The 236306-nt window shown below is 41.8% G+C and overlaps 8 protein-coding genes, 1 long non-coding RNA gene and 1 pseudogene across 27 annotated transcripts; 4 read left to right on the plus strand and 6 right to left on the minus strand.

Annotated features, from left to right (window-relative positions):
• Positions 1–3090: 3090 nt before the first annotated feature.
• LOC106565405 (NGFI-A-binding protein 2) lies at positions 3091–27950 on the plus strand. Of its 4 annotated transcripts, XM_014132500.3 has the most exons (8): positions 8175–8629; positions 17360–18283; positions 20415–20548; positions 22235–22286; positions 22621–22735; positions 24743–24928; positions 25161–25248; positions 26422–27950. In XM_014132500.3, exons 2-8 carry the CDS (start codon positions 17369–17371, stop codon positions 26426–26428), a joined length of 1497 nt encoding a protein of 498 aa, XP_013987975.1. In that variant the 5' UTR covers positions 8175–8629; positions 17360–17368; the 3' UTR covers positions 26429–27950. The 4 variants fall into 4 exon arrangements, with proteins under 4 accessions (XP_013987972.1, XP_013987975.1, XP_013987974.1 ...); XM_014132497.3 differs by lacking the exons at positions 8175–8629; positions 25161–25248 and adding an exon at positions 3091–3210 and having other exon boundaries at positions 26422–27949; XM_014132499.3 differs by lacking the exon at positions 25161–25248 and having other exon boundaries at positions 8177–8629; positions 26422–27949.
• A 652-nt stretch (positions 27951–28602) lies between these two features.
• On the minus strand, positions 28603–32964 carry LOC106565407 (uncharacterized). Of its 2 annotated transcripts, none has more exons than XM_014132504.3 (4): positions 32619–32964; positions 31440–31582; positions 30813–31192; positions 28603–30678 (listed from the first exon to the last, which is right to left on the minus strand). In XM_014132504.3, the coding sequence occupies exons 2-4, from the start codon at positions 31549–31551 to the stop codon at positions 30499–30501; spliced, it is 672 nt and encodes a 223-aa protein (XP_013987979.1). In that variant the 5' UTR covers positions 31552–31582; positions 32619–32964; the 3' UTR covers positions 28603–30498. The 2 variants fall into 2 exon arrangements, with proteins under 2 accessions (XP_013987979.1, XP_013987980.1); XM_014132505.3 differs by having other exon boundaries at positions 32505–32619.
• A 2357-nt stretch (positions 32965–35321) lies between these two features.
• On the plus strand, positions 35322–68926 carry LOC123725529 (uncharacterized). Its single transcript, XR_006758047.2, has 2 exons — positions 35322–35719; positions 64191–68926. It is a non-coding gene; the product is annotated as an uncharacterized LOC123725529 (long non-coding RNA).
• Positions 62434–72243, minus strand: LOC106565406 (nuclear receptor subfamily 4 group A member 1). Its single transcript, XM_014132502.3, has 7 exons — positions 72102–72243; positions 69392–70224; positions 69051–69180; positions 68590–68753; positions 68156–68358; positions 67793–67971; positions 62434–64449 (listed from the first exon to the last, which is right to left on the minus strand). The coding sequence occupies exons 2-7, from the start codon at positions 70220–70222 to the stop codon at positions 64187–64189; spliced, it is 1770 nt and encodes a 589-aa protein (XP_013987977.1). The 5' UTR covers positions 70223–70224; positions 72102–72243; the 3' UTR covers positions 62434–64186.
• Positions 72244–94546: 22303 nt separating this feature from the next.
• LOC106565409 (diacylglycerol kinase alpha) lies at positions 94547–126665 on the minus strand. Of its 3 annotated transcripts, none has more exons than XM_014132512.3 (24): positions 126458–126665; positions 121689–121818; positions 116982–117058; positions 116715–116859; positions 114852–114926; positions 114623–114672; positions 114428–114502; positions 113333–113449; positions 112587–112704; positions 111847–111935; positions 111498–111608; positions 111316–111414; positions 111037–111114; positions 110525–110598; positions 110364–110438; positions 109713–109798; positions 109524–109613; positions 109153–109313; positions 105608–105672; positions 105380–105470; positions 99995–100181; positions 99394–99514; positions 99237–99297; positions 94547–96090 (listed from the first exon to the last, which is right to left on the minus strand). In XM_014132512.3, exons 2-24 carry the CDS (start codon positions 121783–121785, stop codon positions 96010–96012), a joined length of 2223 nt encoding a protein of 740 aa, XP_013987987.1. In that variant the 5' UTR covers positions 121786–121818; positions 126458–126665; the 3' UTR covers positions 94547–96009. The 3 variants fall into 3 exon arrangements, with proteins under 3 accessions (XP_013987987.1, XP_013987985.1, XP_045547545.1); XM_014132510.3 differs by lacking the exon at positions 126458–126665 and adding an exon at positions 122419–122504 and having other exon boundaries at positions 111037–111111; XM_045691589.2 differs by lacking the exon at positions 126458–126665 and adding an exon at positions 122419–122504.
• Positions 126666–128272: 1607 nt separating this feature from the next.
• LOC106565410 (E3 ubiquitin-protein ligase NRDP1) lies at positions 128273–158328 on the minus strand. Of its 8 annotated transcripts, none has more exons than XM_082959192.1 (8): positions 158171–158328; positions 156047–156186; positions 155561–155669; positions 147173–147288; positions 142430–142701; positions 140679–140814; positions 134665–134768; positions 128273–132070 (listed from the first exon to the last, which is right to left on the minus strand). In XM_082959192.1, exons 4-8 carry the CDS (start codon positions 147260–147262, stop codon positions 131716–131718), a joined length of 957 nt encoding a protein of 318 aa, XP_082815318.1. In that variant the 5' UTR covers positions 147263–147288; positions 155561–155669; positions 156047–156186; positions 158171–158328; the 3' UTR covers positions 128273–131715. The 8 variants fall into 8 exon arrangements, with proteins under 8 accessions (XP_082815318.1, XP_082815316.1, XP_082815317.1 ...); XM_082959190.1 differs by lacking the exon at positions 158171–158328 and adding an exon at positions 157740–157941; XM_082959191.1 differs by lacking the exon at positions 158171–158328 and adding an exon at positions 157755–157940.
• Positions 157999–166371, plus strand: LOC106565411 (SOSS complex subunit B1). 2 transcript variants are annotated; one of them, XM_014132517.3, is made up of 7 exons: positions 157999–158237; positions 162067–162202; positions 164385–164523; positions 164779–164850; positions 164996–165080; positions 165257–165308; positions 165720–166371. In XM_014132517.3, the coding sequence occupies exons 2-7, from the start codon at positions 162124–162126 to the stop codon at positions 165890–165892; spliced, it is 600 nt and encodes a 199-aa protein (XP_013987992.1). In that variant the 5' UTR covers positions 157999–158237; positions 162067–162123; the 3' UTR covers positions 165893–166371. The 2 variants fall into 2 exon arrangements, with proteins under 2 accessions (XP_013987992.1, XP_013987994.1); XM_014132519.3 differs by lacking the exon at positions 164779–164850.
• Positions 166372–169644: 3273 nt separating this feature from the next.
• Positions 169645–212321, minus strand: LOC106565408 (serine/threonine-protein phosphatase 6 regulatory ankyrin repeat subunit C). Of its 2 annotated transcripts, none has more exons than XM_014132507.3 (28): positions 212105–212321; positions 209920–210003; positions 205774–205852; positions 204898–204968; positions 204459–204659; positions 204137–204224; positions 203429–203571; positions 202966–203178; positions 202610–202688; positions 201613–201727; positions 190474–190556; positions 190062–190179; positions 189884–189952; positions 189601–189741; positions 189452–189511; positions 187958–188069; positions 187325–187396; positions 186785–186986; positions 186519–186606; positions 186105–186222; positions 184916–185135; positions 184694–184781; positions 184401–184484; positions 184117–184262; positions 183761–183843; positions 181814–181896; positions 181454–181564; positions 169645–181286 (listed from the first exon to the last, which is right to left on the minus strand). In XM_014132507.3, the coding sequence occupies exons 1-28, from the start codon at positions 212129–212131 to the stop codon at positions 181256–181258; spliced, it is 3009 nt and encodes a 1002-aa protein (XP_013987982.1). In that variant the 5' UTR covers positions 212132–212321; the 3' UTR covers positions 169645–181255. The 2 variants fall into 2 exon arrangements, with proteins under 2 accessions (XP_013987982.1, XP_013987981.1); XM_014132506.3 differs by having other exon boundaries at positions 181473–181564; positions 212105–212320.
• Positions 212322–215294: 2973 nt separating this feature from the next.
• LOC106565412 (coenzyme Q-binding protein COQ10 homolog A, mitochondrial) lies at positions 215295–223162 on the plus strand. Of its 3 annotated transcripts, none has more exons than XM_014132523.3 (5): positions 215295–215430; positions 217278–217424; positions 217980–218172; positions 218307–218408; positions 221020–223162. In XM_014132523.3, the coding sequence occupies exons 2-5, from the start codon at positions 217303–217305 to the stop codon at positions 221185–221187; spliced, it is 585 nt and encodes a 194-aa protein (XP_013987998.1). In that variant the 5' UTR covers positions 215295–215430; positions 217278–217302; the 3' UTR covers positions 221188–223162. The 3 variants fall into 3 exon arrangements, with proteins under 3 accessions (XP_013987998.1, XP_013987997.1, XP_013987996.1); XM_014132522.3 differs by having other exon boundaries at positions 215415–216279; positions 217311–217424; XM_014132521.3 differs by lacking the exon at positions 215295–215430 and adding an exon at positions 215437–216279.
• A 457-nt stretch (positions 223163–223619) lies between these two features.
• LOC106565413 (citrate synthase, mitochondrial-like) lies at positions 223620–232645 on the minus strand (annotated as a pseudogene). The gene is made up of 12 exons (XR_014379832.1): positions 232610–232645; positions 232405–232509; positions 230662–230709; positions 229903–230010; positions 229704–229769; positions 228900–229031; positions 227826–228014; positions 227459–227659; positions 227162–227282; positions 226823–226914; positions 226390–226599; positions 223620–226052 (listed from the first exon to the last, which is right to left on the minus strand). The product of XR_014379832.1 is annotated as a citrate synthase, mitochondrial-like (transcript).
• Between the last annotated feature and the right edge of the window lie 3661 nt (positions 232646–236306).

Genomic DNA, 236306 nt, shown 5'->3' on the forward strand with positions numbered 1-236306 from the left:
TGCCATGAGAAGCCCCACAGATATTGGGTTTGTTCGACTGACTGATCTACAAATCACTTTTTTTTTGTACCTTTATTTAACTAGGCAAGTCAGTTAAGAAATTATTGTTTACAATGACAGCCTACACCGGGCCAAACCCTGTATGTTGTGTCCCAGTAAAAGGGCACCATTCTACTCAGGAGCAACTCCACAGAGTTTACACCCCCAGCATCGTCACTGCTAATTTCATATTGGACATACACATTGCACCTTACACAAATGTCTGTACATTGTATTACAGTAAAATAAACATAGCTGATCGCTATAATATGCATTGACTCCTAATGAGCATATATTTTAGGAAGTGCAAAACTATAAGGATGAGAGAAATGAGAGTGAGGTCACGCACCCAAGAAGGCTCAACCAATCACTTGACAGATTTGAGTAATATTCATGAGTTGCGTCGGGAGGATAGGTTGAGACTTCTTGATGTGTGACGCCACACAGAAGCTCGCCTGCATGAGCAGTAAACATGATTTGGGAAACCTAGCTTCAGTTTAATTAATTGGGAATAAATGAAAGCTTCACCAGCTAGCTATCGATCAATTTAAGTTTCACTGTCCGATCATTCATTAAACGAGTACACTAATTGTTATTTGTACCTTTCCACAAACTGTCTGTTGCTTGATATGAGTAAATTAACCTACATATATCAAATAATAGGTAATCCACGATTTGTTGGCTAGTTTGGCTACTGCCTAGCTAGCTACATTTCAGCAATGTTTCTATCCTAAATACGGTGGTCAGTTGATAAACTAACTATGAGTTGAACATATTTGTCTGAAAGAGAACTAGTCACCAGTTAGTGTTGCCCATGGTGTCATCATGTCTAACCAGCAGTGGTGGAAAAAGTACTCTTATTGTCATACTTGAGTAAAAGTAAAGACACCATAATAGAAAATGATTAAAGTAAAAGTGAAAGTCACGCAGTAAAATACTACTTGAGTAAAGTCTAAAAGTATGTGGTTTTAAATATACTTAAGTATCAAAAGTAAATGTAATTGCTAATATATACTTAAGTATTACAGGTAAAAGTACAATTATAAATCATTTCAAATTCCTTATATAAAGCAAACCAGACATAACAATTGTCATTTTTAATTTAAGGATAGCCAGGGGCACACTCCAACACTCAGACAAACACAGTATCTGTGTTTAGTGAGTCCACCGGTCAGAGTCTGTAGGGATGTACTCTTGATAAGTGTGTGAATTGGACCATTTTCATGTCCTGCTAAGCAGTCAAATGTAACGAGTACTTTTGGGTGTCAGGGAAAATGTATGGAGTAAAAAGTACATTATTTTCTTGTAATGAAGTAAAAGTAAAAGTTGTCAAAAATATAAATAGTAAAGTACAGATACCACAAAAAACTACTTTAGTTGAACTTTAAAGTATTTTTACTTAAGTACTTTACACCACTGCTAACCAGTTAGTTATTGTAGCCCGTGTGCCCATGAGCTCCGGAGTCTAGCTAATGTCGTCGTTTGGTGTTCACGATTAGCTAACTATTAACTAACTAGTTGGCTACTGCATGGCCAGTGTGTGCCCATTGCAATCCCTCCTCTGCGACAATGTTATTGGGGTGCGGGAATATCAGATATATTTTTTAATTTTAAGATAACTGTCATTGAAGTTGATGATTACTACTGGTTTTAAATCCGAGGCGAGAGAAATTGTCCACCATGTTTTGTGTTTTGGTAAGGGCTCGGAGTGATTTCACGCACCCAAGAAAGGTCAACTGGTCATCCGACAGATATTTGGGGCGTGTTCCTCTGCCCACGCATTGCTGACCCATGCCCATTCTTACAACGTCTGGATATGTAACGCCTGCTCCCACTCCCCCTCCCTGGTGCTCGAGGGCGCCAGGCTACCCGTCATCATACGCACCTGTTACCATCATTACGCGCAGCTGCGCTCACTGGACTCACCTGGACTCCCTCCCTTTGTTGATTGCCTCTGCATATATGTCTGCTCCTCTGGGTTGTTCCCTGTTGTAGCATTGTTTGTCGTGTTGTGTTTATGTCCAGACGCTGTTCTTGTTCCGTTGTATGTCTGTCTATATTAAATGGTTCAGTCCCTGTACCTGCTTCTCATCTCCTGTGTTTGGCGTTAAAGGATAGGTATTTTACGTATCAGCAAATGCCACGTTCAAAACAACTGGGAACTCAAATCATGACGTCAGTGATCTTCAGGTCAGAAAGTCGGAGTTCTAGAAAGAGGCCCGAGTTCCCGAGTTAGATGACCGCTCAAATTAATTTTTCCCAGTCTGAGCTAGTTTTTTTCAGAGTTCCCAGTTGTTTTGAACGCACTGAAGTTGGAAGTCTGAGATTCCGAGATCCCAGTTGTTTTGAACGCGGAATAACTGCAATATATCAATCGATGACACAGTCGATGACATGGCATGCAACCATTGGTTGATGCATGTGTCATGACTGTCCTGTGAGGATCCAAATAGGTCAGATAAGCTTTGAAATAAATAACTTCAACCAGACCCCCTCTCACCCGCAGAGGTGGGGAGAAGGGAACTGGTGTGGGTTGACAGCTCACGCCCTGTTGTAAATCAAGGAAAGAACATTCAGGTCTCTTCCTCTCCAAATTCACCAAAGGAATATGCCTTTATTTCACAGATTTTCCTGCCGAAACTCTAACACATTCTAAAGCGAATACTGGAACAATCTTTCTAACAGAGAACGTGGGGAATGGTCAGAGGCGACCTAAAAGAACACTGATGTCGGTTTGGTTGTTATTTTGTAATGGCATTAAAATTGTTATAAAGAAAATACTGTAACACACTACATTTACGAAATGTCCATCCTCTACGTTGTGCGTGCTATATGAACAATGATGAAAGTGTTTTTGTTAAGAGAGAGATGTGAGTGGTAAATAGTCACCACCCCCTTAAGTGAGATCATAGAGCTTGTCTGTCACGCCCTGCATCACGCACTCCTGCCATCTATTACGCACACCTACCTTCCCTCGTCACACACATCAGCGATATTGGACTCACCTGGACTCAGTCATCACCTGTTTATTTCCTCCCCTATATTTGTCAGTTCCGTTGAACAACAGAGGAACCCCGTTTGGACAATCAGAGCCTTACAAGCGTCCCGCGAAAAGGTCCAACCCCCTTTCCAAGAAGGCCCTGTCCACAGAGAGAAAACAAGGATTTTCACGTAAATACATTCATGATTTCTTACTCTAAGCAGGCAGCGGTTCGTGTGCAAAGTATAAGTGAGAGTAGTTTCTAAATGTACCAACGTTAAGTCTATCTGTCCCTCTCTCTCTCGCCCACTCCATGTCTTTTGTAACAAGCAGCCATGTTGTTGTCAGTCCGCTAGGGACCTGTTTCTAATGTATTAAGTGTGTATGTTTATCCTGTGTTACCATTTAGTTAGCTAGTAAATAAATAAGTAAACCATTTGTGTAGTACTGAATCATAAGTAAGGCCCAGGTTTTTGCAGATGCAAGGTTACGACTGTAAAGAATGATGATATGATACAAGGTTATGATAAGTTGACTGTTTATGGATGTGATAGGTAAAGACCTTTTAGAGTATAATTCCGGAGATAGTAACTCTTTAAAGAACCGCTCTCATGGTGCCCCAAATCCTAATGAGTTAATTGTTACATGATTAATTTAATCATTAGCTGATTAGATAAATAACAGTCATCAGATTAATGAAAGTAAAGTAACAACACATGCAAGGGGGAATATGACCAATGACTTTGCCTATGGCTTTAATAGGAAAGGACATTTTGCCAACGGTACACAAACCACAACTGTAACGCCCTGGCCATAGAGAGGGGTTTTTTGTTATTTATTTTGGTTTGGCCAGGGTGTTACATTGGGTGGGCATTCTATGTTCCTTTCTCTATGTTTTTGTATTTCTTTGTTTTGGGCCATGTGTAGCTCCCAATTAGGCACAGCTGAAGCTCGTTGTTGCTGATTGGGAGTCACACATAAGGAGCATGTTTTTCCTTTGGGTTTTGTGGGTAATTGTTTCTGTTTAGTGTTTGCACCTGACAGGACTGTTTGGCTGTCGGTTTCTTGTTTTTGTCTAACGTGTTCTTTCTTTAATAAATTCCTGAAGATGAACACATCCTCCGCTGCACCTTGATCTCATTTGAACGACGGCCGTTACAACAACCTTGTTTCCCCTAGATTAACCCAATCTTTGCCAGAACAAGTTTACGCTCGCTCAAAGAAAAATTCTAATGCAACTTTAAATGGCAACTGAGTACAAAGAAAAGAGGATGAATGTAGCGTTAATAATAATGTTTCTCTTTATATAAATAAAAAGATATGGGTCTGCAATTGTATTATCTTCAAGTAATTATCTTCAAATTAGTCTATAAAGGACTAATAATGAAATAATAATTCAAAGACTAGAATTATAATAGGCAAACTATTTTCTGACTTATTCCCTATTTAAACAAAACAAGTCATTGTTTATTCAATAATGCAAACATGGATATCATGCAGTCACTTTTTCCTACTGTCAAACACCATCCATTTTCTCATGTCTGCCTTCTCCACCCACCCACACACTCCCTGGTGCATTGCATTCTCTAGCCTATTTCTGCCCATTCCGGATGCTGTATTAAAGTGTGTTCCTCAAGGAGTGTCCGTGTGTGTGTGTGTGTGTGTGTGTGTGTGAGAGAGAGAGTGTGTACTTGTGTGTGTGCGAATAGTCTGTGTGGGCGGCTGTGAGATCAACCAGGGCTTTCAGAAGGGGGAGGTCTGGGGGAGAGAGAGGTAGGAAAGGGGGGCTTGCAACCGGCAGGGGGCACAGCTCACTCTCCAGGGGATTTGTGTCAGTCAGTGACAGGCAGGAGATGGATGGATATAAAGGAGGCAGGATGGACTGAACACACTGTGGGTGTCCTCTGCCTCAGAAGACCTAAAAATATCACCTTTATTCACACAATTACATGTACGACGAATTTGAAGATAGTCAATCTGATATTTTAAGAGGGCAATCATTATTTCGTATTCAAAACTAAATCTGAATTCTCTGGTCCAACTAATAGGCCTACTCTTATTTGAATGTTAGGAAAGTGTACTATAGGTCTAATAGAAAAAGTGTAGCCTATAGCTTAGTTTTCATTTCAATCTGTAGACTTTCATTTCACACACACGTATTTTGATATCTAGAAAAAGTATTGCTTATTTGCACGGCTGGCCAGCTTATTAGGCAGGATTAGGCGGCCACCTATGGCTGTAGATTGACGAGGCGGCATTTTCTGAGCTAAACTGGCCAAGCCGCACCTCCAACAACAACACATACATCACTTAATTCTGCCCAAAAACACTGACAATTTCTCTCAACCAGTGGCATATGGGTTTTTTAGGTGAGAGCTGATGTCGCCCTTTGGGAAGCAGTGCCCACTTTGTCCAACGTGCCTCTCCAGGATGCTGTTGGAGAGAAGCAACTCTGCGGCGCTCCACCAACGTTTTGTCAAAAACATTTGTGAACATAAATCATGTAGCTGATATAGGATATGGTAGACAGTATGTGGCCTTTTCTGTAGCCTACAGCCTGGAGATAAAATGTATGACACTGTAATGAGACGAACAACATGCAGGTTTCTCAGATCAAATAGCCTAACCTAAATGGCACTCAACCAAATTAAAAATGAGTTGTCATGTTAACAAACAACATATCCTAAAAACAGGCCAGGTCAAATTAAAATGGACAATATGGAATTACAATCACAACTGTTGTCCAGGAGTTTCACCCCATTGTCATGACCAGTGGTTTCAAGTTTGTATCTGCACATTTTTGACAAGCTGATCATAATGAAAAAGAAAATACTTCTGCATTTCCTGCTGTGTAAACACATTGCAAATAGGCTCATGATAACTCATGATAAAGTTGGGTAGCTGATATTCAGAGCTTAAATAGCCAAATTGATTAGTCACAGGAATCAGGACTAATAAACCAATGCAATTACCTGGTTTACAAATGGTGGGCCTGCAACATGGATAAAATTCTATTGCAGGCCAACATGGTAGGCTACACCCCAGTAAGCATAAGGTGACGTCTTTTTTTGGTCCTGTCTGGATATGTTTTTTTTTTGTGTTTTACAAATGGTAGGCTTACCACATAAATGGGCATTCATAAAATTCAATACCAGACAACACTGTAAGCTACAACTCAGTAAGCACGGACTGACGCCTTTTGGACGTATTTATTTGGTACAGGGCCGACGCCTTTTAGACGTCTATGTTTGGTTCAGATTTTGTCCGGTCTAGACCAGCCTTGATTTGGCCCAAATATAGATGTCTATAAATTACTTATTTTCAACTTTCTTTCAGAACCAAAAATTAGCCTAATTTCAACATCCAGAAAAGACATATTTTGAACGTTTGTAAAATATGTATTTTCAACATCATGAAAATAAGTATTTTTAACTTTCATTTTTTGGTCTCGCCTATAGCGGCAGAACGGCAAGGACCGGCCCTGCTTATTTAGTTGAGAGGGCTCAGATAGAACATGTCAGCATGCTTCAACGCCTACATGGTGACCCGAAGGAGGGACATGATAGAGACAATGTTGCTTTGTGCAAAATCACAGCTATACTCAACATAAACCATTTAATCAATTTGTCCCCAAGTTAAACCAATCAAAACAATCATGGCCAGTCATGTTGGAGCCTGACTGTGGTCAACCGGTTTTCCAAGGCCGCCCACTTCATTCCTCTCCCCAAACTACCCTCGGCCAAGGAGACGGCCCAGCTCATGGTGCAGAACGTCTTCCGGATCCATGGACTGCCTGTGGACATGGTCTTTGACCGGGGTCCTCAGTTCTCGTCCCAGTTTTGGAAGGCGTTCTGCACCCTCATTGGGTCGTCGGCCAGCCTGTCCTCTGGGTTCCACCCCAAGTCCAATGGCCAGTCGGAGCGAGCCAACCAGGACCTTGAGACAACTCTGCGTTGCCTGGTCTCCGCCAACCCCACCACCTGGAGCCAGCAGCTTGTGTGGGTGGAATATGCACACAACACCCTTCCCTGCTCTGCCACGGCAGTCCCTCTGCTGTTCGTCTTCTGTTGCCCCGTACCCTTCATATACACCCCACCTTTCATGTGTCCTGAGTTAAACCCATGTCTCACAGCCCTTTATCTCCTGTTTCCATTTATACAGGTGTTCTCTGTTTGTCTGTTGCCAGTTCGTCTTGTTTGTCTAGTCAACCAGCATTTTTTGTATTTATCTCCTGCTTTTCCCCAGTCTCTCTTTTCTGGTCCTCCTGGTTTTGACCCTTGCCTGTCCTGACCCTGAGCCCGCCCGCCTGACCACTCTGCCTGCCCTGACCCTGCCTGCAGTCCTGTACCTTTGCCCCTGTTGCTGTAATAAACATTGTTACTTCGACAAGGTCTGCATCTGGGTTTTACCTTATCCTGATAATAGCTCTGTCTTTGAATTTTAAGAGTGGTTACATTTCTCCATCCCCATTCCTTTGCTTTTCATTGAAACAGGCCAGGGAAGAGATTATGCTTTATTATTGTTTCAACTGCTGATTTTCCCTTTAAATTAGCCTATTTATAATGAAAAAACTGCAATGTTGTAGACCTAGTGTAAATCAAATTCACAGTGATGCCTGTTGCATCATCGGGGAATCCCCTGTCTCATGCGTCACACAAAGAATTTACCCAAACGATCGGAAACAGTCCTTCACCATTTGCCTACCACTTGATGATTATGCCGCACTGTTAGGCTATTACTGTATGTATATGTTGTTTACGACTGTGCTGTAGATCAATAATATTTATTTGTGAAACAGTACCAAAATAACTTTTCTAGTACAATAAAAGGAGATGAATTAAATTGAAGGTTAGGCTAGCAGCATAGCCTATAGAAGCATACAGCTCACCTCACACATTTCTGTGACTGACCAGGCAGAATGGTAGGCTATGTGGTCCTCAGTTTTTATTAAAAGGCTCATTTTAGACAGGTGCATCTTATTGAAAAGTGGGCAAATAAAATCCGAAAATGAAAGGGTTACTAAGCAAACCTCAGTCTTTCAGACCTCCGCCTCCCACATCTCCAATTTGAAAGCCGCCTCTCTACCGGGAGAGAGGAAAGCTCTTTTTCGGTCAGATGGCGTCCGCCCCCAGGTTTCTCGCACCCACACATCCAGCAAAAAGGCAGCCAGCAACCAATACGGTTCGCGGGGGGAAGATAACTGCCAACGAATTCAGACGAGTTATGGGATTTAGCTGGTGTCAACAGCAGTCAGAAGTGAGAAAGATAACGATTGTACAGGGAAATAAAGCGATTATATAAATACATTTAAGGCATTTACAGTAGGCTGTGTACAATAGCTTTTAAAAAAGTATGTATTTATCAAATCTCTTACATTGATGGAAACTTAGTTAACGGGACTGGATGGGACTTTAAAAAAAAGAGTCGTCGAGGGATGAGACTTTCGATAAGGTAAAAAGTGAGATAACAATTAGGATTGCTAATGTAAATTAATTTTTTAGATAATCTAGTCTATTACGAGGTTCAACAGATTGCGCGAAAACTGGATTCGGGTCACTCAACGCGCGCAGGTCTCCTCTGCCATTTCAGCCATCGGACGATTTGAAAGAGGTGAGAGATTATGCTGGAGTTATTTACATTTTTATGATGAAATATTACATTTCACATGCGTGTTTAGTTCCGTAGAAATATGGATCGTCTGGTATTGCCTTGCACTATGGATGTTCGCCTAATACTATTGTCATTGTTTTTTAAATTATTATTTTCGTAACCGTCGCTTTGTGCTCGCAAATTCTGTCCTCATAAGAATAGACAAACTATTTTTAACAAACTATTTTTAATTCTCAGATCTTGAAAAAACAAAATAATTGTGCATGTCTAAACTGTACATTTTGTACATGCGTAATTGGAGAACACATCCTGCATATTTGAGGTAACGAGGATTGGGCACCCACACGTGAAGTGTTGTCAAAGATGATCATCAATAATAATAAACTATCGGGAAAAGTAGGCTAGTATAAGAATCTCATGTGTAATTTGGGTTAAAAGAAAAAAATGGTAGTAGACTTAGTGTTTTCTTATACAAGACATTTGATTGATATTGACTTCATGTGTTCTTATATGAGACATTCTGCAACATAACAGATAGTCAAAAGATGTGACAAAATTCTCAATACATTTATTGCGAACAGGTATGCGTCTTGACGCATGTGCTGTGTATGCCTCAGAAATTGATGCATAAATATGGATCAAGATGTTTGAGCATTAGGCAAAAACTGGTGACAGACAGACATACATACATACAGTGCCTTCAGAAAGTATTCCCATCCCTTGACTTTTTCCATATTTTCTTGTTGCTAGCAAGATGTTGAAGAATTTAATTCACCCTCACCATGCTGTAACTAACGTTATATATATATATATATATTTAATCTGAGTGAGTCTGGCTTGCTGACGTTAGCTAGCTAGATAAACGATTAGCGTCATCACTAGCACAACAGGCTAGCTAGCTTAATTCCTTATTTGCCATCAGACTGGCTATTAGCTAGCTAGCTAACCAAGCAAACCAGACGACAGGTTTGATATAATGTAGCTAGCCATCTTTCAATACGACCTGGCCAGCAAAAATTCCTGCTAGCTAGCTTGTTTCAACTCTGATTTGCTAGCATTTGAGGGCTGACTGTTCTCATAAAACTTTGTGTAGTGCCAGCTAGGACCCAGCTATGGTGCTAATTCGTGTCATGTCTGACTACTGCAGTACTGCTTGTCTAAGTGCTAGCTAACAGCAACAAGTCCAGACGAGCTAGCTACATTGTGTCAGTATCCAGCAGTGATCAGTTTGGTGGTTGCATAGTAACGGCTCCACCAGGCCGAATTCTAATCGAGCTGGCACTAGTTGTGAAACTGGGCTGCACTGGCCCAGGTTTCCTTAGACACAGCTCGAATTTGGTACTTCCATTCGAAACAGCTCGAATTGTTTTCCTCACGGGGCTTAAGTGGGGCGTTGCTTTTTCTTGGCCAGGTCGCAGTTGTAAATGAGAACTTGTTCTCAACTAGCCTACCTGGTTAAATAAAGGTGAAATAAAATAAAACATAAAAATTAAGTATTCAACACCTGTGTTATGGCAAGCCTAAGAAAATATTTACTTAACAAGTCACATAATAAATTGCATGGTGCAATAATAGGGTACACCCCTAGTGGCCTCATGGGTGGAATGTTATTAATATTTTTCATAATTTCATAATTAATACACTTTTCCTTTACACAGGAAATGTCAAACGTCTTCTGTGATGTATATAAAGTGTCATATTGGGATGCAAAAAATGTAATACATTTCAACTCTATATCTGACAGATTTAGTTTTTTTTTAAAGCCCATAAACATTTGTGTGAGGGTAATACTTTTGTTTCAATGTAGATTTATTTAAGACTACCAAGAACACAGAGATTTTGCAGTAAAAGGTTAACATGATTTTTTTGAATGACTACCTCATCCTTGTACCCCACACATACAATTATCTGCAAGGTCCCTCAATCGCGCAGTGAATTTTAAACACAGGATTTCCAATGCCTTGCAATGAAGGGCACTTATTTGTAGATTTAAAAAAAACAAGCAGACATTGAATATCCCTTTGAGCCTGGGGAGGTTATTAATTACACTTTGGATGGTCTATCAATACACCCAGTCACTACAAAGGTATAGGCATCCTTCCTAACTCAGAGAAAGGAAACCCTTCAGGGATTTCACGATGAGGCCAATGGTGACTTTAAAACAGTTACAGAGTTTAATGGCTGTGATACGAGAAAACTGAGGATGGAAAAACAACATTGTAGTTACTCCACAATACTAACCTACATGACAGAGTGAAAAGTAGGAAGCCTGTACAGAATAAAAATATTCCAAAACATGCATCCTGTTTGCAATAAAGCACTAAAGTAAAACTGCAAAGAATGTGGCAAAGGAATTCCCTTTGTGTCCTGTATACAAAGCGTTATGTTTGGGGAAATCCAACACATCACTGAGTACCACTCTTCATATTTTCAAGCATGTTGGTGGCTGCATGTTTTGGGTATGCTTGTCATCGACACGGACTAGGGAGTTTTTTAGGATAAAAATAAATGGAATAGTGCCAAGCACAGGAAAAATCCTAAAGGAAGACCTGGTTCAGTCTGCTTTCCAACAGACACTGAGTGTCACGTCCGCAGGATGAGAAGGTTCTTCGTCCTGCACCAGAGCCGCCACCAACACTAGACACCGCCCCTAACCCTCCCTCTTGGTTTCAGGTTTTGCGGCCGGAGTCCGCACCTTTGGGGGGGAGGTACTGTCACGTCCTGACCATTGAGTGCACTTATTTTCTATGGTAGAGTAGGTCATGACGTGACTGGGGGGTTTATCTGGTTTATTTTTTCTATGTTGTGTTCAAGTTTCTTTTTGCTATGTTGGGTTTTTTGTATGATTCCCAATTAGAGGCAGCTGGTCATCATTGTCTCTAATTGGGGATCATATTTAAGTAGTTGTTTTTCCCACCTGTGTTTGTGGGAGATTATTTTGAGTTAGTGCATGTTGTACCTCTGTCGTCACGGTTTGTTGTTTGTTTATAGTTTATTGTTTGTTTGGCTAAGTTTCACTATATAATAAAGATGTGGAACGATACGCACGCTGCGCCTTGGTCCGTTCCTACACACACTCGTGAGACAAATTCCCCTTTCAGCAGGACAATAACCTAAAACACAAGGCCAAATATACACTGGAGTTGCTTACCAAGACGGCATTGAATGATATTGAGAGGCCTAGTTACAGTTTTGACTAAAATCGTATTGAAAATCTTTGGTAAGATTTGAAAATGGTTGTCTAGCAATGATCAACAACCAGCTTCCAAGAGCTTGAAGAACTTAAAAAGTATTAATGTGCAAATATTGTACTACCAGGTGTGCAAAGCTCTTAAAGACTCACAGCTGTAATTGCTGCCAAAGTTGATTCTAACATGTATTGACTCAGGGGTGTGAATACTTACAGTTAAAGTCGGAAGTTTACATACACCTTAGCCAAATACATTTTAACTCAGTTTTTCACAATTCCTGACATTTAATCCTAGTAAAAATTCCCTGTTTTAGGTCAGTTAGGATCACCACTTCATTTTAAGAATGTGAAATGTCAGAATAATAGTAGAGAGAATTATTTATTTCAGCATTTATTTCTTTCATCACATTCCCAGTGGGTCAGAAGTTTACATACACTCAATTAGTATTTGGTAGCATTGCCTTTAAATTGTTTAACTTGGGTCAAACATTTCAGGTAGTGTTCCACAAGCTACCCACAATAAATTGGGTGAAATTTGGCACGTTCCTCCTGACAGAGCTGGTGTAACTGAGTCAGGTTTGTCGGCCTCCTTGCTCACACAAGCTTTTTCAGTTCTGCCCACAAATTTTCTATGGGATTGAGGTCAGGGCTTTGTGATGGCCACTCCAATACCTTGACTTGGTTGTCCTTAAGCCATTTTGCCACAACTTTGGAAGTATGCTTGGGGTCATTGTCCATTTGGAAGACCCATTTGTGACCAAGCTTTAACTTCCTGACTGATGTCTTGAGATGTTGCTACAATATATCCACATAACTTTCCTCCTCATGATGCCATCTATTTTGTGAAGTGCACCAGTCCCTCCTGCAGCAAAGCACCCCCACAACATGATGCTGCCACCCCGCGCTTCACAGTTGGGATGGTGTTCTTCGGCTTGCAAGCCTCATCGTTTTTCCTCCAAACATAACAATGGTCATTATGACTAAACAGTTCTATTATTGTTTCATCAGACCAGAGGACATTTCTCCAAAAAGTACGATCTTTGTCCCCATGTGCAGTTGCAAACCGTAGTCTGGCTTTTTTATGATGGTTTTGGAGCAGTGGCTTCTTCCTTGCTGAGCGGCCTTTCAGGTTATGTCAATATAGGATGCATTTTACTGTGGATATAGATACTTTTGTACCGGTTTCCTCCAGCATCTTCACAAGGTCCATTACTGTTGTTCTGGGATTGATTTGCACTTTTTGCACCAAAGTACATATATATATCTACACATTTTTTTTTCTGAGGTCTTTGCTGATTTCTTTTGATTTTCCCATGATGTCAAGCAAAGAGGCACTAAGTTTGAAGGTAGGCCTTGAAATACATCCACAGGTACACCTCCAATTGACTCAAATGATGTCAATTAGCCTATCAGAAGCTTCTAAAGCCATGACCACATTTTCTGGAATTTTCCAAGCTGTTTAAAGGCACAGTCAACTTAGTGTATGTAAACTTCTGAACCACTGGAATTGTGATACAGTGAACTATAAGTGAAATAATCTGTCTGTAAACAGCTGTTGGAAAAATTACTTGTGTCATGCACAAAGTAGATGTCCTAAACGACTTGCCAAAACTATAGTTTGTTATCAAGAAATTTTTGGAGTGGTTGAAAAACCAGTTTTAATGACTCCAACCTAAGTTTATGTGAACTTCCAACTTCAACTGTATGTTTATATTTCTGTACTTAATTTTCAATACATTTGTAAAAATTTGAAAAAATGTTTTCACTTTGTTGTTCTGGGGTATTGTGTGTAAATGGGGGAGAAAATATATTCAATACATTTTTTATTCAAGCTGTAACAGCAAAATGTGGAATAAGTCAAGGGATAAGAATAATTTTTGAAGGCACTGTATAAACTCACAGACAGACATGTGACAGACATGTCTCTCTCTCTCTCTTTTCTCGTATCCCCCTCTCCTTCTCGCTCTCTCTCTTCTTTCTTTCTCTTCCTCCCTCCTTCTCTCTCCCTCTCTTTGCCTCCCTCTTTCTCTGTCTCTACTTCCTCTTTATCTCCCCATCCTTCACTTCTTTCTCCCTCCCCCTTCTTTCACCCTTCCACCCCTCCCCCTCTCTTCCCCTCCCCTCTCTCTCCTTCCCTTCCTGTTTCTTGTATCTTGCTCTGTCTTTCCCCAGACAGACAGACAGACAGACACACACAGGCCGGCAGGCAGGCAGTTTCAAGTTTCAAGTCAATCCATTTTTTTTTACTGACATTCTCTTCAGAATTCATTCTAAGACTTCTACAACTGCAAGGCCATTGTGTCCAATGGAGGTAAAAAATGATTTTGGGTCGATTGACTTTAACTTTCATATGCCGGGTCATGGCGGTCCCCCGGTCAGGTGTAGGCTTGTGTTCATCGGGAGCGTCTGCTGAATGATCCCATATGTGAATTGTGTTTCTAGGATCAACCTCCGATGTCACTCAAAAACACATTAACCCTACCTTTCTGCCATGTAGTGGGGGTAGGGGCAAATGAATGCATTGTTAATTGGATTATGGTTAGGGTGATGTCTAGGGCCTAAACCTAACTCTAACTTCATGTCCACATCCCGGCTCAACCCTTAACCTAACCAAAACCCTTTTCCAAGGGTGTTATCTAGAACCTAAAAGGGGTTCTTTGGCGGTCCCTATAGGAGGACCCTTTGAAGAACCAATTTTGTTTCCAAGTAGAATCCTTTTGAGTTCCATGTAGTACCTTTTACACAGAGGCTTCTTCGTGGAACCCAAAATAGTTCTACCTGGAAACAAAAAGTGAAAAAGTGCTCGCCTATGGGGATAGCCGAAGAACCCTTTTGGAACCCTTTTTTTTCTAAGAGTATAACCCTAGCTTCATGTCCACTCCTGGCTCAACCCTACACTAACCCTCAATTCATGTCCACATATTGGCTCAAATGTAACCCTAGCCATAACCCTAACTTCTTGTCCACATCCAAGCTCAACTCTAACTCCAACCTCAACCCTAACCATAGCTCCAACCCCATGGCTTAGGGTTAGGGTTGAGCCAAGGTGTGGACATGAAGCTAGGTTTAGGGTTGAGGTTAGAGTCTGTCTGCCTGAATATCCTTTTGCATTGAATGCAATGTATTGACTTGTGTCAATTCTCTTGACGCATATCTATGCTTCAATATCATGTCTGTGGTGGGAGAGAGGAGAGAGAGAGCGAGAGGTGGAGATGGGGGAGAGAAAGACATGAGAGTGGGGAAGGGGAGAGAGGGAGATGGTGAAGGAGGGAGGGGATTGAGAGCGAGGAGGGAGCGATGGATGAGAGGGGGGTAGGGAGGGAAAGAAGCAGGGAGAGAGAATGGAGGGGGGAGGAAGGATTATTCCATACAGCAAAAAAATGTATAAAGCATTCTGTCCACACAACACAATACATCATAGCTGTTTTCTCCTTCCATTGATGAGACATTTATTAAACTTAAGTGGAGTCTTGAGTAGAGGTCGACCGATTATGATTTTTCAACGCCAATACCGATTATTGGAGGCCCAAAAAAAGCCGCCACCGATTAATCGGCCGATTTATTTATTTGTAATAATGAAAATTACAACAATACTGAATGAACACTTATTTTAACTTAATATAATACATCAATCAATTTAGCCTCAAATAAATAATGAAACATGTTCAATTTGGTTTAAATAATGCAAAAACAAAGTGTTGGAGAAGAAAGTAAAAGTGCAATATGTGCCATGTAAGAAAGCTAACGTTTAAGTTCCTTGCTCAGAACATGAGAACATATGAAAGCTGGTGGTTCCTTTTAACATGAGTCTTCAATATTCCCAGGTAAGAAGTTTTAGTTTGTAGTTATTATAGGAATTATAGGACTATTTCTCTCTATACGATTTGTATTTCATTTACCTTTGACTATTTTATGTTCTTATAGGCACTTTAGTATTGCCAGTGTAACAGTATAACTTCCGTCCCTCTCCTTGCTCCTACCTGGCCTTGAACCAGGAACACATCGACAACAGCCACCCTCGAAGCAGCGTTACCCATGTAGAGCAAGGGGGAACAACTACTCCAAGTCTCAGAGCGAGTGACGTTTGAAATGCTATTAGCGCGCACCCGGCTAACTAGCTAGCCATTTCACATTGGTTACACCAGCCTAATCTTGGGAGTTGACAGGCTTGAAGTCATAAACAGCGCAATGTATTGCGAAGGGCTGCTGGCAAACGCACGAAAGTGCTGTTTGAATGAACGCTTACGAGCCTGCTGCTGCCTACCATTGCTCAGTCAGACTGCTCTATCAAATCATAGACTTAATTATAACATAATAACACACAGAAATACGAGCCTTAGGTCATTAATATGGTAGAATCCGGAAACTATCATCTCGAAAACAAAACGTTTTTCCTGTCAGTGAAATACGGAACCGTTCCGTATTATATCTAACGGGTGGCATCCTTAAGTCTAAATATTCCTGTTACATTGCACAACCTTCAATGTTATGTCATAATTACGTAAAATTCTGGCAAATTAGTTCGCAACAAGCCAGGCGGCCCACAATGTTGCATATACCCTGACTCTGCGTGCAATGAACGCAAAATGACACAATTTCACCTGGTTAATATTGCCTGCTAACCTGGATTTCTTTTAGCTACATATGCAGGTTTAAAAATATATATTTCTGTGTATTGATTTTAAGAAAGGCATTGATGTTTATGGTTAGGTACAGTCGTGCAATGATTGTGCTTTTTTCGCAAATGCGCTTTTGTTAAATTATCCCCCGTTTGGCGAAGTCGGCTGTCTTTGTTAGGAAGAAATAGTCTTCACAGTTCGCAACGAGCCAGGCGGCCCAAACTGCTGCATATACCCTGACTCTGTTTGCAAGAGAAGTGACACATTTTCCCTAGTTAAAAGAAATTCATGTTAGCAGGCAATATTAACTAAATATGCAGGTTTAAAAATATATACTTGTGTATTGATTTTAAGAAAGGCATTGATGTTTATGGTTGGAGCAACTTGTACCTAAGCGATTATATGCAACGCAGGACAGGCTAGATGAACTAGCAATATCATCAACCATGTGTAGTTAACTAGTGATTATGATTGATTGATTGTTTTTTATAAGATAAGTTTAATGCTAGCTAGCAACTTACCTTGGCTTCTTACTGCATTCGCGTAACAGGCAGGCTCCTCGTGGAGTGCAATGTAAAGCAGGTGGTTAGAGCGTTGGACTAGTTAACCGTAAGGTTGCAAGATTGAATTCCGAGGTGACAAGGTAAAAATCTGTCGTTCTTCCCCTGAACAAGGCAGTTAACCCACCGTTCCTAGGCCGTCATTGAAAATAAGAATGTGTTCTTAACTGACTTGCCTAGTTAAATAAAGGTCTAAAAAATAAAAAAATACAAATTGGTCAAATCGGCGTCCAAAAATACCAATTTCCGATTGTTTTGAAACCTTGAAATCGGCCCTAATTAATCGGCCATTCCGATGAATCGGTCGACCTCTAGTCTTGAGTAACTCTCCTCCGGTCTGTTCCTCCTTTCCTGTCTACAGTCCTACGCCATGTCTCTGCCGCGTATGCTGGGCGAGCTGCAGCTGTACCGGGTGCTGCAGAGGGCCAACCTGTTGGCCTACTACGACACCTTCATCCAGCAGGGCGGCGACGACTTGCAGCAGCTCTGTGAGGCTGCAGAGGATGAGTTCCTGGAGATCATGGCGCTGGTCGGCATGGCGACCAAGCCACTGCACGTGCGCCGTCTACAGAAGGCCCTCCGCGACTGGGCAGCCAACCCGGCCCTCTTCAACCAGCCCCTGGCCAACGTGCCCCTGGGCGGCATCCCGCTGTTCAAGGTGGACGGGACGGGTGCCAGCGGAACCGCCGCTGGAGGACCCAGGAAGTCCCTGAGTAATGGGCAGCCGGGGTCGCCATTCGACAGGGAGGACAGGGCGTGCCTCACCCCTATGCACAGCGGGAGCCCCAGAAGCCCCTGCTCCCAGGCCTCCCCACAGCCCCCGGACACCCACTACAGGGGCATGCTGTCCCCAATGGACCCCCACTGGCTCAGCCCAGAGCCGGATGGGAACAGTGCCTCGGTCTCAGCCTCAGGGGTGGACGAGGAGCAGCCCAGCCCACCTCTACTCCCCCCTCGTACCCCAGGTCCCTCCACGCCCCCAGCCTCCTCCTCCTCCCTCTCCTCGGTGGTCCTCTCAGCCTGGCCTGGGGGCCAGCTGGACGGGGAGACGACACGGGCAGTGGGGGAGAGCGTGGACAGGCTCCTGAGGACCCTGCCCAGGTCGGACCCCAGAGAGGTGAAGACACTCCTTAGGATGAACAAGAAGATGGCCAAGACGGTGGGCCACATCTTCAAGATGGCACCCCAGGACATGGCCATGGAGGAGGAGATCCGCAAGTACAGCCTCATCTACGGCCGCTTCGACTCCAAGAGGAGGGAGGGCAAGCAGCTCACACACCACGAGGTGAGGGCATCAGTGTTTCCACTAATATAGTTATCTGTGTACTAGTATATGTGTGAGGCTTGAGCATTCCCACTTGGCACAGACGTCAGTTCAACGTCTAGTTTTGAATTGTCAAGTAACCTGAATTCAATGTGAAATCAATCAAAAATGTCACCATGTCATTGGATTTAGGTTAAAAGTTGGGTGAAAAAAACATGAAATTCCATTGATTACTTTTTTTCAAATCCAGTCAGTTTTCCACGTTGCTTCAACGTCGTCACATTAAATGTTTTGGTTCAAATGACCTGGAAACAACGTTGATGTCACGTCCTGACCAGCAGAGGGAGTAGCTGTTTAGTATTTGGTCAGGACGTGGCAGAAGTTGTGTGTTGTATGTAGTTTCTAGTTGTTCTGTTTCTGTGTTAGTCTTGTGACTCCCGATCAGGAACAGCTGGATATCGTTGTTCCTGATTGGGAGTCATATATTAGGTGTGTGTTTTTCTCTTGGGGTTGTGGGTTGTTTTATTTTACACTGCTAGATTTATGTATAGCCTGTAAAACTGTCACCGGTTCATTCGTGTTTCTTGTTTTGTCCGTGTACATCATAATTTATTAAAAATGATGTTGAGCACGCAATCCGCTGTGTATTGGTCCACTTTTTCTGACAATGATTTTGAGATATCTTCAGACGAAGGAGAAAACTGTGACAGAACAACCCACCTTAAAAGGACCAAGCAGCGGAGGAAATCTGGTGAGGACCGGGGAACACGGCTGGTAAGGGAGGCCGAGAGGCAGCCCCAATAATTTTTTTGGGGGGGCACAAGGGTAGTTTGGCTGGGCGTGGATGGAGCCCCAGGCCAGCTCCCCGTACCCTTTTTGGGCAGAGACATACTGGACAGGTCCCGTGCTTTGGGGTGATGGGTGCTGTGGCGAGGCCGGGTATTTTCAGGCCGGTACGCGCAGTACCAGCGCCCCGCATGTGCCAGGGGAAAGTGGGCATCCAGCCAGTAGGGGTGATGCCAGTCCTGCGTTCGAGACCGCCAGTGCGCCTCTACGGTCCAGTGTTTCCCGCTACATGCACTAGCCTTGAGGTGCGTGTCTCCAGGCTGGCACGTCCAGTACCAGCCCCACGCATCAGGCTTCTAGTGCGTCAGCCCAGCCTCGCCAGTCTGGAGCCGCCAGAGCCGCCCGCCAGTCTGGAGCCGCCAGAGCCGCCCGCCAGTCTGGAGCCGCCAGAGCCGCCCGCCAGTCTGGAGCCGCCAGGGTCATCAGCCAGGCCGGAGCCGCCAGGGTCATCAGCCTGGCGAGCGCAGCAAGAGTCGCCCGCCAGCCGGGCACAGCAGGAATCGGCCGCCAGCAGTCAGGGTCGCCCACCAGTCCTCCGACGCGGCCAGGGGCGCCACCTAAGTGGGCGACGCCGAGGGTGGAGCGGGGCCCACGTCCCGCACCTGAGCCGCCTCCAATATAGGTGGGTTGGGGAGGGGGGGTGTAGCACAGGTGCCGTCATTGACGGCAGCCACCCTCCCTTCCCTCCCCTTTTTGTTTAGTTTTTTATTTTTTTTTTGTATTGGGGGATTTTTTTGTGTTTTCTTTTAAGGTGCATTCCGGGGTCTGCACCTTTGGGGGGGGGGGGGGGGGGGGGGGGTACTGTCACGTCCTGACCAGCAGAGGGAGTAGTTGTTTAGTATTTGGTCAGGACGTGGCAGAAGTTGTGTGTTGTATGTAGTTTCTAGTTGTTCTGTTTCTGTGTTAGTCTTGTGACTCCCGATCAGGAACAGCTGGATATCGTTGTTCCTGATTGGGAGTCATATATTAGGTGTGTGTTTTTCTCTTGGGGTTGTAGGTTATTTTATTTTACACTGCTAGATTTATGTATAGCCTGTAAAACTGTCACCGGTTCATTCGTGTTTCTTGTTTTGTCCGTGTACATCATAATTTATTAAAAATGATGTTGAGCACGCAATCCGCTGCGTATTGGTCCACTTTTTCTGACAATGATTTTGAGATATCTTCAGACGAAGGAGAAAACTGTGACAGTTGATTCAACCAGTTTTTGCCCAGTGGGTTGTATTTTTTTTTTTATCATAGTGTTCATATCATTCTAATGTTCTCTTTCCCCTCTCACCTTATTTGATGTCCTCCTCATGTTCAGCTGATCATCAATGAAGCTGCCGCCCAGTTCTGTATGCGTGACAACGCTCTGCTTCTGCGACGGGTAGAGCTCTTCTCATTGGCTAGACAGGTGGCAAGAGAATGCGCCTACACCTCCACACTCAAGCATGCCAGGTAAGGGCAAGAGGTTCCACAGTTTAGGAGCTTCCCCACCCCCGTCTGATGACCTTCCCACCCTCTCACCTTCTGTCTCTTCCTCTACAACTAGGCTGTGTCCCCTATGGGCCCTGGTCAAAAGTAGTGCACTACATACAGATATAGGATCTTAATTTGACCACTCTTTTGTTGCTGAGAATTTTCCTGCATAGCAGAAAAAGCTAACTCAAATGTAAATGTATTTGAGTTTTAAAAAGGCATCTAAAGTTATAAATTTCCACTTAGAAAATTCTGACTTGATTTGCCCCAATGAAAAATTAATCAACCCCTACAAATATGTCCATTCATTATAATCCACATAATAATTCACATTTGCTGTTGCTGCAGGATTATGTTCGTGCTGAAGAAAACTGGCTCAAATTAAGATCCTACGTCTGTAGGGAATAGGGTGCCATTTGGGACGCACTCAAGGAAACCCAAATATAGAGAGACTTATGATATGAGAAATGAAAATATATGATGTCCTGTTCTCAACCAGATATGAGCGTAGAGAAACTACTATATGGTTGCAGGCAGCATAGGGGCGAAGAGAGATGGACGTATAGAACAGCGGGAAAGCTGGGAACTGCCACAGCACACATAGCTAAGGCTGGCGAATGTCATGCTACTAGTCAGACAGCACTGCAGCCGGTGCATCCGCTCCAAAACAAAGTCATACTTTGTGATCAGCTAAATAAAAGCACTTTCAAAAACTCAAGCGCCTCATATAATCAATAAGATTTTTTTATATGTCTTTCAAAATCAATGAATAATGTATGTGTTTACTGTTAGTCACATCGCCTCAAGTTTTGGTTACACAGCATCAGTTTTTATATACTGAACAAAAATATGAACGCAACATGCAACAATTTCAAAGATTTTACTGAGTTACAGTTCATAGAAGGAAATCAGTCAATTTAAATAAATTTATTAGGCCATCATTTATGGATTTCACATGACTGGGCAGGGGAGCCAGGCCCAGCCAATCAGAATTAGTTTTTCCCCACAAAAGGGCTTTATTACAGAAATAAATATTCCTCAATTTCATCAGCTGTACGGGTGGCTAGTCCCAGACGATCCTGCAGGTAAAGAAGCCGGATATGGAGGGCCTAGGCTGGCGTGGTTACATGTAGTCTGCGGTTGTGAGGCCGGTTGGATGTACTGCAAAAGCTGTGGTGGACATTCATGCAGTCAGCATGCCAAATGCACGCTCCCTCAAAACTTGGACATCTGTGGCATTGTGTTGTGTAACAAAACTGCACATTTTAGAGTAGCCTTTTATTGTCCCCAGCACAAGTTGCACCTGTGTAATGATCATGCTGTTTAATCATCAGCTTCTTGATATGCCACACCTGTCAGGTGGATGGATTATCTTGACAAAGGAGAAATGTTCACTAACAGGGATGAAAACAAATTTGTCCACAAAATTGGAGAGAAATAAGCTTTTTGTTCATATGGAACATTTCTGGGATTTTTTTATTTTAGCCCATGAAACATGGGACCAACACTTTGCATGTTGTGTTTATATTTTTATTCAGTATATTTTAATTGGATATAATGAGCTACTACTTGCTAATGAACTAACAGACAGCAGGACCAACTGAATCCTGGAGTTTGCACAAGAGGATTGCCCTTTTACTTTATGATTTATTTATCTTATTACAGAACAAGTGCAGATGACTGCAGTTTACCATCCCAAAAGAGAGTGAAACATGAGGTGAGTGGGCTAAAGTCTCTGAACCCCTAACAAGAAAGATTAAAACTATATCAAACTCTATCAAACTCTATCTCACTCTGTTTAAATTAGTTAGTGTGTGTACAAAAGCTGTTTTGTCAACGTAATATTAGTACCATATTGATCCAGCATTGGTAGACAATGAATAAGCTGTAATTAGAATAAATCAATGAAATGGCAAAAATTCATACACTGTAATTTATACCATGGCTACTTTTCAAGCTGCCCTATACTATATATCAATTTATGCCATTAGTACTTTTCAGTAGTAATTGCATTGTAACACACACACTATGACGTTTGGTGTGTGTTTCAGGTGATAGTGTCGGAGTGTGTGTCCTCCCTCCATGGTGTGGAGGGTTCAGAGGGTGTGTCCCAGAGGGCTGACGAGGACAGCTTATCAGGAGAGAGTCTGGACAGCTTAACACAAGGTACAGTTGAAGTCAGAAGTTGACATACACTTAGGTTGGAGTCATTCAAACTTGTTTTTCAACCACTCCACAAATGTATTGTTAACAAACTATAGTTTTGGCAAGTCGGTTAGGACATCTACTTTGTGCATGACACAAGTAATTTTTCCAACAATTGTTTACAGACAGATTATTTCACTTATAATTCACTGTATCACAATTCCAGTGGGTCACAGGTTTACATACAGTAAGTTGACTGTGCCTTTAAACAGCTTGGAAAATTCCAGAAAATGATGTCATGGCTTTAGACGCTTCTGATAGGCTAATTGACATAATTTGAGTCAATTGGAGGTGTACCTGTGGATGTATATCAAGGCCTACCTTCAAACTCAGTGCCTCTTTGCTTGACAACATGGGAAAATCAAAAGAAATCAGCAAAGACCTCAGAACAACAATTTGTAGACCTCCACAAGTCTGGTTCATCCTTGGGAGCAATTTCCAAACGCCTGAAGGTACCACGTTCATCTGTACAAACAATTGTATGCAAGTATAAACACCATGGGACCACGCAGCCGTCATACCGCTCAGGAAGGAGACATGTTCTGTCTCCTAGAGATGAACGTACTTTGGTGCGAAAAGTGCAAATCAAAATATCTATATCCACAGTAAAATGAGTCCTATATTGACATAACCTGAAAGGCCGCTCAGCAAGGAAGAAGCCACTGCTCCAAAACCGGCATAAAAAAGCCAGACTACGGTTTGCAACTGCACATGGGGACAAAGATCATACTTTTTGAAGAAATGTCCTCTGGTCTGATGAAACAATAATAGAACTGTTTGGCCATAATGACCATTGTTATGTTTGGAGGAAAAACGGGGAGGCTTGCAAGCCGAAGAACACCATCCCAACTGTGAAGCGCAGGGTGGCAGCATCATGTTGTGGGGGTGCTTTGTTGCAGGAGGGACTGGTGCACTTCACAAAATAGATGGCATCATGAGGAGGAAAGTTATGTGGATATATTGTAGCAACATCTCAAGACATCAGTCAGGAAGTTAAAGCTTGGTTGCAAATGGGTCTTCCAAATGGACAATGACCCCAAGCATACTTCCAAAGTTGTGGCAAAATGGCTTAAGGATAACCAAGTCAAGGTATTGGAGCGGCCATCACAAAGCCCTAACCTCAATCCCATAGAAAATTTGTGGTGCAGAACTGAAAAAGCTTGTGCGAGCAAGGAGGCTGACAAACCTGACTCAGTTACACCAGCTCTGTCAGGAGGAACGTGCCAAAATTCACCCAATTTATTGTGGGTAGCTTGTGGAAGGCTACCTGAAATGTTTGACCTAAGTTAAACAATTTAAAGGCAATGCTACCAAATACTAATTGAGTGTATGTAAACTTCTGACCCACTGGGAATGTGATGAAAGAAATAAAAGCTGAAATAAATCATTCTCTCTACTATTATTCTGACATTTCACATTCTTAAAATGAAGTGGTGATCCTAACTGACCTAAAACAGGGAATTTTGACTAGGATTAAATGTCAGGAATTGTGAAAAACTGAGTTTAAATGTATTTGGCTAAGGTGTATGTAAACTTCCAACTTCAACTGTCCATACAGTGTCCAGATCCAAATATATTTTCTTTAACACTAGTATGTATATCAGCTCAAGTCAGTAAGTCTTGCATGTAAATACAGTAATTGTTCCACACATTTAGCGCTGATCTTGTACAGTAAGTGTCACTTAATCATATTTCATTCCCAGACATTCTTTATGTGTTTCTCTAAATGTCACAGAGCCCCACTGACTACAAAGCACTATTGGTAATAGTTCATGTTTTCTGTAGTGTCCAGCTATGTCCCAAATGGTACCCTATTCTCTATATAGAGCCCTATGGGCCCTGGTCAAAAATAGTACATTACATAGGGAATTGGATGCCATTCTTGACGCAGCCACAGTCTTGTCAAGAAGCAGCTATATATGATTGGTTCAAAATGGCATTCACACCTAACCCTGTCTGTCCTAATAGACGTAGCCTCACAGTGCAACCAATCTCCATCCCCCCGCCCCTCCACCGACACCTCCATCCCTGCCAACTGGAGTCGCCATCTCATGCAACAAACGCTCATGGATGAGGGGCTGCGATTGGCTAAGATGGTGTCACATGACCGAGCTGGCAAGATCAGCCTTAGGTCAGAGGGGACACATACCACAGGTGACTTTCTGAATAATGGCTTACAAACATTATCATGCAAGAGTTATCATGCTAACACTCTTAAAGTGATAGTCTGACTTTTTCAGGCCTAAAAATTGGTTGAGACGAGTCCGTCCCACAACATTTGTTGTGTAGATTCGGCTACATGTCTCTATGTGAAATGAATAGGAAAGATAGGCAATGTCTAATTTCATCATTTTTAAACGGTGCCTATCTTTCCTATTCGTTTGAGACATACAGCGGAATCGAGCTAAATCAACGCAACAAATGTCCTGGGACATTGACTGGACATTGTCTCCTGATATTAAACCACTTTCGAGGTATGAAAACATTTGACAAACTTACATTATCACTTTAACATACTGCCCCTGTATAGCCAGTATTGCTGTCTAGGGTGATGCCTCCCACTATCCAGAGCTGTTTCTCTAGCTGGGACTGGAGAAGAGGGAAAGGAGAGAAATGAGTTTGGGATAGAGAGGGGAGGCTGAGGAGGGAACATCCAGCTACAGTTTAGATTAGAAAGTCATACGGAAAGTTGACATGGATGTTAGCACAGTCAAATTGCCATGAGGTCTTCTAGCACATGTTAATAATAGCGACACTTAAAATGATTGTACTTAACCCTTTCCCCGTCACATCTTGTCACTCGTCATTAAAATGTAAAAGTGAAGCCATTGAGATGTTAATAAAGCTACTGTGCTGTAGTACTGGGCTGTCACAGTAGACAGGGTGGAGAAGATGCAGGGAGACAGAGAGAGAGAGTGGGAGAGAAAGAGTGGGAGATAGAAAGAATAATGGTGGGGGGCCAGAGGAAGTGCTGTGGGGGCAGTAGAAACGGAACCCCCTCCCCCCTCACTCCTCACCAGCTGACGTCACATTGTGTTAGGCTTGTGGGCTGAAGGGCGGGATGGATCGAGAGAGGGGGCTAAGAAGTGGGCGGTAATTGGAGGGGCGTTGCATTGACTCACCAGGCGACAGAGAACAAAAATAAAAACCTGTGGGCAGGGAAATGGCACAGGCTTTTTTTTCTACCTCTTCCTCGACTTCTTAAGTAGAGGGGAAAAACAACCAAAATGACATGTTTCATCTCTCTATGACGTCGGTCTCCCTCTCACTTCCCCTCCGTCGTCCGTTGTTCTTCTCACTCACCCTGGTTTCCTTCTCCATTTCTCTCACACTAACTCAAGGCAACATGACTTGTCTTCTCTGACTGTACTGACTCCATCTACAATATTATCCTATTAACTTATAAATGGGTTCACATTTTGGCAGACAGAACCCTTGACATTTAAATTCAAGTTCTTGACATATTACATTTCAAATATTAAAGAATGCTACCATAGTTGCATGGTGTTGTATTTCCCCTTTGTATTATTTTTGATTAAGTGAAGTACTCTATACCAATCAAATGTTCAGGGGAAGTAATAATTTATTGTCATCATATTGTCTCAGTCTTCCATATAGGCTAACAGCCCTTATCGTTCCTCTTCCAGACTTTGAGGTCAAGGTGGAGAGGAGGGGCTCGATAGCAGTGTGCAGCAGCAGCAGCCCTGGCAGCACCAAAGATGACTCGGACCACGGAGGAAAGTAGTGAAACCAACCACTCATCATCCCGAGAACCCATAACAACCCTGCCTCTCAGCTCCACTCAGATCCTGGAGGGCACAACTCAGCAGGCTTTCCATCTGTACTTAAACCATTGACACTTGGGAGTACTGGGGAGGTGGAATGAATCATTCCAATCTAAATCAATTTTGCATCCCAAATGACACCCAATTCCCTACATAGTGCACTACTTTTGATCAGAACTCTGGTCAAAAGCAGTGCATTACATAGGGAATAGGGTGTTATTTGGGACGGAGCCCATGATGGGCTGAATCGGGTGGTTCAGGGAGAGGTAAAGCATCATAAACCTTCTAATACTATGGCCCTCCAGTACTGAAATTGAGGGATAGGCACTCTACAACTTTACCTCTGTATATACTGTGCCCAAACACTCCAAACAGCCCTGCGAGGGCATTAGCCACATGCATCCACAGGGCTACGGTAACACTTACACAAATGTAGGAGGTATGTCACACACTGATGTGACAATGTCTCAGTTTGCCCACTTTGAACATAATCCCAATCCCCATAATCTCCTCCTCCCCCACCCTGCCCCCAGGACAATGGATGCAAAATGTTGATATCATGACTAACTTTTGGTGCTATTTTCGTTCTGTTGATACAAGGTTGTCACTGAGATTTGGATAAGTATCTGTTATGACACTGCCGTTAAAGATTGGTTTTACAAAGTGTCACTAATTTGAGTGTTGACCGTTAGATGATAAAGGCAATGTGTACAGAGAAGATAATCAGGTTCAGATGCCTTTTTCTTCCAATACTGCAGCAACTGTCACTGACACCCACTGAAACTCTGTTAATTTAGAGGGGTGGGTTTGGATGTTAATATGTTAACACTATTGAGCCCTTAGATTATATTTGTTGGTGAACTGAACATTCTTTGATTTAACTTAATAAGGCTTAAACAAGCAAAAATAATTTGCATAACTCTTGAGGCAATTACTAAGTTAACAAAGACAAGAATGCTCATCTCCCAATGTTATTTTTTGAATACAGTATGTATGTCGTATCAAACACTAAATTCTTTGATTATGGAGTTTTGGAGAATTCACTTTTTTTGTAAGAATACATAGTCAGATGTTACTGGGAATGAATGTTTAAAAGAAAGGTGTTTGGATGGTTAGGAAATCAGGGAGAATCCAGGACATTACATTTTCTGCATCCGAAAAGGTCCCCTATTTCCTATGTAATGCACTACTTCTGACCAGGGCCTACCTCTAGTCAAAGGTGGTGCACTATATAAGAAAAAAAGGTGCAATTTGGAATGGACACATTATTTCCATGAAGTACCTAAACTGTAACCTCCTGCCTCACAAGCATTAAACAACCTCCTCCGTTTGTTATGCTGAACAGCAGATTATTTATTTTGTTAAATCTCAATAAATGTTATTTTATTGTTTTAAAATTCTTGTTGTGGCCCCATCTGTTGCACTCCTTGTGAGGAAATCCATCCACCCCATCTGTTGCACTCCTTGTGAGGAGCATAAGTGTCAAATGTACGAAAAGGCTGAAGAATCCTGCGTCATTTGAATGCTGCCAGTAATTCCAGAACTAATAGAAAAGCACTAGGTCCAAACAGTCATATTCCCACTCTCCCCGCACTATCACCACCACCATCAACATCACCGCCTCCGCTCCATCAAGTTGTTTGTTCCTTCCAGTTCTAAGCTAACATGAGTGTATTTGTGATGTCACCTGCCTCAACTCCCTGTGAGTCCCCCTCCTCCCCCCACCCTACCATGATGAGAGAGCAGACTAAATATAGCGAGACATAGCTACCAACCTGGTGGCTCGTTGAGGAGTTCTGTTGTGTACTTTTGCATCGCTGCTCTGACTGTGAAAGACCCAGGTTGTATTCCGAATAGCACGATGGGTAGTGCACTATATAGGGAATATAATGCCATTTGACACATCCCAAACACAAATGACTGATCACTGTGGCAACATAATAAGCTTCATGTTCCAAAAAAGAAATACATCATCTTTTCAAACTAGAATTTACATAACAATGACAAAAACTACATAAATACACAAAGAGACTATATCAAAAGTATTATTTGATTAATTGGCCTAATTTATTAATCATTTCAGCTCTACATTCAACAGAGAGAATCATGACAGAAATTTTACCTACATAGTGTCTGTGTTGGATGAAAAAACCTCTTACCTCCAAAACAGAAAACAGCCATACTTTACCATTAGCAAACATACAATTAAGAAACTTCAGAAGCTATTTTGAATACATTTCCTTTGCCCTAGAGTCGATGCATGTAAAAATGTCAACGCACAACGGAAAAAATGAATGGTTACGAAGTTACGAGGTTTTCATTCGAAAGCAACGATAGGATAAATATACAAGTATATTTCTATGTTTATACGTATATTATGTGTAACATTATAATGGATTGTGTAGCTGTTTATCAATGACTATATGTCCTTTTATTATTACTAGTAATAAAACAGTGCCAGTAATAACGAGATAACTGAGACAAATCCCATGATGTAGCCTACCGTATGTTGTTACTGCCCTCTAGTGCTATAAGAAAACAGTGGTACTTCATAAGCGGTGTATGTACATTTCTCAGTTTCATAGAAAACAGACTGTTTAATCAGTACATATACGTGGTAAGAAGCATTTTCATTGAAATCAATAACACATTTCTTGGGGAAAACAAGCAAATCTCATAAATGGTCTAGGTGATGTGTGTGGAGGTGGCAGGTAGGTCACAATGCAGAAACAACTTTAAGGGGAAACCACTACTCTAGGTGATGCAGAAACAATATTATGGGGAAACCACTACTCTAGGTGATGCAGAAACAATATTATGGGGAAACCACTGCTCTAGGTGATGCAGAAACAATATTATGGGGAAACCACTGCTCTAGGTGATGCAGAAACAATATTATGGGGAAACCACTACTCTAGGTGATGCAGAAACAATATTATGGGGAAACCACTGCTCTAGGTGATGCAGAAACAATATTATGGGGAAACCACTGCTCTAGGTGATGCAGAAACAATATTATGGGGAAACCACTACTCTAGGTGATGCAGAAACAATATTATGGGGAAACCACTGCTCTAGGTGATGCAGAAACAATATTATGGGGAAACCACTACTCTAGGTGATGCAGAAACAATATTATGGGGAAACCACTGCTCTAGGTGATGCAGAAACAATATTATGGGGAAACCACTACTCTAGGTGATGCAGAAACAATATTATGGGGAAACCACTGCTCTAGGTGATGCAGAAACAATATTATGGGGAAACCACTACTCTAGGTGATGCAGAAACAATATTATGGGGAAACCACTACTCTAGGTGATGCAGAAACAATATTATGGGGAAACCACTGCTCTAGGTGATGCAGAAACAATATTATGGGGAAACCACTACTCTAGGTGATGCAGAAACAATATTATGGGGAAACCACTGCTCTAGGTGATGCAGAGGCAACATTATGGGGAAACCACTACTCTAGGTGATGCAGAAACTATGTTATGGGGAAACCACTGCTCTAGGTGATGCAGAGGCAACATTATGGGGAAACCACTACTCTAGGTGATGCAGAAACAATGCTATGGGGAAACCACTACTCTAGGTGATGCAGAAACAATGTTATGGGGAATAGGGTTCTAGATTATGTGTGTGTGGAGATGTTATGGGGGAACCCAGTGTTCTAGGTGATGTGTGTGGAGTCGGTGCAGGGAACTAGTGTTCTAGGTGATGTGTGTGTGATGGAGGTGGTGCAGGGAAGCAGTGTTCTACGTCAGTGGTTCCCAACTATTTTCGGTTACTGTAACACAAACAGTTTTTTGCTCTGCCTGGAGTACCCCTGAATTACCCCCTCATGTGCATTTTACCAGTAAGCCTATGGTCTCATCGGTCTTCTCAAGTACCCCATGTGGATAAGCCAAGTACCCCTGGTTGAGAAATAATGTTCTAGGTGATGTGTGTGTGGAGGTGGCACATGAAGTCCCCCCTGGTGGTGGTGTGGCCGGGGAATACAGCATTACAGAAGTCACACACATGAGACTGCAGCGCCACCTCTGACATCAGCATCATCTCCCCGGTCTGGCTCAGAAACTCACTGTCCAGGAAGGAGCCACATGCCGAGGGCATCTGAGCAGGGGGGAGGAGAGAGAGGTTTTAGGGGAGGCACAGGGATGGGGGAGGGAGAGGACAAACAGATGTTATGTTTAATGACATGACTCGTCAAAAAAGATAAAACAAAAAATTCAAGGGAAGAAACCTACCCTGAACATTTGTCGGGTCATATCATCACCCCAAAATCGACCTGCTTCCTTCAAGTCCCCAGAGACACTGGAGGGTGCCATCTCTCTATTACCCCAAGGTAGGTCCAAATGTCCTAGGGGGGTGGCTTTAAGGACCTCCTTCCTTTCTGTCCCTGGATGAGCAAAGTCCAGCCGTAGTCTGCCCAAATCCCCCGCCAGTAGATTAGTGAGTGACCCCATGGCCCCAGATGGCCTTATAATGCCATAGTGTGCAGCAGGGTTGTGTGTTGGGACCATTGGGGTTTCTGGCCATGCAGGGAGAGCACCAGAGCTCTTCTTGGTGAACTGGATTGGGATTGATGCCATTACGCTGGAGTCTCCATCAGGAACAGGGGCTCCTCCTAAGGAAGGAATAAGCATGTATAAGTCTGTCAAACATCTTGAATGTCTTGTAAGTCGCTCAGGATAAGATCAGTTTGCTAAATGACAAAAATGTAAATGTAGCCTACTAGATTAATTGATATTGTATATATGCAATGAATTCACTGATTTTGACACTCATCGTAACACAAAGATAAGAACCTGCAGAAAAGGCATGGCATGAGAAGTATATCATTTTTGGTACTACAACAAGGAAATGGGAGTGACCTTGCTGTGTCCTCAGTTTCTCTGTGAGTTTCTTGAGTAAAGCAGCCTGCTTCAGACACAGCAAGCGCAGTTGGAGGAATTCCCTGTACAGCTCTGTGTACGCCTCCTCCATCTCATAAGCACAGGGATCTTTACAAAGCCATCTGAAAGAGACCCGTACATTACAATGTACATGACAAATGATAATGTTCCAGTCCGAAAAATTGATTTTGAGGAGGGACTTCTGCTCCTGTGATTGTAAAATGCTAAAGCTTTGTAAAGCTATAGCATGTTATGCTTTTGTCAGCAATGTGTCATGTATAGTTCCCTTCCCTCAAATTGAGTCTAAAGAAGGAAGTAATAAGGAAAAAGGGAACCAAGTCGAGGGGAGAGAATGGAGTCCTATCCTACAAAACACATCTGTGGGGTCTCTTTACGTGCAAAGTCAAATACATATAGACATCAGTGAACACTTTTAATAATACCTGGCTCTAAATGTACTAATTACAACTGATATTTGGTATTTCAAACACATTTTTCCCCCCAGACATAATCAATAACATTTGTCTTTTTCAAGAGGCATATTCTACTCGATTTGTGACAAAAATTGTAAACTGTACATGCACTCTTACTCTCTACAAGGAACTCAAACAGAAAGCACTAATAACACATTCATAACAAACCAAGAAAACACAGACAATGTCATTACATGTGCATGTCTTGTACAGGCTTTCTATAAGGTCATGTTTAAAGTTCCATACATGTTTGATATAGCCAACCTACAAATGACCACTTAAATTACATGTTGAAGTGTATAGGACTTCTGTGATTATCTTTTAGAGTTGTATTTGGAAACCTACATATGCTATGTTCTGTCATTACATTTAACATAGCCGACTGTAGTTCTTGAAAACAAAGCACGTGTTCTCCTAGCTTCAGACGTTGTTTTCACTGATTTAATCTACTGTACACGAAGTGGAGATAAAGTCCAATCTGGGCTAATTTTGGTCCAGGCATTTTAAAGATGGGAACACCATAGTGAACACACTTAAACTGACAAAGGTGAAGATGAATATAATGTACGACCTTGTATGGTCTTCCCCAATGGCACGACAGGATATCACTTTGAACACGATTTCATATCTTACATATATTGAGAAGAGGCGGAGAGTAATTGCCTTACTGCTGATTTTAGCCTACCTGTTAAACACAATAATCCCCGAAACAGGAACAGTTGTTTTTACCGAATGCCATTATATCATCTGTTGAATTTTCAAGAACAACAGGAAAGTCGAGTTATTTCCGGAAAAACTGCTGAGCTTCGGAGCAGCACTTGACACATTGTTGATCTCATAGTTGGTGAATCAAGGATTTAAAGTGGACATATATTGATCAGCACAGATGCAGACAAAAGGTTATACATCTCATAGTGTCATATACACATGAAGTATCACGCTACGTATTTTTTTGTTTGTTGGTCCATGATTAGAATCTTTATATAGGTAAAACAAAGAACAAGCCCAGTGGTTAGAGCGGTGTGCTAGTAAACGAAAGGTTGCTAGATCAAATCCCGGAGCCGACAAGGTAAAAATCTGTCCTTCTGCCACAAGGCAGGTCCTCGGCCGTCATTGTGAATTACAAGTAAATAGTTAAATAAAAAAATATATTTCGTTTCCAGTGGTATGGTTATGTAAACAATTTGTGTTTTGACCTGACCCTTGATCATTTTACAATGCACCATACTTACAAAGTTAAGTAGTTAACTAAAGAAGTGACACCTTCAGTACCACACACACACACACACACAAACACACAAACAACATATACCATACTATCTCCACTCCACATACAGTCCCACAACAGGACATTTTGGAAAAGTGTGTGTGTGTTTCAAGTTTTATTGTCACATGTAAGGTGAAATGCCTTTCTTGCAAACTCAAAACCCAACAATGCAATAATCAGTAACAATGTATTACTAGAAAAAAACATGAGAAATAAGAATAAGACATATGAAATACACAATAAAATAACTAAGTAAGTAAGCATACTATATACAGGAAATATTTAAAAAGTCAGTTCCAATACCATATTTACATGTGCAAGGATACTGGAGTGATGGAGGTAGATATGTATGGGGGTAAGGGGAGACTAGGCAACAGGATACAAGATAAACAGAGTAGCAGCTACTTGTATGCAAGTGGGTGTGCAGGTGTGTAGAGTCAGTATAAATCGATGTGCATATTATGCCTAAGCGAGCAAATGATGGAGTGAGCGTTTGTGTGTGTGTTGGAGTGACAGTGTGCGCGAGTGTGTAGGGCCCTGAGAGTTTGCATAGAGACAGTGCAAAGATTGAAATAAAAGGTCAATAAAGATACAAGGTTAACTCAGATAGTCTGTGTAGTTATTTTGTTAGCTATTTATCAGTCGTATTGCTTAGGGATAGAAGCTGTTCAAGAGCCTGTTGGTGTCAGACTTGACGCACAGGTACCTCTTGCTGTGCGGCAGCAGAGGAAATAGTCTTTTGTGAGAGAGCTTGAGTGTGTGTGTGTGTGTGTACGTACGTGTGATTGAAACCATATGTGTGACATCTCATGCACAGTGGAATGGATTAAGACATACAGCACAGTAACAGTCAAAGCCATCCATGCACTGACTCATTGATTCTCCACATGTTAACAATTGATCAGTTCGTATAATTCTATGCCTCTCTGTCCAGAGAAAATTAGATGAATGGTTTCTGTTCCATTAGAATTAGTAGTCTGAGAGCAAATGAATAAATTTAACAAATAGTTTGGTTGCAGCTGCATGCTTTCTTCCTCTGGTCAGGGGCTGGGGTAGTTCACAGAGAGCAGGACCATGTTGTGCAGCAGTAAAGATGTCTCTGATACTAGAAAGCACAGAGAAGAGGACATAGCATAAGACCAAAATAATGCATACTATCTGAGATTTATGAGCATGACTGACAAGTCACACAATTGGAAATGAATGAATTATCATCCATGTCAAATTCAATAATTTATATTTTTACAGCTTTCCAGGCCGTAGCCAGCTATGGAAGTGTAGGCTGTCAGTTAAACATCTAAATATCAATGATGTAGGATTAGTTATCACTATTACATAAACACATTACTGACGGGCCTCCCAAGTGGTACAGTGGTCTAAGGCACTGCATCGCAGTGCTAGAGGTGTCACTACAGATCTGGGTTCGATCCCGGGCTCTGTCGCAGCCGGCCGCGACCGGGAGACCCATGAGGCGGCGCACAGCGTCGTCCAGGTTAGGGGACGGTTTAGCCGGCTGGGATGTCTATGTCCCATCGCGCTCTAGCGACTACTTGTGGCTGCCAGGCGCATACATGCTGACTATGGAATAAATGTAAACAAACACCTCATAACATGGTTAAAACGATAATTTTGATATCATGGATGGTCAGTTCTTGCATCTATTAATCTGAGTGTGGTTACATTTCTCCAGGCCCATCCCTCAGCTTTTTACCAAAACAGAGGCGAGGGCGACCGTTTTGTTATTGTTTCATCTGTGGATTTGCCCTTTTAACAGCTGAAATATATCACAGTGTCACCAACAAAAAGGTAAACAATAGGCCTATAGCAAATGCAGCATATGGCATTCATTTTCCACATGTAAATAGCACTTTTCAGTAGTGGCCAGCAATGTAAACTTTAACATTGATTTATGCTGCAATAGATGTCGTTCAATTGGAAACATACATTTTTTTTCTTCTAAAGTCGCTTAAGGGGAAAGTAACTAAATGTAATCAGATTACGTTACTGAGTTTGGGTAATCCAAAAGTTACGTTACTAATTACAATTTTGGACAGATAACTAGTAACGGATTACATTTAGAAAGTAACCTACCCAACCCTGTGCATAGATAATAAACAGCGAGTAGAAGCAGTGTAAAAAAAACATAGGGTGGCGGATGTCAATGTAAATAGTCCGGCTGGCCATTTGATTTATTGTTCAGCAGTCTTATGGCTTGGTGGTAGAAGCTGATAAGGAGCCTTTTGGACCTAGACTTGGCACTCCGGTACCGCTTGCCGTACGGTAGCAAAGAGAGTCTCTTACTTCGGTGACTGGAGTCTGACAACTTGTTGGGCCTTCCTCTGACACCGCCTAGTATATAGGTCCTGGCGCATGCGCACTTGGGTCAAAAACAATACATTCTTTCCAGACAATATATGTTTTCGGTTGCTTGGAAATGTTTATGTAAAACTTTTTTGGAAGTACATACCGGGCTGGACGGCAGTAAATGACGATAGTTGCTCAGCGAAACTCGATATTTGGTGAGTAACGAACGTATTTTCACATAAAGCTTGCAGTGCTGTCTAATGGCAAAATATATGGTAGCATCTGGGCTATTAGCATAGGCAGCCGGTAGTGCAGCTCTAGCGCCCATGCACTAAGTTATCCGCTGCCTAGGCTACATATTTATCATATCCTCTACCCAGATACTGGTTCAGAGGATGACTAGCCCTAGAATGACTGAATGACCGACAAAGCATTTCGATCAGGCTACTCTCCATCTTGCAATAATATTCAGTTAATGTTCGAGTAATTCAGTACCTTAGTCTTGGGTAGGCTAACATTGGGGTGTATATTGACACTGTTGAAATGGATAACTACATCGTATTGTCGTTGATACACAGCATTTAACCTCTCTCTTGCACAGCGCCATGGTGGTATTTGCAGGATGAGTCCATGAAACTGTTGTTGCCATGCGTGCAAGATAGCAGGGATCCAACGTCACTTCCATTGGCTGGAACGATTACCATAATGTGTGCAATAGTTTATATAGTTGTGTATACTACACTCAGAAATCTTTAGAATATTATTGACTTGTGAACTCTAAAATTAAATCGTTTTGTAGCTACAACATGTAATCTCAGCATGTAGGTCACATTTATCTAAAACTTAGCTGAATTCACTTGATACAATTGAGATGGCATGGATGGATCCATTGTAGGGACACCAAATAGCCAGCAGATGTCAATCTTGCACATCAGGCTGAGCAGCTGAGTAGGGCAGTCTGCCAAATGAGTAGGCCTACAAGTTGCCCGCTGGCGAAGCCCCGAACAAGACTAGTTAAAGGTAGTGAAGACCTGAGTTCGGAGTGAGTGATTGTAAAGTGAAATACAAGTTCAGAGTGAGGTATTTACATATCACAGTTAAAACAGGATATGCATACGATACCAGACACTGCTTTATTAAAATGACATGGGATGAAACAGTCATTTGCGCCATTAGATGAGGGTGAGGTGAGATACTAGCTAGAAGTGAGACTCTTGCCTATAGCTGGTGCTACAATACAATGCTGGCTTTATCATGCGGTTGATCTAAATTGGACACTGGTGGAAGGCCTGGTTCAGAGAGTGTCACCTCGACTGAGCCACAGTGCATCCAGGGGTCAGCCTGTCCCTCAAGTTTATCTGCCATGCGATATCTTTCTCTTGGATCTATATTGGTCTCTGTCTGAGCATTGCAGGGGAAGATTTGTAGTGGCTAGTTAAGAGAAAATTCTAGTGGGTATCTCTCGCAGCAACCATAATCTATCTTTTAATATTATAGAGTAAGTGAGAGCGAGGCAATGTGTATTTTGAGGATATTACCTAGTTTTGTACCATAAATCACTTCACCATGATGGTTCTCATCAGTGTATGGCTTTTGACTGTAATTGATTATGTTCTCCATGATCAAGTGTTATGCAACTGAAGTACTTATTATTTTAATGCAAAACTGCAAATGGATGAATGCAAATGCTGTGAATAAAGTTGCACGTAAGTTTTGGAATTTTTAAAATATTTGTATTTATTTAACCTTTATTTAACTAGACAAGTCAGTTAAGAACAAATTCTTATTACAATGACGGCCTACCCCGGCCAAACCCTAACGACTCTGGTCCAATTGTGCGCCGCCATATGGGACTCCCAATCACGGCCGGATGGGATGCAGCCTGTAAATGGATATGTTAACAAAGATATTTGCAAATTAATGAAATGGAAAAGTATTTATTACTGAATGCTGATTTCTACACACCACACTGTTTGCATAGAAAGCATTACTCAAATGAGCTTCATCACTGATGACTTCTCAACTCAATTCTATATGAATCAAGGTTGCAACCTCCAAGAGTGGCCTAACCTTGGCAGTTCTAGCATCAAACCTAGGCAGTTCTAGCATCAAACCTAGGCAGTTCTAGCATCAAACCTAGGCAGTTCTAGCATCAAACCTTGGCAGTTATAGCATCAAACCTTGGCAGTTCTAGCATCAAACCTTGGCAGTTCTAGCATCAAACCTAGGCAGTTCTAGCATCAAACCTTGGCAGTTCTAGCATCAAATTCTTGGCAGTTCTAGAATCAAGTATCAATTATGCCAGTCAAATGGAAGATGGTCATTGTACAAAGATAAAAGCTGAATGACATTATTCATATAGGCTTTAAAAACTTCAGTTCTCCACAGGCCTTTCTAGTACTGTTGCCATCCAAATGTGTTAGTGAGTACCAAGCACAGAGTGCGCTAATCCACGGAGGGTCCTCGCAGCCAACACACACGCCGTCACTTCACTTCTAAGTGGCATTATTGATTTAATGTGATGAAGCTCTATTTTTAAAGCCAGACCAAGGCTAATATTGGAAACATTCTTATGATACCCACCCACCCCTGTGCCCCGGCCTTACCCCCTTTCCACTCCTCCGTCCTCCCCAGCATCTACGAAGATAAAATGCGAGCCCCCCTGAGGAACGCGCTGTCAATGACTCCTTGGTCACGCAAGGGATGTGTGAGGGGATACCCCCCTCCAAATTGTAAGAATTATTTCAAGATCTGTTTCTTTCCCATTTGTTTATGTCCAAGGCACAGCTGCCACCTGCTTAACTGTCAAGGTTAGTTTAGTTGAGAAGATATTCAGCAACTATGGTATGCATTTGTAACAGTTTTGCCTTCGTCCCGCTCCTTGCCCCAACCTGGGCTCGAATCAGGGACCCTCTGAACACATCAACAACATTCACCCACGAAGCATGGTTACATATTGCTCCACAAAAGCTGTGTCCCTTGCAGGGCAAGGGAAACAATTACTTCAACGTCTCAGAGTGACTCCTCTAGTTTGTGTAGGAATGCTAGGTCAGGTGTAGTAATGTAAATAAAAGTAGGTGTTACCTTATGTGTGATCCCTCAGCCAAAACCTGAATCAGTTAGAAGATAAACTTCAGTTGCTTTATTGCAGGGTTTGCGTCTGGCTTTTGAGGGGAAGTGAAAAAACCTGTATTAGACTAATGCCGTGTCATTTCTAACTTACACTTTGTTGACAGCGACTGAGCATGTGGTCCACAGCAGTCGCTGATGGGTCAGACCCATTCATCACAGTCTAATGTGACGATTTTCCTTTTACTGAGGCAGCATCTCAAATGGCACTCTATTCCTAATTTAGTAAACTACTTTTTGACCAGGGTCCATACGGAATAAGGAGTCATTTGGGACGTGTGCTGAAGCTCTGTCCTTCCTCACTGACCTGCATATTTATTAACTACAGTGAGCTACAAAAGTATTGGGACAGTGACACATGTTTTGTTTGTTTTGGCTCTGTACTCCAGCAATTTGGATTTTAAATTATACAATGACTATGAGGTTAAAGTGCAGACTGTCAGCGTTATATGGATATTTTCATCCATATCAGGTTAACCGTTTTTAGAAATTTTAGGGGACAAATTCACAGTGTATTGAAGTATTCAAACGTTTAGTGTTTGGTCCCATATTCCTAGCACGCAATGATTACATCAAGCTTGTGACTCTACAAACTTGTTGTTTGTTTTGGTTGTGTTTCAGATTATTTTGTGCCCAAAATGTATGGTAAACATTCCGCTGGGCTTGCATAAAGTAATTCTTGGACAAATACCGTGTTTTCTGTCTGTGCATGTGTGACTCAGTAAATCTATGCAGACACATAATACATGTGTGACTCAGTAAATCTATGCAGACGCATCATACATGTGTGACTCAGTAAATCGATGCAGACGCATCATACATGTGTGCATTCTCTCCTACTAGACTGTAAGAAGTTCCCCCTTTCAGAGTTTCAACTGTCAATACAGATTACTGTCTTGAAGTTATAATTGAAAACCCACATGCTCGCTACATTTACAAGACACTGGGTAAGCTTTGAAGTAGCTACGGTAATTGAGTGTGGACATGCAGGAAGGACTGTCATTTTGAAAGATGTGAGATTAAAATTAAGGGTGTGACAAAACACATACAGTGCATTCAGAAAGTATTCAGACCCCTTCCCTTTTCCACATTTTGTTACATTACAGCCTTATTCTAAAATTGATTAAATTATTGTTTTCGTCATCAATCTATACCTAATAATGAAAACAAAAACAGGTTTTTAGGAATTTTTGCAAATGTATTAAAAATTAAAAACAGAAATACCTTATTTATGTAAGTATTCAGACCCTTTGCAATTAGACTTGAAATTGAGCTCAGGTGCATCCTGTTTCCATTGATCATACTTGAGATGTTTCTACAACTTGATTGGATTACACCTGTGGTATATTCAATTGATTGGACATGATTTGGAAAGGCACAGACCGGTCTATATAAGGTCCCACAGTTGACAGTGCATGTCAGAGCAAAAACCAAGCCATGAGGTCGAAAGAATTGTCCGTAGAGTTCCAAGACAGGATTGTGTTGAGGTACAGATCTGGGGAAGGGTACCAGCACATTTCTGCAGCATTGAAGGTCCCCAAGAACACAGTGGCCTCCATCATTCTTAAAGGGATGAAGTTTGGAACCACCAAGACACTTCCTAGAACTGGCTACATGGCCAAACGGAGCAGTTGGCGGAGAAGGTCCTCTGTCAGGTAGGTGACCAAGACCCGATGGTCACTCTGACAGAGCTCCAGAGTTCCTCTGTGGAGATGGGAGAACCTTCCAGAAGGACAACCATCTCTGCAGCACTCTACCAATCAGTCCTTTATAGTAGAGTGGCCAGACGGAAGCCACTCCTCAGTAAAAGGCACATGACAGCCCGCTTGGAGTTTGCCTGAAGGACTCTGACCATGAGAAACAAGATTCTCTGGTCTGACGAAACCAAGATTGAACTCTTTGGCCTGAATGCCAAGTGTCACATCTGGAGGAAACCTGGCACCATCCGTACTGTAAAGCATGGTGGTGGCATCACTTGAACTTGATCAAACATCTTTGGAGAGACCTGAAAATAGCTGTGCAGTGATGCTCCCCATCCAACCTGACAGAGCTTGAGAAGAATGGGAGAAACTCCCCAAATACAGCTGTGTCAAGCTTGCAGCGTCAAACCGAAGAAGACTCGAGGCTATAATCGCTGCCAAAGGTGCTTCAACAAAGTACTTGAGTAAAGGGTCTGAATACCTATGTAAATGTGATATTTCAGTTGTTTTATTTTGTATAAATTTGCACAATTTTTTTTTGTATAAATTTGTTTTTGCTTCGTCATTATGGGATATTGTGTGCAGATTGAACGATTTCATCCATTTTAGAATAAGGCTGTAATGTAACAAAATGTGGAAAAAGGAAATGTGTCTGAATACTTTCCGAATGCACAAAAAAGTGTAGGAAGCCAGGAGCCACCACTGCAAAACAAGTGATAAAATGGCTCCGGAAAAGAAGGCTGATGTTTTACGTGTCCCCAACCATTTGTGTTTTTTTGTTTGTTTATTTGTGGTTTTTGTAATTTATTTTGTACATAATGTTGCCGCTACTGTCTCTTATGACCGAAAATTACTTCTGGACATCAGAACTGCGATTGCTCACCACGGACTGACAGAATCTTTATTTCCTTTAACGAGTCTGACGAGCCCTACGCAAACTATATGAGAATCCATAGGCGATCGAATTAACCCCCACTTCCTTCCAATCTGCTAGCAAACGTGCAATCTTTGGAGAATAAAATTGATGACCTACGCGGAAGATTAAACTACCAACTGGACTTTCAAAACTGTAATATCTTATGCTTTACAGAGTCATGGCTGAACGACAACACTATCAACATACAGCTTGCTGGTTATACGCTGTACTGGCAGGATAGAACAGCGGCGTCTGGTAAGACAAGGGGCGGTGGACTATGTATTTTTGTAAATAACAGCTGGTGCACGATATCTAAGGGAGTCTCGATCTATTGTTCGCCTGAGGTAGAGTATCTCATGATGAGCTGTAGACCACACTATCTACCTAGAGAGTTTTCATCTGTATTTTTCGTAGCTGTTTATATACCACCACAGACTGAGGCTGGCACTAAGACAGCATTGAATGAGCTGTATTCCGCCATAAGCAAACAAGAAAACGCTCACCCAGAGGCGGGGCTCCTAGTATCCGGGGTCTTTAATGCAGGAAACTTAAAGCCGTTTTACCAAATTTCTATCAGCATGTTAAATGTGCAACCAGAGGGAAAAAACTCTGGACCACCTTTACTCCACACACAGAGACGCATACAAAGCTCTCCATCGCCCTCCATTTGGAAATCTGACCATAATTCTATCCTCCTGATTCCTGCTTACAAGCAAAAATGAAAGCAGGAAGCACCAGTGACCAGATCAATACAAAAGTGGTCAGATGAAGCAGATGCTAAACTACAGGACTGTTTTGCTAGTACAGACTGGAATATGTTCCGGTATTCCTCCGATGGCATTGAGGAGTACACCACATCAGACATTGGCTTCATAAATAAGTGCCTCGATGACGTCGTCCCCACAGTGACTGTACGTACATACCCCAACCAGAAGCTATGGATTACAGGCAACATCCGCACTAAGCTAAAGGGTAGAGCTGCCGCTGCTCTGACGCTTGTCGAATGTGGCAGGGCTTGCAAACCATTACAGACTACAAAGGGAAGCACAGCCGAGAGCTGCCCAGTGACACGAGCCTACCAGACGAACTAAACTACATCTATGCTCGCTTCGAGGCAAATAACACTGAAACATGCATGAGAGCACCAGCTGTTCCGGAGGACTGTGTGATCACGCTCTCCGCGGCCGGTGTGAGTAAGACCCAGACTATTTGCATTGCCCCCCCCCCCCCCCCCCCCCCTTCTTCTACGCTGCTGCTACTCTCTGTTATTATCTATGCATAGTCACTCTAATAACTCTCCCTACATGTACATATTACGTCAACTAACCATTGCCCCTGCACATTGGCTCTGTACCGGTACCCCCCTGTATATAGTTCTCGCTATTCTTATTTTACTCCTGCTCTTTAATTACTTGTTACTTTTATTTCTTATTCTTATCCGGTTTTTTTTAACTGCGTTGTTGGTTAGGGGCTCATAAGTAAGCATTTCACTGTAAGGTGTTGTATTCAGCACATGTGACTAATACAATTTTATTTTATTTGAATGGTAAAGACGTGGTTTTATGTGTTGTCAACAAACTCGTTGCTGTCTTCTTCCCCTCACAAAGTAGGTTTTATCTCATTTTTCATGTGGGTCTTTTCCAGTGCCGTTTCTAGCATTTTGGGGGTCTTTCACAAAGCCAGTCCTACGGATGAACTCAGCCTGTCATTATTGAAACATGTTCCAAAACACTGAGTGGGCGAAGGAGTCAGAGACAAAAGTGAATGGGAGTGATCCATTTAAATAATTGTATTCATGTCTTCCCTCCACGACCGTCATTCGCTGCAATGGTTCCTCTGTCGAACAACATGTCTTATTCTCCACTCGCACAGTGGGAAACAATTCCCACAAAAAAAAAACGGTCAAAAACGTCCATTCAGTGGAGATGAAATCTTCTGGTGATGCAGGACTTCCCATGCCCACACATTCAAATATGTCTCCATTACAGGGTGAGGAGGGGTATGAACAAAAAAGTGACAAAAAAAGACAGAAGGAAAATAGGATTCTTTTGTTGGGGTTTTTTGTCAGTTTTTGTCAGGGGTGGGATTGTGTACAGGAGTTGGCGTTGGCTTGATGATTCATGCTATGGGCTTCTCGGTATACTGTATAATTGAGTCCCTTAATAAGCCTGTGGGCTTTCCTACTACACTGTAATTACCTTCAACTTTATCAAGCACAGCTAGAAGGAGATAGTTCATCACTTTGTTAGGTGCTTCTACATATTATACTATTCTAATGCTCTTTACCACCGTACTACTCTCCACATACTGCAGCTACAGTATACTGTATACTACTCTTTATGGCAATAAAATATATTACCCAGGGCCTATTCCCCCAACAACTCCCCACCACCCCTGGTAGAGGCCATCGTAAGTACAAACACCTGTCATATCATATGATTAAATCATACTGTACTGACAGCGATGAATATAGAAAGGCTAATAAATTTAACAGACAAGTGAACAGTCAATAGGTACTTGGACACTGAACACTTGACATGGCGTTATATTGATATGTTGGCACCACTGTCCACCGTGTCACAGACAGGGATCTTCTGTAGCAGGATCCGATGTGACCCTTGCTAATGGTTTATTTCCCCAAAATGAACGCTGGCTGCAGAGTTGAGCTTGAGCCATTGTCTGCAGTCTGCCAGGCTATATTTTGCAGTTGCAGCAATGCTCTCCAATCAGAACCCAGGCTAGGGTGTTGTTGTGGTGCACATCGTTTCAAAAATAGCTCTGTACTTCCTGTCCCAAGACAGCGAGTGGTACAGTGGAGGTGGCATCCCCCCAATGGAGTGCTATGTATTTTGTCCTCTACAGCGGGCAGTGACCATACCTAAAATGGCGCCACGCCGACTCCCTGTCCTTGTCCTCCAGCAGTATTACATAACACTTAGGTTATATTCCATATGGCACCCTATTCCCTATGTAGTGCACTACTTTTGGCCAGAGCCATATGGGTAGTAGTGAACTACATTGGGAATAGGGTGCCATTTGGAACGCACAGTTTGTAATGTGTCTGACTCGGTGAAGGACATCCTCGGCCACTTCTTTGTTATGCTGCTCCCCTTTCTTCACATTGTGCTAGAGCTAGCATGTTAATGTCTTTTTAAGACCGGGAGCCCATGCATGTGTTCTCAGGTTGCCAGAAGCTCATATGGATGATGTGTGATGCTTGCTTAGTTAATGTTTTGTTACATGTGATGTAAGTGTCCACATATGAGCACTTTCTCACCCTCATGCCTTGGCATAATTATGGCAACAATTGTGCATATATGTATACAAGGAATCTAAAATGACCCAACCCCCCCCCCTAGTAGTTCCACATTAAGGCAAAACTAAATTGTGAATTCAGTTTTGATGGTAGTGTGCTAACTATTTAGAACAGTGTTACAATGCTTAGCTATTATTGGAATACAGGGTCATAGTTATAGCCTATAACTAAGGTCTAAGGTTTCCTAGACAGGTTATATGGTTGGTGTAAACTGCTTTCCCCAATTATAACTCCAGTCATTACTAACTTATCTAACCTACCAGTCAGCCTCCAGCATGGTGCCCAAATGGTTTGCGGTTGTGTGTTGAGGTTTGGAGGGGAATGAAAGCATTGCCTGATGGTTTCCCACCTGGACCAGTGTGTTCAATGGCACGTGCTCCTTCTGACCTTGCCCCCCCCCCACCCCATTCCTTCTCCGTTTACATTGGGATTTTGTGGGGAGAGAGCGTGGGGTGGGGTGGTATTGCTGTGAACAACTTCCAGGCGGACGTCCAGGGGCTGTCATCTGCCGGTGAAACCCAAGCCTTCCTGTCACTCTTGTTTTATAATTGTACCATTCTCATGTTCTGTCAGCGAGCAGAGAGTTTTCCAATACAGTGTGTGTCTTGTAGGTGAGTGTACATGTTTGTGTGTGTGTGTGTACAGGCTCTCTGCGGTTGAGGGATGAGATGGGTGGGGTGTAATATCATCTTACTGTCAGGCTGGGACACCATCAGTGGGACACTATCAGTACCCACATTTTTTGGCTGCACAATATCTCCTTCCTCCCCCAACCCATGAAAGCATTGCATTTTCCTCTTCTAAGGACATAAACATGGTCAAATGGTGATTAAAAGACCTAAAACCATTGTCTCTTGCTTCTAACCCTACTGTCTCTCTCACACTCATTATGCACCTGTTGTATTGTGTTCCTTGGTGTGACAAACGTTGCTAGTGGCATGCAGATAAAAGCAAGGAAATATAATGTTCATCTCGACAATGTCCTATTCGGCCCTGTATGGTTGACATAGACCCTATAGAGAAGCAAGGTCAGTAGACCTTCAAGTAGAGTTCAAGGTCAGGGGAAGGGTGTGACGAGTTAAGGTCAGTGTACAGCAGGGAGGGTTGTTAGTCTGTTTTAGGAAGGGGGTGATTCAGTAATGTCTTCTACACTTGATATGTTGATTATCAGAGTTATATTGTATTACCATGGCATAAAACTGAGAGGTTCCTTTTTTGAGATCATAGCAGCATCTTCTATTACAGGGAGGAAATTAGGCAACACACACACACACACACACACACACACACACACACACATATATATATATATATATATATATATATATATATATTTTTTTTTTTTTTTTGAAATGTTAATACATTTGAAGACGTATAAAAACCTGTTTACGCTTTGTCATTATGAGGAATTTTATGTAGAACAAAATAATTGAAACCATTTTTTAATAAGGCTGTAACGTAACAAAATGTGGAAAAAGTCAAGGGGTCTGAATACTTTCCGAATGCACTGTATATACGCTATATTACCAAAAGTATGTGGACACCTGCTTGTCGATCATCTCATTCCAAAATCATGGGCATTAATATGGAGTTGGTCACCCCTATGCTGCTAACAGCCTCCACTCTTCTGGGAAGGCTTTCCCCTAGATGTTGGAACATTGCTGCAGGGATTTGCTTCCATTCAGCCACAACAACATTTGTGAGAACGGGCGCTGATGTTGGGCGATTAGGCCTGGCTTGCAGTTGGCATTCCAATTCATCCCAAAAGTGTTCAATAGGGTCAGGGCTCTGTGCAGGCCAGTCAAGTTCTTCCACACCGATCTCGACAAACCATTTCTGTATGGACCTCACTTTGTGCACGGGGCATTTTTATGCTGAATCAGGAAAGGGCCTTCCCCAAAGTTGGAAGCACAGAATCGTCTAGAATGTCATTGTATGCTGTAGTGTTAAGATTTCCCTTCACTGGAACTAAGGGGCCTAGCCTGAACCAAGAAAAAACAGACCATTATTCCTTCTCCTCCAAACTTTACAATTGGCACTGTGCATTCGGGCAGGTAGCGTTCTCCTGGCGTCCACCAAATTCAGATTTGTCCGTCGGATGGTGAAACGTGATTCATCACTCCAGAGAACGCGTTTCCACTGCTCCAGAGTCCAATGGCGGCAAGTTTTACACCACTCCAGCCAACGCATGGCATTGCGCATGGTGATCTTAGGCTTGTATACGGCTGCTAGGCCATGTAAACCTATTTCATGAAGCTCCCAACAAACAGTTCTTGTGCTGACATTGCTTCCAGAGGCAGTTTGGAACACGATAGTGAGTGTTGCAACCGAGGACAGACGATTTTTACGCGCTTCAGCACTTGCCGGTCTTAGACGTTGTTGCTCCTAGACGTTTCCACTTCACAGTAACAGCACCTACAGTTGAACGGGGCAGCTCTAGCAGGGCTGAAATTTGACGAACTGAGTTGTTGGAAAGGTGGCATCCTATGACGTTGCCAAGTTGAAAGTCACTGAGCTCTTCAGTAAGGCCATTCTACTGCCAATGTTTGTCTTTAGAGATTGCATGGCTATGTGCTCTATTTTATACACCTATCAGCAACCTTTGTGGCTGAAATAGCTGAATCCGCAAATTTGTAGGGGTGTCCATACATATATATATATATATATATATATATATATATATATATATATATATATACATACATACATACATACATACATACATACATACATACATACATACATACATACATACATACATACATACATACATACATACATACATACATACATACACACACAGTGGGGGGAAAAAAGTATTTGATCCCCTGCTGATTTTGTATGTTTGCCCACTGACAAAGAAATTATCAGTCTATAATTTTAATGTTAGGTTTATTTGAACAGTGAGAGACAGAATAACAACAAAGATATCGAGAATGCATGTCAAAAATGTTATAAATTGATTTGCATTTTAATGACGGAAATAAGTATTTGACCCCCTCTCAATCAGAAAGAATTCTGGCTCCCAGGTGTCTTTTATACAGGTAACAAGCTGAGATTAGGAGCACACTCTTAAAGGGAGTGCTCCTAACCGCAGCTTGTTACCTGTGTAAAAGACACCTGTCCACAGAAGCAATCAATCAATCAGATTCCAAACTCTCCACCATGGCCAAGACCAAAGAGCTCTCCAAGGATGTCAGGGACAAGATTGTAGACCTACACAAGGCTGGAATGGGCTATAAGACCATCGCCAAGCAGCTTGGTGAGAAGGTGACAACAGTTGGTGCGATTATTCGCAAATGGAAGAAACACAAAAGAACTGTCAATATACCTCGGCCTGGGGCTCCATGCAAGATCTCACCTCATGGAGTTGCAATGATCATGAGAACGGTGAGGAATCAGCCCATAACTACACGGGAGGATCTTGTCAATGATCTCAAGGCAGCTGGGACCATAGTCACCAAGAAAACAATTGGTAACACACTACGCTGTGAAGGACTGAAATTCTGCAGCGCCCGCAAGGTCCCCCTGCTCAAGAATACATATACATGTCCGTCTGAAGTTTGCCAATGAACATCTGAATGATTCAGAGGACAACTGGTGAAAGTGTTGTGGTCAGAGGAAACCAAAATGGAGCTCTTTGGCATCAACTCAACTCGCTGTGTTTGGAGGAGGAGGAATGCTGCCTATGACCCCAAGAACACCATCTCCACCGTCAAACATGGAGGTGGAAACATTATGCTTTGGGGGTGTTTTTCTGCTAAGGGGACAGGACAACTTCACCGCATCATTTGACGGGGCCATGTACTGTCAAATCTTGGGTGAGAACCTCCTTCCCTCAGCCAGGGCATTGAAAATGGGTCGTGGATGGGTATTCCAGCATAACAATGACCCAAAACACACGGCCAAGGCAACAAAGGAGTGGCTCAAGAAGAAGCACATTAAGGTCCTCGAGTGGCCTAGCCAGTCTCCAGACCTTAATCCCATAGAAAATCTGTGGAGGGAGCTGAAGATTCGAGTTGCCAAACGTCAGCCTCGAAACCTTAATGACTTGGAAAAGATCTGCAAAGAGGAGTGGGACAAAATCCCTCCTGAGATGTGTGCAAACCTGGTGGCCAACTACAAGAAACGTCTGACCTCTGTGATTGCCAACAAGGGTTTTGCCACCAAATACTAAGTCATGTTTTGCAGAGGGGTCAAATATTTATTTCCCTCATTAAAATGCAAATCATTTTATAACATTTTTTTGTTGTTATTCTGTCTCTCACTGTTCATATAAACCTACCATTAAAATGATAGACTGATCATTTCTTTGTAAGTGGGCAAACGTACAAAATCAGCAGGGGATCAAATACTTTTTTCCCCCACTGTATGTATGTGTGTATGTATGTGTGTGTGTGTGTGTGTGTGTGTGTGTGCCATATATAAGCCATATCTCTTTCTTTGCAACTCTGCTCAGAAGGCCAGCATCCCGGAGTCGCCTCTTCCTGACGTTGACATCAGTCAGGAAGTTAAAGCTTGGTCGCAAATGGGTCTTCCAAATGGACAATGACCCCAAGCATACTTCCAAAGTTGTGGCAAAATGGCTTAAGGACAACAAAGTCAAGGTATTGGAGTGGCCATCACAAAGCCCTGACCTCAATCCCATAGAAAATTTGTGGGCAGAACTGAAAAAGCGTGTGCGAGCAAGGAGGCCTACATACCTGACTCAATTACACCAGCTCTGTCAGGAGGAATTGGCCAAAATTCACCCAACTTATTGTGGGAAGCTTGTGGAAGGCATTTGACCCAAGTTAAACAAGTTAATGGCAATACTACCAAATACTAATTGAGTATGTAAACTTCTGTCCCACTGGGAATGTGATGAAAGAAATAAAAGCTGAAATAAATCACTCTACTATTATTCTGACATTTCACATTCTTAAAATAAAGTGGTAATCCTAAATGACCTAAAACAGGGAATATTTTCTAGGATTAAATGTCAGGAATTGTGAAAAACTGAGTTAAATGTATTTGGCTAAGGTGTATGTAAACTTCCCGACTTCAACTGTACACAATCGATGTCTCAATTGTCTCAAGGTTTAAAATCTTCCTTTAACCTGTCTCCTCCCCTTCATCTCCACACTGGTTGAAGTGGATTGAACAAGTGACATCAATAAGGGATTATAGTTTTCACCTGCTCTTTCACATGGAAAGAGCAGGTGTTCATGTTTTGTACGCGCAGTGTACACATGCTAATTCTAAGGTGTCCAGGGACTCATACTATGGTAAAACAAACATAGCCAACAAGCACAGACATCACAAGCTAGGATTGGGGATAACTATGCCCTATGATGTCACTTTAGACGTGAAGATAGACATACAGTACGAGACATATATGTGTGAGTCGGTGGCCTACAACAGACGCAAGCGCAATGTGTGAGAGAGAGAGAGTTACTGAGACAGAATCCACAGAGCGCAATCTGGAGAGGATATTTCAGCATTCCAGGGAGAGGAAAGCCAATAGGCCTGTTTGTGAGGATGCTGCACCTGCCATTTGTTGATGGATTTATCTGTAAATAACTCTGTGAAGCTGTTTGGTGCTCAGCGGGTGGCTCCTGTACCTCACCCTCTCTTTCTCTCTCTTGGCCCCTCTCTCTTTATTTCATTATCTCTTTCATTCTCTCTGTCTCTCATGCACACACATACAGAAACACCACCATCATTTCTACTCATTTACCAGAAACAGTCAAAATTAGCTCTTACAAGGGGGATGAGTGTGTGTGTGTTTTTCTCTCGTTCCCAGTGCCTTCATCCACTCTCCTCTGTCCACCCAGTCCCCAAGGCCAGGTGTGGACACCTGATGCACTTCCCCTGGCTTACCTGACAACATTTCTCATCTTGGGTTAGCGAAGAGTCCTGTGTCTGTCCTCCGCCCGTATCTCTGTTCTGGGCTGACAGGGTGTCGGTCTGCATGGGTGTGCATGTGTGTGTGGTTTTGTGTGTGGGTGTGTGGAAACCCTCGGGTGAGTGTATTTTTAGCCAGGCCATAGAAACCTCTGGAATCCGATCTCTCCTTTCTGACTGAGAGAGTCTACTGATAAATTAGTTGGCATATCATCTCTCAAGCAATCCCCACGCATTCAAATAAACCTACCATTAAAATTATAGACGGATCATTTCTTTGTCAGTGGGCAAATGTACAAAATCAGCAGGGGATCAAATACTTTTCCCCCTCACTGTAGCTACTAGAACTAACGTGTTAGTAAACCCTCTACAATCATGCGGTACAGTGTACAGTCAGCAAGCAGTTTAGCAGTTACACCAGTGGGCCCCAGTGGCAAAGCCAAAAGCTTGGAAGAGTTCCAGTGTTGGATAGCCATAGCCAGCTAGCGAACATAGCATCCCTCTCTGTTTGAGCCGGGTGTTTGAATAGGCTAAACCAGCTAGCTGCATTCGCTAGCTAAGTAGAAGTGGAAAAAAATCAACAAAATGTAGTTAGGTAGCTCTCTATTGCTTCTGCTTCAATTTTTAAGAAATTAATATTGTCTTTCTCTTTGAGTCAACTACTCACCACATTTTATGCACTAGCCAGCTGTAGCTTATGCTTTCAATACTAGATTCATTATCTGATCCTTTGGTTGGGTGGAGAACATGTCAGTTCATGCTGCAAGAGCTCTGATAGGGTGGAGGATGTCCTCCGGAAGTTGTCATAGTTACTGTGTAAGTCTATGGAAGTGGGTGAGAACCATGAGCCTCCTAGGTTTTGTATTGTAGTCAGTGTACCCAGAGGAAGACGGAAATTAGCTGTCCTCCGGCTACGCCATGGTGCTACCCAACATAGTGCTGTTGAGGCTACTGTAGACCTTGATTACAAAACAGTGTGTTTTAATCAATTATTTGGGGGCGTGAATATATTTAGTATAGTTTTATCTAAAAATTCACTGAGGAGCATGGTCCTCCTCTGAGGAGCCTCCACTGGCAGTAGACTAATGCGGCATTCACATGCTCTTCGGAGCTTCCTATTTCCTCATGTCGCAAATACAACTTTGTTTCATTCATGTGCTTTTTCGTTAGAACAATTCTTCAACCTTAATAAGCTAGCTAACGTTGCTTATAATAAAGTTATCCCACTGGGCACAAACCGGTTGAATCAACGTTGTTTCAACTAAATTTGTCAACGTATTGTGACACGTAATCTACATGGAAAATACATTGGATCAACGTAAACTGTTGTTTTGAGGGTGAAATTTCAACCACAGGATTATGTTACCATTGTAACCAATTTTCAACATAGACAAACCTTGTTTAAAATATGTTGAATTTGTACCTTTTGAAAAAACATCAGACCTTCAACAATATATTCCACTATCACATTTTTTTTTTACTATAGGCTGGGCAGTACCTCCTACTGGAGAGTTGACATTCAGCTATTTAATTGGTCTCCCATACAGGGTTTTAACCAAGCCCTGCTTAGCTTTTATATTTGTCACTTACTACTACCAATGTGCTATGGTGAGCATCACTACTGATAGACCTCTTAATACCGTAATTTCCGGACTATTAAGCGCACCTGAATATAAGCCACACCCACTGAATTTAAAAATATATATATTTTGAACATAAATAAGCCGCACATGTCTATAAGCCGCAGGGGCCTACCGGTACATTGAAACAAATGAACTTTACACAGGCTTTAACGAAACACGGCTTGTAACAAAAATAAATAGACTTTAACGAAACACGGCTTGTAACAAAAATAAATAGGCTTTAACGAAACACGACTTGTAACAAAAAATAAAAAATTAGCAGTAAGCTTTAGTTGTCTTTTTGCACTGAGTCAATTCCTCACGCTGCTGTTTCCAACGTCTTATCATCGACTCATTAAGACCAAGCTCCCGTGCAGCAGCTCTATTTCCTTTTCCAACAGCCAGATCAATCGCCTTCAACTTGAAAGCTGCATCATATGCATTTCTCCGTGTCTTTGCCATGATGAGGGTGACAAGTTTGAGAGCGCTCGATTTAATCTAAACAGTAAACGAAAAAGTTGTTAGACCTTAACTCGTTCGGCAATTTCATTGGTCTAATGAAAGCTTCATGCCGCCATAAAACTGAGCACGTCACAGAAAGCGGGAAAAATACATATTAGCCGCGTCATTGTTTAAGCCGCGAGGTTCAAAGCTGGGAAAAAAGTTGCGGCTTATAGTCCGGAATTTACTGTAACTAAATATATTCACTGCTGCTATCGAAGTCATTCCAAAGAGGAGGTTTAACAGAGCAAATGAAATGTAACCATACTCTCTATAAGTCATATAAGATCGATGATACTATTTAGGCCTAAATAGCATTTGAAAAGTCATCAACAGCTATTGTTTCAATTCAACCCAGGGTTCAACTAAAAATAAACAATACATAAGCCTAGGGTTTCAAGCTTTTGTTTATTTAAAATATAATCTTCAAGTTAATCATTAATACTTTGGATTCACGTCTCCATATATCAATTATTAATTTGTAGACAAACTGGATATTGAATTGTGTTTGGTTGTCAACGCAACCAAATAACAACATTTGAAGGAGATGTATCTTCTGCTTGGATAGTTCCATCTGTGCCACTGACTAAGTCTGGCTTTAATTCCTGTTTGTCTACAAATTAATAATTGATATGGTGAATCCAACATATAAAATATTAATTTGTAGACAAACTGGAATTTGTTGACAACCAAGCAATATTCAATATCACACTTGCAATACAGTAAATAGCCTATCGACAAGTTAACAAAAATGTTAGATTCACGTCTCCAACTAAATAAAAAAATAAAGTTAAAGAATAGGATTAAACCAGTGGCTCAGATGAAACTACCTGCATTATCAATTATCAATCAGTGTAGGCCGTCATTGTAACACGGGTCGTATAAAGGGGACCAAGGCGCAGCGTGTAGAGTGCTCATACTTTTCTTTAATGAAACACTTAACCAAAAAACAACAAAACGACAGCCAACAGTTCCAAAGTTGACAAAATGGAAAACGACTACCCACACCAACACATGAAAAACAGGCTGCCTAAGTATGGCTTCCAATGAGAGACAACGATATACAGCTGCCTCTGATTGGAAACCATACCTGGCCAAAACATAGAAAACGAAAACATAGAATGCCCACCCACCTATCACACACTGACCTAACTAAACAAGAAAAACACAGCTCTCCTAGGTCAGAGCGTGACAGTCATTGTGAAACCCTGTTGGAGAGCCTCCTCAATGTACTCCTCCAGAGCCTTGGTTTCAGCCACCGACAGGGGGTAGATGCAGAGCCGCAGAGTCTGCTAGCAGGTCGATAGCACAGTGCCAGGGGCGATGAGGAGGGAGACAGGTGGCGCAGGTCTTATAGAGAACCTCCCGGAGATCCTGGTAAACCTCCGGGTTGTCGGCCTGGAGGGCAACCACAGGACTCTCAACTGACGTTGAACCACAGGGTAAGGGAAAGCAGATCTTCCGACATCCGGGTCCCCAGGCAGTAACCTCCATCCTCGACCAGGAGTTGGTGGGGTTGGAGCAACGGGAGCCCGAGGATAACTTTGTGTACAGGTGTCTTGATGAGGAAGGGAAGGCTTTCTTGGTGCAGGGGTCCCACAGTGTTGGTGAGTGGTGCTGTGTGTGATTATCCCAGATCTCAGTGGTCGATTATCCAGTGCTTGAACCGGAGAGAGGAGAGCGGGTATTAGCTTATGTTAAGGGAGGAAGCAATAAAATTCCCAGCGGCACTGGAATCCACTTGAGCTGTAGAAAACACATGAGGGACAGCCAGCTAGTGAAATCGGTACTAAAAAGGGTTTGGCGGAAAGTGATGATGGAATACTCACACCTACCCCAGGAGACGGATGACCACGGGACCGTCCCTCAGCTCAAGTTGATCCCGGGTTGGGACGTAGCGGACAACGTTGAAGCTGGTGCCCCTCCTGACCACAGTAGGGACAGAGCACCGTCAGTAGGGACAGACGTCGCTCAGCCGCGCGGAGGTGTGTAGCCCCTTCCTTCATGGGTTCAGGCTCTGAATCAGAACGATCAGGAAAGGAGGGAGAGAGGAGATGGGGTACCGACGTTCCTGCAGAAGGTTATCCAGGCGGGTGGCCATCGCGATGAGTGCGTCCAAGGAGAGGGTGTCCTCTCGGCATGCAAACTCCGGACCTTTTTGCGCAATCCTCTACTGAATAAGGTGCGGAGTGCCTGCTCATTCCATCCACTGGATGCTGCCACTGTAATGAAGGCGAGGGCATACTCCGCAGCGGTCTGGCCTTCCTACCGTAGTTGGACTAGGCGCTCACCCCCTTCACTGCCCTCTGATGGATGATCTTAGACTCCTCTGAACAGAGCCATGAACTTCTCAAAGGAACCCAGGTCCTCCTCTCCTCTCTCCCAGATGGCCGTAGCCCACTCCAACGCCCACCCGGTCAGCAAGGAAATAACAGTAGCAACCTTGGACCTCTCGTGGCGGGGGCTCCCATCTGATGAGTGAAATAAAGGAAGCACTGGAGGAGGAAGCCACGGCATTTGGATGGAGTCCCATCATATTTGTCCGGGAGTGACAAACATGCGTCGCTGACCGGGGCTAACTGCTGAATAGTCTGAAGTGTTGGCTCACTGAGTTGACTCGTGGTAGTGAATCCTCCACTTGTTGGAGGTGATGCCTTTTGAGGAAGTTCTAGACGTTGAAGAACGCGGAACGAAGACTACAGGGAGTCAGGAAGCAGGTGCAGTCTGTGAATTTAATCTGAACAAACAGAGCGAATACAAGAGCAAGAGTAGCGTCTGAACATGAACACAGAAACAATACTGCCTGATGGGTGATACAACGGAGTGCTAGATAAAGGGGAAGTAATCAGGCTGAAGATGTAACATGAGTTTCCTAAGACAACAGCTGAAGATGTAACATGCCTTTCCCAAAACACCATGCAGAGAGAACGTCCGCATATCGATACGGATAGGATGGAAAGAAAAGCAGCACCGGTCTCGGATCAGCTTTATCCATTCATATCTTACCTTAACAGTATATTTATTCCACAATACTGACGACGGATCAGCTCCTATAGATATATTATCACCTATATGGCTGCAAAATTGAGACGGTTTATTCTAATGCTTAGTGCATTATTATAAGGTCGTCCTATCAGAGATTTGGCGCATTGTGCACATGTTGTTACACATCATGAGATATACTATATATACAAAAGTATGTGGACACCCGTTCAAATTAGTGTATTCGACTATTTCAGACACACCTGTTGCTGACAGGTGTATAAAATCGAGCACACAGCGATACAATCTCCATAGACAAACATTGGCAGTAGAATGGCCTTACTGAAGAGCTCCATGACTTTCAACGCAGCACCGTCATAGGATGCCACCTTTCCAACAAGTCAGTTCATCAAATTTCTGCCCTGCTAGAGCTGCCCCGGTCAACTGTAAGTGCTGTTATTGTGAAGTGGAAACCTCTAGGAGCAACAACGGCTCAGCCGTGGAGTGGTAGGCCACACAAGCTCACAGAATGGGACCGCCGTGTGCTGAAGCGCGTAGTGCGTAGAAATCGTCTATCCTCGGTTGCAACACTCACTACCGAGTTCCAAACTGCCTCTGGAGCAAAGTCAGCACAATAACTGTTAGTTGGGAGCTTCATGAAATGGGTTTCCATGAAATGGGTTTACATGGCCGAGAAGCCGCAGATAAGCCTAAGATCACCATGCGCAATGCCAAGTAGCTGGAGTGGTGTAAAGAACTTGAAGAACTTGACTGGCCTGCACAGAGCCCTGACCTCAACCCATCGAACACCTTTGTGATGAATTGGAACGTTGACTGCGAGCCAGGCCTAATCGCCCACATCAGTGCCCAACCTCACTAATGCTCTTGTGGCTGAACTGAAGCAAGTCCCTACAGCAATATTCCAACATCTAGAGGAAAGCCTTCCCAGAAGAGTGGAGGCTGTTGTAGCAGCAAAGGGAGGACCAACTCCATATTAATGCCCATGATTTTGGAATGAGATGTTCGACGAGCATGTGTGCTCATACTTTTGGTCATGTAGTATATATTGAGGCAAAAATTACAGTAGCCTACAATTAGCATAATGGAACTCAATGGAATGAACATGAAATAGATTTTAATGTGATTTAAATTTATGGGCCCACAGTATTCATCTTTTAAAATACAGTCATCTCGGGTTTTCATTTAAGCATCATTTAAAACTTTACTTGTTTGAAGGCTAACAATTGCAAAGACATTGGCAACTTCGTTCTGAAGTTATTTGCGGTCAAAAAGAGACAGATTAACATCTTGTTTGCATGTTTAGCGGAGATCTTCGGAGGCAGTCAGTAAATAACGAGTGTTTTCAAGTTCAACTTAAGTAACAATAGTTTTGGGAAACAACTGAGATTTAAATATGCTCCTACAAAGGTTCTTACGATGAACTTATCTTTAAGATGCTTTTGGTAAACCGGGCCCTGATCAAGGAACCAAGCAAGTTGGTGCTAAAATACAGCTTCATTGCCTACACAACACTGGCCCCACGGCTGCGTGAGGAATTATACGGCGCGTTCCAAATGTCATGGCACACAGGAATACGTAGAATGGTAGAGTGTACTACAAGGAGCCATGCCTTATGTTACGAAAAACAACATTGCAACACTGCTAAACTCCAAATCAATAATGTGTATAAACCCAGGATGACTGAAAGGGGTCACTGTATTGAAGCCACCATGCAGCCATTTTGGTACTCCTTCATTATAAAAAAGATTTTGGAAGCTATAAAAATGCATTTATTAATGTCTAGATTCATTTTTGACAAGTATATTCCATTACAGACAGCTCAATGCATACTTTTAAATTATATATGAACTGAACATTAAAAAATATATATATAGAAACCTGTTCCTTCAAGTATTTTTTTGTAGAGAGTACAAATTTTACTGTCCCCACTACAACAAATTAATACTCAAATATAAATGTTGTCCTTTTTAATGAAATACTGTAGAATTCCATTCATTCCTATGGAGGACTCCTGAGGAGTGCCAATATGCGGCTGTTGGCTTCAAAGCCTCTAATTGGCCAATATATAGTATCAGCAATCCAGGGTTTTTATATACAGTACATCAGTGTTATAACTACCCCTTTAAGTGGTGGTATAAGGCTAAACGCGTCTCCAAGTCCTGAGTCTTGCATGAGGTCAGAGGTCAGAGGTCCGTGGGTCAGCAGCAGCTCCAGATGGTACATTTCCACTTTGGGAAGAATATGGTGGGGGGCCGCACATTGTGATGACGAACATGGACCGAAATGTAACCCCAAATATTTGGAGTGTGGTCCATAACTTGCATGGGGGGGGTAGTGTTTTGTTACCTAAAAATGACACTTGCCCCCTGGTAGTCATGGCTAGGCCAGAACGTACGTCTCTGACCGAAACATCCACAATAAATGTGCAGAAGTAGTTTCTGCGGCTGTTGCAGTGTCGCTATGTCGTTTACCTTAAGGCAAAGTGCCCTGCTAAACCAGCAAAGTGTCTGGTTTTCCAGATGTTCACTCTTAACCCCAGCTAAACTAAACAACACCATATTGTTTTCTACAATTAACTCAACTTTGGGGCTGTAATTTCCTGGACCACAAAGAAGAGAAGAATGATTATGTGCGTGTTAACATTTCACTTCTAACGGCCAGAAAACTGGCCACCAGTTTATGTCATTAGGGTGAACATATTTTACCCATTAGTAGTATGATATGTGAGTAAAATGTTAGCAGTATGATACAATATGGGTTGTCTGAATGGAATGGATTAATTATTGTCAGGTCAAACCTTAGGGGTTGATTTTAAATCACCATCGTTCCAGGATGACCTTATTTTACAGCTTTAACCCATCTTCAACTCATTTTGAAATTGGTTTACAGAACAGATAGCATAGTAAATTAGATTTGATCTATAGTTTAGGTTTGCCTATTAAAAACAATGGACAAATCCAGTACATTGATCCCCATTCAAATGATGAGTAACATAAGTTTGGACTCCTTTACCTTTGTGTGGTTCCACTGGCTCGAACATGTTGTTCCACTGGCTCTGTTGGTTGTAGTTTGGTTCTTACATCACCAGAGGGGTCTGGATTTGATTTCCACATACAGTGCATTCGGAAAGTATTCAGACCCCGTGACTTTTTCCACATTTTGTTATGTTACAGCCTTATTCTAAAATGGATTCAATTGTTTTGTTTCCTCATCAATCTACACACAATACCCTATAATGAACATTTTGTGGGGTATTTTGTGTAGATTGATGAGGGAAAAAATTATTGAATCGATTTTAGAATAAGGCTTTAACGTAAGAAAATGTGGAAAAAGTCAAGGGGTCGGAGTACTTTCCGAATGCACTGTATACTGAATGAATTGTAAGTCACTCTGAATAACATTTACAGTATCTGTCCACAAAGGTCAACATTCCCTTTACCGCTAGATACCACCATATGCACTCCTGTAAATCTCACACAGGATAGGAGCGTCTGCCAAAATGACCAGATGCCAAGTATATACTACATAAGTGTATACGACTGTATATTGACATACGCTGTATTCCTAATGAAAGTAGAGATGGTGTACAGAATACTCCCTAGGTTATATGTCCACTGGTCTCTGAAGATGTCTAGCCTCTGTCAGCCCTGAATGGGGACTACACCCATATGTCCATCCACTGACTGTATCCATCAGATTGTGGGCAGCATGACTGGACTTTTTAATTGTAATACATGTCTCTGTGTGAGCTTTTATATGGCCTCCCCTTCTTTTCTCCTCATGCCCCCATTTTCCACTCTGGCTGCCAACATTAAAATCCAGATGACTGGAGTGTGGTCTGAGATCGGATGTCCAGGGGAGTATTGGCTGAACACGGTTTCCAATTTCCCTGGACTGTGATTGGCAAAGGATAGACTGCCGATCCTGGGTGCTGTGCCAATGTTAACACATTTTGCGCACCTCTCCCCTTGACAGCCCAATTTCAAAAAGCACCACAGTGGTAATAGCAAGTCTTGATAACAGCAACATATTGCTTGCTTTGATTTGTATTTATTATGGATCTCCATTAGATGCTACAAAGCAGCTACTCTTCCTGGGGTCCAGCAAAATTAAGGCAGTTCATACAATTTTAAAAACATAACAATATATTCACAGATTTCACAACACTACTCCACCACTACCACATATCTACAGTACAACATCCATGTGTATGTGTGTGTGTGTGTGTGTGTGTGTGTGTGTGTGTGTGTGTGTGTGTGTGTGTGTGTGTGTCTGTGCCTATGTTTGTGTTGCTTCACAGTCCCCTCTGTTCCATACGGTGTATTTTTATCTGTTTTTTAAATCAAATTTTACTGCTTGCATCAGTTACTTGATGTGGAATAGAGTTCCATGTAGTCATAGCTCTATGTAGTACTGTGCGCCTCCCATAGTCTGGACTTGGGGACTGTGAAGAGACATCTTGTGGCATGGCTTGTGAGGTATGCATGGGTGTCCGAGCTGTGCGTCAGCAGTTCAAGCAGACAGCTCGGTGCTCACATGATCACATCTTGCCCTACTGTATGTCTGATTTTGATTTATCTGCTTTGTAGCCTCTTTTATCCAGCCAGGGGGTTGATACACAGTGGTAGTGGATGGAGTGAGTCATCTCCATTGTCCATATATTGAAATATATGTACAAAAATATATGGACATATAACAAAATTGGCTGTTTTCATACATATATTTCGACATATATGTTTATATATTTAAAAATATGCTGTGGGAATACATTTTGACAGCATGCTGTGGGAATACATTTTGACAGCATGCTGTGATAGCTAGTAAAATATATTCCAAAATATATTTCATAAATATATGTTGCCATGTATTTTAATGAATGGAAAATGTATGTTTTTACCTTACATACTATGCTACATTAAAATCCAATGCATAAAACTACACATTTCAGCACTAAATCACAATAGCATGCTCTGGTATAATTTAAAAAGTTAAGAATGAATGATTCGTGACTGACAACTAAAAGAGTGCTTTCAATAATCTTTATTTCTTGCTCAAATAACCATTGGTGAATTGTGGCATGGGAGTCACTGGAAAGTCACATCTGAAACACAAATATAATGTACAAATTATCTCTGTGCACTTAACATCTGTATGTGAAAATAATGTATTGTATTACAACTGATTCCTTCACCTCTTGTCCATTTTCAGACACACAAGTTGACAGTGACCCTTTGGATAAAGCAGAGACCGAGTCAGTGAAAATATTCCACAGAAGATGAAGAATAAATTAGGGGTTAATGTTCATGAACATCAAAGCAAAATGATACAAAAGACTACTTAAATTGTCTGGGGTCTGTCCATTGGCAGCTGAGGATCCAGACCAGAAGGATCCACTGCAGGAGAGAAAAATAGCTAGCCAGTTCTGAGACACCCAACCCTCACTAAAACTAGCTAAATTAGCTAGCTAGCAAGCAACGCATTGCTTGGTTAGCCTAGATCATTAAACAATAGCTTTGGCAATTAAATTATATCTAATACAAACATGATATTAACTCTACTCAACTTTCATTTTCAAAACAATTCTTACCTTGGTCAGTCACACTGCACTTCTGTGGCAAGCTAAAGAAGGAGCTAGCTAGCTCGACAAAATAAATCACTTCTTCCTCTGTCACCCACCAGGTTAAAAGCATTTGAATTCAATGTTAAGAATGTATAATCAAATAAAATGGCGTTATCCAAGAGATATTTTTGGGGATGACAGCTGCTCGTCTCCTTATGAAGAAAATTCTAAATTGCAATGGCTGCTCTGTCAGTTGAAGGCAGGGCTCGGGAACATTTCAAATGTTGACTGACAGCCCGGAAAAATATATACAAATATATATTTACAGATATGTTATAGATTCAAGTGTCTTTTCGAAATAAACACCTCATTTATTTGTACTGTTTCATAAGTGGCAGGTAGGCCATACCTCAATATCTGTAGAATGCATTTTTAACTACAACTCAATGATCCATCTTTTGCATGTAAAACACCATTTTCAGAACCTAATATTAAGGTACCAGAGGTCAATAGAGACTCAACATTATCATCAGGGAAGGTTGTGAGGTGTGTGTGTATTTTACACATATATTTAACAAATATATGTACATATCTTTTTTTTCATATATATTTGATATAGAGATTTTCCCAATCTATTTAAATATATTATTTTCCCATATGGGATACTACAGAATAGCTCTGCCATGCTATGTACAGTAATACATTGTGTGGTTTAAACAGCCCAATAACAAAGAAACTCAAAGGGGAACAACCAAAATTCATATTGTAAGGTGTTAGTATCAGCTACTTTGAGTATATCATATAATATGCCAAGACAACACTATGGAAAAGATAGAGACACCCACACAGTTATGACGTCATGTGCCCCTGTGTGGCACAGAGCATGAAAGTTCCCTTTCTATCAATCTTATCTAGAAACTAAGCAAGTGGTTTTACTGAAAGGAAGGAACCGCTCCCGGTTATGATGTCATGAAAATCAAACCAATGGTGTACAACTTCGGCTGCAGAACAGCCTCTAGACTAGAGGAAAGAGTTTTATCCACAGGAGGCTGCTGAGGAGAGGACGGCTCATAATAATGGTTGAAATGTGTTTGATGTGTTCGTTACCATTCCATTTATTGCTGAGCTCGTCCTCACAAATGAAGGTACCACCGGGCTGCCTGTGGTTTTAACATTATCTTAAGCAGGGAAACCACGTATAACTCATAATCTGGTGTTCATTTTTACTACGCACATCATCATAAAAGTATGTCTGTGAAATAATATCATGACATTTTAGAAAAATGGCAACAAATGTTGTATTTTGAAATTGTATTTTAATATTAAATGTAATATTAAACTTTTTCTTCCTCTGAATATATATATGTTTATGTACCACATTACGAAAACTCACAAATATAAAGTATTTATGTTATAAGTATACACACGTGTCACAAACAAACATAGAAAAAGAAGCAGGAAACATTTGTATAAATCTGTATACTGTCTTAGAACGCTGAAGTGCTCTTAGCTGCTCGTGGTTTTGTCACATTTCACCATGTAATGACTTAAGAAATCACTTGAAGTTCATTTTAAGAACAAAATAAAAACAACATATAATAAAACTGCACACAGTCCTCCTGAAGGAGCGTGTGTAAGGCAACACTTGCAGTAGCAGAGATTTATATATACACACAGTTAAGGATAGAAAGCTATAGGGTCACATGTTTGAGTGGATCCATGTTACAGCTATACTGTGAAACTATACTATGCTATAATCGTTCACATTCATAAAAATAAATGTATTTATGTTTTTTATCCCTGGACTATTCTTAGGCTATTCCAAATCATGGGATTTCTAACCTGTTTTCAAGTATCTCTTGGTATGCACATTTTCATTTCAGCCAATCGTACTTCACCAAGTCTGTTTGAATGTTTTAGATTTACAGACTTTATAGCAGTGGGATGGTTGGAATGAAAACCTAAATACACAGGAGTTCTTCACTATTTATGATAGTATTTTATGATTAATGATTTGAAACTTTTTTTAAAGGCACTTTTCAAACATTGTAATTCTGCTGGCATGTTTTTATTTTTAAGGACTCATGGCTATAATATTAGAGTTAAGGAAAATAATTGTTTTGTTTCAGTAATATGATTCTCCTGCCATTAAAACCCACATGAAATGTTTCAGTGTGGTGTGAGTAAAAATGATGGCACCTTTTTAGATACATTAAGGCTTTAGGGTTGATGAGCTGTAAATGTCACAACAATAGCCAGCTATCACCGCAGGCAGACAGATGGAAAGCTTCCCTTTGGTCCAATACCTTGTAAAGGTGTGGTATCAGGACTACAAATGGCTATTATAACAGTTTCAGTGAAAATATTCACTTTTGAAATGTAGGACCTAACAGTTGTCGTTAAGAAAGGCTTGTGAACTGGAGGCCGCAGTGTTTGACTCTGTTTGTCTCTCGATGCATCAACTTTGAACAGCTACTAAATTAAATGTATTGGGATGTGAAGACTCCATAGGATTTTTGAGAACTTGGGTTTAAGTGGGTGTTCAGGTGTGAACATATGCAGTTTATTTCCCTCAGAGCTGTACATACACACCAACTGTCTCCCAATATTTTGCAACCTACAAAGAAACAAACGTAAACATTTTGCATAGCGATAAAGCCACTCCACAAACTCACACTTACAAAAGAGACCAAAAACTTGAAACGTCCACTCGTGTCTTCTTCTCTCTTGTTGGATGATGTCCATGAGAATTCCACAGATTGGAAAATAGACATCCAATTCTGCCACCCACAGGTCTTTGTTTTTAAAACTAAACGTGAGAAAAATACAGGCAGAATCAGACACGTGTCATTAAGTCAGTGCACTAGAAAGGGGCAAGGCCACGCCACTTCAGTGGAGGGGGGGGTGCCTCCTATCCATATTCAACACTCAGAAGTCCCAAATGTAATGGACTCGGACTACGGCCCCCTATTCACCTCCTCAGTTTATCGTATTTTTGTCCCCTCACATCATCACTTAATCACTCCTCTTCATCTTTGTATCTGTCCTTTCAGAAAGGTAAGGTATCCATGAAGATTTTGTCTACAATGGGCGGTGGGGGAACCAGGTCCTCCAGCTTCAGGTAGAAGATGCGCTGCAGGCCCTGGGTGCAGAGGGTGCGCAGCTCAGGGAGCTTCCCCAGTAGTCGGGACAGGAAGTTGGGCTGGGGCCTCCCCGCATCGGAGCCACTGCTGGACACATGGTCCCTCAGACAGGTGATGAGGCAGTTCTGGAACTCCTCCACCCGTTTGGGCTCTTTAAGGCCATGGCGATCTGAGGAGAAACCACAAGGAGAAACATCTTGATGAGAAATGTGAATGGGCATTTTACTGTACCATTTACAACTGCTGTGTCCTGTGCACGTGAGCAATAAACTCTGATTCATTTGATTTTGATTTGGCTATAGCCTATATCACATGCATATGTTATGCTTGTTTCAGTGTTAGAACTACAGTGCCTTCAGAAAATATTAACACCCCTTGACTTAGTCCACATTTTGTTGTGTTACAGCCTGTATTCAAAATGTATTAAATCGATTTTATTTCTCACCCATCTACACACAATACCCCATAATGACAAAGAGAAAACATCTTCATTGAAAAATAAATACAGAAATATCTCATTTACATATATATTCACACCCCTGAGTCAATACTTTGTAGAAGCACCTTTGGCAGCGATTACAGCTGTGAGTCTTTCTGGGTAAGTCTCTAAGAGCCTTCCACACCTGGAGTGCGCAACATTTGCTCATGTTCTTTTCAAAATTCTTCAAGGTTGGTTGCTGATCATTGCTAGACAACCATTTTTAAGTCTTGCCATAGATTTTCAAGTAGATTTAAGACAAAACTATAACTCGGCCGCTCAGGAACATTCACTGTCTTTTTGGTAAGCAACTCCAGTGTGGATTTGGCCTTGTGTTTTAGGTTATTGTCCTGCTGAAAGGTGAATTAATCTCCCAGTGTCTGGTGGAAAGCAGACTGAACCAGAATTTTTGTCTGTGCTTAGCTCTATTCCATTTATTTTTTATCCTGAAATACTCCAGAGTCCTTAACGATTATAAGCATACACATAACATGACAGCCACCCCTATGCTTGAAAATATGGAGAGTGGTACTCAGCAATGTGTTGTTTTGGAATTGCCCCAAATATAACACTTTGTATTCAGGACAAAAAGTGAATTGCTTTGCTACATTTTTTTTGCAGTATTACTTTAGTGCCTTGTTGCAATCAGGATGCATGTTTTGTAATATTATTTTATTTATGTACAGGCTTCCTTCTTTTCACTGTCAGTTAGGTTAGTATTGTGGAGTTACTACAATGTTGTTGATCCATTCTCAGTTTTCTCCTATCACAGCCATTAAACTGTAACGGTTTTAAAGTCACAATTGGCCTCATGGTGAAATACCTGAGTGGTGGGCCTCCCAAGTGTCGCAGCGGTCTAAGGCACTGCATCGCAGTGCTAGAGGCATCACTACAGACCCGGGTTCGATCCTGGGCTGTATCACAACCGGCCATGATCGGGAATCCCATAGGGCGGCACACAATTGGCCAAGCGTCGTCCAGGTTAGGGGAGGGTTTGGCTGGGGGGCTTTAATTGGCTCATTGCGCTCTAGCGACATCTTGTGGAGGGCCGGGCGCCTGCAGGCTGAACTCCGGTTGTCAGTTGAACGGTGTTTCCTCCAACACATTGTTGCGATTGGCTTCCGGGTTAAGCGGGCGGCTCTTAAGAACAACGTTTTGGCGGGTAATGTTTCGGAGGACGCATGACTCGATCTTCGCCTCCCGAGACTGTTGGGGAGTTGCAGAGAAATACGGGGTAAAATACCCAAAAAAAAACCTGAGCAGTTTCGTTCCTCTTCGGCAATTGAGTTAGGAAGGACGCCTGTATGTTTGTAGTGACTGGGTGTATTGACACACCATCCAAAGTGTAATTAATAACTTCACCCTGCTCAACCAATGTCTGTATTATAATGTTTTGGACTCATTTACCCATTTTACCCAATAGGTGCCCTTCTTTGGAGGCATTGGAAAACCTCCCTTTGCGGTTGAATCTGTGTTTGAAATTCACTGCTCGACTGAGGGACCTTACAGATAATTGTATGTGTGGAGTAGAGAGATGAGGTAGTAAAAAATCATGTTAAACACTATTATTACACACAGAGTGAATCCATGCAGCTTATTATGTGACTTGTTACGCAAATGTTTACTCCTGAACTTATTTAGGTTTGCCATAACAAAGGGGTTGAATACTTATTGACTTAAAACTTCTTACGGATCAAATCCTGTTAACAGGATAGATTTGACAACATCCAGTGAAATTGCAGAGCGCCAAATTCAAACTACAGTTATATAAATATTCAACATTCACGAAAATACAAGTGTAATACATCAAAATAAAGCTTAACTTCTTGTTAATCCAGCCACTGTGTCAGATTTCAAAAAGGCTTCACGGCGAAAGCACACCATGCGATTATCTGAGGACAGCGCCCCGCATACAAAAACATGAAAACCATTTTTCAACCAGGCAGGTGCGACACGAAAGTAAGAAATAGCGATATTATAAATGCCTTACCTTTGAAGATCTTCATCTTTTTGCAATCCCAAATGTCTCAGTGACACAATGAATGGTCGTTTTGTTCGATAAATTCCTTCTTTATATCCCCAAAATGTCCATTTATTTGGCGCGTTTGATTCAGAAATACACCGGTTCCAACTCGCCCAACATGACTACAAAGTATCTAATAAGTTACCTGTAAACTTGGTCCAAACATTTCAAACAACTTTTCTAATCCAACCTCAGGTACCCTAAAATGTAAATAATCGGTCAAATTTAAGACGGAATAAACTGTTTCCAATACCGAAGAAAAACAACGAGGAGTGCGTTCCTGTTCACGCGCACCAAAAGACTAGAGTCCACCTGAGTGACACATAGAAAGAATAGGACTACTTCTTCATTTTTCAAAAGAAAAACATCGAACAAATTCTAAAGACTGTTGACATCTAGTGGAAGCCATAGGAACTGCAATCTGGGCCCTAATAAATCAGGTTTCCCATAGAAAACATTGGAAAACACAATGACCTCAAAAACATTTTTCCCCGGATGGATTGTGCTCGGGGTTTCGCCTGCCAAATCAGTTCCTTTATAGTCACAGACATTATGTTAACAGTTTTAGAAACTTTGGAGTGTTTTCTATACAATACTACCATGCATATGCATATCCTAGCTTCTGGGCCTGAGTAACAGGCAGTTTACTTTGGGCACGCTTTTCATCCGAACGTGAAAATACTGGCCCCTAGCCCAAAGAGGTTTTAAGACATTTCAGCCTTTAATTTTTCATTAATTTGTAAAAACTTCTAAAAACATAACCCATAAGGTCAAAGTGGAATTATGTGTGTGTAGGCCAGTGACACACAATCTAAATGTAATCTATTTTATGTCAAGGGGTGTGAATACTTTCTGAAGGCACTGTACACTTAGAGTTATTCCTTTCAGCTCCTAGTGGAGCAAATAAGTGGCTCACTAAAACTGTATAGTGAAATTGTGTGTGTGTGTGTGTGTGTGTGTGTGTGTGTGTGTGTGTGTGTGTGTGTGTGTGTGTGAGAGAATGTGTCTCACCTGTGATGATGACGAGTGCTGCAAGGCAGGCGAATGAGGACACGTCCAGGTTCATGCGGTGGAGGCTCTGGGAGAAGTCCAGGATGGAGTCGATCCAGTCGCCAAAGCCTCGCACACACTGCATACGGTGAAGTACCACGCCGTTGCAGAAGATCAGCTTGTCTTTCTCAGGACTCGACCTAGACACAGAACAGTCTTAACATATATTCTAGAAACAATGGGCACACATTTGTGTTTTCTACGGAGTAAATGTGTGCATCCCAAATGGCACTATTCCCTATTTACTGCAATACTTTTGACCAGGGCCCATAGGGAATAAGGTGCCATTTGGGATGCAGACAATGGTTACAGTGGTATTTATACCTGTATGCTAGCCGGAGGATAAAGAGTTCCACGAAAGCAGATTCCAGGAGCAGCTCCTGGTCTTCCGGGCAGAAGGCGGTGAATTCTGGGATGGTCTCGGCCCATTTCCGAATCACATCCATGGTGCCTGTCAGCAGGTCGTAGAACTGCTGGATGTCATTGGCATCCTCTTTCTCTGATAGGCTGGCCACTGTCTCCTGGTACTAAGGAGTGGATAGAGGAAAGAAAGGGATGACTCACTGCCTCTGATGTCCTTCTCTTCACAACATGTAGTGTGAAATGGGATCGAGATCACTGCCATCAAAGAAGCTTAATTACATAACTATATTATAGCGAGAAGCTTAACTTTAACAACAGCAACTGGCTAAATTCTGAGAGAGATTGAGACAACCAATAATATGATGTTCCACGAGTCACATGTCTGGAGGTCTTACCTTGGAGTAGTCCAGCTTTCCGATGGCGGGGTTGGAGTCTATGTGAGCCCTGACAAGAGAGGCGATGATGTTGACGGGTGGGGTGGTGGACACTGACTCTAGCACTGTCTTGGATTTAGAGGGCAGACGACCCCTGCGACCTTTCAGGCTGTCTGTGCGGACGACTGTAAGTGAGAAAAATAAATTACTCTCACTGACTGTACCTGTCTGAGATTCTCATGTGACTGTCACTGCAAGCCTCCGTTTCACTGAATAACGGCTATATCCATTTCAGTTGATATTTTTATACGATTGGGCACAGTATACTTGCCTAGTTAAATAAAGGTTAAATAAAATAGTTTTGCAGTTTCGCATGGCTTTCATTCTTAGCTGGGGTTTCACATGATTGTCATTGCAAACTTGGTTTTCACGTCACATATACTAGACACTGAAGGCTTTAAGGGAGTGTGACATGGCATTACCTTCCTTCACCATTCCCACCCCCAGGCACTTCTGGAAACGGCAGAATTGGCAGCGGTTCCTTCGCCGCTTGTCTACTGGACAGTCTTTGTTGGCTAGGCACACATATTTAGCATTCTTCTGTACAGTTCGCTGCAAGAACAAAAAACAAAGAACAGTGTGATTATTTTCCTGCGCATTTGTCAAAGTTCCCCTTTCTCTTTTATAATCAGTTTCTTACTAGTGAGCACTTCAACTGAAACTGGAGCCAAGTTAATGTATGAATATTAAAGATGTTATTATGTGTAAATGAATCATAAAAATCATGAAATAATAATAATATAACTACTGTGAAGCGTCCTACCTTAAAGAAGCCCTTGCAGCCCTCACAGGTGCGGACCCCGTAGTGCTGACAGGAGGCGTTGTCCCCACACACCGCACAGCGACCCTCGTTGGCCCCGGGGCTGCCGGTCTTAGGGGACAACATGGGCCTCTCCATGAGCCCGGGGCTGTCCATGGATCCCTGGTCTAGGGACAAGGGGGCATAATGGAGCTGGGAAGCATGCCTCTGGGAGGGCTGGAAGAAAGGGTCCTCCTCACTCTGCTGGGGGCCCTGGTGCTGCCCCAGGGGGGAGTGCTGCTCTGTGGTGGGGATGAAGGTGAAGAAGGAGGGTTGCTGAGCCAGGCTTGACTTATCGGCCACCCAGCACCCAGGGTCTGGGGAATAGGGGCTGAAGGGTGAGTCCCAGACTGGGCCAGGCTGGCTCTGGAAGCCCGGGGTGGGTGGGGAGGGGGCGGCTGATGCGGGGCTGCCATAGTAATCGGAGCCGCAGGAGGACAGCGTCTCGTCGAGGTAGCTGAGGGCGAAGGAGCCCGGGTAGCAGCTGTATACCTGGATGTCGTCCAGTTTAAAGGCTGAGTGCTGAGCCTGAGGGCTGGAGGCGCTGCCGGCTGAGTGGCTGGAGGGGGCGGTGGAGGCGGAGGTGGTGATCTGGCAGGAGTAGGTGTCAAACTCGCCCACATAGCCGCTGCCCACCAGGGTGTTGATGCTGGGGAGGGAGGAGGCGGTGAGCTGGTCCCGCTCAGCACCAATGTCCATGGTCAGCTTAGCACTGAGTTCGGGGTTCAGGAACTCAGAGCTGTAGTAGTTGTTGTCGTAGGGCACAGTTCCATACTGAGTTTGAACACAGGGCATTGCTAGAAAAAAAATTGAAAACAGTATTTAATAAAAATATTCCATAGACATTCACTTAGGAAAATAATTGAAATGGTGCCAGTAATGTTGAGTAATGTAGGCCAACCTGCCATATGCTCCAAGCTCACCATCACCCCAGTCAAACCAGGTGCAATAACCATAAACAAGTCAACAACACTGAAGAAACTTAACCGGTCTTAGGAATCCCTTTTTAACACCTCTCCAACAGTGCATCCCGACATCATCCCATACAGAAACACTTCCATCCCCCCTCCTCACACTGACACAGCTTTAGGCTTGTTGGTACCCCTTTGGTGATTCTGAGAAAGCCTGGTAAACCAGTTGTCCGGATGATGGGGAGATAGTCTTGCTGAAGGATATTGCGTTACTGGCTTTTAATGCTACGATTATGAACAGGGCAACCCTCCTCCCCAAGGACTGACAGTACTAAGGAGTCCAGGGGATTGGGTTTCAGGGTGGGCTAAATGCCAGCTGAAGAGGGGAAGGTGACAGGGCCGGCAGAGCAGGGGGCTTTGGGGCGGGGGGGTTGGGTGCTAGGGTGTATTTAGCAGCTGGACATGTGTGTGTGTTTCATGTCTACCTCAGAACTGAGGTGTTATCTCACGGAACTGTTGCTATAATCATCTGATCCAATTAATCTCTTAACTATTGTCTTAATTCAATGTCAGTTAAACCACAATGAAGGCTTTTGGTCAATCAGTCAAAGCTTTGACTATCTCAAGACATCCTTGCATGACTAGACACAATGTAAAATAAACAATTATCCTAAACACTTTCATTTATGTGCAATCCCTGAAATGGAAGACACTGCTTTTTCCTTGTTATATCATTGTCAGCAACATGTCTGGGTGTAGGCTATTCTGCCCCTAAGCAGTGACTGTTTTTATCTCTTAGCGTGTGCTTTGGTGAGAACTATACACCTGTTGCACACAAACTAAAGTAAGAAACATCGTTGACCTATGAAAAGGGTGCCAACATCAAAAGGTCACAAGTTAACTTCTGAACTCTGTGTGGAACATGCATGCAAAGGATATGTGTGCATCATCTGATAAACTGAGGACAAGAGGGATACAACAATGAGACATCCGATACTGCCACCGCCTCTTGAACACAGTAAAACGACTCGCCATATCGCTGTCTGTCTGCCTTTCATAATAGTAGCCTAAATTGGTAGCAATGTGATGCATAAGCCTATTTATTTAAAATAATAAAATAATACAGATGGATTAAGTTTCAAATAACTGACCATGAAGAGCAAATCATACAAAACCAGAAATATCCAACCATTCACATGCTCAACTATTTCCTTTCGATATTTCAAGCCTCGAAATGATGTAATCATAAAGGCTACACAGCGAACAATACTTGGGCTATTTCAAGGCCATCAATACACCCCTATTGGCCCCATATAAAAGGACCTATAAAATAGCCCTATAACAGGGAGTGTGCGGCTGGTCACAACACTGACCAACACATACGCAAGTCACAAGTGTGACAGCGCTCAATGTTGAATGCAGTCAAGTCTACAACGATATCCACGACATCTAGCATTTGGTCTGTTATTTACTTATTATTTGATTGACAGTTTCAGCAGCTGTAGCCTACTCGAATGGGAACGTAGCATCTATACATTGAATTGGCTGTATGCCATTAGAAAATAGAACATTTTAATTATTAAGAAAACAAAAATACAGCAATTGCAAGTAGGATAAAATGCAACAAATCATTACATTAAGCAAGCGTTTTAGTGGGGTAAAGTTTTCAAATAATAAAAAGGCATCACTGCCAATCGGATCTATAAAAAACAGTGAAGCACACTAAGCATGCATGCAAAATATAACAAATAACTTTTACTAACCTGCTGTATAAATCCTCAATTCCTTAGCCAACGTCTCATGTATTCCGAGTGATGGATAAACATAAAGTGTGTTACAACCTCTGTTTACAATTCTGAAAGGGAATGAAATTTTCAGACTTGAGGTACAGCGCAATATATACAGTCACTTGTATTTTGCCGTTACGTCAGGTAGTCCCGGCTCTGGGCGTGTCTTTTCCCATAAAAGGTAAACGGGGCGGTGACTTTTCCGGGTCAGGAGCCAATGCCATCGTTCTCACACAGACGTCCTCATCACTCTGACGCACGCTCGGGATTCCATTGACGCAAGCGCCTGCGGAGTTGTCTGATCTAAATTTAGACCTTTTTACATACGTGGTGCTATTACCGCCTGGTATAGGCTAAAAATAAACGTCTGATGATGACATTGTATTGCTAAAAAGGAATTTAAAATTGATAACTGACAAATGAGTGCCAGAAATAATAATAATTATAGGTTTGTCATCTCAAGGAAGTCCTTGTAAAGCCTAAATGCTGGGTCGTTTTGTTTAAGTCTATTTAAACTATAGGCTATTCAAATTGTACACGATGTAGCCAATAGATGTCTAGTCTAACAAATCATTTGCAAACAGGAACATACATATAAGGAGTTTATAAACACAATTGCTCAGTTAGGCCTAACCCAATGGCTATAAGGTCTAGCAGTAGGCCTATCTTCTAAGTACAATGTAAGAACAATGAGTCATTACAATACTTCTTAAACTGTATTTACATGAATAATTACACAGTAATAATGGCACTGTAATGTAAAGGGTAAACCTAATTAATGACACAAGACATTAATGACCTTACATATTGTAATTTTTAAAGCCTTTTTATGAATGATTTGGCCTATATAATTACCATAGCCTATAGCCTAACATTCTACAAAGCCTGTGTCCCAAATCTCAACCCTTTTCCCCAACATGCACTTGTGCACTCCCCTGCATAGATTTAAAAGCATAGGATTGGTGTAACAGTTCACACCAATGGGGAGTGCACAAGTGCATACTTCAGGGAAAAGGGTGCAGAGTAGGTGCAGCTTGAGAAACAGTAGTATGCGTGGGTGTGTTGGTGTGTGGAGGGTGTGTGTGCCAAGAAAAGCTGAGCCCTGCTTGAAGCGCAACAAGTGGGAAAAATCTGCACGTGGCTACGTCAAGGTATTATGCCAACAAGATCAGACAGGTCTATCCCTATAGCCCTAAAAAAAGTATGATGACAGTTAAAGGTGTTGGCATCTTCTCTAAAGGTAAATTCGCAGAATTCAGGAACTGAATACCCAGCTCAATTCCTGGAGGGCCGAGCACCTGCGGGTTTTTGCTCCTCCTTTGTACTTGATTGATCAATTAAGGGAAACCCTACTCTAGGGGAAGTTTCCACAGAAAAATATATTTACTGGAAGTTTCATTCTGGCAGCAGAGTACCACTTGGGAGGGGTAGGTACAGATCTAGGACCTGCTTCCCCTCCCCCAATTCTAACCCTAACCATTAGTGGGGGAAAAGCAGAAGTGTTCCCAGATCTTTCTCATGTGGGTCATATTGCTAAGTATTCTATCTTAGTACACAGTAAAAAGTGGGATGATGCTGTTGTTCATCTGAAGTGCTTTTACTGATTGGAATGATTTGAAAATTACGTGTTGGTTCGTTCAACTTATTCTATTCAATTTGTCTGAAATCAAACAACGAATTTGACAGATCAATGTGATTTTTTTAATTGAATGAAAGTATCTAAATTGCTTTCAACACCTTAAGGACATGCGCACTGCATAGACGGGTTGGCTGACAACATCATGAAAATGATGCGCACACATTGACGTGGAGGAAGCCATGCTTTGTTATGATTCTGATTTAATTGCTTGTAACCCAGTTGAAGTTATTCAGATAGGTAATTCCAAAGTCAAAAAGGAACTTGGCGCAAGATAAAAAATGGGTTGTATTTACAAGAAATATTAGATTTCATTCAGATTAATATGTAGATTTACATGGGATTTATGTAATTGCTTGTAACCCAGTTGAAGTAATTTGGATAGTTAGTTCCATAGTGAAATATCAACTTGGAGCAAGATTTTTTTTAAATGTTGTACTTAAGGAAATATAAGATTTTAATTTAAATTAATATTTCGATTTCAGGTACACTACATAACCAAAAGTATGTGGACACCTTCTTGTCGAACATCTCATTCCAAAGTCATGAGCATTAATATTGTGTTGGTCCCCCCTTTGCTACTATAACAGCTTCCACTCTTCTGGGTAGGCTTTCCACTAGATAATGGAACTTGCTTCCATTCAGCCAAAAGAGCATTAGTGAGGGTCGGAACTGATGTTGTGCGATTAGGCCTGGCTCGCAGTCAGCGTTCCAATTCACCCAAAGGTGTTTGATGGGGTTGAGGTCAGGGCTCTGTGCAGGCCAGTCAAGTTCTTCCACACCGATCTCAATAAAACATTTCTGTATGGACCTCGCTTTGTGCATGGGGGCATTGTCATGCTGAAACAGGAAAGGGCCTTCCCCAACTTCCCCAATACAGTTCCAAGATGGCGAAGCAGTCAGACGTCTTTGTCTTGTCTTGTCCCATGTACATATCTTTTTATATCTTTTTATTCGCATTCTTTTGAATATTTTTCCTAAACCTCATGTGGTGTGGATCTGTTTTTTTTCCTAAAGTATTTCTACTTACATTGGAACTGGAATTCCTCAACTGAAGCTAGCTAGCTAACTAGCTACCAGCTATCAGTCAGCTAACTGCTAGCGGTCATCAGCTAACCTTCAGCTCGGAAAGCTCTCGCCGAAAGCTCTCGCCAGTTCGTACAACGCGTTTCAAACCAGAGCATAACGGACATATTTTTCTCTCCATATTTCCGGATTCCTACAGCAAACTCTGAACCTTTTCATCTGGACCATCGCAGCTAGCTAACCGCAACCTGGGTTGACTACTCCTGGCTAACGTTTCCGTCCCGGAGCAAGCACCAATTAGCCTGGAGCTAGCCCATGAGGGCCTGGTGAGGGCTCCTGGGCTACTCCTGAAGCTCACTCCTCTGCTACAATATCCGGACCCCTTCTACTGCTGGTACGGGGCACGGAACCCCGCCGATCCTTCATGACTGGAATACCGACATAATCTGCCCCTCAGGCGCGACGTCCCCTGAAGGCCCATTCTGCTAACCGCGGCCTGCTAGCTATCTAGAGCATATTGGACTGTTAGCTGATCCATCGGCCAGTTTCTTGGACCACTATACCCATTTTGCCAATTGGATTTGGACCCCTCTGCTACTTGGAACCCTACTAATTCCACGACTGGTCTATCGACGTCACCGAACGAGGAGGCAAAAACAGACTTTCCCCCATCGCGACGTCCCTCTAAGGCACTTCTGCTAACTTGCTAGCCCTGGCCTGCTAACTGCTAGCTTATTAGCCCTGGCCTGCTAACTGTCTGAATCGCCGTGTCCCCAGCCAACCCAACCACTCACTGGACCCATACGATTCACTTGGCTGTGCATGCCTCTCCCTAATATCAATATGCCTTGTCCATTACTGTCCTGGTTACTGATTACTGTCTTATTTCACTGTAGAGCCTCTAGTCCTGCTCAATATGCCTTAACCAACCATGTTGTTCCACCTCCCACATATGCGATGACATCACCTGGTTTAAACGTCTCTAGAGACTATATCTCTCTCATCATTACTCAATGCCTAGGTTTACCTCCAATGTACTCTCTTCCTACCATACCTTTGTCTGTACATTATGCCTTGAATCTATGCTATCGTGCCCAGAAACCTGCTCCTTTAACTCTCTGTTCCGAACGAGCTAGACGGCCAGTTCTTATAGCCTTTAGCCGTACCCTTATCCTACTTCTCCTCTGTTCCTCTGGTGATGTAGAGGTTAATCCAGGACCTGCAGTGCCTAGCTCCACTCCTACTCCCCAGGTGCTCTCATTTGTTGACTTCTGTAACCGTAAAAGCCTTGGTTTCATGCATGTTAACATTAGAAGCCTACTCCCTAAGTTTGCTTTATTCACTGCTTTAGCACATTCTGCCAACCCAGATGTCTTAGCCGTGTCTGAATCCTGGCTTAGGAAAACCACCAAAAACCCTGAAATTTCCATCCCTAACTATAACATTTTCCGCCAAGATAGAACTGCCAAAGGGGGCGGCGTTGCAATCTACTGCAGAGATAGCCTGCAGAGTTCTGTCTTACTATCCAGGTCTGTACCAAAACAATTCGAGCTTCTACTTCTAAAAATTCACCTTTCCAGAAACGCTTGCTATAGACCACCCTATGCCTCCAGCTGTGCCCTGGGCACCACATGTGAATTGATTGCCCCCCATCTGTCTTCTGAGCTCCTGCTGCTAGGTGACATAAACTGGGACATGCTTAACACCCTGGCCATCCTACAATCTAAGCTTGATGCCCTCAATCTCACAAAATTATCAATGAACCTACCAGGTACAACCCCAAATCCGTAAACACGGGCACCCTCATAGATATCATCCTAACTAACTTGCCCTCCAAATACACCTCTGCTGTTTCAACCAAGATCTCAGCGATCACTGCCTCATTGCCTGCATCCGTGATGGGTCTGTGGTCAAACGACCACCCCTCATCACTGTCAAACGCTCCCTAAAACACTTCAGCGAACAGGCCTTTCTAATCGACCTGGCCGGGGTATCCTGGAATGACATTGACCTCATCCCGTCAGTAGAGGATGCCTGGCTATTCTTTAAAAGTGCCTTCCTCACCATCTTAAATAAGCATGCTCCATTCAAAAAAATTGAGAACCAGGGATAGATATAGCCCTTGGTTCACCCCAGACCTGTCTGCCCTTGACCAGCACAAAAACATCCTGTGGCATTCTGCATTAGCATCTAATAGCCCCCGTGATATGCAACTTTTCAGGGAAGTTAGGAACCAATATACACAGGCAGTTAGGAACGCTAAGGCTAGCTTTTTCAAACAGAAATTTGCATCCTGTAGCACAAACTCAAAAAAGTTCTGGGACACAAAAGTCCATGGAGAATAAGAGCACCTCCTCCCAGCTGCCCACTGCACTGAGGCTAGGAAACACTGTCACTACCGATAAATCCACAATAATTGAGAATTTCAATAAGCATTTTTCTACAGCTGGCCATGCTTTCCACCTGGCCTCCCCTACCCCGGTCAACAGCCCTGCGCTCCCCACATCAACTCGCCCTAACCTCCCCCACTTCTCCTTCACCCAAATCCAGATAGCTGATGTTCTGAAAGAGCTGCAAAATCTGGACCCCTACAAATCAGCCGGGCTAGACAATCTGGACCCTCTCTTTCTAAAATGATCTGCCGAAATTGTTGCAACCCCTATTACTAGCCTGTTCAACCTCTCTTTCGTATCGTCTGAGATCCCCATAGATTGGAAAGCTGCTGCTGCAGTCATCCCCCTCTTCAAAGGGGGAGACACTCTAGACCCAAACTGCTACAGACCTATATCTATTCTACCCTGCCTTTCTAAGGTCTTTGAAAGCCAAGTTAACAAACAGATTATTGACCATTTCGAATCGCACCGTACCTTCTCCGCTATGCAATCTGGTTTCAGAGCTGGTCATGGATGCACCTCAGCCACGCTCAAGGTCCTAAACGATATCATAACCGCCATCGATAAGAGACATTACTGTGCAGCCGTTTTCATTGACCTGGCTAATGCTTTCGACTCTGTCAATCACAACATTCTTATTGGCAGACTCAACAGCCTTGGTTTCTCAAATGATTGCCTCGCTTGGATCACCAACTACTTCTCCGATAGAGCTCAGTATGTCAAATCGGAGGGCCTGTTGTCCGGACCTCTGGCAGTCTCTATGGGGGTGCCACAGTGTTCAATTCTCGAGCCGACTCTCTTCTCTGTATACATCAATGATGTCGCTCTTGCTGCTGGTGATTCTCTGATCCACCTCTACGCAGACGACACCATTCTGTATACCTCTGGCCCTTCTTTGGACACTGTGTTAACTAACCTCCAGACGAGCTTCAATGCCATACAACTCTCCTTCCGTGGCCTCCAACTGCTCTTAAATGCAAGTAAAACTAAATGCATGCTCTTCAACCATTCGCTGCCCGCACCTGCCCACCCGTCCAGCATCACTACTCTGGACGGTTCTGACTTAGAATATGTGGACAACTACAAATACCTAGTTGTCTGGTTAGACTGTAAACTCTCCTTCCAGACTCACATTAAACATCTCCAATCCAAAATTAAATCTAGAATCGGCTTCCTATTTTGCAACAAAGCATCCTTCACTCATGCTGCCAAACATACCGTCGTAAAACTGACCATCCTACCGATCCTCAACTTCGGCGATGTCATTTACAAAATAGCCTCCAACACTCTACTCAACAAATTGGATGCAGTCTATCACAGTGCCATCCATTTTGTCACCAAAGCCCCATATACTACCCACTGCGACCGGTATGCTCTCGTTGGCTGGCCCTCGCTTCATACTCGTCGCCAAACCCACTGGCTCCAGGTCATCTACAAGTCTCTGCTAAGTAAAGCCCTGCCTTATCTCAGCTCACTGGTCACCATAGCAGTACCCACCCGTAGCACGCACTCCAGCAGGTATATCTCACTGATCACCCCCAAAGCCAATTCTTCCTTTGGCCGCCTCTCCTTCCAGTTCTCTGCTGCCAATGACTGGAACGAACTGCAAAAATCTCTGAAGCTGGAGACTCTTACCTCCCTCACTAGCTTTAAGCACCAGCTGTCAGAGCAGCTCACAGATCACTGCACCTGTACATAGCTCATCTGTAAATAGCCCATCCAATCTACCTCATCCCCATACTGTATTTATTTATTGATCTTGCTCCTTTGCACCCCAGTATCTCTACTTGCACATTCATCTTCTGCACACCCTACCATTCCAGAGTTTAATTGCTATATTGTAATTACTTCGCCACCATGGCCTATTTATTGCCTTACCTCTCTTATCCTACCTCATTTGCACATGCTGTTTATAGATTTTTGTACTGTATTATTGATTGTATGTTTGTTTATTCCATGTGTAACTCTGTGTTGTTGTATGTGTTGAACTGCTTTGCTTTATCTTGGCCAGGTCGTAGTTGCAAATGAGAACTTGTTCTCAACTAGCCTACCTGGTTAAATAAAGGTGAAATAAAAATTTAAAATTAAAAACTGTTGCCACAAATTTGGAAGCACAGAATCGTCTAGAATGTCATTGTATGCTGTAGCGTTAAGATTTCCCTTCACTGGAACTAAGGGGCCTAGTCCAAACCATGAAAAACAGCCCCAGACCATTATTCCTCCTCCACCAAACTTTACAGTTGGCACTATGCATTCTGGCAGATAGCATTCTCCTGGCATCTGCAAAACTCAGATTCGTGAAGCGTCGATTCATCACTCCACTGCTCCAGAGTCCAATGCCCCGTGAGCTTTACACCACTCCAGCCGAAGCGTGACATTGCGCACGGTGATCTTAGGCTTGTGTGCGGCTGCTTGGCCATGGAAACCCATTTCATGAAGCTCCCAACTAACAGTTATTGTGCTAACGTTGCTTCCAGAGGCAGTTTGGAACACGGTAGTGAAAGCTGCAACCAAGGACAGACGATTTTACGCGCTGTGTGCTTCAGCACTCGGCTGTTCTGTGAGCTTGTGTGGCCTATCACTTTGCGGCTGAGCCGTTGTTGCTCCTAGATGTTTCCACTTCACAATAACAGCACTTACAGTTGACCGGGGCAGCTCTAGCAGGGCAGAAAATTGCCGAACTGACTTGTTGGAAAGGTGGCATCCTGTGACGGTGTCACGTTGAAAGTCACTGAGCTCTTCAGTAAGGCAATTCTACTCCCAATGTTTATCTATGGAGCGGGGTGGCAGGTAGCCTAGTGGTTAGAGCATTGGGCCAGTAACTGAAAGGTTGCTAGATTGAATCCTCAAGCTGACAAGGTAAAAATCAGTCGTTCTGCCCCAGAACAAGGCAGTTAACCCACCGTCATTGTAAATAAGAATTTCTTCTATACTGACTTGCCTAGTTAAATAAAGGTTAAATAATAATACCTTTTTTAAATAGAAAAATATTGAGATTTCATGGCAGTGTGCTCGATTTTATACACCTGTCAGCAACGGGTGTGGCTGAAATAGCTGAATCCACCAATTTGAAGGGGTGTCCACATACTTTTGTGTATATACTGTAATTGATCTACTTGCTTGTAACCCAATTGAAGTAATTTGGATATAATGTTCCAAAGTGAAAACTCAACTTGAAGCAAGATAAAATTGTTTGTATTTACAGGAAATACTTGTTTGTATTTGTTATTCATTAGATTTAACCAAAGAGAAATTAGGTTGAGTGTCGAACGAAATAGGTTGCACCAACTGGAAATACAGGTTTGGTAATAATCAAATAAAACAGTTGGCATTGAATCCTATGTTTGGTTTCAACAAATGTAGTATTTGAAACCACTAGAAATCATTGTTTTTGGTTGATCCAAAGACATTTTTTACAGTGTATGAAGACGGTAATGTTGCTAAGAATATCCGAGAACAAACGTAACTTATACAAGAGGCCCAGTTTTACTACTGTAGTCTTGCTGAAAGTGTCTGCACTCTGCTCTCTTTCCAGTCCCAGGGCAGGCAGGCCAGGGGACACTTCAGTGCAATGAAAGACATGATTCAAATCTCTAAATTCCTCCCTTGACTTTGACTCCCTCCCAATCCCAGCATACAGTATGTACAATAAAACACGCTATACTGTAGGGTCAATATTGACCCAACTGGTGCACCATAGCCAGGAAACCTGGGGAGAGAAACTGTTGTTTTCACCAACCACCTGTGTAGAGAGTGGAAGGGGTGGAAAGCCCCAGCAGTAGTCTAACCTAACTAACGTCTCAGTGTAATAGAGGCTATCAACATGATGGAAAGATATATGATATCCTATAGTGAGTACCCTTCCAGTCTCTCAGGGTACAATATAGCTTCATATTCTATACTTAGAGCTTGGTGTTAGACATCAGATCTAGACCCAATGTCCCTGTAGATTTGACTCCAGAAAAAACTCTGACATGTAAGCTGCAAATCAGTGATAACACAACACAGCCTGTGTGTGGCTGGTTAAACTGTCTATACTGCTCCCCTGTAGTTGAATAGAAATATAATTTCCCATCTCAGGACATTGACGTGAATGGGAATGCCCAATCTAGTAATTCTACTTCTATGGTTGAATATAGCAGATGGAGCTCATCTGGTCCAGGAAGGTAGAGATGTGTCCCATTAATATCTCCTTTCTCCTGAAGTGTGCAATAGGGTGACCACATGTCCCGGATTGTGCGGGAGAGACCCGCATTTTGTCCCTTTGTCCCGCAACCAAACAATCATGTCTGGCATTTTATCAGCACATTCAAATACCACTAATATTCAAAAAAGTTGATTTGTCCCGTATTTCAGTCAGACATTCCAACCTGTATATTTTGCAGCAGAGAGGAAGAGGCGAAGCTAGAGGTTTCACTCTCGACAAAATGGGCTTATTTTGGACCTAAACCTTTTGGCCTGCCTTCACGCCTTTGGGACAAGGATTGCCATAGTTAGGGAGGAGACATCAGGGGAGGCTGCTGAGGGGAGGACAGCTCATTATAATGGCTGGAACAGAGCAAATGGAATGGCATCAAACACATGGAAACCATGGAAACCATGTGTTTGATGTAATTGATACCATTCGACGAGACCGTCCTCTCCAATTAAGGTACCACCAACCTCCTGTGTCAGATACAGATCTCTGTTAGCAGTCACCGTTGCGCTTTTGACAAGATATAGGTCTATATCACAAGGTTGCGTTACTGGTGATGTTAAACAATTATCCAATCATTGTTGAGATCTGATATTCTACACAGCGCAGCGCAAGGCGAGACGTAGACCAACGTAATATCTTCAACCAATCACATTTGTCAAATCCTTTCAGTCTAAACTCCAGCTAAACTTGGAGACCATTTAACTACTTACAAAATGCATGCTTCTTTCGAAGAGTTACAAAAGTAAGTAAATAGCCGTATTAGACAAAATATATACGTGATTAGACTGAAAAGATATGTGATTTCGTCAAACGTGTGAGGCTCTCCATGCTCATTAAACATATGTCTGCTACTAGACTCAATTTGTTTTTTAAAGTCTCCCCTCTTAACTGTTTTACATTCCCTGAGACCAACAACAAATGTTTCCTTGGCCAAGTATTCTGAGATTTTCATAAAACAGACACACATTTGGTATTTCAAATTTTGCGCGAGGAAAAGGAGTATAGGAGTTTTAAAAGTTATAAAAGGAGTTTTTTTTGGGGGGGGGGATTCTGCCCAAAAAATGTATTCACTGTCCCGGAAAATCATCCATTTGTCCCGCATTTGGGTATTTTAAATGTGGTCACCCTAGTGTGCATTCGTTCAATACTTCCCATAAATCTAAATGCATTGAATTGTGGAGGCCTGGGAGAGTGGGAGTTTCCACCATGTTTTTACACCACAAATGTCTTTTGAAATCAGTGAAGGGAAGTGAATACGCGCACACTGCGAGTAAGGAGAGATCATTGGGACGTACACAGTGTCTGCTGATCATTACACATGACATGACAGGTACACACACCGGCTTTTCCCAGAGTAGATAAGAAAAACATGCACCATGTAGTAACAGGTCAGATTACACTTTCAAGTGTAAAACTGAGCAACGACCAAACCCCAACACGCCCTTTTTGCAACCCCTCGGGCTCAGACACTTCAGCTCCCACCATCCATCCACAGTGCCCAGCTGCCATCTTACATTTGTCAGCAGGCATAAGAGCCCTGAGCACAAGCACACACACCACGTACGTTGTTACGTCCTCACTACCAGCTTGGAATTAAGCTCATCCGGGAGGAAGGGACTCGTGATCCTAGATTGTTTGCATTTGGCTGTGGGGTGAAATGGAGCAGTGGCTGACAACTCTCAGGCTACAGCAGCTGCTGCCTCTATAGTCACCGCGTCTCCCTCACACCCACGCAAACACACACACACATCTCCCTTCACCGAAGCTCTGTACAGTCATATCACAGCTAAGCTTCGAAGATTCAGCAGGCCTCCCACATGACATACTTTGAAGAAACTAATTAGTGAGTACACTGTCACACAGTAACAACACTAATTTTGCCCTTGCTTCTTGCTGGACATTTTCTTATTTTTGTAAATGTTTATGAGGCTCCAAATTGTTCCCACAGACAGAACTAGAATAATTGAACCTGTAAATATGGTACCTTGGGCTGGGAGATGGGGATAGAGCCACCAGTCAGGGGAAATCCTAACACTGTCTAAATCATATGTTTATATTATATCTATATAAATATAATATACTATATCCTTCCTGCTTACTAGCAAAAACTAAAGCAGGAAGCACCAGTGTCTCGATCAATGAAAAAGTGGTCAGATGAAGCAAATGCTAAGCTACAGGACTGTTTTGCTAGCACAGACTGGAATATGTTCCGGGATTCTTCCGATGGCATTGAGGAGTACACCACATCAGTCACTGGCTTCATCAATAAGTGCATCAATGACGTCGTCCCCACAGTGACTGTACGTACATACCACAACCAGAAGCCATGGATTACAGGCAACAGCCGCACTGAGCTAAAGGGTAGAGCTGCCGCTTTCAAGGAGCGGGATTCTAACCCGGAAGCTTATAAGAAATCCCGCTATGCCCTTCGACGAACCATCAAACAGGCAAAGCGTGAATACAGGACTAAGATCGAATCGCACTACACCGGCTCCGACGCACGTCGGATGTGACAGGACTTGCAAACTATTACGGACTACAAAGGGAAGCACAGCCAAGAGCTGTCCAGTAACACGAGCCTACCAGACGAGCTAAATAACTTCTATGCTCGCTTCGAGGCAAGTAACACTATAACATGCATGAGAGTATCAGCTGTTTCGGGCGACTGTGTGATCACGCTCTCCGCAGCCTTTAAACAGGTAAACATTCACAAGGCCGCAGGGCCAGACGGATTACCAGGACGTGTACTGCGAGCATGCGCTGACCAACTGGCAAGTGTCTTCACTGACATTTTCAACCTCTACCTGTCTAAGTCTGTAATACCAACATGTTTCAAGCAGACCACCATAGTCCCTGTGCCCAAGAACACTAAGATAACCTGCCTAAATGACTACCGACCCGTAGCACTCACGTCTGTAGCGATGAAATGCTTTGAAAGGCTGGTCGTGGCACACATCAACACCATTATCCCAGAAACCCTAGACCCACTCCAATTTGCATACCGCCCCAACAGATCCACAGATGATGCAATCTCTATTGCACTCCACACTGCCCTTTCACACCTAGACAAAAGGAACACCGATGTGAGAATGCTATTCATTGACTACAGCTCAGCGTTCAACACCATAGTGCCTTCAAAGCTCATCACTAAGCTAAGGACCCTGGGACTAAACACCTCCCTCTGCAACTGGATCCTGAACTTCCTGATGGGCCGCCCCCAGGTGGTAAGGGTGGGTAACAACACATTCGCCACGCTGATCCTCAACATGGGGGCCCCTCAGGAGTGTGTGCTCAGTCCCCTCCTGTTAACTCACTGCAGGGCCAGGCACGACTACAACACCATCATTAAGTTTGCCGATGACACAACAGTGGTAGGCCTGATCACCTACAACGATGAGACAGCCTATAGGGAGCTCAGAGACATGACCGTGTGGTGCAAGAACAACAACCTCTCCCTCAACGTAATCAAGACAAAGGAGATGATTGTGGACTACAGGAAAAGGAGAACCAAGCACGCCCCCATTCTCATCGACTGGGCTGTAGTGGAGCAGGTTGAGAGCTTCAAGTTCTTTGATGTCCACATCACCAACAAACTAACATGGTCCAGCACACCAAGACAGTCATGAAGAGGGCACGACAAACCTATTCCCCCTCAGGAGACTGAAAAGATTCAAAAGGTTCTGCAGCTGCACCATCAAGAGCATCCTGACTGGTTGCATCACTGCCTGGTATGGCAACTGCTCGACCTCCGACCGCAAGGCACTACAGAGGGTGGTGTGAATGGCCCAGTACATCACTGGGGCCAAGCTTCCTGCCACCCAGGACTTCTATACCAGGCAGTGTCAGAGGAAGGCCCTAAAAATTGTCAAAGACTCCAGCCACCCTAGTCATAGATTGTTCTCTCTGCTACCACACGGCAAGTGGTACCGGAGCGCCAAGTCTAAGTCCAAGAGGCTTCTAAACAGCTTCTACCCCCAAGCCATAAGACTCTTGAACATCTAATCAAATGGCTACCCAGACTATTTGCATTGCCGCCTTCTAAGCTGCTGCTACTCTCTGTTATTATCTATGCATTGTCACTTTAATAACTCTACCAACATGTATATATTACCTCAATTACCTTAACACCGGTGGCCCCTCACATTGACTCTTTACCGGTACCCCCTGTATATAGCCCTGCTTTTGTTATTTACTGCTGCTCTTTAATTATTTGTTATTCTTATCTCTTACTTTTTTTTAAGGTATTTTCTTAAAATTGCATTGTTGGTTAAGGGCTTGAAAGTAAGCATTTCACCTGTTGTATTCGGCGCATGTGACAAATAAAATTTGATTTGATCTTCTGTATAACCCCTCTAAATTGTCACAACACAACTGATTGGCTCAAACGCATTAAGAAGGAAAGAAATTCCACAAATGTACTTTTAACAAGGCACACCTGTTAATTGAAATGCATTCCAGGTGACTACCTCATGAAGCTGGTTGAGAGAATGCCAAGCGTGTGCAAAGCTGTCATCAAGGCAAAGGGTGGCTACTTTGAAGAATCTCAAATATAAAATATATTTGTTTAACACTTTTTGGGTTACTACATGATTCCATATGTGTTATTTCATAGTTTTGATGTCTCCACTATTATTCTACAATGTGGAAAATATTAAAAATAAAGAAAAACCCTTGAATGATTACGTGTATCCAAACTTTGACTGGTACTGTATGTGTATATATATAATATATATTAAATCATTTGAAAATGTAAGTGGACAGGATTGGACAATTACAAGTCCTGGTTATTATTTGAAACAGACATGATGCAATGAGTTAATTTGCACGTGCACCATTGCTGAAGTACTTGTGTTGCGAATTCATGCAAATATTTTTCATTAAGATAGGCTATTTATAGGTGATTTATTCAACCATAACTTTGTATAAAAAATTATCCTTAGAAATAACTTTCATTAACTTGCCTAGGTTTCTTCACCGTGTTGTTGTAACTATCTTCTTAGATCGTAGTTTCGCTTTACTCCCACCAATCTCAAAGCGCTACCCTGCTCGTCGTCACTTTACTCCGGCCGGTCCGCTTGTTCAGGTTCATCTGTACTCTGTGTGTGTTTTACATGTTTACTCTTCTCTTTTCTATATTGGAGTAATTAAAAAAAAAAAAAAGTAGAACAACAAAACAGCAAAGTCTTTAAGACAAATTGGGCTTTTCTTCACCGATATACTTAGTACAAATTGATGCTCGTTTTCTAGCTAGATGAATTTCCCCTTTGTTCCATTAACTCTTTAGTATTCGATAGAATGGGAAATGCTGGTCTCGCGAAGAACAACAAGGGCCAGTCTCTCCGATGACGTAAATCAAGGGTACCCATTGACGTAGGTGGAATCCCTGCATGTGATGTAGATCAGATCTGTCGATCAGATCTGTCGATCTCCGGGACATCCAAGCGAAGAAAAAATTAAGCAAGTTTCTAAAAATAGTTTGCGGAAGAATAGCCCATTGTGTGTCTGATGTCTGTAGCCAGATAGGGCAACACCCTCGCTTTCAAGTTTTATGTCACTTTCTTTTGCCTATGCGTTCTCATCGTGTCTCATACTGTGGCTTAAACATAACCAGCTAAATAAAACATATGTAAATAAATAGATATCCTGAATGTTGAGCTTTTTAGTCATGCTTTTTAGTGTTATGTTAGAGTGTCCATTTCTTTACTAGATTTGTGTGCATTGGGTATATGTTGTGTATTTGTTAGATATTACTTGTTAGATATTACTGCACTGTCATAGATAGAAGCACAAGTATTTCGCTACACTCGCAATAACATCTGCTAAACACGTGTATGTGACCAATGCAATTTGATTCGATTTTGCTAAAAATACTTTTTTTCCTATAAATAGTTGATTTATTTTGGCAATGTAACTACATTTTTGTAGGTCTAGACTATGGAGTTCATGTTTTAATCCAATTTGAACAACTCCATTATTTGAGTTTGAATCATAACTGTAATTTTCAAGGCTACTAGCTTGAATATGTTCCTTCCTTGAAGATACCTTGAAGACTTTCCTTAATCAATGAATAATTCGTTTTTCGAATACATTTACCTTGTTTCCTCTGACCTAAACCAAAGTTACATGAAACTAAATGAACACATGTATTTATTAACAGACATACAAATACATGATTAAATAGATGAATCAATAGGTTAAAGGTAGTCAAGTGCATCTTGACCTCGGTTACCTACAGTGCCGTCTAGTAAGAACATATAACTGTCTAATAACTTGCATCAGCAGTCCAGCATCCCATAGTGAAACATGATAAGGACAATGGTGACCGAATCCTTCCAATGGCATGGAGGAATTCTAGTATGCTCTCCAGTATCTTCTCCAATATCCCTCCACATGGTTGCCAAAAGCAGGAGTGGCAAGAGGGGGGAGAGGGGTAGTTGGGGGAAAGAGGGAAGAATTTAACAATCGATCAAACAATAAGTAAAATATCTAATATCTATTGATTTAGATGTGGTACCTGAAAGGAATCAACCTATTGACATATGTTGATAGGTTCTCTTGACAGCAGTTGAGGAAAAGGCAAAGCTCAAAATGTGTTGACTAGATGTTTTGCCCCTCCCTCATTATAAAGTGTATTGGGTTTATTTTGATATGGGTGCATGATTAACAACTGGTGCTCAACATCATGGCTGTATATCACTCTAATCAATCAACAAGTGGGGGAGTCACACACGAGAACCCAACATAGTGCAGCGTGTGATTTATGAGTGTACTTGCCTAGAACTCAGTGCCTTTTGGACACTATATCAAATAACTCACCAGTAATATCTGATAGCCACACACTATTATGTGATATTTTCATTAAAGCAACCATGAATTTATTGTGATAAAAGTAAAAAAAATGTGATACCTTTTCTGCAGTGTTCCAAATGCACAGGTACCGTGCCTCGTGCTATAACTAATTTGTCTTTGAGTGTTTGATGTCTAGCTCCATGAAACGTACCCAGCAGCTGCTTGGAGCAGGCACTATCAGAGACGGCCTGTGTCTGGCCAACGGCACCAAGGGTCCATATCAGTGTGGCTGTGAATGGGCATGGGAGACGAGGGACTCAAGTTACAGGGGCATTTCCCCTGTCTCTAGACACAACTATGGGCAGAGAGAGAGCGAGAGAGAGGAGTGAGAGAAAGTCAGAGTCTGGGAGAGACGGGAAGGGAGTCAAGGGTGGGCAGAGAGAGAAAAGGGGGAAAGAGGGGGTGTGGGGAGCAGAAAGAGAGAGGGATAGGGAGGGTCAGGTTCTGGTAGCGAACTTCTCAATGTATCGTCGTCCCCCCTGGCCCGCTCCACTCCCTAGACTATATCAGGTTAGCATGGGGTGTTTAGAGCTTCACTTATTTCAGTAAGTCAGGCAGATGTTATAGAATTGATAGTGTTGTGTTTATTCTGCAGGAAATTGAGAGCTCTTTTCAGCCTTCCATCACCATCACGGTTCTACCCCGTCAGGTGAAAAGCATCTTGGTTATGACAGTTCAAATCTGGGCTCTGCAATTGGTAATGGTGCATTTGGATAAATAATTCAACTTAGTCAAAACCCATTAACTATTATTCCTTGATTAAAGCAAGTAATCTGTATTTCAATCTATTGAGAATTCACAAATGTCCTTCACACAATAACAAACTCATACAGTGTATCAACAATTGAAGCTGACCAGGTGGGTAAAATCAGCTTTGATCCAACTGAATAGTATCCATTGAACTGTTTTCCCCTTTGACTGACAGGGAATTTGTACATTTCTTGCTGTATTTTTAAACTGGATGCTTCCCTCAGCTTTAGCGTTATTACATGCACTGCAAGATGTCATTACAAGGCCAATGAGAGATGGCTGTTCCAAATATCTTTGCTTGAACTTGACAAGTTGTGCAGTATTTGTCTCGTCTTTGAAGGATGAGCACTTCAAACCATGATTTTTGAAGTGAAGCCTGTAGCAAGCCATGCACCAAGAGAGAATCTCACAAATTGTCCTAGAAATATTTCTTCCCAAGATTACGCAGCATGATAATCCCAAATTCCCAACACAAATCATGCTCCATCAGTACTATTGTAAATATTCAGTGAGAGTTTGAGAAGTCAAGGGGCCCCAAGTGAGCGGACCACCTTCATACAGATCACGTTACTCGTCACATACTTCTCTTTTTGGTGGAGTATACCACGTACTCTATGGTACACATGTAGATACACATAGGTACCATACGCCAGTTTCACGTGACCTTTAGAAGGGTGGGGTGTGTATTTCTAGATTAACGGCCCAGGCTACTTCAGGGGTATCAGACTCCAGTCCTAAGGGTTCTAGTTTCAGCATCCCTCCTTAATGACTCAATTAACACTTGTTTGCTCATTAAGACTAAACGTCCTACCTGACAGGCGGCGAATCGCATCTCTGCATGTCTGTCAGACATATCAGTGTGGATGACGGATCACCACCTCAAGCTGAACCTCGGCAAGACGGAGCTGCTCTTCCTCCCGGGGAAGGACTGCTCGTTCCATGATCTCGCCATCACGGTTGACAACTCCCTTGTGTCCTCCTCCCAGAGTGCTAAGAACCTTGGCGTGATCCTGGACAACACCCTGTCGTTCTCCACTAACATCAAGGCGGTGACCCGATCCTGTAGGTTCATGCTCTACAACATTCGCAGAGTACGACCCTGCCTCACACAGGAAGCGGCGCAGGTCCTAATCCAGGCACTTGTCATCTCCCGTCTGGATTACTGCAACTCGCTGTTGGCTGGGCTCCCTGCCTGTGCCATTAAACCCCAACAACTCATCCAGAACGCCGCAGCCCGTCTGGTGTTCAACCTTCCCAAGTTCTCTCACGTCACCCCGCTCCTCCGCTCTCTCCACTGGCTTCCAGTCGAAGCTCGCATCCGCTACAAGACCATGGTGATTGCCTACGGAGCTGTGAAGGGAACGGCACCTCCATACCTTCAGGCTCTGATCAGGCCCTACACCCAAACAAGGGCACTGCGTTCATCCACCTCTGGCCTGCTGGCCCCCCTACCTCTGAGGAAGCACAGTTCCCGCTCAGCCCAGTCAAAACTGTTCGCTGCTCTGGCACCCCAATGGTGGAACAAGCTCCCTCACGACGCCAGGACAGCGGAGTCAATCACCACCTTCCGGAGACACCTGAAACCCCACCTCTTTAAGGAATACCTAGGATAGGATAAAGTAATCCTTCTAACCCCCCCCCCCCCCCCCTTAAAAGATTTAGATGCACTATTGTAAAGTGGTTGTTCCACTGGATATCATAAGGTGAATGCACCAATTTGTAAGTCGCTCTGGATAAGAGCGTCTGCTAAATGACTTAAATGTAAATGTAAAACTAAACAATGTTGTTACTAAACAGTGTAATGCAAAGAAGCAAATCTCCAATTGGCGAGGCTATTTTAGGTGACATGGGTAATATAATTTATATTTCAGCCTATTTTGTCCTTTCACGAGCAGCGCTACTTTGGAACACATCTCCTAGCTATACTGAACAAAAATAAAAATGCAACAATTTCAAAGATTATACTGAGTTACAGTTCATATAAGGAAATCAGTCAATTGAATAAATTCATTAGGCCCTAATCTATTTCACATGACTCGGAATACATATATGCATCTGTTGGTCACAGATACAGTACCTTAAAGAAAAAAGGTAGGGGCATTGATCTGAACACTAATCTGATGTGACCACCACATTGCACAGATAAAAATCACAACCATGAACATTTTTCAAATATACAGTGCATTAGGAAAGTATTCAGATCCCTTGACTTTTTACAGCCTAATTTGAAAATGGATTCGTTTTTTTCCCTCAACAACCTACACACAATGCCACATAATAAGAAAGCAAAAATATTTGTAGATTTTTTTTCAAATGTATTAAAAATAAAAAACTATGACATTTACATAAGTATTCAGACCCTTTCCTCAATACTTTGTTCAAGGACCTTTGTCAGCAATTACAGCATTGAGTAGCCTTTGGTATGATGCTACAAACACCTGTATTTGGGGAGTTTCTCCCATTCTTCTCTACATACCCTCTCAAGCTCTGTCAGGTTGGATAATGAGCGTCTCTGGCTGGGCCACTCAAGGACATTGAGACTTGTCCCGAAGCCACTCCTGGTTTGTCTTGGCTGTGTGCTTAGGGTCGTTGTCCTGTTGGAAGGTGAACCTTCGCCCCAGTCTGAGCGCTCTGGAGCAGGTTTCCATCAAGGATCGCTCTCTATTTTGCTCCGTTCTTCAATCCCTAACCAAGGCCCATCTCCCCTGATTGCGCAGTTTGGCCGGGTGGCCAGCTCTAGGAAGTCTTGCTGGTTACAAACTTCTTCCATTTAAGAATGATGGAGGCCACTGTGTTCTTGGGGACCTTCAATGCTGCAAAAAAAATGTTGTAACCTTCCCCAGATCTGTGCCTCGACACAATCCTGTCTCGGAGCTCTACAGACAATTACTTTGACCTCATGGCTTGGTTTTTGCTCTGACATGCACTGTCATGCACTGTCAACTGTAGGACCTTTTATAGACCAGGTGTGTGCCTTTCCAAATCATGTCCAATAAATTGAATTTACCACAGGTGGACTCCAATCAAGTTGTAGAAACATCTGAAGGATGATCAATGGAAACAGGATGCACTTGAGCTCAATTTCGAAAACCTATGTAACTAAGGTATCTGTTTTTTATTTTTAATAACATTTGCAAAAATGTCAAAGCTTTGTCATTATGGGGTATTGTGTGTAGATTGATGAGGATTTTTTAAAAATGTAATACATTTTAGAAAAAGGCTGTAACGTAACAAAATGCGGAAAAAGTCAAGGAGTCTGAATACTTTCCTGAATGCAGTGTATGTATGTCTCTGAAGCAAAGGAAAAATGTTCTGGTTTGCACCATGTGCCTCCTTCGCATAGAGTTGATCAGGCTGTTGATTGTGGCCTATGGAATGTTGTTCCACTCCTCCTTAATGGCTGTGCAAAGTTGCTGGATATTGGCAGGAACTGGAACACGCTATCATACATGTCGATCAAGAGCATTCCAAACGTGCTCAATGAGTAACATGTCTGGTGAGTATGCAGGCCATGGAAGAACTTGGACATTTTTAGCTTCCAGGAATTGTGTACAGATCTTTGCGACATGTGGCCATGCATTATCATGAGGTGAGGGCGGCGGATGAATGGCATGACAACGGGCTGCAGGATCTCGTCACGGTATCTCTGTGCATTCAAATTTTCATTGATAAAATGCAATTGTGTTCATTGTCCGTAGCTTATGCCTGCCCATATTGTAACCCCACCGCCACCATGGGGACCTGTTCACATCTGCAATACACTTGCCCACACAACGCCATACACATTGTCTGTCATCTGCTCGGTACAGTTGACACCGGGATTCATCCGCGAAGAGCAAACTTCTCCAGCGTGCCAGTGCCCATCGAAGGTGAGCATTTGCCCACTGAAGTCAGTTACAACGCCAAACTGCAGTCAGCTCAAGACCCTGGTGAGGATGATGAGCGTCCAGATGAACTTCCCTGAGATGGATTCTGATAGTTTGTGCATAGTTTCTTCGGTTGTGCAAACTTACAGTTCCATCAGCTGTCTGAGTGGCTGGTCTCAGACGATCCCACAGGTGAAGAAGTCGGATGTGGAGGTCCTGGACTGGAGCGGTTACACGTTGTCTGAGGTTTGAGGGCGGTTGGACGTATTGCCAAATTCACTAAAACGATGTTGGAAGCGGCTTATGTTAGAGAAATTAACAATCAATTATCTGGCAACAGCTCTGGTGGCCATTCCTGCAGTCAGCATGCCAATAGCACGCTCATTCAAAACTCGAGACATCTGTGGCATTGTGTTGTGTGACAAAACTGCACATTTTAGAGTGGCCTTTTTATTGTTCCCAGCACAAGGTGCGCCTGTGCAATGATCATCAGCTTCTTGATATGCCACACCTGTCAGGTGGATGGATTATCTTGGCAAAGGAAAAATGCTCAGTAACAGGGATGTAAACAAACGTGTGCACCAAATTTGAGAGAAATCAGCTTTCTGTGTGTATGGAAAATGCCTGATCTTTTATTTCAGTTCATGAAACACGGGACCAACACTTTACATGCTGTGTTTATATTTTTGTTCACTGTAGTTCTAGTGTTGCAGTCATTTTAGGGAAACTCCTGAAGACCAGGGCTTCGTCCCAAATGGCACCCTCATTTGGCCTACTTTGGACCTGTCTCTGAGCTCCGTTGGGAGACTCACAGCCATTAACACCAATGGCCAACAAACACAAACCTGTTAAGTATGACACACCACCACTATGACAGCTGCCCAACTGCCATAGACACCCTTTATAAAAGTACATTCTGTCACGTACAGCGATAACCTTCTGGTAACTGACCTTGAGAAAGTCAGTGTTACGTGTGCTCCCTCTCCGGCCTCTAGGTCACCAGGCTGCTCGTTATGGCGCACATCTGTCACCATCTTTACGCGCACCTGCGCGTCATCAGACTCACCTGGACATCACCTCCCTGCCCTATATATGTCACTCCCTTTGGTTCCTTCCTCAGGTGTTATTGTTTCTGTTCCAGTGTTTAGTCTGTGTGTTGTTCGTGGTTCTTGTTTTATGCTACATTTATTTATTAAAACACTCACTTCCTGAACTTGCTTCATGACTCAGCTCACATCATTACAGAATAATGCTTCACCTAAGGGAAGCATCAGGGGGTGTTTTTTTGTCAGGTGGAATGACGTCGGGTCCAGGAGCCGCTACGGGCTTTCATGCCTCAGCCGGCTCGTCGGGCTTCCTCTCTGGCCTCTAGGTCACCAGGCTGCTCATTATAGCGCACATCTGTCACCATCGTTACGCGCACCTGCTCGTCATCAGAGTCACCTGGACTCCATCACCTCCCTGATAACCTTCCCTATATATGTCACTCCCTTTTGGTTCCTTCCCCAGGCGTTATTGTTTCTGTTCCAGTGTTTAGTCTGTGCGTTGTTCGTGTTTTTTGTTTTATGTTGCATTTATTTATTAAAACACTCACTCCCTGAACTTGCTTCCCGACTCTCAGCGCACATCGTTACAGGCAGAGATAAGAAATTGCTGTCTTTTTAAAAGATCTCTTACCATGGTAGATACATGAATACACATACTGTAGGCTATACATTTATTTCTTTAAAGAGAAAAGCCAGGTCTCTTTTTTTCTTGAGGACCGCATCTCAGTAGTTGTGGTTTGGAAGCAGTCTCACTAAGCAGAGAGATTAGGTTAGTGATAATGAGGAAGTGCTGCTTGTGACAAAGTGTTAAAGGCCCAATGTAGCTGTTTTTATATCAATATCAAATAATTTCTGGGTAACAATTAAGTACCTTACTGTGAATGTTTTCAATCAAAATGCTAAAAAAAAATATATATATATAGCTTCTTAGCAAAAGCAATTTCTCAAGCAAGAATTTTGCTAAGACTTAGGAGTGGTTTGAGTGGGAAAGGGAAAACAGAAAACTAGCTGTTATTGGCAGAGGTTTGGTATTCTTTCTTATTGGTCTTTAAAAGAATTTACCTGATGTCACCAGGCAGGCCAACACTGCATCCCATCAAAACCACCTGAAATTTCAGTCTGTCTTTCGAACAGCTACATGAAAAGGGCATTATCATAATTTTCACAATTTCGCAGTATTATTCCAACCTCATAGTGTAAATATATGTAAAACACAGAAAAATCTAATTTGACTGCACTGGGCCTTTAAGTGAGGTCGGGCAACGCAAACGATACCCTCAGCTGTCTGAGCTGTATCCTCTACAAGAAACTTGCTGAGTAGGTGAAACATACTTAGATTTGACAGTGAACGGCATTATATAGCGACACAGACTATTGGCCTATCACGTTAATCAATATGGGTACAAAAACATTTGTGTGAAAATGCTATAGAAAGCAGATAAACAAACAGGAGATCTATTACTGTGCTGAGACATAACAATAAGGCATACAAGTAATCAAACTCATGGAATACTATGGAATTATACATAACTAATACAAACAGATACAAAATGTAATAGCAATGTAATATAAAGCTTAACATTAAGGGACTTACTCAAATCAACACAAGCCTGGGATAGTTCTGAGTTTGTTATGGAAATGAGTAGAGTATCAATGTTAATCAATGGCTACTAGTGTTTCAGGAAGAAATTCAGACATGAAGAATGTTTTTACGCAAATGTTGGTTCCTTTATGGCAGTGGTCCTTCAGCAGTCAGTGGACCTCTGCTCCTGGGTGAAGTTTCCCCTAGGTACAGATCTAGGATAAGCATCCACTCACCCAATCCAAACCTGTGGCTCAGTTGGTAGAGCATGGTGTTTGCAACGCCAGGGTTGTGGGTTCGATTCCCACGGGGGGCCAGTACGGACAAGAAAAAAAAAAAAAAAAAAACAAGTATGGTATGAAATGTATGCATTCACTACTGTATGTCGCTCTGGATAAGAGTGTCTGCTAAATGACTAAAATGTAAATGTTAACCATTAGTGGGGAAAATGAAAAACTGATCCAAGATCAGTGTCAAAGGGCAACTTCACCCTACACCCTGGACCTCTTCAGTCTCAGTGCTGCAGCCCACCTTTCCTCTACTTGAGGTGGAAGAAGCCTGATGATTTGGCAGGAGCAGCCATCAGCATGTTGGCTTGGTTCTTGTGTGTGATGTGGATCTGAACACAGGGTGGAAAATTCAGGAGGTTTTATAGTCATCCTAGTCTACAACAGTGTTTCTCTTATCCCCATACCCTCTTGTGGTAGGCAAACATTTTTGTCCTATCTCTGCACGGACACACCTGATTGAAGTAATTCAATTATTATCGAAAGTCAGGACAATCCTTATCCGGCAGGTAAACTTTGAATTTTTATAGCATTATTTGAGATTCATTTTAATTTAGGGGAATTTTATAAGGGAAATACTTGTTTTGGAATTGTTTTAATATTTGCAATATTATTAATTTCCATGTCCACTCTACGACCGGAAATGCCCTTGTCCAGAGCAAAGGATCCCAATTTCAAACTCTCAAAAAATGTGTTTAAAATTGTATAAACTGGCAATAATTAATATTAACTGAAAAAAGGATCTTATGTCTTTTCTTGCAATAGCCCTCTAAAACTTTAAATAATATTGATCTCAAAACTGTGATTCCTAAAAATGTTTGGTCCCCCCAAAAATTGGTAAACTCTTGTCAGATTTGTCTAAAATCCTAAATGATTCAGGAATGAGCAGGGTCAGCTCCACAATAAGGACCATTTCTTCATGTCCTCATTACATGTAGTGCAACAAGACCGCTCATGGTCTGTAAAGTTCTCTACTTTTAATACATTTAAAACAAGCAATATTGAAATCACCATGGTCACAACCATAAACTGTCAACTCCATCTCCTTGATAGGATATACATTTTGGTTCAGATATGTTTATTTATTTTAGGGTTTATAGTCATACAGCAACGGAGGAAAAACAAAGGGATAATGTTTGCTTTATAAAATATTGTTTTATGTTCTTTCTCTAGAAAAACATGCCAAAATGCTAACGAAATTAGCTCTGGAGCATAATATAGTGGTATAAAATGAAACAAAAGTAAGTTTGGAGAGTTGTACTAAACATTTGAATAATCTGTTAGAATTAAACAAATCAAGGCCTTCAAACACTTGTTGAACTATATAAAAATTAAAAGCCTTTTATAGCATCAAACGGAGTTGACATAAATCCATTTAGTTGCATTTTATGGATATTTTTTGGAAGAATTAGGATGTTGTTCCTTTACATGGTGTGATAGGTGATACTTTGGTCTATCAAAATATATACAGTTGAAGTCAGAAGTTTACATACACCTTAGCCAAATACATTAAACTCAGTTTTTCACAATTCCAGACATTTAATCCTAGTAAAAATTCCCTGTCTTAGGTCAGTTAGGATCACCACTTTATTTTAAGAATGTGAAATGTCAGAATAATAGTAGAGAGAATGATTTATTTCAGCTTTTATTTCTTTCATCACATTCCCAGTGGGTCAGAGGTTTACATACACTCAATTAGTATTTGGTAGCATTGCCTTTAAATTGTTTAACTTGGGTCAAACACTTTGGGTAGCCTTCCACAAGCTTCCCACAATAAGTTGGGTGAATTTTGGCCCATTCCTCCTAACAGAGCTGGTGTAACTGAGTCAGGTTTGTAGGCCTCCTTGCTCGCACAAGCTTTTTCAGTTCTGCCCACACATGTTCTATTGGATTGAGGTCAGGGCTTTGTGATGGCCACTCCAATACCTTGACTTTGTTGTCCTTAAGCCATTTTGCCACAACTTTGGAAGTATGCTTGGGGTCAACGTCCATTTGGAAGACCCATTTGCAACCAAGCTTTAACTTCCTGACTGATGTCTTGAGATGTTGCTTCAATATATCCACATCATTTCCCTTCCTCGTGATGCCATCTATTTTGTGAAGTGCACCAGTCTTTCCTGCAGCAAAGCACCCCCACAATGATGCTGCCACCCCCGTGCTTCACGGTTGGGATGGTGTTCTTTGGCTTGCAAGCCTCCCCCTTTTTCCTCCAAACATAACGATGGTCATTATGGCCAAACAGTTCTATTTTTGTTTCATCAGACCAGAGGACATTTCTCCAATTAGTACAATCTTTGTCCCCATATGTAGCTGCAAACCGTAGTCTGGCTTTTTTTATGGCGGTTTTGGAGCAGTGGCTTCTTCCTTGCTGAGCAGCCTTTCAGGTTATGTCGATATAGGACTTGGTTTACTGTGGAAATAAATACTTTTGTACCCGTTTCCTCCAGCATCTTCACAAGGTCCTTTGCTGTTGTTCTGGGATTGATTTGCACTTTTCGCACCAAATATGTTCATTTCTAGGAGACAGAACGCATCTCCTTCCTGAGTGGTATGACGGCTGCGTGGTCCCATGGTGTTTATACTGGCATACTATTGTTTGTACAGATGAACGTGGTACCTTCAGGCGTTTGGAAATTGCTCCCAAGGATGAACCAGACTTGTGGAGGTCTACAATTGTTTTCTGAGGTCTTAGCTGATTTCTTTTGATTTTCCCATGATGTCAAGCAAAGAGGCACTGAGTTTGAAGGTAGGCCTTGAAATACATCCACAGGTACACCACCAATTGACTCAAATTATGTCAATTAGCCTATCAGAAGCTTCTAAAGCCATGACCTCATTTTCTGGAATTTTCCAAGCTGTTTAAAGGCCAGTCAACTTAGTGTATGTAAACTTCTGACCCACTGGAATTGTGATACAGTGAATTATAATTGAAATAATCTGTCTGTAAACAATTGTTGGAAAAATTACTTGTGTCATGCACAAAGTAGATGTCCTTATTGACTAGCCAAAACTATAGTTTGTTAACAATAAATGTGTGGAGTGGTTGAAAAACGAGTTAATGACTCCAACCTAAGTGTATGTAAACTTCAGACTTCAACTGTATATATTTCACATTTGTGTTAATATTAAGACAAATATTTGTGAATATTTGAGATTGGTCCGTCTTTCAAGAATCGCTGAATTAATGAATCACCAAGACCTTGATTAGTTGTCTGGTGTGTCAGTGGAGGGCTAGAAAAAAATGTGTCTGGTCTGGTAAGGGTTGGGAAATGCTGATCTCCAGTACATCACATTGTATTTCTGAAACAAAATAGAGTCAAGCGACTTGGCCCACTGCTAAAACTAACAAGCCAACATAAGGACATCAACAATGTTTATTTTAGAATAAATGTTCCTCCAGTTGTCACACTTTCTAATTCAATTGGTCATAGAGATCCCATGGCCAAACTCACTTAAGGGGTATATTAACAACACTTACAGTGCAGGGAGGCTGCATCCAGGGCTCACCATCAATCTGCATAGGCAAGGCTTTATGTGTCCTGAGGAAGGCAACGAGATAGAGATACGTTTTAATACCAAAAGTTAAAAAGGCATAACACCTGAAGAATTGTGTATAGAGCCTGTATTAAGTCTACCTGATAGTGATCTGTGATGTTTGAGCCAGTCTGTGTCCAGCCCTCTTCAGCCCAGAATAGATCTGACCCATCTCAATCGCACCCTCCAACCCCACCACCTCAATCCGCTTGTCACTTAGGTCTGTGGGGGGGAAAGAAAACAGGAAAATATATTGTCAATAGCTCATTAAGCAGACATTCATTCTCATACATAGTGACTTAACTACTGTAATACAAATTATATCATAATAATTTGGTGGGTGCTTATATTGGTCCTATTTTTTGCATGTACACGTGTGTATTAATACGTATGTGGAGAGTGGGGTCATGGCCAGAGTCTGCCATTATCAACGGCGACTCTGGAGCAAATAGGGTTCAGTGCCTTGCTCAAGGGCAGATCAACAGATTTTTCACCTTGTCAAGTATTCGAACTTGCGACCTTTTTGTTAATGGCCCAACACTCTAACCACTAGGCTACCTGCCGCCCTCCAAAAATAAGACCATACGGGCTGTGTAAGGGGAAAAGTGACAATATTACATACAATGCTACAGTAAACATTGATATCACTAGGCAACAAAATAAACCTCCAACAATGTATGAGATAAGCATGCCCTAAAGTACCTTGTGAGCTCATTTTCAGAACGTCGTGGTCAGTGACGACCTCAGGCGACCTCTCTTCTGACATATTGTCTCTGTCTGCCTTCTTAGCCTCACCCCACAGGTTGGAGCCGCCGTGCATGCTGGGTATGTTGATGACTGCAAGGCCCTCCAGAGAGTGACCGCTCAGGTCCAGGGGTGTCCCACAGCACTGAGAGATAGACGGACAGACAGACACGGTCACAAACGGGTAAAGAGACTAAATTAATTATTGCTAAGACTATCTACAGTGCCAGGAAAAAGCATTTGCCCCCTTTCTGATTTTCTCTATTTTTGCATATTTTGATACAGAATGTTATCAGATATTCAACCAAAACCTAATATTAAAAGGCACCTGAGTTCACAAATAACTACAAAAATGTATACTTATTTTATTTAACTAAGAAAGTTATGCAACACCCAATTTCCCTGTGTGAAAAAGTAATTGCCCCCTTACAATCATGGCTGCATTCCAAACACTTAAAAGACACACCCTATCCCCTCAGCCCTCAAATTAAGTGGACACTTCTGATGACGTATCATGATGTCTGACGAGTATACACTTGCAGGGCAAGGGGTGAGGGAGGAAGGAATGATTTTTCAATGGACCGTGCTTGCTCGGAAATTCGTCACTCGTTCATCCCGCGATGATTGTGTTTTCAGCCACCGGTAGCTTACCGGTGCTTTATATGTGCTACAGTCAACTATGATTACATGTCTACTTATATTAACTATATAATTATTAATATACGCCTAGTGTATGATAGCTAGCAAAATAATTAGCTAACTAACGTTAGCCTGCCTAGCTACTTCTGAAGAAGGAAAAACATTTATTTATACAATTTCCAAAAACTAACTAAACATTTTTATGAGACGTATTTGTGCATTAGTAGCACAATTTCTAACTTATTTACAAATATGGCCGCGGGGATTCCCCCAAGAGCATAGGGCTCAGGGTTTAGGGCCGAGGTCTGTCTACTTTGAGTTTGAAATGCAGCCAATATCTGGCTGTGCCACCTTTAGCTGCAATGACTGCAACCAAATGCTTCCTGTTGTTGTTGATCAGTTTCTCACGCCGCTGTGGAGGTATTTTGGCCCACTTTTGCATGCAGAACTGGTTTAACTCAGCGACATTTGTGGGTTTTCAAGCATGAATTGCTCGTTTCAAGTCCTGCCACAAAATCTCAATTGGCATTAGGTCTGGACTTTGACTAGACCATTCCAAAACTTCAAATTTGTTGCTTTTTAGCCATTTTCATGTTGACTTGATTGTGTGTTTTGGATCATTGTTTTGCTACATAACTCAGCTGCACTTCAGCTTCAGCTTACAGACGGATGGCCTGACATTCTCCTGTAGGATTCTCTGATACAGAGCAGAATTAATGGTTCTGTCTATTAAGGCAAGTATTCCAGGTCCCCAAACCATCACACTACCACCACCATGCTTGACTGATGGTATGAGGCTCTTACTGTGGAATGCAGTGTTTGGTTGGTGAGGTGAACGAATGATCTCTGCATGTGTGGTTCCCACCGTGAAGCATGGAGGAGGTGGTGTGGGGGTGCTTTGCTGGTGCAACTGTCAGTGATGTATTTAGAATTCAAGGCAGACTTGACCAGCATGCCTACCACAGCATTCTGAAGTGATACGTCATCCCATCTGGTTGGCGCTTTGTGGGACAAGCATTTGTTTTTCAACAGGACAATGACCCAAAACACACCTCCAGGTGTGTAAGGGCTATTTGACCAAGGAGAGTGATGGAGTGCTGCATCAGATGACCTGGCCTCCACAATCACCCAGCCTCAACCCAATTGAGATGGTTTGGGATGAGTTGGACTGAAGAGTAAAGGAAAAGCAGCCAACAAGTGTTTAGACTGTTGGAAAAGCATTCCTCATGAAGCTGGTTGAGGTCCACAAGACTTCTTAACAGCTTCTACCCCCAAGCCATAAGACTCCTGAACAGCTAATCAAATGGCTACCCAGACTATTTGCATTGCCCCCCTCTTTTATGCTGCTGCTACTCTGTTTATTATCTATGCACAGTCACTTTAACTCTACCTACTAACCAGTGCCCCCGCACATTGACTCTGTACCGGTACCCCCTGTATATAGCCTTGCTATTGTTAATTTACTGCTGCTCTTTAATTATTTGTTAAGTTTATTTTTTATTTATCTATTTTTTACTTAACACTTATTTTTCTTAAAATTGCATTGTTGGTGAAGGGCTTGTAAGTAAGCATTTCACTGTAAGGTCTACACCAGTTGTATTCGGCATGTTACAAATAAAAATGTATTTGAGATAATGCCAAGAGTGTGCAAAGCTGTCATCGAGGCAAAGGGTGGTTACTTTGAAGAATCTTGTTTAATACTTTTTTGGTTACTACATGATTCAAATGACGGGCCAAGCAAGTTTCTTCTTCTTATTGGTGTCCTTTAGTAGTGGTTTCTTTGCAGCAATGTGATCATGAAGGCCTGATTCATGCAATCTTCTCTGAAAAGTTGATGTTGAGATGTGTCTGTTACTTGAACTCTGAAGCCTTTATTTGGGCTGCAATTTCTGAAGTGCTAATTCTAATGAACTTATCCTCTGCAACAGAGGTAACTCTGGGTCTTTCTTTCCTGTGGCGGTTCTCATGAGAGCCAGTTTCATCATAGTGCTTGATGGTTTTTGCAACTGCACTTGAAGAAACTTTCAAAGTTCTTAAAATTTTCCGGATTGACTGACCTCCATGTCTTAAAGTAATGATGGACTGTCATTTCTCTTTGCTCATCTTCTGTATACCACCCCTACTTTGTCACAAACTGATTGGCTCAAACGCATTAAGAAGGAAAGAAATTCCACCAATTAACTTTTAACAAGGCACAACTGTTAATTGAAATGCATTCCAGGTGACTACCTCATGAAGCTGGTTGAGAGAATGCCAAGCGTGTGCAAAGCTGTCATCAAGGCAAAAGGTGGCTACTTTGAAGAATCTCAAATCTAAAATATATTTTGATTTATTTAACACTTTTTTGGTTACTACATGATTCCATATGTGTTATTTCATAGTTTTGATGTCTTCACTATTATTCTACAATGTAGAAAATAGTAAAAATGGGAAATACAGCCAGTGGGAAATACAGACCTAAGGGGGTAGTAATGTTCTGTAGTTAGTTGCGCCGTGATTGGCTCAGTGTTCTGTCACTCATGGGGACACTATGTCACCGCTAAATCTACAGGGAGAGCTCGAAAATTAAAGTCCCTTGGGTGCTGCCATAGATTTACATTAGACGTACCCATCCAAGAAGGCTCAAGGTCATTGGCCACAGATAAAATGACGTCAAATCACGTTATATCTACCGTAGCTTTGATTGGACTGATCATGTCAACATCATACTTTCAAAATCTTAGCTAGACAAGCAGTCATCATCATTAATCAAGTCGACAGTCTACTGGCAAATCCTTTTCAATACCTGTCATTTGAAGATAAAACACATCGGCCATAAACATTACACAACAAGTTGGAAATCGCAAATTCAGGAATCAGTGTCTAACTGCAAGCGTTGCAAAGCAATCACTAGCCTGCTATTCAGTGGAGAGGGTGTGTGGTCCAAGTCTGGGTTTAAGGGTCTCTTTTCCAAGCTTAAAAAGGATAAACTTTCACAATCAACACCATGTGCCAGAAAAGGTTGAATACATTGGCCATGTTGTCAATCCAGCATGAATTCTGACGCGTTCAAAACAACTGGAAACTCGGAAATCTCATACTTCAGTGAGTTCAAGTCAACTGGAAACTGGAAAAAAAATTGTGCCGACTGGGAAAATACGGTTTGAACGGTCATCCAACTCGGAATTCCAAGTCGGGAACCCGGGCCTCTTTCTAGAGCTCCGACCTGAAGATCACTGACGTCATGATTCAACCTTGTTTTATTTTTTTGAGTTCCCAGTTATCTTCAAAGCACCATAAATCCAGAGAATGCCAGACATTGATGACAAAGTTTGATGACAAAATTTACCCACAAGGACTGCCACGCCACCTTCCTGTTCAAGTGAGCACAGCACAACAATGTGAGTCCAAAAATGTATTGTATGCTGCTGCATAAATTATGTAATATGCCAGGGAGATATGTATACTGTAGCTAAGAAAGTAATACTAAGTGTATGTTGTGTAGTAAGATGTTAGTAGCTCATGTGCATCACCCTAATAATTTGGTTCATTTACCCCTCTTAATTTCGCCTGCTGTTCTAACTTGGTAGTCCACATGTAGCCTATAGACTGTTTTAGAGAAATGTAATCATTGAATATTGTATGAGCTTTCATTGTCTGCTTATATTCCCCATTTATTTATCCTTCGGTTCGGACTTGGTGTACATAGACAATACAGTAAGAACGGCCCATGTGCTGAATTCTGTCGCTGTACATTTCAAGTGCTGAACAAATAGTTATATTGACTACGTCCGTCCTAGCTCGCTCATTAATGTCTTAATCGAAATTACGGATTGCCTCTTATGCGCTCATTGTCAGTAGAAACCACATTTGTTTAAGCAAGTCAGCCATTTCAGTTATGTTTTTTAAAAAGGCAGTAAATGAGGCTGAATGAACTGTTTCGCTGCCAGACAAAGCTCCACTGATAGCCAGGTGTAGCGGTGGTAAGGATTCACTCCATGGTGCTGAAAAGAAAGCTCTGCTGTTGGGATGACTTTATGTAGGGCCTAACAGTTTGTGGGTAACCTTTGTCGCCAATATAGTGGAATTAATGTATTGTTTAGTTTTGTTTTGTGCCGTGGCTTTGCTGGCATGCATCATAAAAAAAAAAAAGTTGAATTTGCCCCACCAAGTTTTACATGATAAAGTCGCAAGTGGACATGGGTCCCATTATGCCTGGCGAAAACCAAACACTGCATTCCATAGTAAGAACCTCATTAATGGAAGGAACCATGAATTCTTCTCTGTATCAGAGAATTCTACAGGAGAATGTCAGGCCATCCGTTTGTGAGCCAAAGTGCAGTTGGGTCATGCAACAAGACAATGATCCAAAACACACAATCAAGTCTACATGAAAATGGCTAAAAATAAACAAATTTAAAGTTAAAGGTGGCACAACCAGTTATTGAGTGTAAGGGGGCAATTACTTTTTTACACAAGGGCATTGGGTTTTACATAAATTGTTTATGAAATATGAACTGTGTTATTTCTTGACTCAGGTTCCCTTTATCTAATATTAGGTTCTGGTTGAAGATCTGATAACATTCAGTATAAAAAAAATATGCAAAAGTAGAGAAAATCAGAAAGGGGCAAATACTTTTTCACAACACTGTACACTTAAACTATGGTAAGATCCATTTAACCACAAACTAAAATGACTAGGATTCAAGACTCTTCAGTGTTCACCTCAATGCTGAGACACTCCTTTAGCTTCTTGCAGGAGGCGGAGATGGTCTCAGAGGTGGCAAACTCAAAATACCACAGTTTGTTCTTCATCCTTACAGAGAAAACAAAAAGCACATTGTTTTGGGTCAGTGCTCAGAGATAAACAAAATCACACCCAGCCATAACAGATTTTTCACTCTATGCACTCAACACTCTTTGTTTGATCCTTGACCTTTCAGTCACTCTCACCTGCTGTTGAACTTCTGAGGGTGCTTCTCCCTCATGGAGTGAAAGCGGTGTGCAATGGAGGCATCCTGTCAATTAACCCATAGTAGCATTTACATGTGTTCAATAAATTAAATAAATCTTTATCACCACAAAAGGGCAATTTGTAACAATAAGAAAACAAGAGCACAATGACAAGAAAAATCACAATCACATACAGTGCCTTCGGAAAGGATTCAGACAGACCCTTTGACTTTTGACACATTTTGTTGTTACAGCCTTATTCTAAAATGGATTAAATAAAATACAAATTGCAGCAATCTACACACAATATCCCATAATGACAAAGCAAAACATTTGTTTTATATTTAAAACAGATACCTTATTTACATACGTACAGTTGAAGTCGGAAGTTTAAATACACCTTAGCCAAAAACATTTAAACTCAGTTTTTCACAATTCCTGACATTTAATCCTAGTAAAATTCCCTGTTTAAGGTCAGTTAGGATCACTACTTTATTTTAAGAATGTGAAATGTCAGAATAATAGTAGAGAGAATGATTAATTTCAGCTATTATTTCTTTCATCGCATTCCCAGTGGGTCAGAAGTTTACATACACTCAATTAGTATTTGGTTGCATTGCCTTTAAATCGTTTAACTTGGGTCAAACATTTCAGTTAGCCTTCCACAAGCTTCCCACAATAGGTTGGGTGAATTTTGGCCCATTCCTCCTGACAGAGCTGGTGTAACTGAGTCAGGTTTGTAGGCCTCCTTGCTCGCACAAGCTTTTTCAGTTCTGCCCACAAATGTTCTATGGGATTGAGGTCAGGGCTTTGTGATGGCCACTCCAATACCTTGACTTTGTTGTCCTTAAGCCATTTTGCCACAACTTTGGAATTATGCTTGGGGTCATTGTCCATTTGGAAGACCCATTTGCGGCCAAGGTTTAACTTCCTGGCTGATGTCTTGAGATGTTGCATCAATATATCCACATAATTTTCCTACCTCATGATGCCATCTATTTTGTGAAGTGCACCAGTCCCTCTTGCAGCAAAGCACCCCCACAATGATACTGCCACCCCCGTGCTTCACGGTTGGATTGGTGTTCTTTGGCTTGCAAGCCTCCCCCCTTTTCCTCCAAACATAACGATGGTCATTATGGCCAAACAGTTCTATTTTGTTTCATCAGACCAGGACATTTCTCCAAAAAGTACGATCTTTTTCCCCATGTGCAGTTGCAAACCGTAGTCGGGTTTTTTATGGCGGTTTTGGAGCAGTGCCTTCTTCCTTGCTGAGCGGCCTTTCAGGTTATGTTGATATAGGACTCGTTTTACTGTGGATATAGATACATTTGTACCTGTTTCTTCCAGCATCTTCACAAGGTCCTTTGCTGTTGTTCTGGGATTGATTTGCACTTTTCGCACCAAATATGTTCATTTCTAGGAGACAGAACGCATCTCCTTCCTGAGTGGTATGACGGCTGCGTGGTCCCATGGTGTTTATACTGGCGTACTATTGTTTGTACAGATGAACGTGGTACCTTCAGGCGTTTGGAAATTGCTCCCAAGGTTGAACCAGACTTGTGGAGGTCTACAATTTTTTTTCTGAGGTCTTGGCTGATTTCTTTTGATTTTCCCATGATGTCAAGCAATGAGGCACTGAGTTTGAAGGTAGGCCTTGAAATACATCCACAGGTACACCTCCAATTGACTCAAATGATGTCAATTAACCTATCAGAAACTTCAAAAGCCATGACATAATTTTCTGGAATTTTCCAAGCTGTTTAAAGGCACAGTCAACTTAGTGTATGTAAACTTCCGACCCACTGGAATTGTGATACAGTGAATTATAATTGAAATAATCTGTCTGTAAACAATTGTTGGAAAGATTACTTGTGTCATGCACAAAGTAGATGTCCTAATCGACTTGCCAAAACTGTAGTTTGTTAATAAGAAATGTGTGGAGTGGTTGAAAAACTCCAACCTAAGTGTATGTAAACTTCAGACTTCAACTGTATTCAGAACCTTTGCTATGAGACTTGAAATTGAGCTCTGGTTCATCCTGTTTCCATTGATCATCCTAGAGATGTTTCTACAACTTGATTGGAGTCCACCTGGGGTAAATTCAATGGATTGGACATGATTTGTCTATATAAGGTCCCACAGTTGACAGTATATGTTAGTGCAAAAAACAAGCAATGAGGTCTAAGGAATTGTCCGTAGAGCTCCGAGACAGGATTGTGTCGAGGCACAGATCTGGGGAAGGGTACCAAAAATTGTCTTCAGCGTTGAAGGTCCCCAAGAACACAGTGGCCTCCATCATCCTTAAATTGAAAAAGTTTGGAACCACCAAGACTCTTCCTAGAGCAGGCCGCCCGGCCAAACTGAGCAATCAGGGGAGAAGGGCCTTGGTCAGGGAGGTGACCAAGAACCCGATGGTCACTCTGACAAGAGCTCTAGAGTTCCTCTGTGGAGATGGGAGAACCTTCTCTGCAGTACTCCACCAATCAGGCCTTCATGTAGAGTGGACAGACGGAAGCCACTCCTCAGTAAAAGGCACATGACAGCCCGCTTGGAGTTTGCCAAAAGGCACCTAAAGACTCTCAGACCATGAGAAACATGATTCTCTGATCTGATGAAACCAAGATTCAACTCTTCGGCCTGAATGCCAAGTGTCACGTCTGGAGGAAACATGGCACCATCCCTACGGTGAAGCATGGTGGTGGCAGCATCATACTGTGGGGATGTTTTTCAGTGGCAGGTGCTGGGAGACTAGTCAGGATCGAGGCAAAGATGAACAGAGCAAAGTAGAGAGAGATCCTTGATGAAAACCTGCTCAAGAGCGCTCAGGACCTCAGACTGGGGCAAAAGTTCACCTTCCAACAGGACAACGACCATAAGCACACAGCTAAGACAATGCAGGAGTGGCTTCGGGACAAGTCTCTGAATGTCCTTGAGTGGCCCAGCCAGAGCCTATTTTCAGGTCTGGAGAGACCTGAAAATAGCTGTGCAGCGACGCTCCCCATCTAACCTGACAGCTTGAGAGGGTCTGCACAGAAGAATGGGAGAAACTCCCCAAATACAGGTGTGCCAAGCTTGTAGCGTCATACCCAAGAAGAATTGAGGGTGTAATCGCTGCCAAAGGTGCTTCAACAAAGTACTGAGTAAAGGGTCTGAATACTTACGTAATTAATGTGATATTTCAGTTCATTTTTAATAAGCAAAAATATCTAAAAACCTGTTTTTGCTTAGTCATTATTGGGCATTGTGTGTAGATTGAGGGGAAAAAAACAATTTAATACATTTTAGAATAAGGCTATAACCTAACAAAATGTGGAAAAAGTCAAGGGGTCTGAATACTTTCCGAAGGCACTGAAGCTACATCACTCACAGATGTCACTGTGATTGTGATTTGTCTTACCAGTGTGCTCATGTCTTCTTATTGCTGCAAACAAACTACCAAAACTGACAGGCAGGATAAGGCAGTTAAGAGAAACACAGGTGATTGACTGTTGGAGTCTGTACATTATCCAATCAGCAGGCTCTATGACCCCAAGGTCGTCACTCACCACGCCAATAGAGAAGTAGTTATTGATGATCTCGTTGGGCACAGGGTCTCCTATCTCCTGGGGGTCCTCTGAAATCACCTGCACACTCCAGCGGTCCATAGGAACCAACGAGCTCTCCTCGACCTCCTTCAGAATCTCTCTGAGATCTGTGCCCTCGTAACCTGCAGAGGTTTCCATGGACACAGAGGGTTTACACAAGAGAAACACATGACTACCGTTTATTTTGGGGTACTTTCCTTTTAACCAAAGCCATGGGATGCATTCTAAATAGCAGGGTATTCCCTATGGGCCCTGGTCAAAAGTAGTGCACTACATAGAAAATAGGGTGCAATTTAGGACACACACACCATTATGTTAAACACAGCCCTTACCTCCTCCCCAGTGGAGGCAGCGAGCAAGGTCGTTCCCTGTGCCAAGTGGCAGGACCGCCACTGGGGGACGCACCGGTAGGTCAGCTTTGTCTGAGAACACACAGAGGCAGCCATTGTTCAGCTTTAGAGAACCCCAGAGACCTTGACTACTGCTCATGAACCTCTGAGGGGACAGGAAGCAACCCACACCTATAGCATCTAGAATCCAGCCGACTGTGCCGTCTCCACCACACACCAGGATCCTGTAGTCATGAAGGTTCCGAAAGAAGTGCAGTCTGATATGGATACACATACACATTAAATCAACCAAAAGTATTTATACAGCCCCTTTTTTACATCATCAGTTGTCACAAAGTACTTTTAGTGACCTTTCCCAAGCCACATAGAGAAAAAGCATACTATAATTAAGCAATAAGGCCTGAGGGGGTGTGGTATATGGACAATATACCACGGCTAAGGGCTGTTCTTCAGCACGACGCAACGTGGAGTGCCTGGATACAGCCCTTAGCCGTGGTATATTGGCCATATACCACAAATCCCCGAGGTGGCTTATTGCTATTATAAACTGGTTACCAAAGTAATTAGAGCAGTAAAAATACATGTTTTGTCATACATGTGGTATACGGTCTGATATACCATGGCTGTCAGCCAATCAGCATTCAGGGCTCGACCCACCCAGTTTATAATACCAATGAATATAATATCCCATAAAAAAGGATTAAGAAACCATATACCCACTGTCATAAGGGAAACATAATGCTGTCATAACAATAACATAACAGTCCACAAACAGTCTACCTTCCCACCTCCCACCCCTGATCAAACTGCACGTGTAGTTACCCTGGTCCAGGGCCTCCATTGGAGAGGTTGTAGACCTGCCGTGGGTTCAGTAGATACTGAAACTTCCTCAGCACTCTGAAAAATACATAACAGTCACTCACAGGAGTACATTAGTGCAGGCTAGGAAATGTTTTATGATGCCTGTCCTGATCTGCCCTTACCTCTCCCCCTGCTTCCCTCCACTCTTTGGGTTCACAAACACCAGGAGAGGGTGGGTGTCTGGAATAGGAGCAATCTGCAGAGAGAGATAAGATTAACGTGTTAATTCCCCAAACACTGGTGTGCATGCCATGCAGCAGCCAGCACAATACAATTGCAGTCTATAAGAGTGACAGAAGCAGATCCATAGCAAATAAAAATGCATTACTGGCTTTCACACATTTGTGTTAAAGCACATGCTAATGGCTAGGGCAGGGCTGACAACCCTCTTCCTGGAGATCTACTGTCCTGAAGGTTTTCAGTCCAACCCTAATTTAATGTATCTGATTCAGCTAGTTAAGGTCTTGTTAAGCAGCTAATAAGTAGAATCAGGTGTGTTAAATTAGGGTTGGACTGAAAACCCACAGGACGGTAGACCCCCGGGAAGAGGGTTGGGCAGCCCTGGGATAGGGCCAGTAGTGTGTGTGAAGTAGATGGTACGGTGTCCCTGTCAGTGGAACTAAGAGGACCCTACCTGCAGAATGTGCCCGTCTGGGGTGATGTCCTCCAGGTTAGTGTCCTCCATGGAACTACTCCTTCCTTCTTCATCCTTCTTCAGAAACAGAGAGGGTTAGGAGCATAGCAAGGGATATACATATTTGACACATACTGTAGTATTATTGGATGACAAAAAAATCTGCCAACATTTTTTGCTTTTAGCTGAAGCATAGCCTGAATGGCTATAAACAGTGTGGCTTCATTTGCAACTCTTATGGAATGGAGTCATGGGCTTGTCGTGGGTTCAATGGCTGACCTTGGAGGATGAGTATATGGCCCACGGTGGCAGAATGTGGTCTCGTAGCAACCCGCAGTCGCACGATGATGACCCGAAGTTGACACAGTCGTCATGGCGCTAAAACGAGACATTCATTGTAAAGACTAGTGGCAGCATATGTGTACACATACAGCCAAGAACGTAAACGCACACACACTTACCATCTGTTGGCACCACACGCAATGTTTCCCTGCCAGGGTCTTGATCTTCTTGTTGCAGAAGTGACACTTACTGGAGTCACAGTCAGCACTGACCCAGCCGTGAGCTGGAATCTGGAGCAGACAGACAGAGGGACAACATCCACAAACACATATGAACACTATAGCCACCGGGGCAAGATGTGAAGGCTTTTATGTTTTCCATTTTGCTGACTGCATACACACTCTTGAAAAGGACATGACTATGATCAGGTGTGCAGATGAATCAAAATGATATGAAACTTACTGTTATTCAGGTCTAAAAATCATGATTCTGGTATGAAATGTGAAACAGAACTCTATTAAGGCTCACCCCAATCTGTTTTTTGGATTTAACAAAGGTGCAGGCACATGGACCAGGGTTCTTGTTGGCACAGTGACCATGGACAGTGTACTTGCACACTGAGGGGGAGAGAAGAACAAGGCCACTGTTAAGCATTTCTCTTTGAAAATGTTATTGTGTTTTTGCATGTAGTTCGCAGTATCAACAATGTGCAACTCTCTTCCATAGGCAAGATAATGGATTAACTACTAAATGATCTGCACTCAACCTGTCTATCATGAAAAATGAGGGTGGGCAGTGTGAGTGCATGGTGAGGGAAGCTGAACTTGTTTAATGTATAAATAATAAATTGACTATTTTAATGAAAAGTCAAAAAGATTGTTTCCCTACTAGGCTTAGGTTTGAGTAGCATATGGTACAGATCTGTGTAGCAATCAGGGAACCAATGGGGAATAAAGAACTACAGCAGTGGTCACTAACCCTGGTCCAGCAGAGCTATAGGATGTGCAGGCTTTTATTCTAACCCAGCACTAACACACCAGAATCAACTATTCATACAGAACTTGATTAGTTGAATCAAGTGTGTCAGTTGTTGGGCTGGGACAAAAGCATGTATGCCCTAAGGCCTGTACACTGTAGCTCTCAAGGACCACACTTCAGTCAGTGACAACAGAACTACACTCTCTACTCAGACACTCAGAACTTCGGTCTAAGTATATCTATGAATATGAGACAGAGGTTTCCCCCTTGTGACGGCATAGAGCTATTACAGATGCAGCAGAGGCCCTGTTTCCTGAGGCCCAGCAGCATGCTCTGACACACGTTGCAGTACACAGGCTTGTTGAAGTGCTTCATTCTCCAGATGTGCTGCCCGTCCCTCTCTGCCATCTGAGAGAGAGAGAGAGAGAGAGAGAGAGAGAGAGAGAGAGAGAGAGAGAGAGAGAGAGAGAGAGAGAGAGAGAGAGAGAGAGAGAGAGAGAGAGAGAGAGAGAGAGAGAGAGAGAGAGAGAGAGAGAGAGAGAGAGAGAGAGAGAGAAAAAGAAAAAGAGGGGCAGGGTCTTTGTTAACAACTAATGTAAACAGCAGGGTAGTCTCTCTTGCATTGTAGACTCATGGCAAGGGAGACACCGTGGCTGTGCCTCTGAAGCGATTAACAGCATGGTAAAGTAAACAGCACGCCAATCCAAACAAGTACCATTTGTATGTGTGCAGACTTATTTCTGATACAGTATTGCCAACAAAGTCTGAGGGCCGTAAATAGATAGATTTTTGGATAAGACAGGGAGGGACAAGATAAGACATAACTTTGGGGTGACATTTAAAAGTATCATCTGAACGGAATTGAATAACGCTTTATTGAGATGTACAGTACCATACAGCTCATAGCAAATAGCAGTTGAACCATACAGCTCATAGCAAATGTTCTAGACATAAGGAGTCTATTGTCATGTGCTGAATCATGTATACTGATTGAGTTAACCAGAGGAGCCGGAGTCTGGATGTTAGTGCTTCTTGCCTTGAGTCCCAGAAGCACCAACAGGGGCACGTTGTTCATCCCTCCCTGGATCCACTCCTGCAGGGTTACCGCTCCACTGCTGTCAGCATCCATCGCCGTCATCATGTCCTTCAGCACCTTAGGGACCAATCGGAGTAGTTAAGACTCCCACTGATCCTGGTTCCTGACCAATCACAATACAAGTCTCTCTGCGCTGCTGCCAGGTGTTAGCCCTATAGAACCAAATTCTATAACCAGAACATCCTCAAACCAAATTACAATTTATCTAATTTTGGACTCACTTATCTTAATTCATTGGAAGCTTAATTTCCATGTATGGACATCACCTCAGATTTCATTTTGTAGATTAAATAGAATTTCACTTGCAGAACAAACTCTAACCTGACAAATATTAAGTATGCAATCTCTTATCTGATAATCTCTGTAATCTCTGTAATCTCTTTTTTGATAATTAGAATTGATGGAATGTCAAGTGTAAGCAACATGCAGTGTTGTACCTAAATACTGTTAACATTAGTCTCTCATCGCTATTCACTACAACTCTCTAACCAGAAACTTGCACAAGGACTGTAACTGGGTTCTGGGTGGGGACGTTGGGCCCAATTCAATTAAGACCACTAACTAGATTACTGGGGTGAGACAAAACAATTTGAGAGAGTGTGTATTTAGATTAATGTGGTCTAATTCTTTCCATGAAAATAATGTTTGCCCCGTCAATCAAAAAGAAAGGCATAATAATTCCAACATCAACACTGTTGTTTACCCTTCTCTGAACCCTGAGGGGTATACTACAAAGCAGGATCAATAAGCTATAGCCAGCCATCATTATAAACAACCAGAAGTAACTGTTGATTTTCTGATTCATTATGAAAGCTAAACTAAGATATGCGTTTTTTGGTTGTTGAGTCAATTAGACCATGCCCATTTCAAGATTATCTTAAAAAAAAATGATTTTGGAATATTTAGTCAAGTTAGCTGGCCAACTCCTTGATCCCGCTTTGTAGTATACCCCTCAGGTGAACGTTTTGCTTGAATATAATACCCAGCGAGTATTCCCATAGGGATAGTTGACTAGCATTTAAGTGGATGTCTTACCGGTCTGAGTTCTGTCACGTCCCAACCCAGGTAATCTGCCGCACGCATCATCTGGGTGATGATCCGATCCACTTCCTTATTGAGAGTAAAACCACAGTTTGTTCTTTCACAACTCATACGGTTCACTACATCACCTTGATGTAAATTGAGAGTAGAATGTATTCATAATACAGAAAGTACATTTCAGTCACTTACTGAGCTGTCCAGGAGTCCGTTGCCATCTTTGTCGTAAAGTTTGAAAGTAACTGAAAGCACAACAGGTCATGAAATGAGTAAATCGATAACAAATCCTTTTTGTTTTCACTCACTCCTTATCTCTCCTCACTGGTCAATTGAAAGCAGCTAAAAGATCAACCCATCATGGAATACAAACTATCACACACAATTACATTGGTGAAAAGACAGTAGGCTACTCAGTACTCACATTCCAGTTTGTCTCGCGGCTGTCCCTCCTCCAACACAGAGAAGTAACAAGACACATCTTTGAGGTACACTCCACCTGAGAGACAAAACCAGGAGTTTATTCAGATGTTTAGCAATTGGAACTTATATACAGTGCATTCAGAACCCTTGACTTTTTTCCACATTTTGTTACGTTACAGCCTTGTTCTAAAATGGATTACACATAATACCCCATAATGACAAAGCGAAAACAGGTTTAGATTTTTTGCAAATGTATAAAAAATTAAAATAGATACCTTATTTACATAAGTATTCAGACCCTTTGCTATGAGACTCGAAATTGAGCTCCGTTGCATCCTGTTTCCATTGATCATCCTTGAGATGTTTCTACTACTTGATTGGAGTCCACCTGTGGTAAATTAAATTATTGGACATGATTTGGAAAGGCACAATACCTGTCTATATAAGGTCCCACAGGTGACAGTGCATGTCAGAGCAAAAATCAAGCCATGAGGTCGAAGGAATTGTCCATAGAGCTCCGAGACAGGATTGTTTTGAGGCACAGATCTGGGGAAGGGTACCAAAAAGTGTCCCTAAGAACACAGTGGCCTCCATCATTCTTAAATGGACGAAGTTTGGAACCACCAAGACTCTTCCTAGAGCAGGCTGCCCGGCCAAACTGAGCAATCAGGGGAGAAGGGCCTTGGTCAGGGAAGTGACCAATAACCTGATGGCCACTTTGACAGAACACCAGAGTTCCTCTGTGGAGATGGGAGGACCTCCAGAAGGACAACCATCTGTGCAGCATCTCTGCAGCCAAAAGGAAGCCACTCTTCAGTAAAAGGCAAATGACAGCCCGCTTGGAGTTTGCCAAAAGGCACCTAAAGGACTCTCAGACGATGAGAAAAGAGATTCTCTGGTCTGATGAAACCAAGATAGAACTCTTTGGCCTGAATGCCAAGCGTCACGTCTGGAGGAAACCTGGCACTGTCCCTATGGTGAAGCATGGTGGTGGCAGGATTATGCTATGGGGATGTTTTTCAGCGGCAGGGACTGGGAGACTAGTCAGGATCGAGGGAAAGATGAATTGAGCAAAGTACAGAGATATCCTTGATGAAAACCTGCTCCAGAGCGCTCAGGACCTCAGACTGGGGTTCACCTTCCAATAGGACAACCCTAATCACACAGCCAACCCTAATCACACGCAGGAGTGGCTTCAGGACAAGTGTCTGAATGTCCATGAGTGGTTCAGCCAGAACCGGGACTTGAACCCAGTCAAACATCTCTGGAGAGACCTGAAAATAGCTGTGCAGCGACACTGCCCATCCTGACAGAGCTTGAGAGGATCTGCAGAGAAGAATTGGAGAAACTCCCCAAATACAGGAGTGCCGAGCTTGTAGCGTCACACCCAAGAATACTCAAGGCTGTAATCGCTGCCAAAGATGCTTCAAAAAAGTACTGAGTAAAGGGTCTGAATACTTATGTAAATGTAATATTTCAGTTTTTTTGTTTTTTTACTTTCTAGAAACCTGTTTTTGTTTTGTCATTATGGGATATTGTGTGTAGATTGATGAGTAAAAAAACAATTCATAAATGTTTGAATAAGGCTCTAACGTAACAAAATGTGGAAAAAGTCAAGGGGTCTGAATACTTTCCGAATGTACTGTATCATATCAACTTAGACCCATAATCAAGCGGAGAGCCAAATACAGTATGCATCAAAGTATAACATATCGTAAACTCATGAATGTTCACATCAATGCGGTCACATTTTAAGAGCAATTGATGGATATTGAAGGTATAAGTAAGACATATCATATACATTATATTATACTGTATGTCATACACAGTAATAATATATAAGAGTTGGGATGGTGGGGCTCACCCCCTTTGGGTGGAGGGCTCCTCATATAAACGTCTCGCTCTGCATTCTGGAAGTAGTGGAAAAGGCGTTGGCAGAAATCAGCAGGGAAGTCATCCGCCTCCAGATAGGTCTTGAGGAACAAAGAGAAGCCAACTGCATCGATGCGCTGAGATTCCACACAGAACAGGACATCAGAGACAACAAGGGTTGTGTTGTGTAATCTCAAGTCAACATAGGGTGCTAGCAGAAGGATGGGCCATGGTTGGAAAGGCCCCTCTTGAAGCTCACCTCTCCAAATCTGTACTGGACCAACCGCCCGCCTGCATGGAACTCTTTCATCACATCTTTCACTCTCAGACTGCCATCTGCATAGAGGACAATACTGAAAGTCAACACAGGGGATACAAGCATATAAAGAGAAGCCAGCTATGGGACAGGCAGAAAAGTCTAAAAGATAAAATACATTTTGGCAACAATACCTTTGAAAATCAATTTACAACAGGGCCAAAGATGCAGTACGTAAACCACCAGCAGAATATGTAATATAAATCAAACAAATACACAGGACGTCTGACAGGCAAAATACATGCCCCTCAAAGAACTAAAAACCTCTGCCTTTTGGGTTCCATTCTAGTGCGGCTCTTTGAGCTTTTAGTCTGGGTAACTCTAAAGCACTTTGTGACAACTGCTGATGTAAAAAGGGCTTTATAAAATACATTTGATTTAAATTTGATTGACTATATGAAACTCCAGTGAGGCAAGGAAGCAGTACCCTTTCACGCCGTCTCCCTGTTCACCCTCTTGGAACATTACCCCTAGATTTTGTTGAGTAGTATGAGAACATCCACTGGTTCAAGGTGCATGCTGGATTAGAGAGGATAATTTAGGACAAAAAGTACATCCACACGGTCTGGTATAATGCTCCCCAAGTATTCATTTTTTTATACAGTACCAGTGAAAAAATTGGTCATCAAGGCAAAGGGTGGCTATTTGAAGAATCTCAAATAAAAATATATATTTGGATTTGCTTAACACTTTTTTGGTTACTACATGAGTCCATATGTGTTATTTCATAGTTTTGATGTCTTCACTATTGTTCTACAATGTAGAACATAGTAAAAAGTAAAGAGAAACCCTTGAATGAGTAGGTGTTCAAAAACTTTTGACCGGTAGTGTATATGTTATGACTTTTCAACCTCAGCTCTGAATCCACAATATGGCAATGTATCTAATAGAACTCAAAGGGTTTTCTTTAATGGAAGCTTCTCTAATGTCAATCATGTAAAGTTTGGTGTACCGCAGGGCAGCTCTCTGGGCCCTCTACTCTTTTCTATTTTTACCAATGACCTGCCACTGGCATTGAATAAAGCATGTGTGTCCATGTATGCTGATGATTCAACCATATACGCATCAGCAACCACAGTCACTGAAACCCTTAACAAAGAGTTGGTCTGTTTTGGAATGGGTGGCCAGTAATAAACTGGTCCTGAACATCTCTAAAACTAAGAGCATTGTATTTGGTACAAATCACTGCCTGTTCTAGACCTCAGCTGAATCTGGTAATGTATGGTGTGGCTGTTGAACAAGTTGAGGAAACTTACTTGGCGTTACCTTAGATTGTAAACTGTCATGGTCAAAACATATCGATTCAATGGTTGTAAAGATGGGGAGAGGTCTGTCCGTAATAAAGAGATGCTCTGCTTTTTTGACACCTCACTCCAAAAAGCAAGTCCTGCAGGCTCTAGTTTTGTCTAATCTTGATTATTTTTCAGTCGTGTGGTCCAGTGCTGCAAGGAAAAACCTAGTTAAGCTGCAGCTGGCCCAGAGCGGCATGTTTTGCTCTTCATTGTAATCAGAGGGCTGATATAAATACTATGCATGCCAGTCTCTCTTGGCTAAGAGTTGAGGAGAGACAGGCTGCATCACTTATTTTTATAAGAAACATTAATGTGTTGAAAATCCCAAATTGTTTGCATAGTCAACTTACACACAGCTCTGACACACACACTTATCCCACAAGACATGCCACCATGGGTCTATTCACAGTCCCCAAATCCAGAACAAATTCAAGAAAGCGTACAGTATTATATAGAGCCATTATTGCATGAAACTCCTATTGCTCAAATAAACAGCAAACCTGGTTTAAAAAAACAGATAAAGCAACACCTCACGGCAGAACGCCTCTCCCCTATTTGACCTAGATAGTTTATGTGTATGTATTGATATGTAGGCTACGTGTGCCTTTTAACAAAAAATGTATGTAGTTCTGTCCTTGAGCTGTTCTTGTATATTAATGTTCTGTATTATGTCATGTTTCATGTTTTGTGTGGATCCCAGGAAGAGTAGATGCTTCTTTTGCAACAGCTAATGGGGATTAGTGATGCACCGATATGACACTTTTGGCCGATACCGATATCCGATATTTTCCTTGCCAAAAAAAAAAGATACAGATAAACGATATTTACAATTTTAGCAGCCTTTTAAGCATTCTAGTACAGTTAAACAGTTAACACATGGACGCAGCGGTCTAAGGCACTGCATCTCAGTGCAAGAGGTGGCACTACAGTCCCTGGTTCGAATCCAGGCTGGATCACATCCGGACGTGATTTGGAGTCCCATAGGGTGGAGCACAATTGGCCCAGGGTCGTCCGGGACGTCATTGTAAATAAGAATTTGTTCTTAACTGACTTGCCTAGTTAAATAAAGGTTACACACACACACACACACACCACACTGACCAAAAAGTGATGTTGTTGGCATTTACGTCCCCATTACCAGTAAAACATAATCAAAACCTATTTATTTCACTTACTTGATGTGCTGTTTCGTTGTTCATTTGTTCAGTCATTTCATTCTCAACCAGGATTTCTATGGAACGCCATTTGGGTCTTTGCGTGTCAAAAAATATACATGTCAAATATCACTATTTCACGTGTCAAATAACACAACATAATCTTTTTCAGTAGCTGTATAGCTAGGTGTCATCATCTAAAATTACCCTAATTTATAAGACAGTTCTTATTTTATTAATGGTGGTCGGACCCATCTATGTGAAAATAGCCACAATAAGGATTAGCCACAATAGTGGACTATTCAGTTAGCCTTCAAAATAAAAGTATGGCACAATTCTACTATTTGTATTAATTTGCATCACTGTCAATTACATACTTTATTTTGAAGGCAAACCGCAAATTCCACTATTGTGCCTAATCCTTATTGTGGCTAGCTTCATAACACATAACCAGGTCCGGTTGAGCCTCACTAGCCAGATGAAGCTAGCTGAATCTTATAATGTTAGCTATGGGCAACAGGGTTAAGTAGTTGGCTAGCTATTTATTTTCATGAACTGAAGTTCAATTTCAATAGGCGAACAACAAGTGGCAACCTAGCTAATACTTACTCACAAGGATTCCTAAATCATTGCTAAGAATAATGAAAATGACTGCCGTTTCTACTGGTCATTGTTTTCAGGCCGGTTGTATTGGTGCCAGCTAGGTACCAAGCTAAAGCTAGCTGCCCCAGAAGCTACGGTCGAACAAATGATGCTTTATTATCAATGCGGTATTGTAAACACATCGTTCGTGGCCGGTGTTTGCTTGTTTGCAGACTTTTTTGTACAGCTTTGACGGTGCTACTGTATCTTTTTTGACACGCAAAGACCCAAACGGCGTTCCATAGTATGTATGTCATGAAGCTAATAGCAGTGACGCTATTACTGTGTAAATAGAGCACTTGGTAGTGTGTAACGGTGCTCGACCAGTCGGCGAAAGCCAACATCACCCACGACAGAGAACAATTGAATGTCAAGGGCAATGAATCCATTATCTTAGCTTTAATGGTTTTCGCCTTTGAGTTGTCTCGCTGAAATGTTCTTACTCTTCAAAATTACTGCTCGACTTGTTGACTGCTCGATCCACACAGCAGACATTGTGTGGGCTAGGTTAGGAATGCTGTGTAGCGCAAACTTTTATGTGGTGTTATTACGTCATGTACCTATGTTATATAGGTATGAACGTCAGCTTTGACATCGGTTTTTAACATCGGCGTTAAACTAGACATCGGCTGATACCGATGTTGTCATTTTTAGCTAATATCGGCCAATTCCGATTTGTTCACCGATATATTGTGCATCCCTAATGGGGATCCTAATAAAATACCAAATGTTGGAGCATAACTAACGAAATTACAGTTAACGAAAATGTACCCTTAATCCAGTATAAACTAACGTATAGAATGTTTAATTCAAAAGACAAATTTCACAAATTCTATAGCACAACAGCAGACTCGTGTAAAACTAACAATCACTCAATAATTCATGCTTTCTGGGAATGCTATAAAGTCCAAAAGTTATGGGCGGAGCTAAAAAGTTGGCTGTTAGAAGTATTACAATTTAATGGTACTTTTAATCCATCTGTCTGCATATTTCAAGACATGGCATATGGGGGTGTAGTGAGATACCCAGTGGGTTGGACGATTTTCTTCTCAACACTCATCTTGAAGAAACGTATACTAAAAACTTGGAAGTCAATCAATCCTCCATCATTAACACAATGGAAAATCTAATGATTTATTATTGAAATAGCATGAGCAACCGAGGGGAAAAAACAAAGGCCATATGGCAAACAATAGTGCAGGCAATGGGGGGGAGGGGGCATGGGCAGATGAGATATAGTTGTTGTTTGCATGTGTATGTTTGTATCTGGTGTGAAAAAAGAATATATACTGTAGCACACCGACACATTCAGGGCTTTTAAATTTATTTATTTTTTACTATTTTCTACATTGTAGAATAAATAGTGAACATCAAAACTATGAAATAATATTCCACTTCCTGGTGGTGGTTCCCAAGTATTCAATAGGATAACATTTTTACCCAACTAGGTCTTCGTCAGGTTCATTAGAGCTAGAGCCACAGACTGTTGAAGTTAATTCTAGAAGTATGGTATTAGCATTGTATCTGACCCACCTTTCCTTTTAATTAAAAATGGCACTCACATTCCATGTACTGCTGCAGCTGGATGAAGTCCACAGGGCTCAAATCCCTCCCGTCTGGGTTTGTAGCTGTGTCTTTAGCTTGGTCTGGAGCCGCCATCGTCGCAAGTTTCTCCCACACTGGCCAGAGAGACTGAGGTAGAGAGACAGGAGAGTGACTGAGAAGGAGAAAAAAATATGAATCCTACACCAAAAAAAATGAGAGAATATAAATCTGTCCACTTTGAGTCCAGAAGCAGTAAATTAGCAAGTCGGCGAAGAAGGGGAGATAGTTGAGACAGTCACTATCTATAAATAGTGAGCGTGACGTCCCACGAAACAGGTTTGACCCCATTCTTTGTGCAACATCACACATACTGAGTGTACAAAACATTATGAACACCTTCCTAATATTTTGTTGCACCCCCTCCCCCATTTTGCCCTCAGAACAGCCTCAATTTGTCGGAGCATGGCCTCTACAAGGTGTCGAAAGCGTTCGACAGGGATGCTGGGCCATGTTGACTCTAATGCTTCCCACAGTTGTGTCAAGTTGAATGGTGGACCATTCTTGAAACACACGGGAAACTGTTGAATGTGAAAATCCCAGCAGCGTTACTGTTCTTGACACAAACCTGGCACCGACCACCATACCCCCTTCAAAGGCATTTAAATATTTTGTCTTGTCCATTCACCCTATTGTGTATGGCACACATACACAATCCATGTTTAAAAGCTTAAAAAATCATTCTTTAACCTGTCTCCTCCCCTTCATCTACACCAGGCCTGGGCAAAGGCCGGCCTATGCGGCCCGCTACCTGATTCAATACGGCCCGCGGAATCATACTCAGATCACGTAAAGAATTTGCGACAGTAGTTTTGAAAAAAATATTTGTTATTCAAATTAAAAGCCCAATGAATACTCGCCTTTGTGTAATCATTTAACCCCCACCGCTTGTGGGACATTTATTTTGAAGGCACGTATTAATAACAACTGCACGAGTACAGACAGTGACTGACAGGCTGACATACACGTCACAGTTACAAATAGCAGATAGCTAGAAATTGAGCAAAAATGAGTTTTTCAAAGATTTCAAAGAAAAGGAAAGTAGACAATGAACTTGTCCCGACACTTCCAAACGAAGCATGCAGAGAAATATAAGAATATGTCTTCTGAGCAGAGGGCAAGTGCATCGAAAGAGTTGCTTTCTCAGTTGAAAAAGCAGCAAGGACTTTTCACAAAACTGCATTCAGCAAACGATGGAATCGCGAGAGCTAGCTATGTACAGTCCCACAAAATTGCTAAATTTACAGTTGAAGTCGGACGTTTACATACACTTAGGTTGGAGTCGTTTTTCAACCACTCCACAAATTTCTTGTTAACAAACTATAGTTCTGGCAAGTCGGTTAGGACATCTACTTTGTAAACTTCTGTCCCACTGGGAATGTGATGAAAGAATTAAAAGCTGAAATAAATCATTCTCTACCATTATTCTGACATTTCACATTCTTAAAATAAAGTGGTGATCCTAACTGACCTAAAACAGGGAATTTTTACTAGGATTAAATGTCAGGAATTGTGAAAACCTGAGTTTAAATGTATTTGGCAAGCCATTCGCTGAGGACAAATTCATTAAAGAATGTTAATTGACTCTGCAGCAATACTTTGCCCCGACAAGAAAGAGCTGTTTGAAAATGTTTCCCTGTCAATACGAACATTGACACGGCGTGTTGAGCACTTTAGAGAATATGGAACAACAGTTGAAAAACAAGGTAAAGGATTTCATCTATTTCTCATTGGTCCTGGATGAGACCAGTGATGCACGTGACACGGCGAAATTGTTGATATTCTTACGAGGCATAACCCCAGACCTGGAAATTACAGAGGAGCTTGCTTCAGTGCAGTCAACGAAGAGCGCAACCACAGGCAAAGATTTATTGGAGAAGGTTAATAAATGTGTGGCAAAGCTGGGACAGGAAAAAACGTTGGCCTTTTGAAAAGGATACAAGATCAAGTAGCTGAGCTGAACCCAGATCAGAAAATTATTTTATTCATTATTCATCAGGAGATGCCCTGTAAATGTGTTCTGAAAATGAGCTATGTTGTGGATACAGTCACTAAAGTGGTAAACTTCATAAGCCAAAATCTTTAAACCACAGGCAGTTTGTCTCACTGTTGGAAGAGACAGAGTCGGGTCATGCAGATCTCCCCTACCACACAAACGTGAGATGGCTGAGTTTGGGGAAGGTGCTTAAAACGGTGTGAGACCTGAAATCGGAGATTGCTGAGTTTTTGCAAATGAAAGGGAAAATATGTGGATTTCCCTCAACTGCAACATAAAGAATGGTCGGCTGGTTTTGCCTTTACTATGGACATCATGGCCCTCATGAATGATCTGAATTCCAAACTACAAGGGAAGGGCCTTTTTGCACATCAGATGTAAAATCTTGTCAAAGCCTTCAAGGGAAAATTACTCCTCCTGACCCACCAAGTAGAAGCCTACAATCACACCCACCTTCTGACACTACTAGTCTGTTCCCTGACATGCTGTTGGTTCCTCTCCTTTCACCTTCAATGTGGATAACACTTCCACTGACGTGCAACTTGAGCTTATCGATCTCCAGTCTGATGCAGTGATTGGAGAACTATTCAAAACAATGTCACTGACGAGGTTCTATGCATCTCTCGATGAACAAAACTTTCCAAAGATTAGGAGTCATGCTCAGAAGATGTTTGTACTGTTTGGGTCAACCTATGTATGTGAACAGACATTTTCAGTGATGGAATATAACAAGTCAAGGCACAGATCATCTCTTACTGACTCTCACCTCTCAGCAATCCTGCGCATAGCGACGCAAGAAACTATACCAGACTTCACTGCTCAAGTCAATGCACATCAGAGACTTCACTCCTCACTCCTTCACTCCTCAACATTACTTTAAATGTAATGTTGAGCTCTCTCTCTTGTGCATATCCATTCACAAGAGTTCTGTCCGTGGTGCTGAATGCACAGTGTACTTTTTCCTCCATGTAGTTCATTGCATGTTTAATAATGAAAATACCTACCAAAAGGAGAACATGGATGTAGTTTATTTCTGTGCATGTTAAAAAAGTTAAATAAGTAGCATATCTGGACGTGATTTACAGTAGATATATCTGTCAACACAGTCATACACATGATGTATAATCCTGTAATATGATTCTGGCCCGCAATAGCAAACATATATTCTAATGTGGCCCTCCATGGAAAATAATTGCCCAGGCCTGATCTACACTGATTGAAGTGGATTTAACAAGTGACATCAATAAGGGATCATAGCTTTCACCTGGTCAGTCTGTCATGGAAGGAGCAGATGTTATTAATGTTTTGTACACTCAGTGTCGTTCCTTACCAGTGTGTAATTTTTCTACAGTTCCTAAGCCCTAAATTCCTAATGCCTATCACATTTGTTATTTCCTCACACCCCATCTGAAGATAACGTCAAAACCATGTTCTAATCAAATACATCCCTGAGGAACACTTTCTAGTTTCATACTCAGATGAAAAGAGACTGGCAAAATGTGATGGTAAATCTCCAGCTGGCCCAGACAGTGGAATCCTGCCTGTTTGGGGTTACTCTTCCAATTAAGGGAATCATTTGAGCATGACTCTCATCACCCAAGAAAAATGTCTTTATTCTACGTCAGTACTTTGTTCCAGTGGCCTGGAAACTTTTGTGGAAAATCTAATTACTTAGAGAGAATCAACAACAGACTATAATGCATACTGCTGCTCATTTCATAACTACATTTGATCAATGAGGATGTCACTAAGTCAATTGAAGTTTACACACGTTCAATGTGTTTTTTTTACCAGTATGAAAGTAATTGACAAAAGAATACATTACCCCAAAATGACAAAAAGACCAAATATAATGTTTCAGAGGCTTGAAGGTTTTGGGTTAATTGTCAAACATTGGGATTAAGGGTATATTGTTTAACTTCCTGATTTGATTTCATTCTATTTTGACAGGGTACATCCTGTAATGTCCTGTACTGGATTAACAGAGTAATGTCAGATTAAATATTTTAGAAACCCAGGTTGAGAAAAGCTGCTGACATACACAGTAGTGGGCTGCAGTATACCAACACCATGATTCTTGACACCAGCTTTGATCTAGTATGAGGAGATGAAGTTGTGGCATCTCTGATGCATGGCTGACTCAAGGATCGAACACAATGAGTTACTCAATCAGTCACCTACACATTTTACCTACACACCTGAGTCTACAATTTTGACAAAGCAGGATCCCATGAGGAAATAGTGGGAAGGGTAGGGAAACTGGTCTAAGAGCACAAGGTATGAAAAGCACAAGCAGACATTTTCCTTAAAATTGCTTTTATATGGAACGTATATTTTAGATTCAAACTCTATTGTGTTCTGTGTAAATCATTCCATATGTAGCCTACACAGATCCAACCAATATTTATACAAACTTGAGTTGAGAAATAATGACAACGGATGCATTGGAAGTCTTACAGGTCGAACATAAAATTACAGTGTAGATTAAAGTGGCCAAAATCAGTTCCAATTTGTTAGTCAAACAAGTCCAGGGCGCGATGATAGGCTGGCATAGACGAAATATGTTGTTTGACCTTATATGGAAAATAATAAAATAAAATAAATAAAACCCTCAGGTGCCAAAGCCTACACATTGCGTCGTATCGACAAGTGGTCATTGCTCTTTCAGTAGGCTACACTCATTGTTTACAGGTGAAGACGAATCAATTGTAAGGGAATGTAATAACAGCTTACTTTGGTGAAGTGCGTCCTAATAGATGGCTCTGGTGACGAGGGACAAGTGGACCCGAAAAACCCGCTATCCACAGTAGAATTCGGTCGAATATGGATGGTTAGGACGGCTACGCGACTGCTATGGCCACAACTAAGTGAGCAGATGTTGTTAGTGTATTAGTGCATTATATAAATCCAAGGGATTAGTGGGCGGGGAAGGGCTTGCAGTTTGCGACAATTACACTAGCACCGCCTTGGTGACAATATTATAGGACAGTTCCTATTTAGATTTTGGGAAATGGAGTGTAATTTAGGGGGTAACGTAATCCATTGGGACGGGGGGGGGGGGGGGGGGGGGCTTCTCGCGTTTGACAGTGGATAATTGACAGAATAGGCTACTACAGATTAGAAATACAAGAGCCACGGAATTGTTATCGAGTGGACAGGTGAGGAAGAATACAATGTAGCGAATTTGTCAACTTTGTTACAATATGGGGACAATTTAAAAAAAATCACAGTACTCTGGTTGACACCTAAATCGAAAACACGGTTGTATTTATTACGCCGATTGTTCTTCTTCTTTAAAAGTTTTATGGCAGACTACATCTATTGGTGTATTGCCGCCACCTACGGTACGGGGTATTGAGATACTACCAAATACAAAAATAAATCAAAACAACCCCTCCTTCAGTCACATCCCTACACAGGCCCATGTGCCTTTGAGGGCGGGGCATTCGTCGAAAGGATTCATTGTAATGCCTTAGCAGAAAAGAGTTCCAAAAAACGCCCAGCCACGCTCACAATGATGCCTATTTTCTCCGATTTCCGCTCTGTGCAGTTGATAGCCAAAGTAATATCCGCTACAAACCTCATATAACCCAAATACACGCGAGAAGGGAGAGACTTTTCATTTAAAAAAACAATGGAATCTATGTACGCCGAATTTGTTGCAAAACGTTTCTTAATAAATTGAACCAAACGGAACCGGGGGTGGGAGCTACCTAGATTTGTCCAATAGAAACTGTCGTTGAATGTTTTGCAACTGTTTGGACTAATGATTACACCCCAGCTCTACTTGCGCTGTGAGTCACGTGGGTCGCGTCAGCCAGGCTACAATCACAGGGCAGATGGAACTTAACTATTCACTTTATTTTTTCAGTTAACCAGATACTGTCAAGATTTCAAATTGACATCGTGTGTTGTGTCAGATTGAAAACGGTAATTTATTCTATGATTGTATTTGTACACAGATTTTATGGGACAGATCTTGAGCATTTATTTTTTAGATCAACTGGTGATAGGGTTTTAAGCTTGATGGTAAAGATGTTTTACTTTTATTTAATAATCAGGATTTAGATCAGAACAAAATATGCATAATTAATATCTTTATGTATGGTAAATATGTTATACATAAATGCAAGTGGGCTAAAGAAAAGCCAAGATTCTTAGTTTTTAAAATGGAATTGAAAAAAAATTACTCAAGACCTGTGAAGCCTTATGTATTTTTGTTTAAATGTGTATTACAATCATGTCGCTACACCCGTAATAACATCTGCGTGTGACCAATAAAATTTGATTTGATGATTTGAGTTATACCCCTGAGTATAAAGTTTCTTTTTTTGTATACTGTGTTGTAAAGTATGACTGTATATTTAGTTATATTAGATGCTAATAACAAATAAATAAAATGCAGGTGGAATATTTAATTGAGACATGGTTTAGGCCTTTATAATTGAATGTTTTTCCATTTTTTTCATTTTATTCCCTTATTTATATATACAAAAAGTTAAGCAATAAAATAAATTAACACAATACAATATTCCAAACAGGCAGGAATTCTTATCAGCTTTTAATGAAACCACAAATCTCACAAAATCAAAATGTATATGGATAGATAGAAATCGAAGTGCCTCAGTATATGCATATTGATATGATAGCGAGCTATTTACAATAAATCTTACATTTACAATAAATGTGTAATTCTTCCCCAGTTCTGTGGTATTATTAGTCATCATCAAAGTAACAAACACAACATTCACAAGACTAGTGCATATGAATAAGCGAAAAAGGCAGACAAGTGTATTCATTACATGGATTCTGTTGCAAACGTTATGTCTGTTGCAAAACGTTTTGCAACAGAACCCGTTCACTGCAAACAGAAGATGTTTTGCAATGAAAACTAGTTTCTATTGGACAAATTCAGGTAGGTCCCGCCCCGTTTGCATCAAACGGTAAACATTTCCATTGCAAGACATAATGAATACACCCCAGTCAGTTCTTGACTACAGGGGTGTATTCCTTAAGGCATGTAGCAAAACGTTTTGCAAAGGAAAACATTGAAACTAAAACCAGCCCTTCTTATTGGACAAGTTTAGGTTAGGCTGGCCTCGTTTTGACCCGTTTGCTTGCATTTGATTCCTAGTAAATACACCCTAGATTGCAGTATTTAACATCAAAATACATATTTTCCCAGTCTCTCATTGCTCTCTACATTTCTGAATAGTAAAGTGGAGGTTTTAGCCATTAATCCTTCATTAATTATTCAGAAGTTTTATCAACACTTTGTCCATCTCCTTTTTGTTGACCGTACGCGTATTGTAGTTCATCCATCCTCTAGGAAAAGACAACAAAGCTCTCTATTCATACCAATGACTCTTAACTGAATCTGCACAGGTGACAAAGCCACATAACACTACAAAGAACCATAGCAAGGATCTGAAACGCAAGTCTTGGAGGGATGTTTGTGTGTACCTATGCTCGACAAGCTACTTCGTGATCTCTCACTAACCCCATTACTTCAAATCACTTTACAAGCCTTTGATTTGGATATCCAAAAGAAGTAAGTTCAATACCTTTAAAGGAAATGTAAAAAATTAAAAAATAACAGTTTGAGATGTATACTTGGCTCAACATACAGCCCTCCAGGACCGGAGTTTGAGTTCCATACATGTATCATATCAAGGCACCTAACTGACAGAGCAAAGAGAGCCAGCCATGCAGAGTGAGGAAGTGGATTAAGGCTAGGTTCCAGCTTTGTAGCAGCTCTCAGGAGGAGTCTAGACCTTGGTTAAGCTTCAACTTCTTCCTCTGAGTGTGTGTCCATTTTTATTCAGTCACCCCCAGAAAATGAATTTAATTCATTTCCAGAATAAGCTGAGGTAAAATGTGTGTGTGTGAACTTGTGTTCATTAGTTGGAAGTAAAACCAATCAATAGTTTTGTTCGCAAACGAACAAGTGAGTTACACAACAATCAATAAAACTGCTGAAGTGAAAGCATGCCAGTGAACTATCACTGCTTGAATGATTTAAGCCAGAATAGTCCAAACTGTTAGGAAAAATAGTATCAGTAAAATTCTTGCTCACTGTGGTGATAGATTCAGGGTCACAAATCACCTACCATCATCCAGGAACAACATTACAAATCACCCAAGCCACAGAGAAGTACTTTATGTATGACTGAACACAAAATAAAACAATAAGCTACATGACATACGGTGGCGTGTTAGTTTTACGCTATTTGACAATGACCGAGGTAAACCAAATTAAAATAATTTCACAAAAACAGAAGTCTTTTGGTTGATGTAAATTTTTACATAATTGCTGTGGATAAATGCTTTGGTAGCCTCTGAGAAGAAGTATTTGTTTTCATACAATTGGACCCACTTCACACCAACTATATAGATAGCATCATAAAAGAAAAAGTTCAACAAAGGACACTCAATAACTCAGAAAATCAAATACACAACAATAACTTTACAAAAACATAAGGTATGAAACTGAAGTCCATCAAAAAAAAAAAATATCTAAGTCCACAATCTTCACCAGGACTCTCCATCCACTACTCCTTTTCCCACCTTTTGAGTGACATTCTTGATCAGCTCTGCATCCCAAGGAGGTACAAGAAGGTCTGTTGTTGACAAAGAGGAAGGTGATGCAATGATGATATTTGTGTGATGCAGTAATGATGGGAAATGTAGTTGGTCCAAACCAAACGTCCTTGCAAACAATGGTAATCCACGTGCTCTGTGTTTATGTTCAGCAGTTCCCCCGATCTATGTGCCTCCCAGGGCTCACATACAGCGGAGCACATCCAATAGGATTCACTTAACCAATCCCAGCATGCATTCCTTCTCCTAAGCAGGAAATAACCCACATTTCCTGGCCCAAGGAGGAGAGAATGCCATGGTAATAGATACAGCGAGCTAAAGAAAACATCGGTCTCAAAGGGGTCCTGAGCTTTCTTCAGAACAATCTGAAGAAATGTGTTGACTTGAAATCCAACAGAGATAGTCTCAATAAAAAAAATGATGAAAATGTTCTTGGACTTTGCAATGAAGTATGCTTAGATTGCATATATGTTAGCTTTATTATTGATAGAGGAGTTTCTGATGAAGTCACACCATAAAGAGAGAGGACTCTTTGTATCTGTGCCATTATAGCATCTGACAGCATGGGCAGTGCCATTGAGGCAATCTCCATTTTGAAGTAGTCAATTTTGGACATGACTCCAACAGGTTCACCAGCCAATGATGTTGGAAGTCACACCCAGTTGACTACATTAAAATGGTGGAAGGCCTCAATGGCTCTGCCCATGCTAATACAGCCTTTTGGCCACTAGAGGCCTCTATAATTCTCTATGAGTCATATATAACTGGAAGCTATGGAGGGGGCAGATGAGTCATCTCATTATAGTCAGCCAATGGGATATTTTGTCAGCAGCAGTGGGGGCGGGGAGAAGGCAGATTATGCTACAATCTTGCTTGTTTCTTTCTTCCTATGACTGATCAATCCATGTTAAGTTTAATTTCTCTAAATAAAAAAACGTGTTTAAGGCAGAGAGAGCAGGGTAATCCTGATTTAGTGCGTCTCCTTCAGGATGCTTACCCTTAACTTTTATTTCCTCTACCCTATTAGTTGGAGACTCTTACACTCCCCCCCAACAATTTTTGCCTGTCCCTCCAACACCCCCACTCGATACTACCATACCCCCGATTGTCATAGTTTTCCCTCTAAAGCCTTCTATTGGTGTCATATCATCTCCTCAAAACCTGCCCTGTCATAGGATCTTCCCCTGCTCTTGCTGTGTCATAGGCTACATTCAAAATGGCTCCCTATTCCCTATACAGTGCACTACTTTTGACCAGGGCCTATGGGGAATAGGGTGCCATTCAGTAGGCAGACAAAAGTGTCATAGCATCCGCTGCTCCTTCCTCTCCTTTGTTCAATTCAGGTCAGTCAGAAGTCTCCTCCTCTCAGCTCTCCACCACCCCCAGCCAGGTCATAGTATCTCCTCCACCCCATGGGCAAAGATCATGACCAGGCCCGGCTCCAGGATCATGTCCTCCCCCATATGCTGGTTCTCACAGGCCATCACCACCACCGCCTGTTTCCCCGGGATACGCTTGGCCACGTAATTCTCATAGTAGCGCCGGTTCATCTGCCGCGTTTCCAGCGTGGCCAGGCCGCCGGGCCAGTTCCTCTCGTGGGCATTCTCGATAAGGTCGTTGACGATGGAAGGCGGGCAGCCGCTGTCGATTAGCGAGCGCTTGATGACCGCCTGGAGGACAGCGTCTGGCGTTGAGATCATGCCGCCCCAGCGGGTGACGCGAGCCGGCTGGAGGGAGTTCACCCACCTAGGAGGAGAGGTAGAGGGGAGGATGAGAAGAGAGTTGGGATATTATAATGGTTATTATAATCATCATAATTCATGAATATGCCTCAAAAGTGGAAAGTGTTGCAGGGTAGCAGAGGTCTGCGCAGGACTGATTTGTTCATCCCCCTCATGCAGCTTTTCATACTGCACCTGCCTGCTCCCGCTGGCTTTTTGTCCAACTCCCATCAACAAGAACTGGTACCGAACCCGACCGCAGTCACCCAAATGTTATTTTAGGCATGTGACACACCTCGCTGAGCAGCAATGGTCCCAGCAATGTTGCACTCTATAGGCAATATTCAAATTTGCAAAAAATAATCCAAGAAATAGGTTAAATTACCAGAGATTCTCACGTGGTCCATTACATTAGGCTATCGGTATTGGGTACTCGGCTACATCGACCACTAGGCTAGACGTAGTTTGAAAGAGAGTTGAAACAAGAAAGGACACTTGCACTTTCTCTTAAACTGTTTTTTTTGTATAACATAGCCTACCTTAATAGGAGCGGGACGATTTGCAGGCAGAGACAAATATGGGTGACCAATATTTATTTCCAGTCAATGTAGTAGGCCTAAACTATAGCTTAAATCATATTTAGGAAGTACATTTCCTTGGAAAGATAAGTGCCACGTGCTGCTCCGCCCATGCATATAGCCTGCTCTATTTAAAGACCACATGCGCACCTGATCTACCTAGGCGAGGAGAAGTAGGCTTCTGAACTTGAAGCAGAAAGAATGATGAGTGGACACTTGCACTTTCTCTTACATTTTGCATAGCCTATGACCCACCTTCTCGGAGCGGGACTATTTGCGGCAGAGACAAAAAAAAGGGTTATTAATATTTAAGCTGATAAAAAGGGAAAGGTGCCTTTTCCTTTTAAATGATAGCATTTTTTGGTGGCACCTTCACTCACGTTGGTTGAGCGCCCTCCACTTCCTTTCATTATCAATATTTATTTCCAGACACTGTAGCCTAATCATATTTATGTTAACTTCCTTGGAAAAATAACTCAGGGTTTTTCTGGATCAAAAAGGGGCTTAGGTGGGCGTGGCAGTTCAGATAACATTTTAGAGGACCCCCCATCTTGGCGGTTTAGATAGACATGGTTGCATTTTTAAGCCAATTTCCTGCAATTCTACACATTTCTTCATGGAGCTGAGAAAAAATGTTGCCGTTTTAAAGCAAATTTTCTACAATTCGATGTATTTTGCCATGGCTAATGCTGTGCTCATTTGCTCAAACAAAATCAGTCATGATATACTCATTGTTTTTGTAATTTAAAAAATACAAAAATAAATAAATAAAAACACAGACGGCCAGCCCAAGGATTTCAATGGCAAAAAAAATCCCTGTAACTGTGCCGTGCATCTCCGCCCATGCATTTAATTGAGACCACACATACAGTGCCTTCAGAAAGTATTCATGACCCTTGATTTACTCCACATTTTGTAAACAGGATGCATGTTTTGGAATATTTTTTTATTCGGTAAAGAGTTCCTTCTTTTCACTCTGTCAATTAGGTTAGTATTGTAGAGTAACTACAATGTTCTTGACCAATCCTCAGTTCTCCTATCATAGTCATTCAACTGTAACTATTTTAAAGTCACCATTGGCCTCATGGTGAAATCCCTGAGCGGTTTCCTTCCTCTCCGGCAACTGAGTTAGGAAGGACGCCAGTATCTTAGTAGTGACTGGGTGTATTGATACACCATCCAAAGCGTAATTAATAACTTCACCATGCTCAAAGGGATATTCAATGTCTGCTTTTTTAATCTACCAATAGGTGCCCATCTTTTGAGGCATTGAAAAACGTCCCTGGTCTCTGTGGCTGAATCGGTGTTTGAAATTCACTGCTCAACTGATAATTGTATGTGTTGGGTACAGAGTCATTCCAAAATATTAATGTTAAACACTATTATTGCATACAGAGTAAGTCCATGCAACTTGTGAATTAAGCACATTTTTACTCCTGAACTTATTTAGGCTTGCCATAACAAAGGGGTTGAATACTTATTGATTGACAAGACATATCAGCGTTTTCATTTTTAATTAAATTTGTAAAATGTAATAAAAACATAATTCAACTTTATGGGGTATTGTGTGTAGGCCAGTGACACAAAATCTCAATTTAAACCATTTAAAAAAAATTCAGGCTGTAACAACAAAATGTGGAAAAAGTAAAAGGGGTGTGAAACTTTCTGAAGGCACTGTATAGCCTTATAAGTGCACTTGATCTTGAATGCCCAACTAAGAGAGGTAGCCTATAGGCTACTGAACTTGAAGCAGGGAATTATGAGTGTGTGAATAGTGTGACAAAGAGGTGATTTTAATACAATAGATTCGCTAACGCATACAAAACAGAAAGATGACCGTTTCCAAATAGCCTTAATCTGCAGGACACAAAAAAAATTTCATCCCAAAGTTGTCTGTCTGACTGACTGCAGCATAAAAAATGTTGAGCGCGCCGCAATGATCTGTCGGGTCCTGCGGGAATGCAGGCCTCTACAGCATAGTAAGTTATACTGTCTGATTGTGAAGTGTGCTGTGCACTACAGTGCTTAATAATCCACTCACTCCAGGATCTCATTGTACTCAATGGTGTCCTCCAAGTTCTGCAGGTTGGGGTTGGCACTGCGGATGGCCCTCATGTACGCCTTCAGTAACTGGATGTCCCGTTTCTGGAGGCAGAGAGGAGACACCACAATGGGCTAGCAGACCATGCTGACGCAATATCAACCAGATAGACTCAGATGTACAGGCACTGACACACATAAGCACACTTACAGTACCAGTCAAAAGTTTGGACACACATACTCATTCAAGGGTTTTTCTTTATGTTTGACTATTTTCTACATTGTAGAATAATAGTGAAGACATCAAAACTATGAAATAACACATGGAATCATGTAGTAACCAAAAAAGTGTTAAACAAAATATATTTTATATTTGAGATTCTTCAAAGTAGCCACCTTTTGCACACTCTTGGCTTTCTCTCAACCAGCTTCACCTGGAATGCTTTTCCAACAGTCTTATAAAGGAGTTCCCACATATGCAGGGCACTTGTTGGCTGTTTTTCTTCACTCTGCAGTAGAGGTCGACCGATTAAACCGGAATGGCCGATTAATTAGGGCCGATTTCAAGTTTTCATAACAATCGGAAATCGGTATTTTTGGACACCGATTTGGAAGATTTTTTTTTTTTTTTTTTACACCTTTATTTAACTAGGCAAGTCAGTTAAGAACACATTCTTATTTTCAATGACGGCCTAGGAACGGTGGGTTAACTGCCTTGTTCAGGGGCAGAACGACAGATTTTTACTTTGTCAGCTCGGGGATTCGTTTTTGCAACCTTCCGGTTACTAGTCCAATGCTCTAACCACCTGCCTTACATTGCACTCCACGAGGAGCCTGCATGGCAGGCTGACTACCTGTTACGCGAGGACAGCAAGAAGCCAAGGTAAGTTGCTAGCTAGCATTAAACTTATAAAAAACAATCAATCTTAACATAATCACTAGTTAACTACATTTTGGTTGATGATATTACTAGTTTATCTAACGTGTCCTGCGTTGCATATAATCGATGCGGTGCCTGTTAATTTCTCATCGAATCACAGGCTACTTCGTCAAACGGGTGATGATTTAGCACTGTCGTTGCAAAAAACCTAACCATATACATCAATGCCCTTCTTCAAAAATCAATACACAAGTATATATTTTTAAACCTGCATATTTACTTAATATTGCCTCCTAACATGAATTTCTTATAATTAGGGAAATTGTGTCACTTCTCTTACGCAAGCAGTTTGGGCCGCCTGGCTCGTTGCGAACTGTGTGAAGTCCATTTATTCCTAACAAAGACCGTAATTAATTTGCCAGAATTGTACATAATTATGACATAACATTGAAGGTTGTACAATGTAACAGGAATATTTAGACTTAGGGATGCCACCCGTTAGATAAAATACGGAACGATTCTGTATTTCACTGAAAGAAAGAATAAACATTTTGTTTTCGAAATGATAGTTTCCGGATTCGACCATATTAATGACCAAAGGCTCATATTTCTGTGTTTATTATGTTATAATTAAGTCTATGATTTGATAGAGCAGTCTGACTGAGCGGTGGTAGGCGGCAGCAGCAGGCTCGTACGCAGTCATTCAAACAGCACTTTCGTGCATTTTGCCAGCAGCTCTTCGCAATGCTTCAAGCATTGAGCTGTTTATGACTTCAAGCCTATCAACTCCCGAGATTAGGCTGGTGTAACCGATGTGAAATGGCTAGCTAGTTAGCGGGGTGCGTGGTAATAACAATTCAATTGGTGACGTCACTCGCTCTGAGACTTGGAGTAGTTGTTCCCCTTGCTCTGCAAGGGCCGCGGCTTTTGTGGAGCGACGGGTAACGATGCTTCGAGGGTGGCTGTTGTCGATGTGTTCCTGGTTCGAGCCCAGGTAGGGGCGAGGAGAGGGACGGAAGCTATACTGTTACACTGGCAATACTAAAGTGCCTATAAGAACATCCAATAGTCAAAGGTATATGAAATACAAATGCTATAGAGAGAAATAGTCCTATAATTCCTATAATAACTACAACCTAAAACTTCTTACCTGGGAATATTGAAGACTCATGTTAAAAGGAACCACCAGCTTTCATATGTTCTCATGTTCTGAGCAAGGAACTTAAACGTTAGCTTTCTTACATGGCACATATTGCACTTTTACTTTCTTCTCCAACACTTTGTTTTTGCATTATTTAAACCAAATTGAACATGTTTCATTATTTATTTGAGGCTAAATTGATTTTATTGATGTGTTATGTTAAGTTGAAATAAGTGTTCATTCAGTGTTGTAATTGTCATTATTACAACAACAAAAAATAATAATAAAAACAAATTAGGCCGATTAATCGTTATCGGCTTTTTTTGGTCCTCCAATAATCGGTATCGGCGCTCAAAAATCAATCGGTTGACCTCTACTCTGCAGTCCAACTCATCCCAAACTATCTCAATTGGGTTGAGGTGATTGTGGAGGCCTGGTCATCTGATGCAGCACACAACCACCCTCCTTCTTGGTCAAATAGCCCTTACACAGCCTGGAGGCAGTGGCACCGTATAGTGGGGAAAGTTAGAATGATTCTAAGGGCCTGTGACTGACAGGGGCCCTAAAACATTATTAGAACATTAGGTTAATTTAATATTGAAGAAAATGTACCTATCATTAATATAATATTTTATTTACAAATTACTGACAAAACTAATGGTTTCTTTTTCTTTTCTTGTTTTTGGCAAAAAGTAAACATCCAGAGAGCCTCTATTGTCCCCCCCTCCTCTATTTACATGAAATAATTCGGTCCTGCCCCCAAACCAGGCGCGAACGGTACTTGGCTGTGAATTGCGAGTGAGGAGAGCCAGTGGAGCATCATGTCTTAGCTTCCTAAAGAAAACCTGGCTTCCAAAAACAAAAAGAAAGAAAAGACAGGAGAGAGGAGAGAAAAGGGCGACAGTAGGTCACCCAATTTTTCACAAAGGAAGGTGGGTGTATCTGTGAGTGGTGGAAATTAACCCGTTAGCTTAGTCCATAGTTACTTAATATCTTCACAAAAACTTCTGAGTGTTTACATTTCGCTCCTCTTTTAGCCGACATTTAATCAATGCAGGCAAACTTTTAGCAAGCAATTCATACTAAATCAGTTGTCCCTGCCCCTGCCTGGTGCCAGGCCCTCCAGATACAGCTTTAGGCTCAGCAGCCCTGTCTCCCCGTACCCATCCCCTGAACCAGCCCTACTCCCAACTGAAGGAGGTGAGCAGCATTGTGTTGAATGACATGCCAGTTGACATAATTACAGGTACTGCAATGCGTTGAGGACAGGAATATGATTCTCCAGTCAGGAAAAATCTCACTTGACACAGAGGCAGCCAATATCAGAGCCTTAAAGGAAGAGATGCAGGCTCTTAGAGATGGATGGGAGTCTCTCCTGTCTGAGGCAACACTGATTGCTACGCAAATGGATGTTGCACCTCAATTTAGCAAGGAACACAGCCACTAGAGCAAAAGGAAGAGATTCCATGAGGAGACAGCTCAGGACAGTGCAGCAACGGTGTTCACTGCTATGGACAACATAAGTGACTTGGACACTAGGTTCCACACCACTGCAAAACTTGTAGAATAATTTTCTTCTGTTCTGAAAGTTGGGTAGATTAGTGGAGGATAATCTGATCATGATCATGAAGTATTCCAGAGATCTTACACCTGAGTTTCAAAATGAAGTAAGACACCTGAACGCTGCATATGCTGCCACTTTCCCACCTAACTTGTCCCCTCTTGGTCTCCTGAATGCAATTTGTAAGATGCAAAGCATTTTTGGAGAAGTGTGCATTGCTTTACGTATATTTTGCACACTGCCTGTGACTGTTGCTAGTGGCGAGAGAGCTTACAGTAAGCTAAAACTAATAAAAAACTATTTGAGGTCCACTATGTCCCAGGACAGGCTTTGCAGTCTTGCCATGCTGTCCATTGAAAGTCAGTTCGATAGAAACCTGGACTTCAAAGACTTAATTAGTGACTTTGCTAGCAAGAAGGCTCAGCGCTGGGCTCTTGGTGAGTAAAGCTGAGTAAGGGCCAGTGATAACTGTTAAATGGCATGGCTATGGATATTGGATCACTACACAGATGATGCCCACAGGCTGAGAACAAGACTGAGAACAGACTATATATATCAAAGTAATGGCTGGATTGCCATACAATTTGTTGTGCACAATCAAGACCCCAATCTGAAGAATTGATATTGATTTGGTGACCACTTGACCTTTCCTCTAGCGCCACCATCAGGCCTTTTCATTTCCATTTCCACTTTTACAGCTGCTTATTTTCCAGTTGGTAGGTATACTTAGTTCAAAAACCTGCTGCTGATTTTATTATTTTGTTTGTTATATCATTCTAAAGATTATCATTTATTTTAATTGAAGAGGTTCATTTATATTTAAGTTATATTTATTTTAAGTTATATTTATTTTAAGTTATTCATTAATGTTAAGAAATTTCCATTCAAGAATTGTACCATTAAAATGACATGTGGACTGTAAAAGATGGCCTTCAGCACATTTCTTATAGAAGGTATCAGTCTTGCATCAAATAGTGAATTCCACTGTATGCAGAATGTTGCATGCATGTCTGCACAGTGTTATATTTTCACAACTCACTGTCAGTAAATATCGTACAGTAAATATTGGACTACAACAGAGTTGAAACCATGCAAAGGTAGCTATTTAAAGCTTTGAACGGGTCAATTGGGTTCTGGAGGTGTGTGGTTACAGCAATTGCGCAGGGTTGGTGTGGCCTGTGGTGGTGTGGCCCAATGTGATATCTTTTCATGGGGCACAAAACCCCTGGCGGCGCCCCTGATTAAACCCCTGGCGGCGCCCCAGCCTGGAGGTGTGTTGGGTCATTGTCCTGTTGAAAAACAAATGATAGTCCCACTAAGCACAAACCAGATGGGATGGCGTATCGATGCAGAATGATGTGGTAGCCATACTGGTTAAGTGTGCCTTGAATTCTAAATAAATCACTAACAGTGTCACCAGTGAAGCACCCCAACACCTCCATGCTTCACAGTGGGAACTACACATGCGGAGATCATCCGTCACGTACTCTGCGTCTCACAAAGACATGGCGGTTGAAAAATCTCAAATTTGGACTCATCAGACCAAAGGACAGATTTCCATCAGTCTAATGTCCATTGCTCAGGTTTCTTATCCCAAGCAAGTCTCTTTTTCTTATTGGTGTCCTTTAGTAGTGGTTTCTTTACAGCAATTCAACCATGAAGGCCTGATTCATGCAGTCTGCTCTGAACAGTCGATGTTGAGATGTGTCTGTTCCTTGAACTCTGTATAGCAATTATTTGGGCTGCAATTTCTGTGGCTGGTCACTCTAATGAACTTATCCTCTGAAGCAGAGGTAACTCTGGGTCTTCCTTTCCTGTGGCGGTCCTCATGAGAGCCAGTTTCATCATAGCGCTTGATGTTTTTTTGCATCTGCACTTAAAGAAACTTGCAAAGTTCTTGAAATTTTCCAGATTGACTGACCTTCATGTTTTAAAGTAATGGACTGTCATCTCTCTTTGCTTATTTGAGCTGTTCTTGCCATAATATGGATTTGGTCTTTTACCAAATAGGGCTATCTTCTGTATACCACCTCTACCTTGTCACAACACAACTGACTGGCTCAAAAGCATTAAGAAGAAAATAAATTCCACAAACTAACGAGGCACACGTGTTAATTGAAATGCATTCCAGGTGACTAACTCATGAAGCTGGTTGAGAGAACGCCAAGAGTGTGCAAAGCTGTCATCTAGGCAAAGGGTGGCTACTTTTGATTTGTTTAACACTTTTTTAGTTACTACACGATTCCATGTGTTATTTCATAGTTTTGATGTCTTCCTTATTATTCAACAATGTAGAAAATAGTGAAAATAAAGAACAACCCTGGAATGAGTAGGTGTATCCAAACTTTTGACTGGTACTGCACATACGCACGCACGGACATGCACACACACGTACAAATGCAGACACACGTACAAATGCAGACACACACAAACCTGCTCCGCTAGCTGGTGCTTGTGTTCAGCAGAGGCCTTCTCCAGGTCTGCGATCTTGCCCTGCTGTTGCTGCACCACGCTGCGCAGGTGTTTGATGCAGTTATGGCTAGACGCCTCATCTTTAGGCATCTCCAGACTGAGGGAGGAAGAGGGAAGACATAACTCAGCAACAGCCTTTTAGTGCAACCAACCAACCACAGCCCCAGTAAACTACAACCTTTAGCCAATACCCTATACCCACAGCCCTGTTGACCCACTAACCCAGAGCCAGTAGCACTACTCACCTATAGCCTACAGCAGAGTTTCCCAACCTGATTCTCACCCCCCTCTTTGGTTGTGTCATGACGTTGCCCTCTTTGGGTACAGCGAGCACTATTCCTCCCCTCCCTCTGCACCAGCCCTTTTCTATGCACCATCCCCTTACCTCTGTCTCACACACCCAGGCTGCTGTGGTCAGAAGAGGTCGTAAATTCCTAGAGAAGATCCTGCCTCATGGCCAGACAGTATAGAGAGAGTGAGTTTTCATAGAGAGAACAAAGGAATTTCTTCCACCTCACCGAACTTGACAACCGAACAATATTCAGGTTCTGGAAAAGGTATAAAAGATCGGTGAAGAATCCAGCTACGAACTGTCCGTTTGATACAATTCTGTGAAACTCATGGGAGACAATACGGCCACATTACCATAACCATGTTTATAGAAGAGTCTCAGGTATGAGATGGTTGTATAAAATAAATGAATAAGGATGAAGCTATTTGTGAGATGATGGGATGCTATGTAATGATGTTAATGTGAGAGAATTGTATTTCTGTTTAAAGTTTCACTAAGTCATTGGCACGGCCCCCAGGGGCACAGACAGGACCTGGCGTCATGAGACAGCCTTTTTCTATGTCCTGAATAAAACCCCCACCTAGGTTTTCTATCACCAGACCAGCTTACCTCGATAACGAGAGGGCCAAGGTTTGAGAGGAGACCAAGCTTACCTCAATTATGAGATGGCTAAAGGTTGCAGACCATCCATTTCTCTTGCTGAACTTTTAAACATACCATGTGGTTAAACTCTTAGACTCGATACCGACAGAATAAGAACAAGTCTTTGATATTAATTACTAGTCTGCAGCTAGGAATTCGGTATCATTGAATGCAAAGACGGACAACCGCCGAAACATCTATTCTATAACGACATGAATGAATGTCACTCTGAACTATCAATTGAGAGAGAGAGAGAGAGAGAGAGAGAGAGAGAGAGAGAGAGAGAGAGAGAGAGAGAGAGAGAGAGAGAGAACAAACTCTCCAAAAGAAACAAACTTTTCAACAGAGATCCCGACGACACACTGAGCGTAAATATATATATTGATTGCAATTATTCCCGAATGAGTGAGCGTTCAGGTGCAAAGGCTTAGCATTTCAATTGTTATAATTATCAACTCTGTAGTCCCGCCTCAGCTGATATTAAAATATCTGAAAGTTATAACTTTGTAATCTGAATATTTTCCTTGGTGCCCCGACTTCCTAGTTACAGTTACATGATTAATCAGTTTGATCACCTAATAATAATAATTACAGAGAGTTATTTGATAAATAAGTCTTCAGTTTTAATGATGCCAAAGACACGACAGTTGTGCTCATACTCCCTCATATAGATGACATTCAGTTTCACAGCTTTACCTATATCATTTAAATGATTAACAAAACATGCTCCAAAAATAGAGCTTTGGTGAACGCCTTTTTTGGCGCCAACCCCACTCACCCGCAGCCCTGCTCGCACTGGACAGGCCTCTTGGGGTTGTGCTGGCAGTCCCTGAGGTGCGACTGCAGCTGGTCCAGGCGCAGCACGGCAACGCAGCCAAAGCCGGCGTTGTCGCAGTTGATTTGCAGCTTGGAGAGCATGTTGCGCATGATGCGGGGCACGGGGCGCAGGTGGGCCAGCGTCACCACGCTGCGGTCCACGGGGCATATCTGCTGCTGCGAGAACCACTGGGTGATGCAGGCATTGCAGAAGGCGTGCTCACAGTGAGGGGCCTAAGGGAGGGAGAAGGAGAGACACAGAGGAAGAAATGGAGAGCAAATGCTAAAATGACCTGCTCCGGCAAAAATGCATGTTTCTATTAAAAATATTTTCCTGTCAATATAAAAGCTATAATATATGACCATTTGCTGTTAAAAACATGGCAGAAAGAGACATTTTAATTGAAAGAATTCTTAAAATGACAAGAGGCAGAGGGCATGATAAAAAAGCTAAAGCCATTAGCAGTGAAGGAGGGAGTTCAGCAAGTATGGTTACTTTTGGAGATAGCAGTTCTGCTGTGTGTGAAGATCTCATCAATGCAGGGGTGACGGTACTGATGCTAAGCTAGCGACGGGATGGCTAGCTTCTGTTGGCTGCAATAGCCGTTCCCACTACAGTCCTGGGTGAGTCAGGAAGAAAGTTCAAGGCTACAGCTACAGCCGCTACTGGGTAGCAATGGATTCCCCAGAGACCTTCTTGCCCGTTTCCCATGCAGTCCCTGGGTAAGTCCAAAATGGAACCCTATTTCCTATATAGTCCAGTACTTTTGACCAGGGCCCCGATCAAACATAGTACACTATAGGGAATAGGGTACCATTTCAGATAGTCCTAGTCCTGATTCCTTCCACTACAGCAGAGTTCTATGGTGCAGTGCTGCTGATTCATACTGGGGCCCCAGAGGGAGTATAAATTATAACCACCCAGGTCAGCCCTGGGACAGTCCACACAGCAGCACTGACTCCAGCAAGGTCAGCGAGTGCAGCACAGCACACTGACTGGGACTAACACACCCTCAGATGCACACCCAGACTCTTGTATTTAGAGAGTTGAGAACTTCTAGAACTTTGAATAATGTTCCAATTCTAGACAGTTAGCTAGCAATAAATATTCCCCAAGTAATGTAAAATGGGGCGCTAACATGGCTAAAGAAAAAAAAGAAATGGTGGCAACTCTGGTATGCTCCCATGGTGATTGAATCAGATGCCCCAAAAATGTTGTTCTGCTAACATGGCTGCCATAAAGAACGTTGTGATGTCATGTAAACACATCATCATAAAGAAACCTCAACGGCCCAAATCTCTAAATACATGGCTCTGAGCACACCTAACCTGTTTATTCCACTCCCTCTCATTCTTTCAGTCTGGAAGATGTCAATGCTCTCAGCAGGGCATGGGAATTATACAGCTTTTACTCAGGTCTCTGATGTACAGCACCTTCAGAAAGTATTCACAGCCCTTTACTTTTTCCACATTTTGTTGTGTTACAGCCGGAATTTAAAATGGATTAAATAGAGATTGTGTGTCAGTGGTCTACACACGCCTGTATCTTCGTAGTGACTGGGTGTATTGATACACTATCCAAAGTGTAATTTATAAATTCACCAGCCCATCTACCAATAGATGCCATTCTTTGCTAGGCATTGGAAATCTTCCCTGGTCTTTGTGGTTGAATCGGTGTTTAACATGCATTGCTGGACTGACGGACTTACAGATAATTGTACGTGTGGGGTACAGCGATGAGGTAGTCATTCAAAAATCATGTTAAAACACTATTATTGCACACAGAGTGAGTCCATGTAATTGATATGACTTGTGTACTCCTGAACTTATTTAGGTTTGCCATAAAAAGGGTTGAATACTTATTCACTCAAGACATCAGCTTTTCATTTTTAAATTATTATTTGTAAACATTTCTAAAAACATAATTCCACTAAAATAAATACATAAATAAATATATATATATATATATATATATTTATTTTATTATAAAAAAAAAAAAGATATTCAGGCTGTAACAACAAAATGTTAAGGCACTATATGATAGTGTACATACCATCTGTCCAGGCCCATGCAGGGGATGCCAGAGTAAGCAGCAGCGCTAGACACAGCTGAGTGCAGATGCAAGCAAACAATTCCAATCATTCCCTCCCTCTCTCTATACTGTATGTGTGTCCACTGAAATCCCTACGGCAGTTATGTCCACATTCCTTTACTGCTGCCAGCACGCTGTGCAAAGTCCTACGACAGCTTAGAATGCATAGGCTACATTGGCTGGAAGTGATGTTGTACTGCAACACTACCTTCTTGCCGAATTAACCTACCAACGCATGAACACACACGCCCACAGACTGATGCAATCACACTCACAAAAACACTCCAAAACAAAGAACACTTACTACCACAGGAAATTGACACACACACACACACACACACACACACACACACACACACACACACAGAAATGCCTAGGCTGGACAAAGTGATATGTACTATAAAAAGCACAAACCAGCAACTATTTACTCCAAGGGCAAACATGTAGCAAAACAATGCTATCCTCTGCAGGTAGGTAGAATCAATAGTGTCTATTTAAAGCCACTCACCTCATAGTTGGTTTCAGTTTGGGAGATGTGTTTGTTATACTAGTATCCTTATGCTTCATTTACATTAACAGGACTAAGCATCCCCACTCACTTCTTCTAACCCTAGTCCTTTCACCTCTGCCCCATCTTTATGAATCACTACAAACATTGGGCACTTTGACTCATCTTTAAAAAGAGCGAACAGATCTCTATGCAGAGCTCATCTCTCCAAATTGCCTTCTTCCCTCCCTCCTGTCCTCTCTCGCAGTCCTGTCCTCTCCGCTCTTCCTCTTGTCCACTCCTCTCTCCCCCTTGCTGACACAGCATCCCTCTGAAAGCAGATTGCCCTTTAAGCTCTCCTCCCTATCCTTTCTCTCTGCCCATCTCTTTCCTGGCCAAGATGGGGCTATTCTCATATGTCTAATCGCTTTCACTAGCAATGAATCGTCATCACTGGAGCTTCATCATAGAGAATCAAATTACAAGTCCAGTGACATACTGTATACAGAAATGCAAAAACAGCATAGCGGCAAGAGCACTGCAGAAAATATGATAATTAAGCTGTAAAGCCAGAGGGGGTGTGGTATATGACCAATATACTAAGGCTAAGGGCTGTTGGGCTAATTACAGCATTACCGCAAAAATGGAAGAGGCAAGTGGAAGGGGGAGAAAGTAAGGAACTTGTCTTTCGGCCCAGCATTAAAGACCAAAATTGGTTAAAAAAATTGTGATAAATAAAAAAAAATTAAAAAGTATTCCAGCTTCATTTAAGGACCAAAAAATTCATAGCTGTTCTATATCGATTGCAAAATATACTTTACAAAAATATAAAAACGCAACATGTAAAGTGTTGGTCCCATGTTTCATGAGATGAAATATAAGATCCCAGAAATGTTCCATATGCACAAAAAGCTTATTTCTCTCAAATGTTCTGCACAAATGTGTTTACATCCCTGTTAGTGAGCAATTCTCATTTGCCAAGATAATCCAGCCACCTGACAGGTGTGGCATATCAAGAAGCTGATTAAACAGCATGATCATTACACAGGTGCACCTTGTGCTGGGGACAATAAAAGAACACTAAAATGTGCAGTTGTCACACAACACAATGCAACAGATGTCTCAAGTTGAGGGAGTGTGCAATTGGGTCCACCAGAGCTGTTGCCAGAGAATTTAATGTTAATTTCTCTACCATAAACCGTCTCTGTCGTTTTAGAGAATTTGGCAGTACATCCAACAGTCCTCACAAGCGCAGACCACGTGTAACCATGCCAACCCAGGACCTCCATATCCGTCTTGTTCACCTGCAGGATTGTCTGAGACCAGCCACCCGGACAGCTGAGGAAACTGAAGAGTATTTGTGTCTGTAATAATGCCCAGCCAATCAGAACACATTTTCCCCCACAAAAGGGCCTGGCTCCAAAGTGGGTGGACCTATGCCCCTCCCATGGCTGCGCCCTTACTCAGTCATGTGAAATCCATAGATTAGGGCAGAATTAATTTATTTCAATTGACGGATTTCCTTAAATGAACTGTAACTCAGTAAAATCTTTGAAATTGTTGCATGTTGAGTTTATATTGTTGTTCAGTTTAGTTGATGTACTGATTTTTGATGTACCGATTCCATGGCACATGGTTTATGAACTGATACACAAAACGACGCTGGATTCAAAATTTGTTTTTTAAAGTAAATTATACAAAATTCCTAGCAACCAATAGAATGGTATATAAAAAACAATTTAATCTACCTCAGAATAAAGCTATAACGTAACAAAATGTGGAAAAGTCAAGTGGTCCGAATACTTCCCAAATGGACTGTAATACCACAGCTTTCAGCCAATCAGCATCCAGGGCTCGAATGACCTGGTTTATAATCCCCTTTGTAGCACTACAAAATAAATGGCCTGCACACAGCTTATAGGACTGACATTCGAGGAATTAGCAAAAACTTAGACTGAAATAGCACAGCAGGTGTGTGATCAACGAGCTGACAAGTACTAGATCCTATTTCACTGAAATGGAACTGAATTTACAACACTGACAATTCCTTATTTTTCTGTGAATTCTCAGACCACCGAAATGCAATCCAATGGCTGAAATGGTGCGGAGATGTGTACGTCACTGACCTGAACGGGCTCCTCTAGGACTCCACTGCAGATGGGGCACAGCAGGTCCTCATCCACTTCCCCCTGGAACCGGGTGACGTCGTAGCCCATGGCACATCACCGGAACCAACTACAACCTGCAACACAGGTAGGGAAATGGTTAGTCTACCGAGTACATACAATCAAACATGACAACTTATGCCTACATATCACGTATGAGCAGGATCATAGTCGACATGGAACATACTCACAGAAAAAAAAAGTAAATTACTCCATAAATGTTTAAAATAAACAACCTATATGTGGCAGCACATTGGAAGGCACTTAGAGATGGCACTACAATTAACAGCTGTGTTACTTACAGTAAAAAATAAAAATAAATAAAAAAACACACCTTTTCAACCAGTCTTGCATTAATTAGTTAGCCTAGATTTGGTGTATTATCTTTTGCTCATTGCTAAAAAGGCGCAATATTGGACACCTGATACACAGACAGGAATTCTATTGCCTTTGTGTGCCTTTTCCTTTCCTTCCTCAAAAGGGAAGTGCGCCAATCCTCAGCTATAAAACATGGTAACATGAGTCTTTGCTGCTGGTGACCTTTTTGAACGCTGTGTGCTCTACGCACTGAAGTAAGGTCTGAATAAGCGAATACACTGCCTATTCAGCACAGTGGGGAAAGTACTAGAATGAGCATTCTACACCACGTTACAAAAGCAGGCATGTACTGTAATGGCATTGATGACCTTTTTAACAGTTTAGACCAGAGTGACGACTTCAATAAAAAATTAAAAAATCAGCCCACTTAGATGAGACGTCTTGCTTGGGCTTGTCATAAATTAACAGAATCTACTGCACACCCTCTCTGAGGTGATTTCATTTTGGAGATAGCCATCTTGTTTATCAAGTGTCAAGACTGGTTATAAAAGACTCTTACCCACTACAGTGCAAGTGGGGTTTATTTTTGACCAAGACTAGTGGTAGTATGAACATTTGTGACCCGTTTCAGGAAACTAGGCGTATGTCGCGGGTCACTACTTCACAGGAGAGCCGTTTGAACGTAAACGTGAACTTTCATGTGCCTTAATAACGAACGTGTATGCCATCTGTAAATACGAATAAAATTGTTAAATTACGAGCCTAGTTGGTTAAGCCACAGGAAAAGCCAGCAACCTTCCCACTATGATTGGCTGAGATAATGAGTGGGCTGGACATGCCGAGAGATGAGTTTGGATTGGTCTGCCATATAGAACACTTTTGTCTATTTGAGCTGGTCAGTAGGTAATCCTGTCTAACCCATATTTTTTTAAATTTATGAATCACGTATTAAAACTTAACAGAAAGACTTGACTATGCAAGTATCCATTTCAATAGAACTTCACTGCAACAACTGTTTCAGAGCACTCTCGTCCGAGTGTGCAAGAGCGCAGAATAACTAATGAATTTACGAACGCTCAACACAGGCTTAATATGGCTGGTGTCCGTAATCGTTGGCAAAAAAAAAAAAAAAGCGTAATTAAAATTGTTGCCAGGAGCACAGTTCGTCACCAACGCTCGGGATAACATGAAAACAGCCTAACCAGCTCTGCTAGAGCGAGTGAAATGGTCAGAGTTTGGGTGAGAGCTAAAGCTTAAGATGATGATTATGTCATTGTACACCGTCAGTGTGAACTAGAGTGACTTGACACAACAACGGGCCAAGCAACGGAAACGACATCTTATTTAATAGCTAGCTAGCTCCATGTACAGTGGTTGCGCAACTAAAAATTTAGATTATTCTGCGGGACTTTGAGGAAATTTGTGGTTTAGTATGGTACCCTGCGTCACTGCTCCAGACCAGCGCAAGGGGGAGTTAGAGCACCGATTATGCTTACTGGAAAATACTTTTTTCGAAATGAATGGAAGAGGCAAGTGGAAGGGGGAAAAGACAGCATTCAGAGGTCAAGACAGCTCTGCTCTGAGACAAGCATGGGGACTGGTCTTGATAAATCAATGAGATTTGTATTTTCACTGAATCTTTGTTTGGGTATTGGTTAGACTACAATTAGGGTGTGGAAATGTTATGCTCTTAGTACTGTAGCCTACTCCCGACCTGTCAAGTTGTACAGCTCTATATTTTCCTAACGGAAACCCTGAGGGTTTTGTTTTTCGTTTTTCTTGGAATAGAAACACCATAATATTAAATCAAATGAATTAAGCTACATTTATTAAAATCAATCCCATATACTATGTTCTTACTAAAAAAAGGTTTCAAATTCTCTAGTACAGCCAATATCGACGACTGTCAAATGCTTCTCAAAGACGCCATCTGGTGGTCAAACTAGCACTAACTAGCATTAATGGCAAAAATAGCTGACAATTAAATAACGTGCCATCGACTTCTGAGGCAGCCCGCAAGGTGTGCTGCAGTATGACGCAACTTTTACAGGAAGAACCACTGTATAAACAAAAGACCAAGTTAAAGCTGACTGTTAGCTAGCTGACGTTAGATGGCTGGCTCACATTATGTTTATGAGCCATGTGTAGTAATGTTCTCAGAATGCCATTTCGTATTTCTAGTTATAGCCTAATGTTAGCTAGCTAACATTGAACCTATTTGGTTAACTTTAGCTAACTGTGACAAAATCGGTTTAAACATAAAAAGACTCCACTTCGCCAGATGATTACATGACCCATCAAGTTAGCCAGGTGTGTCTGACGGTGATTACGGCTATCTATTGTATAATAATGCCAAAATCTGGAATTTGTCTTTCAGCACCAGTAGAACACACCTGACTCTCCTCCACCAGTCATACATGGAGAATGGTCGAATGCCTCCCATCAACAAAAAAAAGCTGGCCCAAGCAAACACTTGTTACACCTGAAGCATGAGGACTTGCGAGTGGTGAACTTCAACAACTACTAGGAGGATAATGCAATCGTGTTACCAGGATGCCACCCAGGACACACTTTGGTGGAAAGCTGATGCCATCCCATGTGACAAAAGCAGCAGTGTGGGGTCTCTACAAGGACTCGATGACAACACTTGGTATGTAAAGCATAAACAAGTTTTGATTATTTAATTGACCTCCAACATGATTGGCACTACTTTTATTGATCTCACATTATTACTGTATTTTCCAGAGGTACGTGTAGTCGTACTTCTAGTTTCCAAGATTATGTCGTTTCTGTATGCAGTGCTGCTGCTCTGCACATTTGTAGGTAAGTGAAACTTACCTGATAATGATGCATAAAAAAAATGTTAGGTTTTACGTTACATTTGATTTTCATTAACTTATCTTAAATGTTCTTTTGTTGTTTGCTGGTGCACTACCCTTCTGACCCTATGCCAGGTCCCATTTACTTTTTAACTCCTCGCAAGTCTGGCTTGTTTGGTGTCTGCTGTGAAGGAATACCACAACAAGTCAACTACTTGAATGATGAAGGCATGTCATCCAGCAAAGGCAGCAGCGCAGTCAACTACATGCACAGTTGGGGAAAAACACGTGTTGACCTGAATTGTGATAACTGCAGTGGCCAAAACAAGAACAGATTTGTGCTCTGGTATTGTGCCTGGCGGATCATGCACAAGCTCCACCACAGTCTGGACCTTCACTTCCTATTCACAGGCCACACCAAGTTTGACCCCGACTGGTGCTTTGGCCTCATCAAGCAGCTCTTCAGAAAGACCAGAGTGAACACTGAGATTGCTGGTGTTGTGAAGGACAGCACTGTGACAGGGGTCAACATCCCACAGCTGGTTGGACTGGAGGATGGTACGGTGCTGGTGGAAAGCTATGGCTGCCAACAACACCTGACTACGTACTTCAGGCCACTGCCACAGATCAAGCAGTATCAGCGCTTCAGGTGAATATCATTTTCATTGCATGAGATTCTTCTTCTTATCTAAACTTGGGAGGTGAATTGATGTTGTGCAAGTTTGTAATGTCTTCATTTCCTGTTTTACAGCTTCGATGCTCTGGAGCCTGGTGTTTTCGCCAAGGAGCGTTCGGACTCAGTCGGGACCAGGTTTCAGCTGTTGCGCAACGCTGACATCCTTCCTCCCATAGATGGTCTGCCTGTACAAGCACCACCTGGACTGGACACAGCTCGACAAACTTATGTTTTTGAGAAGATCAGGGAGTTTTGTGACGAAGAGGCTATGGACATCACATCTATTTTTGATATTGCTACTATGCAAGTAACATTTGGCTGGGGGTTATAGCATTTCTTTCACATGACCCATCAATTTAGACAAGTGTGCCTGGGTAAGCATCATCTAATTCATAAAATATTTTATCTGGACACTTTGTTTACCTGGAATTTTTCCTTATCGTAGGCTACTTTGTCTTAATCTTTACTACACTACTCACTTTTTAGCACATGACCTCACATGTGAATCCTTAAAAGAGATGGGTGGGGCTGGCTTAAGCGGGTGTGAACAATGCTGAATGGGTGTCGACAAAGGAGAGCTCTCCAGTAGGTACAAAAACATTGAAAGAACATTCTCAAAAGTGAGTTTACAAGTTTGTCAACTTTCAAAGTATAATTACTTTCCCATTATTCCTCAGATGCAGTGTAAGATATACCATTTTGTAGCTCTGAGTCTACTTTTATCCAATGTAAAAAACAACTTAACATTTTGCTACATAAGACTGATTTGAGTCAGTCGGTTAATATTTATGGTGTGGATACTTCTTAGGCATCAGTGCACTTTGAAATAACTACCTGGATTGGTCAAATGCTACTCCATTGAGTTGGGAGGATGGATTGCATTTGCCAAAAGATACCGAACATACCGTTATGCTCGATGCACGTTTACACAGATGCACTGCGGTTGGAACTCAATCATGGTTACATTAAGACACCGTGGAGCCCGCGCGAGAAAACATACCTCAATGCAGGGATGGGATATGCCACTGTACTCCAAATGTTAACTTTATCCACACTGCTTCATCGAGAAGATTGAAATACTGCTTGTTTTCCCAGAAAACTGCCCTTTTTGTCCTCATGCTGGCTAGCAGTGGCCAACGCAGCCATTTTGCAATGGCAGCGTCAGCTAATGGTCCTTGCTGTCGGAAATCCTTGGGGACATCAAGGATTCCAGTTAGTACTAACAATTTCATAATGGCCGAGGTGGTTACTGCTAGCTAGCAGATGACGAAAAGCCAGTTTTCCATGAAAACTAACAGTATTTCAATGTTTTCGATGGAGCAGTGTGGATTAAGATACAATTTGGAGTAGTGGCATACAGTGCCTTTAGAAAGTATTCACACCCCTTGACTTTTCCCACATTTTGTTATGTTACAGCCTGAATTCAAAATGTATTAAAAGTGAGAGAAAAAAAAAAGTCACTGTCTGCACACAATACCCCATAATGTCAAAGGTGAATGTTTACTTGATTATTTTCACAAATTAATAAAAAATGAAAATGCTGAAATGTATGTAATCAACCCCTTTGATATGGCAAGCTTAAATAAGTGCAGGAGTAAAAATGTGCTTAACAAGTCACATAAGTTGCATGGACTCACTGTGTGCAATAATAGTGTTTAACAAGATTTTTTTTAAGGACTAGCCTCATCTCATCACACATAAAATTATCTGTAAGGTCCCTCAGTCAAGCAGTGAATTGCAAACACCATTCAACCGCAAAGACCAGGGAGGTTTTCCAATGCCTCGGAAAGAAGAACACCTACTTCTAATGGGTAAAAGAAAAAGAAAAGCAGATCTTGAATATCATTTTGAGCCTGGTGAAGTTATTACACTCTGGATGGTGTATCAATACAGCCAGTCACTACAAAGATACAGGCATCCTCTTCCTAACTCAGTTGCAGGAGAGGAAGGAAACCGCTAAGGGATTTCACCATGAGACCAGTGGTGACCTTAAAATAGTTAGAGTTTAATGGTTGTGATAGGAGAACACTGAGGATGGCTCAACAACATTGTAGTTGCTCCAAAATACTAACTAAATTGACAGATTGAAAAGAAGGAAGCCTGTACAGAATAAAAGAGCTCCAAACCATGTATCCTGTTTGCAACACTAAAGTAATACTGCATTATAAAAAAATGTGCAAAGCAATTAACATCTTCTCTGGAATACAAAGTGTCATGTTTGGGGCAAATCCAATACATCACATTACTAAGTCCAAACAGTGCATGCGGAAAGTATTCAGACACCTTAACTTTCCCTATTTAGTTGTTACAGCCTTATTCTAAATTGATTAAATAAATAGAAATGCTCATCAATCTACACACTACCCCATAATGACAAAGCAAGCAAAAACAGAAATACCATATTTACATAAGTATTCAGAACCTTTGCTATGAGACTTGAAATTGAGCTCAGGTGCATCCCGTTTCCATTGATCATCCTTGAGATGTTTCTACAACTTGAGTCCACCTGTGGTAAATTCAATTGATTGGCACACACCTGTCTATATAAAAAGATCCCACAGTTGACAGTGCATGTCAGAGCAAAGCTAGGAACTCGAAAGGAATTGTCCCTAGAGCTCTGAGACAGGATTGTGTGGAGGCACAGATCTGAAGAAGGGTACCAAAAAAAATCTGCAGCATTGAAGGTCCCCAAGAACACCGTGGCCTCCATCATTCTTAAAAATTGAAAAAGTTTGGAACCAGCTAGAGCTGGTTGCCTGGCCAAACTGAGCAATCGGGGGAGAAGGGCCTTGGTTGGGAGGTGACCAAGAACCCGATGGTCACTCTGACAGAGCTCCAGAGTTCCTCTGTGATGATGAGAAAACTTTCCAAAAGGACAACCATCTCTGCAGTACTCCACCAATCAGGCCTTTATGGTAGAGCGGCCAGACGGAAACCACTCAGTAAAATGATAGCCCGCTTGGAGTTTGCCAAAAGGCACCTAAAGGACTCTGACCATGAGAAACATGATTCTCTGGTCTGATGAAACCAAGATTGAACTCTTCGGCCTGAATGGCAAGCATCACGTCTGGAGAAAACCTGGCACCATCCATTTGGTGAAGCATGGTGGTGGCAGCATCATGCTGTGTGGATGTTTTTCAACGGCAGGTACTGGGAGACTAGTCAGGATCGAGGGAAAGATGAACAGTGCAAAGTAAAGAGATCCTTGATGAAAACCTGCTCCAGAGCGCTCAGGACCTCAGACTGGGGCGAAGGTTCATCTTCCAACAGGACAACGACCCTAAGCACATAGCCAAGACAACGCAGGAGTGGCTTCGGGACAAGTCTCTGAATGTCCTTGAATGGCCCAGCCAGAGTCCAGACTTGAACCCGATTGAACATCTCTGGAGAGACCTGAAAATAGCTGTGCAGCGACACTCCCCATCCAACATGATAGAGCTTGAGAGTATCTGCAGAGAAGAATGGGAGAAACTCCACCAAATACAAATGTGCCAAACTTGTAATGTCATACCCAATTAGACTTAAGGCTATAATCATTGCCTAAGGTGCTTCAACAAAGTACTGAGTAAAGGGTCTGAATATTTATGTAAATGTGATATCAGTTTTTATTTTTTATAAATCTGCAAAAATGTCAAATAACCCATTTTTGCCTTGTCATTATGGGGGTATTGTGTGGAGATTCAGGGAAAAAACCCAATTGAATACATTTTCAAATAAGGCTGTAATGTAACCACCGACACCATTCTGCATTCTGTGAATACTTATGCAAATTAGATATTTCTATATTTAATTTTGAATAAATTTGCAAACATGTTTTCACTTTGTCATTAAGGGGTAATGTGTGTGGATGGGTGAGAAAGTATATATTTAATCCATTTTGAATTCGGGCTGTAACACAATGTGGAATAAGTCAAGGGGTATGAATACTTTCTAAAGGGACTGTATCCCATCCTCGCTTTGAGGGACGTTGTCTGAACCATATCTCACGCCGGCTCCACGGTGCCTTAATGTAACCATGGTGGCGTTCCAACTCCAGTACAGCTCAGTGTAAACATGCGTTACGGTAGGGTCGGTATCTTATGGCAAGATTTGCAGAGACGTATAAAGCCAAACATGTTAAACATGAACTGAATCACTGACTTTATAGTAATCAATTATCTGAAATAGTACCAGATCTGTGTCTCTCCATGTGTGCATGTCTGTCCTCTTGCCAGTGTGATATAACCCAAAGATTTTTTGGTGTCCATTACTACACGTTACATAGATTCTTCAACTAACCTGGCATAGGCAGTGCCTCCATAAGGCTAGGGGAACCTAAGGTTTCCCTAAAGTAATTGCATAGCATAATTTGCTTACTTAAAGAAAATCAAATCATTCAAAATAGGCTACTACACTAGAACGCATGATTTGGCCACAGAGCCATTAGCCTCTTTAAAAGAAAAAATATAATCACATCTTAAATAATTCTGCAAATGCGAGGATGATTGGAATGCTTTATTATAAAAGGTGAATTTTTTATGGTGAAAAATAGCTTACCCAAACTTGAAACCCACGTGTTGCCTATGTAACCTGGCATTTTATTTTATTTAACCTTCATTTAACCAGGTAGTCCAGTTGAGAACAAGTTCTCATTTCCAACTGCGACCTGGCCAAGATAAAGCAAAGCAGTGCGACAAAAACAACACAGAGTTACACATAAACAAACGTACAGTGGTGATACTCTTGGGTCTCGATTAGGGAAAACAGTTCTTATAAATTTGGAAGTTTTATATATATAAAATCTTTCCGAGTTGTGTCTGGTGTTTGTAGAACTACCTACAACTTTACACAGACATTTATAAGATAACGGTTTTCCAGAATCGAGAACGAAGAGAGTATCACCAATACCAGGTTAGTTGAAGAATCAATGGCGTAGGCTTGAATGGGGCTTTCCTCTAACGTCCAGTAATGGACACCAAAAATATTTGGTTATATAACATTATCTGGTGTACAAACAGCAATTTGACCTTATTGTCCACTCACCGGTGTCTTTCCTTCCTTGGGCCAGAATCCTCAGCCCTCCTCTTCATTTAAAATATGGACCACAGACCGCAGGGGCAGAGTTTTGGGAAGGTGAGAGGAGCAACCTGGGGCCAGGGTAATGACGTCCTCAGAAAATGCGTCTGGGAGAAACAGTAACGTTATGCAATGTTGTTACTTTTCCTTTAATTTACTTAATAGACAGTCTACAATATGATTAGCAATCAGCGGATGCTCCTCAGATCTGGAAGGAGAGGACCATCCTCCTCAGTGAATTTCATAAAAAGTGAAACAAAAAAAAATGTATATTTTTTTTGATAAAACTATACTAAATATATTAATGTCACCAAAAAATGTATTAAATCAATGTTTTGCAATGAAGGTCTACAGTAGCCTCAACAGCACTCTAAGGTAGCACCAGCTAGTTTACATCCTCCTCTGGGAACATTGACTTCAATACAAAACATAGGAGGCTCATGGTTCTCACCCCCTTCCATAGACTTACACAGTAGTTATGCCAACTTCCAGAGGACATCCTCCACCCTATCAGAGCTCTTGCAGCATGAAGGATCAGAGAATGAATCTAGTATTGCAAGCATAAGCTACAGCTAGCTAGCACTGCATTGCAGTGGTGAGCAGTTGACACAGAGATAGAAATACAAATTTCTTCAAAAATGAAGGAGAAGCAAGAGGGAGAGAGTTAGCTATAGTTGTTAGTATTTTTCTTCTTCAATTTCACTTACTTAGCTAGTTTAGCTAACTCAAACACCCAGCTCAAACTGAGAGGGATACTATGTTAGCTAGCTGGCTATCCAACACTGGAACTCTTCCAAGTCAAGGTAAGCTTTTGGATTTATTAATTTGTTGCCACCGGGGCCTGCTGAAGTAACTGCTAAACTGTTTGCTGACTGTACTGCATGATTGTAGCGGGTTTCCTAATGCGTTAATTCTAGTAACTATGTTGACTATGAAGTTAGATAATATGGTAATGACGATGTAGGCTGTGCGTAGCGGTTATGATATGAAGGTTTGGAAAAGTTTTTTTTGCCTGGTCAGAGAGCTGATGTGTTGTGCACTTAAGTCCACAAGCGACGGGAGGAGAGCACGTAGACTCGAAAAGGAATTACAAGGAGCAAAGTGATCATGCTGTTTGTATGTGGCTACTATGAAAGTCAACTGTGTTTACCTGTGATCAGGGGTGTATCCATTCTGCAGATTCAGTTGTAAAACATTTCTTAAAACAGAAGCTAACAAATATCCCCAAATTTGTCCAATAGAAACTCTCATTTGCAACTGTTGAACTAATTACACCCTAGATCAGCTTTTATCGTCCTCCCTCATCTTAAACGGAACCGACCGCCACTGTACTGTTGCAACGTTAACGTTAGTTAGCTACGCAAACACGGAAATCATCCTTACCATTTCAAAATGGATTCCCAGCCGTCGGTATGTGGCTGGCTAGCTAACTATCAAACAGTAGTCAGTTGCAAACAGAGGAAAGATAAGTGATGGATACCGATCAGAAAATCTGACGAGACAGCTTGCTAATGTGCAACGAATCAAGCTAGCCACAGCTGACTACGTACGTGAGCTAACGTTAGCTAGTTACTACAGGTAGATAGATAACTGGCACAAGCTGGAATCACACAAGAAAACAAGCAGATAGAGAGCAACTCTAGTGATATGTCGTCGATACCTGTTGATACGTTACCTGTTGATATGACAATCAATGGTTATATTGCCTTTTAAATTACGTTTGGGTTAGCATAATATATATATATTTTTCTTGGTTCCTGTCACCACGTTTCCACGTCCAGCCTACGCCGCTAAGCAACCAAATTGTAAAATCGTTGATAGACAGTTGACTCAACCTATCTTCGGTACGAGCAGTTTCCCTTCTCAGATAAAGAACCTATCACATGATTATCGCATGCGCATCACATATAATCCATGGTCATTGGACACAATTTTGATTGAAACTAAATTTGACCAACAGAATGCCCGCCACTACTGTACTGACGCTCACAAAAAAAAAAGAACAGTAGCTAGGTTTTTATTTAATTTTTTTTAACAGTAGCAGCTACCTCTTTTACAAATAGGAAAACAATACTTATTTTTTTAACTCACTTGTTCCATGGCTTAAAATCCATTATACCGGACAAATCAGCTGTGGACGACAATACACACTGTTGAGGTAATGAAACGTGTAGCTTACGACTTGGCACCCATTTAGCTATAGCTAGCATAGTAACGTTACTGCAGTTTGCTAAACTATAGCAGGGGCGTATTCATTGAGCCAATTCTGTTGCAAAACGTTTCTTAAACGAAAGCGAACGAAACGGGGAGGGACCTACCAATGACTGTATATATGACCTACTTGAATTTGACCAATAGAAACTCTGGTTTTATTTGCAAACCGTTCCGTTTTATAACTGTTTGGACTAATGATTACACCCTAGTTGCTAGACTGGTCTTGCTAGCTACTGTATAAGTAATTAGTCGACCTGGGTTACATACTTGCATTGATCTGATCTTGCATTGCTGTTTAAATTATTACTGTATGTAATATTAAGGCCATGTATTCCTGTAAATTTGCTCAGTCTCACACCGAGGTCAAATTACACTGAACAACACAATAAAGTGTTGGTTTCATGAACTGAAATAAAAGATCCCAGAAATGTTCAATATGCACAAAAATCTTATTTCTCTTAAATGTTGTGCACAAATGTGTTTACATACCTGTTAGTGAGCATTTATCCTTTGCTAAGATAATCCATCCACCTGACAGGTGTGGCATATCAAGAAGCTGATTAAACAGCATGATCATTATGCAGGTGCACCTTGTGCTGGGAACAATCTTTTTATTTTTTATTTTTTACTAGGCAAGTCTGTTAATAACAAATTCTTATTTACAATGACGGCCTCCCCCAGATGACGCTGGGCCAATTGTGCACCTCCCTATGGGACTCCCAATCACAGCCAGTTGTGATACAGCCTGGAATTGAACCAGGGTCTGTAGTGACACCTCTAGCACTGAGATGCAGTGCCTTAGACCGCTGCACCACTCAGGAGCCCCTAAAAGGCCATTAAATTGTGCAGTTTTGTCACACAACACAATGCCACAGATGTCTCATGTTTTGAGGGAGCGCTCAGTTGGTATGCTGACAAGCATTTCGCTACACCTGCAATAGCATCTGCTAAATATGTGTGTGACCAATAAAATTTGATTTGGACATCAGGAATGTCCACCAGAGCTGTTGACAAATGTTAATGTTTGTGCCATACATTTACATTTTAGTCATTTTGCAGACGCTCTTATCCAGAGCGACTTACAGTAGTGAATTTTTTTTTTTTTTGTACTGGCCCCCCGTGGGAATCAAACCCACAACCCTGGCGTTGCACACACCATGCTGGCGTTGCAAACATCATGCTCTACCAACTGAGCCACAGGGAAGACCGTAAGTCGCCTCCAACGTCGTTTTAGAGAATTTGGGAGTACGTCCAACCGGCCTCACAACCGCAGGCCACGTAAAACCACGCCAGCCCAGGACCGCCACATCCGGCTTTTTCACCTGCGGGATCGTCTGAGACCAGCCAACCGGACAACTGATGAAACTGTTGGTATGCACAACCAAAGAATTTCTGCTCAAACAGTCAGAAACCGTCTCAGGGAAGCTCATCTGCGTGGTCGTCATCCTGACTAGGGTCTTGAGCTGACTGCAGTTTGGCGTCGTAACCGACTTCAGTGGGCAAATGCTCAACTTCGATGGCCACTGGCACGCTGGACAAGTGTGCTCTTCATGGATGAATCCCGGTGTCAACTGAACCGGGCAGATGGCAGACAGCGTGAATGGTGTCGTGTGTCGTGTGGGCAAGTGGTTTGTTGATGTCAACGTTGTGAACAGAGTGCCACATGGTGGGTTATGGTATGGGCAGGCATAAGCTATGGACAACAAACACAAGATCCTGAGGTCCTTTGTCGTGCCATTCATCTGCCGCTATCATCTCATGTTTCAACATGATAATGCACGGCCCCATGTTGCAAGGGTCTGTACACAATTCCTGGAAGCTGAAAATGTTCCAGTTCTTCCGTGGCCTGCATACTCACCAGATGTCACCCATTGAGCATTTTTGGGCATGATAAGATTGACGTGTACGACAATGTGTTCCAGTTCCAGCCAATGTCCAGCAACTTTGCACAACTATTGAAGAGGAGTGGGGCAACATTCCACAGGCCACAATCAACAGCCTGATCAATTCTATATGAATGAGATGTGTCGTACTGCGAGAGGCAAATGGTAGACACAGCAGATACAGACTGGTTTTCTGATCCATGAAATTGTTGCATGTTTCTATTTTTGTTCAGTGTAGTTTTATGTTGGCTATTCGGAGGATATTTGGCTTTCTCTAGTCAATATCTATTGAATAAAACATGCCATGACTATGATATTTATTTATTTTATTACCTTTATTTAACTAGGCAAGTCAGTTAAAAACAAATTCTTATTTTCAATGACAGCCTAGTAACAGTGCGTTAACTGCCTTGTTCAGCGGCAGAAAGACAGATTTTTACCTCATCCGCTCGGGGGATTCGATCTTGCAACCTTTTGGTTACTAGTCCAACTCTCTAACCACTAGGTTACCTGCCGTCTGAATCAAGGGAGGATGGAGAAAAATCCAGGCCTTTTTATATTTGAAATTTGTATATATATTTTGTTGGGGGGGGGGGGGGGGGGGGGTTTCAATCTTCAATAGCGCATAAACAAAGCCTGCTATGACTATGCAAATGATATATTCTGAATCAGGGGAGGATTGAGGAAAATCCACGCCTTTTTCATTTTATTTTTCAATGTAATTATTTTGGGGGGATTTCAATCTTCATAGCTTTTAAGTGAAGCATGTCGTGACAATTAAAATTATTTATTGGCATCAGGAGAGGATGGAAAAAAATCCATGCCTTTTTTATTTATCCGTAATTATTGGGACAGTGACACATTTTTTGTTGTTTTGGCTCTGTACTCCAGCTCTTTGGATTTAAAATGATACAATGACTATGTGGTTAAAGTGCAGACTGTCTGCTTTAATTTGAGGGTATTTTTAGGGGACCAAAAGTATTGGGACATATTCACTAATGTGTATTAAAGTAGTCATAAGTTTAGTATTTGGTCCCAAATTCCTAGCACACAATGATTACCCAAAATGTGTTACTTTACTAACTTGTTGGATGCATTTGCTATTTGTTTTAGTTGTGTTTCAGATTATTTTGTACCCAATTGAAATTAATGATAAATAATGCATTGTGTCGTTTTGGAGTCACTTTTATTGTAAATAACAATAAAATATGTTTCTTAACACTTCTACATTTATGTGGATTCTATCATGATTACAGAGAGTCCTGAATGAATCGTGAATAATGATATGTCAATGTTAGACACAATGTATTATATATTTTTCCTTGTGGATTTCAATCTTCAATAGCTCTTAAACAAAGCATGCCATGACAATGGAAATTCTATATTCTAAATCAGGGGAGGATGGAGAAAAATGTGCGCCTTTAAAAAAAATTCTAGATATTATTTTTTCCTTCCGTATTTCAGTCTTCAGTTGCTCTTAAACAAAGTGTGCCATGACTATGGAAATGATATATTCTGAATCAAGGGAGTAGGGAGAATAATCCACACCTTTTTTGTTATTGTTGTTTCTTCTTGTTTCTTTTTTTTCTTCTGGATTGGATTTTTGTTCATAGCCCCCAGATTCAGAATATATCATTTTCATATTCATGACACGCTTTGTTTAAGAGGTATGAAAGATTGAAATCCGAAATCATAGTTATAAAAAACATTTATACATGGTTTTTTTTTGGGGGGGGGGGGGAATTGTTCTCCATCCACCCCTGATTCAGAATAATCAATGTTCATAGTCGTGGCATGTTTGGTTCAATAGTTATTGACAAGAGAAAACCGAATATCCAATGTAAAACAAATTTTACCTCTGTCACACACACATTCTTGTAAACATTTCAGGGCTGCTTTGGTCCAGAGTTGACTTACACTTTTGGATGCATGACGAGAATCTGAAAGATGACGACCGAGACCCACGTCAAGGACATCAAGCCAGGACTCAAGAATCTCAGTGTTATCTTCATCGTACTCGAAACAGGTGCTAACTCCTTACAAACTAATGTTTTAAATAATCAATTAATGATGAACAGAAACAGAATGTATATAATTATCTTGTAATGCACTCGGGTGGAACAAAATGTATGTAAAAAATTACACACAATATAATGGCACAACACAGAGGCTTGATAGTCAGAGAAACATCCTTATATGCCACCATGTAGACTAATGATAACAATTCATGTTGGTTTATTTGAATCATGCCAGCTATCAAAAAAACGTATCTGTGTTGAACTTTCCCTTTTCTCTTTCCCACAAATGGACATTTACTCTCCTCATAATGTTTACTCTCCAACTTTCACATTATCTCTCTCAGAACGACCCTCTCCACCCTCTCAGGGCTGGGCATCTCACAGGCTGACTACGAGCGGTGGAATCTATATTATTCAATTATTGCACCCACACTGCTCGCGTGCGCCAACGAGCGTCTGCATTGCCAAGGGCTAAAATAGAAGTCAGTTCTATTTCTGACGCAGATCACGCTGCAAGTCCTGCCTCTCCCATCTCCTCATTGGTTTATAGAAGCAGGTACCCACGTGCCATCTCCTCATTGGTTATACCCACATGGGTGACTGAAGACAAACAAGGTCAGTGGTGGTAATGCACCTAATTTATGAAAGTTGTCAATCGCAATATAAAGTCAAGAGAAGAAAAGGCCTGGAAGGATGAGAGATGACTAGAAACGATTCGGTTGACCGTTTTATGTGTGGATTAATTGGTGGAGTAGAGGACCTTGTGCATTTCAGGTAAAATAACTAGGACAAATTAGCTAGCAAGTGCAAGCTAGCTAGCTAAATTACCATACATGTTTAATGCTTTTCGATCCTGTCCCCAAATTAATATAATTGGTTCAGAGTTTGTTTTGATATTTTAACCTGCGTGTCGTGATTCCGTTTGGTGTGGGGGGACAAAATACATTTATGCACAATGGTGCACGCACACAGCCCAGTTTGGGTTCCGTGTCAGGCTCTGCACACTCTTGGATTGCATTTATGTTTATTGAACCTTTTTTTAACTAGGCAAGTCAGTTAAGAACAAATTCTTATTTACAATGACAGCCTACCCCGGCCCATAGTGCAGTGCCTTTAAACCGCTGTGTCGCTTGGGAGCATCCTTACTGGCAGGCCGCTTCTACCAGGTGGCGTGGAGAGGATATGTGTCTGCACCATGTGCTCTCACTACTGGTGTCCGGTTCTAGGCCCTCTTCTCTTTTCTCCTTACACTAAGTCACTTTGCTCTGTCATATCCTCACATGTTCTCTCCTATCATTGCGGATGACACTCAACTACTTTTCTCATCCCCCCTTCTGACACCCAGCTGGCAACACGCATCTCTGCATGCCTGGCAGATATGTCAGCTTGGATGTTGGCCCACCACTTCAAGCTCAACCTCGACAGGGAAGGCCTGTCCGCTCCAAGACCTCTCCATCACAGTCGATAACTCCACTGTGTCCCCCTCCCAGAGTGCAAAGAACCTTGGCGTGACCCTGGACAACACCCTGTCATTCTCTGCAAACATCAAAGCAGTGACTCGCTCCTGCAAATTCATGCTCTACAACATCCGTAGAGTACGACCTTTCCTCACACAGGAAGTGGCGCAGGTCCTAATCTAGGCACTTGTCATCTCCCGTCTGGACTACTTCAACTCTCTGTTGACTGGGATCCCGCTTGTGCCATCAAACTCCTGCAACTTATCCAGAACGCCGCAGCCCGCCTGAAGTTCAACTTCCCCAAGTTCTCCCATGTCACCCTGCTTCTCCGTACACTCCGCTGGCTTCCAGTCGAAGCTCGCATCCACTACAAGACCATGGTACTTGCCTACCGAGCAGCAAGGGGAACTGCCCCTCCCTACCTTCAGGCTATGCTCAAACCCTACACCCCAAACCAAGCACTCCGTTTGGCTGCCTACGAGCACTAATTTTGCTGATAACTTCTTTATTGAGGACAAGTGAACTTGCTACGACTGTGATATGTGGTTGTCTCACCCAGCTATCTTAAGCTGAATGCACTAATTGTAAGTCACTCTGGATAAGAGCATCTGCTAAATGACAAAGTGTAATCATGAGATATTTGACACTATCCTTGTACAACTAGCTTGTTCTTGTCTTCGTACACCAATCAAAGGCCACTGATTACTTGTCCCTCTTACCCCCTCTCACATAGGACGAGTGACAAAGACAAAGGATGGGTATGAGGTGCGGACCTGTAAGGTGGCCGACAAGACAGGCAGCATTAGCATCTCAGTTTGGGATGAGGTGGGGAGACTGATCCAAACCGGTGACATCATCAGACTCACTAAGGGGTGAGTCATTTATTGAGTCACGGCACAGTCAAGTTAATGCCACACTTTATGGACAGAGGTCCAAACCTACAGCCGAGTATAAAATCAACACAGAAATAAAAAAGGACCACCCAGTCATAATTTCTACCTACCAGCATGAACTTACATTCGGATGAATACATACCATACGTTATTAGTCTTTTAATCTTGGATCACCTTTAGATCCTGGGGGGAAATGTATTTTGTCTTGAAATTTGTGACTTTTCTTTTCTCCAGATATGCGTCTGTGTTCAAAGGTTGCCTGACTCTGTACACGGGTAGAGGTGGAGAGCTGTGGAAGATTGGAGAGTAAATTCTATAAATGCTCTGTGCTAAATAACATTTCATGCTACATATACGAAAAGGAGGAGCAACAATGTAAATATTACTGAGAGATGCATCTAATGTCATAATTTACTGGTCTAAACTAATGCTCACTTAACGTTTTGTTCAGGTTCTGCATGGTGTATTCAGAGGTGCCAAACTTCAGTGAGCCTAACCCAGAGTACTCTAACATGGACCAGATGAAAAACAAGACTGTAAGGGGTGTTTTGAACTTAAGGATATCAGTGTGTAAGCGTCTTATTACAGAATGTTTTACGGAAGGATAGGGGAAAAAATATTATTTTAAGTAACGTTCACCTACGAATTTAGTTCAATGTTTCAAGTACCTTTTTCTTGTACTGTGTGTGTGAACAGATTATTTATTTCCCAGGTAGTCGGTGACCAAGGAAACATACTGAACAACAACAATAACAGCTCAGCTGGTAAGACCACTATCAAAGACCAACAAAAAAATAAGAGTATTGACGTCAAATGAAAGCGTTTCGGCAACGTCCTTCGTTAGTGTTATTTATTTATTTTCCTCTGCTGCTATAAGGTGATTCATGCAACATTTCCACCTGGAAGTCTACCTAAATGTCAATGACATGTCTGTATCGGTAACCTAAAGGAATACAATTCCATGAAATAACAATATAATTTTTGATCGCTGCTTTAAGCTGTAAAGTTGCTTCTTTTACCTGTGAGCGGCTGGTTCAGCCACCTTCAGTGTATACAAACAGCAGTGTATTTGTTTTTGGCAATTGGTTAATTGTGAACACTATAACACTTGACTTTTCCCTTCTATCACTATTTATGAAGATTTATAAATGAAGCATGACAATTTTTTATTCTAGGAAATGAAACTACCAATGGGAACGGTGTAAATTCTCAAGGTTCCGGGAGCTCGGCTAATCCTCAGCAGGGAGGGCGGGCTGGCAGTGATGTTGGCAGCAGAGCAGCCAATCCAGGAGCAGGAGGGATAGCTGTCAGCAATGGAAAGGAGACTAGACGTTCAGCGAAAAGATGATTGGAGCAGAAGGAAGCAAAGTCCATCCCTCTCCAGAAATGTCAAATGATGAGAGACTAATGCTGCGTTCGAAGTGGAAATTTACCACCATAGAGTTAGATAGGACTCTAACTGGACAAAACCCATTTTGGCATGAACCATTTTAAAGTAGTCAACTGGGTGGGACTTCCTATGGGTAAGGAAGCATCACATGAAGGATGATGGACAAGTTTTTCACTAGTAATTACCAGTTGGAGGGCTGTTCGTATGTGGTAAACGTTAAGAAATTGTATTTTAATTAGGTTTGTTTACAAGGAACAGAGTTCACTAAAGGTTATGTAACAAACAAGAAAAAGTATTTGTGAGAAAAATAATTGTTTTCATTTTCTTTCATTTTTTTTTTTACAATTAAGCTGCTTAATGGGAAGCCATAATGTATTTTTCAAAGTCAAGCAGTTTACACTGAGATGTCTAAAATATAAAATTACTCTTTTAACTAATGTGCTGTGTAGGCTCTGTGCAAAACGTAGCCCAAACCTGACAGATTGATGTGGAGTTGGATTTTGGTCAATCAATCAGAAATCCTTAATTGCTAGAATCCTTAGTTGCTACATCCATTTTTGGATGTATAAATTAATGATATTGATTCTTGAATATAACTTATAAATGCCTCATGAGCTTAGTTCAACTGTCATACCCCATCAGATTCAGAACCTTGCGACAGCAGCCACACTTTAAATGTTGTATGATTATAATTTTAACACCGTTCAAACTGGTCTGGAATACATACAACTTTTTGAGTTCTATTATAATTTCACACTTAAACGTTGTCCTTTTTTTGTCCTCATAATTCTAAAGTTCCCATTGTGACATAACTCCCAACATTCTATTCACTCTAAACAGTAACTGTTGACACAAATCAGCTACTTTGACCACTTTTCCAACAAAATGATCTGGTACCAATCAAATGTTACAACTGTTTAAGTAACCACAACTACATTTTCTCAAACTTTTTATAAACTGACATTTTTACTTTCCCAAAAAGTTGGAGGTTTTGACATCTTCGTCTACTTCTCTGCTGTTCAAATCTGGAATCAGAAAATGAAATATCTTCTACCAATTTAAAAATGACAGCTGTTTTACTAACCGTATCAACTACTTTTCATGTCAACTTTTACAACGGACATTTTGACCACTTACCCAACTTTCAAATTATAACAATGGGGGAGTGCAAAAGACTTATGCCACACAGCTCACTCCAACCCAATAAACTAACCTATCACTGTCTACATGTTATAGTTTACCTTTAGTACTGGTCTATAGACTAACCTACCACTGTCTACATGTTATAGTTTACCTTTAGTACTGGTCTATAGACTAACCTACCACTGTCTACATGTTATAGTTTACCTTTAGTACTGGTCTATAGGCTAACCTACCACTGTCTACATGTTATAGTTTACCTTTAGTACTGGTCTATAGGCTAACCTACCACTGTCTACATGTTATAGTTTACCTTTAGTACTGGTCTATAAACTAACCTACCACTGTCTACATGTTATAGTTTACCTTTAGTACTGGTCTATAAACTAACCTACCACTGTCTACATGTTATAGTTTACCTTTAGTACTGGTCTATAGACTAACCTACCACTGTCTACATGTTATAGTTTACCTTTAGTACTGGTCTATAAACTAACCTACCACTGTCTACATGTTATAGTTTACCTTTAGTACTGGTCTATAGACTAACCTACCACTGTCTACATGTTATAGTTTACCTTTAGTACTGGTCTATAGACTAACCTACCACTGTCTACATGTTATAGTTTACCTTTAGTACTGGTCTATAGACTAACCTACCACTGTCTACATGTTATAGTTTACCTTTAGTACTGGTCTATAGACTAACCTACCACTGTCTACATGTTATAGTTTACCTTTAGTACTGGTCTATAGACTAACCTACCACTGTCTACATGTTATAGTTTACCTTTAGTACTGGTCTATAGACTAACCTACCACTGTCTACATGTTATAGTTTACCTTTAGTACTGGTCTATAAACTAACCTACCACTGTCTACATGTTATAGTTTACCTTTAGTACTGGTCTATAGACTAACCTACCACTGTCTACATGTTATAGTTTACCTTTAGTACTGGTCTATAGACTAACCTACCACTGTCTACATGTTATAGTTTACCTTTAGTACTGGTCTATAGGCTGTATGAGTTAGACAGTGACACACAACACGTTCAACCGAAAATGTCCATTCATCCATATTCCAAGACTTCCTTTAGCTTTGCATTCATCCCTTCATTAGGTCTTTCATCCTGTCTCCTTACTTTATGTATCTATCCATTTATATATCCTTTTTTATTCAGCTATCCATCCAGTCTTAAATGAAAAAGCCATTGAAAATGAAGAAATGTATGGTTGAAGGGAGGTTACTATAGCTCAAACACACTTCTAAATGTCTTCCACTAGATGCACCATCATACTTCGCTCCCCAAATGAAAGCCTAAAACATTTCTAATTCCTTATGAGTATTACAGCTTGCATTACAGAATTGTTCTACTACCAATCAAGAGGTACAGTTTTAGTAACCGCATCACCTAATTTATCTAACTTTCCACAGTTGAATTAACTGCCATGGAACTTTTCAGAACTTTCAAATTATAACAATGGGGGAGCACATAAGATTTATGTCACAGAGCTTACTCCAGCCCAATAAACTAATCTACTGCTGTTTGTCTACATGTTATAGTTTACCTTTAGTACTGGTTTGTTGGCTGCCTTACACAGTACTAAACTGTGGTTTCCAAGTAGGAGAGTAAACGTGTAGTAATCTTATTTGTGATGAAATATGTGATCCACTGCCCCACACGCCCAAATTATTAAGGTTAATAGTCTATCAAAGTAACCAGACATTTATATATTTAACTTTGACTATATTTCACCGCTTCACTTAGAATGTTTTAAAAACTTCTTCCATGACCACAAAAATACTTTGAAAGAGCTGAAGCAAGTCACACTATTTTTTTTATGAAAAATGACAATCTATTTTTACTCCAATGTTTGTAAACAAACACTGTAAAGCCTCGTAACATGGTTAAAACTACACATTTGGTATCATGGATGGTCAGTCCTTGCATCCATAGATCCGTTTATGAATTTGAGATTGGTTACACTTCTCCAGCCCCATCCCTAAGCAGCTTTTTTGTAAAGATTTTTGTTGGTACTTTTGACCCGTTTCGTGATCTCCAAATTGGTAGTTAGTCTTGTCCCGTCGCTGCAACTCCCGTGTGAGAGAGAGTGAGTGAGAGACTGAGTGAGTGAGTGAGTGAGTGAGTGAGTGAGTGAGTGAGTGAGTGTGAGAGAGAGCCATGCGTCCTCTGAAACATGACCCTGCCAAGCTGCACTGCTTCTTGACGCACTGCTCGCTTAACCCTGAAGCCAGCCGCACCAACGTATCGGTGGAAACACCATACAGCTGGGGACCAAAGTCAACGTGCATGCCTAAACGAGTCGCTAGAGCGCAAATGGGACAAGAACATCCCAGCAGGCCAAACCCTCCCCTAATCCGGACGACGCTGGGCCACTTGTGCACCGGTCATGGGTCTCCCGGTTGCGGCCGGGAGCCCTGGATCGAACCCGGATCTGTAGTGATGCCTCCCCCTTAGCTTTTTAGGTAAACAGGAGCACGCTTTGCTATTGTTTCAATGAAGGATTCTGGCTTTAAAATGTCAAATAAAGAAAACACAAAGTAGATAGATATTAAGCAATAGCAATTTATTTAAACATAACCAATCCTAAGCCACAACACTGAATGACAAGACTCAAATGCTGTAGCATACATTGTATAAAATCGATCAGGTTTCAATGCCTTGGTTTGTTAAGTTTCTCCTGTATTGTCAGAAAGGTCAATGCAGATTACGCTGTTTCACTAAAATCATTAAATCATGTCTTTTATTCATTTTTGTAACATTTTGTAAGAAATAACCATTCAGTAGCACACAATTATATAACAAGGCAAAGTGCTTTCAAGGATTGCATTGTCACAAAATAATGAACAAGTTGGAGATTTGTTCAGGGCTGGAAGGGTATTTGTGTGTGTCTCTTTTAGGGAATAGATCTCTAACCCCTATTACTGTATCTCACATTGCTATGCTTCAGTCAAAAAGTCGAAGGTCGTTTGGTTGGGAGAGGTGATCGGAGTTGTGGTAGCATGATCACAAATTAAGGTCTAGATTTGTTTTTCCTTTTGAAGGCTTAAGGCTGGATGCAATAAGATTTCCCTTCACAAACACCACATGCGACATATATCCATAATTTGACTTCAATAACAGCTTTAGTTATTTGTTGCTTTTGTAATTAAGTTAGATGCGCACACATTCTCCCAATCTCTGGTAGTTGTACACACAGTTGCAGCTGTAAACTAGACTTTTAGACGTATGGCCCAACTTACACACTTACAGTAAAGACCCACCATACTATGAAAAACAGGATGATTACTGGTGGATAAAGGATACTTTCAGGAGGGGGTTTAAAAAGCAATCATAAAGTACCTTGTTGCAACAAGTATCTGAAGGATAGCAAACATGTACCAGAGACGAGGTTCACATGTATGCTACAACAGTTAGACCTTAAAAGAGATTTAATTCAATCATAATACAGTTTGGCTTCACATTCCAGTGGTTGTTGGGATATCATTTTTCTTTCCATGTTACAAGCGCAAGTACACACACACACACACAAAATCAAGCTCACTTTTTTTTGTCTTTTAGATCAAAAGTGATTAATATGCGTTCATATTTTTCAGACACTAGTATACAGTGAGCTACAAAAGTATTGGGACAGTGAAAATTGTTTTGGCTCTGTACTCCAGCACTTTGGATTTGATACAATGACTATGAGGTTAAAGTGCAGACTGTCAGCTTTACCTTTAGGGTGTTTTCATCCATATCGGGTGAACCGTTTCGAAATTACAGCACTTTTTGTACATAGTCCCCCCAAAATGTGTCACTGTCACACTACTTTTGTAGCTCACTGTAGGTGGTTATGAGCTAAGGAGACAAAGAGTAGCTGTGCATCAAGGAGGTAGGCAAAATAAAACATGATCATATCAATTACATTAGTAGTAAAAGTAACTTTCAAAATAGCATGGACATTTGAGGTGAGACCATTTGTTTTAATTTAAATGTATTAATTGTAACTGATATATTTTTGAGGTAATATGGATTCAAAAATCACACGCTAATAAAACTTATAAGAAATGTTTACTGAACGCTCTAGAAAATACTGAATGCAGGCATGCTCAAGCTCTTCACCAGGCAGCAGTACTTCAAAACAGAGCCTAAGGTGCCAAAGAGAAAGCATTTCATGCACTTCCACACTTTCAACCTCCTAATTTATAGTTTGGCCTAAATGAAGCACAATAACACTTTCATGATCACCTACAGTTCATGCTGAAGTCACATGGGAAGTCATCGGCTTGGCATATTTTATCCCTTCTACGGACTACAACCAGATAGGGACTATTAGTGGTTAAAATATCTGCCTAACATTCAACTTTTTGACCAATTACTAACTTTAACCCGAAACTTCCAAGACGGTGAAAAAAAATTGCAGCGAAACAAGAAGCCAATGAAATTCTAGCAGAGGCAATATGGACAGTCAAAGCACATAATAATTCAAGGTTGTAGCCCGTAGACCGGGCTTGTGTTACATTTTGCTTGGCTGGTCTATTGGAGTAAACAAATCCTAGCGTAATACAAAGCAATGTCCAATGATTTTGAATCAAACCGAGACGCCCTCCTGAATAAGACGCTAATATATCCAGAACCAAAATAAAAGGACTACCAACCACCAACGTCAAGCGTTCAATTACACCAGTGCTTTAAATGTCATTCAAAAGGTCTGTTAATGCATATTAGGCTACCCCACATAGCACATAGGATACTGTACTAGAAAGCAGTAAGCCTAACCTTACGTTATCATTTATTTTCAAATATGCTCAAATGAACAATCAAATTTAAAAGGAGTCAACCAAAAACTGTTACAGGCCATTGCACCAGAATCTTACGTACATCACTTGTGTTTCAAAGGAAATGTATTTCACGTTAATAAGAAAAAAAAGAAACAATATTCTTTACGGCATTTATAAACCAGGAAGTGGGTAAAGAAATACAATAGACAGGAATGAATACACACTTTTTCTTTGCCCTTTTTCTGATAGCGGTTCATATTACCGTCGCACACTCTTGACCTCATACTCACTAATGAAGACATGACAGCTAACTGCCCAAATCATCACACACGAACACACTTAAAAACACAGAACTCTATGCCTACTCACTGTACTATAAAAGTAATCAAAACATTGTTAAGTTTTATGGCATAGCAATCCTTGTCCACAAAATACAATCTTCTTCCACCACCTATTCTTAGGACATGTTGCAGTACAGAGAACAAGCTATATACACACACACACACACAACTAAAGGGGTTGCATACAAACTAGCCTATAAAATGCCTAAGCCACAACTTTTAATTCGTGATTATCTTAAATCTGTTCATTTTGTAGAAGGGGGGGTTATACAGACGACAACTAAAACTACATCCCGATCAAATCAACATACCGCTAAAATGGTACTACAAATGTCACAACTATAAGTCTTGCTTTATAATAATTTACCATGTTAATTTCAATACCATTTAGTTAAGTAAATCAACAACAATCTCTACACACTACTCTGTCTGAAGTGCAGTTTAGTGATGTTGTGCTTAGAACACCCAACAAAGTGCACTTGCCAATATTGCTTTTATTATGAATTCACACTAAAACTCCAGTATTATCACTACTGGGATTCAACACTATTTCAATGTGTTTTTTCAGGTCCCTTGACAAATATGGCAGGCAAGCAAGCAAGACAAAGGCAAGAATCAAACGAGAGCAAAATAAACTACAGTCAAGTTGTACATCCAGAGGGTGTTTGGATTCATGACATCAGCATGAGTGTTTCTTTGTATATTTCTCCAACCAATTAACAATTGCTCGAGGAGTTGAAGCCACAGTGGACGACATGGATGATAAGACTGGGAAGCACTAGAATCATGTTGTGTTTTGAATTAACAACAATGGCTCACTGGCTTCACCGGGTCTGTAATTGTGAGCAGTTGTGTTCCTGGGAGGTGTGACCTCCACTTTTATCAACAATAAGGCTTTCAATTGGCATGAACGGAAGACCATTTTGCTGATGTGTAAAATAAAAACTTTTTTTTCAAGGACTTGGTTTTCGCTCAATGGTTTTGTAAGGACACAGTTTAGTATGCCCGTCTGTATCACGACAAAGTGTCAGTCAGGATTGTATTTGGTGGTAATAGAGGAGCTGAGTTTCGCAGTTTACAAGGTAACATTCTTTAACTATAACAATTTTGACCAGCCATGTGACATACAGTATATGAAGAAATACACAGAAGTCTCATAAATAAGTTACTTTATGATGTGGATCTAAAACAACTTCCGGTCCAAGACATTTCTCTCCTTTGGTTGCCTATCGAGGCATTTCTTTAATGGAAATACCATGATTCAATATCCTAATTTAACCTTTATTTACCCAGGCAAGTCAGTTAAGAACAAATTCTTATTTTACAATGACGGGCTACCCCGGCCAAACCCTCCCCTAACCCGGACAAAACTGGGCCAATTGTGCGCCGCCTTGTGGGACTCCCAATCATGGCAGTTTGTGATACAGACCCAGGATCGAACCCGGGTCTGTAGTGCCTTAGACCAGTGCGCCACCCAGGATTCCTACTTGCATTGCCCCATCCAATGGGTGGCTGTCAAGAAGCAGTCGAGTCATAAAACCATCAAATCAAAGAAGAAGAAAAAAAAGTGACAAAAATAGTTGCATAATATGTATCACATTTACTCTCCAATGAGGTCCAATATATCAATAAAATGCACTGGTTTGGGTAAAAATCATTGCGAGACATAACATCTTGAGGTAAGCTGTTCAATGTCTGATAACGGCTAATCAAGTAATACATGAAGGCAGACAAAAATAGTGTGGACATTACTATCCACTAAGGAGACAACACCAGTGCATCCCTCTATAGTCTTTTTGGAGGGTCAACTCAGTAACTGTCCTTGAAGAGGAAGAGAAGACAGAAAAGAAAGCAATTGGTGGGTCTACATTGTCTCTGAAGTATTTCAAAGAAGCCAAATACTGTTAGAGAATAAAGTCAACCCATATCAGTTTGCTTTGTTTTGAACAAGTTACTAAGCCTTAACTAACTTCAGAGGCACAAGAGTGACAAACGTAATCAAACAAGTCAGGACCAGACAACATGGGCCACACAACCTGAGGGTCAAATAGCAGAAAAGTGGGACCGACAGTTTGGTTCAAGAATTTGAATAAGCATGTAAATCTTGTCAACGTAGTAGTAGTTGTACAACATAAACAAATGAATAATGAAGCCATAAACATAGCCTAGAAGCTATAAAAATCAAGAATCTTAACATGGTCAGACATGCTATCTTCTCTAAGAAACATTTTGTCTACATAGAGATAGGACGGACATGCAGCAGTTGGAATCATGGAAGAACTTAATAGTGTGCTTCACGCATGAATCTGGACATTGAAGATGACATAATTCTGTCAATTTCAAGAGGTGTTTGTTTTGGTGATCAAATGTAATTTATGACTATAAACGTCATGAGATGAATGAATCTTGTTTAATCCATTTAATATGATGTACCGCTTTTTTACATGCTTACTTTTTTTGAGAAAATTGTAGCCATTTATTTTCAACAAATTCTAATAACAAAGAAAGCTCTAATTCTGCAGTTTATATTATGCTTGGAGAAGAGGAAATGTTCACGGTGTTCTCTTGATTTGAAAGAATCCTTTCAAAATGGGAATAAAAAAACTTTTAAAAAAAGGTAACTGCCTAGCTATTGCCTTAATCCAATGCGTTTTCAAGTAATGAAGGACATCGATGTCCTAGAGGTAAGTGGGAGATATCCCAGAGGACTGTGTTACAGACAGCATCACCATGGTGATCACTGGCATAACTAAAAGAAACCAACATGCTCTTTGTTTCAAACTTCTATCCCTTCCACACCTAATTTAGAGGTTATTGAATGAGCATGACATAAGTGTTCGATACCATATGAATGCTTTCTCACTAGAAGGACCATAGTGTCTCATCAAGATAAAGGCAGCTACATTTGGCCACTATATCAATAGTGTATGTTCTTCCTATTCTCCAATTTCAACGCGACCCTACTTAGTCTCTCTTCCCACTCACATATCTGATGGCAACATTTTGTCAGTTGCCCAACATCCATAAGTACTCTTAATCTATACATAACAAACAAAAAGGAATGAAATTAAGATGTGCTGAATCTGTTTCCTTCCAAAGTTTTCAATAGTTCTTTCCAACTTCTCCTGTAACTCAGTTAACAGTACGCTGACTCAACTACTTCTGTGCAATTTTACCATCTTCTACCCTACTACCCATACTGCTTTTTCAAAATACAACTTGATCAGTCTTCCACCATGCACATTCACAATTATCTAATGCTATCCATTTCACTCCATCCACTGGCCAAAGCGCCCATGTCTCTCATTCCTACAAACTGAAGCATTTTGAGAAAGTTGTCCATCTTTGCCATTTGAGCCATTGTAAGGTATTATCGTCCTTAGTCCTTTACAACAACAAAAAAATTCTACACAGATGCATTTCCATACCATACTGATAATAACATTTCAGATGTTGCATGTGAGACATCAACCAAAAATGGTGTCTAATTGATACATTAGTAAATGCATTAGATGCTATCCAGAATTACAATTCTACCTTCATAAAAAAGGATAAATTATAAAGGATCTAATCCTCTTAAAAAAATTTAAAAAAAACTTGTTCCTCTTTGTGCTGAGCATCACACAAATACCATCTCCACTGAGAATCAAAGACAATTCCTTTTTTCGTAGACAAACAGGGATTTCTAGGGCACTTGTGAGTCTAGGTAACAGAATGGGGTGTTATTAAGGTAGACTGTTTCGATGGACAAAAACGGACACATTCCCAAAATGTAAAAATCGGCTATGCGCTACAAACAAAATATAGAGTACAAAAAAACAACTATACATCATTTCAGAGAGGTTTTGTAAGGCAAACTTGATAGCAGTCCATGGTGAGTCCATGGTTAACAGGAGGGATAGCAGTCCATGGTGAGTCCATGGTTAACAGGAGGGATAGCAGTCCATGGTGAGTCCATGGTTAACAGGAGGGATAGCAGTCCATGGTGAGTCCATGGTTAACAGGAGGGATAGCAGTCCATGGTGAGTCCATGGTTAACAGGAGGGATAGCAGTCCATGGTGAGTCCATGGTTAACAGGAGGGATAGCAGTCCATGGTGAGTCCATGGTTAACAGGAGGGATAGCAGTCCATGGTGAGTCCATGGTTAACAGGAGGGATAGCTCGGCTATTAGCGCTAGTGCCCATTGTTGACAAACAAAAACTAGAGAGGAACTTAAAGTATCATTCACCAAATGATTTCTAAGAGTCAAAACGATTATATTGGAGTGAGGCTTGTACCGCTAAATGTAAGGCATATATGCTGGATGTACCACGTTTTTAGGTTAACCCATCCGCAGAATGCAATAATACCCTTCAATGGCACAAATTAGTTAGCCCTCCCTTCATATCAAAAGATGAAACACAATCCTACCACATCTATGCATGAGGAGGCAGAGGTAAAGATAATTTTTGCTTTAGTTCATTTTTCATTCACTTTTTAACTTAAACAGTGCAGCAAAAGTCAGTTACTCGAAAACCAAAACCTCTGCCATAATTTAGACCATACATTCACTTTTTTTTTGTCAGCAATTGACTAATATGGCTTAGTTAAGATGTCTGCAAATGTACGTAATATCTCAAATTTCAGTAAATAGTCAAGTGTTTTTCAGTTTCATCCCCTGCTTTTTGGCAACTCAATGAAAGGCAGCGCAAGTATCATTTTTTTTTTGCTGCACACCCCAAGGTGCGACCATAGACTTTTCACTGCTCTCTTATGCTAACCCCAAAGAGAAACATGCCCCTCCAATTAAAACAGTGTCTCTCTCCCACAAGCACATCACACATGATTGTGAAGATCAGTCACCAGTTCATCTTGTCTCATCTCTCCACTGAAGGTATTGTTTTCCCTAAATAGAAGTTAATATCTACATCGGTAACATACTGTATGTACCAGTATACATAAATACACATATAGAGATATTAAATATACAAAAGTGCTTATTCTTGAAATAAGTGCTTTGGGTCAGGACTGAGTGAAAATTGTTGTTTTTGTTGCATCACTGAAAATCTAAAATGCTTTCCGACATTCTATGGCCCCAAAGATCACAATACTAGGTTCATCTATGTCCACAGTGTAAACAGAATAGTTAAATGGGGAGGGAGGAAATAAAAACTTTTTTTTAAAAGGGGAAGGAAAGGGGTTTGGGGGCAGATCATTAATTTAGTCCTTTAACTCTTTACTTGTGTGTCTTTACACATCCAATTGATCAGTAAGGATTCAGTTTCACATTAAAACTTATTCCAAAAAGGAGATTTGGGTTTTCAATGTCATATCTAACCAGCCTAAAGACAACAAAACCGTAGGCTACACCAAATCCACGGTCAATGAAATGTCACACCGTTACACAATAGAGGACAACAAAAAAATGATGGGATCTAGTAAGTTCCTATTCTCTCATTTAAACCAACCCAACGATTATAATTAACATAGCAATTCACCCTAGAACATTATTAAATGGCTTACTATTCAATGTGATCTCACCTCATCGAACTGGGCCTAAACCTTCTCTGACATCATATAAAAAGGCTTATGTAAAATGCCACAAAAATTTCAGGTAGCTTAATACAATCATTTTTTTCTGCATATTAGTATAAATATGAGGAACAACGACACTGGTTTTGGATTTTGCTATTCCTACATCATGTAAAGGATATTGACTTTGTCGTCTTATTCTTTCTTAAAAGGCTTTGACATTAAAAACCTTGTGGAACACCATTACTGGCATCTGAATAGGTGCAAGATAAGCGTTTACATTTTTAAGATTCTCTTTTTTTTCCTTTTTTAAAACCCAGTTCCTTCCCAGCCCTATGACAGAATGCACCAGGAGCTGACAACGAATCTCAGGCTGCAATATGATTCACAAATTGACGCATCAAATGTTTTTTTTTCCCTTCTTAATATAATGAATAGTATGTACATCTAAGGAGATGTGCAAAATGATTTCGATATTCCATTCAAAAGAGAACAATTCTAGGTTACACAAATCGATAATAGGAATGAGGCATATCCAGAGAGAAACAACAACGTAACGGAGAAAGGGGGTTAAGGTTGTCAGTGTATAACACAATGGAGGTATTTGTACCAGATATGTCAACATGGTGTTCTTGTTGCCGCGAAAGAGAAATGGGAGCACACATACTTCAAAACGGGTGTAAAGAAATCCTCAATTACTTTTAGGATTCTTTGACATTCAAATAAATAAAATCCTGAAAGACACTTCTTAAAAACAACTTCCGAAAAAAGCATTTACTTATAAATAAAAAGCCCTTGTGATGCTGATTGTCATCTCAAAAAATAAAAAGGAAAAAAAAAGTAGCTGTCCATACATAACCGTACCAACATAATATAAATATTTGTGTTTTTGTGTCAGCCATACTTTGTCAATATGGTGTACTGTTAAGAGAAAAGATATGCATCGGTACAGTAACACTACTTGTGCAATTTTGCCATCTAACTACATTTATGTAATATCGAAAATACAGATACAAAGCAGGCTAATGCATAATGTTACAGTACACCATGGATTTAAAAATACTTTTTCCTGTTAAAATATTCAAACTAGTTTATGAATGTTTGACTAGGGCCAAATGCTAATAAAGATTGATTTTGTAATAGATTTTTTTGGGGGGGAATCTCTACAATCTCAAGAAAACAATTACAACGGAGTGAACATCATTTTGAATTCTGTTCAGATGAACATAACTAACAATCTTCATAAATAGCGTAATCAACTGACACCCTTAAAACTAAACTGATTCAACTACTGTGCAAAAGGCGGCAGAGAAGCGTTCAACAGAAATGAATGGATCTATAGTGTGGCCCAAACAGAGGTCAATGAGTTGCGTTGTTAAAAGCTTTGAGGTAAGTACAAGACGTGCCTAATTAAAATGTAAAAGGAATGCATTTGTGTTTTTGGCTGTACTTTTGACAACTCCCAATGCTATGCCTATCAACGTGACAAGTGTTGACGTGACAAGTGAGGATTACAGCACATGCCGTTTGATTGTGATTACAGACTTTTTTTTTTTCAAGTATCGCTGTTTGGAAAGAATAGAGAAACAATAAAAACACATTCTACCTATTCCATTTGAAAAATAATACTTTAACTTTGGAGGTAGTGCAAATTATTTTCTTGAAAACTTGAAGTCATCCCCAATGTTGAGGTAAAAACATGAACCTTTCCACACAGCAAACTGCATGAAAAGAAAAAAATGCTAAAGAATTTGAAGTCTGTTTGAATATTGCTTCCCAAAAAAATGTACACGCCAAATGTAGACCCGCATTGACTGAAACCGTGAATAGAACCCATGGAAAAGGCAGCAATATTTTAGCAGCTATATTGAAAACACGTCTTCGCTCTTTATTTTCCTACTGGAGGCATGGCCTTCTTGTGCAAACATATTAGACTGTCGATTCACAAGTAAATACGACGACCATTTACATTATGTAAACAAGTGTTTATACGACAGCAACAAAAATAGCTTATGCTGCTCAGTATGTGTGCTAAACCCATTTCTCTTAAAATCTACATTTCATCCTTTAAAAATGTCCCACTAGCATTGTTCTCTTTTTAAATCTTAAATAATCAGGGATCAGGTGGGGGATCAGAGGGCATAAACTAGGTGAGGTTAAGGGGTTGTGGTCGTCTCTCAGTATTCCATAGGCACAACATTGTTAAATATCCAGAAACGTCTTAGAACCGCCTTTAGGTTCTAAGGTACCAAAAGTATTCTATGACAGTGACGAGCGGGAGTCGGGTTCAGGCAAGACCCACAACTACTCCCTTCAGTATGGACTCAGTGAGAGGGGGCTAATGCAGAAAAACCCAGCCAACAAAAGTCAGGCATCTACTGGACCTGGTGGATGTCACTCAGACGGCCTTAGCCAGTGGGAGGTGCTTGTTATCGGACTTCTAGCTGAATCAACACCAGCTTGTCACCGCTTGTTTTCAAATCCAAGGGCTTCTCTGCAGAGCTCTCAACTCACCCAGACCCTTAACTGTACAGTCAAACCCAGCGACGGTCTATTACTCTCTCCCACTTTCTCTCGTTCCTTCCCTCGCTCTACTACTTCCGTTTTATTCTAGTCTTCGGAGAGAGGCACAGCACTGGAAATACCCACACATGCTGCATATTGCACCAGTTTCAGTCAGAGTAGAAGTTGGCGAGGCACCGTTCTCCTTCCACTAGGTCATCGCTTTCACTGGGATTTGCGAGGTAAGTTTATTCGTTGATGAAGTGCAATATCAAAAATTCACAATAATTTAAATTGAATTTAGAATTAATTTAGACTGTAGCTTATAACACATGCTTGTGAATCTGTTGATTCAACAAAACCGTGATAACTTCATGATGATACAGAAACTCTGCCGGTACGATTCAGAGGGACTCAGTGACGTGCTCTGTCCTGGACACTGGACAGAGGGCGTCTGACCTAAGGCCAGGCCAGCAACGGCAGACAGACGATATGCCACAGAGGAGAGGCAAATAATTGCATATAGGTTTGACTGCACCCATAAGGGATTTAGTTTTTCTTTAAAACACACTCAGACAAACGCACGTGCACATATACAGACACACACATCCAAACACACACACACACACACCCAAAACACATACCCAAAACGCACACGCGCACTTACACACACGTGAATCAAAGTATATTCCTGCTCTTGTTGTGTGTTAGAAGGGAGGGGGGTCCCCCGGATCATAGTGGATTAAAGAGGGCAGATCTGGCTAGTTAAAGATATAAGGGGACAGGGTAGGGAGGTCTGAGGGGAACAGGTTGGGGGTTCGCTTCACTCGGTGAAGCAGCCGTCCAGGCCGGCGGTGCTGTGGCGGTCCTTGGCGTAGGCGTGGCGCAGGGTGCCGTTGGGCAGGGGCCCGCAGGTGGTGGCGATGCCACAGTGCTTCAGCAGGTTGAGGCCAAAGGAGGCGGCGGCGCTGGCGTCTTTGGGAGGGAAAGGCTTCATGGTGGAGAGGATCAGGGCCAGGCAGTCCGCCACGTCTTTGTTAGGGGCACAGGCCAGGGCCGGGGTGTGGCCTGACGATAGGAGACAGAAACACGCACACTGATTAAAATACATATTTCACATTTAGGAAGAACAAATTCCCTTTTATGGTTCCCAATAACAACCTGCTTCGTCAAGAGGTGAACATGCATATCAGACACGCTATCCGAAGCGACATAAGAAAATAGCCAACACTAACCGACACTGTGGTGACTCACCCTCCTCATCTATAGCCATCACAGCTGCCCCCTGGCTGAGGAGCACCTGGACCACTGTAGCCAGACCGTTCCTCGCTGCGATATGAAGGGGCCTGGGGAAGAGGGAAATGAGATAAACAGTCAATAGACCACCTGGGTAAACAAAACGCTAGGTCTTCACGGCTTTGTATAGATCCCCCAGCTTCAGCTCTCACTCACGTTAACTCCTGGAGTTAGGAGTCATACAGACTGGGAGTTTAAAAGGGCTGAGTGAGAGATGAAGGTTGGGTTTCATACAGTGTTGAACAGTGTCTTTCATGAAAGGCTGAGTCGCTGTGATGATGATGATGATGATGGCTCACATTTGCAGTGCACTGTTTGTTGCATTGATGAGGGAGGGGTCGCTGATCTCTCCCAGGATTAACAGGGCACACATCTCATGAGCCTGCGGGAGAAAACACATTAAGTAAGCAAGCAAGCCGTGTCCGAGAACAGCCTATAAAGGCAAGCACTCCTGTTTCTGTACGGCAAGACAGCTTGATGTAAAAATATACCCCGTATTGCAGAGAAACGCATAAAGGTCAGGTTTAGTACACTGGGGTTTAAACATTAGTACACACATGCCATTTCCCTGCCACTTAATAATGCTTTGGTATCAACAGTAATATACATGAGCAATCTGAAGGTTTAACCTGTTAGGGCTAGGGGGCAGCATTTGCACGTCTGGATAAAAATGTTTTACCCGATTTAATCTGGTTACTAATCCTACCCAGTAACTAGAATATGCATATACTTATTATATATGGATAGAAAACACTCTAAAGTTTCTAAAACTGTTTGAATGGTGTCTGTGAGTATAACAGAACTCATTTGGCAGGCAAAACCCTGAGACATTTTCTGACAGGAAGTGGATACCTGATGTGTTGTATTGACTTTAAACCTATCCCATTGAAAAACACAGGGGCTGAGGAATATTTTGGCACTTCCTATTGCTTCCACTAGATGTCACCAGCCTTTACAAAGTGTTTTGAGTCTTCTGGAGGGAGATCTGACCGAACAAGAGCCATGGAACGATGATGTCCCATTAGACACCTGGCGCAGAGTATGCATTCGTCCACCTTGAATATTATTCATGTTCTGGTTAAAAAAGGCCCTAATGATTTATGCTATACAACGTTTGACATGTTTGAACGAACGGAAATATATTTTTTCCCCTCGTTCATGACGAGAAGTCCGGCTGGCTTAGATCATGTGCTAACAAGACGGAGATTTTTGGACATAAATGATGAGCTTTTTTGAACAAAACTACATTCGTTATGGACCTGTGATACCTGGAAGTGACATCTGATGAAGAGAATCAAAGGTAATGGATTATTTACATAGTATTTTCGATTTTAGATCTCCCCAACATGACGTCTAGTCTGTATCGCAACGCGTATTTTTCTGGGCGCAGTGCTCAGATTATTGCAAAGTGTGATTTCCCAGTAAGGTTATTTTTAAATCTGGCAAGTTGATTGCGTTCAAGAGATGTAAATCTATAATTCTTTAAATGACAATATAATATTTTACCAATGTTTTCTAATTTTAATTATTTAATTTGTGACGCTGACTTGACTGCCGGTTATGGGAGGGAAACGATTTCCTCAACATCAATGCCATAGTAAAACGCTGTTTTTGGATATAAATATGAACTTGATAGAACTAAAAATGCATGCATTGTCTAACATAATGTCCTAGGAGTGTCATCTGATGGAGATTGTAAAAGGCTAGTGCATCATTTTAGCTGGTTTTATGGTTTTGGTGACCCTGTCTTTGACTTGACAAAACATTACACACAACTCTTGTAAATGTACTGTCCTAACATACTCTAAATTTATGCTTTCGCCGTAAAACCTTTTTGAAATCGTAAAACGTGGTTAGATTAAGGAGATGTTTATCTTTCAAATGGTGTAAAATAGTTGTATTTTTGAAAAATTTGAATTTTGACATTTATTTGGATTCAAATTTGCCGCTCTTGAAATGCACCTGCTGTTGGAGTGCACCACGGGTGGCACGCTAGCGTCCCATCTAGCCCATAGAGGTTAACGCAGTTCTCCAATGATATGTGGACCTGTCATGCTTGTTTTCTGTATAGTTGATAGATGCCAGAGTTTTTAAATAACTTAGGTTGTGAATTTGGCTACAGTGAGTCATCATTCTAAATAACAGTAGACCGTGTGTCAGCCACGAGCGTATGACAGAGTGTCTTGCCTTGCTGCAGGACTGTGTGTGTGTGTGTGTGTGTGTGTGTGTGTGTGTGTGTGTCTCACCTTGCTGCAGGCCAGGTGAAGAGCGGTGTTGTCGTTGACATCCAGCAGGGTCAGGTCTGCCTTGGCCTGGTGCAGCAGGATCTCTGTTGGGTTCACACGTCTCTCACAATTACACATCATCATCATCATTCGGCTGCAGAACAGTCGACAACAAGCTTCCTCCACTTGCCACGGTCACTAGCAAGGGTTGCTATTTGATGTGGTGTCCACAGTTACACAGTCCATTAATACATTTAATGAATACATATAAAACAAAAACATAAATGATGTATACTAAACTAATAAACCCACTAAACGTTCCGTTCTCATATTTACTGGGTGCAATTATTCACATTATCTCATTTCTGGCCACTCACCGACGGCTGCGGTCCGTCCGTTGTCGGAGGCAACCATCAGGGCGGAGCGTCCTGTGGTGTCCACGGCATTGACCTCTGCCCCCTGGACCAGGGCCAGCTGCAGCCCGACCACACTCTCCGAATAGGCAGCTGCATGCAACGGGGTCCTTCAGGCACAGCCCAGGACAGCCACAACCAGACAAACAAGACCGAAGACAGGTAAGCGAGTAGCAAGCTGCAATACACTAGACTTGACAGAGCTCCGTACACAAAGGCATATGCAGAAAGTCAAGACAGACACACACCTTCCTTTGGCGTCTCTGATGTTCACCATCTGAGGTCCGACCGTCTCCACCAGTAGTTCAGCAGCACCATCATGGCCATTTATTCTGGAAAGGAACAAGACAAACTGTGAGAAAACATCCTCCATCTCTCTGTCATAAAGAAAAAGGACAGCAGCAGCCAGGCCAACATTCTGATGGATTCAACACCCCGTCTCATCATTCCGACAGTTTTACGTTTTTCAAAACAGAAGCTCTGATAATAATAGCGGAATCCAGAACCCTAAAGAGCAGGGGGAACCAGCGACGGTACTCACAGAGCACAGTGCAATGGGGTGAAGGGGTTTCCTTCCTGGATACTAAAAGGTTTGTGTTCAAGTAAAACGTCCAAACAGTCTTCGTGCCCTGAAAGAGACGAGAGATGGAGTCAGACACAGTTTAGAAGTTCTCTCAATGCTATTTAGCCCAATCCCACACTGTGCGAGTTACTCACTGAGGTTATTTGTAGCCTCTCCGGGAAGGTCGTGCGTGTGACTCACCGTGGTAAGCGGCCCAGTGGGTGGGAGTGTATCCGCTGTAGTCCAGCATTGAGTCGAGGGGGTCGGTGCGTGTGGCGCCCTGCAGCAGGCTGCGCAGGAGCTCCATGTGGCCGCAGGAAGCGGCCAGGTGCAGGGGGGTGCGCCCCCGGAAATCCCTGCACAGAGCCGAAGCACCGTGCTCCAGCAGGGCCGACACACAGTCCTCACAGCCCATCACCGCCTGCAGGAGGAGACAGAGAAACAGTTAAAGAGACAGAACCCTTCACTGACAAGAGAGGACAGAGATAAGAGAGAGAGTTAGAGAACAGTTGAAAGGAATAACTTTCTTGGACAATCACCGCAGGTCAATAGCACACTACATGACCAAAACTGTGTGGACACCTGCTCGCCGAACATCTCATTCCAAAATCATGGGCATTAATATGGAGTTGGTCTCCAGTGAGTGTTGAACCAGAGGACCGGTGATTTTTACTCGCTTCATGCGCTTCAGCACTTGGCGGTCCCGTTCTGTGAGCTTGTGTGGCCTACCCCTTCACGGCTGAGCCGTTGTTGCTCCTAGACATTTCCACTTCACAATAACAGCACTTACAGTTGACCGGGGCAGCTCTAGCAGGGCAGACATTTGACAAACTGACTTGTTGGAAAGGTGGCATCCTATGACGGTGCCACTTTGAAAGTCAAAGAGCTCTTCAGTAAGGCTGCCGAGGGGCGCTGCATCGCAGTGCTAGAGGCATCACTACAGACCCTGGTTTGATCCCAGGCTGTATCATAACCAGCCGTGATCAGGAGTTCCATAGGGCGGTGCACAATTGGCCCAGCGTCGTCCGGGTTTGGGGAGGGTTTGGCCGGGGTAGGGCAGTCATTGTAATTAAGAATTTGTTCTTAACTGACTTGCCTAGTTAAATAAAGGTTAAATAAATAAAATTGTAAAAATACTGCCAATGTTTGTCTATGGAGATTGCATGGCTGTGTGCTCGATTTTATACACCTGTCAGCAATGCGTGAGGCTGAAATAGCCAAATCCACATACTTTTGCATATATAGTGTAGCTTATCAGCAGTTTCTCTAAGTGTCCCATCTACCCAGATACGATGAATGTGACTGAAGGGGACCACCATTGGCAATATATTTTGAGATTGGGCAGATGTTATGGTTAGACCAAGCACATACACATGGTGGGGACACTCACAGCTCTGTGTAGGGCAGTGCGGCCTCGCTTGTCGGCGGCGTCGGCCCCGGCTCCCTTCTCCAGCAGGATGTGGACACAGTCAGTGTGACTGCCCAGAGCTGCCAGCATCAGAGCCGTCCTGCACACACACACACACACACACACACACACACACACACACACACACACACACACAATCCCAGGTGTTTTACACACAAATAACCAGTAGGTAAAAAAAGGGAGCCCACTACCTGAGAAAAAAACCTGCAAAAATCATCTTTCCTATTCTAGTGGGTGCACACGTACTCAACAAACACGCACTCAACAAACACGTACTCAACAAACACGTACTCAACAAACACGTACTCAACAAACACGCACTCAACAAACACGCACTCAACAAACACGTTCTAGAAATGAATGACAGTCACTCACTGTCCCTGTACGTCGGCAATGTCGATGATGTCAGCCTTCTCCCCTCGGTTGACCAGCATGAGCAGACAGTCTGTTTGGCCGTTGGAAGCTGGAGGAGGTGGTGAAGGAGAAGGTCAAATATTGAGACAAGCACACGCAATGAAGAGCGGGTAACAGATAGGACTGAAAATAATCGACATAAAGCTCATACACACATCCAAACGCCATTGTGGATTAGAATCTAACAATCACAAAAACCACATAGAGTGGAAAACACACACACACACCTGCGACATGGAGTGGGGTCCACTTGTTGCGGCTCTCCCTGAGGTGGCAGGAGACCCCGTGGGACAGCAGGACCTCCAAGCACTGAGCGTGTCCCTTCTGGGCCGCCAAGTAGAGGGCAGTGCGCCCCCCCGCATCCCGAACGTCCAGACTCACCAGCGTCTCAGACAGCACCCCCAACGCCTCACAGTGACCGTTATACGCCTGGGTGGAGGGGGAAAAACATGAGTGTGAGAATGGCGGTGGGTCACTGTGTTCGAGGGACATCACACTCCCACTTCAGAACTACAACCACACAACAGTCAAACTGAAGTGTGTGAGAATGGGGGGGGGGTAAATGTGTCAATTCATTGGGTAAGTGTGTTAAATGAACAGTTCACTCCAACTTTGAACTTGAACTGTAGAACTAAGACGGGCCATAATTAAACTAATGTAATGTGTTAATTTGAAGTTGAAACAATCTATAGAAAGAGCATAGACAGTACAGTCAAGTAGACCTTCAGGCCAGCGGAAACGAGGCTAAGCGGGTGTACTGTACTCACGGCTAAATGCAAAGGGCTAACTGGAACACTGCTCTCCACGTCTCCCAGACAGTTGAACGACATCTCCAAGAGCTGGGGGAAAGAGGGACAAAGACAGGAGTTTGCAACATGTACATACTGCACCACATGCTGAGATCACTGCACTTCCCAAAGGAAGCGGTACACGACTCAGTCACCTGAGCTTAGCCCTATGAAGAGGAAGTGACAGTAAATTATTTACCGACACCCACTCTCAGCTCTTAAAGGTGTGGCTGAAAATACCACTTTATTATTACAAAGTCCATTACCAGCTTCAAACCAAGTGCAACTTTGAACGTGTCTCGATGCGCTAAAGTGATTTCCTTTCCTCGTCTTCATCGGCACTGATCTGAAAACAACGGACTAGTGAAAGCAACATGGTTGGATGTCTACTAGGACTTTCCCGTCACTTGCCCTGTTCTTTCATAGTGCAGATGAAGACGAGGAGGGTCAGCCACTGTTGAAATGCATCCATGATACCACTCATCTTTGCCTGTCTGTCTGCAGCATGCACACACACACACACACACACACACACACACACACACACACACACACACACACACACACACACACACACACACAGGCCTGCAGTCCCTCCTCCCACTGACTCACCAGCTCCAGGTTCTGCTTGTTTCCGTGGGCTGCTGCGTAGTGGACTGCGCTGTAACCCTTGGTGTTCCTCAGAGCCGGGTCAGCCCCGTTATCCAGCAGATACTCCAAACAACTACACATACAGAGGAGACTGTCATGTTAGGTCAACCAACAGGCTTCTGGATACACAACTACGGCAACACAGAGAGGAGAAAAATTGTCAAACAACAAGCCGTCAAATACACTGAACAAAAATATAAACGCAACATGTAAAGTGTTGGTCCCATGTTTCATGAGCTGAAATAAAAGATGCCAGAAATGTTCCAGACGCACAAACAGCATATTTCTCTCAAATCTTGTACACGAATGTATTAACATCCCTGTTAGTGAACGTTTCTCCTTTGCCAAGATAATCCATCCACCTGACAGGTTTGGCATATCAAGAAGCTGATTAAACAGCATGATCATTACACAGGTTCACCTTGTACTGGGACACTCTAAAATGTGCAGTTCAGTCACACAACACGTCACAGGTGTCTCAAGTTGAGGGAGCTTGCAACTGGCATGCTGACTGCAGGAATGTCCACCAGAGCTGTTGCCAGAGAATTTAATGTTAATTTCTCTACCATAAGCCACCTACAACTTCGTTTTGTAGAAGTTGGCAGTACGTCCAACCATCCTCACACCCGCAGACCACGTGTATTGCGTCATGTGGGCGAGCCATTTGCTGATGTCAACAGTATGGCTATGGTATGGGCAAGCATAAGTTACAGACAATGAACACAATTGCATTTTATTTATGGCAATTTGAATGCACAGAGATACCGTGACGAGATCCTGAGGTCCTTTGTCGTGCCATTCATCTGCCGCTATCATCTCATGTTTCAACATGATAATGCACGGCCCCATGTTGCAAGGGTCTGTACACAATTCCTGGAAGCTGAAAATGTTCCTGTTCTTCCATGGCCTGCACACTAACCAGATGTCACCCATTGAGCATGTTTGGGATGCTCTGGATCAACATGTACGACAGCGTGTTCCAGTTCCCGCCAACATCCAGAAACTTCGCACAGCCATTGAAGAGGAGTGGGACAACATTCCACAATCAACAGCCTGATAAACTCAATGCTAAGGAGATGTGTTGCGCTGCATGAGGCAATGGTGGTCCCAAGCCCCTACCTTATTTTTAAGGTATCTGTAACAAACAGATGCATATCTGTATTCCCAGTAATGTGAAATCCATAGATTAGGGCCTAATGAACTGATTTCAATTGACTGATTTCCTCATATGAACTGTAACTCAGTAAAATCTTTGAAATTGTTGCATGTTGCGTTTATATTTTTGTTCAGTATACATGGGCGGGTTAACTTGAACTGCAAACCATTGTAGAAAATTGTACATTTCTAAACAGTTCCCATCTTCTGAGAAACCAACATTCTTGAGCTTGGTCAGTTGGTAGGTTTGTATGTTTTAAGCTTGATAAAACTGAGACGACATCATGGTGAGGGACTTACAAAAAGTCCTCCTTTGCCCTCTCCTCACTCTGGTGTCCAACTGAGTAATGTCTGTCCACTCTGAAACAAAAACAAAAATGTCAGTCACATTTTGGAGTCTGGAATTTTTTTGCCCCTCTGTGTGTGTGTGTGTTATCTGTGTGTCTCACCGGCAGAAGGTCTGCGATGCGGCAGCGTAGTGCAGGGGGCTGCAGCCTTTCTGGTCCAGCTCATTCACCTCGGCACCAGCACTCACCAGGGCAACCGTGCACTGGTAGCTCCCATTCGCAGCAGCGTAGTGCAAAGGAGCTCTGCCAAGAGAGGGACGGAAGAGGTGATGAGTCACACTCACGAGAGAGGATAGAATAAAATAGGATAGAATAGAATTCACTCAATGACAAAAATGCTATGGGGGAAAACAAGTTTGTTGAATTCCAGAATGAGACCACTCACTTTCCCAGTTTGTCCTTTTTACTCAAGTCGGCACCACTGCTCAACAGCAAGTTAAGACATTCAACGTTTCTGCCGTCAAAGAGAGAACAGAAATACAAATGAGATGATTACACAACCATTAACAAAGCTCTCTCTTCATTAAAAAAATGTGTGTGTGTGCGCGGGTACGCGTGCTCACCCTCCAGACGCAGCGGCATGCAGGCAGGTCCTCCCCAGGCTGTCTGGGGTGTTTATGTCAAACCCGGCTGATAGCACATACTCGTTGCTTAGAGATGATACAATGCTGTACAGCTGACCTGCAGGAAGTGCGACAGCACAAAACAGGAAGTGTGGTCATACAGGGTGACCACATCAGGAGGTCTGGATGGAACAATGGCCTTTGTGTGTACTGAGAAGAACATCTATTGAAATCTCGGTTTCTGAACATGACACTTAATGAGGAAAAGCAAGAAGTTAAAGAATGTGCTGTACGTACATGCCCTCTCACATTCTCTCTGACACAGAACTACTTAGGTCAGATAGAATGTACACATCCATGAAACATGATCCGTCTCCATTACACAAACAACAATTTCAGTCTATAGACTTACCTGAGGAGAGTAACTTGCGACAACAGTCTGAAAACCCGTAGAGCACAGCCAAATGCAACGAAAACATCCCATGAATCCCTTGCCTACAGAGAGAGAGAGAGAGAGAGAGAGAGAGAATGACCCAGATGGATACGGGAAGATATAAGACGGGCAAGGAGATCAGATACTGTATCGTCTCAAATATGTAACATACAATGTTAACTAGAAGAGGAATGCGAGCTTTGCTGCTAGTTCTGTTGAGATGACCATTATGTTGCATAAGCAGTGGAAGAGCTGATCTTCTGACAACGTTCTCTCAGGAGAGATGTCCTTGTTCTGCCATAAATACTGTTTTTCTACACCTGAATTGTGTCTTTTCTGTAACCTGATTGTGTATATGTGTGTCGGTTATTCTATCCTTGAGGGGACCAAAAATCTCAAAAAGTCCCCACAAGGATAGCAAAACGATCCATTGTGGGGACATTTCCTATGTCCCCATGACGACAAAGGCTATTTTAAGCTTAGGGGTTAGGTTTACAATTAGGGTAAGGGGTTAGGAGTTGGGTTAAGTTTAGGGGTTAGGTTAGAGAAAATAGGATTTTGAATGGAAATCTATTTTAGGTCCCCACGAGGATAGAAGAACAAAACATTTGTGTGTGTGTGTGTGTGTGTGTGTGTGTGTGTGTGTGTGTGTGTGTGTGTGCGTGAGCAGCGTTTTCCATAAATAAATATAGGATAGCATGCCCCCCCCCAATTTTCTTTTTTTGCCGATCGAGTTCTATTTTGGTGGCCTCTGGTACATTCTAATGCCTTAATTCCATCCGAAACACAAAGTTAAATTATTGAATACTTTAACAACTTTACTAGGCTTGGGCAGAATCCCGTATAGGCTTGTGCAGAATAGCGTATATACCATATACTGGGTATTTGGAAGTGGCCACGGGAGGCTTTTTCAATACCGTCAAACCTATTTCTTTTAAGTTTTTCAATAAATGTGAAAATTTTAAGCTACTTTTTTTAAAGTAAATACCTGCAATCAACTTGTGCAATACGCTAGGGGATAAAGAAAATTGCATTCTTGTCACATCATTTTACATTATGAAGCTTACCATAGTTCCACAACTGGAGAAAGCGGGAGCTGGTGAGTCCAGCTGTGTATTTGGTTTAACTAGTTAGCTAAGTGGCTGAATTAATAAGGAGACGGGGCATCATATAGTGTGAGCTTTCTGACGGTTTTGAGAAGTCAAAGCGCTTTGGATGAGTTTTTTTTACTGTTGTTTTATTTCTTTACACACACACACACACACTTGGTTAGAGCCTGTAAGTAAGCATTTCACTAAGGTCTACACCTGTTGTATTTGGCGCACACGTGACAAATAAACTTTGATTTGATTTCCTTGCGTTTTTTTCTCCTCTCCTTTCTCGGCTCCTCAGCCTGCTCCTCTCCTGTTCTGAGCGGAGCAGGCAGGCCCATTGCCCTAGCGACTCCACACAGACAAAGCGTGTACACATGCATCTCTTCCTTCAGACAAGCATGCATCAAAACGTTGTTAATTTGACAATGTCTCTTTCACATTCGCTTGAAAAATGTCCAAACTCACCAAAAATGACATTTGGTAGCTACCATCTATGTGTGTGATCTGGATTGCCCATCTTCGCAATTAGTTCATTTCTGTTTGCGCTCGTTAGCATTATCATTAGCATATTTAGCTAGCAGCCTCTATGGAAATGTGCTATTGTGCTAATTTTGCTAGCATTCTGTAATAGACACCCAATGGGCTTTTTAAACATTTTAGCACCCCCTTGTGTACTAAAACGGTAATACCGTAAATCCCGGGATGAGAGAAGGACGGTATGACGATATGAAAATCTGGATGTCACCCAACTCTAGACTTTACCTCCCAGATTGGTAAAATTAGTCGTGTTACTGAGTAGAAAGACATTATTTTACAATTAAAATTACTGAAAATGTATGAATTCAGTGTGTTGTTTTTGTTATCGTCTAGACCTAGATGATCAGGACTATTTTCTAAGTAAGAGAACCATTTTTAACATTAAAACCAGTCATCTCTTCATATTTACAGTACCGCAAAATATGAATTGCCACAATGTTTGTTCTTCAAATTATGTATTTTATTGGCTCTGCTGCTGTGGACAATTAGGGCTCTATTTTCCGCTGGCGTTAAGGCGGTACTAGTGACAAACACACATTCAATGGCAATTTTGACCTATTAAAGCCAGCTTCTTTAAGACCAACCAAAAGCTGGTTTAAGGGGTAACGCGGGTGGTTATGGCATGCATTTTGACAGAGGAAATGCAGCCCATCCAGACATGATGCACACCGCCCATACGCACATGGAACAAGAGTAATGTGATTTTTATTTGATTAAAAACCAAGCATAGCCTCCCCTCTCAATGAAGGCTGTTTTTTTTGGGTCCTGCCCAATGTAATCACCAAGTAGTCAAGACTGTCGATAAAGGGTTTGGCTCGTGAGACAGCTTGGAAATAAATCTTAAATTACCAAAGTTTTATTAAAATATCAAGTTTAAGAGGAGCAAAACAGTGAGCTGACATGAACTTTTATCTATGTATTGTAGGTAGGCCTAAATTATTTTAGCCATGCAGCTTCTGTTTTGGATGTGCTTAAATTGAGGATACCCTAGGATAGGGGGCGCCACAGCGCATTTTGAAAAAAAATCGTTCCCATTTTCAACGGCCTACTAATCAAACTCAGAAGCTAGGGCATGCATATACTTATTATATATGGATAGAAAACACCCTAAAGTTTCTAAAACTGTTTGAATGGTGTCTGTGAGTATAACAGAACTCAAATGGCAGTCAAAACCCCGAGACCGATTGAAACAGGAAGTGGAATTCAGAATTGTGGACTCGACTTCTCATCTTTCCCTATAAATCACACCGTTAACCATGGTTCAGTGAGCACTTCCTATTGCTTCCACTAGATGTCGCCAGTCTTTTCACAGTGGTTTGAGCCTTATACAGTCGAAACTCAGTGAATGAGACTCATTGGAAATTGGTCACAGGGGATGGGCCATCACCATTATGACGCCGGCGGCCATGTCTACCCCCACCTTTGGAAACGGTTTGAAAGACAATTAAATCATCCCCCTCGAATCTTATTGGCTCTCTTGGTGTTACAGGCCCTGAAGATTAATGTTTTACAACGTTTGACATGTTTGAACGAACCTACAGGCGGGAGAATCATTTTATCCGAAACTTCAGCCCTGCGCACATCGGAGAATTTGGAGAGAGCCCATTAGCCTGCTACCAACAGCAGGCTAATGGAACGTGAAGTATGGACTTTTTCGACCGAAAATACATCTGTTGTGGACCTGGGATTCTTTCTGATGAAGACAACTAAAGGTAGGCGATTATTGACAATATTATACAAGATGAGATGTGACATGCGATTGTTCCAAGATGGCGCCGAGCTCATTTTCTGAGTATCGCATCTCCTTTTATCGCAAAGTGTGATTACCCAGTAAAGTTAATTTAAAATCTGGTATGACAGGTGTTCTCAAGAGATATTCATCTATAAATGTTAGATTGACAATATAAATTTAAAAAATCGTTATAGGATAGTAATTTAGGGAATTGTAGCATTGTTTCCCGGGACGCATTTGAGGGGAAATTCGTTAGTCAACGTCAGACGCCGATGTAAAATGCTGTTTTTATATATAAATATGACCTTTATTGAACAAAAGAATGCATGCATTGTGTAACATGATGTCTTAGGTGTGTCATCTGATGAAGTTTGTAAAAGGTTAGTGCTGCATTTAGCTGTTTTTTGGTTATATGTGATGCAAGTGGTTGGTCGGAAAATGGCTGTTGCTGCTTTTTACGATGGACTCATCTAACATAATCTAATGATTTGCTTTTCCTGTAAAACCTTTTTGAAATCGGACGACGTGGGTCGATTCAGGAGAGGTGTATCTATAAAAAAATATATATATTCATTTTTTTTTTTTGAAATTGATTTTTTTTTAATGCTAATTGGCGATATGATTTTTCGCTGGATTTTGATCCCGCTGACGGGATGAGACGCTGGAGAGGTTAAAGCCCCCTCCATGATGTAGGCTACATGTGTCCATGCCCATCATGAAACGAGAGATTAGGACCTCTGTGAATACTATCTGTAAGATGTTTATAAAATATTATTTGGGGGCAGTATAACGGTGAGTGGACATTCCCCCTTTCTTTTTATATAGGATGTGAAAAGTTTTGATGTGTGTAAAACCTGCCATAGTCTAAGTTGCCTTGTCTGTATTATATGGGTATATAATATATTATATGGGTATATAATACAGACAAGGCAACTTAGACTATGGCAGGTTTTACATCAAAACAGGGAGCAATTATGGTTCCTAGAACTGTATTTAGACATAGCCTATTTTAAAACAAGTTGTTGTTTTGTTTTAATTAGAATTTGATTACCAATAGCCTAGTGAATTTAAGCTTTCTTATTGACTACGTTTGGCATGTCCACAGACGGCAATTTACAGTAGGCCTAGCCCATATATCAGTGTGAGTTCTATAGCCTGTTGAACAATGTATTTATATATTGAAGCAATGCAATCAGAACAATGTGGACTGCAAACATATTTTGCAAATATGGAGCAGGCCATTTAATGAACTAGGCTATAATTGACTAACATTGATATTGGAGTAGATGACAACGCAATACATTAAAGACCGTAAATATACAACTTGAAGCAACCAGATAGTGCATTCATACCCCTTGACATTTGGGGTATGAGATTTTTACTGAGGATGGATACTAACAACAATACTAACCTAATTGACAGGATGAAAAGAAAGCCTGTGTAAAGAATAAACATATTCCATGACATGCATCCTGTTTGCGACAAGGCACTAAAGTAATACTACAAAAAGTGACAAAGCAATTCAAAATATTCTGTCTGCAGCAAATCCAATACAAACACATTACTAAGTACAACTCTCCATATTTTCAAGCATAGTGGTGTCTGCATCATGTTATGGGTATGCTTGTAATCGTTAAGGACTGGGGAGTTTTTCAGGATAAAAAAAGAAACGTAATGGAGATAACAAGCAAAATCCTAGAGGAAAACCTGGTTCAGTCTGCTTTTCACCAGACACTGGGAGATGAATTAACTTTTCAGCAGGACAATAACCTAAAACAAGGTTTCCCAAAGTCGGTCCTGCCTGAATACTTTCCGAATGCACTAGTGTTGTATTTTTCAGATAATTTTTTACAAACGTTAGAATGAAAGATCTGTTCAAAAAGAGCCGTTAGTTGGCGAACAACCCATCACTAGGCTACACTGACCAGTCACTGGCAAGACTCGACATAGGCTTAGAATCCCAGGAAAATACAAACAAGATCTTGAGTTTACTTGTTCCGTTGCGATACCATGGAAATACACCTACATTGTATGATTTATGAATAGCAAAGGGATATAGGAGATTGACTTTATTCAGTCAGTTCGACACCGTTCGGTCGTCAATCAAAGAAACAGTAAATAGCCTATGCGCCCAACTCTGTGGCTGGCTATAGGCCTATGAAACACGCAAAAGAAAATAAATGAAATGTGCCACAAAACAATAATTAAGTGGATTTCAACTCATCGTTACCACTTACATTACATGGGATGTGTAAATTCACTCACAGGAGATGAAGAAGCATCATGCTCTCCCTCCTCCGTGAAAAGAAATTTGACTGAAGTCAACCACAGCGCACAAAAATAACACGGGTACCGAGAGGCGGGAGAGACTGCAGACTGACAAACCAGGGCCCTGATTCCCAAAAGCATCTTAAGGCCTTTCAGCCTATAAGAACCCGCTAGACATCATTTCGAGGCGTCTCCTTTAGCATATGCATCAGATGCATATCAACCCGCAAGATGCCGCAAACATAAGCACAAACGATTGATAAATAGTGCATCAACTATTAGAAAGGATTAACGGCATGAAGAAATATTTGTGGAAATATATATATATATTTTTGAAATACCAATAGTTATTTGTTTAGATTGTAGAATTATACAAAACATATCCTTGACTAAGTCCTACAAAATACGTAGGCCTATAGTCTATTTTAGTTTCCCTTCCAATAAAAACCTTGCAGTGTAATCCATTTGATCAAATTTAGATTTGTAGATTCGATTAGTAATAGAGTTAAAGTCATTAAAAAAGTCCAGTTACAGCTTCTTTTGACAAAACAAAAAACATAATATAACCAGCCAGGTGCGCAGGTGAAATGATTTGCTGTAATCCTAAACAAAAGCACCAGTGCATGAAGAATTGTAAAGGATGAACTGCATAAATAAATATTTGTGGAAATACAGTGCATTCGGAAAATTCAGACCCCTTGACTTTTACCACATTGTGTTACGTTACAGCCTTATTCTAAAATTGATTAAATCGGGTTTTTTTTTTACTTCATTAATCTATACACAACACCCCATAATGACAAAGCAAAAAAAGTTTTTTTTTTAGAAATGTTTGCAAATTTAAAAAAATAAATAATGAAATATCACATTTACCTAAGTATTCAGACCCTTTACTCAGTACTTTGTTGAAGCACCTTTGGCAGCGATACAGCCTCGGGTCTTATTGGGTATGACGCTACAAGCTTGGCACACCTGTATTTGGGGAGTTTCTCCTATTCTTCTCTGCAGATCCTCTCAAGCTCTGTCAGGTTGGACGGGGAGCGTCGCTGCACAGCTATTTTCAGGTCTATCTAGAGATGTTCGATCGGGTTCAAGTCTGGGCTCTGGCTGGGTCACTCAAGGACATTCAGAGACTTGTCCCGAAGCCACTCCTGCGTTGTCTTGGATGTTTACATATGGTTGTTGTCCTGTTGGATGGTGAACCTTCGCCCCAGTCTGAGGTCTGAGCGCTCTGAAGCAGGTTTTCATCAAGGATCTCTCTGTACTTTGCTCCGTTCATCTTTCCCTCAATCCTGACTAGTCTCCCAGTCCCTGCAGCTGAAAAACAACCCCACAGCATGATGCTGCCACCATCATGCATCACCATAGGGATTGTGCCAGGTTTCCTGCAGATGTGACACTTGGCATTGAGGCCAAAGAGTTCAATCTTGGTTTCATCAGACCATAGAATCTACTGAGGAGTGGCTTCCGGCTGTCCAATCTACCATAAAGGCCTGATTGGCGGAGTGCTGCAGAGATAGTTGTCCTTCTGGAAGGTTCTCCCATCTCCATAGAGGAACTCTGGAGCTCTGTCAGAGTGACCATCGGGTTCTTGGTCACCTCCCTGACCAAGGCCCTTCTCCCACGATTGCTCAGTTTGTCAGAGCGGCCAGCTCTAGGAAGAGTCTTGGTGGTTACAAACTTCTTCCATTTAAGAATGATGGAAGCCACTGTGTTCTTGGGGACCTTCAACGCTGCAGAATGTTTTTGGCACTCTTCCCCAGATCTGTGCATCGACACAATCCTGTCTTGGAGCTCTACAGACAATTCCTTTGACCTCATGGCTTGGTTTTTGCTCTGACATGCACTGTCAACTGTGGGACCTTATATAGACAGGTGTGTGCCTTTCCAGATCATGTCCAATCAATTGAATTTACCACAGGTGGACTCCAAGTTGTAGAAACAGCTCAAAGATGATCAATGGAAACAGGATGCACCTGAGCTCAATTTCAAGTCTCATAGCGAAGGGTCTGATGAATACTTATATAAATTAGGTATGTTTTTTATTGTTAATACATTTGCAAAAATTTCGAAAAACCTGTTTTCACTTTCTCATTATGGGTTATGGTGTGTAGATTGATGAGGGAAATTTTAGAATAAGGCTGTAATGTAACAAAATGTGGAAAAGGTGAAGGGGTCTGAATACTTTACGAATACTTTACGAATTCATGACAAGATATAAAAAGTTGACAAGATATACATTTGTTGATTGTACTGGACACTATTGTGCCCTTATACGCGTGCCATTATGCATGAACCATATCTCGTTTTCTCTTCATGCTTTGGGCCCACACTCAGCACACAGCTTTGGGGCTTCGTGTGAGCAAGCCCCACAAACAAAATCGATTGCACTGCACATCGTTTTCACGGGCCTTGTTCCGTGTACACCTGCCGAAGGTGTCACATACTCTGAGGCGGTTGCGTGGCACGGCCTCTCGTGAAAAAGTCAATCCCATACCGATCAGATCAAAATGACTCCACATCAATTTCAAACTCAAAACTGATCCTCTATCCGGCTCCAACTCATCTAAATTCTGCACCGTTTGCAATGCTGTCAGTGCGTCCATTCGTTTGGTTCGGCTTGCCATTGTGAACTACACACATTGTATGTTGTACGCCGTGTGTGATTTGACTCTGAGGGGAAATTACATACAATTTCCAGCTTTTCATAATAAAATAATTAGACCGCCCACAATTCTTTAGAATAATTACACTATTGTTATAAATTCAAATCATCTTCACACTCAAAATTCAGATCAATCAAATTCAATCACCCTCTTCACTCTCCTCATCATCCAGTCCAGTGAAGTCACATACACCATTATCAGTTTCTACCTGGTTTCTGTCGCCCACTCATCCATTGACAACAGAACAGCATATTTGAATTTTCTTATGTTACTCGTTTTTGCTTAGTAGTGTCATGACGTTGGCCTCTTTGGGTACAGGAGGGACAGTTGACCCCCTCCCCTTTGTACCATTCCCCAACCTACCTTCCCCCCAACCCAGGCCCTGTGTGAAAGGGTTGTAAAAACCCTAAGAGGAGAATCTCCTACCACATGTTTCATAGAGAGACAAAGGAAATTCTTCCAACTCATAGAATTGGAGAACCGAGCGACATGTGTGTTCTGGAGAAGGTATGGAAGATTGGTGAAGAATCCAGCTACGAACTGGTCCGCTTGGTACAATTGTGTGATACTCAGAAGAGACAATATAGCCATATTACCATAAAACTGTTTATATAATAGCCTCAGCTTGAGACTTGCATCATAATGGTTGTATAGAATGTATTAATAAGGATAAAGCTTTTGTAATACATTGAGATGCTATGTACTGATGTAATGTGATAGAATTGTATTTCTGTAACCAAGTCTAACTCAGTCATAGGCACGCCCCCAGGGACACATACAGGACCAGGCGTCATTTGACAAGCCTGTTCAAGGGTCACTATAAAACCCACCCTGATTTACATTTCTCCAGACCAGGCCTCCACTCCATGGCCAATAGGTTTTACCATCCAATTCCTCTACTGAAAGTGAACTACACCACGTGGTTAACTTTTAGACTATCGAGACCGACAGAATAAGAACAAGTCTTTGATATTAATTATTAGTCTGCAGCTAAGTAAATTATATCATCGAACGCGAAGACCAACGAAACATCCATTCTATGACGACATTAATGAATGTCGCTCTATAAGATCCATTCTAACCGAGAGAGAGAGAGAGAGAGAGAGAGAGAGAGAGAGAGAGAGAGAGAGAGAGAGAGAGAGAGAACGCGGACAAAACTCCCCAACAGAACAGAACTCTCCAACAAGAATCAGAACGACACACTGAGCGTAAATATATATTGATTGCAATTGTTCCCGAATGAGTGAGCCTTCAATTGTTAATATTAATGAACTCTGTAGGTGTGCATCCTCAGCTGACTTTTATGATCCATTGTTCAACAGGCCGACCTGCCTGTTTAGCCCATTAGGGCACATTACGCTACCAATCCTTTGTGACGATAATTACTGTTTGTATGTTCTCTGTTAATTACTTAGTGTAGTAAATAAATGATTTTAAGACAATTGATGTATGGATGATTTTAGTAAAGACTGGGTTCGTGCAGATACAACAATTTACGACGTTTGGAATGAGACTGAACGCGAGGTAAAATACACCATTTAAACCAGAAGATAATCGGCCTATATTATAAAATAGGAAAGTTATATTAGGAAAATTATAGCTTTGTAATCTGAATATTCTCCTTGGTGCCCCGATCTCCTAGTTAATTACAATTAAACGATTAATCAGTTTAATCGCGTGATAATAATTACAGGGAGTTAATTGATAAACATGTCTTCAGTTTAATGTTACCCCAAAGACACGACAGTAGCAAGAGCAATGCTACCCCGCGGGTGGTCATGTGCTGAATGCATAGACAGCACGGATACATTTGGAAGCATGGATACATTTGGAAATAGAGCTGCACCTCTTGAATTATGAGAGTTACTTGACAAAGCTAAGCGTAATAGAAACTGCAGAATATGCTCATCAGATTGGCTATAGGCTAACGTTTTATTATGTGTGAAATTTGTTTAGGTGTAGTCTTGATTGGCCGGCCGTGAAGGCTGACTGGCATCGTTTGTTTCCCGCTCATCAAGTTGGATAGAGTCAAGGATGTGTTTTGCATTATTCTAAAAGGTCTACTGCAACACGTAGCATGTTTTTTCCTTTCCTTTACGATAAATTTGATAAGTAAGAGTTATAGTAAAATAAAACAGTCCCATAACAGCTTATTTTTAAAGTAAAAGTGTAAAAGAGAATGGCATCAACCCCCCAAGGCGCTCGGTCAAATGATTTGCTGCTGATTAATAGGCATAACAACCTCATCATTAGACTATTGTCTTTCTAAATGAAATCAACCTCTTCACCCTCCTTCTCATTCAGTTAGGCCTCATTTAAATTCCATTGTGGAGGTGCACAATTATCGCACATTCATTCATTTGTAATTCAGTGAGGAGAAAGACGCATTAGCGCCTGGCTGGGTACATTGTCTTGGCTGTTAAGTTAGGAATAGGTGTGGAAAGAAAACAGGTAAAAAGGCTCTCAATACTGTTATTTCAAAATTCTGACAAATGAGCAGTGTGAAATACAAACATTTAGGAAAAGTCAGGGAAGGGGCAGGACATCGCTTTTTTGGGGGAGGGGCAGATTTTTTTGGCCGTTGGAATATGGCGGTTCTAGCGTTAAGATGCTTTTGGCCCTGCGGCGTTTCCTGTCGTAGCTCGCTTTGTGACTGACAGGCGCCTGTCCTATTAATAGATCACTAGAAGATGCATACGTTCATTCTCGCAGGAGAAGGCTATATAGACTTCTCTGACTAGCAAATTGAAACTTTTAAATGAAAAGAGCAGCTAATTTATGAAGTGGAAAGTAGCCGCGCTTATGGAAAACAGTCTCTCACCTGGCTGTGTCAGCACCGTTCGTCATCAGGGTGCTGATCAGCAGCTCGTGGCCGTGCTTTGCAGCAACGTGAAGGGGAGTATTGCCATATTTATCTACACAGTCTATATCCCCACCTGCACACACACACAGAGAGAGAGAGACACAGAGAGAGAGAGAGACAGAGAGAGAGAGACAGAGAGAGAGAGAGAGAGAGACAGAGAGAGAGTTAGAGGCAGAGGACATTTGCACCATATTGTTTTTCACACAGTTATGAGATGCCATCAGGCTGTTGGTGTTGTGGTGGTTGCTATGGGCTGGAGGATGAGTGTTGGTGTGTTCGGCTGTTGGTGTTATGGTGGTTGCTATGGGCTAGAGGATGAGTGTTGGTGTGTTCGGCTGTTGGTGTTGTGGTGGTTGCTATAGGCTGGAGGATGAGTGTTGGGTGTGTTCGGCTGTTGGTGTTGTGGTGGTTGCTATGGGCTGGAGGATGAGTGTTGGTGTGTTCGGCTGTTGGTGTTATGGTGGTTGCTATGGGCTAGAGGATGAGTGTTGGTGTGTTCGGCTGTTGGTGTTGTGGTGGTTGCTATGGGCTGGAGGATGAGTGTTGGGTGTGTTCGGCTGTTGGTGTTGTGGTGGTTGCTATAGGCTGGAGGATGAGTGTTGGGTGTGTTCGGCTGTTGGTGTTGTGGTGGTTGCTATGGGCTGGAGGATGAGTGTTGGTGTGTTCGGCTGTTGGTGTTATGGTGGTTGCTATGGGCTAGAGGATGAGTGTTGGTGTGTTCGGCTGTTGGTGTTGTGGTGGTTGCTATGGGCTGGAGGATGAGTGTTGGGTGTGTTCGGCTGTTGGTGTTGTGGTGGTTGCTATGGGCTGGAGGATGAGTGTTGGGTGTGTTCGGCTGGTGCGCTTCAACTGAAGTTTGCCCCTGAAATACTGCAGGCACTTTTCACAAACACACTATCCTTGTATTTGAAGTGTAGTGTGAGATAATAGTGTTTTATGATGTGTGCGTGGTTACCGTTTTGGATAAGGATCTGGGAGCGGGTGAAGCGCCCGTGAATAGCGGCCATGTGCAAAGGGCTCTTCCCTTCTTTACTCTGTGAGAGAAAGTGAGAAACAAAAACATTTCTTGTTATGAAAATAATCGATTTACCTCAACCATACACAAAACAACTTGGGACGTTATTCAAAATATCCTTGTTTATAAATGCCACTTCTGCCATCTGTTGACTAAGACTCCCAAATGGCAGCCTATTCCTTATATAGTGCACTACTTTTGTCCAGGGCCCATTGTGCACTATATATGGAATAGGGTGCCATTTGGGGTGCAACCAATCCCTTATTCCCTCATTTCCCGGGCGTCCTCCGACTGACCTGCATGTTGACGTCAGCACCATTGTTGACTAGCAGCTCGAGGCAGAGCGCCCCATTGGTTGAGACAGCGGCCAGGTGCAGCGGCGTGCCGCCGTGGTGGTTGGGCTGGTTGACGTTGGCGCCGCGGTTCACCAGCTCGTTGGCCACCGCCTCCTGGCCCGTGTAGCACGCCATGTGGAGCGCTGTGTTCCCAAAGGCGTTAGGCTCATCAATCTGACGTGGAGACAAAGAAAAGGCAGAAATGAGATGGTGACATGGTGGTGGGAGATGGGATGGTTATAGGGCCTGAAGATTTCCCTGATAGGCCCTAACCTAAATATTATACTAGGAATGCACCTTTGTAAAAACATTTTTTTTTTTTTTTTAAACACACAAGCAAAGAATTCAACAATAGGAAGCCACACGACAGATTGAGTGACCTTATGATGGTGACCGTATGGAGCCCCACCCCCTGGCCCCTCACCTCTGACCCCAGCCGCAGCAGGTACTTGACCACCTCAATCTGGCCGCTGGCAGCTGCGGCGTGGAGCGGGGTATAACCGCGCTTGTCCCTGCACATGGCGTCCGCGCTCCGCGACACAAGAAGCTTCACGATCTGCAGATGCCCTGAGGGAAGAGGAGACAACCATACATTCATGGAACATACAGACACTACAGACCCACAGACAGGTTAACGAAAGCCTTGGCAATTTTCTGTTTGTGCGTGAGGATATGCAATTTGGCACAGGTTTGCTTATCTTTGTAGACGAGGATCCCCTGTAGGGTTGTCACGCTAGCAGTATCACGATACTCGGACGTATCGTGGCAAGGAAACAAAACATGGAGGATTTAATTTCTTGAGGAAAACCAACCAAAGCTAGAACCAAACAGCATTAAATTTGTCACCTAGTCACATTTGTTTATTTTACAAGCTATAGCACCCACAATTTTACATAAAGTCGTTTTCTATAGGACAATAGAGTTTAGTCCAATTTGTGTTTTCTTTTTTGCCATGGAAAATCTGGTATCGGGATACTGGTATCGTGACAACCCTAATCCCTTGATGGGAAGTTTGCAAGTTGATTGGCAGATCAGTGAATCTGCTCAGTGCCTTTGCTCAGGCCAAGCCTCTTGAACAAGGAGAGGAAAGTGTGTCAATTTCAGGAAGTGTCCATTCTAAGGTCCCACCCACCAAGGTATGCGGCCCAGTGGATTGGCTGCCTCTCCTTCTTATCGCTGGCACTCAGGTTGGCCCCTTTGTTGAGGAGCAAATTCACCATCTGGATACAGACAGGAGATAGTGAGTTAAAACGAGCACAGTAAGACACCTTTCTGAGTAGAGGAAGAGCAATTCAACACCTAGGCTACGTCTGAAATGGCACCTATTCCCTGTATAGTGGGTACTATGCGGGTCCTGGTCAAAAATAGTGAACTAAATAGGGGATTGAGTGCCATTTCAGTATTACTCAAAACCCTCCACCCTATGACCGTAAACCCCCGCTGTGACCCCTGACCTCCACGTGGCCGCTGTGTGCAGCATGGTGCAGAGCCGTTCTGCCGGAGCGGTCCGCCACATTCAGGCTGCTCAGCTTGGGGATGAGAGCCTCAGCGCATCGTGTGGCCCGGTTGGCCGCAGCCACGTGCAACGGCGTCTGCCAGAATTTATCCCGGGCATTGACCTCCGCATCCTGTCTCAGCAGCAGCCCCACGGCCTTCTGGGAAAGACGGTAGGAGAATAAATAAAAAGTACGAGGAGTGCGACTTCATCACCGACATTCATATAGCTACTCATTCAAGGAAGGAGAGAAGATGAATTTATCTGCCATATTGATTACCTAAGAAAATGAGCCCTGAGAAGTGCTATTTAGACTGATGAGGAATTCCAGGTAAATGACTGTAGCAGGTTTTACATATTGTATTTGACATGGCACTGTCCTGCAAAGATAGTCTTACTTCGTTCTGTGAGGCAGCTGCCCGATGCAGGGGAGTCCGCCAGCCTTGGTCCTTAGCGTTAATACTAGCACCTGAGAGAGAGAGGAGCGAGCAAGAGAGAGTGAGAGAGAGAGAGAGAGAGAGAGAGAGAGAGAGAGATAGAGAGTGAGAGAGAGATAGAGAGTGAGAGAGAGATAGAGAGTGAGAGAGATAGAGAGTGAGAGAGATAGAGAGTGAGAGAGATAGAGAGTGAGAGAGATAGAGAGTGAGAGAGAGAGAGAGTGAGAGTGAGAGAGAGATAGAGAGTGAGAGAGATAGAGAGTGAGAGAGAGAGAGAGTGAGAGAGAGAGAGAGTGAGAGAGAGAGTGTGAGAGAGAGATAGAGAGTGTGAGAGAGAGATAGAGAGTGAGAGAGAGATAGAGAGTGAGAGAGAGATAGAGAGTGAGAGAGAGATAGAGAGAGATAGAGAGTGAGAGATAGAGAGTGAGAGTGAGAGAGATAGAGAGTGAGAGAGTGAGAGATAGAGAGTGAGAGAGTGAGAGATAGAGAGTGAGAGATAGAGGACGAACTCCGTCAACTATTCTGTAGCACAGCTCAACTGATTAAAAAAGAAAATATGCAGATGGAACAAATTTTCAATACTAATTCAGCCAATCACAATGGACCTCAGATCTCAGATGGTCAGTAACATTCGCACACTTCTCTGATTTCATTATCAGTATTTACCTTTAGGATAAGGCTTCTTATCCTCATTGACAAGAGGGAAGGGTTTCACTGCTACTTGTATATTCCAACAGATATGATTAACTGTCCTTTATTCAACAATAGGATAGGGATAATTGAGTGAACAATGCGAATCCCTCTGAAAACGGCCTGTCTCATGCTGGAGAACGTTACCTGAATTAATGAGAAGGTCCATAATGTGAACATCGCCCAAACACGCAGCAGCATGTAAGGGGGTACGGCGTTCTTGGTCCTGAGGAGAGACAGCAGACAGAGAAACAACAGTTAGCAAGAGCCCAGATTTAAGCCTACTGTTGGTTCTGATATCATCCTAAGGCAGTGTATTAAAAACAAACAGTGAGTTGAACGATAAACCCCAAAGCCAAAGAATATAAGACATGCTACATCTAACATGACAGGTTTGAACTTCATACTAACTATGTAAAATAGCTTTCAATTGCAGGATATTGAAAATACATAAATAGAATTGCCATCATCCTGCAAAAAAATTCAAGTAAAAAGAATATTCAATATGAATGCACAGTGGAACTTTTGTCTCACAAAATAATCGTCTGCTGCATCTAATCATTTTGCAAGGAGGTAGACCTGATTTTTTTATTCCGCAAACTGAAAGAATTTCCCTGGCAACTCCAACTGAATTCTTCCACTGCTCTCGATGTTTGCTACATACTTCAGTCTGAGACTGCCATCGTTGAAGAAGTTCGTGTTGACGTCAAAATGAGTGCCGTTGTACATAAAGTCATCAGCGATTGGATCATCTCTAACTAACCTCTAACTTTCAAAACGCGGCATACCCACGTGTGTTTCAAAACGCGGCATACCCACGTGTTTCAAAACGCGGCATACCCACGTGTTTCAAAACGCGGCATACCCACGTGTGTTTCAAAACGCGGCATACCCACGTGTGTTTCAAAACACGGCATACCCACGTGTGTTTCAAAACACGGCATACCCACGTGTTTCAAAACGCGGCATACCCACGTGTGTTTCAAAACGCGGCATACCCACGTGTGTTTCAAAACACGGCATACCCACGTGTGTTTCAAAACGCAGCATACCCACGTGTGTTTTGACTCTGGACTAACCAATCGGTTTTTGTGACCAATCAGAATGGTTCGAATGTGATCGCATTCTAGAAATCATTGGGAGGTACTCAGATCCAGACTCGTTGCAGAGAAGAAACTAACGTTATAGCGTGTGGCAGTGCAAGGAGTCTGAGTAGCCAGGCAACGAAAGAAGGGCTTGAAATCCACCTCTGTGAGTAAAATTGCTCAGGCATCTCTAGCCTGTTAGCTGACCGTGTCCTCCATACTGGAATGTGTGCAGTCAGTGTAAACCCACAAGTGAATGACTCATGGCTCAGCCCTCACTCATTGCAGCCCTAGTAAGGAAATCACAGTCTTATTCTCCATACGCATCATTCAATCACTGACTGACTGACTGGAGGCCGCGTGAGAATTTTAGGCCTCCGGGAAGAGAGGCTGTTTAAGGACAAGGATCCCTGTGGGTTTTGGTCGTACACGGCAAATATGTCATCTGTCTTGCATTGCAAGAATTCATGTTTGGATGCAGTAAGGCAACAAAACTATGTGAAAGTGAAGTACAGGAAGCTCAACTGCATATTAATTAAACAGTTTTTTTTTTTTTGCTGTGCTTGAACAGAATCTTCTTTTGACTTTAAGTAGTGATTGAATACAGCCCCAGGTCTAGTGGCCACAACTGGGTATTTACAGTGGTATAATATTTGACCTCTGCCAAATATTGACTCCATGACAAATGCAAAGTATATTGACAAATGCAAAGTATATTAACATATAATACAAACTGATTTAAGTTTTTGTTGTGACATTTGACAAATTGCAGCTACTGAATTTACACGCTGGCACCAAGCCATATTTGAAGGAGTGCTGATTGAAAGCATGCACTCAATTTAACACCCCTTCCTCTCACTGTAGAAGTTTCTAGCCTCTCCCTGTTTTAGCTCCTGGGAAGGCTGCCTGTTTGTGTGTGCTTGTGTGTGTGTGTAAAGTGGACCTAGAGCATTGTGTCAGGGTTCTTTAAAAAGCCCACATCAGTAGAAATCCACTTTTTCAAGCTGAAAGACAATGGTATTATACAGTGACACGTTGTTGTTTTGGCTCTGTACTCCAGCACTTCGGATTTGAAATAATACAATTACTATGATGAATGAGAAAGTTACAGATGCACAAATATCATACCCCCAAGACATGCTAACCTCTCACCTTTACAATAACAGGGGATGTTAGTATAATTTTGGGGGGGGGGGTATGATATTCATGCCTCTGTAAATCATCATTATTAATGTTTCATTCAGGACTATCCTTAATCATGGAAGCATCCACATTAAATGTAGAAGTGTTTAGAAACATATTCAATTGATATTTACAATAAAAATGACTCCAAAATGACAATACATTATTTACCATTCATATCTATTAGGCACAAAAACATTTGAAACAACCAAAACAAACACCTAATGCATCCAAGAAATGTGTAGATTCACAAGCTTGATGTAGTAATTGCGTGCTATGAATTTTGGACCAAAACAACTTTCTACTAATTTCATAGACATGAGTGAATTTGTCGCAATACTTTTGGTACCCTAAAATGGGGGGACTATGTACAGAAAGTGCTGTAATTTCTAAACGGTTCACCCGATATGGATGAAAATACCCTCAAATTAAAGCTGGCAGTCTGCACTTTAACCTTTTATTGTTTCAAATCCAAAGTGCTGGAGTACAGAGCCAAAACAACCAAATTTGTCACTGCCCCAATACTTCGGGGCTCAATGTATTTTGGCCTTGAAGTGACAAATCCGAAACGCCCACTTTGTGCAAATCCATGTGAATGCAGTGTCTTTTCCTATGATATGACAAACATTATTTGCAACCTACATTTCTTTTTAGGCTGGGTTTTATTTTAATGCTAGCAACCAATGACCAGCATGGCATGTGTTTATTAAATCAGAAACAGCTGCAAAGTTCTTCCTCTTCATGACTGAGATGAGCCAAACAGCCTTGTGTCCACTTGACCGCCTGAGCGATGGAGAAAATTAAACGTATGTTTTTGCACCTCCGCTTTTCTTTTACAGAAAATTGTCAATTTTCACTTCTTTTTTTATCTAGTCTGTATAATAAAACATTTAAAATACAAATATATAATAGACATACACACACCTGACCATTTTAGAAATTGTGTGATATGATAGGATTTGTACTGCAGCCGAAACTTGCCAGCAGCCTACATACCAAAGGTTGCACCGTGTCCATTACAATGTAGAAAAACACAAACTATCTTTCAATAGTTATCCATATTACCAGAGCTTCATCTTATTCCTTCTAACTATTTCTATGGTGGATGTGCTGACGCAATTTAAGGAAGATGCCAAAACTTGAGATAATAATAGATGGCGAAGTCAAAGATAGGCCAGTGGTTTCCATCTGTAGCGATGTTTTCCCTAAAGCAATGATTATGACGAATCCAGCTCCAGAACCTGCTATAGCACAAGCTGGCTAATCTTTTGAATATGGTGTAGTCAACAACAAAAAACAGCAACAGATAAAATTAGCTAGCTAGACAAGGTTATCGTGCTAGCTAGCTACACCGACAGCTGTCATTGCCCTATTTGTTGATGTTTATTAACTCCACATGGAAATTCCCACACCCAAGTTGTGAATATGCGTAAGTAGCCTTCATTCTTTGGAGGTGGAACCTAAATGTGCATTTCCTCTTTAGGACAGGGAATTACATCGAAACAGTGGCTGCAACTTCCTCTGGGGGGGTGGGGTCCTTTAATCTGACAGCCAACTGGTCAGATTACCAGAGCGGTAGAATGAATGAGTGAGGAACCTGAACTGACCAGCTACTTACTTGGATGGAAGATGCCCAAAATCCCTTACTGCTAAGCTTTTCCTCCCATCAATCCCTTAACCATAAGCTAATCTGCTCCTTGTCCTCAAATACATGGGACATGTGCACATACAAAATACATCTTACACTCACAAGATGTCTCTTTAAGAGAACATGCATAGCTACTGTTGGAAGCTGAAACCAAGAATGTGAAGTGCAACATATTGTGGGTATAACATTACTGCTCCAAAGGATGATTGATTGACTGTGTGATATTAACTATGTCTGATTCAAAGTTGACATGAAGGTCAAAGCATGTAGAGGATTTGACAGGTAATCCCTTCCTGCTTAACTGGCTGGCCCGTTAAGCAAGATGTGGAGGAAATTGATTCGCACGGGGTCATGTTCATGTGTAGCGAGCCCTCTTACCAGTGCATTGACTTCTTCATTCTTGTGCAACAAAAACTTCACTTCTTCTGCATTTCGGCTAAATATAGCCTGGACCAGTGGAGTCTGGAAGAGAATATAAACACATGAAATATTCTGAGTTAAAATAAATACCATGTTTTTAAGAGTCAAAAACAGAAGCGTTAGAAGAGGGGGTTTGCCCAGCTATCGGGGAAAAGCACCAGGGAAAAACTCCCCTCTCTATGGGGCAAAATGCTCCCTGAAGATTGTGTTAAAATCTATTTTATACAATTTATTTTGGCATTTGAGTAATTGACTCTTAAAAACAGAAGTCAAATGGTCTTATTTTAATTAAATAAATCATATATCGGAAACAAAATTACATTGCACATCTCACTATGATTTATACAATTTTTTGTTTGTGTACTTTTATTTAGACTGGGTTGAGGTTTGATGTTTTTTTTCGCCCTTCCTGTCCAAATCATCCTAAAGTATATCAAAATGAGTTGTGTAACTCAAAAGTTACTTATAAATTATTATAAACCGGTTGGTTCGAGCCCTGAATGCTGATTGGCTGAAAGCCGTGGTATATCAGACAATATACCACGGGTCATTTAACGGGGGTACGACAACAACAAAAAATATGTTCTAATTACGTTAGTAACCCGTTTATAATAGCAATAGGGCACCTAATGTCTGTATCCAGGCACTACGCATTGAATCTAAGAACAGCCCTTAGCCGTGGTATATTGGCTATATAACACACCTCCTCTGGCCGTATTGCTTAATTTGGACATGATTTGGGAAATGCTAATATAGGTATCATTGACTTGCATTCATTGCTCTGGGAGACAAAATGCAATGTGGTTCGAGAACACAGATGTTTGCCAAGGCAGAGATGAGTGGCCGACAGAGACGCATTCATTCTGGCCTAATGACATACCGATCCTCCTGTGAATACAAAAAAATAGTCCTATATGGTCCAATTTCTTGCAAAGTTCTTTGAAATGTTCTCCTGAATCACATAAAACTATGATGTCATAGTCAGACTACATGCCAGCATGATATTGGTGTGATGCTTCCCTGATAACATCGGCTGGATGATTGTCATTAGCTAGCCATTTGAACTTGATTGGGAATTACTAACACAGACACTAGTCAGATTTGCTCACTAGCTAGCTGCATGCACCCATCACAACGTACTTGGAAAACGCCTCATCACGCAGTGTGATTCAATCGTAACAGCTGATGGAAGTGAAGTTAGCTTATTATAGTTTAACGTAGTGTCTCGTTAACTAGCTAAATACACAATGTGCAGCTAGCTAGCATTTATGTGCAACTAGCAAGAGACCTTACCAACAAATGTTAGTGACAGCCCAGTCCCTTGCTAGCTGATTGCAGCGAGCTACAGTAGCTAAGTCCATAACCTCGCTGCCAGCTAGCTACCGTTAGCTAGCTAAGCATTTAATACATTGGCTGGTTGTTGTCTGAACAAGTTGTGCATGCCATAAGTGATAAAATCCCAAATGTTTAGACAGTTAGCTGGCTACAAATCTGAATATGACTCATCGACAATGCTAGCTAACTAGCTACCGCATGGAATGGAAGCCTAGTTAGCCGATTAAACTCAACTAAATGTAATGGAGTTGAGCGGCAACTAGTGTGGACAGACTGGAGCTCCAACGTCACATAAAATGACGTTTCTATTCAAACCTACTGATTTCAGCACCCAACGAATAGCCCGAAATTAAACACGACATTGTTCTGTGTAATTGGGGGCTATTCGTTGGGTGCTGAAATCAGTAGTTTGATCAAAAAAACTAAACTGTATGTGACGTTCGCGCTTCAGTCGCCGCTCAACTCCATCATAAATAATGTAGTTTAGTAGACTAGATTGGTTAGGCAAACTGGTCTAACGTTCGCGTGTAAAATCCTATTGCCAAATGTAACTAGTTGGCATTAGCAAGCGAACAAGTCATTGGTGACAATTTTAGCAAACAGTCCCACGTTAGAATACTTCATTGGAGCATGTAGAATGTGATCAGACTGCATCGTTTAAATGGCCATAAAACTACTTTTCAGGCCAAGCACCGCAGCTAACGTGAGTTAGCTATCAAACCCGCCCTCATAAGGAAATAGTGATAAAGGAAGCAACGGTTTCAAAAATGAATGTTTTAGCTAGCTAACGTTAATTCGCATTACCCACCTGGTCTGTTATGTTTTGTACTCCCATCTCCCAGTCAGTCAAACCGAAGCTTCTTCATTAGGATCGGGTGGAGATGTAACTGCGATATGTGTTATTGTGGCAATTATTCGGGGAAGGGTTTGTTCTGTGGCGTGTTTGCTCGCCGTTGTTATTGCTCTGATAGACACAAGTGTGCGTTTCTGAACGGCTGCAGTTGGTAAATTAGAAGCTAGCTAGTGCAGCAGCGACATACTGTGGTCACTTTGAATAGTGTACCAGCATCTATCCATAAATGTAATGATTCACCAGATTATTCCTTTAGTTTAGTAATATCGTAACTATGTCAGAAAAAAATATGTCTGCACTGAATGTTATACCCTTCTATATCGGTCTACTCCAAGAAAACTACCTGGACTAGTTGTGTGTTGGGTAGATTTGTCTTTTTTTGTTGTTGAGAAAATGCATTTTTTTGGACAATCTTTTGTAGTTTCTATCAACCTTGCTATCTTTCCATCTAATTTGCGACAGATTTTCATGCAAATATTCTAAAATATGCATACAAACAATACGCACATTTTCCCACCAGAGATGTTTGCGTCAAATTGACTTGTCGATAAAAGGCTGTGGATGATGACATAGCGCATATAAAAAAAACATGTTTGCGGTTTCCATCGCATTTTCAACTCTACTGAGTGTGTCCCCTCTGCTATTGGCATGTGCTCTCTTGCCAACGGCAAATACGAAAGTGTATGTGCGTGCTGTTTGCTAGAGCTCACATATAGCCTACATGATGAGATTAGTATGGACAAAAGAGCGAGATTATTTGTATTTGTCATACGGCAGCTAAGTGTCGAAGATCATGTTACCAGAATAAAACCCTCGATATTTATTGGAAAGGCGCATCAAGAGAATCACCTTGCACTTTCAACCCTGTGAGTTCATCATAGCTAATTTATTTAATCTGTAGCCTAATAAACTGCATGCTTTCCCGACGAGTTGTAGTGGGACGGAGGACCACACAACATGTCATCGCGCGGATATGATGGTTATTATATCAACATTTGTGCGTAAAAGCGTTTCCACCAACATTTCTCGCATAATTCATTTTACCTACACAAAACGATCCCACCTTGTCTAGCGCACTTTGTTTTGTCGACATTTGTCTACCGAAAAATGGTATGTTTCCATTTTTTATCCGACATGTACTTTATTAGCATAAAAGGATTGGATGGAAGCCTGATTATAGTGATAAGTACATTCATTGCCAAAATAAACTAATAAATCACGTGATTAGCAGCTATTTACCTCATTTAAGTGGGAGTGGCCTAATCTAGTCATGATGACATTTCAGAATAATCAAATGCTGCATTCATAACCAAGTGGTAAGGTTGTGAAGTAGTTGGATGCATTCAGGTGCTTTGAACGCGTTAAGAAACGCTGATTGGCTAACGTCCAACAAGCAGCGTGAACCATAAACTGAAAGTACACAGATATTATGCTTTTAAACAAATTACAGTGTTCAAAACACATTCATTGATTGCTTTTCATAAATAATATGTTCGTTTCATTTAACTGCAGAAAATGCTGTTATCAATCAAATAGAATTGTATTTATTACATGAGCTGAATACAATTGGTGTAGACATTACAATTCAATACTTGCCTACGAACCTTTCCCAAAGATGCTGAGTTTAAAAAATAGTAATAAATAAAATAGTAACTAACACAAGAGGAATGACATAAATAAAATAAAATACACAAGAATAGAGCTATATACAGGGAGTACCACATCAATGTGCAGAGGTACAAGGTGACCAGGCAGGGTATAGTGACCAGGCATCCGGATCGATAATGATAAGAGTAAAATAAAGAACAGAGTTTTAGCAGCAAATGATTCATGTAAAATTGTGTATGCTTGTGTGTGTGTGTGTGTAGTGTTTGAATGTGTGAGGGATTTGTGTAGGATTGACAGCATAGTGTGTGTGAGTGAGTGTGTATATAAAGTCTAGTGAGTGTGCGTAAGGTCAGCGCAAGATAGAGTCAGTGCCGATAGTTTTGGTACCATCAATAGACTATTTAGCAGTCTTATGGCTTGGAGTAGAAGTTGTCTCGGAGCCTGTTGGTCCGAGAGCCGATGCTCCGGTACCGTTTGCAGTACAGTAGCAAAGTAAACAGTCTATGGCTTGGGTGGCTGGAGTCTTATGCAATTTTTTGGGCATTCCTCTGACACCGTCTGATATAAAAGTCAATGTAATTTCCTTAGTAGGTGAGAAGTCAGTTCTCAGGAATGATAGACAAGTTTCCTACTAGTAATAGAGCTTGCCAGCTTGTAGTCCTAAAAGCCGGAAATAAGCCATCCCTATGGGGAAAATAGGATTTTGGAATAAACACAGAAAATAAGGTCTGAGGTTTACACAACCTCTATGAATGTGTTTTTTTATTATTACATCAATTCTTAAAAATTCACAAAAAATGATGTTAACTGATGTAGACTATCTCATAGAACAAAACTTTTTTTTTTTACGTTGTCAGGGAGTCATACTAAGACCAATGTCTCTTTTACAGATGAGCCCTGAATTACATCAATTTGAGAAAATAGAGACAAAGCAAAATATAAATACAAAATGCAAGCAGAAAGAAAAACATGGTCATAAAAAAAAAAAACATTAATCAGTAATAAGGTCCTCAAACAGCTTCCTGTATTGCACTAGAGGCACCAGAACATGGTTTAAGAACATTTTGAAGGTTGTCCCACAAATAAGGTGCAAGAAAACTAAAAGCTGATTTACCTAACTCAGTAGAGACCAAATTCATTTCTAGATTTAGCCATCCCCAAGACCGGTGTGGTAACTTGTGTCTAAAGTTTAGTAATGATGTAAAAGTGCTTTATATATGAAAACATAGCAATGTATCAACCTAAGTGACATCAAAGACGGCCAAAAAACTTTCTAGTAGAGAATGCAGTGATGAGTCCTAAAATTGTCACCTGTAATAAAGCACATAAACATATAAAATCTCCAAAACCTGTGTTTACTACTGACCTTATTTTCGGGGATTATCCAAAAACTCTACAAAAACGCCATTAACTTTCCTCATAGGCTTTCTCCAACGAACAATTGCTGGTTCTTACAAAAAGACGCCATTGCTATTTATCTCTATTACCAATTGGAGGAGTTCAAGAAGATTTTTCCTAGTCATGTAGTCCCACATTCACACTTGGTTATGAATGCAGCATAACGTTACGTGACTATCAGCAAAGAGGAAAAGCCGAAGCGAGAGGATCAACTCCGCGCTCAAAATATGTCAGCGCGAGAATACATTGATAAGCAGACCAAGTGGGGATTTTTGGTATGGAGGTCTATGAGTCTCGAACTTGGTTAACACAAAATGTAATTGCGAATTTACTACGTGAAGCTTATTTGATCGAACATAAGTTTCGTAATGTTTAGGTTTTTACGAAGTACCGATATAAAAGTGGACGCGCATGGCATTCCGGCAATGTTATATGAGAGTTGTGTTTCTTGTTCACGCGCGTATGTTCCCACCTGCTTGCGGACATGTATTTCCATTGTTAGAGGGGTCAATCGACTATCTTGTCAATATAATAGATACTACTTGCCACCAGTTGAGCTGGACGTATAAAGTAATAAAAAAGGAGGAAGAAGATGGCAGTTATGGCAGTTCATTCGATTGAGGCTAGAAAGCGATAAATGACATTTCTGAAATGTTAGTTAGGTAGCTAACGTTAACTGGTGGCTACCTGGCTAGCTACCGTTAGCTAGCAAACATTGTCCTGTTACAAACTACTTGTTTAACTAGCTAGACATTTTACGTTTTTGAACTAACGTTACTAATTATACGTACATGTGTATAGCATTAGCTAGACATTTGACATTATTGAACTAACGTTACTAATTACACGTAAATGTGTATAGCATCAGCCAGTTAGCTTTCTAGTAGCGACCATCCTATAGCTCCCATAGCTTGGCTGTGTAGCATGAGCTAGCTAGGTTAGATTGTTGTTGCCAGTCATCACTCTCTTATAAAATAACAAATGGCTGGGTTGGCGACTGTGACCACCCTTCGATTGCCTATAGGCATACGGACATTCAGTGAGTTGCGAGATGTCTCTACATTTGGCAAAAACCGGTTGAATACAGTGTTGGGGCCAAGAATACGGCTTCAACAGCCAATCAGGTAAGCGAGTGGGGTAGGGGTGATGATGGTGCGGTTACAAAGTACACACCAAGAAACTTCAATTAATAGCCCGGGCTTTAGTTGCTTAAATCACTGAACACAACAGGCGCTTATTGGACAGGCTTATATTTCCTTAATGCGTACAGCTTTTATTAATTTGCATAGTTAAATGTTTAATTCCAGCATTCACTTCCAGCAATTTAATACATGTATTCATTTCCTGCACAGTGTTATCATATTTTTTATTTTTTAAAAGCTCTTAACAATAATTATTATCCTTTGACTGTGCATTTTGGGCAGTTCTTACTTTCGCCACTAGAAGACGACCATACGTTTTCTAGGGGTCTGTAGTCACGAAGTAGTTATTTGTTTTTGTGCTTGCCAGTTAGCTAGCAGTTCTCAGCTGTTAGCAGCCTATTTTAATTTATTTTAATTTTATTTAACTAGGCAAGTCAGTTAAGAACAAATTCTTACTTACAATGAAGGCCTAGAACAGTGGGTGCCTTGTTCAAGGGCAGAATGACAGATTTTGACCTTGCCTGCTCAGGGATTCGATCCACCAACCTTTCGGTTACTGGCCCAAAGCTCTAACCACTATGCTACCTTCCGCCCCAAAATGGCTAGAAGTTTCTTACTGGCGATAATAAGATGCTTGCCATCATTATTTCAAGTCATTACTGAACTATTCAATGTAAAAAAAAATCTAACATTAAACAATTCATGGTTACCTCGTTAACAATTCATTTAGACCTGGCATTTATTTAAAACCATTGTTTATTTGCAGAAATGTGTTATGTTGTCCGGCTATTAAAAGGGACATGAGGCTATTTGAGACAAGCGTTTAATTAACGTTTTACGGTAATTTGGGTCTCTGTTGGGTTTCAACTGGTAACATTGTATAACAAGGGTCTTATTGATGGGGTTTATTAGAATGCAATAAACCAGTGTTTTAAAGTGGTGTTTTGCAAGTCCGTGACTGATCATTCTTGGACCAACAGATATGTGACATCTTGTGGCATCCTTATGACCAGGACCCCCAGGATTCTTATCCATTTGGACAGGAGGACAACTATCATTCCCCCTAGCAGAACCTTCCTTAGTCTGGCCAACAAGAGGAAACAGTATTCAGAACGAAGAATCATTGGGTAATGTAGAGATTGCATCTGTGCTTCTGCTTCAGTGGACATGGCTAAATGCTGATTAATTTAAAGGTCCATTGCAGCCATTTTTGTGATGTCACCAGGCAGGCCAAAACTCCATCCCACCAAAACGGACTGAAATGTCAGGTTGTCTTTTCAAACAGCTCTTAGACTAAAATGGTATTATTATAATTTTCAGTTTTATTCCAACCTCAGTGTGGAAATATAAAACACAGGAAATCACGTTTTTGACTGCACTGAGCCTTTAATCAAAACATCCCCTTGTGTTCTAGTTCTATGACATGTACTGTATCCCATAACAATATTGAGAAAACACATGGCAAGGGCCGCATACTTAGCGTTTTCTATCTGTGAACTTTGATAAGAGCCTACTACTGTCCCTGAACAACAGATTCATGTAAATGACAAATATTCTAACATCAAATCAAGCACATTGCATCATTATTCAGTGTGAAGACTAGATGTCTCGTCATATCAGCAAAGTATCGTCTCATGCAAATATGCTAAGATTACTATTTCCCCCTTTTTTTTTCTCTGTAGTTACTCGATGCAGGAGATGTATGATGTGGTGGCCAACGTGGACGATTATAAGCACTTTGTTCCGTGGTGTAAGAAATCTCAGTTCATCATGCAGAGAGCCAGCCATGCTAAAGCCAAACTAGAAGTGGGTTTCCCCCCTATAGTCGAGAGATACACCTCCATGATCACCAATGTGCGCCCTCATCTAGTCAAGGTTCGTAAACTCAATCAACTCCATGATCTTACAAGTCTATTGTTTTGCAGTGCTTTAAATTTATTCTTTAACATTTATTCACCAATAATAACATGCACTGCATCTCATTTTACTGGCACTTCCCCTTTCCGTAGGCTGTATGCACAGATGGTAAACTGTTCAACCACTTGGAGACAATATGGCGTTTCAGCCCTGGAATACCTGGTTATCCCAGAACCTGTACTGTTGATTTCTCTGTAAGTGTTTCCTTGTCGCACCATGCAATACTATTGCTATGCAGCTAAGGCTGTTGCGGTGACCGTATTACCGCCACACCGGCGGTCCTGAGCCATGAAGGCAGTCAAATTCCACATGACCGTTTAGTCACGGTAATTAGGCTTCTTCAAGCTCTGATCCTTCTGCTGATCATTAGTAGCCTACCAAACTTGCTTACTGCCTGGTACTCAGCTCTCTATTGTCCCTCTAATCACTCTGACATCCATGGAAATGTATTCAAAAATCTAATCAAACACTTCATGAGTGCCCATGAGCTCATGTTGCTTAATATTTCTGTAGGCTATGCAATTGTGGGAGAAAATGGAGTGATGGCCGCTAATAAAAAGAGGAGGATTCCATCAGCGTTCTATGGCTAGGCCTACTATATTTATTTCTAAACTTCCCTAATATTAAGCACATTGCTTATATTTACAACAGGAGTGTAGCCTACCTGACTGGCATGCAAATAAACCTTGGGGAAAAGCATCCTCCATTCGCTATTTAAGTGCATAGATTACATGTATTTTTTCCTGTTGCCCCTGTTTCGATACAGGTGCATGATAATGGTCCATTCTAAATCAAAACAAAAATGTCACACATTATTTAGTATATGTAAAGACAAGATTGAATCAAGAATAGTCTGATGGGTGACAATATTAGCCTATCATTTGTGAATGATGCTCAGCATAAGAAATTATGCCTTTTTTTGCGACTTTTTCCAATCCTAGTCTCACACCTCATGTAGCCTAGCCCATAGGCCTATATGTTTTAGAAAGGGAAAGGGGGATACCTAGCCAGTTGTACAACTGAATGCATTCAACTGAATTGTCTTCCGCATTTGACCCAACTCCTCTGAATCGGAGAGGTGCGGGGGGCTGCCATAATCAACATCCACTTGTTCGGTGCCCGGGGCAGAACGACAGATTTTTACCTTGTCAGCTTGGGGATTCAATCCAGCAACCTTTCGGTTACTGGCCCAACGCTCTAAAGTGGCCAAATAACTTCTTAAAATTAAGCACATTAATCTGTTTTACAAGGGTTGTGGAGCCTAACTGGCATATAAAAGCAGCGCGTGAGTTTCAAGTTTAGGGAAGATAATTTTCACCATAAAAATGCACCTTTATAATAAAAGCATCACATGCGTTATTGTATTTGCCGTCACTTTTGGTAATGGTGTTTTCCTGCAAATGGAACATTTACGCTTATCCTACTACCATGTGTGCATTGCTGTGCTTTATCATTTGAAAAAAATAGCCTAATAGTTTACCATTTTAAGCTAAATGCTCTGATCTGTTGCGTCAACCATAAAAAATGGTTTTTGATGCTAGTGGCTGTATTAATTTGGGATCTATCGCATCCCACAACTGTCCCAGACTATGTTTGGAATATTTATTTCTCACACAGAATAGAATAGGTTGACTTTTGTACTATGGGGGATAGTAGATTGACATGCTTTTGCTGTTCATTAGGCCTACTCATCTTGTTGGCTGACGAAAAGTAAATGTGGACAGTTCTTTCAATATCTTCAATATGCACCTCGGAATTAGATAAGGATGCGCGCAGTTGCATCCCCGACATGTCTGTCTTCACTTGTAGCCTGTGAGAAAGACCCGATCACATTAGTGAAAGGCGCTTCGGATTGCACAGCACACTTGGAGAAGGGCACAACGCAGCACTCCGGGCTGGAAAAGGCATGGATTTTTGGGGGGGTGCGTTATGGCCACAAAGGGGATGCCGCCGTGAAATGCGAGGCATTATCAAGTGCTTGTCAAATTGTGAATGAGAGGATGTTGAAGTGTGTACAGCCTGCGCAAAAAAACAACGCAGAGCACATGCCTTTCAAGTGACTTTTTTTCAAATCATCATTCTCATGCAGCCTTACTATATATTAAAAATCAAAACATATAGCCCAACGTTTGTAGAACTAAAGTTACATTAATAACTCTAAATTAAGCATATAGGAGTACATATTTCTTTGTTAACCGCTCAACACATAATAGCCGCATGTGCGGCTGTTGTTTTGAGAAAATATTTATGTTCAATTGTATTCTTCATACTATAAAATAAAGTCACAGAATTATAAGCAAATCTTGTCTGCTAAATGAACTAGTGTAGCCCACAGCCAGATCAGGCCCTAACATAAGGACAACTCAGAGTAGGCTATTCTGTTCTTCTGAAATAGACTACATTTTCTTCATATCATGCTTCTTTAAACCTGTCTATAATAAATAATGGATTTATTGTTAAGGTGTAGGCTATATTACATGGATTTATTAGACTTTTAAAATGTAGATGTTTCAAATGTCTACATCAGTGGCTTGTAGGCTGTGTGGAAGCCAGGAGATGCTGAATGTGTTAATTAACATTCAATAACTGTGAGGCCGACAGTTATTTGCTTGACAATCACCGACTGACTAAATTTCGTGACCGCCACAGCCTTATATGCAGCAAACTATTTAATACTTTGAATATTATAGTAGTATGAACTTCTGATTAAACAGACGTTATAATTGCAGGTTTAATGATCTATTGGGGAAACATGATTATGAACAGAACCTCAACAATTTTCCACCTTTGCTTATTGTCTTCCAGATATCTTTTGAGTTTCGCTCTTTGCTACACTCGCAGTTAGCGACAGTCTTCTTTGATGAAGTCGTGAAGCAAATGGTTGTTGCCTTCGAGCGCCGAGCTTGCACCAAGTTCGGCCCAGAGACTAAAATACCCAGAGAACTCATGTTCCATGAGGTGAACCAAACGTGAGCCTCCATGTGCTTGTACATATCTGGGAGATTACACGTCTTCCCCACTTTCAACCCATTGCGTTTTGTGGATGACCATTAGATGACTGTTGTTGGACACGGTTGAAGTGGGGAATGGATCTCCAGCTTGTCTGCTTGAACAACACAGCCACCACTTGCATGTGAAAAGAGCATCATTTCAGACTGGACCGTCCTCCGTATGTACTGGATTCTTAGGCCATTCTCCTATTTATTGCCATTTTGCTGCAGAGCCTGATATTTACTGAAGCAAATTCCATATTTTGATAGGTGTAATGAATTGTCAGGCTTTCAAGGTTATTTTTACCAATCCAGTAAATACTTCAGCTAGTTAACTGGGGACTCATAAGAGAACTGAACATAATATATTTTGGGTGATCAGAATTACCATGTCACACCCATTTGATTTTCATAAGATGTTTTAACAGGTTTGAATCCTGTCCACACATTAAATCTATGTAAAAGTATAAACACAACAATTTTACTGTGTGTGTGTATATAAGGAAATCAGTTAATTGAAATAAATTCATTATGCCCTAATCTATAGATTTCACGACTGGGATTACAGATATGCATCTGTTGGTCAGATACCTTAAAAAATTTGACCTCACAATGGGGCTCAGGATCTCGTCACACTATCTCTGTGCATTCAAATTGCCATCAATAAACTGCAATTGTGTTCCTTGTCCGTAGCTTATGCCTGCCCATATCATAACCCCACCGCCATCATGGGGCACTCTGTTCACAACACTGACATCAGGAAACTGCTCGCCCACACGATGCCATATACGTGGTTTACGGTTGCGAGGACGGTTGGATGTACTGCAAAATTCTCCAGAATGACGGAGGTGGCTTATGGTAGAGAAATTAACATTCAATTCTTTGGTAACAGCTCTGGTGGACATTGCTGTAGTCAGCATGCCAATTGCATGCTCCCTCAACTTTAGATCTGTGGCATTGTGACACAACTGCACATTTTAGTGGCATTTTGTCCCCAGCACAAGGTGCACTCGTGTAATGATCATGCTGTTTAATCAGCTTCTTGATATGCTATACCGGGCAGGTGGATGGATTATCTTGGCAAAGGAAAAATGCTCACAAACAGGGATGTAAACAAATTTGTGCACAACATTTGAGAGCTTTTTGTGCATATGGACAATTTCTGGGATCTTTTATTTCAGCTCATGAAACGCATGATTAACACTTTACATGTTTATTTTTGTTCAGTGTATTTAGGTTTTAATTAGTGTAACCACAAAGATATTTAAGGACCACAGGATGTTATTAGTTGGTGACCTAATTCTCAGACCAAGCCTATGCCCACCCATGGTTGCACCCCTTCACAGTCATGTGAAATCCATAGATTAGGGCCTAATGAATTTATTGTAAGTGACTGATTTGAACTCAGTAAAATCTTTGAAATTGTATGTTGCGTTTATTTTTGTATAGTATTATGGCAGATTGACATTTGCCTATGTGGTGTTTAATTGTAATATTCTGAATTCTAATCACTCACATTTAATTAAAAGATTGAAAGGGAGATTTCTATATCGCTTTCCTATAACATTTGCCTTGATGTTTATTTTGGGGTAACGGGACATTTTACATTAACGTCATATTAATCTCCAGCACCACCCCAACAAATGTGAAAACGGCATGTTTATGTTTTGAAAAAGTTTACAATGACATCAGTGTGCATCATGATTTTAACCAATAATGAGTAGGCATTGCCTAATAATTGGAAACACTTAGAGCAAGATATCTTTTACTTCAAAACATAAACACTCCATTTTCACATAGGTTGGGGTGGTGCTGGAGATGTTGAAAAAAAGGGTGATTCTGTTGGTGGGAATCAGGGCTGTTTAGGTCCTGCCAGCAATTACAACTCCTCAGTGCATCCCTTTTATGTATGTATTTTAGACTTTAAAACAAAAGCCAATAAACTAAAGTACAACTTTTTTGTCATATTTGTCAATATCAGGACATTTCAGGTTGTCACAGGAGTGCTTGGCAAATTAGGAGAAAGCGTATCGATTGTCAGCCAACTTGTCATTTGAAGCCACAGTTCAAATCAGTTGCAACACAGCAATTTTGTATTTTCTGACCAAAGCACACTGATCCGTTGTTTATTTGGAATCCAGTCTCCGTACCATAGGCATATGATGTCTTGACCAGGCCAAAGGGAAGCAGAAACCTGAGTGCTGTGGAGACATGTCTGGAACAATATTAATAACTGAGATGTCCTCAGAATACTCCAGCCAACACATACGTACCATACAATGCCGGCACAGAATAACATGACTGTTCTGTGGGAACCCGTTATGACCACACCTTCTGTAAATGCATTCAGGTAAAGAATGTGCAACAACATCTCCATAAACAGACGGCAATAAAAATCAGAATTCGAGAGAAGAGTAATTGTTAACATTTGCCTTTTATTTAAAATTGTTATCCATTTTCTCTCCCACATCCAGCTCTGCTAGAAAATAAAGTTCAGATTTCTCCACTTCACAATGATCTCACATAAGATGTATTTATCTTTAAACCAGAATAACCCAAGGTTTGGTTAGAACAGGATCAAATACAGGAACAGGACAAACTTTTAAACCCTAAAATACATATACTATTTGGGAAATACACTACTGGGGGTAGACAGTGTGAGGGGGCTGTTTGAAAACAAATTAAATGAATAGCCAGGAGGGTACTGTCGGTGTTGTGCCCAATTGGAGTGTATTGGATATGGTCTGCATTGAAACAGACTATTACAAACACAAGCCCTCCCCCCACCCACTAGACCTGAGAGCAACCTTAAAATCTGTACCTTAACAACAATCCAGTTGAACACAATTTTTTTTTTTTTTTTTTTATTTAACCTTTAACTAAGCAAGTCAGTTGAACAAATTCTTATTTAATGTTAGTTGGTATGGCGTTTCAGATGTGTACTTGCAAGATGAGACATTACAGTTGGACCAGCAGACTTTCTAAAACAAACATTTACAAAACATTCTAATAGCGCATCGACTGAGACACCAATATTAATGTGTCACGCGTACTATTTAGTCAATGCTAGCAAGCTCTCAAATTACATTCATTTTTCTGACTAGAAGGAAATGTTCCACTGATGTTTTTAAAAGTTGCCCTCAGGTCTTGAAGAAAAACTCTACAAAAAAGATTACCCCCAAGTCTGATATAACACAATATATATATATTTTTTTAATTCAACCCTTTCAGCTCGGGTAGATTTCAAATAAAATGGAAAACAGTGCTGTCTTCTTACCCTGATCAGTTTTCAAAACAACCTCCCTTCCCAATAGAACAGAGCTATTTGTGAAGCACTGTACAAAGCAACCTGCATAGTATTCCGTTTACCAGAATGGGTTTGGCGAACACTGGCAAAAAATTGGGTAATAAGTTAACTTGGCCTTGATTTATAGTGGTGTGACATCAATCATTGATGAAAGGGGTAGCAGTATCCTATTACGAACCTACAGACCCTGGTCATTTGCAGACTGTACATATTCTTCTGTGGTTATATTACAGAAGGACCGTGCCTGCCGTGGAGTGTTGTCTTTTGTTTTGTTATTTTGGAAAATTCTGTCTGACAATGCAAGTGCCCCAGATTCTACAACTGAAAAATTGACATGATATTTTGAGTTCTTTACAAAACCAGGTCAGCTTAAATATATAAGACTCAACTAGCATGGCTCAGTCTCACAAAATAAAAAAATATTACCATAAGCCAGGCGTACACTGCATGATTTTGGCCCGATTTACCTGTCCCAGACAAGTTTGAGATCGGAGACAAAATTCCCAAGTCGTTGCCTAGTCAGGGTGCACGGCCGTTACTGACGCTCGTATAATGTGAGCGGGCCAGAGACGCAATCTGAGGGCTACCGATCCTGTCTGAGTCATCCTGATATTTTCAAACGTTTGATTTTATCAGCACAAAATCTGCCATGCTCTTGTAGTGTGAGATGTGCAACGACACGTTTTGAGAACTGTGATCAGCAACAGCCAATGAGAGCTCACCAGAGAAGCCAGTGAGATGATGACGTTGTATCTCATCAGAATGTGTAGACTGACTCTCGAACAGGAGCGATGACTACTAGCCTACGTTTGTACTTCCCTTTAACCAAAGTTAGTGTCAAATCAGTACAGCTCTGAAGTTCACAATGGTATTTAATTCAAAATGTATTGGTTAAATATTATAGCTCTGTAGTTCAATGTTTAATTCAAAATGTATTGGTTAAATATTTTAACTCTATGGCAAGCGTGAATGTCTAACAAAATGTTTTGAGGCTCTTTGGCCCACAGCTCGTTCTAGCTGCACAATCAAATCACATCACATCACATTGTTTTCGCGAGACAGCGTGGTATCGAGAATCCTTACGACCAAATGAAGAATCTTGTCGTGTGTGACACATCATTTAGTGTCATGAGTACCACTACGTTGGCAAGACAGAAAACTACAGGAATGACAGTGGTTTTAATGCGAGAGGCTCAGCGATATTTGAAAGTCGTGTGGTGTACACCAGACATTAGTGTCACTGACATGAACCAACTAAATCCAGCAAAGCCCCTTCTTTTCATAAGTGTACTGCATCTTATGCATTCCCCTACCCTCTTCCTCTCCCTTTTGTTCTTCTTTGTTTTCCTCCCCTCTTCCTTTGATACTTCATCTTTACCCGGAATTGTTGGCCCCCACCAGGGTCATGAGTCCGTTTGTGCTCATGGACTTGGGGCGCTCCAGGGGGAAGCCCAGGGCTCGGCTCCAAATCAGCTGGGCCAGCACGCTCGGGACACGCCGAACAGCACCGTGTAGTAGTTAATCTCTGTCATGCTGTAGAACTGTTAGGACAAAAGAGAGAGAGATGAGATGGAGAGTTAATTTCACAGCACAGGGGAAGGCTTAATTATAGTACACCCAAATGTATGTGATATCTATAAGGGCTTTGCAGGAAGGTAAGGGACAGGTAAAGTAAAGTAGGAGAGAGGCTAGATGCTTTATATATATATATATATGGCTTTGACAGTTCACTAGGCTGGAACAAACTAAGAAAATAAGCTGAAATTTGACATTGTACGTTTTTCTTCACCCCTTCAAGAGAGGTGTAACCATCACCCTGTGTCCCTCCCAATCAGTAGGAAGTGTACTCCAATAGGTTTGTCCTATCCTCCTGCACACCTGCAGAAGCACTCCACTGTGGGCGTCCACGTTGGGCCAGGGGTTCTTGGCCTTGCCCTGCTCCAGCAGCATGTTGGGCACGATCTTGTAGAGTTGGTGCACCAGCTTGAACATGGGGTCACGGGGCAAGTGCTTGAAGGCAAACTCCTGCTGGCAGGTGTACCTGGGGTCTGTCTTCGTCAGGACAGCGTGGCCGTAGCCTGGAACCACCTGCGAACACAAACAGAAGGCCAAAAAGGTAGGTTGAATCTCTTTCTAAGGTTACATATCATTCCCCTTATTCCTCAAATGTAAATGTGTCTTTTCTTTTGTGCACCTGTTCACTTCACTTTTATGTAGAGATGGAAAAGTGTCCCTTGGGTTTCCTGTCGTTGACTCATCCCCCTCATTGATCCAACTTGGCCTGCCCTCCAGACCAGACCAGTCCACTCACCCTTCCAGACTTGAGGGTGTTCCAGATGTAGTCTCTCATGGCCTCGTCAGACACCTCTCCTCCCGCAGTGCTGTCAGCCACACCAGCACCTCCTACAAGAGGAGCAGGTCAGAGGTCAGGCAGGGGCTCACTCCAACCTAGTCAAATCACTGCTCTCATTCGCCATTATCACGACTGCTGTTATAGTTTCATATTGCTCCCATCTCGCCATTAAGTTAACAATCACAATAACAGAAACTGTGCTATTTCTAAGCAATTATGATTAGCATTGCTTTAAATCACAGTATTATGAGCAGTAGTAGGTTGGATGTTAACTTGGACATTAGCACCCGTACACACCTGGTTAGCCAATCCGTGAAGGGGTCCAGCCAGACCGTTCATAGCTGCGCTGAAGGAGAGGTAGGGGTCAGACAGGGCACTGCCCACCAAGTGGCTGGGCACGTTACCACCCTCATGGTCACTGTAGCAAAGGAGAAAGGGAAGTGTGTGAATGAATGAGTGATGCAACCACATAACTGCACTGATGCAATGACGGAGCAGGAGCTGAATATGCACACCCAAACGTTAACAAGGTGCAGACTAATGGACGATAAACTACATCATTATGAATGAAGTAGCATTCTCTATAAAACTGACCTGTGAATGGTGAGGTACAGGCGCATGAGCTCGGTGAACGTGGCATCGCTGTAGTCCAACATGTTGGTAAAGTTCTGGGACCAGTCCAGACTGGAGTCAATGGCACCGATGCTGCTTCCCTCGCTTTTAAAGGTTGCGGTAAATCTTGGCCGCCACGCAAGGCAGCTTCGTGATAAGATCCATGGAGTCTTCATAGACAAACTGAGAGAAGAAACCATTTTCTATTCGGACAAAATCACTCTTTCAATAGATTGTATTACAACTGGGACGCGTTCAGTTGATTAAAACTTTTACTACATTTCGTTCTACTGAGCAACATGATTTCCCACAATGGCATGTGCCATTCTTCAATGTTTCCTGAGCTCACCTCCCAGTACTTGGCTTTGTTGACTCCCTCGGAGTAGGCCCGGGCGAAGCTGCTCTCGCTGTTCAGAGCTGTGATGGCAGCGCTGAACTGAGACATGGGGTGGAGGTTGGTGGGGAAGTTATCCAGCATGGTGACCACGTGGGAGGGAAGAGCTGCACGCTTGGCCCACTCCTTGGACAGCCAGTTCACCTGGGGACAAATACAATACACAGAATCAGCAATAGGGTAATTGGTCAAACTATTCACACCAAACGTAATGGTTTAAGGCCTTACAATCACAAAGGGGGCCACTGAATATAGTTTTCTATGCAAATGATCATCCGATGTCATTAAACCAAAATAGAAGCAAACCTGCTCCCACAGATAAACAGGATCAAAAGCTATCATCTGGTCCCCGATTTGACTTGGTGGGAGATCTGTCCACGTGCCCTTGGGCCGGGCGCTTGACCCTGGTTGCTCCTGTGGGTCGGTCTGGATGGGAGTCTGCTAGGGCTGTGATTGGGGACACTGCCCTGTGTAGGGTGCCGTCTTTCGGATGGGACGTTAAACGGGTGTCCTGACTCTCTGAGGTCATTAAAGATCCCATTGCACTTATCGTAAGAGTAGGGGTGTTAACCCCGATGTCCTGGCTAAATTCCCAATCTGGCCCTCATACCATTACGGCCACCTAATCATCCCCAGCTTACAATTGGCTCATTCATCCCCCTCCTATCCCCTGAAACTATTCCCCAGGTCGTTGCTGTAAATGAGAATGTGTTCTCAGTCAACTTACCTGGTAAAATAACGGTAAAATAAAAAAATTAAATAAAAGATGACTGAATGTAATGTAAATGTTGAGCGGCTTTACTGCAGGTAGATTGTATGTTTTAATATTCAATAATTTCAAAAAGTTATCGTCTGTTGTAAAGCTTTATGTTGTGGTTTATGGGTCAACCCTTTTCATTGAATATGTACATCGTTGTCTGTGTTCTGTACCATTATTGTTGTATCATAAATGAAGAAGCTAACTAGACCTAATGCGAAGCTGCTGTGCCATACTCTCGCTCCATAATGCATTACCAAGCTAACACTCACCTGTTCCTCTGTGGGCACCTGGCCTGTCACCAGCAGCCAGAACAGACCTTCAGGCAGGGGCTCGGCACGTCCTGGAGCCTTGGGCAACAGTTGCTGGCACTCCGGAATGCTGTAGCCACAGAAACAAATGCCCTTTTATTTTATTTTTTTAAAGAGTAGTAATAATTTAGTAGTAATAGTTGCCATAAATAGGTATCTACATAATTCTACCATAAGTCTTTATGAAATACCTTTGATCCCACTCCCTATATTGATATTACATAGCCCATAGGCGCCATGTCACATGAGTGTTATGACTTAAGCCAATCTCCATAAGTGATGCTGAACTGGCTGAGAAATTACACCCTTCTTATTTTCAGCTAATATAAGCTGATGAATATGGTGGGACTTGAAAAACAAAGCTCACCAAAGAAAACCATTTAGAATCTCAATTCACTATTTAAGTTGGTAGTTGTCTAGCTTCAAGCATCAGAAACAGGAGGGTTTTGAGTACTATCAGCACTATCCAAACCATTTGCATACTGCCATCTCTCTCAGGGGAGTACTGAGCAAGCATTGAAATCAATCTGTTTCAAAGCTATTCTCTTCAGCACAGCCTCAGACATGGGACTTCTCTAAAAAAATAAAGCGAAGGACATGCCTCTCTTTTTTTCATTATCTAGACTGTTTAAACAATCTATTATCTAGGCAAAATGAAGCCATCAAAGATACCAACAAGCAATAGAAAAGAGGCAAAAACGCCCAATCTATCCCCCTACCCGATACTTTGCATTCAGTCCTCTTGCCCTGCACAGACCAACTCACCTCATCTGCATCCAGCACTGAGGTCTCATACACCAGGCCCTTCATACCTCTCATCCCACCGTAGATCTGTAAAGACAAGGGCACACACACACAATTCTGCTTAGGCATTGTTAATATCCACAGCTACCATATTTCACACTACAACTGGCACTGAAAAGGGTACTAGAACATTTACAAATGACAGGTGAGCTGAACGTACCATATCCACAGAGATCAAGCCGATGTTGGTCTTACCATACTGCGTTTTGAAGTTCTTAATCCTACTCTGTTCTTTAGGGACAAGATTCGAGAGCACATCTCTCAGGTTCTACAACAACAACAAAAAAAATCACATATAGAAAGACGACATAAATAAATAAATTTAAAAAAGCTCTCTTTAATTAGGGCCACCCAGTTTGCAGGACTGATTATGGCTAGCTAAATGATTTGAATGATGCAGCAACATCAGATCAACAGCCTCAGATTTCTGGCCCCCTGCCCCAGTTCCTAGAAAGAAGTGGACTGCAGTGTGAGGGGATGCAGAGGCTCGCTTCATAGGGGGCTTTTTCTGAACCAATGGTGTGGTGCTCTTACTGGTGCTTTTACAGTCACCGAAGCATCAACCAGGTGGGTGCAACATTTCAGTACTATCGAAGAGGACGAGGTGCCCGACGAAGAGCTCCGTAGCCTGTGTCAGATGTCTCTACCTCCCTGCCTGGCTGTACCATTTACGCTCCCTCCTCAAGATACTACCTTTCTGAACTGCCTGTCATCACCTATCATCTAAGAGCATTGCCCAAGAACCGCCAGATCCCTACATTTGTTAAAGTGTTTTGTTTTTAAAGCAACTGAAAAGTGGTATATAAAATAGATATTATTATTAGTTCAAAATGACCCCATCACAGCATTGCAAGGTAAAAAGCATACGTGTAGCCTAAATCAAATTGAAAAATGAAGGAGGTCCAGCCAGAGTTCTTACTGTTGATGTAGTGGCGTTTCTGGAAGACACGATGAGACATGCTACATTCTGAAAGGCACAAGGACTGTGTCAGGAGAGAGGCAATCAGTCAAACAAGGTTGAGTGTCTGACACATTACATGGACAGAAAGTCAGCATAGAAAGGCTTCAAGTTTCAACTATTCAGAGGGGCTTTAGTCCTCACTTTAAAACATCAGCAAGCCACAATGCGCTGCAAAGTATCCCTTACGATGACCTAGCCTACCTCATCACTGCAAGAGAGACTGAAGCTTGAGCTCCACGATAAAGGATAATAAACAGACAATTGTGAATGATAGACATTTACAGGTATTCTAACATGACTGATTGAACAATGTTTTAATTAACTCCTTGCTCACAGCAGAGTGAAGATCATCCATGTTCTAAGTGTTTTTTAAGAAGGGCATAAGGACACAGCATACTGTAGAGTAAAACCTTAAAAATGAATATTTTTTTAACTCAAGTCAGAATCCACAGATCTGACCTTGACAGATACAAATACACTGAACAAAAACATAACACACAACATGTAAAGTTGTGGTCTCATGTTTCATAACCTGAAATAAAAGATCCCTGAAATTTTCATACGCAAAGAATATTTATTTCTCACAAATTGTGTGCACAATTTGCTTATATCCCTGTTAGTGAGCATTTCTCCTATGCCATGAACCACCTGACAGGTGGGGCATATCAAGAAGCTGATTAAACAGTATGATCATTACACAGGTGCACCTTGTGCAATGAGCTTCTGTGTCCCACAATACAATGCCACAGATGTCTCAAGTTGAGGGAGCGTGCAATTGGTATGCTGGCTGCAGGAATGTCCACCAGAGCTGTTGCCAGATATTTGAATGTTAATTTCTCTACCATAAGCCGCCACCGATGTTTTAGAGAATTTGGCAGTACGTCCATCTGGGAACTTTGTCTTTGCCTGAAACATGCAGTAGCCTACAGCAACTAAAGTTTGCTAGCCGGTCTCTGATCGACTCCGAGTCTGGCTCCTGAGTCCATGGGACAATATCAAGGTAGTGAAGGCCCACTTGAGGACGATACACTATTAACTAGATGTTATTTGACAAACTGGGACAAATCTCATTAAACTCAAATGGAGAAAGGGGGATGGCTATATAACGTTAGCTAGTTAGGTACGAAGCTCCAGCCTTTGAGCTAGGGCTAGCAAAGTCGGTAACTAGCTAGCTACACAGATGGCAGAATAATAGCTAGGTACTAGTACAGACAACCAATATATTTAATAGTAACGTTAGCATAGTTGGTTACATAGTTTAGCTGGCTAGCTTTGTTAACTAGTGGCTACTCGTTTACAATGTAAATAACATATGTTACAATTACCAATAGTTAGCCATTGGCTAAACCAGCTAGCTAATAACAATCCTATGTTGGATTTGGCTGAATGCTAAACTTGTTCTAGCTAGGTAAGGCTACAGAGAAAATGTTAGATTTGGTTAACTTCCTTATGTTTGTATACTTGTGCTTCAACTCTAGGACAAATCTACCGGATAAAAATTAGTAGCTGCCTAACGTTAACTAAATACAACAGACATCACTACAGGGTTAGCTAAGGCCTTCATTATTTAGGTAACGAGCTAGCTTCACATTTGGTTCTGATTGGGAAAGTGGCTAGCCAACCTTTTAGCATACCATCTATGACATGGGGACAATGCAGCGCCCCCAAATAGATAGCATCTCCTTTAGCTAACGGCTTTACCTTTGTTGAATGCAAGAGCTTCGGGGAACACCTGCAGGCGGACAGTAGGGATATGGTGGAGGTGAGGGGTTTGTCTTGGTGTATAAATATTATCCTACTGTACTGCTACCTCATTGACAGTGCCCCTACTGAGTTTGATAGGTGAAGGTTGAGAGATGAACAGGCCTACAAAGGGGATTGGCTGGGATTTCGGTGACGAACAAACCATAAAGTTTCTAAACCCAGAGGCGCAACATCGCATGACTTCCGAACCAATTTCTTTAGTGTAACATGTTACTATTCCAACTCCGTGAAAGTGACAAACTGATACGTTTACATTTTCGGCAAAAACAATTTTATACGGAAGGAGTGCCTTTGATTTGACAAGCACATGCGCAGTTCGGCGCGAGACTACCGGACCCGATGACGTATTTCTACTCATAAATTTAGCTAGCCAATGTCGCCATGTCATCGTCTACAAGCGTGATCGGGGATTTTTATTGGAGAAGCAGGTTTAGCCAATATTCATACTGTACTGTTTTTGGCCATAATATGCCCGTGTTGGTAGGCGTGTCTGAATCAAGCATCAAAGATTTTAAATTAGGTTGCCAAAATAGTGTGGTCTTTACAGACATGATTGTTATTTTGTTAGTGTAACATGCAAATAAACACAATGGCTTAACTGCGTGAGCATTATCTGATAGTACAGTAGTCTGCTCTTCATACAAACGTGTGTAATGCAACACTAAAACACATCACCTTTGCACAGCTCGGGATGGAACCGGAGGGGATGGCTGCCGTTTTATGGGCTATTAACCAACCGTTCTATTTTCTTTTTATTCGCAATGTTTGTAACTTATTTTCTACATAATGTTGCTGCTACCATCTCTTATGACCGAAAAGAGCTTCTGGACATCAGATCAACGATTACTCACCTTGAACTGGGCAAATAACTTTTCTTAAATGATTCCGACGAGGGATTTACTCCAGACACACGAGCAGGCCCTCATCCCCATCAATTGCAGGAGAAAGAGATGCAGGTTTCTCGGAAGGAGATTGGGGTGACTTCAGGGGCGAAAATCTGATATCAACTTTGGAGGGGACAATTACATGAAATTTTCTCAAGAGCAATTCCAGAGGGGGACACCAAAAGTAGTGCTGTAACACATAGCCTACCATAGCCTACATTGTAATATGGTAAATGTATATTGAGGAACCAAAGAAATAAGGTGTTTGCCGTACTCCTAACTACCGGTACCCAAAACTACACAACTAATCACAACAGCAATACCATTGCCTTTAACAAATCTTAGTTCAGTCACCAGTTTAAGTTGAGAGTGGGGGTATCCATGGCATTTTCCAATTATGTTCCTATTTTACAAGTCAAAAAAATTGAGAACCTTTCATAATGTTGCCAAACAAAGACTCAACAAACTTACCTGAGACTCCCTGTCTCTGCCAGTCTGTCCCTGCATATCTGTCCCCAACTCTGCTGTCTGTGTGCCATCTGTTGCCTGCTCTGCCTAATGACATCATTGTGAAACATTTCCATTAGAATTTCATTTCTTTCTTATGAACATTTTATCAACTAGTATTTGAGATATTAGGCTACTAGGGTTCTTACTTTGCGTTTTGGTGTACTGAAAAATACTCTGATGTCCATCTTTTATTTTTCTGCCATTTTTCTACCTGGCTGGCTGGCTGGCTACACACACACAGTGTGTAGGTTATTTACAGTAGGAGATGGGCTTCTATCATCTTAACTTTTATCATTCTATTTGGGCTTCGATCTAAAAGGTAGCTAGCAAATGTGAAACGGATTACAATGACAAGAGTTGACAGCTGTATGAGTTCACCATTTACACAACATATGCTGCAACCTTTTGTAATTTTAATAGTTTGTTTCATATTGGCTGGCTGGCTTCCAACAATAGCTGAATTTGCAAAGCTAGCGAGCACCAATTCCGTTTCAGTGGTGTTTGCTATAATCTTTGCTACCCGGGTTAAATAAAGGTGAAATAAAATAAATAAATAAAAGTTCCCTTGCGACAATTCAGCTTTTGCAACGAGACCATTAAATATATTTAAGACAATGGTAGAAGAGAGTGTAGTTCTGTTCAGTTTGGACTCCAGTTTATCGCTAACCTTATCACAGGGACTTTGAAGCACTAACTTACATCATCTGCATGCTGATCTTGGAATAAATTGACGATAGCAAAGATTCCATCTTTGACGAGGCCACATAAATGGAATAATTACTAGCTAGCTTAATAGTTAATATTTGCCCGCTAGCTCTGCATATTCAGCTAGTGTGTGTGCGCGATTGACTGGATTAACCTCGTCAGTTACGTTCATTGAGTTCCTTTCAGACAGTGGATACCACCCCTCTGTTACCTTGCCAACTAAGGAACTGGCAGTGGATCAAACCATTGTGAGGCAAAGGGTGGGGGGGGGTCGCAATCTTTTGAAACTTAAAAACGCGCTATTAAGTGTCTATAATCAGCACAATTGCTTTCATTGCATATTATTAATATTATTTAAATTACATGGTTATGTTTCAGTGATATATTGGGGGGGGACAAATCATATTTTTCCCAGGATGGGTGGGTCGTGTCCCCCCCGGGATTTCCGCCCCTGGGTGCCTTGTGAGGATCTGGCGACGAGTGGCTAATCTGAATTTGCCATCGGTACTACAGGAAAAGGAGGACCGATAATAAAATGGACAAACTAAAAGCACGTATATCCTACCAACTGGACATTAAAAACTGTAATATCTTATGTTTCACAGAGTCATGGCTGAACGATGACATGAATAACATACAGCTGGCGGGTTATACACTGTATCGGCAGGACAGAACAGCCTCTATTAAGATACGGTCTATGTCTATTTGTAAACAACAGCTGGTGCACGATATCTAAGGAAGGCTTGAGGTTTTGCTCGCCTGAGGTAGAGCATCTCATGATAAGTTGTAGACCACACTATCTACCTAGTTTATCAGAATTTTTCATAGCTGTACATACCACCACAGACTGATGCTGGCACTAAGACCGCACTCAATGAGCTGCATACGACCATAAGCAAACAGGAAAATGCTCATCCAGAGGCAGCGCTCCTAGTGGCCGGGGACTTTAATGCAGGGAAACAAATCCATTTTACCTCATTTCTACAAGCATGTTAAATGTGCAACCAGAGGGGGAAAAAAACTCTACCACCTTTACTCCACACAGACACGTACAAAGCTCTCCCTCCATTTGGCAAATCTGACCATAATTCTATCCTCACGATTCCTGCTTACAAGCAAAAATTAAAGTAGGCCTGATCACGACAAGACAGCCTATAGGAAGGTCAGAGACCGGACCGTGTGGTGCAAGGACAATAACCTCTCCCTCAACGTGATCAAGACAAAAGGAGATGATTGTGGACTACAGGAAAAGGAGGATCAAGCACGCCCCCATTCTCATCGACAGGGCTGTAGTGGAGCAGGTTGAGAGTTTCAAGTTCCTTGGCGTCCACATCACCAACAAACTAACATGGTCTAAGTACATCAAGACAGTTGTGAAGAGGCCACGACAAAACCTATTACCCCCTCAGGAGACTGAAAAGATTTGGCATGGGTCCTCAGATCCTCAAAAGGTTCTAGAGCTGCACCGTCGAGAGCATCCTGACTGGTTGCATCACTGCCTGGTATGGCAACTGATGGGCCTCCGACCGCAAGGCACTACAGAGGGTAGTACATCACTGGGGCCAAGCTTCCTGCCATCCAGGACCTCTAAACTAGGTGGTGTCAGAGGAAAGCCCTAAAAATTGTCAAACAGACTGACTAATCAGTGTTCTCTATGCTAACGCATAGCAAGCGGTACCGGAGCGCCAAGTCTAGGTCCAAGAGGTTTCTAAACAGCTTCCACCCCCAAGCCTTAAGACT

The sequence above is a fragment of the Salmo salar genome, chromosome 12 (genome assembly GCF_965601325.2).
Source record: "Salmo salar chromosome 12, fSalSal1, whole genome shotgun sequence".
Lineage (NCBI taxonomy): Eukaryota > Metazoa > Chordata > Actinopteri > Salmoniformes > Salmonidae > Salmo > Salmo salar.

Bases quoted from the DNA above. Each gene is read 5' to 3' on its own strand.
- LOC106565405 (XM_014132497.3), top strand. From the start codon at position 17,369: ATGTCTCTGCCGCGTATGCTGGGCGAGCTGCAGCTGTACCGGGTGCTG. The intron at 22,736-24,742 runs GTACAGTTGAAG...CTGTCCTAATAG, and splicing joins TCTGGACAGCTTAACACAAG to ACGTAGCCTCACAGTGCAAC. The intron at 24,929-26,421 runs GTGACTTTCTGA...TTCCTCTTCCAG, and splicing joins AGAGGGGACACATACCACAG to ACTTTGAGGTCAAGGTGGAG.
- LOC106565407 (XM_014132504.3), bottom strand. From the start codon at position 31,551: ATGGAGGAGGCGTACACAGAGCTGTACAGGGAATTCCTCCAACTGCGC. The intron at 31,193-31,439 runs GTCACTCCCATT...TTCCTTCCTTAG, and splicing joins GAAACTGAGGACACAGCAAG to GAGGAGCCCCTGTTCCTGAT. The intron at 30,679-30,812 runs GTAGGTTTCTTC...CCCCCTGCTCAG, and splicing joins TGACCCGACAAATGTTCAGG to ATGCCCTCGGCATGTGGCTC.
- LOC106565406 (XM_014132502.3), bottom strand. From the start codon at position 70,222: ATGCCCTGTGTTCAAACTCAGTATGGAACTGTGCCCTACGACAACAAC. The intron at 67,972-68,155 runs GTATAAATACCA...TTCTGTGTCTAG, and splicing joins ATCCTCCGGCTAGCATACAG to GTCGAGTCCTGAGAAAGACA. The intron at 64,450-67,792 runs GTGAGACACATT...GTTTCTCCTCAG, and splicing joins AGCACTCGTCATCATCACAG to ATCGCCATGGCCTTAAAGAG.
- LOC106565409 (XM_045691589.2), bottom strand. The intron at 111,936-112,586 runs GTAATAGCTCTA...TCTCCCCCTCAG, and splicing joins ACAGGGCCTCTGCTGCATCT to TGTGCAAGTACACTGTCCAT. The intron at 109,614-109,712 runs GTGTGGGTTGCT...GTGTGTTCTCAG, and splicing joins CTGGATTCTAGATGCTATAG to ACAAAGCTGACCTACCGGTG.
- LOC106565410 (XM_082959192.1), bottom strand. From the start codon at position 147,262: ATGGGCTACGACGTCACCCGGTTCCAGGGGGAAGTGGATGAGGACCTG. The intron at 142,702-147,172 runs GTCAGTGACGTA...TCCCTCCCTTAG, and splicing joins TCCTAGAGGAGCCCGTTCAG to GCCCCTCACTGTGAGCACGC. The intron at 134,769-140,678 runs GTTTGTGTGTGT...CTCTGCCTCCAG, and splicing joins AGCACCAGCTAGCGGAGCAG to AAACGGGACATCCAGTTACT.
- LOC106565411 (XM_014132517.3), top strand. From the start codon at position 162,124: ATGACGACCGAGACCCACGTCAAGGACATCAAGCCAGGACTCAAGAAT. The intron at 164,851-164,995 runs GTAAATTCTATA...CGTTTTGTTCAG, and splicing joins GAGCTGTGGAAGATTGGAGA to GTTCTGCATGGTGTATTCAG. The intron at 165,081-165,256 runs GTAAGGGGTGTT...TTTATTTCCCAG, and splicing joins ACCAGATGAAAAACAAGACT to GTAGTCGGTGACCAAGGAAA.
- LOC106565408 (XM_014132506.3), bottom strand. From the start codon at position 212,131: ATGGGAGTACAAAACATAACAGACCAG. The intron at 204,225-204,458 runs GTCAGGGGTCAC...GTCTGTATCCAG, and splicing joins CACACAGCGGCCACGTGGAG to ATGGTGAATTTGCTCCTCAA. The intron at 186,607-186,784 runs GTGTGTGTGTGT...CACCTCCTCCAG, and splicing joins GACCCCACTCCATGTCGCAG to CTTCCAACGGCCAAACAGAC.
- LOC106565412 (XM_014132521.3), top strand. From the start codon at position 216,137: ATGGCTGGGTTGGCGACTGTGACCACCCTTCGATTGCCTATAGGCATA. The intron at 218,173-218,306 runs GTTCGTAAACTC...CCCTTTCCGTAG, and splicing joins TGCGCCCTCATCTAGTCAAG to GCTGTATGCACAGATGGTAA. The intron at 218,409-221,019 runs GTAAGTGTTTCC...ATTGTCTTCCAG, and splicing joins CCTGTACTGTTGATTTCTCT to ATATCTTTTGAGTTTCGCTC.